Genomic DNA, 288358 nt, shown 5'->3' on the forward strand with positions numbered 1-288358 from the left:
GGCACCCCGCTAATTTCTTGCATAACTAGAATAATTCATAACTATAATAATTTGAAAATACAATTTTTACTGTTTAACAAAATGTGTCAATTTTAAGCATCAAGTAGATATAATTATAATTGAAACATAATAAGACTATACTTCTTAAACCAGGTAGTTACAAATTTAATTGAAATGATGATTGATCTAGTCTTTTACAAGTTCCTGGTTCCATTATCAGAACAACCTTAAAATGAGGGCCCGAAGGTGACAACTCATTTTCTTAAACAGTTTCCCTTGCTGTTATGTTTCTTGTGATCTTTTACTTTCCTTATCATCCATGGATTTTTAGTTCAGTCTATTATTTAAATTAGAGGGAAAATGACATACATTACACCAAAGATTCTATGCTTTAATGTTATAATCTAAGCAAAACAAAACAAAACAAACAAAAAATACTTCAAACAAACCAGCCAACTGTAACACTCTGGATGAAATATTACACTTTGGATGAAAACCTAACAGCAATAAACTTTTATTAAGTTGGAGCCTGTAATTATGGAACGTGGCTAGGAGAGGCCAATACTTGCAAAACCCTATCATGTACTTTTAGTGCATTTCTTCTATCCCCAATAGCACAGAGGGATATTTTAAAATTAAAATTGTATTAAAACAGCAAATTTAAAAACCTTGGAATATGAAATCTGAATAAAATATATTAACTTCCTTAGGCAAATACCTTGTATGTAATGGAAAGACCGTTCAACTATAGAGATTTTATGTCCACTAATATTAATTTTTAAAATTATGAATACTTTGTTGTATTCATTTTTAGTTACTACTAATAATAGGTACAACTAACACTGATTTTATTATTTTTATATGTCAGGTGTTATGCTGATAGGTTTATATATGTTAAAGGTTGCCATCAAATTCTCATGAAGGCAGTGTGTAACTACAGATCTAGTGAGAGGTGGAGCTGGCATTCACACCCAGATCTGTCTATCCTCAGAGCCAGTTCCCTCAACCACTACACTAAAGTGAATTGAAATATGAAGTAAACACATGCTTTCTAGGGCTGGTGTGCTGTAATAATAAAACAAATTAAGCTAAGTGTTACAGAAAGCATATTGAGTTGGCTAATGGCTACTGGGAAGACTCCTTGTTTTCTTTTTGTCAGGTTAATTCTATGTACTCTGTGTCCAAGGCCAAGTTCCCTGGAAACAATTCAGAGAAAGAGATTCACATACACAGTGTTTATTGGAGAGTACTCTGCAACAGTACTTAGGAAGGAGTGAAGAAAGCAGGATGAAACAGATAAGTTGAACTCTGAGATACGTAACTATACATAATATAGCATGGAGGGATCTTAAAAAAGAAAAACAAAACAAAACATTGTGCTAAGGAAGAGAAACTAGACATAAAAGGTCCCATATTACATGATTCCATTTATATGAAATGTCCAGAATAGAAAGTCCATAAAGACAGAAAGTAGATTAGTGATTTCCAGGGTCTGGGCATAAGGGAAAATGAGGAATAATTGCTAATCAGTGTGGAGTTTCTTTTATTAGTGATAATTTCCCAAAGTGGTGATGCATGCTAAACTCTTTGAATATACCTAAAGACTGATTTGTACACTTTAAAAGGATGGATTTTATGTCATGGTAATTATATCTTACTACCTGTTATAAAAAAAGTCCTCACAACTCAAAAAGTAATGCAAAATATCTCTAAGAGCATTTAATAGCCATACTATGTAATAATTTTATCTTTTTAATCAGAGATTTTGCAATCTATTAAGACTTTCTGATTTCTGTTTAGGGTAAAAAAGTGCCAAATTCTCATTAATTTTAGGTTGGCTCTATTTTTTGCTTATAGACTACCTGGCAATACTTATGTGATAATATATATCTAGTATGTCTTATATCATCATCAAGACCATTATTTAGAACCAGAGAAAAAACTACCCCAAAAAACAATAAAAACAAAACCCAAAAGTGAAACTATAAAGAAACTTTACTCCTTGTAGTATTTTTTTTTTTAAGAAAAGGAGAGGAATCCCAGAGAGATAAATTGATGAAGCTCCATCACTTATGATCATAAGTATGTATACACTGATATACACTGATATACTATCCTTCTTAGTGATTTTATAATAATGATACAGATTTTCATGTTTAATTTTAAAGACTCTTTGTTGTAGATGTGTGTGTGTGTGTGTGTGTGTGTGTGTGTGTGTGTGTGCGCGTGTGTGTGTGTTTCTTCAACTTAGCTTTCATTGTCCTTTTTAAGTATTGAATTTCCCAAATCTTTGTGGGAAAAATATTAAATAATTTTAATATTTTTTTAGTTGTTTTGTTAAGTCAAATTATGAATTAAATGTCAAAATTCTTACTAAAATACTTCATTAAAATTAATAAACAATGTTTCTACAAGTTCTATTTTTAAATTGATATAAATCCAGATGTCATTAAAACACATGTAATACTTGATCATGATATATTGCATGTTTTATCATTTTAAGGCTTATTGAAAGAAAATCTTTTGAAAGAATTATTTGTATTCTAATTCAATAAACCTATGATCTATGTAACTAGATCAATCGTTACATAGAATAATATATTTTTTTATCATTAAAAAATAGTGGTACACTGAAGTCTGCAACCATTAAATATTTAAATTCAGTAGATTTTTTATTGTAGAAAAACGTAAAACACTTTTTTTGTATAACTACAAGGTAAACAAGGCCTAAAAATGCTATTCTATGCTATCCATTTAAATATAAGTTATATATTTTAACTGTGTTTAATTTCTTAACATTATTTTACAACTGAAATAATTATATTGGATATTTTTTTCTATGCATAATAAAATAGAAAAGTCACTAAATCATTTGACAGTATTTTAGAATGCACCAAGAAACCTTTTTTTTTTAATGAAATGGTGTCAAATTCATGATTATTTGTCTATTATTCATGGTCCTTTTATAATATTGTAATTGTGGAAGGTAATCATTTACATTAAAAACAAACAGATTTAATTTTTATTTCAGAATTGTAGGTAGGAGTAAAGTGTTTAGACACAGTTTTTTTTATTAATTTTTTTAATTTTTTTTTTTAAATTTATTTTTGAGACAGAGACAGAGTGGGAACAGGGGAGGGGCAGAGAGAGAGGGAGACACAGAATCTGAAACAGGCTCCAGGCTCTGAGCTGTCAGCACAGAGCCCAACGCGGGGCTAGAACCCACAACCCGTGAGATCATGACCTGAGCTGAAGTCGGACGCTTAACCGACTGAGCCAGCAAGGCGCCCCATAGACACAGTTTTAAAAGGGAGTAAAGGGGCGCCTGGGTGGCGCAGTCGGTTAAGCGTCCGACTTCAGCCAGGTCACGATCTCGCGGTCCGTGAGTTCGAGCCCCGCGTCAGGCTCTGGGCTGATGGCTCAGAGCCTGGAGCCTGTTTCCGATTCTGTGTCTCCCTCTCTCTCTGCCCTTCCCCCGTTCATGCTCTGTCTCTCTCTGTCCCAAAAATAAATAAACGTTAAAAGGGAGTAAAAAACTGCTTATGCTACTTCTCAAAAAAAGAACATTATCTATGTCCATGACAATAATATATTACTAAATGTGCTTTAAAAAAAAATATTTCTAATCATATTAACTAATTCTCTAGCTTCTTCAAGTGACATTTACTAAGCATTTTAATTGAGTATTCAAGTATTTTCATTTGACTTCGTAGGTCAATTCACATTTAAAACCTGACAATAATAAGTTTTATAGCTGCAAACTTTTTTTTTTTAATTTTTTTTTCAACGTTTATTTATTTTTGGGACAGAGAGAGACAGAGCATGAATGGGGGAGGGGCAGAGAGAGAGGGAGACACAGAATCGGAAACAGGCTCCAGGCTCTGAGCCATCAGCCCAGAGCCCAACGCGGGGCTCGAACTCCCGGACCGCGAGATCGTGACCTGGCTGAAGTCGGACGCTTAACCGACTGCGCCACCCAGGCGCCCCTATAGCTGCAAACTTTTAAACCATGAGTCTTAAATACATTTTGATATTTTAATGTAAATTATGAATTCATTAGGTAATAATAAGATTTTATTTTGCATTAAGGTTGCTAGAAGGCTTGGTGTAGTTTAGAATTTATATTACAAGATTTTCATTTGAGTATTAAATTATGACATTAATATGGAATAATGGAATATTACCAGTTACTTTTTTATTTTGTACATACATACATAAAATGTATCATGTACATAATAATATGTCTAAGCAACCATTTAACTATTAAGTACATGCAAATATATATACTTATAAATGTATATACTTATAAATATATATACTTATAAATGTATACTTATAAATATACTTATAAAAGTATATAAATATATATACTTATAAATATATATACTTATAAATGCAAGTATATATACTTATAAATAGAAGTATAAATATTTACTTATAAATGTATAAACATATATACTTATAAATGTATGCAAACATATATACTTATAAATGTATACTTATATATACTTACAAATGTAACATTCATTTTTTAAACATAGGTTTATATTTTAATAATAAATTATTTTACTATTATAAATTCACCTCCACCACATGGTCAAGTTATTTTATAAAACATACATATGTACTTATTGTATTGTTTAGGATAATAATGAAGTATGAAATAATAAGATCAAATGTTAATGCCTGTTTTCTCAGAGTATCTTTTTAAAAATGTTTTATTTATTTTTGAGGGGGGGAGAGAGAAAGGGAGAGGGAGAGAGAATGAGCAGGGAGGGGCAAAGAGAGAGGGGGACAGAGGATCTGAAGCGGGCTCTGAGCTGATAGCAGAGAGCCAATGTGGGGCTTGAACTCACAAACTATGAATCATTACCTGAGCTGAAGTCAGACACTCAACTGACTGAGCCACCCAAGTGCCCTTCTCAGAGTATCCTTATTGGTATTTATTACCATATATTTTCACAACTTCCATTTATACTACTATTCTGAATTTTGTTGTTTGATAAGTTGAAAATCTGTTCATAGTTGAAAATCCCACAGAGTGGTTTAAATTGTTGTATTAATGCATTATTGAATGTTTCTCACTTAAAAATATGTTTACAAAATACTTGAATACATTTGTATTATTTATAATGTTAAAACTTTCTTTCATATTCCTACTTATGGTAAAATAAACACATGAGCATTCAAACATTTAGACATGTATAGATACTGACTTGCATATTTGTCTTAGTCATCTTGGGCTACCTTAACACAATACTAGACTGGGTGCCTTAAACAATTGCAATTTATTTTCTCTCAATTCTAGAGTTTGCATGTCTAAGATTAATGTCTCAGCAATGTCTATATCTGGTGAGGGCTCTCTCTTTGGGTTGCCTTCTCCTTTCATCCCCTTATAACCCTTCCTTGGTGTTTAGGTCTTCAACATACAAATTTTGGGGAGACGCATTCAGTCTATAACTGCTGTTTTTTAAGACTCTTTCAAAAGTTTCTATCTGAAGTTATTTGATTTTTTAAATCTATATTAACACAATTTATGCAACAAAAATAACAGATACTGCTATTAATCTGTAAACAATACGGGTGCCTGGGTGGCTCAGTTGGTTGAGGGTCCGACTTCGGCTCAGGTCATGATCTTACGGTCTGTGAGTTCAAGCCCTGCGTTGGGCTCTGTGCTGACAGCTCAGAGCCTGGAGCCTGCTTCGGATTCTGTGTCTCCCTGTCTCCTGCCACTCCCCCGCTCATGCTCTGTCTCTCTCTCTCTGTCAAAAATAAATAAACATTAAAAAAAAATTTTAAAAATCTGTAAACATTAAGCCAGTTGTAGTTTGAGGTCTACAAGCAAACATGCTTACACAGGGAGAAAAACTATTTACTCCATTAAATGTAACATAACTTTTTTGGAGGCAATAGTCATTCTATCCTTGCTCCATCCCACTTTGGCTTCATAGCAATCTATTATGTATGTGCCTACATAACAGCTATGTAGTGATTATCGCTATATATATATATATATATATATATATATATATATATATAGCCAGATTCTTAAAAGGAATCAAGCTCAGAGTCCGATATTTTCCCCCTTCCTTAAGCAGTACCTGAAATATTTTTCCCCAAAGAATAACCTAGAACAACAGGAACTCAGAAGACCTATAACCTTTTACTGAGTAAATCCCAGGAGTTAAGGCATTTTCCTTATTATATTAACATTTCTTAACGTGACCAACAAACAAACAAAATATGTATATTATGTATGTCTTATATATTAGGTATTATATTTGAAAAATAATTGGCATATATTTATAATAGTTTATTTAGAAAAAAGAAAATTCATTTTCATCATTTCTTTTTCCTTTTTGTTTTTATATGTCTTCCTTCGAAAATCAAATACCTTAAATACAAAATATGTGTTCAATCCATTTACTCTCTCATTTTATAACAAACTCACAATATGTAAAATGTCTCTTTATAATTACCATAAAATCTAATTTAATGGGGAAATGACAGAACAATTCAAATTATGATAGGAGAAATGTAATTGTATTGTTAAGATTAAGTATATCTAGTAAAGTGGAACATAAGTTGTTTATTCTATACTAACCGAAGGGCTATAAATTAGGTGTGACACATAAAGGAAGGAATTTCAAATTTTGGTGCCAACTATTATTCAGACATAAAAGAAAATTAGTCAAAACAGAAAGCATGTAAATGTTATTGACAAATATGACTTTGATGTAAAAAGATAGTCAAGAAAGATAATTGTGAGTTTTATGTTGAATTTATTGAAAATTATGCTAATTGCTATATATAGATATAATGGTTGAATTGGAGGATATGAGCTGGAAGTATAAATTATGGAATATTTCTCAGGCTAAATGAATGAATCCACACTTACATGTGAGGGTAACTGTTCGAATGCAATACTAAAATGAAAGGGATATATGCATAGATGAATGTTAAAGTAGTTTTAGGTACACTAAGATTTTATGTATTGATTATCAATACATCACATGGATGAGAAAGATATATGAAAAACTACATTTGGATATGAATATGTCCATGATCACTTGGAATTGTTTTTTATCCTGAAACCCTGATTTCTCAACTAACACACATACCATAGACTATCTCTTGGAAGCAGAGATTTAAGATGTGAAGAAACTCCACAAAAATTAAGGATCTGTGTAGGGGTAAGTAGATGGGACTTATGTGGAAAGAGAAATGTCTGTTCATGCAATGACAGGGGAGTGGGGAAGTGAGTTTTCTAGGATAGAGTTAGGTAGAGTATAGATGCAAAAGGTTGTTTCCCTAGGTACACATTTATGTAAAACTCCTGGGGAATTTATAAGCAAGGCAATAGCTGTTAGTATACATTATGGGTGTAGATTTGCTATATTCCATGAGAGAAAATGTTCTGAAGATTTTTAAAAGGTAGTGGACTTAGGAACAAAATAAAAACAGTTGTATTGATTACATTGCATATTCCTTTGTGCAGTCGGCTCAACAGCAGTATGAGTGCTATTAAAATACAGTTATAAGTAAGGATGATTTAGGTTTGGAGATTGGCAGAGTGGCTCTAACAGAGAGTTATATATAGACCAAAGTTTCTATATCTATAAAATGTATTTTTTTATGTTTATTTATTTATTTTGAGAGGTGAGGGTGGATAGAGAGAGAGGGAGAGAATCCCAAGCAGGCTCTTCATTGACAGTGTGGAGCCCAATGTGGGGCTTGATCCCAGGAGATTATGACCTGAGCTGAAATCAGGAGTCAGTCTCCTAACTGACTGAGCCACCCAGGTGCCACTATAAAATATAGTTTTTAAAGTATCAACTTGAAGCTCCATGGACTTGGGTACCTCAGCTCTGCAGTTTACTCTTGTATCTTTAGGTCTAGCAGGATACCTTGCACAGAATGAGACTCTCCATATTTGCTGAATGAATACATGCATTAATGAATAAATAGGGTCTGATGAGAGTTAACTAAAGCAATTCACCATAGATTCTAGGATTGTGAGTGTTATATAAGCTGAACTTTATAAGCGCAGTGAAGTCTCTATGAATATTTCACTTAGAATTAACAATAGAAGTACATGAGAACACTTCTATAAAATAAGCATGATAAATCTATTACTTGATATAAAAAAATCTGAAATAGAATATTATAATTTCCCTGAGTTTTAGCATCATACATATGCCTAAAGTAAGTATTTATTGCATGAATAACATATTAATATAGGAAAACCCTAATCCTCATTAAAAACATTAAATACACATTGGTGGACATTTTAAAACTATAAGCTATCCACATGTCACATAACATGTTAATTTTTTTAAAAAATAATTTCTTATTCATAAATATCATATTATATTTCATTCGAAATTATATGTTACAAGTATAGCAAGCCTATCTCCCCAAATGGCACAAATTGAGGCTGTAAGACATCAAAGACTATCAGGTATTTTGATTAATGTATCAGTTTAACCAGGTGGGAGAACACATAGAAATATATATAACCACATTAAGTTTATTTTCTAAGCCTAGAGAAGGATTAGGATTATATTTAGAAATAAAATTCTGAAAATGAAGTGTGATTGTGTGATTTAGAATGTTGCTAAGACCCATGTAGTAAATAAGATTTTGGAAGCATTCTAAAATAATATGAAAGAGCTTTATAAATATTAATTTGTTATAGCAATACATTCACTCCATAGGCATAATTACAGGTTTGTCACCTTTACTCTTGTGCCTGATGTGGAAATAGTGGAAATCTATAATTAATAACTTGGTTAACACAGTAGGATGGCAATGTGTTTCTCCCTATGAATGTGATACAATCAGGATGTCGATGTGGAAGCTATGCCAAAAGCTTTCTGAAGGCAATCAGCCTTATCTGACACCAAGATATAACCAATTGCCTGATGTTTAAACTGATGCCCTGTAGTAAATATGGCACTGAACAAAAATTCTCAGGGTTTCGGAAATTATTTTCCAGACAAATTAGCATATTATCAATTCAGAAGTGGAAATCCACTCCATGACACCAAATTAGAGAACTAATAGGAAGCATAGAAAAATAAAGTTCTAAAAAAATCCAAGAAGTAATTTAGAGGACATAGTGGTTAACAGCTGTGGAAGCAGGTGCAAAGCATGCATAACTAACAAAGTTGAAAAAAAAAACCTATTAAAAGATTAAAATGCATACCTTTAACCAAAGTACAGAATTCAAATATAGAAGGGCACCACATATTAAAGCCATTAACCTTTTTCAAAATTGTAAAGCATGTGAACTTGATCTTCTAGGGATTTTCCACTTGCCCTTCATCATTCTAAATGCACATGCATTAAATACATTTAATGGTTGCTGATATTTTAGAGAGCCAGTGATTAGTGTTTCTTCCTCCCCTGCCCAAATTCAGAATCAGAGAGAAACAGACAACCACAAACCTCTGATACAGGGAACTCTGTGGGCTGGAAACCAGAGCAGGGTGATGTCCTTTCTACTGGTAAATCTGGAAAGATGTGCTCAAAAGAGATGGGTGGAGCATGTACAATTGCTTAATGCAAAACTCATTCACTTGGGAAATTGCTTCTTCTCCTAAGGTAAGGAATGAATAACAGGGGCATAGATAAAAGTGGAATTTTCCAAGTTTACTTCATCTGGTTCCTACTCGGCAAGAATAATCTTTAAAAAGGAAAGGATGGGGCGCCTGGGTGGCTCGGTCGGTTAAGCGTCCGACTTCGGCTCAGGTCATGATCTCACGGTCCGCAAGTTCGAGCCCCGTGTCGGGCTCTGTGCTGACAGCTCAGAGCCTGGAGCCTGTTTCAGATTCTGTGTCTCCCTCTCTCTCTGCCCCTCCCCTGTTCATGCTCTGTCTCTCTCTGTCTCAAAAATAAATAAACGTTAAAAAAAATTTAAAAAGGAAAGGATAAGAAGTTATACTACATTACAAATTACATCTTAAAACTTAAATGTTGTCACTTCTAGTTTTTGTATTTCTACTTTAAGCAATTTCTCTTTTTTTTTAAGTTTTTTTAAAAATTTTTTTTTTGAGAGAGAGCAGGGAAGGGCAGAGAGAGAGATTGAGAGAGAGAGAGAGAGAGAGAGAGAGAGAGAGACAGAGACAGAGAATCCCAAACGCTCTGCGCTGTCAGAGCAGAGCCCTACATGGGACTCAAACTCACTGCAAGATCATGACCTGAGCTGAAACCAAGAGCTGAACACTTAACTGACTGAGCCACCCAAGTGCCCCTACTTTAAGCAATTTCTTATTCATAATAGACTTTGGATTGCATTACAAAAGATAAATCAGTCCAATGATTCTTCTTTTTCTCCTCCCCCTTTCCTTTCCTTAACTCCTCTTCCATTACTTCTTTCTCAGTGAAATTCACCAGCACAGTTCAATTATGCCTACGAAACTGCAATCTGTAGTTCACGTTTTAACTAAAGTATTATGGACACTTTTTAAAAGTTACATAATCACATGAAGGAAGATGCTATATGAATATCACGGTAGGCAGAATGTTAAACTGATACCCAGTGGCCCAAACCTTTATTGCCATATTTTATAAATCACTCCCTTTTGGAGGTGGACAAGACCTTTGAATATGATGAGCTATTACTCCCATGAGCAGTTACCAATAGTTGCTTTGAGTAAATTGAAAGTGATATTATCCTGGGTGAGAAAGATTATCAGATGAGCCCTTAAAGAAAGTAAAGTATCAGATGATTTCACCTGACCTGGTCTTGAGGAAACGACCTACCACATTGTAAGAGATCTTACGGAGAGGATCATGTGGCAATGATCGGTTGCCAACCTCCGAGCCAAGAGTATCTCTGGCCAATAACTAGGAAAATGAAAGAATGAAAGAAAGAAAGAAAGAAAGAAAGAAAGAAAGAAAGAAAGAAAGAAAGAAAGAGGGAATGGAGGAAAGAAAAAAGGAAGAAAGAAAAGAAAGAAAACAGAGAGAGAGAGACTTCCTATCACAACCACAAAGAACTGAACTCTGCCAACAAGTGAGCTTGAAAGGTGACCTTCAGCCTCAGATCAGTTTGCAGATCTGGCCAAGAACCTAGCTAAAGTTGGGTGAGACCCTGAGCAGTGGACCTAGTGATCTCCATCTATAACTCTGACCTATAGAACCTGTGAGACAATAAATATATGTTGTTTGAAACCAGTAAGTTTTTGGTAATTTGATACACAAGAAGATAAAAGGAACAAATATTTTCATGTTACAAAATATACTGCTATCAAATATTCTAGAAAAGTAAGTATAATAAAATTTGAGTCTATCTATTATTTTAAGGTAATTACTGAGAGCCGTAATTTCAAGGTAGAACCAGACTTTGAGATGGAGTTTTTCATGCCAAAAGTTTGTTGGGAATTGCTCTTGAAAACTACACTGATGAGAAAGTAAGAAAGCAAATCAGAGAGAGAGAAATTGAACTGTGATACAATTCGCAAGAAAGGCCTCAGCTAATACCATGGAAAGTTCTGGAGCTGGGAGGTCCTTCAAAGTAGCCTAAATTAAGATAAGGAGACTGGAACTTCATACCTACACATCCACCAGTCATTAGATTTGATATGATCCTGGGGAGGGTGATGTTTAAGACCTGAAGCTTTTAATTTGATGAAATTCAACTTATCAACATATTCTTTTTGGATCACATTCTTTCCTTTGGATGAAGCTGGTTACTGAAAAGCGATTCATACGTGGACATTTACCAGTCTACACTCCCAGAAAGAATGCTTTGTATACAGGGAGAGTTCTCATCTGCAATGCAGAATGAGACCTGGGCTCTGTGGTCTCTGAAGTGGGAGAACTGAAGAGAGATGTTCACTCTACTGGAGCTGGAATTGTGAAGTCAAGGGGATTGAACGCTCTGAGTGAGCAGCTTCAATACAGTATCGCTGAATGTCCCCATAACTCTTACCCTGACAGCTGTTCAAAACAAGCAAGAAGTAAATGATGAAAACCCTTCTTCTTAGAATATTTCTCCACTGACAAATCTTAGCATTGTGTTCCATGCAAAGGAACAATGATTAAAATCTCTATCTCCAGTATTTCTGTATCTTCTCAGGTTAAGTGTCTGCTCAAATCTTTTGTCAATTTTTAATTTGGATATTTGTTTTCTTATAATTGAGTTTTGAAAGTTCTTTATATATGAGTCCTTTATCTGATATATGTTTTACAAATATTTTCTTCCAGTTTATGACTTGACTTTTAATCTTTAACAATGTCTTTTGAAGACCTGAAGGTTTTAATTTTGATGAAGTGCAACTTATCAACATATTCTTTTTGGATCACGTTCATTGCTATCAAAAGAAAGTAATCTTTGCTTAACCCACAGTTATAGAATTTTTCATATATATTTTATTCTAGAAACTTAATAGTTTTAGATTTTATAATTTTATCTTTGATCTATTTTGAACTTTTTCATATATTGTAAGGTACCCATTGAAGTCTATTATTTGAATACAGGTATCCAATTGTTCCAACATCATTTTTTGAAAAGGAAACTTTTTTCCTCCAGTAATTGTATTTGTATTTTTATGAAATATCAGTTGTCCCTATATGTGTAGGTCTATTTCTAGATTCATGTTCCATTTCTTTATTTATGTCAATATCACACTCTTTTTAATACTGGAACTTTATAATAAATCATAAAATCTTGTATGGTTGTGCTCCAATATTATTTATCTTTTTCAAATTTGTTTTGGCTACTTAAGCCCTTTACATTTACACACGATTTTTATTAAGATACAATTAACATGTACTATTATATTAGTTTCAAGTGTACAACATAATTATTTGGTATTTGCATATGCTGTGAAATGATCACCACAAGAAGCCTAATTAATATCTGTCTTCATACATAGTTACACAAACATTTTCTCTTTTAATAAGAACTTTTAAGACCCAAACTCTTAGCAGCTTTAAAGTATGAAATACTATTATTAACCATAGTCACCATGTTGTATATTGAATTCCAGACATTTATTTTATAGCTGGAAGTTTATACCTTTTGACTTCCTTCATTCATTTCACCCACCTCCCAACCCATATCTCTGGCAACTGCCAATAAGTTCTCTGTATTTATGACTTCTCTGTATTATGGTATTTGTTTTCCTCTGTCTCACTTATTTCACTTAGCATAATGTGCTCAAGTTCCACTCAAGTCACAAATGGCAAGATTTCCTTCTTTAATATGGCTGAATAATATTCAATTATATATCATTTCTTTCTTATCTGTTGATGGACACTTAAATTGTTTCCATATCTTGCCTTGGCTATTGTAAATAATGCTGCAACAATCATGGGAGTGCAAACACTGTTTTGAGTATTTTTATATTCTCTGGATAAATACCTAAAGGTAGAATTGCTGCATCATACAGTCTTTTTATTTTTAATTTTTTGAGGAACCTCTTTACTATTTTCCATAGTGGCATTCCTACCAACAGTGCACAAATTTTCCCTTTTCTCCACGTCCTAGCCAAACTTATTTCTTGTGTTTTTGATAATAGTCATTCTAATGGAATGATAATAGCCATTGTTTTTTTTTTTTAATTTTTTTAAATGTTTATTTTTTTTGAGAGAGAGACAGAGTGTGAGTGGGGGAGGGACAGAGAATGAGAGGGAGACAGAGAATCCGAAGTAGGCTCCAGGCTCTGAGCTGTCAGCACAGAGTCCGACATGGGGCTCGAACCCACAAGCTGTGAGATCATGACCTGAGCCGAAGTCAGACACTTAACTGACTGAGCCACCCAGGTGCCCCTGCCATTCTTTTTGAAAATAGTCAGGTATGAGGTGATCCTGGGAGAACAGAGAGAGAGGGATTTATGCTGGAATGGTGGAATTGTTTAACAACAATAAAAGACATCTCACAAGAATGGTTAAGTCAGATGGCTTTTATTTTATCCTTCATTATGATGTTGGCTCACCAGAGAAGCGAAGACATAAGTAAAAGCACACACACACACACACACACACACACACACACACACACACGCCTTTGCCATTAACAGGCATAATTACAAAATCTTTTCCCTTCCCTTAAACATGAGGTATGGTGAATATCCTAAAATAACATTTTTCTATCTGATTCCTAGAACAGTAGTGTCTCATTTCTCAGGGTATGTTGGCAGGTTACCTTTGAGCATAAATAAGGCCATTGTTACCATATTTTTTATCTTTTTTAACTTTTTTTTTATTACTTATTTTGGGAGACAGAGAGAGACAGAGCATGGGTGGGGGAGGGACAGACAGAGAGGGAAACACAGAATCTGAAGTAGGCTCCAGGCTCTGAGCTGTCAGCACAGAGCCCGACGCGGGGCTCGAACTCATGAGCTGTGAGATCACGACCTGAGCCAAAGTTGGACGCTCAACTGACTGAGCCACCCAGGTGCCCCAAATACATAAACTTTAAAATAATACATACAATAAAAAGTTATCATTTATTTACTGTAGGATTTGTCATATTTTTAATATACTAATTTGAACTGACAATATCTAGAAAGGTAAAAATAATAACTTGTCAATTTTATGGGCAATGGAAGCATTTTGAAAGAGAACTATTAACATTATGATAGACACAGTATGATGCTGAACACAGTTTGAAAATCCTTTTGTTGGAGGCTAAACAGCTTTATAGACCTTACGAATAGTTGTGGCTCTGACACTGTCACATAATTTTAATCAATAATATTTCTTATATTGCTGATGATTGGAAGCAAGTTTTTTCTGGGTCAAGTTATTTTGGTTGATTAGAAGATTAAAGCACTAATGGCATGTAGGTGTGTGAAATCAACTGCTAAAGAAAATAGCAAAAAACTCAAATGTTTTTTTTGTTGTTGTTAAACATGATTCAAAATGAAATTGTATGCTGTTGTCTATAATAATATTAACTAAGCAATTAATTCTATATGTATAAACAGATATTACTTATCATGCCTTTCAATATTACTTCAGTTTTACTTTTTCTCCTCAAGTTGCTTTTTTTAAATGACTGATAACAGTACATTCATATACAAATATATGAATATGTAAATATATATTTTATATCATATATAAATGTATAATATAAATATACCATTTATATATAAGATGTACTTTTACCCATAGGGAGATTTTTCTATATATGAACAAAAAATTTTCAGGTCTTTCATAACAAAGCATACCCACACATGTAAAATTAATGATAATTAGATTTGACATGTATGATATTGCATACGATAAATACTAATAAACTCGTCCAGGTACTACTACATATTTTTTTAAAAGATTAAGGAAATAAGTTATAGACATCACATTGATAGTGTTAGTAACGTCCATATACTACAGAATAATTCAAAGCACATAGAATGTTTACTTCTTTAGGCATATAGTGTGATTCTCAGACTACCAGGGCAAATGGAATTTTATGTGTATATATTTAAGTAATATATTTAGCCAATCCCTGCTGCTCTGACCTAAAAAGAAACAAGCACTTTTTCATCTCATCTCCAAACATATCATCCTTCTTATACCTGCTGTACAGTATTCTCTATTTTTTATTTTTAGTTTCTTTTTATAAAATCAAGGCTTCAATTTTCACTCTGGAGTCTACATTTCTTTCAAGATCTCATTATTGCAATTATTGCTTTTCTCTCATATGTGCTCAATTTCTATCTCTCTATTAAATCATTCCTATAGCATACTAATGAGATCTAAAATTCAATCTCAAAATATATCTTCATCTATCCAACTATGTATCTCTTTATACATACATTCCAAACTTCAATCCATACCCCTTTTAAGCTATAAACTCACAGAAAAATTTTTTAAAAAGCATATCTTATAGTAAATCACTCTGCATCCTCACATCACTACCTCCCTAAATAACTTCCAGTACCTTCAGTCCCAATACAACACTGAAACCGTTCTTGATCATCACCAAAGACCTCCATATTACAGTTCTGCCAAAGTAGGCCTACACATAATTTGTATCATACTTTGCTAGCTCATACCACGTTTTTAAAAAGTGAAGTTTTATTGGCAACATTTAAAGATTAAGACATCACAGGGTGCCTGGGTGGCTCAGTTGGTTAAGCGTCCGACTTGGACTCAGGTCATGATCTCACAGTTTGTGGGTTCGAGCCCCGCGTCGGGCTCTCTGCTGACAGCTCAGAGCCTGGAGCCTGCTTCGGATTCTATGTCTCCCTCTCTCTCTGCCCCTTCCCTGTTCATGCTCTGTCTCTGTCTCAAGAATAAATAAATATTAAAAAAAATTAAAGATTAAGACATCACAATTATTATCTCTAGAAGATATGTCAATGTCAGGGTATGCCTAGAAACAGTGTCCTAGAAGTGAAAAGCCCCTGTAACCTGAACAAAGGACATTCTAGCTCACTTGAGTCCTTTGACTCCCTAAGACTGTAAATATTGTCCTTTGCTATTTCTATTTCTTTTATTATTTTTTGGAGGGGGTAGGGGGCATAAAAATAACTACATTTATCATCTCATAGTTTCTCTATTTCAGTGTGCTCTTTTCCTGATTGATTGATTGATTTATGTTTTACTTAATTATTTATCTTGAAAGAGAGAAGGAAGAGTGCAAGCAAGGGAGGGGTAGAGACATCAGGAGAGAGAGAATCCCAAGCAGGCTCCATGCTGGCAGCACAGAACCCAATACGGAGCTCAATTTCAGGAAATGTGAGATCATGACCTAAGCCAAAATCAATAATGAGATGTTTAACCACTTGAGCCACCATGGAGCCCCCTTTATTTATTTAAAAACATTTAGGAAGATTGACATACAAAAAAAGCTTTACATATTTAATGTAGACATTATGATGAATTTAAAGATATGAATACACCTATGAAACTGTCACCATATACAATGCCTTAAACTTAACCATAACCTCTAGAAGTTTCCTTCCCTCCTCTTTTTTAAGAACATTTAATATATGATCATCTTAAATTTTTAAGGATACAGTATAGTATTGTTAATTATATACACTATGTTGTACAGTAGATCTCTTGGACTTATTTATCTTTCATAAATAAAACTACATACCCTTTGATCAATGTCTCTGATTCTCCTTCCCCAAACCTTGGTCATCTCTACTCTCCTCTTTGCTTCAATGAGTTTGACTATTTTAGATTCCTGATAGAAGTGGGATCATGTAGTATCCGTCTATGTTTGGTTTATTACACTTAGCATAATGCCTTCCAAGTCCATCTACATTGTAGCAAATGACAGGATTTCCTTCTTTTGCAAGGATGACTAATATTCTAGCATATGTCTACACACATTATCTACATGTTTTCGTTACCCATTCATCCATCAATTAACAGTTCGGTTGTTTCCACATCTTGACTACTGTGAATAATTCTTCAATGAACATGAAAGTACAAATATCTCTATCATATCCCAATTCCAATTCTTTTGTATAAGTATTCAGAACTGGGACTTCTGGATCACATGGTAGTTCTATTTTTAATTTTGAGGAATGTCCATATTATCTTTCATAATGAGTACACCATTTTGCAGTCATATCAACAGTGTATGAAGGTTCCCTTTTCTCCACATTCTCCTCAAAGCTTATTATATATGACTCATCTTCTTAATAATAGCCATATTAACAGGTGTGAGGTGATATCTTCCAATGGTTTTGACTTGCATTTCTCTCATCGTTAGTGATGTGGAGCACCTTTCCATATACTTGTTGGAATTTTGTATGTCTTCTTTGGAGAAATGTCTATAAAAGTCCTTTGCTCATTTTTAATTTGAGTTTTTGGGTTTTTTTGATAGTGAGTTATAAAAGTTCCCTATATATTTTGGATATTAACCCCATATCAGATATATGATTTGCGAATAGTTTTCTCATTCCATAGTTTGCCTTACATTTGTTGATTATTTCCTTTGCTGTGCAGCAGCCTTTCAGCTTGATCTAGTCTCATTTGTCTGTGTTTTTCTTACCTGAGCTTTTGGTGTCACATTCAAGAATTCACTGGCAAGGCCAATATCAAGAATTATTTTTCTAGTATGTTTTCTTTTAGTTCTATGGTTTCAATTCTTTGTCTGAAGTGATGCTGCCTCAAAAATAAGTTTGGAAGTGCTCCCTCTGTATATTTTTGGAAGCTTTTAAAAAAAGAATTGTTATTATTATGTTTAAATGTTTGGTAGAATTCACCTTGATTTTTATTTGTTGGGAGGTTTTCCATTAATGATTCTATCTCCTTGATTATAACTGCAATGTTCAAGCTTTCTTCTTGGTTCAGTCTTGGTGAATTGTGTTTCTAGGAACTTATCCAATTCATATAGGTTGTCCAATTTGTTGATATATAATAACCCTTTATGATGTTTTCAAAATTTCTGTGGCATGAGTTGTAATGTCTCCCTTTTCATTTCTGGTTTTATTTATTTGAGACTTCGCTCCTTTTTTTTTTAGTAAGTTTAAGTATTTTTTAAAAATTTTATCTTTAACAAATCACATCAATTTTGCATTTCTATTTTTATTTTTAATTTATTTCTGCTCTAAATCTTAAAATTTCATTTCTTCTGCTAACTTTGAGCTTCATTTTTTTTTCCTGTTTGTTGAGGTTGTTGATTTGAGAGCTTTCTCTCTTTTGTGAGGTCATTATCTATTGCTATAAACTCCCCCCTTACTACTTTTGCTGCATCCTATACGTTTTGGTATGCTGTGTTTTTGTTTTAATTTTTCTCAAGGTACTTCCTTTTATTTTTAATATTTTTTAACATTTATTTATTTTTGAGAGACATAGAGAGACAGAGCATGAGTGGGGGGGGGGGGTGGGGAGAGGGGGGAGACACAGAATCCAAGCAGGCTCTAGACTGAGATGTCAGCACAGAGTCCAACGTGGGGCTTGAATCCACGAACTGAGAGATCATGCCCTGAGCCGAAGTTGGACACTTAACTGACTGAGTCACCCTGGTGCCCCTCTCAAGGTACTTTCTAATTTCTTCTTTGATTTTTTCTTGAACCAAAAAGTTGTTAAAAATATGTTGTTTAATTTAAATGTGTTTGTGAATACCTGTCTTCCTCACAATTATTTATATCTTGTTTCATTCCATTATGTGTAGTTCACTGAGCCTCTTTAAGATAATTGTTTTGAATTCTTCTTTGGGTCTTCATAGATCCCCATCTCTTTAAGATCAGTGGCTAGAGGGGCGCCTGGGTGGCGCAGTCAGTTAAGCATCCGACTTCAGCCAGGTCACCATCTCGCGGTCCGTGAGTTCAAGCCCCGCGTCAGGCTCTGGGCTGATGGCTCAGAGCCTGGAGCCTGTTTCCGATTCTGTGTCTCCCTCTCTCTCTGCCCCTCCCCCATTCATGCTCTGTCTCTCTCTGTCCCAAAAAAATAAATAAACATTGAAAAAAAAATTAAAAAAAAAAGATCAGTGGCTAGAGATTTATTAGCTGCCTTTGGAGGTGTCATGTTTTCCTGTTTCTTCCTAATCCTTGCATTCTTGCCTTATTTCTGCACATTTGAAGATCTCTTCCAGTCTGACAGGCTGGCTTTGGCAAAGGAAAGATTTCACCAGTCAGCTGTTGGATGAGGTTACTGAGAGGACATAAGTACCCATTGACCTATGACCTAGACCCAGCAATCAGAGGCTCCTCGCCCCTTCCCCATCCTTGGAATGTGCATTCCCCTTGCCTTCCCATAATGACACAGCCTTGAGATGACAATGTGCTATTGTGACCATCTGGATGGTATATGTGACAGATCCCACTGAAGGCCTTTATATAAACTTTTAAGATTCTGTTGAAAAGCAGTGGACATCTACTCATCTTGTGACTGCCCAAGACACACCTCATAAGTAATTTCCCTTGCTTGTTAAAATTGCCACCTATCAATCTGGAATGGCCTGCCTCTTTCCTCATTCTCTCTAGTCTTCATGTGCAAGGTCAGCCTCAGATTTCACCTGGGAAGCTGCTGAGGGAGCTCACTAACACTTGGCTAGCTAGTAGAATACCAGATAAATAGGTCTTAGGAAAAACAAAACAAAACAAACATTTATGGGGGGAATCCTGAGTTGGCCATTGACCTTTATGTGTGGAGGGGTGATCCATATGTTAGATACTTGTGTATCATGTTAGTATGGGGATGCTTCCAAGTCAGTGGCTGGTTTGATGCATATTGGACTGAAGCAAAGAGGGGAACAAATAGCTGACACAGTGTTCTGGCCCCTGCTGTGGTCAGTTTGGCCACTGATGTCCAATTCGAGGCTGAAGTTCAAATTAGAAATTTGAAAGAAGAGCTGAGTTAGAGTAGAACATGTGGCTCTCCACTACTCTGCTAGCTTTGGGTCTAATAGATAAGGTGGGAGAATAGAATTATAATATAAATTGGAGACCTTAGCATGCTGTTTTGCAAAGGTAGGAGGGTGCAAATTGCCTTGGATTAAGTTCTAAGCGCTTTGACAAAGCCCGATTAGAACCCTAAGAGGTGGAATCCCTGGGGGATTTAGGAGAGCAAAGAGAAGGATCTTGTGATAATTGACAGTGAAATAGATGAAATTTCATGGGACCATGCCATCCAACTCCTAATACAAAGGAAAGCAGGGGTGCCTGGGTGGCTCGGTTGGAGGTCTGACTTCAGTTCAGGTCATGATCTCACAGTTCGTGGATTCGAGCCCCGCACCAGGCTCTGTGCTGACAGCTCTGAGCCTGGAGCCTGCTTGGGACTCTGTGTCTCACTCTCTCTCTCTCTCTCTCTCTGCCCCTCCCCTGCTTATGCTCTATCTCTGTCTCAAAAATAAACTTAAAAAAAAAAAAAAAAAAAAAGGAAAGCAAAACCACAACAACAATGCCACCCAGTGGGGCAGGCCCTAAATCAGGAAATGTTCATGATGAGCTTACTCCTGCTGAGCTTACTGATAATAGCTGCCAAATTCCAGTAAAAGGCCAGGGAAAGTATCCAGACACGGTTAGAGGGTTAGTGCAGCTATGGGATGTGGAAGAGCAATGGTACTTCTTTGACCAGGCAGGAACATCACCACACTTTCTGTCCTCTGGCAGCACCCACACTGCATTTGGGGGGGTTCAAGATACTCATTCCCTTATAGTTTGCATTATTCTAGCCTTCAGGGAGGTTGAGTCCAATGAAGGGGTTCTCCCTGGGCATGTAGGACCCTGGAAATCTATAGAGAATGTACAAAAATTCTTAGGGAGTTGGGAATGGGACAGACCATCTATGCCCTTATGTTTCAAGGTCCTGATTAGGTCACATTCACTGTAGAAATGAAAGTGAGACACTACAGTCCACACCCATCACATATTATGGAATAGATATCCCGAGCCAGTCCCGGGCAAGCATACATAATGTTGGGAAATCCATGATTCATCTGGGGTAATTTCACAAATCCTAGGAATGGGTACAGGCTATTGGAAAGACCCAACACAGAGAGGGAACTTGAAAAGCTAAAAGGCTATTCCAATCATGTGTAAAGTGTCCAATAAAAGTCACGTAGAAGCATATGTGGCTTGACCTCACTGTTGCCATGACCCCACCTACAAAGATAGACCAACACTATGCTGGGTGGCCTGTGCAAAGCCTTAAAACCTTAACAACAGTTAATACCTTTCTCACCTGCCCCTACCCTCTCTGATGCCCCTCCTGTTTCAGCAAAGACCTCAGGAATACAGTCCTACTCATGGTAGGTGCCTCCCATGCCCTGACTATATAATTTAAGCCAAACCTGCCTGCAGGAGAGGGCCACTGGAGGTGACCAGACATCAGTTTGAGCTCAATATTCACTGGTTCCCCAGAAATAAACAAAAGATGATGACTCTAGTTGATACTAGCCCTCAAAAGTTTTCTGGCCCCCTCAGTGCCACCAATGGTTATTCAGGACAAATAGTTATGGTCAAGAAGGTCTTTTTGACATTGCTAACTGGGCAGTCTTTTCTATGAGAATATGAGATTTTTATCTCTCCAATACCAAGAAACATACTTAACACTGATATCCTATGAAGTCACGCTCTACAAACTTCGATTGGTAAATTCCACAAGTGCTGGGGGAAACACTAATGAGAAGCTGCCAAACCTGGCCCCCCAAGGAAGAGTGGTAACTGTCACACAATATAAATTGCCCCGGGGCACAATGAAATAGGAGAAATATCCAGGAGCTGCAGTAGCTGGGTATTGTACACTCTGCCCATATTGTTTCCAACAGCCCAGTTTGGCTGGTAAAAAAAGTCACACGGCTCATGATAGATGATATCTATCAAGAACTGAACAGCGTGTTATCTCCCTTCTATGAAGCTGTGCCTGACATTGCCACCATCTTAGATACCTTGACCACAGTCCTAGAAATGTACCATACTCTGCTAGATTTAGTCAATACTTTGTTTTAATATATCCCTGGCTGCTAAGTCACAAGATCAATTTACCTTGATGTGGGAGGAGCATCATGGATCTTTCAAGTGCTTCCTCTGGGTTACCTGCATAAACCCACAGTACGTAATGGGATAGTAACCCATGACCTGCCCCTGTTCTCCTTCCACACATCAGTAAAATGGGCTCATTACATTGATGATATAATGATAACATGTGAAGACTTGCTTCTGCTGCAGGATACTCTACAGACTTTGCTGGGACATCTGCAAGGGAGATGACAGGCAGTGAACCCCCAGAAAATTCAAGGTTTAGGTACCTCCATAAACTTTTTGGGAGTTGTTTGGTCAGGTAAGAAATGTGTTGTTCCAGACGCCATAATTGATTAGGTGTAAGCCTACCCAGAAACTGTAATTGATTAGGCGCAAGCCTAAGAGTATGAAAGAGGTGCAAGTATTTGTAGGGTTTGGGGGTTTTAGAGGACTTTTATTGCCTACCTAGCATTGTGCCTTTATCACTTATATTGCTGAATAAATAAAGGGCAAGTGTGGGGCTGGGGATCAGAGCAGCAAGTCACCTTTGAGCAGTCAAAAATACTGGTGAAGTACATTAAAGCTCTGGCCGTCTCCGAAGCAGGGCTACCATTTCAGTTAGATTGTCTGTGACTCTGGAAGTAATGGTGCTGGACACAGTGGCAGAGACAAAGTGAGCCATGACTCACCCTCACTTTGACTAAGTGGCATGCCTATTTGCAACAGAGGAGTATCCTGTCTTCCAAAACACTGGCTGTAGAAATGTAGATGCTACTAGGCCCTGCAGAGTGGGTAGATACTCCAAATGCCCCCACCCCTATTCTGTGGTGGCCATTGTGTCCTGCAGAGAGGGACTGGGGGAAATTCCCATCGATGCCTGGAATACAGATGAATCTGGTCAGGACAATCTGCCCACAAGGACTGTAGTCACTATTCACCTCAACACTGACACCATCTGAATGGAAACAATTATGAACCACAGAAGCTAGTGACCTGAACTAAGAAAAGTTTGGCTGGAGGTGCTTGGGTGTCTCAGTCAGTTAAGTGTCCAATTCTTTTTTTTTAATTTTTTTTTCAACGTTTATTTATTTTTGGGACAGAGAGAGACAGAGCACGAACAGGGGAGGGGCAGAGAGAGAGGGAGACACAGAATCGGAAACAGGCTCCAGGCTCTGAGCCATCAGCCCAGAGCCTGACGCGGGGCTCGAACTCACGGACCGTGAGATCGCGACCTGGCTGAAGTCGGACGCTTAACCGACTGTGCCACCCAGGTGCCCCAAGTGTCCAATTCTTAATCTCAGCTCAGGTCTTGATCTCAGAGTTGGCAGTTGAAGCCCTGCATTGGGCTCTGCACTGGGCTTAGCTTCCACTTGGGTGGTTGAACCATTGCACTCTGGGTTTACCCTGGGCACAAAGGGGAATCTGCCTCATGGTAACCATTGCCAACCTCCCTCTCCTCAATGGCAGATGAGCACATCCTGTGTTCCACTGGTACAGTCATCCAGGACACCACCTTTATCCCCTCCATTGGCATGGAGGATGTTATAGCGTACATAGAAGCCCTTACTACATTCGCCAAGCAAGGCTTGAATGACAGCTGATAAAGCCAGTCTCTCCTGAACACTGGAAATGTGTCTAAGGAGACAAGCTGTCCTCCAAAATAGGAGGGCCTTGGACATTATCACTACCTTGCAAGGAAGCAACTGTGTTGTCATTCAAAGAGAATGTTGTGTGTTCACACCCATGAGTCAGCTAATGTATTATCTTTATTAAATCACATTAGTCAATAATTGAATGCCCTGAATGATCCAACTCTCAGCCTAGGGGACTTAATAAATTAGTGGTTTAGATCTTGGAGCTCCTGGGGAAAAAAATGTTACTTATTTTGGGCATCATTATTTTAACCTGTGTTTTCTCTTGCATATGCCTGTACTGTCGCTGTAGCATCTGCTTCCAATACAGCCAGAAAGCTGCCAAACAAGCAACTTCTATGCCAGTGAAAGCCCTTGCTGACCTCTCAGGGCACAGTGTGGAAGGGGAATGAGGTGTGTGCAAGATTATAAGAGCTCCTCAAGAGGGGTGGATTGTTGGAGGACATTATCAAGAGGACATGACCAACATTTGACCCACAGGCTGGACCCAGGAAATTGGAAGCTCTACACCCCTTCCCTTGTCCTTGGAACATGCATTCCACTTGCTTTATCCATACTAGACGCTGTTTCAAAGAAATATCGTTAAGATAGTAATGTGTTGTTGAGACCATCTACACTGTATACCTGATTGAACCCAGTGAAGGCCTCTATATAAACTTAAAATTCTGATAGGCTGGGGTAGAGATCTACTTATCTTGCAAATGCCTAACAAGCCTCCCAAGTAAGTTTCCTTGCTTATTAGAATTGCCACCTACCAATCTGGAGTGGTCTGCCTCTTTCTTCAGTCTCTTCTTGTCCTCCATATATGGGGACAATTTCAGATTTCACCTGGAAACTCCTGAGGGTGCAAGCCAACATCAGCCAGCCAACAATTCTGGGCACATCAGTTGGTGGTGTCCATAGTGAGCCAGTTCCCTCTCTTGGAATCCATTCTGGAGGGGGCTGGGGCTGCCTGGTGGGTTCAGAGTTTCAGCAGGGCCAGCTGACCCGTCTTTGCCCGGTGGGTGACCTGTTGCCAGGGTCTGCAATTGGATAAGGATCAGGGTTGGGGTCTCAGAGTCCACAATTGGGCAGGATACACTGCCACGGCCCTGCAGTTCGGCAGGGCTGTTTTGCTGAGCTCTGAGTTCTGGTGAGGACACAGCCAGTAAATCGCTGAGGTCACCTGCAGCGGCAGGCTGGGCTCATTTGTCAGGCAAAACCGCTAACTGGGCTCTGTAAAGCTACGGTTCCCCGCGGGGCTTTCTGGGTGGGCGTGGCCAGGAGCAGGGCTTTACGTCGACGTTGACGTGAGTGGCACGCAGGGTTCAGGAAGCCACTTGCAGGGCTTCGCGGTGAAGGCGGCCTCTAGACAAGCTCCAGCATTGGGCGAAAGCTGTTGGTGAGGCTCTTCAGGGGGATGAGACTGCCAGTGGTGCTGCGCACAGACTGGTAGGTGGGTTTCTGATTGCCAGGTCACTGGCAGGGTCTGCCGTGAAGAAGGGCTCCAGGTGTGGGTTCCGCTGCGGGAGGCCCTGAGGATGAGGCAGAGCAAGCTTGGTGACAGGCTCCTCATCTGTGTGTGGCATTGGGAAAGCTGTGTGATAGAGCAAACCCTTGTGCTCTGTGGTTGGCCCGAAGGGCGAGGGGCCAGCATCACTGAGATTCCAGGGACTGGTCACAGAAAACCCCGACCATTTTCCTCATTCCTCGCTGTCCCCAGATGGTCTAAACGTGCCAGACCCCACGTTGTTCACAGTTGAATCAGAAGTGGGCTTCTCTGTCAGTGTCGGAGAAGTCCATGGAGTTGGACTCCCTCTAGGTCTCTCCCTCACAGGAGGAAATGTGGGCGGGGACTTTCTCCGCGCTGTGCTAATACGCTTCCGGGAGGGGTGTGGCGGTAAAAGCGGCACTGCTTTTCTTATCCTTTTAATGCAGTGTTTCTCAGGTCTTTTGTTTGTCTTGTTTGGTAGGTGAACTGTAACGTTTCGCCTGTGTTCCAGAAGTCTCCCAAAGCCCCATAGAGAGTTGCTTAATGGGAGTTTCTGTGGGAGGGACTAGAGCAGGGCACCTCTCCTTCCACCATTTTGCCAAGTTAATTTCAGTTTCCTTTTATCCTTGTGATTGCATCTTGTTTTAATGGTAAATTGACGCGGGACAAAGTTGTATGCTTGTTATAAGAAGGCTATGAAGGCTCACACACGTGTTGTGTGTTTCTATAATGTCATGTTTATTCAGTCATAAAGCAAGGTTAACAATGCAGGTTCAGGATCCCGAAATCAACGATATTTCACCACACGTTTAATTTGGCTTCTCACACCTCCCGCAAAGCGAGGCACAAGACAAGTCACACAAATAAGATAGAAAGGGAGGCGGATAGGAAGTTAAGGAGCTAAACTAGAAGTCAGTCTGCGGGTGCACAGTTGAAATAAGGCCTGGGTCTGGGGTCCGGTGATCTCTCTCGGCATTTACTGCTTGCAATGTTCAAGCAGTGAAGGATCTCTGTTCTTTTCAGAGATGAGTTAGAGTCTTCAGAGTCAGCTGCCTTTTTGAAGTAGACAGACTTAGAAGGGTCAGTGTCTGAGGAGTCTGACAGTTTGCTGCACAAATCCTCTCTTTTAAAGGATTTAATCAGTCTTGGGCCTTTTCGGACCTCCTGTGTTTCTGCTGGTTAACAGTTCAGACTGTGTCATCATCTGGTGTTGATCTTGGGGATATCTGGTAGTTGCAATGCCCGTAATTCTTGCATCATTGCTTGACGCAGGTCCCTGCTTGACATGAGTGACTCCATCTTGCTCTCTGTAATGTTTCTGGTTCCTAGTCATTTTATGTTACTCACAGGGACTTGGTAAGCCTGGATTTTTCAGATACAACACTGTTGGTATTTAAGGCTACAATATTGTTTGTTGCGGGGTTTGCCATGTGCACATTGTGATGTTTAGTACCCGCATGATACCAGAGGCATATATACAAAATATATAAATATATATATATATATATATATATATATATATATATATAAAATACCAAATACAAAAATATAGTTGTAGGGGAAATTCAAATGCAGTGTTTTTAAAAGAATTTTTATATGTAATTCAGTATGCTTTTGTCAGGAAAGTCACACACTTGAAAAATTGAATAGTAATCTAGTGGTACCACTGTAAAGAAATATATGTAATTATATTTATATGGAGAGTCTCACCTAATTTTTTTAAGAAGTTTCAGTGTTTGCTTTTTGTAGGTAAAATGCACAAGGAATCATTACTGGAATTCTAAACTCTAATGTATTCTTCATAAATAGCCCAGTGATCTTTTCACAACCTGAATCACATTATATGATAGCACCATCAGCCCACATTTCCCCACCCTACCCCAACCACTAGCTTTATGTTCTGGGAGTTTTCCATTCAGAGTAAACTCTATGGTTCCTGCTCTGACACATAATAGTCTGAGGCAGCCTGTTATGCCAGTCAAATCCCATGATGCTCCACCACCTGTGCCCCAGTAGCCAATGTCAGCCAGGACTGTTTCTTATTCGACAAATATACCAAACCCTTTCCAGGATTAAGGCCATTGAACAGGCTATGCTCCTATGGAGCTGTGGCTCTAAATCATCCTGGATGGCTCACCTTAAATATCATCTCAATTAAGCCCTCTGTGATAACTTTGAATGTCCCCCTCACACCATTCTCTGTAACAGCTTTTGGTAACTCTCCCACCCGAACTTTACATTTGGTGTTTTTTGTACATTTGTCATTTATTTGGTTTTCAAACCATTGCCTCCTTTCCCACCCCATTTCAGAAGACAGATTATATCTATTCTATCATATACATGGAATATAGAATAGCTAGGCATGTATCGACTTTTATAAATGTTTGTCAGGTGCATTTTAAAAATTCAGTGTTTGGGTGCCTGGGTGGCTCAGGTGGTTAAACATCTGACTTTGGCTCGGGTAATAATCTCACAGTATGTGTTGGGCTCTGTTGACAGCACAGAGCCTGGAGCCTGCTTCAGATTCTGTGTCTCCCTCTTTTTCTGCCCCTCCCCACTCATTCTCTCTCTCTCTCTCTCTCTCTCTCTCTCTCTCTCTCTCTCTCAAAACTAAATGAACATTAAAAAAATTTTTTAATGCAGTGTTGAGAGATGATGTCTAAATATCATTATCTCTGTATGTTAACTAATTAATTATGTGATTTAGTTACTGCTTAATAAATCGTTTAAAAGTTTATAAAAGAATGCTGTGTGTTCAGTTTAAGTACTTTTTTTTTTTTTTTTTTTTAATTAGGCAACAGCTAGGGCACCTGGGTGGCTCCATTGGGTAAGCATCTGACTTGTGATTTCAATTCGGGTCATGATCTCATGATTTGTGTGATTGAGCCCTGTGTTGGGTTCTGAGCTGACAGTGCAGAGCCTGCTTGGGGTTCTTTCTCTCTCTCTCTCTCTCTCTCTCTCTCTCTCTCTCTCTCTCTCTCTCTGCTCTTCTCCACTCACACACTCTCTCTGTCTCTCAAAATAAATACATAAACTTAAATAAAATTAGGCAATAATTACATAAGGAGAAATGTATGTCTTTTTGCTTTTTTTGCAGAGTGATGTTTAAGCCATTTAAACGAGATTTTAAGAGACTTCACAGTATTAAAACCAAGATTTTTTTCTTTCTTTTTTAACTGAGAAACTATATTAAATGAAGTATCAATATACAATAATCTATTAAAATAGGACTGTGAAATAACTATAAAAACTTGCTATGGTAACTCTGAACAATTTTGAAGAAGCAATAAAAACCCTTTAGCTTACTTTTGATTGAAATAGGTGGGAAATGCAGAAAATTGAATGAAATGTAGGTTTTCTTATCTGTACATTGAAAATGAGAATTTCTATGAATATAAAACTAAGTAAAATACAAATACATTTTTTATTTGGTGTAGAAATGCATTTCATTGACAACTTCATACTTGAAACATTATTTCTTTTAGAAGCATTTATTTTTCTTTTTTTTTTTCTGAGCAAATACTGAATACTATTGAAATAAAACAAACATTCACAGAGCAACCTGAATAAAATCATCTATTCTTTGAAATGTTACTTTATTTATTCAAGCAAATCTTCCTTGCCTTTGCTTATAATTGTGAGTTTACTCTTATATTTCCTGTATTTCCTAGTATAACAAAGGTACTTTCCCTTAATGTGTGATATTTGCATGAATATACTTCATACTGGCACCAAAATTCTGACTTTAATTATGAAATAAAAGCCTCAAAATCTCTATGTTTTGATGTATAAAATTAATTGGAAATTCTTTTTGTTTTGTTTTGTTTTTAAGCTGTATACTAAAAACACGAACAGCAAAAGAGTGACTGTGCCCATAAAGACAAATGACTTATAAACTATTTTTATATTTAACTCCAATATGTCCTGGAACTCAAAAGAATTAATATACATTAAGCTATGATTCTTATATTAAACTCTCACTAGGTCCTCCTCTCCACAGATTCTGACTAATAAATTGTATTAATATGGTCAGTAGTCTTCTTTCTAGTTTTTACTTATTATTATTTTAATTTTTTTCTGCCTTCTCCTATGTGTATCAGGGCTATTCTTTTCAGTCTTTACTTGTTCAGTAATTCCACATTTAATATATTGAAGGTATTTGCATATGAATTGCAATAAATCTGTGCCTAACCATCTTTCTTTATCTAGTATCCTAAGGCAGCTGGTTATCTCACTGGCAATATTCTTATCAAGCCGTTAAACCAATCACTGTGGGCATGATCCTCTGTTTTACCTTAGATTTTTTTCACTGTCCTGCATCTGATTTAATAGGGACCATTCTTCTAACTTCTTATACATATAGTATCCATACTAGTTGATTTACAAAACTATCTCAATTTAATTATCATCTGATTCTATCATTGGTCATTATTGGCCTATATTCATTAACATATTTTAGATTGAAAGTGAAATAATTATAACTTAAAATACCTTAAAAAAAAGTAAGGACATTACTTTTACCCAGGAGTTTAGGTATGGCTGAAACTAAATGCTTAAGAGATCTCTGATGCCAGTTCGTCTCTTCATCTCTTAGACATATTCCAGCTAATTGCTGGACATGATGTCCTTATATTACATCCTACAAGTTTTTTAGGCTTACTCTTATCTAAAAGTTGTGGCACACATTCTAGAGGAGTTGTCTGCTTGGTCTAGCTTGACATGCAAGCCTAATTATGTGTTAAGAAGGAGAGACCATTTTATTTAAAAAAAAATTTTTTTTTTCAATGTTTATTTATTTTTGGGACAGAGAGAGACAGAGCATGAACGGGGGAGGGGCAGAGAGAGAGGGAGACACAGAATCGGAAACAGGCTCCAGGCTCCGAGCCATCAGCCCAGAGCCTGATGCGGGGCTCGAACTCACGGACTGCAAGATCGTAACCTGGCTGAAGTCAGACGCTTAACCGACTGCACCACCCAGGCGCCCCTAGGAGAGACCATTTTATAAGCAAAAGATGATCAGAGTTCTAGAAATACAAAATTGTATGTTTATTACATATTTCTTTTTCTATATCATTTCTTTATTTTTTAAGCATTTACTTAAGAATATGAAATATAAACCTTTATGAAACAAGAAATGTCATTTTGTTAAAACAGTGTATTTCATTTTTGCAAAACACTACCTGTATATCAGGATACATTACATTTAAACTCTAGTTAATATTTTTAAGGGAAATTTTCACACGTGGAAAAATGTAGTCTGGTATAATGAACCGTCAAGGAGTCATTACCTAGATTCTATTTATTAACTCAAAATTGTTTGTGTTTAATCTATAGATCCTATCAAGCACCCCACCAACCCACCCCAGTGGATTATTTTTAAGCCAGTTTTAGATATTATATGATTTCATCCACATGTATCTCAGTATTAACCAGTGGAGGTTTCTCTAATTTGGATACTTATATTTTTGACATCACTAAAATTGTCTATTATTGTTTCATTTGCATTGTTGTTTGCACAATATCCCAGGCACATCTTGTACCTTTTCTACCAGATCTGTAATCAGGTTTTTTCCCCAAGTACCGTGGAGATTCTTTAGGGATTTGTATACTTTAAAATACCATTTTGACTTTTTATACCATTTTATAGTATTTATCCCTTTAACCATTCAAGTTTAGGATATCATTCCTGCGTTTCAAATTTTTTTTATAAATTTATTTCTTAGTCTTTTTTAATATTAAAAAAAGATTGTTTGTTTATTTATTTATTTATTTATTTATTTATTTATTTTGAGAGCAAGAGCGCACAGAGCATGAGTGGGGGAGGGGAAGAGAGAGAGGGAGACACAGAATCTAAAGCAGGCTCCAGGCTCCATGCTGTCAGCACAGAGCACGATTTGGGGCTCAAACCCACGGACTGTGAGATCATGACCTGAGCTAAGGTCAGAGGCTTAACCAACTGAGCAACCTAGGTGCCCCTCTTAGTCTCTTTAAATGCTTGTATGTTTGTTTGTTTGTTTATTTATTGTGAGAGAGAGAGAGAGAGGGAGAGAGCATGTAACAGGGAGGGGACCAAAGGAGAGGGAGTGAGAGAATCTCAAGCTCAATCCCACAAATGATGAGACCATGAACTGTGCTGAAACCAAGAGTCGGAGGCTTAACTGCTTGGGCCACCCAGGCACCCCTTGCCTTTGGAATTTTTATTTTCACTTCTTTGTCTAACTTACAAAAGGCTTCTATTCAAGAGGTTCATTCATTCATATATTCATTTAATATTTATCAAGTGCTAACCACATGCCAAGCAGGGTTCTAGGTACTAAGAATTATGGTTATGAACAATAGAGTAAACATTTTGCTTTCATGGAGCTCTTTCTGGAGCATGATTGATATGACTTGAATATACTTTGGAGTTCTCCCTTTAAATCTATCTTGTTAAAAGGAGTATTTGTGTTCTCCTCTCCATAGGCCTATAACCTCTGTCTCTGGTCTATTAGTTGGTATCATACTTAAGAATAATTATTGTTGCTTTCATAAGTTCTTCAACACATTAGATGTCTGTTACACTTGCTATTACTGGAATAGTTTGTTTTCCCAGTATCTTTTTCTTCATCTGTCTTTATTATTCTGTATATTAATTCCATGTTGTTGATTATTTGCTATATTTCCATAAGAGAATAGACCATTATAAATTAATTGAGGATAAAAAATAACTTTTTTTTTTTTTTAAAGAGTCTAGGCTAATTTTTTATTCTTTTGGAGCCAGAAACAATCATCCTTGTCTTGGGAAATTTATGGAAAGGTACTGAATTATTGTCACTATTCAAAAAGGTATTGACTTAGAGCACTGTTGTGTCAGATATACAAATAAATATAAACAAAGAAATTTACAGTTATATTTTACAGATTAAGTGAATTTAGATAAAAGATTTTAATATTAAATTTTTAAAGTGCAAAGGTTTTATTATCATATTTATTTTATAATTGTATATTATATGTTTTATATATTATGTGATTGTATATATGATAGTTATGGGAAATACAACATATATTATACATTTTATGCAGTTCATCTGGAGCATAATAAAATAGCTGGGGTAAATAATTAGTTCATGACTTTAAAGACTCTTAACATAAGTTGTACCATCAGTACTAATTAAGTTAAAATCTTGGATTTTCTGTTTTACTTATGAGAATTTCACCTCTTAAGAATTTTAACATAACAGGAATTGTAACATAACAATTTTTTGTAGGAATTTTGTTTCCTAATCAACGTATCATTTAAATTCAATTTATTGGCCAAATGACGGTGTATCAGAGTTGTCATGATTTTATTTATATAGGTAAAACAGACATAGAATATATTGATTTTTTTCTACAACCAATATTGTATTAGATCTAACAATAGATTAATTTCTTGGAGGTCAAGAGAAAGGCTGATTGATTGATGTTATAAAGTATTAGCCTAAGAGTTAGGTTTGGCCTAATTATGTTCAGTAAATAGCATTTTGTTTTGATATTTAATTGAAAGTATACTACATTAATTGCAGAAGTTACTTTTTCTAGATGTTTCAATTTTACTCTATGTTTTTTATTCAATAAAGAATAATAAATTTTTCCATTAAATATTCTTGCCAGTCAGAATCGAGACATAGTCTGTTCAGAAATGTCAGCTTTCTGAATATGTTTAGAACTAGCAACACAAGTTTTAAATACCTGTCATGGGCTGTGACAGCTTAAAGACTCCCTACTTCACGTTACAAAATAAAGTTGGAAATTAACTTGCACATTTTGTGGTAGGTTGAATAAGTCACAAATAACAATGTTCTTCCTTTGGATAACAAAGGATGGAATACAAGCACTGTAATTAAATTGATGATTTCTGTTTTCATCCTTGTTGGGGAAAAGAAAAAAGACAAAGAATACACTTCATAGTAGATTGTTAGCAATTCATGAATTCTTCAGCACTTACTTTAATGTGAATTTGGTATTTATGGGGTCAGCTATAATGGCACTTTTAAAGTACATTTGTGTTTTACTGCAACAGTGAATATATTTTAAAACCAGGGGAAAAAACTCAGCATAATGTCCCCTCTTATGGTTAGTATTAAAATATGCTTAACCAGGTTCTCCTATGTTTTTGCCAAATATAGGAAATCTATAATTACACAATTACATTTTCAAATACCTAATATTATCAAACGAGTGTAGAAGGAAATAGTAGAAAAATAAGAGGTAGATTTAGCCTTCTGGAAATTTTCATTTTTTATTTGAATTTTTGAAATCAAGTTGTCTGTCACAACAACTAGGGTAGAGTCTAAAGATAACCTGATAAGGTTATTTTATTTATTTGTTTAAGATCTCCAAACAATAAGCGTTTATTATGATGCTCAGAGGTCTATTAGGAAAGCACCTCTTTAAGCTGTGGGTCTGCTAGTTGACTGGATTGGTTCTGCTCCATGTGTCTCTTGTTCTTCTGGGATCAAGTGGGCTACCTTCTCATAATGGCAGAAACACAGGGAGACAAGGCCCACGTCCTTGTTTAACTATGCTAGTGCACATCAAGCCTTTGCATGAGTCATCTCTGCTACCATACCGCTGATTAAAGCAAGTCACTGTCTGAGCCCAAAGTCAAAGTGTGGGGAAATATACTTTAAGGAGCCAAGCAAATTATATTGCCAAATTCAACATCAACGGAGCAGAAAAATATCATCTTTCCATGGCATGTGTATGAGTGGGTTGGGAGCAATGGGAATTGAATATTTACTGAACAGTCCTCTACTTGATACAGCCTCCAGGAGGAATGAAAACAAAAAATTTGCAAGTAGGATATTGGGAATGATGGTTGGATGAATCGATTCTACCTCTATACAGTATATCATTTTTTGTGTGTGTCAGTGCCTATGCTGCATCCTGAAAAATGACACTCAAACCCTCCAGGGGTTATAGCCAAGGTTTTCGTATGCCAGTGTTGTGTGACTCTGGAATGACACAACATTTCAGTGTTGTTTCAGGTTGTGTACCTCTGGGTGATGTGGTGTATGGGAAAAATTGTGGATCCCAGGGTCATGTGCTATTCCGAACACATCCTTCAGCATATGGGTCCCTTGGTTAGAAGCTATGTTCCAAAATATTCTACATCAGTAAACAAGTCAAAATTTTACTCTGAATATACATTACCTGACTCTTCTGTTTCCAATTATGTAAAATTTATTTGGAATATAATAATTTTCATTGATGTATTAAGTTGAAAAGATAATATACATAATATATATAACTAGCGGTACATTTCTATAGACATTTTTAGAGATGTTCAACATGTTGAAAATAAAACAGGCTCAAAATGGAGTCACTTATAATAAGTACCATGTCACCAAACTGAGATTTGACAGTTACAGCTTTCCTAGAAATGAAGTTTTAAAACCTGTCAATCAGGAATCACCCGATCAACACTAGTTAGATGATCTGCCTAATGGATCCCTCCCATTATCTAAAGGAAAGTTACTTTGCAATAAAAAGTCTGCTTTTTTTGCCAGTATAACTTCCTTTTTCCTGCTTCCTTCTGTCTATAAAAGTCTCATTTTGTACAGCGTTCTGAGCTTCGTTCTATTTGCTGTATTGAATCAGTTTTGCTCAAATAAACCCTTAGTGTTTTTAATATGCCTCAGTTTATCTTTTAACAAACAATTGAAATATTTCAGTGCTCTAGTAAAATATTAGACTTTGAAAAAGCATTCATGCATGTCTGTTTCTTGTATCATAGACTCAAACATATGTATTTAAAATTTTTTTTGATGTTTATTTATTTTTGAGAGAGAGAGAAAGAGAGAGAGCAGAAGTGAGTGAGGAACAGAGAGAGAGGGAGACACAGAATCTGAAACGCTCCAGGCTCTGAGCTGTCAGCACAGAGCCAATGCGGGGCTCGAATTCACAAACCGTGAGATCATGACCTGAGTCGAAGCCGGACGCTCAACTGACTAAGCCACCCAGGCACCCCTCGAATATATGTATTTTAAAAAGAAAAATGTTATTTATAATGTTCCATACAGTTTAAATAATTGTAAAATACTTTGACATATTTTAATATTGATATTCTAAAATATTTATCTTTAAAAATAATGAAGATTTCTGGAGCTAATGCTCTTCAAAACTTTGGATTATAAATGTCAAAGTATCTACAAAGTTATTAAATTCATTAACAGAATAGAAATGTTTTATAGTTTATAGACATTGGAGGATATAAAATTCTGTGAGCCAATATCTTATGATATAGTATATTCTTATTTTAGGCCCTACTGGTAATTATAATCGTGATAATTATATTAGCTAACATATATAGATATTATGATAATCATTTACCATGCATTTTTGTACTTAATTTTTACAAATGCCCTATGAGTTACATATTGTTTTCAATTTCAATTTTGTAAAGATGAAGCAAAGCCACTTCAATGCTTATTCACTAAAAGAAAGCTTGAAGTGAGCTAGAATCCACTTATAATATGCACTGATTTGGGGTGTAGCTAGCTGACTTTGTTTAGGAGTATGTGATTTGGAATATATATGTGAAATATATATATTGATATTCATTATATATGGTCATGCATTTCTCTACATGCTAGAGGACAGAATATTCAATTGCATATGCATATATCCATGATAATCTTTGTGTATGTGTGTATATACTTGTGTGTATATATGTAGGCAAATACAGTGAAACCTTGGATTATGAGTAACTTCTTCTGCATGTGTTCTGCAAGACAAGAAAACATTTCTAATAAATTTTAACTTGATAAATGAGCAGTGTCTTGCAATACGAGTAGTATGTGATGTGACACTGAATGTCACATCACAACTGAGCCAATAATTCTTCTCTGTCTCTTGCTGTGGTATTGTGAGTGATCATCACTCATGCTCAGGTGCTCTGTCTCAGTCCGCAGTGTTTCGCAGAAATCAGTGATTTTTTTGGAATGTTGGAAGGTGCTCACGACAGGCACTAGTGTATTTGTTGTCACTGCAGAACACTTACGGACACTCCTTTATTTTCCATACGAGAGTAAGCTTAGGTATGTTTTGCTTCATTCTAGGTCAGGCTGCCTGCAGATATAGACCTTTTCTTCTCCTGCCTTATTGCCAGTTACATTAAATACAGTATATGACGAGTTTATTAATACCATACTGTACTCAACATCTGTGGAGCGAATACAATGGTCCCCATGCAGAAAAAAGTTGAAAAAAAAGGTGATAAGGAGATGATTGCGGTGGAAGTTAAGAAGGAAATCATCGAGAAACATGGGTATGCAAGTGGACAAAATTGCAAGATTTTATATCTTTGGAAACAGTGCAAAATTTTGTAGAAAAGCACCATAGGAATAATGCTGTAGCAGTGCAAACGATCAATCAGTTTAATGACAATGCAGTGTCATACTTACGTGAAATTCTCAAAAGGAGGCAAACACAAGTGTCATTGGATAGGTTCCTTGTTAGCATTGCATGAAAAGAAAAAGATTCCATTGAGCCAATAGAGAGTGTTTGCTTTGATATATAGGTGCTTGGATTACAAGCATGTTTCTAGAATGAATTATGCTCAGAAACCAAGGCTTTACTGTATGTACGTGTGTATACAATATATGTGTGTATATACATATATATACACATATGTATATGTATACACATAATACATGTATCTCTATTATGTGTAGACATGTACACTCCATTGTATCATGTTTTATATACTTGTTCACCTTTGTTTTCAATTATTTAACTGCAAAAAAGATGATTTAATAATTAGTCTGTGATATTAAAAAATTTATTTTCTGTACAGAATAAGTAAAAACTATAACAGGAAGAGTAATGGATTGTATGTTAACTTAGTTTACAATTGTCTTTAAAAAGAAATGTCATGTATAAATAGGGATTCTCCAATAGGCTAGCCTTCAAAAGTTGGCCTATATTACTGTTTAATATATTTTCTTACAAGGACTGACACATGAGACAAAATCTAACAGTGGTGGTTACTTACTGCTTGTTGACATTCTTGCTTATGCATTCTAAATTCTTAGGAAAAATCCAAAACCCAGGAATAATATATACCTGGACAAACTTACAATGTTAATTTGTAAATTAAATCTATCTCATTTCATCACTACTTGATCAGAGACATGAGTTCAATAAGAATATTCTAATTTAAATAACTAAATTCTACACCTAAAACTAATATTACATTGTATGTTAACTAACTGGAGTTTACATAAAAACTTAGAGAAGTAGCTTTTGGTTTACCTGAGTTGTGAAACAGAAACATAAATGCTGCATATTTTTAGTTATTTTAAAAATCTGCATATTCACATATCAGTTAAAATAAAACATTAAGCTTTCTTTTTAAAATAATGAGGCTCCTTTTTTTCATTATTTGTCCTCAATTATACTTTCAACTAATAACTAGAATCCTAAGCAATTATTTAAACTTCTTTTTAGGTTTAGAGTAGAACTTACTTCGTATTTGCTTTATTTACTTAGGTTGTAGAATTTTAGATTAATACAAATAGTAAAAAAGTTTCTTTCATTCCAATCCACTTTTCTAAACTGGAGAGGAAATATTTTCAAAGAAAATATATGTGGAAAAAAGAAAAACAGGTATCCAAACATGGAGTAACACTGCAGGTTTTAAAAGTAAATATGAGGGGGAAATCAAGAAGATGGCGGCTTAGGAGGACGCTGGGCTCACCACGAGTCCTGCTGATCACTTAGATTCCATCTACACCTGCCTAAATAACCCAGAAAACCGCCAGAGGATTAGCAGAACGGAGTCGCCAGAGCCAAGCGCAGACGAGAGGCCCACGGAAGAGGGTAGGAAGGGCGGCGAGGCGGTGCGCGCTCCACGGACTAGCAGGAGGGAGCCGGGGCGGAGGGGCGGCTCGCAGGCCAAGCAGAGCCCCCTAGTCTGGCTGGCAAAAGCGGAGGGGCCTGACGGACTGTTTTCCGACAGCAAGCGAGACTTAGCATCTGGGAGGTCATAAGTTAACAGCTCTGCTCCGAAAGCGGGAAGGCTGGAGGACAAAGGGAGGGAGAGCTGCTGAGCCCCCTGACAACAGAGCTCAGTTTGGTGGGGAACAAAGGCGCTGGCCAGCGCCATCTCCCCCGCCCATCCCCCAGCCAAAATCCCAAAGGGAACCAGTTCCTGCCAGGGAACTTGCTCGCTCAGCGCAAACACCCAACTCTGCGCTTCTGCAGAGCCAAACCTCCGGCAGTGGATTTGACTCCCTCCCACTGCCACAGGGCCCCTCCTGAAGCGGATCACCTAAGAAGAAGCGATCTAAGCCTGCCCCTCCTGCCCCCGTGCACCTTGCCTGCCCACCCCAGCTAATACGCCAGATCCCCAGCATCACAAGCCTGCCAGGGTGCAAGTAGCCCAGACGAGCCACACCACCCCACAGTGAAACCCGCCCCTAGGAGAGGGGAAGAGAAGGCACACACCAGTCTGACTGTGGCCCCAGCGGTGGGCTGGGGGCAGACATCAGGTCTGACTGCGGCCCCGCCCACCAACTCCAGTTATACACCACAGCACAGGGGAAGTGCCCTGCAGGTCCTCACCATGCCAGGGACTATCCAAAATGACCAAGCAGAAGAATTCCCCTCAGAAGAATCTCCAGGAAATAACAACAGCCAATGAGCTGATCAAAAAGGATTTAAATAATATAACAGAAAGTGAGTTTAGAATAATAGTCATAAAATTAATCGCTGGGCTTGAAAACAGTATACAGGAGAGCAGAGAATCTCTTGCTACAGAGATCAAGGGACTAAGGAACAGTCACGAGGAGCTGAAAAACGTTTAAACGAAATGCATAACAAAATGGAAACCACCACAGCTCGGCTTGAAGAGGCAGAGGAGAGAATAGGTGAACTAGAAGATAAAGTTATGGAAAAAGAGGAAGCTGAGAAAAAGATAAAAAAATCCGGAGTATGAGGGGAAAATTAGAGAACTAAGTGATACACTAAAAAGAAATAATATACGCATAATTGGTATCCCAGAGGAGGAAGAGAAAGGGAAAGGTGCTGAAGGGGTACTTGAAGAAATAATAGCTGAGAACTTCCCTGAACTGGGGAAGGAAAAAGGCATTGAAATCCAAGAGGCACAGAGAACTCCCTTCAGACGTAACTTGAATCGATCTTCTGCACGACATATCATAGTGAAACTGGCAAAATACAAGGATAAAGAGAAAATTCTGAAAGCAGCAAGGGGTAAACGTGCCCTCACATATAAAGGGAGACCTATAAGACTCGTGACTGATCTCTCTTTTGAAACTTGGCAGGCCAGAAAGAATTGGCACGAGATTTTCAGGGTGCTAGACAAAAAATATGCAGCCAAGAATCCTTTATCCAGCAAGTCTGTCATTTAGAATAGAAGGAGAGATAAAGGTCTTCCCAAACAAACAAAAACTGAAGGAATTTGTCACCACTAAACCAGCCCTACAAGAGATCCTAAGTGGGACCCTGTGAGACAAAGTCCCAGAGACATCACTACAAGCATAAAACATACAGACATCACAATGACTCTAAACCCGTATCTTTCTATAATAACACTGAATGTAAAGGGATTAAATGCGCCAACCAAAAGACATAGGGTATCAGAATGGATAAAAAAACAAGACCCATCTATTTGCTGTCTACAAGAGACTCATTTTAGACCGGAGGACACCTTTAGATTGAGAGTGAGGGGATGGAGAACTATTTATCATGCGACTGGAAGCCAAAAGAAAGCTGGAGTAGCCATACTTAGACAAACTAGACTTTAAATTAAAGGCTGTAACAAGAGATGAAGAAGGACATTATATAATAGTTACAGGGTCTATCCATCAGGAAGAGCTAACAATTATAAATGTCTATGCACCGAATACCGGATCCCCCAAATATATAAAACAATTACTCATAAACATAAGCAACCTTTTGATAAGAATGTGGTAATTGCAGGGGACTTTAACACCTCACTTACAGAAATGGATAGATCATCTAGACACACGGTCAATAAAGAAACAAGGGCCCTGAATGAGACATTGGATCAGATGGACTTGACAGATATATTTAGAACTCTGCATCCCAAAGCAACAGAATATACTTTCTTCTCGAGTGCACATGGAACATTCTCCAAGATAGATCATATACTGGGTCACAAAACAGCCCTTCATAAGTTTACAAGAATTGAAATTATACCATGCATACTTTCAGACCACAATGCTATGAAGCTTGAAATCAACCACAGAAAAAAGTCTGGAAAACCTCCAAAAGCATGGAGGTTAAAGAACACCCTACTAACGAATGAGTGGGTCAACCAGGCAATTAGAGAAGAAATTAAAAAAATATATGGAAACAAACAAAAATGAAAATACAACAATCCAAACGCTTTGGGACGCAGCGAAGGCAGTCCTGAGAGGAAAATATGTTGCAATCCAGGCCTATCTCAAGAAACAAGAAAAATCCCAAATACAAAATCTAACAGCACACCTAAAGGAACTAGAAGCAGAACAGCAAAGGCAGCCTAAACCCAGCAGAAGAAGAGAAATAATAAAGATCAGAGCAGAAATAAACAATATAGAATCTAAAAAAACTGTAGAGCAGATCAACGAAACCAAGAGTTGGTTTTTTGAAAAAATAAACAAAATTGACAAACCTCTAGCCAGGCTTCTCAAAAAGAAAAGGGAGATGACCCAAATAGATAAAATCATGAATGAAAATGGAATGATTACAACCAATCCCTCAGAGATACAAACAATTATCAGGGAATACTATGAAAACTTATATGCCAACAAATTGGACAACCTGGAAGAAATGGACAAATTCCTGAACACCCACACTCTTCCAAAACTCAATCAGGAGGAAATAGAAAGCTTGAACAGACCCATAACCAGCGAAGAAATTGAATCGGTTATCAAAAATCTCCCAACAAATAAGAGTCCAGGACCAGATGGCTTCCCAGGGGAGTTCTACCAGACGTTTAAAGCAGAGATAATACCTATCCTTCTCAAGCTATTCCAAGAAATAGAAAGGGAAGGAAAACTTCCAGACTCATTCTATGAAGCCAGTATTACTTTGATTCCTAAACCAGACAGAGACCCAGTAAAAAAAGAGAACTACAGGCCAATAACCCTGATGAATATGGATGCAAAAATTCTCAATAAGATACTAGCAAATCGAATTCAACGGCATATAAAAAGAATTATTCACCATGATCAAGTGGGATTCATTCCTGGGATGCAGGGCTGGTTCAACATTCGCAAATCAATCAACGTGATACATCACATTAACAAAAAAAAGAGAAGAACCATATGATCCTGTCAATCGATGCAGAAAAGGCCTTCGACAAAATCCAGCACCCTTTCTTAATAAAAACCCTTGAGAAAGTCGGGATAGAAGGAACATACTTAAAGATCATAAAAGCCATTTATGAAAAGCCCACAGCTAACATCATCCTCAATGGGGAAAAACTGAGAGCTTTTTCCCTGAGATCAGGAACACCACAGGGATGCCCACTCTCACCGCTGCTGTTTAACATAGTGCTGGAAGTTCTAGCATCAGCAATCAGACAACAAAAGGAAATCAAAGGCATCAAAATTGGCAAAGATGAAGTCAAGCTTTCGCTTTTTGCAGATGACATGATATTATACATGGAAAATCCGATAGACTCCACCAAAAGTCTGCTAGAACTGATACAGGAATTCAGCAAAGTTGCAGGATACAAAATCAATGTACAGAAATCAGTTGCATTCTTATACACTAACAATGAAGCAACAGAAAGACAAATAAAGAAACTGATCCCATTCACAATTGCACCAAGAAGCATAAAATACCTAGGAATAAATCTAACCAAAGATGTAAAGGATCTGTATGCTGAAAACTATAGAAAGCTTATGAAGGAAATTGAAGAAGATTTAAAGAAATGGAAAGACATTCCCTGCTCATGGATTGGAAGAATAAATATTGTCAAAATGTCAATACTACCCAAAGCTATCTACACATTCAATGCAATCCCAATCAAAATTGCACCAGCATTCTTCTCGAAACTAGAACAAGCAATCCTAAAATTCATGTGGAACCACAAAAGGCCCCGAATAGCCAAAGGAATTTTGAAGAAGAAGACCAAAGCAGGAGGCATCACAATCCCAGACTTTAGCCTCTACTACAAAGCTGTAATCATCAAGACAGCATGGTATTGGCACAAAAACAGACACATAGACTAATGGAATACAATTGAAACCCCAGAACTAGACCCACAAACGTATGGCCAACTCATCTTTGACAAAGCAGGAAAGAACATACAATGGAAAAAAGACAGTCTCTTTAACAATGGTGCTGGGAGAACTGGACAGCAACATGCAGAAGGTTGAAACTAGACCACTTTCTCACACCATTCACAAAAATAAACTCAAAATGGATAAAGGACCTGAATGTGAGACAGGAAACCATCAAAACCTTAGAGGAGATAGCAGGAAAAGACCTCTCTGACCTCAGCCGTAGCAATCTCTTACTCGACACATCCCCAAAGGCAAGGGAATTAAAAGCAAAAGTGAATTACTGGGACCTTATGAAGATAAAAAGCTTCTGCACAGCAAAGGAAACAACCAATAAAACTAAAAGGCAACCAACAGAATGGGAAAAGATATTCGCAAATGACATATCGGACAAAGGGCTAGTATCCAAAATCTATAAAGAGCTCACCAAACTCCACACCCGAAAAACAAATAACCCAGTGAAGAAATGGGCAGAAAACATGAATAGACACTTCTCTAAAGAAGACATCCAGATGGCCAACAGGCACATGAAAAGATGTTCAGCGTCGCTCCTTATCAGGGAAATACAAATCAAAACCACACTCAGGTATCACCTCACGCCAGTCAGAGTGGCCAAAATGAACAAATCAGGAGACTATAGATGCTGGAGAGGATGTGGAGAAACGGGAACCCTCTTGCACTGTTGGTGGGAATGCAAATTGGTGCAGCCGCTCTGGAAAGCAGTGTGGACGTTCCTCAGAAAATTAAAAATAGACCTACCCTATGACCCAGCAATAGCACTGCTAGGAATTTATCCAAGGGATAGAGGAGTACTGATGCATAGGGCCACTTGTACCCCAATGTTCATAGCAGCACTCTCAACAATAGCCAAATTATGGAAAGAGCCTAAATGTCCATCAACTGATGAATGGATAAAGAAATTGTGGTTTATATACACAATGGAATATTACGTGGCAATGAGAAAAAATGAAATATGGCCTTTCGTAGCAACGTGGATGGAACTGGACAGTGTGATGCTAAGTGAAATAAGCCATACAGAGAAAGACAGATACCGTATGGTTTCACTCTTATGTGGATCCTGAGAAACTTACCAGGAACCCATGGGGGAGGGGAAGGAAAAAAAAAAAAAAGAGGTTAGAATGGGAGAGAGCCAAAGCATAAGAGACTGTTAAAAACTGAGAACAAACTGAGGGTTGATGGGGGGTGGGAGGGAGGAGAGGGTGGGTGATGGGTATTGAGGAGGGCACCTTTTGGGATGAGCACCGGGAAACCGATTTGACAATAAATTTTGTATACAAAAAAAAGTAAATATGAATATAGTTTTTGTTATAAATGATGATCCTTGGTTTCCACACATTTACTACTACAAATTATTCACATAGAAGATGAACTTAACTCAGAGATTTCAAAGAGATTTTTATTTATTTATTTATTTATTTATTTATTTTTTAAATATTTATTTATTTCTGACAGAGAGAGAACACAAGCACGAGCCGGGAAGGACAGAGAGAGAGAGAGAGAGAGGATCCAATGCAGGCTGGCTGTGTGCTGAGAGCCTTATATGGGGCTTGAACTCACAAGCTGTGAGATCATGACCTGAGCCTAAGTGGGATGCTTAACCTACTGAACCACCCAGGTGCCCACTTGTTCTTAGGTTAATTTCTTAGCCTTGAGGCATTTATAGGAGTTTACTCCGGCTTACGTTTCAGTTTGCTTGCATAGACTGTGCATGCCACCCAGGCACCCCTCAAAGAGATTTTTATTTTTATTTTTTTTAACGTTTATTTATTTTTGAGATAGAGAGAGACAGAGCATGAATGGGGGAGGGTCAGAGAGAGGGAGACACAGAATCTGAAACAGGCTCCAGGCTCTGAGCTGTCAGCACAGAGCCCGATGCGGGGCTTGAACTCACAGACCGTGAGATCATGACCTGAGCCGAAGTCGGCCGCTCAACCGACTGAGCCACCCAGGCGCCCCGAGATTTTTAAATTCGTTTTAGGCACAAATATGTTTAGGAGTTATAAATAATTTTTTTGTAGAATTTGATTTCCATTGTCTAAGGTTTCTGTGTCTACCCCCTTTTGAATCACCATCTCAAATTACAGCTATATTCCTCTCAACCTATGTTTCTAAGAGTGAATGCTTTGGAACCTAGTAATAAAAATAACACTGCATCTATGTAGCATTTATTAGATCTTTACTGAATTCTAGGCATATTGATTCATATATCATCTAATTGAATCTTTATAACCACACTCTGAGGAATAGAATCGTATTCCTTATTTCACAGTGGAAGAAATAGAACCTCAGAAGTGTGTATAGCTTGCTTAAGGTACATTACCAAATGGAAGAACATGGAAAAAATGATCCAGGGTTCTGAGTCCAAAGTCAGTACTCTCAGTACTCTTAGGCAGGCAGCTAATAAGGTATAATTTAGTATCCTGGTTGCCAGGATATAGAATAATTTTATCCAAAATGAGATGAGATGCCTGTGTCTGTGTGTGTTGTGTGACTGTAGACATAAAATATTAATTTGGAGAACATAAAGTTTCTCAAAATAATGATCCATGTTTTAGGAATGATGATATTAAATTCTAGAATTTAAAGTGTTTTGTTTTTCCCACTACCAAAATAGCTTCTATAAAAGAGTGGTCTGTATAATTTTAATTGCCCCAATAATAAGTTTTAGATATAGTATATTAGAATTTCACAGACAGTTGTGTAAAAAAATTCTTTGATAAATTACAAAAAAAAAATTAGTAAATAAATTCACAAATGTTGATTGTGTGCCAAGAACTTTTCTAGTATGTGTGTATGCATATACATATATATATTCATTTAATTCTCATAAAAACTTTGACATAAATAATATGTTTTATAGTAATTTATTTGAATAAATTTAAATAAAAATCACCTGGAGATTTGAGGTAGGCTTATAGACAATTAAATTAATTAAATTTAAATGAAATTAAAAATGTTTAATGTTGACTTAATCCATTTTCATACTTACTGTATCCTAGAACACTTAAACCTTGGGGAAGCAGTCAGACACTGCTTTCATGCTGTTTTTAATATAGCAGGGGAGAGAGTCCATCAGATACACTGTAATTTCATATAGTGAACGAGTGAAGTAGATCAGGAAGTCTAATTGTCGAAAGAGAATAATTAAGATAACTATAATTATAAAAATCTCATATTTTAAGGTTGTCATTTTAAAAAAGGAATTTGAAGAGATTGTGGATTCTGCAGTAGGAAGGTTATGGGATGAAAAAGACATCACAGTTTTTTTTGAAGGACCTGGTGTGAGAGGAATCAGCAGACATGGAACCAATGAAAAAATAACCAACTGAAATCCAGATGATTAGCAGAATGTTCAGTTGTTTAAAAACTCTAGAACGTAGATAGTTGTAATAACTCAGTGAAGGATCTTAAAAAATAATTTTTTTAAGTTTATTTATTTATTTTGAGAGAGAGAGAGGGAGGAGCAAAGAGAGAGGTAGAGAGAAAATCCCAAGCAGTTTCTGCGCTGTGAGCACAGAACCCAATGCGGAACTTGAACCATGAGATCATGACCTGAGCCAAAATCAAGAGTTGGGCACTTAACTGACTGAGCCACCCAGGTGCCCCCAAAATAATTTTCAATCCCAGTTGGCCTTTGAACAACATGGAGGTTAGACATAGTGATGTCCCACACGTCTAAATTTTGATTCCTCAAAAATTTAACTACTGTTAGCCTACTGTTGACTGGAGGCCTTACAGATAAAGGCATAAACACATAATATTGATTAACACATATTTTGTATGTTATATTTATTATACACTGTATTCATATAGTAAAGGAAGCTAGAGAAAAGAAAATGTTATTAAGAAAATTATTAGAAAGTCAAAATACATTTATAGTATTGTACTGTTCAAAATCTACCTATGAGTGGGCCCACACAGTTCAAATCTATGTTAATCTTTCTGTCTTTTGTTAAAATGTAAAGAACATTAAAATAGACCTATGAAATTTTAAAATTCAAATCCTAATTTGGATTAAAAAAATTTTAATGCCATTTGTTTTTCTGGAAAGTTATCTTTTAGGGAAACAGACTTACATTTAAAAGAACTGGCACGTTAAAATTTTTCATGTCGTAACTGTGAAAATATTCCCATAAGTGAATAACATTTTGCATATACTAGATATTTAAATAACTCATATGATGACAATGGAAGAGAAACTTGTGGCACTAGAGATGCATTTTTAAAGTGATTTTCAAGTGTGCAAAAATGTAGTACCTCATTCTGAAAGGATGGAGGACAAATAAAATAGCCTTAATGATGTGTAAATACCTCTTTACCTGTTTGTTTCCAGACAGAATATTAAAGAAGGTATAATACCAGTCAGTATGATTTTTGTAAATTGGAGATTTTATTTCTTAATGGCAAGAGTTCTTTGCTTTGGTATGTGCTGTTCTTTCACTGTTGTTTTTGATAAAGCATTATTTTTTGTTTGTTTTCCTGTACAAATTCTCATTAGCACAGAAAATATTTGATGAATATGTTACACAGCATGACCTGTGTGGATAGAACATCTTCTCTAAAGCAGTGGAGCAGTAGGAGGTAATTAGAGCTCCCCAGGATATTTATTACTAATAATCTTCCATTGACATTTGAAGTTGATAGGCAGTATTTAAAGTTTTCCACTGTTGGCTTAGGCATGCAGCTTTCCAAACTCTACCTAGCACAACAGGTTCATCTAAGAATTGTGAAGATTCATTTTTTTCATGTTTTGATAAGGTATGAAATCACCAAACCCCAATTTGTATTTAATATAGTTGTGAAGCTTCTTTTCTAAATAGTATCTTGCAGTCTGAGTATATGTATAATAAAATTTAAAAACATAATCACAATTAAATAAAATTTGGGATGTCTGGGTGACTCAGTCAGTTAAGTGTCCAACCCTTGATTTCAGCTCAGGTCATGATCTCATGGTTCGTGAGTTCAAGTCCCGTATAGGGCTCTGTGCGGTCAGCACAGAGCCTGCTTGAGATCCTCTCTCTCCCTATTTCTCTGTTCTTTCCCTGATTGTGCTCTCACTCTCTCAAAATAAGTAAACTTAAAAATCAACTAAATAAAATTTCATTGCCATGTTGCATAAACATGTTTATAGAGAGCCTTCCCACTATTAGTCTTAACTCAAAAGTTGCTGCTAAAATCAAATAATATCAGATCACAAAAGCATAGAGAATCCATTTATCAGATATTTTTTTTAATTGATAAAAGGAAGAAAACTAAATGCAAATGAAAACAAATTGAATGCAGGTTTTTGTGTATCTTGTGTGTGTGTGAAGAGAATAATGAAATGTATATAGAATGCCTGAAGGAAGGGATGCCTGAAGCAAAAGGTATATTCTTCTGTTAATTTTCCTGCTATATTTCAGATGCAAATATTGAAAAAAAATATTTTCATAGTATTTCTACCACATATATCTCTTTTTCCAAATGCAGGTCAAGGTAAGCTCTGTTAAATATTGAACTAATGCGTTTTATTTAAAGATAGAAATAAATTTATTTTTCCTCAAATGTTATTATTTTTTAATGAAAGTCTTAATTTTATCAATTTTAATGGGATAAAAATGCTTTCTCATTAGAACTTCCAAGTGAATATATTACTGTCCTTTTTCTTCTTTATTACTTTTAAAGTTCATATTCACGAGTAAATAATCTCTAACTTTACTTTTGTTTCTATAAGAGCATAATTTTCTTTTTTTTTCCTTTTTTTTTATTTTTATTTTTTAAATGTTTATTTATTTTTGAAAGAGAGAAAGAGAGCACGAGCAGGGGAGGGGCAGAAAGAAAGGGAGACACAGAGTGTGAAGCAGGCTCCAGGCTCTGAACTGTAAGAGCATAATTTTCTACTTGAGCCACTCAAATTTATTTTCTTTTTATTATTTTCAAAGAAATATTTTTGGAGATGTTATAATTTTATTAAGATTATTTTGTCACGTCTTTAACCTATGTTATTCCAGCAAGACTTTTTGCTGAATGATATGAAGGCTAGAATGTACAAGCTTAGATACCCTTAAATTGATTTTCAACTTATGCTTATATGGGAAACCTAAAAAGGTCGTATTTCTTTTTAAAATTTTTTTTAATGTTTATTTTTGAGAGAGAGAGACAGAGAGAGAGAGAGAGACAGAGAGAGAGGCAGGGGAAGAAAGAGGGAGACACAGAATCCAGAGCAGGCTCCAGGCTCTGAGCTGTCAGCACAGAGACTGGCATGGGGCTCGAACTCATGTACCGTGAGATCATGACCTGAGCCAAAGATGGACACTTAACTGACTGAGCCACCCAGGCGCCCCAAAAGATTCATATTTCTGAGAATACCCTCATTTTTAATAAAAATGAAACCATTCAATTTAATGAATATAAGTGGATAGAGAACAGATAAATTGCATTAAGCTCTGTATTTATTAACTATCGTTGTTTGAATGTGATTTCTGATTAGTACTGAAACAAAATGGGATGGAGTAAAAGAAGGAAAGGTGAAGATAAATCGACTTATCTGATTGTTGGGCTCTTTTGCTGACAGCATGGAGCCTGCTTGGGATTCTCTCTCTCCCACACTCTCTCTCTCAAAATAAATAAACTTTGTACATATAAATTTCTAAAGCAATCTTTTTTTTTTTAATTTTATTTTGAAAGAGAAATAGAGAGCAAGCACAGGAGAGATGGAGAGAGGGAGGCAGGATCCCAAGCAGGCTATGCTCTGTCAGCATGTAGCCTGATGCAAGGCTCCACCTCTGTGAGGTCATGAATCAGAATCAAGTGTTGGATGCTTAACCTACTGAGCCACGCTGGTGTCCTTGAAGCATTCTTCATAGATGTTAAAAACAAGATAATTATTTTAGAGCAACATATTATTTGAAATCGCCATACTAAAGAAATGAAGCAGTCTTTAAACGAAATAGATGTCTAAAAAAAACAATGACTTTGTAAAAGTTTAAATTGTGTCAGGCTTTCAGAATTAAGTCATAAGTTACTGATGTAAGTGTAGTGATAGTTTCAGTGGTTTTTTTTTAGCATGTTGTTCTCATATGGTTTCAGAGTAAGGTGTAGGAGATGGAGTAACATCACAACAGTAAATATTTAGGAAGTGCTTTAGATTAAAGACCCTGCTCCATAAGTCACTATTTGTGCCTTACATTTATTTACAGAAAGCCTCCACATCTCTGATTGATTCCATACATGTTTCTATGAAATTATAAATACCTGGTGTTCTGGACAGAATTAAAACCAGTGTTTTACACACTGGAGGTCACAAATATAATTAATCTGTGGTTGCCTTTTTTAACCAAATGAAAAAAATAAAATGACATGCAAGTCAAAGCCAAGGGAGATGTACATTTTCTCCTTACTTTGAATCTGCTACAATTACCTATGATAAAAAAAGAAAAAAAAGAAAAAGCTGTGTTTAAAAAGTACAAAATTGGGGGTGCCTGGGTGGCTCAGTTGGTTAAGTGTCCAGCTTCAGGTCAGGTTGTGAGCTAAGGTGATGATCTCACAGTTTATGAGTTCGAGCTCCACATTGAGCTCTGTGCTGAAAGCTCAGAACCTGGAACCTGGTTTAGTTTCTGTTTCTCTTTCTCTGCCCCTCCCTCATCACACTTTCTCTTTCTCTCTCTCTCTTTCTCTCTCTTTCTCAAAAACAAAAATATTAAATAAATAAACATTAACAATTATAAAAAGTCTAAAATTATATTTTAATAGGTTTTAATTTTAGAGCACTTTTTAAGTTTGTAGAAAAATTGTGCAGAAAGTATAGAGGGGTGCCTGGGTGGCTCAGTTGGTTGAGTGTCCAGCTTCAGCTCAGGTCATGATCTCGTGGTTTGTGAGTTCGAGCCCTGTGTCGGGCTCTGTGCTGACAGCTCAGAGTCCGGAACCTGCTTCGGATTCTGCCTCCCTCTCTCTCTGCTCCTCCCCTGCTCATGCTCTGTCTCTCTCTCTCTCTCTCTCTCTCTCTCTCTCTCTCAAAAATAAATAAACATTAAAAACAAATTAAAAAAAAAAGTACAGAGAAATCCTATATAATCCCCTTGTCCCCCTGCACAGTAATTGTAATTATATTACAGTTGATGAGCCAGCGTTGATACATTATTAAGTCCATTTTACATAAGAGCTTTTTCTCTTTGTGTTATATGTATGGTTTTAAGGATTTGGGCAAATGCATAATGTCACACATGTACTGTTAAAGTATCGTACAGAGTAGTTTCACAGCCCCAAATTTCTTTGTGCTCCATCTATTCATTATCTCCAACTCTCTCCAGCCTCCTGACAATCACTGTTTTGGTTTTTGTGTTTTTTTTTTTTTTTCAATTTCCATAGTTTTGCCTTCTCCAGAATGTCTTATAGTTAGAATCATACAATATGTAGCCTTTTTAGATTGATTTCTTTCACTTAGCAATACCATTCAAAGTTTCTCCATGTCTTTGTTTGTGGTTTGATAACTCATTACTTTCTTCTCAATGCTATTCAATTGTATGAATGTATAACATTTTACTTATCTATATTCCTATTGAAGGACAGCTGACTGATTCCAAGTCTTAGCAATTATGAATAAAGCATCTGTGAACATTCATGTGCAGATTTCTGTGTATGTATGTTTTCAACTCCTTTGGGTCATTTGACCTAGATGCAGGATTGCCCAATCATGTTGGTATTCTGTAAATAGTGTTGTATAAAACTGTCAAACTGTGTTCCAAAGTGGCTGTACCATTTTGCATCCTCACCAGCAGTGAATGAGAGTTCTTCTTAATCTACATTTTTACCAGCATTTGGTATTGTCAGGGTTTGGAGTTTTACCCATTCTAATAGCTGTATAGTGATATCTCATTACTGTTTTAATTTGCAATTTCCTAGTGACACATGCTGTTGAGTATTTTTTCATATGATTATGTGACATTTGTATGTCTTCTTTGGTGAGGTATCTATTCAGATTTCTACCTATTTTAATATAATATATATTTTTTCATTTTTTTTTTTTGAGAGAGAGCAAGAGCACACGTGCAAGGGTGGGGAGGGGCAGAGTGAGAGAGACAGAGAGAGGGAGGGAGGGAGAGAGGGAGAGAGAGAGAAGGAGAATCTCTAGCGGAGCTCCACATGCAGCTTGAATGGGACTTGATCTCATGACTGTGACATCAGGACCTGAGCCAATATCAAGAATCAGCTGCTTAACTGACTGAGCCATCCAGGAACCCCAGATTAAAAAAAAAAAAAAAGATTAAAATTGGGTTGTTTTCTACTCTTGAGTTTTAAGAGTTCTTTTTAAAAATTTAGTTACCAGTTTTTTAAATAATATGTTTTGCAAATATTTTATCCCAGTCTGTGGCTTGTCTTTTCTTTCTCTTAACTGTTTTTTCACAGAGCAGAAGTTTTTAATTTTAATGAAGTCCCAACTTACCATTTTTTTTAATGTTTATCCATTTTTGAAAGACAGAGAAAGACAGAGCACAAGCAGGGGTGGGGCAGAGAGAGAAGGGGACACAGAATCCGAAGCAGGCTCCAGGCTCTGAGCTGTCAGCACAGAGCCCGATGCGTGGCTCTAACTCACGAACCATGAGATCATGACCTGAGCAGAAGTCAGACGCTCAACCGACTGAGCCACCTAGGCGCCCCTCATTTTTTTTCATAATTATGCTTTTGGTGTTGTATCTAAAGAGTCATCACCATTATGAATAAGGAAAATCACTTAAAGTAGCTCGTCAGTCAGTAGTTTTGTTTTAAAATAGAAAAAGCAATCTTAAGGTTCCTGAGTTCTTTGTTCCTCTTTCTTCACTGCCCATATCCAGAATCCATCCATTAGCCCAATGCTTGGGTAATTATATAATATTCTGAAATTAGGTAACAGTAAGTAGTTTATGATGTGTATATTTCAATCCAAATGGAAATAAATGTTAATTTAATTGTTTAAAATATGAAAAAAATGGTAATCAGTTTTCTTCTTTATTCTACAAGTTTTATAAGGTTTGCACTTTAAATTTATGTGTATGATAAATTTTGAGGGTGTGTGTGTGTGTATGGGGAAGAGTGTAAAATCTTAGTCTGTATTAATTTTTTTTTTTTGCATGTGAATTTTCAGTTATTCCAGCATATTTATTGAAAAGATTATCCTTTCTCCACTGAATTACCTTTGTTCCTTTGTCAAAGTTAGTTAACAGAACTTCCACTTCTGTTCCATTGATACGTTTGCTTATTCTTTTGCCAATACTTCACTGTCTTGATTACTAGACTTACAACGAATATTGAAGTCAGTCAGTGTCAGTTTCTGAGTTTTTTGTTGTTGTTGTTGTTTTTTGTTTTTTCCTTCAGTGCTGTGTTGGCTATTCTGGGTCTTTGGCTTTTCCATCTAAATTTTAGAGTCAGTTTGTTGATATCAAAAATAAGCTGTTGGGATTTTGACCGCGATTATGCTATCAAGTTGAGAAGAACTGACATCTTAATAATACTTATTCTTCTTAACCACAGACATGGAATATTTTACTATTCATTTAGATTGTTGATTTCTTGCATCAGCATTTCTTTTTAAAGATTTCTTCATATAGATTTTGTACATATTATGTTAGATTTATACTAAAGCACTTCATGTTTTATGTGTATGTGCTAATGTAAATGGTGTTGTGTTTTTAATTTCAAAATCCAGTTGTTCATTGATGATATATATAACAACAATGAACACTTTTCTATCAGCCTGCATCTTGTAAACTTGCTGTAAACACTTGGTAGTGTTAAGAATTTTGTTGTTGTTGTTAATTCTTTGTATAGAAATGTATTTTCTTTTCTTTTATTTTTTTCATTTCATTTATTTTTGAGAGAGAGAGAGACAGAGCTCAGGCAGGGGAGGGGCAGAGAGAAAGGGAGACACAGAATCACAAGCAGGCTCCAGGCTCTGAGCTATCAGCACAGAGTTGGACACAGGTTTCGAATTCACAAACTGTGAGATCAGGACCTGAGCCAAAGCCAGATGCCCAACTGACTGAGCCACCCAGGCACCCCTAGAAATATATTTTATTATAAATATCTTTATATTCAAGATTCTGTGAATTATTTCCATTTTTACCATTCTACGCTTTACAGAATATTTTTGATAAAATGCAATGAAGTACATAACTAAAAAAGTAATTTTCCATTATTATTATTATTATTATTGTTATTTCTATTATTTATTTTCTTAAGCTTTCTGATATTTTACCACAGCATGTATGGGTAGTATAGTGATGCATTAATCATCTCTTCTCTGACCCATCAAAGGCAGAATCCATTAAAATATATACACAATTTCACAAATGCATTAAATTTACTCCTAGGAATCCTTGGCAGCAATCTACTTTCCACATTAGACTACTTGCATTCTTTTCTCTTCTCACTTGCTCCTCAAATCCTGGTCAGATACACACACTTTTCTAGATCAGCTTGAGCCAACAACACCCATTTCTTGATTTGGACACCTGTTTCATATTTCTTCCTTAGCTAATTCTATCCCATTTTAAATTGAAGACATCACTCTGAACAAGAACCAAGTCCCAGCTCTGTATAAAGCAAAAAGTCATACGTGTCTAATTAGCTCATGAGTCTCAGAAAAGATCCATATTTGTTGTCAGAAAAATATTAGTTTTGGACCATGTATTCAGTCACTAAATCACATAAGATTGCTAAAATTACGTTCATTAAAAAAGTGGGGGGATCATTTTTCAATGTCAAGAAGACTACATTTGGCAGTGTCTGAATTCTTATTCTCTTATCATTGTTTTCTTTTTTACTATGCACTGTATGCTTTGGTTAGCTGCTCTTTGCAAACAACAGCCACAGAAGAGTAATTCCTAATCATTTGAGAATTCCAGAGTGACAGATTTAAAGAATTGGTTGCAGTGGTGTCATCAATCTTAGATACCTTATAATGATTGAAGCAAAGTTATTCCTACTACTTAGGACACTTGAAAAATTGCCCCATGTATCATGTACCATGATAATAATTGTACCATTATAACTAAAAATAATGAGAAAAGTAACCAGAAAAGCAGTAAAATCTCTACATAAAATCTATACCAGGTTGAAGTGAACTGAACATGTTTTAAAATCAATAACCACAAGGAGTAGACAAATCCCACTTATATCTATGTATGTGTGAGTGTATTTACAGAATGTGTATATATCTACACGACGTAAAAATAATTTTTGTGTGAAACTGATTTCTGAAGGATTGTTTATAACCTAAAACATGCACACTATTCTTTTATTGAAAAAAAAAGTGACATGGCATAGCTCTACCAATTTTCATTTAAATAAGCATTGATTCAAAAAAAGTATAGAGAATGTACCTCAGCGTAATAAAGGCCACCTATGACAAACCCACAGTTAACATCAAAATTGATGATGAAAAGCTGAAAGCTTTTCCTTTAAGACTAGAAACCAGACAAGGATGTCCGCTCTCACCACTTTTATCTAACATAGTATTGAAAGTCCTAGCCACAGCATTTAAGGCAAGAAATAGAAATAAAAGACATCATCAGGTTATTTGAGTTGTATTAGTTTTTCAAGTTTTTTAATCATTCAAGACCTTTTGACCAAATCACAAGCCATTAATGAAGCTTAAAAAAATTCTGTGAAGGATGTTAAATTATTTAGCTTTTATTTCCATATTTGTATTACTGAATAATGGAAGGGTTCAATGATAATTGGTCTATGGATTACCTTAAAAACTCTAATTCTTGGGGCTCCTGGGGAGCTCAGTCAGTTAAGCATTAGACTCTTGATTTCAGCTCAGGTTATGATCTCTGGTTTGGGAGATGAATCCCTGAGTCAGGCTCTGTGCTGACAGTGTGGAGCCTGCTTTGGATTCTCTCTCTTCCTCTGCCCCTCCCCAACTCATGCTTGTGTGCTCATTCTCTCTTTCTCTCTCTCTCTCTCTCAAAATGAGCTTAAACACTTAATTCTTTAAAAAATTATCGATTGTAAAGTTTATTATAACTTTCAGATTATAGAAAAACCTTTAGCATCACAATAAGTTAATTAAAATGTATACACATACATCATAGTGTCTTGGGGTGCTCATAAAAACTACATATATATGGATATATGTGGATATAAATTGTTTATATGAGTATGAAATATACATGTATATTTTTGTCCAAACTCATAAGGTAGAAATATATATACATACGCATTTTCTTCTTTTTCAAATTTTTATTTAAATTCCAGTTAGTTAACATACAGTTTAATATTAATTTCGGGTATAGAATTTAGTGATTCATCACTTACATACAACACCCAGTGCTCATCACAACTGCCCTCATTAATACTCATCACCCATTTAACCCATTCCCCTGTTCATCTGTCTGCCAGTAACCATCAGTTTGTTCACTATAGTTAACAGTCTGTTTTCTAGTTTGCCTGTCTTTTTTTCTTTTTACCCCTGTGTTCATCTGTTTTGTTTCTTAATTCCACTGATGAGTGAAATCATATGGTATTTGTCTTTTTCTAACTTACTTTGCTTAGCATAATACTTTCTAGCTCCATCCACATCATTGCAAATGGCAAGATTTCATTTTTTTTTTTGTGGCTGAATAATATCCGTATATGTATCTGTATCTATACCTATATTTGTATTTATATCTATATCTATACCACATTTTCTTTATTCATTCATCAGTTGGTAGACATTTGGACTCTTTACACAATTTGGCTATTGTTGATAATGCTGCTATGAGCATCAGGGTGCATGTATCCCTTTGAAGAAGTATTTTTGTGTCCTCTGGGTAAATACAAAGTAGTGTAATTGCTGGATCATAGGGTAGTTCTATTTTTAACTTTCTGAGGAACCTCCATACTGTTTTTCAGAGTGGCTGTACCAGTTTTCATTTCCACCAACAGTATAAGAGGGTCCCCCTTTCTTCACATTCTCACCAACACCTGTTGTTTCCTGTGTTAATTTTAGTGATTCTGACAAGTGTGAAGTGATATCTCATTGAGGTTTTGATTTGTATTTCTCTGATGATGAGTAATGTTGAGCATCTTTTCATGTGTCTCTTAGCCATCTGAGTGTCTTTGGGAAAATGTTTCTTCATGTCTTCTGCCCATTTTTTAACTGGATTGCTTTTTTGGGCATTGAGTTTGATAAATTCTTCATAGATTTTGGTACTAACCCTTTATCAGATATGTCATTTGCAAATATCTTCCCCCATTCTGAAAGTTGCCTTTAGTTTTGTTGACCCATTTCCTTCACTGTGCAGAAGTGTTTTTATCTTGATGAAGCCATGTTATTTTTGCTTTTGTTTCTCTTGCCACAGGAGACCTATCTTGTTAGAAGTTGCTACAACTATAGCTTCTAAGAGGTTGCTGGCTGTGTTCTCCTCTAGGATTTTGATGGTTTTCCGTCTCACATTTAGGTCTTTCATCCAAGAAATATATATTTTTAATATATTTTCATGTCTCCTATCTTCTGAGTTTCTTTGTAAATTAGATTATCGAGTCTTCAGAATGTCTTTTTTTTTTAATGTTTATTTATTTAGGGAGAGAGAGAGGGATAGAGCAAAGGAGAGGCAGAGAGAGAGGGAGAGAGAGAATCCCAAGCAGGCTTCACTCTGTCAGCACAGAGCCTGACATGGGGCTCAAACTCAGGAGTGGTGACATCCTGACCTGAGCCTAAATCAAGAGTTGTACGCTTAACTGACTGAGCCACCCAGGCATCCCTTAGATAACAGTTTTATTTAAAATTTTTAATCTTCATATTTAAAAAATTAGATTTTCAGATGTAAATCATTTTGTATCATCTACTTGCAGACTTTAAGTACAATTATACTCTAACCTAAATAATACAAGTAAAACCTAGGAATATGCTTTAAATTACCTTTAAATAAATTGAGTAAACATTGTACTCCCCCTGCATTTCTACTGCTACAATTTATTTTTAGCTCTACTTGTCCACTTATATACTTGTACATTATTTGTTTAACTTTGAATATATTGTGATTTCATAATAAATGATTCATAATAATGTTTCAAAATTCTGTATTTATAATTTGCTCATTTTAAATATTCTAATACAAATATAAGTGTATAATTTCCTTTGTTCAGGTTTTAGGTTTTGAATATTAAATTCCACTCTTTCATCAATTGAAGCAATTCCTTTACTGAGAACATTTATGAAGAAACAATTGTAATCCCACAGGTGACTTTAATAGTGATGATGAGAACACTATATTGAATGAAAAATTAAAAAAAATTCATTGGTAATAAGATAACTAGGCCAACAGAAAGGATGACAAAATAGCTTAACATATAATTCATGAAAGGGAATTAAGGTTATCTGTCATAGAAGCTACATTTATCTTAATTTATACAATAATATTCTTAATAGTATAAATTGTAATCATGTATGCATTAACATATAAATGGTAGATTTTTATTATAAATTCATATTAATATTCTCAGTAATACTCATATAGTTTATAACTGTTGCTCTGTTTTCCTTTTTCTCAAGTATTAATTTAATAATTTATTTTATAATTATAATTTTCAAAATCCCTGAAATAGATTTGTTTGCATCACCATTATTTTATCTTCCAACTTGCATTCAAGTTATCTGCATTACAATCAAATAATAAGAATTACAATTATTTTTCATGGCTGCATTTCCATTTTGATATATTGAAGTTTATGTAGTAGTAAATATGATTATGGTAATCCCTGGTAATTTGTAATTGTTCATTTATCAATTTAATATGTCAGAAAAATTATCCTATTTTGGACAAAAAACTTGAAAAGATGGTGGCACATCTTTAAAAAACACCCCAAAACAAAAGATACCCAAATATTTCTCAGGGGACTCTATTCAGTTCGTGTCATTGTTTTTTTTATTTTGTAACATCTTAAGGTTAATGAAGTTACTTGCTAATTAGTAGAGATTTATCCAGTAGGGATTAAAAAAAATCTTTCTGGTGAATCATATAACCTCAGATATTAGGGTCTTTTAGACATAACCAGTTTTATATTTTGCACAATAATCTCATCCACCCATTTTTGTGCTAAATAACCTAGATATATCATGAATTTTCAGATGATTTTTGAGCCAGTCACAGCATCTTATTGGTTCTTTGTTAATCAGGTAATTGACCTATGTTAAGTTTATATGTTTGCCTGGAATTTGTGGTTTACTTTTTGAATATCATTATATTTAAAATTGTTGCAAAATACAATAACTGCAAACCAACCTTAAAACTCATCTTGCGCAAAGAAGTCACTTACATTATCTTTACCTAAATGGCTACCTTTCCATTTTTTCATTGTCAGTACTTTTTGAAGCTTATTTATACCTCACTGCTTCTTTGGAGTGAATATAAATGATTAAGTTTACACCAGTATCAAGAAATAGTCCATTAGTTATAAGTGCTATAGATATTTAACAGTCTATTGTTCTAATAATGGTAAAATATTTCTAGATAGTCCTGAAGCTCTGGAAAGTTTGTTAACTTCATAATTTCATTTTACCATCTTATATAATGTTTATGCTTACCTTTTGAACCAGCTTACAGCAAATAATAATAATAATCATGGGCAGTACACATATTTGTTTACATAATCAACAATATTTATTAAAGTTCTATGTGTAAAATGCACTGCATGTGTTATAAACACATAGTCTATAGCATAATATATTTAATACCTTTTGTGAAATATTTTTTATCTTGTATTTATACCCTTTTAGTTATATTTGATAGGTACACACATATATTCTGTCAAATACTGCTATCACAACACATTAATTATGTGTATTTTCAGTTGATTATTTGTTGAAATCACATTATCCTTCAAAAATATTATTCTATTGCCAAAAAAAGAAATTAATATACAATGGACACAATGATGATGTGTCCTCTTATATTAGGAAAATAATTAATGAAAAAAACTGTAAACAATGCAAATTGTGATAAACAATGCAAATTGTGAAATTTTGGTAATTCAGTTACTTGTTTTAAGTGTATCAATGTGTTTCAGATGAAATAGAATTGCATACTTCACAATTAAAATGGAAAATATGGCAAAGGTACCTGACGACTTGTAAACTGTGAAGGTAGTCAGTAAAGACAAAAGAAGTCCATACATCACAGAAAACAATAGTTCTAAATAAACTTCTTGGACTGTAATGGTCCACATTATTTCTGTTTCATTATTTCTGTGAGCAGTACAGTGTAAAATAAAGAAAGCATGTGTTATCTCAAACATTGATTTTAATTCCTGCTTTTTGCTTGTTATCAACACCGAGTCCCTCTTCTCAGCTTCCTTATATCAGTAATAAATTATATCTATTTAATGGAGCTTTAGTAAGAATAAAACTAAAGATAAATATAATTATTTAATTATTCTGTATTGTATCTTATTGTCTGAAATTTATAGCATGTCTTCAGTGTTACCACAGCAAGTTTTATATGTCAATTTGGCTAGGCTATGGTTTCCAGCTATTCAATCAAATACTAATCTGGGTTTTGCCCCATAGGTATTTTGTATATGTGATTAAAGTCCATAATTAGTTGGCTTTAATATTATCCCAATTAATCTGGGTGTGCCTTATTTCATTAGGTATAAGGATTTAGGAGCTGAAGTAAAGGTTCCTGATGGAAGAAAATAATCCACCTATGAATAACAGCTTTAGTTCATGCCTGAGATTCATCCAGCTTGCCCTTTCTTATGGTTTGCCCAAAGGACTTTGATCTTGCCTTTCCAGGCCCCATGATTGAGAAAGCCAATTCTTTGCAATTTATATATATATGTTTCTCCTAGTGATTCTGTTTTTCTGGTTGAACCCTAACAAATACAAGTGTCTTTTTAGCTGCTACCTACTGTTATTTTTCTATATTTTAGATGACATAACTAAGGTAGGGTAGTGTTAAGTTTGCCCAAATAAAATGGAAAAACTGGAATCATTTTCTCTTTGTGCCTCTATTATTGATAGTATATAACAAAAATGCATGTTCAATATTATTTTATGCAAGTACCTTCAGTACATAGCTGTATGTATTTTAGGCAAATTTTATGTTAAAATGTGAAGCATTTGTATTCTAGTACTTATAAGATTTTCGAGAAAAGATACCATACTTTCTAATTTAATATGCATGGTCTCTGTATTTTCACCCAGACCAACTCTAGTCAGTCACACATTTTCATTACATTTAAACAGATATTCAAATTCCCTCTAACTAACATTATAGTTACTGCTTTTAGATGGTCAAGCTCTGAGGGACATCAAGAACCAAGGAAACTATTGAGAGTTAGGGTAGTCTGGCCAAAAGCAAAAAAAAAAAAAAAAAAAAAAAAAAAAAAAAAAAAAAAAAAAAAAAAAAAAGAAATGAAATGAAATGAAATGAAATGAAACGAAATAAAAAAGTCTACATGGTAAATTGGCAAATCTGGATTGTAGTCACCATGAACATTGTTGAAATGGGAACATTGGTTCTCTGTAAATGTTATCACTATGGAAACACTTAAGATTACTTTATCATTAGTGTGAAACATGTTCTACTTTTCCAAGTTCAAGGCCCAATTGAAGTTTTAAATATATTTAGAAATTTCCCTAAAATAGTTGACATATTCTTTGGTTAAAATCAGTTACTATATAACCAACCTAAAATTAACTTTTGAAATATTCTTTATAACAATTTCCTTGATAATAAAGATGGCTTTTTATTTTTTCCTTTTTATCCTCAAAAATCCTATACAATCTTTTTTATTATTATTTGAGAGAGAGAGAGAGAGAGAGAGCAAGGGAGAGGGGCAGAGGGAGAGAGAAAGAGAGTCTTAAGCAGGCTCTACACCTAGTGCAGAACCCCATGTGGTCCCAAGACCCTGTGATCATGACCTGAGCCAAAATCAAGAGTTGATTGCTCAGCTGACTGAGCCACCCAGGCACCCCTGACCATACAATCTTTCACACAATAAATATTAAAAAATTATATGACAAATTATCAAAAACATCTTATTCTTTGTATATTAAAATATGTTCTTTGTCATTTCTTATTTAAATTTATCTTCTTTCATTTCAGTAAGTAGACATTTTGCTACTTATTTTAAATTATCTTTCCTTGCCTTTTATTTTGGTTTAATTTTTATTTTAATGCATTCACTTCCAGGAAAATTTTCTAAAAAAATGAAAATTTCCAGTTTGACTTATGTACTTCTTTTCCAGTACATAATACGTGTTATCGTATGCTAATATATGTATATTTAAACGGCAAATTCAGTTAGCCAGTGTATAAACAAAGATCTTAGCAATTTTTATTTCAAAAAATATGTAGAATAGCTCTAATTGTATTCTAGTAATTTTTTTTTTTTTAATTTTTTTTTTTCAATGTTTATTTATTTTTGGGACAGAGAGAGACAGAGCATGAACGGGGGAGGGGCAGAGAGAGAGGGAGACACAGAATCGGAAACAGGCTCCAGGCTCTGAGCCATCAGCCCAGAGCCTGATGCGGGGCTCGAACTCAGGACCGCGAGATCGTGACCTGGCTGAAGTCGGACGCTTAACCGACTGCGCCACCCAGGCGCCCCTGTATTCTAGTAATTTTAAAGAGATATGAAATATTTTGGAACATTTCACTGTTTTCTAAATAATGACATATATACTTTGCAAAAATGCTTTAAGAGACTTTCAGATATCAACCCTCCTTTTTCTGTGTGTGTGTGTGTGTGTGTGTGTGTGTGTGTGTGTGTGTGTACGCGCGCGCACGCGAGCGCATGTGATAGAGATAGAGAGAATGTGAAACAAATCACTTCTCCCAAAACAAAAGAATAGATGATTATGTTGATAAAAGTATCAAAGGTAAAAAAAATAGAAAATTATTCATATTTGACAAATCAATTACTGATTTAGTTTCTTCCATATAGCTGCCATTGTATCTAAGTAATTTCATTGACTAGGTGGACTTTTAAGACTGATATCTATCAATATATCTGTGTATCTATCATAATCTGTATCTGGCATTGTTATCAGAAATATTTTCAGAGTACAGAACTTTTACCTCTGTGGCAAAGTTTCTTCCTAGATATCTTATGGTTTTTGGTGCAGTTGTAAGTGGAATTGATTTATTGATTTATCTTTCTGCTGCTTCATTGTTGATGTCTAGAAATGCAACAGATCTGTACATTGATTTAGCCAGTTTAAATTGGTTGGGGCAGACAATAAAAATAGAATTGAATGAAAACCAAAAAAAGATTAGTCATTTGCTAAAATAAGTAAATTATCTTCTGTCAGACTGATAATCTGTCAACCAAAACAAAATTGACAGATAAAATGATTAAACATAATTTTATTTTTTTATTTTTTTAAATTTTTAAAATGTTTATTTATTTTTGAGAGAGAGAGAGAGAGAGAGAGAGAGTGCCAGCAGAGGAGGAGCAGAGAGAGAGACACAGAATCCGAAGCAGGTTCCAGGCTCTGAGCTGTTGGCACAGAGCCCAATGTAGGGCTCGAACTCACAAACCACAAGATCATGACCTGAGCTAAAGTCGGACGCTTAACCGACTGAGCCACCCAGGGGCCCCAAACATAATTTTAATTTTAAGTTAATCTTTTAACAATATAATAAAAAAATCAGCATAAATATGTTTTACAAAATTAATTCAGTATTAAAACTGTGCAGATTTATTCTATACTGCTTGATTTAAATGGGTCTATACTTTATGCCCTTAGCACTTGTAGAAATCATTGATTTTTTTTCCACATTGCAGAATGGACAATTCACATTTTAAAACCTTTCAAATGCCAGACCATCAATGAAAGCATTAAATAAATCCTAAAAAATAAGTCGAAAGGGTAAACTTGTCGAACAAATAGGGCCCAGTGGTCTAAAATTTTATTTTGATTAAGAAAAGAGCTTTTTCTTCTTTGTTTGGACATTCCAGACAGATTAACAAATTGTTATGCAGTTGGAATTTGCCTTTTAGGTACAGAATCTGCACTAATCAAACCAAGTTCTGTTGAATAATTTTAAGTACCAGATTAGTGAAGGATTAAAAAAAGTTATAGAGAAGTTGGAAAACAATATGAATATAAATAATGAAAGGTTCAAATTAGATTAGTTGATACTGTCTTGAATTTAGTAGCTTTTATTGTTCTACAAACACTGTAAGAATCAAGACAAAATTATGAATCAGCCTTCAGAAAAATTCACATAATCAACTACCTAAAAAAGATTCCCAGTATAACATCAAATTTAACTTTTTTACTGTCATGTTAGGTAAATTATTTCTTTACATTGAATTATTTGTTTCCCTTTTTCTAAACATTTCACTTTTTTAAAGGATTAATTGAAAAAAAAATTAGGAAATTTTCTCCCAAATGGTATAAATGGTAACAATTTTTTAATGAGAGGTAAACTTGTGTCCTAAACAGTAGGTACCTGATTATTTTATGACACAGTTACAAACTAATCCTGATATAGGAAGATGATGATCAACAGTAAAGAGAATTAAAAATTCATGGTTTATTTTGTAGGCAAAAACCAATTTGTATAAAATAAACATTATTAAATATTTTATGATTTAATGTGTATCCTCAAGTCAGTAATTGCATCGTTGGTGATATCTGTGTGGATATCCAAAGTACTATTTATAGATTTTTTTATTTAAGTTTATGTTATTTATATAATTATAATATGCATATTATAATCATAAAATAATTTACTTATAAATATAAAGCTATATAATATATAGTTTTATTTATATATGTTAAACATGTTTGAAATTTCAGCCATGATAATTAATAGTCACTTGACTATATAAAGAATTATTCTACACCCATTTGAACTGAAGGACCACAATAATAATTTGGTATTAATGTAACTTTCAAAATTATTTTTAAAGTATCATTAATAAAATAAAAATAAATGTATTATAGGTATTTCCATTTCAAGCATTTCCTTAAACTCCAAGAAGCACAGATAAATATTTCATGTTCTATTATAAATTTGAAAGGACAGAAGCCTTAATATTTATGGAGAATATGTATCAGGTCTCAGATACTTAGCTGTCGGATTTTGATTTTTTCTTGTTTCCCACCCATGACATTATATTAATATACTTATAGAAGAAGTGGAAGTACACCCTAAAGTGATGAATTCTGAAGAGTTCCATCTCTTGTAGTTGGAGAATTTAACTTTCAGTAGGGTCAATACCTTCTTCTAGTTCTAAAGTGAGAACTTTTCTCAGCCACAACACTCAGACTCAACTTTCTTTGTAAAAACTGCATTAACCCAAAGTATTTAGGGACTTAGGCTGAAGCATCTTAAAATTTCCATTACTTCGTCTTGACCTGAGTATAATGGGTGTCTCAAACTCACTGTGCCACAAATAGAATTTCTTATCATCCCTTTCAACTTGTTTATCTTTCTACATTTTAATAATTTGTACAAGTATTTGCAATGTTCTCTTAAGTGAGGGAACAGAACTGCAAGTTCAAAGTGTAGTGAAGAATACAGAATATAGCCATTGAATGAGTAGAAAGGAGAGTTAGATATACTTTAAATATAGGCAGAGCCTATTGGAACACATTTCTGTAGCACCTGATCCAGAAATTAGATCAGAAATTAGAGTGAACTACTGGGAAGAAAGGGAGATGTCAGTGAAACAAAGGATACCTAGCTTTAGTCACAACAGTAGGTGGGAGTACTTTACACTCTCACAGTAGAACAAAATAAAGAAGTAAATTACAAAGATTTTCCATTGTGGGACATGACATTTAAGTCACCTGGTTTCCCTCCTATGTCAGAGTTGGCTGCCTCAGTTTTCATTGCTGATTCTTTTTCATCAGGTTCACAGAAATGAAGTGCCTTAGAGCTCAGGGATAGGTCCCCTCTCTTTGTTTTCATTCTTTTCTTTGGCCCATGGCTTTCATTTAATGTCTTTGCTAAGGATGTTCTGGTTAGTATTTTCTGACCATATTTCTCTTTTCCTCTGAGCTCAGGATTTAAAAATTTAATACGTCACTTGATATCTCCATTAGAAATGAACCCCAATTTCCTGTATCCATTGCTCTTTCCAAGAACCCAGAAATCAACTTTGATTCTTTTTTTTTTTCACAACTCAGGCCTAAACCCATTAGCCTAATCCTGTTTTCACAACCTCCACATTGATTCCTAAAACCCTCCTCCTCCATTGTGCCTAGTACAGCCCAAGCCATAAATTCTAGTCTCCATTCTTGCAACAATATCCTAAAGAGACCTTCTTGCCTTGCTGTAGTCTGTCTTCATGGCTCAGTCAGAGAAATATAGTAAAACCCAGTGGATCACATATGTCTCCTATTTTATATATTTCATGGATTTCCAAGGACTTAATTTAAAAAATCCTAAATGCATAACATGGATGCCTATTAAATAAAAAAAAAAATCAGGGCTTGGGTAAGGGACACTATGTTCAAAAGGATTATTATAAGAATGGAAAAAGGAGTTGTAATAGGGGGATGGACTATTGAAAGATGGGGAAAGCTCTGACCCTGAAACTGCAAAGGTGTCCCAGGCTAGTCAAAAAAGATTTTTTCTTCTACAAGAAGGCGTAAACAACACTAAATACAACTTTGTGTAGGAAAGTGGAATAAACAGGTTTGATGGGGCATAATCAGACAGTAGATTAGAGACTGTTTTACTCAGAGGTCAGTTTATTCCCAGGAGGAGTTAAGGCTGAAGTTTTCTCAAAGTCAGGGACTTGAGGGAACCTTAAGTAAAGTTTCATCAGGTCAGATTAATAATCATTTTTTTCTGATTTATCAGTACATACATGTACTTCACCCAATCATTTATGGAGCTAAAAATGAGAATTTGGAGGGTCTGAGCCTGGCCTCGTCATCTGTTATTAAAGTCACATGGGTGTTTCTATGCTGAAAGAAGGTTCCTTAACACAAACAAGCAGGAGGATTTTCCAGTATCACAGGGCTCAGATAATTTTCCACATTGTCAATATTACAGTGGTATTTGTTTGGTCCTGTACATCTCTAGCCTCATCCTATACAATTCCTGTTAGTGTGTTTTAACCAAAAAGCTCCCTTCCATTTCTTGAGTACTCTAAACGTATCTGACCTTAAGATCTTGTCAGTTTTTCAGCCTCTCGTCTGAAATTCTCTCACTCTCTACATTCTCACTGTAGGCTCCTTCTTGTCAGTCAGGATTCACGAAATGTCATTTTCTCTATAATATTTTTCTCACCACCATGTTTTTTTCTTCTTCACACAAGTTAGCATTCTGAAAAATATTTATTTACTTCTACATTGTTTTCTTTCCCACCATCATCCTCCCTCCAAGATACCTGCTCCCTTTGCTTAGCTAGCTAGCTTACTTGAGGTGTGTGTGTGTGTGTGTGTGTGTGTGTGTGTATGTGTGTGTGTGTGTGTGTGTGTGTGTGTGTATATATATATATATATATATATATATATATCTTTTTTTAATTTTCTGTTTGGTTGTTTCAAGTTTTTATCTAAATTCTAGTTATTTAACATATAGAGTAATATTGATTTCGGGAGTAGAATTTAGTGATTCATCACTTACATATAATACCCAGTGCTCATCACAAGTACCTTCTTCATATCCATCACCCATTTAGCCAGTCTCCCACCCACCTCCCCTCAAACAACCCTCAGTTTTTCCTCTAGAGTTAAGAGTCTCTTCTGGTTTGCCTCCCTTTCTCTTTTTTTTCCCCCTTCTTCTATGTTCATCTGTTTTCTTTCTTAAATTCCACATATGAATGAAATCATATGGTATTGGTCTTTCTCTCACTGACTTATTATGCTTAGCATAGTTCCATCCACGTCATTGCAAATGGCAAGATTTAATTCTTTTTGATGGCTAAGTAATATTCCATTGTATATGTAGAACACATCTTCTTTACCCATTCATCAGTCAATGGATATTTAGGCTCTTTCTGTAATTTGGATAATTGTTGATAATACTGCTAAAGCATCCAGGTGCATGTGCCTCTTTGAATAAGTACTTTTGTATCCTTTGGGTAAATACCTAGTAGTGCAATTGTTGGGTTGTTCTATTTTTAGGGTAGTTGTATTTTCAGCTTTGTGAGGAACCTCCGTACTGTTTTCCAGAGTGGCTACACCAGTTTGCATTCCCACCAACAGTGTAAGAGGGTTTCCCTTTCTCTGCATCCTCACCAACATCTGTTGTCTCCTGTGTTGTGAATTTTAACCACTCTGACAGGTGTGCAGTGGTATCTCATAGTAGTTTGGGCTTGTATTTCCCTGATGGTGAATGAGTGGAGCATCTTTTCATGTGTCTTTTGGCCACCTGCATGTCTTCTTTGGAAAAATGGCTCTTCGTGTCCTCTGCCCATTTCTTAGCTGGATTATTTGTTTTTTGGGCATTGAGTTTGATAAATTCTTTATACATTTTGGATACTTAACCCTTTATCACATATGTCATTTGAAAATATCTTCTCCCATTCTGAAGATTGCCTTTCACTTTTGTTGATTGTTACCTACGCTGGGCAAAGCTTTTTGCCTTGATGAAGTCCCGATAGTTCATATTTGCTTTTGTTTCCCTTGCCTCCAGACGTGTGTCTAATAAGAGGTTGCTATGGACGATTCAAAGAGGTTGCTGCCTGTGTTCTCCTCTAGGATTTTGATGGTTTCCTGTCTCACATTTAGGTCTTTTGTCCATTTTGAATTTATTTTGTGTATGGTGTAAGAAAGTGGTCCAGTTTCATTCTTCTGCATGTTGCTGTCCAGGTTTCCCAACACCAATTGTTGAAAAGACTGTCTTTTTCCCATTGGATAGTCTTTCCTGCTTTGTTAAAGATCAGTCGACCATATAGTTGTGGATCCATTTTTGGGTTTTCTCTTTTGTTTCATTGATCTATGTGTCTGTTTTTGTGTCAGTACCATATGGTCTTGATGACGACAAATGCTTTTTGTTTTTTTTGTTTTTTGTTTTTGTTTTTTTTAAATTATAGAGAGGGAGAGAGAAAGAGAGAGCACAAGCAGGAGAGAAGGGCAGAGAGAGAGAGAATCTCAAACAGGCTCCATTCTCAGTGCAGAGCCTAATGCAGGGCTTCATCCCACAACCCTGGGATCACGACCTGAGCAGAAATCAAGAATTGGATGTTCAACTGACTAAGTCACCCAGTTGCCCCTGAAAACGACTCATTTTTAACTAGGTTAGTCTTCACCCACCACTATCTTTATAAGACAAAATAAGACTAAATTTGAATAATATTTTTTTAAAGAGGAGCCACTGGAATTTTCTACTCATCTTTCTGTTACTTACCATGAAAAATAATAAAAAGTAGTTGCTTATTAAAGTTAAAAAACGTATCAAATTAATCACCAAAATTTTATTGAGCACATAGCAAAAATTCCCTAATCTGTGAAATAACATATTTTCAAAACTCTCCCAGTTCTAACATTCTGTGAGTCTATGAATATGTAATTACATAAATTAACTCGTTTACTGCTCAGTGATTTCCCTACCTCAAGTTTTATGCTTGATGTTTTCTTTTTTTGAATTTCAGAATATAGTTAACTGACTAAATCATCTTTATCCATATCGGATAGCATTTTTATCCCATAATTTGGTTTTCTATGGAGTACAAATGAAAAGTAGAGTTTACAAAAATATAATTACACTTTTCTTCTTTTTATGAAACCTATTAAAAATGAATTGTGTCCTTTTTTCCCTACCTTCTTGAGATAAGTAAAGGTTTTATTGGGAGTAAAAAATATGTAAGGAAAAATATACCTAGACCTTTGTACCACTTCTTGACCTTCTAAGAGAATATACTGAAAGAACTGCTTAGATTAGAAATTTTTATTCTGCTGTACTGTGTATATTTTTTGTTTGCTGTTTTTTATATTTTCTTTTCCACTTTGATCTATGAGGTCTCTCCTTTCATAAAACAAACAAAAAAGAGTTCTTTACAAGAACTGTGTAATTTGGTAAGGAATATATATCAATTCTGATGAGATTTCAAGTGAGACTAGTGTGCAAAGTATTTTTATGAGATAAAATATATTAGAAAATATTAACTGCTATTGTTCCCAGAGCTAAGTGTAATGACAATTTTCCATTCATAATGTATTCATAATATAATTTATTAAATTATTCCATTAGTTGTGGAAATGTATCAGTATGAATTAACTCTGATTTCTCTAACTTTGGTGGGTAATATGAAAGAGATCAATATTGGTTAAGTTGGTCAAGTTATTAGTGGATTACTTCAATTTAAAAATGACTGTGTACTTAAATTATTCCAAATCTAGTCTAGATCTCTCTGTAGTGGTTGAGTCTGTATCAAATGTATTTTATTGAAAGATTAACAAAAATTTTACTGATACAACATTCACATTCATTCCATGTTTTAACTAGTTAAAATAAAATGATTAAAATAAATTTTATAAAATTGAGAAAAGACAATAATGTAACATGTAGATTACAGTGGTAGTTATGGGCCATAAAAGGCAAAGCACTGTGTAGGAGGGATACTAATGGAGAGGTGCCTAGGTGGCTCAGTGGGTTAAGCATCCATTTCTTTGGTTTCCGCTCCAGTCATTATGATGAGGGAGCATGGTACAAACTGAAGGTCAAGTGCAGGTGAACACCCCCCCCCCCTGCTGTGGGACATGTATGATATTCTTTGGACACTTCTGGCTACCCCAAAATGGGAAAGGACTAAAAACAAAAGGTCAAATTAATAAGAGTCTCCACCAGTTTACCAGAAAAACCCACGTCTTGCTAGAGCACAAACCAACTTTAACTTAACAATAGCTTGGCCTCCAGTAAGTCTTTATCATGTGAAAGTCTCTTTGGAAACTCCCTCTAGACTTTATTTCCCCACCTCCATAAAATGCCCCACCCACCCACAAACTTATAGTGCAGCTCTTCCTGCCGATGGGTGCTGTCCCCAGGCTTTAATCAAATCACCTTTTTGCTCCAAAGCCTTCTTCAAGAATTCTTTTGGACCACACCAACCTCACATTACCTCAAAACTTCATCAATTCGAGCTCCATATGGCCTCTGGGCTGACAGTGCAGAGTGTGCTTGGGATTCTCTCTCTTCCTCTTTCTCTGCCCCTTCCCTGCTCACTAGCTATCCTTTTCAATATAAACAAACTTTAAAAAAAGAGACAGAGAGAGAGAGACACTAATGGAATTATCTCATTCTGTAGTTTTAAAAATAAAAACAAGTAGAATGACATAGATAAATTTCAAGAAGTTATAAATGCATGAATTTTGAACTACAAAGATCTTTACTGTAAAATATAAAAGATTCATTCAACTTTATTTGTGGCAGTTTCCAGGTGCTTCATAATGAGTGGAATGGACAGACCTTCATGTATTAACCCTTGTTAGGAATCAGTAAGTTGGTGAAAGCAAGGGATAGATGATAGTTATAAATCCAAAAAACACTTTTTTGAGAAAAAAGTGGAAATGGCAGAAAGGTCTTTTTGAAATATGTTTACTCTGAGAAGATTCCAAATATGTGTTTTTTTATATTTTAAAGAAAACACGATTTTTGTGATCTGCAATTTTATATTGCTAACAGTTGGATAAACTGGAAATGTCAGTCAGTTTAAATAAAAATGATTCAAAGCCTTCAGAAAATTAAACTTAGGAATAAGTAGAGATTAGTTTCTTCCAAATGATCCATTTTCTGTCTCTTTGCATAGAAATGGGCAGTATGAATGCAGTACTTTTTAGTGCTGTATTATGCAGAATCCTTCAAGGATTTAGTTGGTATTAGATTGTATAAAAGGCTTTCGATGTGTTTCCCAAACTAATCTCATGAGAATAAGTTCAGTGTGCTAGGAGTCTTTATATTTGAAGGAGTTTGCCAAGACAATGCATTAAAAATATTTATTTTTAGTCCTTTCTTGAGGTTTATAAATTGATATTTGCTCTTTAAAATTGATATTTGCTCTTTATTATAATGGCATAAACATTGTGTAATGTTTTAGAAAATTATCAAAAATAGCACAAACATAATTCAAGATTAAGAAAGCAGAAGCTTATTTTTGGTCCCTTCACATGGCCATCTTTTGGCACTACTTTCTGTAGACTCTTGTCACATGCAGGTTAGTTTTTTCATGTAACCCAAATTATATTTTGCCTGATTTCTATCTTCCCCAGCAAACTGTACTGCTCTGTGTCTCAAGTAATAGAGGAACATACCAATCTGATAAACATGTACTAACATATGGATGGTTTCTTACTATTTAATAAAGTTTCAATGTATAGGAAGTTGCATGGTTATTTTTCCTGAATCAGGTCAATACAAGACAATAGGAATCACACATCACTGTGATAACTAAGAATGTCCTGAAATATTTCTAACCTGATATGATCAAAATATTCCTTTAAAAATTTTTTTTAATATTTTTTAAAGTTGATTTATTATTGCAAGAGAGAGAGCACAAGCTGGGGAGGGGCAGAGAGAGAGGGAGACACAGAATCTGAAGCATGCTTTAGGCCTGAGCTGTCAGCACAAAGCCCGACGTGGGGCTTGAACTCACAGACCATGAGATCATGACCTGAGCTGAAGTCAGACACAACCGACTGAACCACCCAGATGCCCCTAAATTTTTTTAACGTTCATTTTTGAGAGAGAGAGAGAGACAGAGTGTGAGCGAGGGAGGAGCAGAGAGAGAGGGAGACACAGAATCTGAAGCAGGATCCAGGCTCTGAGCCTGATGCAGGGCTCAAACTCATGAACTGTGAGATCATGACCTGAGCCAAGTCAGATGCTTAACCAACTGAGCCACCCAGGTGCCCCAAAAGATCCCTTTTAAAAAGAAAATTACATTCACAGTAAGCAAGAGGAAAGAAACAATAAGCATCAGAGTGGAAATCAATGAATCAAAACACCAAAGAAGAGAATAAAAGTCAGTTTTGAAAATAAATAACATCAGTGAAGCAGGTAGATAGCCGGGAAAATAAAAAAAAAAAAAGGAAGCTATAAATTTCCAATCTTAAAAACAAAGAGGTGACATGATTATAGATATTAAGAACTTAAAGCATAATAAAGGAATATCACTAATAATATTATGCCAACACATTTGATAACTTAATGTAAGTAGACAAACTGCTTAAAAGATATAAAATGCGAAAGCACCCACAAAAATAAATAACCAAACTATCTCTACATACATTCAGATATTTAATATGTAGTTAAAAACATCCCCTCAGGGCACTTGGGTGGTTCAGTTGGTTAGGCATTCAACTTCTGCTCAGGTCATGATCTTATAGTTCCTGAGTTCAAGCCCTGCACAGGGCTCTGCACTGACAGTGTGGAGCCTGCTTGGGATTCTCTCTCTCTTCCTCTTTCTGCCCGTCCCCCATTTGCATTTTCTCTGTCTCTCCGTCGCTCAAAATAAATAAACTTAAAAAAAAAAATTTTTAAGCCCTTCAAGGAAACCCTATGCCATATGTCTTCACTAATGAATTCTATCACACTTTTAAGATACCAAGTCTACACAATTTATTCCAAAAATAACACTGGAGAGAATTCTCTCAACTTGACTTCATAAATCCTTTATTACCCTAATAACAAAATCAAAAAAACAATATAAGGAAACAAAACCACAGACAACATCTCTCATGAAAACAAACAAACAAACAAAAAACCTTAATAAAGTTATAGCAAATTGGGGCACCTGGGTAGCTCAGTCAGTTAAGCGACTGACTTCGGTTCAGGTCATGATCTCACAGTTCGTGGGTTCAAGCCCCGCATCAAGGTCTGTGCTGACAGCTCAGAGCCTGAAGCCTGCTTTGCATTCTGTCTCTCTCTCTGTTTCTCTCTCTCTCTCTCTCTCTCTCTCTCTCTCTCTCTGCTCCTCCCCCACATATGCTGTCTCTGTCTTTCAAAAATAAATAACATGTTAAAAAATTATTAAATACAAAATTAAAAAATATATAGCAAATTTAATACAGGGAAATATAAATTTTTACCAAATAAAATCTAAGAAAATATAAAAAAAGATAATCATGACAAAACGGATTTCATTTAACAGAATATAAGGTTGCTTTAACATTTGAAAATCAATTAATTTAATTTACCATATTAATATACTAAAAAACTAAAACCACATGGTCATCTCAATAGATGTAAAAATGAAAGATAAAATTTAACATTCATGATAAATGCAAAAAAAGGCCTTGTAAATTCATAAAAGAAAGGAAACAAATCAAGGGTATATCTCTAAAATTCTTATTAATATCATATTGAACGGTAAAAACACTGAATGTTTTTTAAGATTAAGAGTAGGCCGGGGCGCCTGGGAGTTTCGGTTGGTTAAGCATCCAACTTCTGCTCAGGTCAGGATCTCATGGTTCATGGGTTCTGGCCCGGCCTGGGCTCTGTGCTGACAGCTCAGAGCCTGGAGCCTGCTTCACATTCTGTATCTTGCCTCCCCCTTCTCTTCCCCTCCCCTGCTTACATTCTGTCTCTCTCTGTCTCTCAAAAATGAATAAACATTAGAAAAAAAATTTAAAGAAAGATTAAGAGTAGGCCAGGGACATGCATTCTCACCATTTCTATTACTCATTGTACTGGATGCAATAACCATTTTTACAAAGAAAAATAAATAAATAAATAAAGTACCAATTAGAAAGGAATAAGTAAAACACATTCTATTTGCAGGCAACTGAAGATCTTAGGGAAAATTCCAAGGTCTCTGCAAAAAAGTTACCAAAACTAATAGGTGAGTTTAGCAAGGTCAAAATACATAAGATAAATCTAAATTATCATTTATATTTCTACATACTACATAGAACACTAGAAATTGAGATATTTTTTAAAATATCATCAAAAAGTGATACATTTATATATAACTTTATGAATATACATCAATCTGTACATTGAAAGCCACAGAGCAATTCTAAAAGAAATAAAAGAATTAAATACATTAAGAAATGTACTATGCTCATTGGACAGGTAACACAGTGTTGATAAAAAGTCAGTTAATCCTATATTGTTCTGTAATCAACTAAATCCCAATAAAAAGAGAGAAGTTTTTGTTTGGTATAAATTCACAACCTAATTCCAAAATATACATGTATGTAGAAATGCCTTAGAATAGCCAAAATAATCCCCCTTGCCAAAATTTGATGAATTTACATGATCTGATTTCCAGACCTATGATGAAATCATAGTAACCAATACTGTTTTCCTGGCATTGGGATGGAAATGTAAAAATTGGAACAAAGCCCTAAAAGACGTTTTTGGTGATGGACATCACATAGGTGATGGACTGATTTTTAACAAAATACCAAGTAATTCAAATTGAAAGAGATAATGCTTTCAATTAAAGTTACTGAAACAATTAAATATGCATACATAAAACAACAACTACAACAACAACAAAAACAACCCTCAATCCTTACACCATATAAAAAGTGTCTCAAAATGTTTCATATGGCTATACAAGAGCTAAGAAAATACAAGTGTTTTAGGAACAAAATCAGGATAAAAAATGCAACCTTGGATTTGGTTGAGATACTTTAAAGAGAATACAAAAATAGAAACATTAAAAAGTTAACCTTCATCAAATGGACTCCATAAAAATTAAAATTTTTGTGCTAGAAAATGAAGACAAGCTACATGTTTGAAGAGGATATTTGCAAATCATATATTTTATAAATTAGTTGTATATAGAATAAATAAAACGCTTCTAAAATTTAATCATAAGACAACCTATTTTTAAATGGGTACAAACTTTACAGGCATTTAATCAAAAAGTATATCTCAATGGTAAATAAATACATGAAAATATGGTCCACATTATTAAGCAACATTTAATGCAAATTGAAACCATAATGTAGTATCACTCTGTACACATAATAGATTAAATTTTAAATGTTGAAAATATCAGGTATTTGCAAAAGTGCATAACAGGTACAATGTTCACACACTGCTGCCAAGAATGGAAAAAAGAAATCTAGTCTCTTTGTGAAACAGTTTGGCAGTTTTCTTAAAATTACATGTGTCAGATGACCCATGTGTTCCACTCTTAGGGACTTACCTAAAAGTAATAAAAATACATCAACACAAAGATTTGTATTCAAATATCCCTGTTTTAAAAAAAATTATTCATAATGGTCATCGTTAGAAACAACAAAAGGATACACTAACTGAAGTATTGATTTATATGCTAATTTTACATATCCATACACTAAAATATTACTCAAAATTTAAAAGAATAAATTATTGTTACATATAGCAACATAGATAAATCATAAGAGCATTATTTTTAGTGAAAGAAGTCTGATATAAAAGATTACATACTGTATGATTCCATTTATAATAAATTCTATAAAAGGCAAAACTATTTTGACAGAAAGCAAATGATAAGTTTTCCTTGCTAGATTGGGGTAGGGAGACCGTAATGGCAATTTTGTATCATGATCATGGTAGTGGTTATGCAACTGTATATATCTGTCAAAACTCTTGGAACTGATCACTCAGTATTAATGAATATTTTGTGTGTAAGTTATATCTCAATAATGTTGCTTGAAAGCAAAAGAAAAATGTTCATAGACTAAACATCATAATTCAAATGCAGAAATTGTCAGAACAGATGAAAAAAAAGCAAAACTCAACTACATGATGCCTGTAAGAGACGTGCTTTAAATATAAAGATAAAATGGATCCTATGTGTATCATACAAAGAATAAGAAGAAAGTCATTACTTAAGTATTAGATCAGTTTTCAAAATGTGAGGTATTAAAGACATTGAGAGCAACATTTAACAATGAAAAAAGGTCAATTTATTACTAAGATATAAACTTTATATGTAAATTAATATAAGAACTCAAAAATATATGGAACAAAACTTGACAGACATAAAGGGAGATATAGCCAATTCCAAAATCATAGTTAAGATTTTACCACCCCCCTCAGCAATTAATAGAACAATTAGATACACATGTGCAAATACCTGTGTTTTTAAAGCTTATTGATTTGAGAGAGAAAGAGTGAGAGCAGGAGAGGGACAGAGACAGAGGGAGAAAGAGAGTATCCCAAGCAGGAGCCCGACATGGGGCTCATATCACCAGTTGTGAGATCGTGACCTGAGCTGAAATCAAGAGTCAGCTGCTTAACCAAGCCACCCAGGCACACCTGCAAATACCTATTTTACTTCAATCCCTTTGAATTAATTGATATTTATAAGACACTAAATATTCTTTTCAGGTGTACATAATATATTCTCCAAGATAGAACATACGCTAGGCAAAACAATCAGTTTTAATAAATCTGAAAGGGCAAAAATCATATAGAGTTATCCGACCAAAAGTGAATTAAATTAGATAACAATAAATATATAGGAAAACCCCACATATTTGAAAATTTTAAAACACAATTCTAAAGAAACAAAGGCTCAATAAATAAATGCTCCATTTCTTAAGCTGATTGGTAAATTAGGCAATATTTCAGATACACTAGCTGTCGTGTTTTATAATGATTTTTTTTTCAAAATGGAGTGATTCTATTATTGACTTTCTTATTCTCACACTTAGCCACGAAACTCAAATACAGACACATTCATCACACATTTTGTGTAAGTAAAACAATCTGGTGATCAAAAAGTTTTGGCTAAAGTGTAAAATAATTTTTTCTGGCATATTGTAGCAAAATGCCTAAACCTATTCCTTAGAGCACTGTGAAGAAATAACCTTATAAGGACTAAAAAAAGTCATTTTAAGGAAATCAAACAATCTGAAGGAAACTGATACTATAATTAAATAGGAAGGAAACTGATACTATAATTGAATAGTTTAAGTAAAATTCCTCAATTATACTCTAGTTCAGAATCCTTTATATTATTGCAGCAGCTCACTGAACAACACACTGAATAATTATCAGGGATTGTCATATTCCAGAGTAATTTCAATCTAGGATAATAATCTATAGAGCTAGTAGCAAAGTGCTGATGTCATGGAAGGAGAAAGGGAAAGGCAGAGAAAAGAGGAAGGGAGGAGAAAGAGTGAGATATGCTGTATTAGTCAGATTTTCCCAGAGAAACAGAACCAAGAAGATATATGCATGTGTGTATATGTGTGTGTGTGTGTGTATACACATATACACACACAAATAATATGTAAATGTATATATACATCATATACATGTGTGCATATATGTTAATATACCTATATACGTGTATCTGTAGCAAACTATCTATCCATCAGCAGACAGACTATTTTAAGGAATTGGCTCATCTTATTCTGGGGGCTGGCATGTCTGAAATCTATAGGTCACTGGGTATGATGGAAATTCAGGGAAGAGTTGATGTTGCAAGTTAGATTCCAAAGGCAGTCTGGAGGCAGAATTTCTTCTTCCTTGTGGAGCTCTGTTCTGTCCTCTTAAGGCCTTCAACCAATTGGATGAAACCCATGCACACTATGGAAGGTAGCTCTACTGATTTAAATGTTAATCATCTAAAAAATACCTTCATGGCAATATCCAGACTGTTTTTTGACCAACAACAGGGTACCATACATGTGTGTAAGCATGTATTACATAAAATTAACCATCACACATGATTCAGAAGAATTCAGTTAAGATAAAAATAAAATCTAATCAACATAAGAAAATATTCCCTAATTGCTTTGTATGGTACAATAACCTAATAAAATGTGCAAATATTAAATATGTTAAATGAGATGTATTTTATTAAATGATACATTAAAACAGAGGGTTTTTTTTTGGTTTTTTTTGTTTTGTTTTTTTTTTATTTTTGGGACAGAGAGAGACAGAGCATGAACGGGGGAGGGGCAGAGAAAGAGGGAGACACAGAATCGGGAACAGGCTCCAGGCTCTGAGCCATCAGCCCAGAGCCTGACGCGGGGCTCGCACTCACTGACCGCGAGATCGTGACCTGGCTGAAGTCAGACGCTTAACCGACTGCGCCACCCAGGCGCCCCAAAACAGAGATTTAATGGCTAAAAATGGATTTTAAAAAATAACGCTATCTGTTACATAACATAAATAACAAGGGAGAGTAAGCTTCATGCTGGAAATCAAATTAAAGGCAGAGAGGGCAAAATTGAGATTGTCATAGGCAATGCAGGAAAGAAAGAAAAAAAAATCAACTAACAACTGAGAAAACAAAATCTATGGAGGAACCATATAGGTAAGTCAACAATACATGTATTTCCCCCTTGTGCTGAGAACCTAAATGGACAGAACAGAAAATTTTAAGCTAAAACAGAGAAACAATTCCCTCCATTGGGAACTCCAATGAGAGGACTAAATTTCAGATCACAGGGTATATCTTATCATAAGGAAGAAAAAAAAACATAATTGATTTTAAAATATATGCTAATTATATTACTGGTGCTCAAAACTACAGTCTTTTTCTGGCTTCCACAGAAGTGAGGGCATGGAAGGGGTGGGAAGGGAGGCCACTGATAGCGGAAAAAATACAAACTTGTTTTTTCCTTCTAAAATCACTTTTAAAGCCAGAATTTTAGGCAATATCCACAGTCTTGAGAGCAAAAGATATTATATGAACTTGAATTATATTTCCTGTCTGTGGCCCATTTCTATGGTCAACAGCCATATAGTTTTAAAAAATTAAAGATCCTGGTAACTTGAATATGCATAAACATTCCTAGAAAAAACAACAACAAAAGGCTAGTATTAAATATAGCAGATAAAGTTATCAAACACACAAAAAAGAATCAAGGGTGGGTATCAGGTTTTACTTCAATATAGTGAGATTTATTTTCTTCATAATTATAGAAAAAAACAAAAAAAATACCTTTAAATGTGGATCTAGTAACATATTTGAAAATCTGGATTCATGGGGGAAGAAATATATGAAAAAAGAGAAAATAATAACCCATTTTCAAAATGGGTGCAAAAATACTTATAATGACTATAAACAAAACATTGTATAGCAATGTAGCCTTGAAACATTTAGGAACTAATTCTTCTTATGTTGGAGAATGGCTGTTAATATAATTTGGCTATTATTTTATTTTAATATTTACATAGTGCTAATTTAAAAACAGGCAAATTATTTTAAAATGAGTTTATTTTTTAAAATGTAATATTACCTAAAACTAATATTACACTGTATGTTAACTACCTGGATTTAAATAAAAACATAAAGAAAAAAACCAAAATGTAATATTGCTCATTCTGTTATATTAATGAAAATATTACATAAATATTGAAAAAGATCAAATAAATGATGACAGAGTAGGAAGTTCCAGGAATCACAACCCCCTGGAAGCGAGAATTCAGCAAATAAGCAAGAATCATCAGAATCAACTATTTTAAAACCTTTGATTCCAGTTGAACACTTCCAGCATCAAAAGGAGTACTTGATGAAGAAAAAAGTTGGTAAATTTTGGTTAATTTCAGTATTTAGTATAGCAACTACTATTGTCCAAGGCCCAGACTCATGGCAGGCAGCTATGAGGGATTTGGCTTGAATTCCTGTGTGGCTTGCTGGTGCAAGGTTGGGCAACAGAACTTTATCCTCTAAGGATCAAGTTTATTTGTTTTGATCTGCCTGGTGGTTCACTGAGGGACTAGTACAAGAAATGCCCATTGTTTCTGCCTCCTCAGTCTAAACTAACATTCTTGGTAACAACTGTTAGAGAGAATTAAAAAAAAACAGAATATTTCTTATCTTTCTCTCTCCTTATTATACCCAGGAATTGAAGGAAATCTCTGTCAGGTCACTTGCTGACTATAGAGATAATAGAAGAGAGATAAGTGACCATACAGAACAAGGAATACAGCCCTTGCAGAAGCAGTTTGGAAAAGTCACTAACAAATGGACTACTGAAACACTCCATTGGTATATTAGCAATTCCTGGGAAAGGCAAAAAATCTGACTTTCAGAGATATCATATTATTCAAAATGTCTAGTTCTCAACAAGGAAAAAAATTATAAATCATATAAAAAGGAGACATAGCTTGTTCACAGAAGAAAGAAAGAAAGAAGGAAAGAAAGAAAGAAGGAAAGAAAGAAAGAAAGAAAGAAAGAAGGAAAGAAAGAAAGAAAGAAAAAGAAAAAGAAAGGGAGAAATTAACAAAAATTGTCCCAGAGGAAATTCAGATATTGAACATCATAGACAAAGATGTTAAGTTACAATCCTAAATATTCCCAGAAGGCTAAATGAAACCGTGGACAAATAAATAATGGAAGTCAAGAAAATTAAAAAGTAAAGAATACCAATAATTAAGAAAGAAATTATAGAGATAAGTGAAATAGAAATTCTGGTTCAAAAACTACAGTGGCTGACATAAAATTTTCATTTAGAGGTATTTAATAACTGACTTGAGTAGGTAGAAGAAAGAATAAGCAAACTAGAAGATAGGGCAATTGAAATCACATAAAGGTAGAGAAAGAAAATGAAAAAAAAATAAATAAATGGAGCCTAAGGAACCTGTGGAACCTCTTCACACACACACCAACACACTCATTATGGAAGATTCATAAAGTGTACAGAAATAAGCAGTGACAAATATTTAAATAAAAAATGCCCCCAAATTCCTAAAATTTATGAATATCATGAAGCTACATATTCAAGATCAGGACCTTCAAGCATGAAAAAGAGAAAGGTATCCACCCTGCAACACATTATAATCAAAATGCCCAAAGCATAAGCCAAAGAAAATCTTGGAAGCAGTAAGAGAAAAGTGACTCATTGGATACAAGAGATTTGCAATAAGGTTAATAACTTTTTTTAAAAATTATAAACCATAGAAGCCAGGAAGGAGGAAGACATACTTAAAATGCTGAAAGTAAAAACTGTCAACCAAAAATTCTATATTCAGCAAAGCTATCCTACAAATATGAAGAAGAATTCAAGACATTTCCAGGTAAACAAAAGCCAATAGAGTCTGATGCTAATAGAATGTCCCATATAAAATGTTAAATTAAGTCTATCATGCTAGAAGAAGAGGATACTAAATGTTAGCTGCAAGCCACATGAAGAAATAAAGATCTCTAGGTAAATATAAGAACTAACATTATATATATTTTTTGCTTCTAACCCTCTTTGTGTTTCCTATATGCCTTTAAATGAATAAAATACTAATTATTATTTCACATTAATGGGAATCTATACTAATGAAAATACAGTGTGCAGGTTAAATTTGTGGCAACACAAACTAATTTGTGACAATAACAATGTAAAGGGGAAAAGAAGAGGTGGACAGGAATGCAGTTAACACAAGCTATTAAAGTTGAGATGTTATTGTTTCAAACTAGACTGGTATAAATTTAGAATTTTAACTATAATTTCAGTGGTAATTGCTAAACAAAACAAAAGGAACACTAAACTGAACTAAAATTATAACTAACTAACTAAAGACAAAATCAAAATAGAACAATGAAAAAAAAGCACAGAAGAAAGACTTATTGGAGAAACTGAAGAAGCAACCATAAAAAAATATAGAGAGAAAACAAACAACAAATTGACAGAAATAATTCCTTCATCATCTGTAATTACTTTAAATATAAATATATTAAACTTATTGTTAAAAGGCAGAGATTGGCAGAAGGAAAAAAAAAAGATTAATTTACATGCTGTACACCAGAAACTCATTTCAGACTCGAGGACACAAGTAGGTTTCAAGTGAAAGGATGGAAAAGATACTCAATGAAAACAGTAACCAAAAGAGACCTTAGGTAGATATATCAATATTGAGCAAAACAGACTTTATCAAAAATTGTTACCAGAGACAAAAGGGTCATTACACATTGAAAAAAAATGTCAACTATAAGAAGATATAATCACTATAAACATAGACACATAAAGTCCTAAAATATATGAAGCAAACTTGACAGGATTGAAAGGAGAAACAAAACGCTGTACCATAATAGTTGGAGAATTAAATTTCTCACTTTCAATTGTGCATAGAACATCCTGGCTTAAGCTTAATAAAGAAACAGAGGACTTAACAACATTATAAACCAACTAGACCTAAAAGTCTATACAAAACACTCTACACAATAGCAACAGAGCATGTATATATTTTCTAACAAAGAAAAGCGGAACTGAATATATATATATATATTTCGCTTTTCTTTGTTAGATACATTTTGGAACACCTATTCTGAAACAGGCACAGGGTGGTTTCTAGAGTTAAAAGTGCTAAGCAAAGAGTGTAGGTATTAAGATGTTGGAGTAGTAGGATGACCTTATGATTACATTGTCCCTCGAACATAGCTAGTTATATATCAAATCATTCTGAACCAGGAAATCGATCTGAGGACTGAGAGAACAAACTGCACAACTAGAGGGAGAAAAGAGGGCACACTGTGGAAGGTAGGAGGTGTGGAGACATGATTTCAGGGAGAAAAGAACTGCTGGTGCTACACAGGGGAGGGCCCCCTGATCACCAAGAGGAGAGAGAGAGAACATGCGAGAGTGTATGAGCAGGGCACAGAGTTTGCACAAGTAAAACATATCCCCAAAACCTTGACTGGGAAAATGAGAGGGGATGTGAATAACAAGTTTTCAAAAGCAGTGGAGCTAAAGGCTGAAGTTTTTTTAGAAGTTCGCCCATTGCCAGGATGGATCCTGGTGGGCAAAGAGGTTCTCTCCAGTGGATAAGGAGGGCAGAGGCCCGGGAGCAGACAGTGTGGTCTGAGGACCCCTAGGTCACACAGGGAGAGACAGTTCCCCTTCTTGGAGTGGATTTGGGAGAAGTGGCACTGACTGTCCAGGGACAAAGAGCTAGTGGGTACCACTGAGCTTCCGCATTTATTAGCATAGGAGCAGAAACAGTTGCTGAGGGCAGCTAACCTGAACGCAGGCTTTTTGCAGCACTTTACCATATACTCCAAGCCCGTGTGCATTCATGTGACTGCCATTCTCAGATTGTCACTAGCCACAATGCGGCAAAACCCTCCTGCTGAGGATCAGCACTACTCTGTGGAACACTGGGTCCTTAAAATTTGGAATTTTGAAATCCAGCCTGCATGCCTGAGATAAAACACAGGAGCACTATGCCATCAGGTGAGCAAACAGCTCAGACACAGACAAGATGAAGGCAAGGATCCGAGGGAAGTCTGGGACAAATGAGGAAAGATGGTTCAGTGTTCTGTGAGGGCTTCCTGAACAGCAGCAGACACAATCAACGTGGACAGACTTCACCTCTTTGTTTGGCACAGCAGCCAGTGGAGGCTTGGACCACTTAGATCAAGCCCTGCACCCCTGCGCTCTGCAGGTGCTATTTTTTTTTTAACTATGGCAAAGTGTCTGAGAATCAGTGCAGCATGCCCCTGCCCCAGGAGACCAGCACAAAGCCCTTGCACCCATCAAGTCTACTGACCATAGAGTGGTACAAAGCTTCAGCTCTGGGGGAAATAGGATCTAGCCTCTTTTAACAAGCAGTCCAAAACAAACCTAGTTAAACCTCACCAAACACTGGACAAGGCCCAAACACTTTCCAATGTGATCAAGGAGAAACTCTGCAGAGGACTGACTCGAGGGAAACAGCAGCCAAAACACAACACCAGAATGCACATGGCATATACCAGAAACTCTTCATGAAGCATCAGGCTCTGGAATTCCTCTTAATATAGCCATTTCTCTCAGGAGCAGGAAACATAAATGGCTTTCAAACACACAGAAGACAGAAACCCAGGCAAAATGCCAAGATGGAGGAATTCATCCCCCCAAAAAACTGATTGATCAATACAGATAAGTAATATGCCTGAACCAGAATTTAAAACAACAATCATAAGGATACTAGCTGGGATAGAGAAAATCATGAAAGACTCCAGGGAGTCTCTTACCACAGAGATAAAAGACCTAAAAGCTAGTCAGGGCAAAATAAAAAAAAAATGCTATGATCAGGATGCAAAACTGACTGTACGTAATGACCACAGATATAGAGGAAGCAGAGAAATGAATAAGTGATACAGAAGACAAAGTTATAGAAAATAATGAAGCTGAAAAGAAGGAAAGAAAAATGTTGGATCATGAAAGTAGATTTAGAAAACTCAGCAACTTCATAAAGCATAATAATATTTGTATCATAGGAGTTCCAGAAGAAGAAGAAAGGGGAAATGGGGCAGAATGTTTATTTGAGAAATTATATCTGTAAACTTCCCTAATCTGGGAATGAAAACAGACATCCAAATCCAGGAGGCACAGAAAGCTCCCATCAAAATCAACAAAAGCAGACCAATAGCAAGACGTTTCATATTAAAATTTGCAAAACACAGAGATAAGGAAAGAATCCTTAAAGCAGCAAGGGAAAAGAAATCCCTAACTTACAAGGAAAGAAAAATCAGTTTAGCAGTGGATCTCTCCATAGAAACCTGACAGGCTAGAAGGGAGAGGCATGAAATAAATATTCAACATGCTGATGGTAAAAATATGCAGCCAAGAATACTTTATCCAGCAATACTATCATGCAGAATAGACAAAGAGTTTCTCAGAGAAACAAAAACTAAAGGAGTTCGTGACTACTAAACCAGTCCTGCAAGAAATATTAAAGGGGACTCTGGGAAAGAAAGACCAAAGGCAACAAAGACTAGAAAAGACAAAAAGAAAATCTCCAGAAACATGGACTATAGGTAATACAATGGCACTAAATTTTTATCAATAATGTAAATGGACTAAATGTTTCAATCAAAAGACATAGGGTATCAGAATGGATAAAAAGACAAGACCCACCTATGTGCTGCTGACAAGAGTCATTTTAGAATTAAAGACACCTGCAGATTGAAAGTGACGGGATAGGGACCCACAACTATATGGTCGACTGATCTTTAACAAAGCAGGAAAGACTATCCAATGGGAAAAAGACAGTCTCTTCAACAATTGGTGTTGGGAAACCTGGACAGCAACATGCAGAAGAATGAAACTGGACCACTTTCTTACACCATACACAAAATAAATTCAAAATGGACAAAAGACCTAAATGTGAGACAGGAAACCATCAAAATCCTAGAGGAGAACACAGGCAGCAACCTCTTTGAATCGTCCATAGCAACCTCTTACTAGACACATGTCTGGAGGCAAGGGAAACAAAAGCAAATATGAACTATCAGGACTTCATCAAGGCAAAAAGTTTCTGCCCAGCGAAGGTAACAATCAACAAAAGTGAAAGGCAATCTTCAGAATGGGAGAAGATATTTTCAAATGACATATGTGATAAAGGGTTAAGTATCCAAAATGTATAAAGAATTTATCAAACTCAATACCTAAAAAACAAATAATCCAGCTAAGAAATGGGCAGAGGACACGAAGAGCCATTTTTCCAAAGAAGACATGCAGGTGGCCAAAAGACACATGAAAAGATGCTCCACTCATTCACCATCAGGGAAATACAAGCCCAAACTACTATGAGATACCACTGCACACCTGTCAGAGTGGTTAAAATTCACAACACAGGAGACAACAGATGTTGGTGAGGATGCAGAGAAAGGGAAACCCTCTTACACTGTTGGTGGGAATGCAAACTGGTGTAGCCACTCTGGAAAACAGTACGGAGGTTCCTCACAAAGCTGAAAATACAACTACCCTAGAAATAGAACAACCCAACAATTGCACTACTAGGTATTTACCTTTTTCAAAGGGGCACATGCACCCTGATGCTTTAGAAGCATTATTAACAATAGCCAAATTATGGAAAGAGTCTAAATGTCCAACTACTGATGAATGGATAAAGAGATGTGGCCTTTACACACACACACACACACACACACACACACACACACACACACACACACACTGGAATATTAGCCATAAAAAAGAATGTAATTTTGCCATTTGCAATGACATGGATGGAGCTACAATGTATTATGCTAAGCAAAATAAGTCAGAGAAAAAGCAAATACCATATGATTTCACTCATGTGGAATTTAGAAACAAAATAGATGAACATAGAGGAAAAGGAAAAAAAGAGGGAGGCAAACCCAAAGAGACTTTTAATTAGAGAAAAAACTGAGGAATGCTGGAGAGCAGGTTAGCAGGTGGATGGGTTAAATGGGTGATGGATATGAAGGAAGGTACTTGTGATGAGTACTGGCTGTTATATGTAAGTGATGAATCACTAAATTCTCCTAAACCAATATCACCCTATATTCTAAATAACTAGAATTTCAATGAAAACTTGAAACAAAAAATAAATAAAATAAAAAATAAACTGAAAAAAATGAGCATTTTCCATTGAAACCAGCCATAGGAAAAACTTGTCTGAGTATCTTTTGTCTCTGAATTTAGTCTTTATCATTTTGTGATAAAAACTTTTTCAATTACCTAGTTAAGGGAAAATTATAATGATATAGGAAATGGCATTTAAAAATTAATAATGAAAATTTCAATATAACCCAGAATGTATGATGGAAAATTTATAGAGTAAATAGGTAGAATATGTAGACTCAAATCTCTCCAAATATTTACTTTAATTCTAGACTAGAAGTGGAATGGAGAAAACTTTCTTAAAATATAAAACCAAATAATTCCAGATGATTATTCTCATTCACATAGGCTAGTTTTGATCACATTTCAAAATTAACTTTAAAAAAAGAGCTAAAGAAAGCTTTGCTTTAAACGCAATTATGCATAAATATGGATGTAGCCTTAGCCTTATAGATATATAGTATAGATATAATTTTCAGAATCTCCAAATCTCTAAAACAAGGAACTTTATTGTATCACATAACTTTCTCTAAATTCATGACTGTATTTATGGAAAAAAATATTTTTAATTCCAGTATAGTTAACAAGAAAATTTTAAGACATAAACTTTCTTACATATCTTGAGAAATCCTCAAAGCCTTTGCTTTATTCCCTTGTTTTCTATACACATTTTATTGTATTTAGTACTCTCCTTCCTCTAACCATCTCTAATTTTTCAGCTGAGAATCTATGATCACTTGATGTGTCCTAAAGCTTGCTGTGTGCCTTTTCCCCAGAGCTCTCACTTATGATAGTATACAGAATAAAATATCATACTCCTTTTGCTGAACGCAGAAAACAAAAATTACTGCTAAAATTTTTGAATCAAACTGATTATTGCTACTGTGTCACAGTTTGCCCTTATATTAGATTTCAACCAAATTCAATTACACAGTGTGCTCCTTGCTGCCATGGAATGAATGGCAGGACAAAGATGAATGAACACAACTGATGCAATTGATTGATCCCAACATGCCTGCCGGTTGATTAATGTGTCTAGGAGCAAAATGAAAAATAGTATTCATCTGTAAATACTGGTCAATTTTTAAATTAACTGAAAATTTCATGAAATATCATGCATTGAATAGAATTTTTTAAAACATTTGAGAATGCTAAGCAAATGTACAGAACTATTTTTATTTAAATGGATACTTTAAAGCAAGAAAATTTGTCCTAGAATTTCTAATATTTATAACATATGTTATAAAATAATAAAGTATATGTAATGATAATGAGGATATAAACATAATTCAAAGGAGGAAATGGCATTGTATATGAATTTGAAATGTTTTTATGTATACAAGTTGCTATTTTAATGGGTACTGCTGGTACTTAAAATGGCAAGCAGTGTTACGTTACATATGTGTATGTATATTTAATTATAAAGTCTTTATTAACATCATTATTATTTTATATAATTTGGACTTAAGTATAGCATCATTACAATAAATCTAATTATTTGATATTTGAGGTACTTTAATATACATGATTATGGAATTCAGAATTTCTATGGTTTATAAGATCTATTACATGATAGACTAATAAGTGAATCTTTATATGTTAGAAATCTAATCCACTAAGGATAATTAAAAGCAGATATTGGTGGGGGGGGCCCTGTGTGGCTTAGTTGGTTAGGTGTCCGATTTCAGCTCACGTCATGATCTCATGTTTTGTGAATTTGAACCCTGTGCCTGGCTCTGTGCTGCCAGCTGCCAGCCTGGAGTCTACTTTGGATTTTGTGTCTCCCTCTCTCTGTCTCTCCCCACTCTCAAAAATAAATAAACATTAAAAAAATTTAAGAAACAGATGATGGGTTTATTTATAATAAGTGAAAAGATGTTAAAGGCTAAGAGTTTAAACTTGGTATTCCAAGTCAATGTTGTTGTCAAAGAACTAGGCCCTTCAGTCATTAGCATACAACTTTATTCTCATGTTATTGGAGTCTCCTTTATCCCTTAGAACTTACATTCACATTTCTGGCCAGAATAGATCAGAAAGACACAAACTGTCTGTATTGGGTGTTTTTCCTCTTTATTCTTTGGGAAGCTAAACCCTCCCCAGGTTCCTAGTTCAGCCCCTAAAGACTTCCACTTCTGGGGTAAAACAGTAACAATGTATTTGGGCGTCTGTGATTAGTTATGATTATGTTGCATGGGCACTCTTGTCTGTGAGAGGGTTGGGGATCTTTTAATGTTGACAATTAATTAACAAATGTATTTGATTGCTAATTTTACATGAGTTTAATCACACAATGTTATAACCTTGATATAGTAAAAAAATTGTTGTGAAATCTCATTTCTATTCTAGTGCTTCTGTTACAAAAGAGACTACTGTATAAGTTATGGGTTCTGCAGCAAGCAAGCTTATAATTTATCCATATCTCTATTAGTGGAAGCAGGGCCCCCAAAGGCCTCTGCTTAAAGCTATTCTGCATTGTAATCAGATGGAACTTTGATAAAATTGACATTCTAGCTTCTTATTCAGAATTTATGTGACACATGACCATATCCAATTTGTAGATAAGATATTATAATAGAAAAAAGGAACTTCACGTGCAACAATTCAGCCTTTGGCTTCACATATATGCATAGTATGCATTGGAATTCTAATATCTTTGAGAAATATTTTCTACACGTGAATCTGATTCCTTTTTTTTTTTTGGTCTTAATAAAGTTAGCTTCATCATCATTTAAAGCAAGTGTTAGGATCATTATGTCTTAGTTCTTCATAATGTCTTAGTTCTTAAGAATACCTCTATGGAAGAGAAAATACTAACAATAAGCTCCTTATTAACCCACTAATAAATGAAAATTGATTCTAGAAAAATGCTCTGTTCTTCAGTAAAGTATGTCTCACTGTAAAGGACTTGACAAATACAGGCCTTGACCAGTTAATTTCAAGATAGTAAAGTTGCAATTCCTGTAAATAGTTAAGAAAATACTAATATATTTTTTCCACTCAGCACTTGATTTTTGCTTTTGCTTTTGTCTCCCTTCCTTCCTCCTCTTTCTATCTTTTCTTTCTTCTTTTCCTTTTTTTTTTTATTTTGATAGTCTAAAGTTGAAAGAAAATTGTTTTCTGAAGTAAGTTTTATTTTTTTCTTGGCCATTTTTAGATTACACATTCTGTGTGATTTAATTTGAATACACTGAATTGTGGTCTGATTAAAATATGTGTAACTTGGTATCATTTTTAAGTCACCATTTTATTCACATTCGATGTGAATCTTGAAATTTTTATAATTACTGGGTTGAACTAGGTTGTATTTATGTTTTTATCAAATGAATAACGAATAAGAAAAATTTTAACTTTACAGGTAAATATTTCTATTTTTATGTAGGTTTTTGGATTTGCATGGTTATGATCCAATTGGAAAACAAATGTTTTAAGAAAATATTCATCATTATTTTATTTTGTTTTTTATTTATTTTTTTTTCAACTTTTTTTTTTTTTTGGGGGGGGGGGGACAGAGAGAGACAGAGCATGAACCGGGGAGGGGCAGAGAGAGAGGGAGACACAGAATCGGAAACAGGCTCCAGGCTCTGAGCCATCAGCCCAGAGCCTGACACGGGGCTCGAACCCACCGACCGCGAGATCGTGACCTGGCTGAAGTCGGACGCTTAACTGACTGCGCCACCCAGGCGCCCCTCATCATTATTTTATTATTAATTTTTTTTTCAGTTCACAGTTTAATTGGATAAAATTTCTTATTTAGTGTTAGTGCAGTTAAATACCTTCTTGAATTAAGGCCATAAGATCTGAGAAATGTTTAACCAACATTTTTGTATTTTTTTATTGGGTGGGGGAGAAGGTGGAGAGGGAGAGAGACAGAACTGCCCAGTATATGACTTCCACTTTTCTTTTTCATTTTTTAAAATAGAATAGTTTAAGAGATAAGAGCTTTCACTATTGGGTTAATCTGTCTTGGAAATTAGGCAAGCCAAAAAAATAAATAAATTAACACATGGAATTTTCTGGGACTTTCTCTGCTTAAAGTTGTCATTTTGAATGTGTAATCATATCATCCATGAGAAAGTGAATACCGTGGCCTAAATTTTGTTTTCAAAGCGCCAAATAAGTAGTGGAATGCTAAAGTTAATTTTTATTTTTTTAAATAAGCTATACTAAAACAGAATTTATATCCTGTGAAAAATATTTAATTTTTAATATAAATGAAAACAAATTGTCTAACACCGATAAAGCATTTTTGATATTCTTTCTTCAAAAAACATGTTTTCCAGGGGTACTTACACATCTTTGTCATGAACTCTTTATTCTTGGGAAGTCTATGGACCATCTTCTCAGAATAATATTTTTAAATATCTAAAGTAGATGTAATTACAAACATTGTATTGAAATAGTCATCTATCTCTCTGTCTACTGACCTATTGATCACTTGGTCTGTCTGTCTATCATTCTCCATTAAAATAGTAAATAAAATGATCTCGTGACTTATTAATAATTACCATCATTGCAAAGCAGGGACATTAAATCATATTTCAAAATTTCTTGAAATAAACCCCATAATTTGCTATGAAACTATCTTGGGTGTTTAGTGGTAACAGAATCACAGATACTGCTAATACTAATATCATTTCTTACCTATATTTATAGCTAAATAAAATACTAAATTTCACTTAGACATTAGTGAAAATAAAGTGTAATTTTTTGTTTGTTTTCATCCAAGATTATGGGCTCACTCTCTGGAATTTTGTTTCCCCATTCAAGATAAATGTTTTTATTGAAGATACTTTTTTTTTTGCAACAAGCAGTCTTTCTTTCTGTTATATTGTTTTCAATTTCTAGCATTTCTTTTGGATTCTTTTATTAGAATTTTCGTCTCTCTTCATACATAAGTATCTGTTTTTCCAAATTGTGTACTTTTTACATTAGAGTTCTTAGCATATTAATCATCGTTGTTTTAAATTCCTGGTCTGATATTTTACTTATGAGCTTTTTTTTTTTTAATGGTGTCTTGTGGATCCTGTTTTAAGAATCAGATCAGTAATTATACTGAGTGCCTGATTTTTCACTGTGATAGATGTCTCTGCTATTCTGATGGATAATTCCTATTCTGGAGGAATTCATCATCTAGCAGGAAAACAAAACAAAACAAACAAAAAACAAAAGGATGGCAGTGAAGAAATTCTGATCAATGGGATGAATGCATTAGTGGATGCATGTGTTAACAAATACTTTGTAAAACAGTATGGTGGTTCCTCAGAAAGTTAAAAAATAGAATTATCCTATGACGAGACAATTGCATTACTAGATATTTACCCAAAGGACACAGAAATAGTGGTTTGAAGGGATGCATGTATGCCAACGTTTATAGCATCACTATCAACAATAGCCATATTATTGGTAGAGGCCAAATTTCCATCGACCAATGAATGGATAAAGAAGATGACGTGTGTGTGTGTGTGTGTGTGTGTGTGTGTGTGTGTGTGTGTGATGGAATATTACTCTGTCATCAAAAAGAATGAAATCTTGCCATTTGCAAGTGGATGTAGCTAGAGTGTATTATGCTAAGTGAAATAAGTCAGTCAGAGAAAGACAAATGCCATATGATTTCACTCATATGTGTTATCTAAGAAACAAAAAAAATGAAGATAGAGGAAGGGAAAAAAAAAGAAAAAGAGATAGGGAGGCAAACCATAAGAGACTCTTAACCATAGAGAACAAACTAAGGGTTGTTGGAGGGGAAGTGGGCAAGGATGGGCTAAATGGGTGATGGGCATTAAGGAAGGCACTTGTTGGGATCTAAATAATGAATCACTAAATTCTATACCTGAAACAAATATTACCCTATATGTTAACTAGAATTTAAATAAACACTTGAAATGTCAACAACAAGAAAACAAATAAAGAAGTACTTTGGGAACATACATAAAAGAGTTAACTTTCTAAAATGTGATACTATAGGAAACACAAAACATGATGATATTTATAGATGATAATCTCAGAAATATGCAGCCCATGATACCAAGTGTTGAAAGGGACACACATCCAGATCTAGGCAATAATGAAGTTTAAAGATCCAGAGGCATGACTATATTATGTTGCATGTTTTATTGTTATTGTTACTATGTTGTATTTTTCCTACATCATACATATGGATCTACTGTTAGACCTTTTTTTTTGATCTGCAAGTAAGAAAATGGATTAGCTTGTGATATTTAATATGTTATATATTTAAGTATTCAGCTCTGCTATATTCAGACAATTTCAGAAAGGGTATTTTTTTTTCTTTTATCATTATAAAGAATTCCACTTTCAGCTATGGTAGACTAGATTGTATGAAACAAATGTTCTTCAAGGTTACCAAAGCCTTGGACTATTGATCAAGATCCCAGAGAGTTAGAAACTCAGAGAGATTAAACACATTTTTGGCATTAATTTTCCTCTTGAGTAAATGGCTAACCCAAAAAACTACAGCTGAATTGTAGGAGTATGAGAAGAAAGCCGTTAATGAGAACCTTGTAAGTTAAGTTGAACTATCCTGAGTTATGTAGGGCAGCAGTGAAATTGGAGTTTAGAACTGTCAATTAAGAGGGGCCTGGTTAAACAGACCATGTCTCTTCTTTGGGGCCCTTCTAAAACTTACATAGCAGTAAGCATGAATGAGAAATAGACATGACCTTATCTACAGCAAAACTAAGCCCTAATGAGAGCTGGTTTAAGATGGTTTAAACTAACTAGTTTAAGATGATCAACCATAATTAAACTTGCTTCCAAAGGCTATATTAACTTCTTTCTGGAAGATAACCTCAGCAGAACTATAAATTGTTCCTGAGTTTTTTCTTTGGAAACAAAAATAACCCAGCATTCAATAAGAAATAATGAGATTTTCAGAAAGATAAAACAGTAACAATTCAAATAAGACAGTAGAATGAAATACAGAAGTGATTGATGAATAAGATTTAAGCTTTAAAATAAATGATTATTATAAGAATTTAAATAGCAATAGAAGGGTTCATAAGGAGTCTGCAAAGGATACAGGATAATAGATACGAAAAATATTTAAAGGAATAATTGTGAACATTTTCCAAAATTTGAAAAATTGAAAAAAATTGAAAAATTGAAAAATTTCCAAAATTGAAAAAAGGCTTTATATTCAGCTCTTGGAAGTTTTACAAAGTGCTGCAAATTTAAAAAGAAATACATCTGGCGTATTATATGAAAACTGATGATATAAAATAAACAAAATTTTAAAAGTAGCTAGAAAGCAAAGAACAATGTAAGAATGGTAGTTGACTTACCAGTAAAAATAAAATAAGGCATAAATAATAGAAAGCTATCAAATTATGTCATCAACATGCTGAAAAAAAGAATAATGCCAACATGGGACTCTAAACCCAGCAAAATTTTTCTTTAAATAAGAGAGAAAATAAATACAATTTTAGAAAAACCAACTAAGGACATGTGTCACTAGTGTAACATTACAATGGAAAACATAAAAAACAATTTTTTAGGTCAGAGGAAAATTATTCCATATTGATGCAAGAAGAATGAATAGAGATACAAAGGTTAAATATATGTATTAAATTAATATAGAGAGTCTACACTGATAGCCATACTATCTTGAGAAATTTAAATATACATAGGAATAAGACAAAGCACCATTATCAGAAAAGAGAGAGAAATAAATAAGAGGTAACCTTTCAATTTCTCACATTGACCAGTAGGTGGTAAAATAATAATTTTAGTTACAATATCACAAGGATGTACGTAGAAATCTCTAGGGTAATCATTAAAATAATAATAAAATAGTATAGGATTAGCTAGTTAATGATATATATATATATCTATATAGATATATCATCATATATATCTATATAGATATATATCTATATATCTATATATCTATCTATATCTATATATATCTATATGGATATATATATCTATATAGATATATCTATATCTATAGATATATATCTATCTATCTATATATATATATTTATATATCTATCTATCTATATATATAGATAGATAGATAGATAGATAGATATGATGATATATCTATATAGATATATAGATATATATATAATATTACAAACATTAATTTAATAGCTGACCAAAAAGGAGAGGCAAATGAATAAATAAACAACTAGAACATAGATGGCAAAATGACTTATAAATCCAAATGCATCAACAATTACATTGTATTGTAAGAAACAAAAACAAAAACAAATATTTCCATTAAGAAATCAATGGTTGAGACTGACAAGAGTCAGTAAAAAAAAAATGCATATTACCTTAAAAGAAGGTACAAATTAAAAATAATGATACAAAGTATCATTACAAAGTAAGTAAAAGGACAAAGTATATAGCATATATACACTAGCTAAAGAGATCTGCTATAACTTTTTTCCTACAAGGGAACAGTAGATTTTAAAGCAAGAAACATTATGACAGATAAAAAGGGATGTTTCATAATGATAAAAGAATCACTCTATGTAGAAGACTTAACAATTCTAAGTTTATTTTCAGCTAATAACAGTCTAATATGTATATGCATATATACATATATGTATATATGATTTTTATTTTTATTTTTATTTTTTATTTGAGAGAGAGAGAGTGAATGCAAGCAGTGGAGAAGGGCAGAGGGAGAGAGAGAATCTTAAGCAGGCTCTACACACAGTGTGGAGCCCAACGTGGGACTGGGTCCCACTACCCTGGGATCATGACCTGAATGGAAATGAGAAGTTGGACCCTAAACTGGCTGAGCCACCCATGCGCCCCTCCAGCATATATAATTTCAGTATTTTCCACTGAAATGGGAAATAAGAAAAGCATTTCCATTATCACTGCATCAGTATAACACTGGGTTGAAGTACATTGACAATAAAATAAGATAAAAGGAAATTAAAAGTTTAAGAAATAGAAATAAACTATTTTTGTTTATAAATGGTGTAATTTTCTATCTAGATAATCCAATAGTGTAACATTGTACATTTAGTACATTAGTGTACATTTATAATGCACAGGTTCAATATGAAAATAAATTTACTGATACCCAATAACTATAAGCAATTACAACATAGTTTTAGGAAAAGTGTCACTTACAGTAGTTTTGAAAACAAAAAAGTATATAAGTAACATAATATATGCAAGATTTCTAGACAGAAAATTATAGACTTATTAATCAAATTGAAGAAAATTTAAAGGAAGGCATCAAATGCGTTGCTTAGAAGACTAATTATTATACATTTTTAAATGTTGATTCTGTGCAATATTGTAAAATATGTCAATTCTGCCTAAATATCATTCCTTGATTCAATATAGTACGTTATAAACTGATGGTTTTGTGTAAACTGAAAAGTTGATTTTAAATTCATATGGAATTGAAAATATCCAAGTTTATCCAAGGTAATCTTTCATTCTTTTAAAGTTAACTTAAAAATTGTGTTATAACTTATAGGCAACATGTATCCAAATTTTAGATGTACAGCTTGTTGAAGTTTTACATATGTATAACCTAAGGTAAATAACTTTTCAGCATCACAGATTTCCTCAAGCCTCCTCTCAGCAGTTACTTCCACTGTAATCTGTATTTTGTCCAAAATCACCATAGATTAATTTTGCATTCTACTTGAACTTCATATAAACAGAAATAGTAGGTGTCCTTTTGCATCCGACTTCTTTCACTCATTATGCCTTAGATTCATCCATGTTTCTTCATCATAAGGCCGTTTATTTTTTCTGTCATTGTGAATGGTTGGTAATACTTCAAAGGCCAATTTTGACATAAAAATATAGTTTGCAATTATTTATGTTGTCCTAACTTGTGGAAAATGAATTTTAATATTGTATTATTGAATGTTTCGTTAACATGTGTTTACAATTTTTTTAGTTTAGAATTTCTCTTTGTCAGGCAATCTATTAGTTTTGGTAATTGAATGGGTTTGGAGCAAAAGTCTCAGTTTCTTCTTTCCTGCAGCTTAGAATTGCACTGATTAAAAAAAACACACTATGTGCGTAGGGGCACCTTGGTGGCTCAAGACTTCGTTAAGCGTCAGACTCTTGGCTTCGGCTCAGGTCATGATCTCGCGGTTCGTGGCAGCTCTGCCAGCACACAGCCTACTTGGGATTTTTCTCTCCCAGTCTCTTTGCCCTTCCCTGACTTGCCCTTTCCCTCGAAAAATAAATAACTAAACATAAAAACTAAAACACTATTGTACATGTAAATGCCAACGGGGACATTTATTCAATCAAATGTTTGTGATGTACAAAGGGAGAAAACGATACCCAAACTGAGTTCTAAGTGCGTATGTATGCAGGATGAGGGTGGCGGTTGCCTAGGAAATCTTCCCTTAGTAAATGATGTTTGTCTGTCAAGTGGAAAGAGACAAGGTCATAGAATCTCAGAGAGAAGCAATAGCATGCACAAAGGCCCAGTTGCAAATAATTGTCTTACATTCTGCTTTTATTTTTTACTGTTCTTATTTAATTTTTTAATTTTTTTTTTTGAGAGTGTGTGTGTGTACAAGCGGGGGAGGGGCAGGCAGAGACTCTTAAGCAGGCTACACACTCAGTTCAGAGACAAAGCTGGATGTGGGGCTCCATCTCATGACTGAGATCATGTCCTGAGCCAAAATCAAGAGTCGGATGCTTAACTGACTGATCCATCCAGATGCCCATTACTGTTCTTTTTAAATTTTACTTTTATAATGTGAAAGAAGACGATAGTTCCATACTTATATTCTCATCTGGAGGAACATCTACTAGATTTACCCCACTGACCTCATGTCCTACCCTCTCACACCTTTCTCCCTAGTGGCACAGGAATGAATTATACCAGTGGATTTGGGGTAAGGAATTAGGTGGCTATATCACAATACCTCTTCAGTCTTCTTTTAGGTTGTTTGCCTTTGGTGGGTTTGTGGCCATATTTGAAGGGGCTTGCTTGCTCCTGTAGAATCGATCAGCAGTGTTGTAGTTTTGTATGTTTCAGAGTGGGTAAATCTATGTCTGCTTTAAAAATAAGGTAACTAAATATATGAAAGGATTAAGACAATTTTTGTAATCAGGTTTATCAGAAAATAAAGTCCACATTTTGACCTACCTCTTACTGATTTTTGTCTATATCCAAATTAGTTCTAAAATTATTTTTCAAGGTTAGATCTTTTTATTTGCCCAAACCTCAACATATAAGCTAACTAAGCTATTAAGTAGATGGCTGTTATATTTGCATATATTTATGCTAATCTAAACATATTTTCAATGTAAAGTACAGATAACATTATTTGACAACATACATATCATTCATTTTTTCAGGTCTGAATAAAGAATTTCATATCTCTTTGTTTCATTATCATTACAAGAAGACATAAGTGAAAGGTAATTATTTTTAGAACTAATTCTCTTACCTTAAAACTCCCTTTACTCAATGACACTGAATTTCTCTGAATCTCAAAGTAGTACAGTTAACTTTGAGGACATCCTGTAATCTTCTTTCTATTTTCAGTCACTGACCAATGCTGTGAATGTATTCTTGTCACTATCCCTTGTGTGGTAATATATGCTTTCAAGACTGATCATGGGGGAGCACATCTCTGAGACCTTTATTGATTCAGAGTTGTTATACTGTTCCCTTGCGTTCCCACTCTAACACGAAAATGCTTCTAATTTATTGAGTCACAATATTTGTATACTTACAGTATCTATCAAAATGACAGCTCATAAATATCAAATTAATGAATAAATTAATGTATAGTTGGGTTTTATTATCTTTTACAGCATATTATATTGAACAGGATACTTTAGGAAAAGGAATGCAGTGCTGCCATAGCTGAATTTTGTGACACTGTAGGATCAAATATATATATTTATATTTGATGTATGTGATGTCTAGATGTATGTGAAGATGTATGTGAAGTCTAGAAAATGATTAACATTTCCTAGACTACATTTCCTGGGGCTTCACAAAGGAAAGCCATAAACTGAATATCCGGTTCCATTACACACTGCTTCTTTAAACACGAAGCAGTTGATTTATTTAACAACTTGGACTACAATGTGAACTTTTGTACCTTTGAGCTTTTTCCTCAGTATTTCTCACATATCTAAACACTTCTTTCAACTCACAAAGCATTTCCTGTTTTAAGAGCTTGCAAACAAATCCCACTTGTTCTGTTAAACCTTCCCAATACATCCCCACCAGTGTTTATATCTCATGTCATTTAAAGGTTACATAAAAAAAGATCATTACAAATTATTAATGATAAACTCTATCCACATTGTCCTGTGATATTTCTTCCACCTTTTCCTAGAATCCTACATTTCTTAAAGATAACATTAGTGTATATCTTGACTACATAATTAAAGAGAAATGTCTTTGAGGGCATGCCTGTTTTATATCCGTTGATTTCTCTATCTCAGAAAATATTCCATATGTATTTGTTCCTTATTTTTTATTAAAGGCTTACAGAAAAAAAAATTGTACTTGTAAGTATTAAGCATATGACTAGTATGGCAATTTCCTCTCATGTCAATATAGATTATTTTAATTACTGTAAAATATGACTTGCAACTTCATTTTTCGTAATTCGTCATGAATTATTGCCTATCAATTTGAGTAAAGGGGCATATCATTCTCCTGATTATCAGTATTCTATTCATTAAGACACCATAATGTGAACACAGTATAATACTTTGAAATGCCACTAAACTAAGCCAATTATTTTATATTATTTTAAGTAGGAGTGGCATAACTTGGTAGCTCAACTGCTTTATAAACCATCACAATTAAATGGTGATGTACATCACGTCCTTTGTATCTACATAGAAAACTGCACATATCACATACTGCTTACCGAGCTTTGCTGATACATGACTTAACAAATATACATATGCTGCCTGTGGTAAACTGTTGCCCTCAAGTTCGTGAGCAGCAAGAGCTTTTTATTTTAGTTTTAACATGATCTGTGTGTCTGTCTTTGTCATCTATGGGCAATGATTAGTTATTGTATTTTATATTTCATAGTTCTTTTCTTACCCTTATATTTCTTGAGTTTTATTAAAGTCAAGTTACCTGATATGACAAAGGTTTCCCCACATAGCTGTGACATTCGGTGTTTTCTATATATGGAAATATGACACAATTTAAGGTATATTTGGAAGACTTATAAATGCTCTATAGTAATAAAATATACGATTAAATTGTGACAAAATTAATTTAATGAAATGAACAATATTTACTTCTGAAGCTTTCCTGTTGAACATTTTAGAGAACATTGCTCCCTACACACTCATTTTTATAATTTAAAATGTCAAGATTTTAAGTGATTTTTTTAAGCTCATGCTTTTTTTTTTGTCTCTGTAAGGAAAACTCGCCAACTAACGAAACTCCACTCCCCTAAATAACAGCAAAAAAAAGCAAACCTATGAAAACAAAACAAAACAAGATACCAAACAACCAGACCATTGAGATTTTAAAATAAAGGTTAGTTTAATCAATGATTTTTTTCAAGAAATTAATATTGTGCAATCCTTTATCACCATGATAAAAGACAGGCTTTTGAATATTATGTCTCTTCAGTAATCATGTTCATAATCAGAGAGTTGACTGCTGCAGAAGAGTAGCCAAGTGTTAACAGTGGATGTGGAGGATTCCACATGTGGAATTAACAGAATCCCAGTTTTAAACTTAAAACAGCTGTTCAAGTGAATACATTTGAATGGACATTTAAAATGATATGAAGAGTTAAACATGGAGTTGCCAATGACAGGAGAAATGTGTGTTGTGCTCTTAATCTCTTCCTTCCAAAGACTATCTACCTTGCATTCTTCATTATTACCCTTCGCTTTAGCTAGACACCTCCACTAGCAATCCCCAGCTAGCTCACATTGGACATTAAATATTTATTAACAGGTGGCATATACAATATATACATCAGTGTGTCTCATTTCTAAGTAACTGAATATAAAACTTTTTGCATGTTTCAACTGTGATCATTTGTTATTTTTCTTAGATTTACATTTTTTCTTTCTCTTTCTCCTTCCCTTACTTTCTTAATTTATCTTTCCTTTTTTACTTCCTGTCTACCCATGAAAATCTGTATTAGGCAATAATTTTCAGAGACTATCATTCTCTTTTTTTTTTTTTCTTTTTTTTTTTTTTGGGAGGCACGAAAGTTCTCTGCTTTTATTTACACACACACACACACGTGTGTGTGTGTGTGTGTGTGTGTGTGTGTGTGTGTGTGTGTGTGTGTGTGATGGGGGGAGGCAAATATCTTCCCCAGGCCATAGCTTATCTTCTCAATCAGTTTATGTATCTTTGCTTTCCCTTACAGAAATCTGAAGTTTGATATAGTCAAATTAATCAACTTTCCAATTTTGGTGTGTAGTTTTTCATGTCCTTTTAAAAGTCTTCTGAACGGAACACTATATTTTATTTTAAACCTTTAAAGTTTCGATTTTTCCCATTTAGGTCTTTAGTAAGCCTAGAATTGAGATTTTTAATATGGTAGTAAGCAAAGATCTTACATTCTTTTTTCCACAAGGATAATCTACAGTCTTAGCCTCTTAGTCCATATCTTCCTCCATTGATTTTTTTTTTTTTTTTGGTTGGAACTTAACTTTTTATTTATTTATTTATTTATTTATTTTTATTTATTTTTTTATTATTTTTTTTATTTTTATGAAATTTATTGACAAATTGGTTTCCATACAACACCCAGTGCTCATCCCAAAAGGTGCCCTCCTCAATACCCATCACCCACCCTCTCCTCCCTCCCACCCCCCATCAACCCTCAGTTTGTTCTCAGTTTTTAACAGTCTCTTATGCTTTGGCTCTCTCCCATTCTAACCTCTTTTTTTTTTTTTCCTTCCCCTCCCCCATGGGTTCCTGTTAAGTTTCTCAGGATCCACATAAGAGGGAAACCATATGGTATCTGTCTTTCTCTGTATGGCTTATTTCACTTAGCATCACACTCTCCAGTTCCATCCATGTTGCTACAAAAGGCCATATTTCATTTTTTCTCATTGCCACGTAATATTCCATTGTGTATATAAACCACAATTTCTTTATCCATTCATCAGTTGATGGACATTTAGGCTCTTTCCATAATTTGGCTATTGTTGAGAGTGCTGCTATGACCATTGGGGTACAAGTGGCCCTATGCATCAGTACTCCTCTATCCCTTGGATAAATTCCTAGCAGTGCTATTGCTGGGTCATAGGGTAGGTCTATTTTTAATTTTCTGAGGAACCTCCACACTGCTTTCCAGAGCGGCTGCACCAATTTGCATTCCCACCAACAGTGCAAGAGGGTTCCCGTTTCTCCACATCCTCGCCAGCATCTATAGTCTCCTGATTTGTTCATTTTGGCCACTCTGACTGGCGTGAGGTGATACCTGAGTGTGGTTTTGATTTGTATTTCCCTGATAAGGAGCGACGCTGAACATCTTTTCATGTGCCTGTTGGCCATCCGGATGTCTTCTTTAGAGAAGTGTCTATTCATGTTTTCTGCCCATTACTTCACTGGGTTATTTGTTTTTCGGGTGTGGAGTTTGGTGAGCTCTTTATAGATTTTGGATACTAGCCCTTTGTCCGATATGTCATTTGCGAATATCTTTTCCCATTCCGTTGGTTGCCTTTTAGTTTTGTTGGTTGTTTCCTTTGCTGTGCAGAAGCTTTTTATCTTCATAAGGTCCCAGTAATTCACTTTTGCTTTGAATTCCCTTGCCTTTGGGGATGTGTCGAGTAAGAGATTGCTACGGCTGAGGTCAGAGAGGTCTTTTCCTGCTTTCTCCTCTAAGGTGTTGATGGTTTCCTGTCTCACATTTAGGTCCTTTATCCACTTTGAGTTTATTTTTGTGAATGGTGTGAGAAAGTGGTCTAGTTTCAACCTTCTGCATGTTGCTGTCCAGTTCTCCCAGCACCATTTGTTAAAGAGGCTGTCTTTTTTCCATTGGATGTTCTTTCCTGCTTTGTCAAAGATGAGTTGGCCATACGTTTGTGGGTCTAGTTCTGGGGTTTCTATTCTATTCCATTGGTCTATGTGTCTGTTTTTGTGCCAATACCATGCTGTCTTGATGATTACAGCTTTGTAGTAGAGGCTAAAGTCTGGGATTGTGATGCCTCCTGCTTTGGTCTTCTTCTTCAAAATTCCTTTGGCTATTCGGGGCCTTTTGTGGTTCCATATGAATTTTAGGATTCCTTGTTCTAGTTTCGAGAAGAATGCTGGTGCAATTTTGATTGGGATTGCATTGAATGTATAGATAGCTTTGGGTAGTATTGACATTTTGACAATAGTTATTTTTCCAATCCATGAGCAGGGAATGTCTTTCCATTTATTTAAATCTTCTTCAATTTCCTTCATAAGCTTTCTATAATTTTCAGCATACAGATCCTTTACATCTTTGGTTAGATTTATTCCTAGGTATTTTATGCTTCTTGGTGCAATTGTGAATGGGATCAGTTTCTTTATTTGTCTTTCTGTTGCTTCATTGTTAGTGTATAAGAATGCAACTGATTTCTGTACATTGATTTTGTATCCTGCAACTTTGCTGAATTCCTGTATCAGTTCTAGCAGACTTTTGGTGGAGTCTATCGGATTTTCCATGTATAATATCATGTCATCTGCAAAAAGCGAAAGCTTGACTTCATCTTTGCCAATTTTGATGCCTTTGATTTCCTTTTGTTGTCTGATTGCTGATGCTAGAACTTCCAGCACTATGTTAAACAGCAGCGGTGAGAGTGGGCATCCTTGTCGTGTTCCTGATCTCAGGGAAAAAGCTCTCAGTTTTTCCCCATTGAGGATGATGTTAGCTGTGGGCTTTTCATAAATGGCTTTTATGATCTTTAAGTATGTTCCTTCTATCCCGACTTTCTCAAGGGTTTTTATTAAGAAAGGGTGCTGGATTTTGTCGAAGGCCTTTTCTGCATCGATTGACAGGATCATATGGTTCTTCTCTTTTTTTTTTTTTTTGTTAATGTGATGTATCACGTTGATTGATTTGCGAATGTTGAACCAGCCCTGCATCCCAGGAATGAATCCCACTTGATCATGGTGAATAATTCTTTTTATATGCCGTTGAATTCGATTTGCTAGTATCTTATTGAGAATTTTTGCATCCATATTCATCAGGGATATTGGCCTGTAGTTCTCTTTTTTTACTGGGTCTCTGTCTGGTTTAGGAATCAAAGTAATACTGGCTTCATAGAATGAGTCTGGAAGTTTTCCTTCCCTTTCTATTTCTTGGAATAGCTTGAGAAGGATAGGTATTATCTCTGCTTTAAACGTCTGGTAGAACTCCCCTGGGAAGCCATCTGGTCCTGGACTCTTATTTGTTGGGAGATTTTTGATAACCGATTCAATTTCTTCGCTGGTTATGGGTCTGTTCAAGCTTTCTATTTCCTCCTGATTGAGTTTTGGAAGAGTGTGGGTGTTCAGGAATTTGTCCATTTCTTCCAGGTTGTCCAATTTGTTGGCATATAATTTTTCATAGTATTCCCTGATAATTGTTTGTATCTCTGAGGGATTGGTTGTAATCATTCCATTTTCATTCATGATTTTATCTATTTGGGTCATCTCCCTTTTCTTTTTGAGAAGCCTGGCTAGAGGTTTGTCAATTTTGTTTATTTTTTCAAAAAACCAACTCTTGGTTTCGTTGATCTGCTCTACAGTTTTTTAGATTCTATATTGTTTTTTTCTGCTCTGATCTTTATTATTTCTCTTCTTCTGCTGGGTTTAGGCTGCCTTTGCTGTTCTGCTTCTAGTTCCTTTAGGTGTGCTGTTAGATTTTGTATTTGGGATTTTTCTTGTTTCTTGAGATAGGCCTGGATTGCAATGTATTTTCCTCTCAGGACTGCGTTCACTGCGTCCCAAAGCGTTTGGATTGTTGTATTTTCATTTTCGTTTGTTTCCATATATTTTTTAATTTCTTCTCTAATTGCCTGGTTGACCCACTCATTCGTTAGTAGGGTGTTCTTTAACCTCCATGCTTTTGGAGGTTTTCCAGACTTTTTTCTGTGGTTGATTTCAAGCTTCATAGCATTGTGGTCTGAAAGTAAGCATGGTATAATTTCAATTCTTGTAAACTTATGAAGGGCTGTTTTGTGACCCAGTATATGATCTATCTTGGAGAATGTTCCATGTGCACTCGAGAAGAAAGTATATTCTGTTGCTTTGGGATGCAGAGTTCTAAATATATCTGTCAAGTCCATCTGATCCAATGTCTCATTCAGGGCCCTTGTTTCTTTATTGACCGTGTGTCTAGATGATCTATCCATTGCTGTAAGTGGGGTGTTAAAGTCCCCTGCAATTACCACATTGTTATCAATAAGGTTGCTATGTTTATGAGTAATTGTTTTATATATTTGGGGGCTCCGGTATTCGGCGCATAGACATTTATAATTGTTAGCTCTTCCTGATGGATAGACCCTGTAACTATTATATAATGTCCTTCTTCATCTCTTGTCACAGCCTTTAATTTAAAGTCTAGTTTGTCTGATATAAATATGGCTACTCCAGCTTTCTTTTGGCTTCCAGTCACATGATAAATAGTTCTCCATCCCCTCACTCTCAAACTAAAGGTGTCCTCAGGTCTAAAATGAGTCTCTTGTAGACAGCAAATAGATGGGTCTTGTTTTTTTATCCATTCTGATACCCTATGTCTTTTGGTTGGCGCATTTAATTCATTTACATTCAGTGTTATTATAGAAAGATATGGGTTTAGAGTCATTGTGATGTCTGTATGTTTTATGCTTGTAGTGATGTCTCTGGGACTTTGTCTCACAGGGTCCCCCTTAGGATCTCTTGTAGGGCTGGTTTAGTGGTGACAAATTCCTTCAGTTTTTGTTTGTTTGGGAAGACCTTTATCTCTCCTTCTATTCTAAATGACAGACTTGCTGGATAAAGGATTCTCGGCTGCATATTTTTTCTGTCTAGCACCCTGAAAATCTCGTGCCAATTCTTTCTGGCCTGCCAAGTTTCAAAAGAGAGATCAGTCACGAGTCTTATAGGTCTCCCTTTATATGTGAGGGCACGTTTACCCCTTGCTGCTTTCAGAATTTTCTCTTTATCCTTGTATTTTGCCAGTTTCACTATGATATGTCGTGCAGAAGATCGATTCAAGTTACGTCTGAAGGGAGTTCTCTGTGCCTCTTGGATTTCAATGCCTTTTTCCTTCCCCAGTTCAGGGAAGTTCTCAGCTATTATTTCTTCAAGTACCCCTTCAGCACCTTTCCCTCTCTCTTCCTCCTCTGGGATACCAATTATGCATATATTATTTCTTTTTAGTGTATCACTTAGTTCTCTAATTTTCCCCTCATACTCCTGGATATTTTTATCTCTCTTTTTCTCAGCTTCCTCTTTTTCCATAACTTTATCTTCTAGTTCACCTATTCTCTCCTCTGCCTCTTCAAGCCGAGCTGTGGTGGTTTCCATTTTGTTATGCATTTCGTTTAAAGCGTTTTTCAGCTCCTCGTGACTGTTCCTTAGTCCCTTGATCTCTGTAGCAAGAGATTCTCTGCTGTCCTCTATACTGTTTTCAAGCCCAGCGATTAATTTTATGACTATTATTCTAAACTCACTTTCTGTTATATTATTTAAATCCTTTTTGATCAGCTCATTGGCTGTTGTTATTTCCTGGAGATTCTTCTGAGGGGAATTTTTCCGCTTGGTCATTTTGGATAGTCCCTGGAGTGGTGAGGACCTGCAGGGCACTTCCCCTGTGCTGTGGTGTATAACTGGAGTTGGTGGGCGGGGCCGCAGTCAGACCTTATGTCTGCCCCCAGCCCACCGCTGGGGCCACAGTCAGACTGGTGTGTGCCTTCTCTTCCCCTCTCCTAGGGGCGGGTTTCACTGTGGGGTGGTGTGGCTCGTCTGGGCTACTTGCACCCTGGCAGGCTTGTGATGCTGGGGATCTGGCGTATTAGCTGGGGTGGGCAGGCAAGGTGCACGGGGGCAGGAGGGGCAGGCTTAGATCGCTTCTTCTTAGGTGATCCACTTCAGGAGGGGCCCTGTGGCAGCGGGAGGGAGTCAAATCCACTGCCGGAGGTTTGGCTCTGCAGAAGCGCAGAGTTGGGTGTTTGCGCGGAGGGAGCAAGTTCCCTGGCAGGAACTGGTTCTCTTTGGGATTTTGGCTGGGGGATGGGCAGGGGAGATGGCGCTGGCGAGCGCCTTTGTTCCCCACCAAACTGAGCTCTGTTGTCAGGGGGCTCAGCAGCTCTCCCTCACTTTGTCCTCCAGCCTTCCTGCTTTCCGAGCAGAGCTGTTAACTTATGACCTCCCAGATGTTAAGTCGCGCTTGTTGTGGGAACACAGTCCGTCAGGCCCCTCCGCTTTTGCAAGCCAGACTCGGGGGCTCTGCTTGGCCGGCGAGCCGCCCCTCCGCCCCGGCTCCCTCCCGCCAGTCCGTGGAGCGCGCACAGCCTCGCTGCCTTTCCTACCCCCTTCCGTGGGCCTCTCGTCTGCGCTTGGCTCCAGTGACTCCGTTCTGCTAATCCTCTGGCGGTTTTCTGGGTTATTTAGGCAGGTGTAAATGGAATCTAAGTGATCAGCAGGACGTGCGGTGAGCCCAGCGTCCTCCTAAGCCGCCATCTTCGCTTCTCCCTCCGGAGACTATCATTCTCAATAATCTCTTTTATTTTCCCAAATCATCAAAATGCTTCCAAATATTTCAGTATGAATGTTCCTGAATAATTTCTCTTGCAGATTATATACCATTTTAAAGAAATAGTAAATGTAAAAAAGTAAGAAAATTGTATATTTTTCAGAGATGTAGCTCCAGAATGTGCTACAGTACTTAACACATTTTATGATTTTAGATGACTGCAAAATATCACTTCTATTACTTTACTATAACACTTTGACTAGTTTTCTAACTACATTCATTCAGTGTTTTAATCCTTATTATTCCTGTATTTTCTCAGTACGGGGTTATATCATCACAGTTGCACTTGAATTCAGGACTTCACTTTTAACTACTTAACATGTTAAACCTTCAATATATAAGAACTTCTGATGTTGAATATTTGTATATTTCCTCAAAATAGGTTATTCGTCTCTTAATCCTTCCTCTTTTTCTTTCTTCTCTCTTTTCTTTCTGTTTTTTCCCTCTCTTTTTCTTGTTCTCTTAGGCTTTCAGTGGGAGTGGTATAATGAAGACAGAGAAATGTGACAGAGGTGAATAAAAGAGCACCCTGGAGAAAAAGAAGAATCTAAGCTGTCAAGGAGGAGGGGAAGCCATGGCCTACACACACAACAAATTGACCATTCCGCCACTTTCATTACCTTTTATTGCACTCACCTTCCATTATCCTCTTTCTTCTTACTATTATAGACTTATTTTCTCCACCATAAGACACTTCAGCTTTGGATCAAGTAAAATATGGCCTTCAGTTCTTATAAACACTATCCTTAGTATAACTACAAATAAGCATAAATCAGTAGTAAGTAAATGTATAACTAAATAAATTCACAAATAGACAACCAAATGGAAAATGTATATGTATAAAGATACAGATGATATGCATATATAGATGTGACATTATGAATTGATATATTTTTACTTCTTTTGAGTGCTCCTCAGTAGTCAGTGATGACCTTGCCTCCCTTTAACTTCTTCTAAAGATCCTCATCTGCTAATCCAATTTTTTAAATTAATTTTACAATCCTAACATCATGAGCATATTCTCAGCTTGTTCTGTTTTAATTTTCAGTAGGGAAATTTGATAATTTACAGAAGATCAATAACGATAAGCAAAACTTGCATTAGTTCCTTTTCTTGACATACAATTCCATTTTAATTTTCAACTACCCAATTCCACCATCATACAATTTTTGTTTGTTTTGTTTTTGTTTTGTTTTGTTTTTGTTTTTTTATTCACACATATGTACCTTAATTGTGTCTAGCTTGTGATTTCTCTTCTTTCCTCATGGTCTAGGCTTTCGGAATCACTCCTCTTCCATTAACTTCAGCCTCATCTTTATATTTCTTTGATTTAATATAAAAATAGAACATCTCAAATAACAATGGTAAAATTTTCCTCTTCATTCATCTCTTATATGGTCTTCCTTCACTGATAATATTCTTAAATAGGAGTCTATATTTCCCTTATAATTTCCTACTTAGTAATCAAACTCATAGTGTTATTTGTGAAATAGCATTGCACAATGCTTTGATTAAGATGGACAATTATTTTTAAAAAAGATAGCCAATTATTTTTGCATTGTTAATTCCACTGAAAATGTTCTGCATGTCTATTGATTTCTCAGGATCACTGGATATTGTACTCACTGATTCTTTAATATCTTCTACTTTATTTTTTTAAAATTTTTTTTTTCAACGTTTATTTATTTTTGGGACAGAGAGAGACAGAGCATGAACGGGGGAGGGGCAGAGAGAGAGGGAGACACAGAATCGGAAACAGGCTCCAGGCTCTGAGCCATCAGCCCAGAGCCCGACGCGGGGCTCGAACTCCCGGACCGCGAGATCGTGACCTGGCTGAAGTCGGACGCTTAACCGACTGCGCCACCCAGGCGCCCCAATATCTTCTACTTTATTGATGTAACCACTCCATCTTTTTACATTTTTTTTTCTCAATCATGGCTTATCAAATATCCTTTGTGGACCCATCTTCTTCCAATAGTTTATTGACTGTCAGTATACTCTTTGCTTTCTGCTGTGTGGTGATACATTCAACCCCTGTCTTCTGTCTCACTTATAACTTGATGAATCTCAATCAAGACCTCTTAATTGATCTAAAAATACATAATCAGGATCCAATAAACCTCATAAACCTTTTGAATACTAGGACGTAAAGACCCAAAGATGGGAAAAACAGATGTCCATGAAATACACAGAAAAATATGAAAATAATCAGCCATGTACAAATTGTGACTGGTGTTACAAGAAGAAAGATATGTGGTAACAGGAGATTTTACAGTTGGAGAATTTGATCTAGTGTAGTATGTATGGAAAGTCTTTTCTAATGAAGTGAAACAACTTAAATCTTATGTATTAGTAGCCTCAAATTTGGCAAAAGAAGAGATTTCCACACAGAACAGAACAATATGTGCAAGGACTCTATGATAGGAAAGAACATGGTTCCCTATAGGAATTATATGGGTAATATAGTTGCGATGATGAGATGTGTGTTTGTTGCAAGGTACAGACAGGCAGAGATAGGTACCAAAATATAAAGGCATATTAAGTTTTTTAAAAATTATTCTTTGTTAACAGGGCAGTAGAAAATAGTTTAAAATATTAATTATAGTAGTTATTTGGATATTTAAATTAATGACTTTTGCCTCTGATTGATGGGACAGAATGACAATAAATCATATATAGAGGCTATCACTGTAAATTGGTATGAAGAATATAGATTTATATTGGGATAAGAAAATATTCAGGGATCTAGAGAAACCTGAATTGTTTTAGATATAATCAGAAGTTTCTATTGAGAGCATCTGGTGACCAATTAGGTATGGAGAGTGAGGGTAAGTTAAAGATGTCATCAAATTGTTACCATCACATAACTGGATTGTTGATTATGTTGTTACGAAGATACTGGAAAGAAAATTTAAGTCTATTTTTGTGGGAAGAGTACACTTGATGTTTGATATGTTTTTGAGATTTCAAAGGAGAGAAGCCAGGTAGGCATTTGGATATATATGTCTGATATAGAAGTAATATAACTGGGAAATATTTATAAATTAGTGAAATGCTTGTGTATACCCAGCAATTAACATGTGGGCATAAATATGATTGCTTAGGCAAATATATTTCTCACAATATATTGAGAAGAAAGACGAAGACAGAATCCTTAGGAATCCAATCAGTGTTGGGGAAGAAGACATTAATTCTGTAAAAGAAACATGGAAGTAACAATCTAAGAGGAAGAGAAAATGGGCCAGAAAAGCTTAAAAATGTGTATCCAAAGTAATGCTGCAACCATAGTGTAAAATGCTGATCAAAAGATAAAAATTGGTAAATAGATATCTTGTTTAGTATTGTCCTTAGAAGGAACTGTTTCATTGGTGGTGATAAAAATAACACAAGTATAATACCTAATATGTGCAGGTGCTGTTCTAAGCACATTAAATATATTAACTTATTTATTGGAATGAGAAATAAGGTACATACTTCTTTTTTTCAATACTCACTACATAGATGAGACAATTATGGCATAGAAACTCTAAGTATGAGATGGCTAAAAACTCAGGTGGCTAGTAAATAGTTGTAATTTGGATATGAGAGGTCTATTTAATGAGTCCTTGATCATTTTTTTTTTTTTTTGATAATAAGGGTAAGATAGTTTGGAGTAAGGTGTGATGGTATAGGAGGAAAGTAAATAGAAAGCAGATACAGATAATTCTTCAGGAGCAAAGTGAGCTACATATTTGAGTGAATGTAGATGAATATTGACTATATTGGGGTAACAATGTCTGGTGAATTTAACATACAGAAATAATTAAAATATACACAATAAACATAAATCTTTTTAATGTTATTATTTTTAATTTTTAAAATATTTATTTTTGAGAGACAGAGAGACAGAGCCTGAGCGGGAGAGGAGCAGACAGAAAGGGAGACAGAATCAAGCAGGCTCCAGGTTCTGGGCTGTCAGCACAGAGCCTGATGCAGGGCTTGAACTCATGAACCATGAGATCATGACCTGAGCCAAAGTCAGATGCTTAACTGACTGAGCCACCCAGATGCCCCTAATGTTTATTTGTTTTTGAGAGAGAGAGAGAAAGAGAGAGGGAGAGAGGGAGAGGGAGAAGGAGAGAGAGGGAGAGAGAGAGAGAGAGAGAGAGAGCGAGCATGAGCAGAGGAGGGGCAGAGAGAGAGGGAGACACAGAATCTGAAGCAGGCTCCAGGCTCTGAGCTGAAAGTACAGGGCCTGATGTGGGGCTGGAACCCAGGAACTGCAAGATCATGACATAAACCAAAGTCAGATGCTTAATGAACTGAACCACAGAGGCGCCCCAATATACATAATAAACATATAATTCAAAAGGGAACTATATGCAGTTGAATTTTTCCAAGGTCTTTGCGTTTCCTAGGAAATGTATATTTGCCTTTCATCAAAATGCAACTAGTGATTTTTAGATTAAGCACTGAAATAATTGTAAAGTAAAACATAAATACCAAGGAAATGATGAGACTGGATAAAATTCAACAAAAGTGCACAGTAAAGATAAATAAATAACAAAGAGGTCAAATGAGATTAACTCAAATATACATTAAATGTATTTAGATTTATCTCTGGAAAGGATACAGTAGGCAGAAACAAGGCAGGTGTCCTGTTGTTACACAGAAATAGTAGATAAATTACCCCCAAATATCACAATTTTAATTACATTTGAGAAGAAGTCTTTCCTAAGTGTGATGATACTATTGATTAATTTCTCCCAAGAATACTTGTTGTTCTGATGTTAGGGGTTTTGAGGGTAGGTGAATCTACCAAAGGAAATGTGGCAAACAGACTAATCTCTTACAAAATCAGTAGAAAATATAGAATTACTCTCCCTTTTTTAACAGTAAAATCATCTCTTGCACCTATAGTAAATATTATCATGGATTGGGATACAAATCAAGTATCAAGTCTCAGTTAATTCTGTATTCCAAGTTTCTTTTTTACATAGCTATCTAAGGCTTTTTACTGTTTTTACCTAAGTGTCCTATTTGAACAAGCATAGAAAAACATAAATAGGAAAATACTAAGTGAATTAAATTAAAGTAATGTAGCTAATTATGGATAATGTGCTTTCAACAGACCATTTCATTAGTTTAATCAATATCTCATAGTTTGCTTTTTGTTTTTTTTTAATTTAAAACTTTTAATCTGATCCTTGCAGTAAGAATATAAAAACACAAGGGAAACTGAATGAAAAGTAAATCTGACTTAAATTAAAACATCCCTGATTTAAATTGGAACATTGACATTTGTAAATAATTTGTCACAGAACATTTGGTATAGGGTAAGCACATCAAATGATACATTAATCTAAAATCAGCTAACACTAGAGATAGAGAAAAGGTTAGTTAGGGGATTGAGCATATGAAGGTTATAAAAGGCAACTTAATTGCTTAAAATTTTCGTTGAATATAGGATATACATGTCACTTTTAATTTTCCAGGATATTGATTTGGTTTCTTGCATTGCTATGGAACCTTATGAGGAAGATTTGTATGTTCATTTGTATGTTCATTACTATTTAATTTATAAAAACATGATATATTTATATTCTTTTAAAATTATAGCACTGAATTAGTCTCAATTATAAAATATTTTATTGTGAAAAATTTGTATTTTAAAAGTTACAAAAAAAATTTCTGAGTAAGTATTAGACACAGATTCCCCAAATGATGTATATTTACTTAATTATAATTTATCTCCTTTTCCCCTTTCCTCTTTCTTTAGCATTAATATTGACTGTATAGATGTGTTTTTATATATAAACTATTATGTAAGTACTGCAATGAATATACTTTAAAAACAAGAAGATATTATTAAACCATAGAACAATTATCAAAATCCAAAATTGATATTAATACAGTCCTATAATTTCACATATATACTCTGTTCACATTTTTCTGAAGTTCTGACAGAGGTTTTCAAAGATCCAAAATAAGATATCACATTTATTTTTGTTAAAAAAGACATGTTTAAAAATACTTGGCCTAAAATACAAGTTTTCACATATTTTCATGTAGAGGTGTCTATTAGTCATTAGGGTTTTGTGTGTGCATGAGTATACATCAAAAAGTCATAGTAATTATGCATCATTTTCTCATAAGTACTGAATATGTGATTCTTATATTTGGGCATTTGTGATTCATCATGATAATTCTTGTATAATGAGTAAATAATTTAAACAGAATAAAATTGAGAAATATAGTGGACAATAATGGAAACCAAATATATAATGAACAAATATTTATTCCGCATTTGTGTCAGTGGTGGTAGATTTTGCATTCACACTTATCAGAGAATACTTCAAAATCTATATTAAAAATATAAAAACACACACATAGATATACTCCCATTGGAAGTGTTGCTCTGAGTAAATAAAATTTTCACTTGGCCATTTAACTTTAATAGAGAATGCTACACTAGACTTCCATATAATTGAAAAGACCTAATTAAAGTAGTTACTTTTGAAAATCACATCAAAGATATTAACTGCTAAGTACATTTCTTATTTTTAATATTGTTCATTCTTATATGAATGGAGTGAATATATGATAAAATATTGACAATTTAAATGTGTTATAAATCTTTTTCTAGCTTAAGGCAGTGTTAGCACCACTTTAATTTTAAAATATTCCATTTTTCAGAACCTTAAGCTATTAATCCTTAAGAGTACATTTTTATACCAAAGTATAATCAACTATTAAATAAAATCCAGGGGCTCCTGGGTGGCTCAGTCAGTTACTTTGGCTCAGGTCATGATCTCATGGTGGATGGGTTGGAGCCCCATGTCTGGCTCTGTGCTGACAGCTCAGAGCCTGGAACCTGCTTTGGATTCTGTGCCTCCCCCTTTCTCTCCCCCTCCGCTGCTTGCCCTCTGTTTCTCTCTCAAAAATAAATAAACATTTAAAAAATTTAAATAAAATCCAGGTAGGAAATATAGAAAATGTAAATATTTTAATTAGACAAATATATAACCACTGAGAACATTAGTTCTGTTTACATAAATTCTTTAAAATGATTTATAATCAGTAATTTGCCACTTTGCTATGGTACCAGTATTTTTACCATTCATTTTTCTGTATTACTAAATTAGCCAATTGTTTTTCTGCTATAAGCATTCTATTTGTTAAGGAATCATAAATGCCAATACCATTAAAGGAACCTAAATTTACAAATTTGAAAAAAGGATAATAACACAGAAACAAACTTGTATAGTGATTATTACATGTTGGTATGTGTTTACAGTCTCATTAATATGTCTCATTACATACATACCATGCATCACATTTTTATTGAAACAGTTTAGCATATTAACATGTTTGATTGCACAGCATGATACTTTGTGCCAATTATGAAACAAACTCCATTCTAGAAGTTTTACATATACTAACTTCATTAACTTCATGGTGCACAACTTTCTGAAATGTCAGTCACTAGTACATGTTAGTCAAATTATATATTGAAGATATTTTGTCTTTATCCCTTAATGATATGCAGCAAATTTATGATGAAAAAACCCAAAACACTAACAAATACTGTTCGTAAAATTTAGAAGAAAACATAGGAAAAACTTTACGTCCTTGAATTAGGAAAAGATTTCTAAGATATCATGCCCCAAACAATATGCCATTGAAATTAAAAAAAGAAAATGCTACTCCAAAGACACTAATTGAAGAATGAAAAGACAAGAAACAGACTAGGAAAAAATATTGGCAAATTGCATATTAGATAAAGGAACTTGCATCAAGACTATATAGACATAAGAAAACCCAAATGGTAAGAAGACAAGCAACCCGATAAAGAACGAGTGAAAGATCTGAGAAAATCCTTTACAAAGAAGATATTTGTATTGCAATTAGCACTTGAAAAGATGCTAAACACTAACAATCATTAGGGAAATTAAAATAATAACTATAAATAATAATAATAAATAATAACTAAAAATAATACTAATAATGAAAGAGATAGAGACCGAGAACAGATAAGAGGATTAATAAGACAAATAGCTGGGAAAATGGAATTTATTGGTGAATATAGTTAAAAGGTATACAGGAGATTCTTACCATATTCTCACGTTGCTATAAACTTGAATTCATACCAAAATGAAAGGTTACAAAAAGAAATTTCCAGAAAAACTGAGAATTATATAACACATAAAAGGACAATTTCTTCCATGACGATTAGACTCTATATAACTAAAGAAAGATGTAATAATACTTCTACTTCTCTACATGTCTACATCCTCTTCCCTTTTGTAAAATAATCACATATCATTTTTAAGGACCACACTGTTACTTTATCTCAAATTAATTGCCTTAAGATCATTCATTAACTTTACAGCATCCTACAACATGTCCGCCTGTTTTAATATTGCCAATTTATCATAGTCAACTTAATTTAACTTAACATTTAAGTTTGACTCGGGAATCACCAAATATATTGCATATGACTTCTCTTTCCTCTCAATCACTATGCCATTTATGGTTTTAAGTGGTTTTACACTAGGAGCACTCCTAAAGAGATTAATAGCAATATGGGAATTCAATATTTTATCTCTGATATATTAGGAGAAAAACTTAATTTTAGAATGTATAAAAGTAAAAGCATGATGTTGAACAGGTTAACAGTTTAGAAATCAATTTTCACATACTAGAAATGGTTCAAGTGTTATATCAAAATTGTTAACCATTATTTCGATAAGACATATCCACCTAAATATTAGAAGACTAAAATTAAATTTCTATTGATTTACCATAAGAGTTAGGTATCTGCACCTGGCTAAGAGAAGAAAGAGCTTTTTTTTGGAGCCCTGACACAGAGGTTGATATTCCATAATATATTCTTGTTATTGTTGTTGAACTAGATTTGATTAATTGGTATTTGCCTGTAACATCCTATTGAATTTAATATATCCTACGATTTACTGAAAAAGCAGAGTCATTTGGGTAAATTCATCCATAGGGATCTCATAATGCAAAAGAGGGAGAAGGACTGAGAGGATTGAGAAACATGAAGAAATAAGTCAAAATTTAGAGTTAATACTGTCAAAACTTGTATGTGACACTCACTGAGTGATGATCGTATCAGTCCATTGGGAAGCATAACTGCTCTCATGGAAGTCTATAAAAGGTATGGAGAATTCCTGAATGAAATCCATGTATGTATGTTAGAAATGATCTCATCTAAATGAAGAGCACTAAAAATTTTGAAACTACAATATGACCAATACCATTTGGTATTATATTCTGATATAAACATGAGTTCATTTATCATTCTCAATTTTTCTTTGTACTCTTGCCATTTGCAACAACATGGATGGAACTGGAGGGTATTATGCTAATGAAATGTCAGTCAGAGAAAGACATATATCATTTGATTTCACTCATATGTGGAATTTGAGAAACCTAACAAATGAACATAGGGGAATGGAAGGAAAAATAAGATAAAAACAGAGAGGGAGGCAAACTATAGGAGACTCTTAAATAGAGAATAAATTGAGGGCTGATGGTGGGGTGGGGGTGGATGGCATTAAGGAGGGCACTTTTTGAGATGAACACTGGGTGTCATATGTAAGAGATGAATCACTGGGTTCTACTCCTGAAGCCAAGACTACACTGTATATTAACTAACTTGAGAATAAAAAAAAATTAATTATGTAAATTATATATGATATAATTACATACATAATTTAGATTCTTTTGTGTGTATATATATATATTTCCATGTCTATATATTTATGTCTATGTTTGTATTTATATGGACAGCATGTAGGTATATGTTTTATTTTTTTCTTGCGATGTCTTTCAAAGACGTATCATTGTCCTTGGCTAACCCTGGCAGACTTGGCATCTGCCCACATCCAATAGAACAAAGCAAGTCCTATGGTAAAGCATACTACCAGTGCAGTGGAAAAAATCATTCTGATCATAGTTGGAGGCACTGAAAAGCCTAAAAATGCTGAAGAGCATGGTCATTTGATTTTACTAAAAGTGAGTGTAAATAACTTGAAATAATATTCAAATTTATCATCCTGTTATATACATAAATCAGTATTTACACTAAGCATGAATAATTACATAAAAAAAAGTCTCTAGTTAAAAGATCATTTTTTTTCCAAAGGAGCAACAATAAAGCTGATGATATTTTCAGCAACAACAATGAAAGGATGAAGAGATATTATCTTACATCTTTGAATATAACAACAAAACAATATTTGCCAACCTAGAATGCTATATTCAATAAAGTTATCTTTCAAAATGCAGGTTAAATGTAGACATGTTTAGATGAAACTTGAAAGAATTTATCATTAGAATTCTTTAAAATGGCTGCTAAAAATAGAACATTGTACCACATTCTTCAGATGAAAGGATAGAAGTACAGGAAGACATGAAAAAGGAAGAGTAATTATGTTGGTAATTACTATTGGTTTAGGCTTAATAATTTATATTATTCTTAGAAATTGTTCAGATTTATCACAATTAACAGATTTATTGACACACAATTGACCATGACTTTCTGTGTCTTTTATTTTTTGCGTGTGGATTATAGAATAACAGAATACAGTCAATTTTCTGTGGTGCATTGGTGACTTCAGTATCTTAAGCAGACAATTTGGCTTTTGGAAAATTAATTATAGTCTTTCACTCCTTTAATGGAACTCTTACATTTTATCTGGTACTCCTTAATATTTCCTGCACTTTTTCGTTTCGGCAGCTTCACCATGAAGTATCTCGTGATGAATTCTTTTTATTTATTCTGCTTACGATTCTGTGGGATTGTAGAATTTTCCGATTTGTATTTTTCATCCTTTTGGAAAATACCTCATTCATTAACTTTTCAAATACCGCTTTTTACTATTCTCTTTCTTCTGGTACTGGGACTCAGATTAAACATATATGAGATATTCCTGTTTCATCCTCCTCTGTATTTGATAGCTTTTTAATACCCCAGGTAAAATTTTGGAAAATTTATTCTAACCTTAAAGTAGTTCATTTTCTCTATTCAGTTATAACTAATCTGTAATCACACTCACAGTATGTGCTCATTTTCAAATCTGTCTTTTTGAATATGCTTCTATTGTCTGTTATTTCTGTGTTTCTCAGGCATGGTATTTAAAATCTTATGTGCCTGGCTTCTATTGAGTATGTGCTTAATATAGAATTTAAAACTTTATTTGTAGTAAGAATTTTAGACCTAGGATAATATTAACTTTCTGAGAATATATATTCTTTAATTCTGTGCTAGATACTCGAAGGGCAGGTGGCACTAGGAGACAAGGACAATTTAATCCAAACTCTAGGCCTGAGGTAGAACAGGCTGAAGGTGTAGTTTTATGTCTGTTTCACCCTCAGTCTGAAGGAGTAGCCTTAAGGGATCCCAGATTAAGACAGAAATAGAGTAGACTCTCCTCTTTAGCTAAGCAGGCTCTGCACACTCATGTTCCCATTTCTCTTTACTATAAAAGCTGAAGCTCAATTTTCTACATGGATATTTTCTGAATTGAAAAATGCCTTTGAATACAAAAACTACTCAAGTGTAGACACATGTCTATAGGTTCTTGCTTTCTTCTAAAATGTGGCCCATTAAACCCTTATTATGCTGTTAACATTTTGATGTTCATATTTCAATTATTATTTTATTTTATTCATAATTTTTGGTGTCCTCAGTAGAGAACTTGGTCTTCAGCATTAACCTACTGTTACCAGAATCAGAAGTTATCATGAAGTGTTTCATTAAAATTACACTAATTAAATGATTAATAAATTAATACAAAGCCTGTTTTAGTCATATCCTTTTTATGGGCGACATGAAAAAAAACGATTTTTTTGTGAAAGAGATTGGGATGGTTTTGTCCACCTTTTTTTTTTGTTTGTTTTGTTTTTTAATTTTTTTTAAGTTTATTTCTGAGACAGAGACAGAGCACGAATGGGGGAGGGGCAGAGAGAGAAGGAGACATAGAATCCGAAGCAGGCTCCAGGCTCTGAGCTGTCAGCACAGAGCCCGACACGGGGCTCGAACTCACAAACCGTGAGATCATGACCTGAGCCGAAGTCGGTCACTCAACCGACTGAACCACCCAGGCGCCCCTGTCCACCTTTGTTTGAACCACACATTAAACTTAGCCAGAAACTATTTAATCTAGACAAAACATATTAAGACTTACACATATACTAAAGTATGTCAACATATATTTCTCACATATATCATCTTAATGTAGCATTCATTAGCAAAATAAAACTGGATAATTAATAAAGCACTTTAGTAATATAGTAAATTGTTATAATATTGATGAATGTAAATCAGCTTTGTCCATAAGAACCATTCCTAATATAGCTACATGCTATTCACTCTGTTGTAGAAGTTAATTTACATAAGAGGAAAATTCCAAAAGGGAAAACAAAATGTATATCCTCCTAAGTAGTGAAGCCAGAGATCTCCTCACTTTACTTAATCACAGAGTTAGCACCAAAATTTACAAGGCAATTGATTGAACACATGGAACACAGTGTTAAGAGTAACATTTGTTTTTATGCTTTCCACAACTCTGTGCTGGCATCTTTTCTTTCTCAACCTTCCATCAGCCATTTTGTACATCCTAAATTATTCATGAATGCAATAACAGGTTTCTGCATTAATAATGTATAACTACATCGAGAGAATATGAAAGATAAAACGTAAGTTGCAAAAGAATCAAAGTTTTGGCAGCTTTTATGATATCCATTCATCTGGCATTTTCTATCATTAATCATTATACTATTTTTGGTAGGATACGTGCTTAAGGATAAAAATTTTCCTCATTGAAGTACAGGACTGTTACACTTAAATATAGAAGATATAAATATTGATATAGATATATAGACATAGGTATAGATATACACAGTTTTTCTTTACTATAAAGAGCAAGAGATAATTTTTGTTTGTTTTAGGAGTTATTTTAAAAATATTTAGAAAAAATAGTCAAGAATTATTTTTTTCTAGTTCTATATTTTCACTCATGTGTTAAATACCTTACATGATACAATACTGTCAAGAAGAATATGAGTAAAATTTTGGTGGGAAAGTTAATGTTCTCTGTAGAATATTCTTCTCTTACTACATACTTTATTCATATCTTAGAATTATGCATGCAGAGAGATATAAATGACACCTTAAATTCCTATATTGATTTTTTTAGAGCAGTGCAAAATTTAACTTTAAAGCTTATTGAATTAAATATTTTTAACATTTTTAACAATATGGAATCACCACCTTTTCAAAAGGCCAGTATTTGATTCCAAAAACATAAAGATAAATAATACATATTAACTGCCTTTAAGAAGAGTTTCTTTGTTATCCCTCACAGAAAGCCTATCAGCTGATTCTAACTGGTTTACTAGTATAAAGGTTTGAACTTTGAGACACAATTTCAATGCCATTTTTCACCTTTGAACTTGAGAATTTAAATAGGTATTAAATATCTTCCAATCATATTTTTTCATTTTCAGGTATGGAAAGTGAACATCAAAGTAAATCAATTATATTATCACTATTGTAACAAGTATTTATAGTAGAATCTTATTATTTTGTATTTTTTTACATCACATTGACTGTTCCTGCATCCTTTGTTGTTAAGCAGCCAATACTTAAAATAATAACCAAGAAAAAATTTCATTTTCCCTTCTGTTACTTGTAATATAAACAGATCATAGAACATGACAATAATCATGATCAAATTTGTATATTAGCAAAATCAGATGCTCCAAACTTATTGTGTTCTACAAATAAGATTTATTTGTTCTTTACAGTGTTTTAATTAAGATTAAATTGTCAAAAAATTGAAATTTAGAAAAGTTTAAGTAAAAATACAGATTTGCTGGGGCACCTGGGTGGTTCAGTCGGTTGAACAACTGACTTCGGCTCAGGTCATGATCTCGCAGTTCATGAGTTCTAGCCCCACGTCAGGCTCTGTGCTGACAGCTCAGAGTCTGGAGCCCCCTTCGGATTCTGTGTCTTCCATTCTCTCTGCCCCTTCCCTGCTTGTGCTCTCTGTCTCTTAAAAAAATCAATAAAACATTAATTTTAAAAAAAAATACAGATTTATCAATTTGTTGAGGTTGTGCACACACCTTGGGAAGTGTGAAGGCACAGTGACGATACGATGCCTTACCATTCCTTATCTTCTTACAACCAGTACAGTGGTTTTGCTCATTACATAGCCTGTCTGCTCTCTGGAGGAGTTTAATTCAGTCTGTGACTCCTAGAATTTCTAAAAACTTAAGGGAAAAGAAAACTTGAAAATTAAATCTAAAGAGAGGGATCCAACATGTAGCAATTATCTATTCTGTGTCAAGCATCCTGTCAAGGTACTTTCATGCTTATTCTGTCGCATACTTCACTCAGAAATTCTGGGGAAAGGCAGTTGGATTTTCATATTTTATACCTGTGATATATACTTTTTATTTTTCTGTTTTCTTACTTAAAATATAAAAATTGGATACACTCCTTACATCTTATTTTTTTAACGTTTATTTATTTTTGCAAGAGAGAGATAGACAGTGTGAGTGGGGGAGGTGCAGAGAAAGTGAGACACAGGATCCAAAGCAGGCTCCAAGCTCTACACTGTCACCACAGAGCCAGATGCAGGACTAGAACCCATGAGCCGTTGAGATCATGACATGAGCCGAAGTCAGACGCTTAACCAATTGAGCCACCCAGGCACCACTCCTTATATTTTAAAATCACCTGAAATACTCATCTTTTCTCAAAGGCTTCTCCAGTTTGGTGACACATGTGCAATTAGTGAATACATGAAAATATATCTCACATGTATTTATTATAACTTAGTTGTATATTTAACCTACTACAACATAGTAATATTCAGTCTATGTGCTTGTTTGTATAAACAATTAGTCACTTGTAGTTTTTTGAAGTTTTTCATTTGCAATGATACTCCCTTTACTTATTGGTCTAAATTATTTCAGGATAGAATCCACAAAACTAAGTGATATCTTTACCACATACTATGGAATACAATTTTATATGTTTTGTGGTCTATCCTTTTTAATTGCAACATGGCTTTTCATTATTTATTTTCTTTTATTAACAGCACATGAGGTAGACACCCTCATTTGGAGCCTAGCTGCTTATTCAGGACACAGGAACAAATGCAGGCTACTTTATCATGTTATTCTTAATAAGCACACTACCTTAGTCATGCTGCTCCCTCAATCACTACCATTTGCAGAGCTACAAAGTTTACCTTTAACTGACATTTCCATATGTCTCTAGAAAGAAACTGGCTTGTTGAGTCATTTGTCATGCTCTAAGGAGATAATTTTTATCAAAATACTCATAGTCTGACTTTAGGTCGGGCACTTCTGCTTCATTCATTAAACCATGACAAATGTAACAGTAGTACACAATAAAACTCAGTGGCCTATATAAAATAAATTCCACACAAGAAACCAGAAAAAAAGAAAGAATTGGTAATATATTTACTATAATGTATTTCAGCGTGATATATTTTGTCTCATAAAAATAGATGTTTGATGTGGCATGTATACATTATCAATATAAAAGGGTCTTTTAGTCTAATTATATCAATCATGTGCTCTCTTTATAAAATACCAGTGCTACACCTGCTTTTAAAGAATGTCTTCTATATTTTTAATACTTTCAGGTATATTCATTAGTCATTTTTCCCTCTGGAAGATTAAAGGAATTTACATCTGTGTTTATTTATTTTATTTTTTTGCATTTAACCTTTCAACATGTATCTAGTTTATCCATAAAGATAGATACACATCATGTTTATATTAATTACTGGCTTTCTGTTTGTATTTTGGCTTGATATTAACTTTTTTTGCTATTTGCTATATAAGTTAATTATATTTTACTCCCATATATTTGTATAGAAAGTTAATAGGTTTAAAATCAGTTTCTGATATTATTATATTAATTAAAGTTTACAATAAAATAAAATGAAATTATTTTAATAATGTTGAAAATTATTTATTTTGATCCCACATATGTAAGACTATAGTATAAATAAGAGCATATTTAAATACATTTAAACCTACCTGTGCTATTTCCCCAAATTTTCTTTACGTTGATTGATACAGGAATAGAATATATCATAGTCAGTTTGGCCTGCATTGACAAAATACCATAGAGTGGGTGGATTAACCAACATAAATTGATTTACTACAATTCTGGAGGCTGGAAACCAGAGATAAAGGTGCCACAATGGTTGATTCTTGTTGAAGGTTCTCTTACTGGTTTACAGATGGCAACCTTCTTTTTGAATCCTCATATGGGAGAGAGAGAGCCCTGGCTTCTTCATCTCCTTAAAAAAGGCACTAATCCTGTCATAATGGCTCTATTCAGATGACATCATTGAACCCTAATTACCTCCCCAAAGTCTTACCCCCAAATACGATTATATTGAGGGTTAGGGGTTCAATACATGAGTATTGGTTGAGACACAGACATTCAGTCCATAATAGGATATTAGATACATGCTCTTATTTTTTTATTTACCAATATATTTATATATAATACACTCAGTATATATAACTATGTGTGTGTGTGTGCATGCATCATGTATTAATACATACTCATGGGGCACCTGGGTAGCTCAGTCGGTTGAGGGTCTGACTTTTGATTTCGGCTCAGGTCACAATCTCATGGTTCATGGGATTGAGCCCCACGTCAGGCTTCATGCTAAGAATAGGAAGCCTGCTTGGGATTCTCTCTCTCCCTCTCTCTGCCCCTCCCCCGCTTGTATATGCACACATGGTCTGTTTCTCTGTTTCTCAAAAAGAAATAAACATTAAAAAATTACATACTCATGTGCATGTGTTAGAGGTGCGTATCAAGAGGATGCATCTACCAGTTGACCCTAAATCTACAACAGGGAAATCAGAGGTTCCTCAGGCCTCCCTTCCTTGGAACATACACTCTGCCTACTGTACCCACACTGGGCTCCCTTCCATGGAGCCTTGAGAGAGTAAATGGATTGAGACCAATGGGACTGAATTGTACTAAACCCAGTTAAGGCCTCTACATATACTTTTAAGACTTGATGGGTGAGTACGGAGGTCTACTTTTATTGTTGCCACCCAAGACAAGCCCCATAAATAAGTTCCCTTGCTTATGAATACTGCTACCTGCTAATCTGGCTTGGTCTGCCTCTTTCTTTAGTTTCTCCTTGCTCTCCATGTACAGGGACAAGTTTGTGAACCAACAGCATATAAGAATTATGAGACAAGACTGGGCTCAGTTGGTTAAGCATCTGACTTTTGGTTTCAGCTCAGGAAGCATCTGACTTTTGGTTTTGGCTCAGGTCATGATCTCGTGGTTTCATGAGTTCAAGCCCCACATTGGGCTCCATGCTGACCGTGCGGAGTCTGCTTGGGATTCTCCGCCTCCCTCTTTCTCTGCCCCTCCTTGACTTGTGCTGTCCCTGTCTCTCTCACAATAAATAAATAAACTTAAAAAAATTAAGAATTATAGGACAAGAACATCAAGAATTTTAAAAGAATAACAGGAAGGAATGTTTCCATGTAAAACTTATGATGTTTGACATACCATGATACTAATACTACTACTATACACATGAAATATAATAACTGTTGAAATAAGCAAATATTTAAGTTAAATTACATCATTATGATTTACTCAAATTTTAATTATTGGGGACTAAAATAAATTTAACTTAACATATTAAACATGATCTTTCAATGTGTGATTTATTATTGTCTAAGGAAATGTAAATAAAAAAACAGAATAACTCTTTAGTAAATGCATTTGTATCATATTGGGATAAAAATGGTTCTATTGATTAAATATAACTAATAAGTCATATAAAAATACTGATATGACAGACAACATAAATAATTTTAAATGCTTTATACAAAATTTAACCATAAAATAAATGAAAAGATAATGAAATTTTCTAATAATTATTACGTTAGAATACTAATACTCATGATATACATATGGATTTCAAGGGCATCTGGGTGGCTCAGTCAGTTGATTGGCCAGCTCTTGATCTTGGTTTAGGCTTAGCTCTTGATCTCATGGTTCATGGATTTTGCCCCACATCAGGCTCCACACTGAATGTGCAGGGCCTCCTTAGGATTCTTTCTCCACTTCTCTCTCTGCCCCTCCTTCCTTCATGCTGTTTCTCTCAAAAAATAAATAAACTTAAAAATATAAGGATTTCAAAAACAGATAAATACATGTGAATCCCTTAGAATAATAATGGCAAGATATAACAATTCATTCAACAAATGAGGATTTCAAGTGTTTAATAAGTTCTTGAAAATGTACAAAAAGAATTATATAGCATACTTTATCAAATTGGTGCCGATTTTTAAAAATTAGCATTAGCAAATGATAGTTAAAACTTTATAAAATACCGTTGGAAATAGAAATAGAACAATATAATGGCAATTTTTAAATATGAGTTCAGTGTCTTAACCACACTGACTTAATTTAATGTTATAACTTCATTTTATTTTTAAAAGTCTATTTATTTAGGGGCACCTGGGTGGCTCTTTCGGTTAAGCATCCTACTTCGGCTCAGGTCATGATCTTATTTATGGTTGGTGAGTCGAACCATGCATCAGGATCATGCTGACAATGTGGAGCCTGGAGCCTGCTCTGGATTCTTTGTCTCCCTCTCTCTCTGCCCCTCCCCCCCTCACGCTCTGTCTCTGTCTCTCTCTTTCAAAAATAAATAAACATTAAAAAAATTAAAGTTTACATATTTATTTTGAAAGAAAGAGCGTGAGCGGGGAAGGGGCAGAGAGAGAGGGAGGCACAGAATCCGAAGCAGGCTCCAGGCTCCAGGCTCTGAGCTGTCAGCACAGAGCCCAACATGGGGCTTAAACCCATGAATCGTGAGATAATGACCTGAGTGGAGGTTGGATACTTAACCAACAGACTCAGTCACCCCTTTTCAAATTTTATTTTTAATTAATACAAACCATTATTTTAAGTATCATATTTATTTTTTTTTAAACGTTTATTTTTTTTTTTGAGACAGAGAGAGACAGAGCATGAATGGGGGAGGGTCAGAGAGAGAGAGAGACACAGAATCTGAAACAGGCTCCAGGCTCCGAGCTGTCAGCACAGAGCCCGACGCAGGGCTCGAACTCACGGACCGCGCGATCATGACCTGAGCCCAAGTCAGCCGCTTAACCGACTGAGCCACCCAGGCGCCCCTAAGTATCATATTTAAATCATGATCATATTAATGATTTTGGAGAAACAAAGAAGAACGTGAACAATTATTGACAGCATTCTGCAAATTTGTGTTATTAAAGTTTAACCCCTGTTGAGAGGGAGGGAGCCAAACCATAATAAACTCTTAAAAACTGAGAATAAACTAAGGGTTGATGGGGGGTGGGAGGGGCAGGAAAGTGGGTGATGGGCATTGAGGAGGGCACCTGTTGCGATGAGCACTGGGTATTGTATGGAAACCAATTTGACAATAAATTTCATAATAAAAAAAATCTAACCCCTGTTTTAAGGAAAAGTTTTCAAAAGCAATTGAGTATATGGCATAACATACATGTACATGAATATCTAGATTTGGTTTGTATCATAGAAATATGAAATACTTTATAATTTTTATTCTTAGTAACTTACAAAATCACAAATAATTTTATAAGGTTTCATATTCACTTACAGACAAGGAGGATGAGATTTTCTCATTTTTATGTGATAGAATAACATTTAACCTAGCTTGGAAGAATTAAGAAAATGAAGTGGGGATTTCATTCACTGTAGAAAGAAATCATGCCATCTTCTATAAATTTAGTAGAAAAAATAAGTATTCTTTTTCTACTTGGGAAAACAAGAATACATAGACAATTCACTGTAGCTTTAATATTTTCATTACATTTATAATAGGGCTAATATTATATAAGCAGAATAAACTTATGTTTTGGAATTCCAAAATAAGGAAAAATTTGATTTTTGGATATTGACACACCAAAATCACTTCAGAAAAAAATTCTATGTAGAATTGTGTAAAAATTCTATACAATAAACTTATGTTTTAGAATTCCAAAATAGGGAAAAATTTGCCTTTGGATATTGACACACCAAAATCACTTCAGGAAAAAAAAAATTCTATACAGTAAAAGGTATGTCTGATCTTTGTTTATCTATTGCGTTCTGTAGCTTGGTTTTGTTATCATCATTAATGTTATCATCATAGGACATCTGCTAAGGATTAAGCAGAAAATGTGTCTACTGGTATATCAAACTAAAAATTAAATTTAGTTCATTGACTTCTTTGTGTTTTGTAAATTAATATATAAGTTGCGAAATGAAAATGCTACCTGTGTGGTTCAGTTGATTGAATGGCCAACCCTTGATTTCAGCTCAGGTCATGATCTCATGGTCTGTGGGAAGGAGCTGATAGTGTGGAGCCTGCTTGAGATTCTCTCTTTTCCTATCTCTCTGCTCCTCCCCTGCTCGTGCTTTCTGTCTTTCTTAAAATAAATAAATAAACTTAAAAAAAACCCGAGATTCCGCAGTGTGAAAACTAATAGGGTTTCTTAACCTGCCATTAATTCTTCAGAAATAATAGGTGTATGCTTGCAGAAGCTGTATAAACAAAGTAAAAATCAAGATAAAATCAAAACCAAAACTTAATTTAACATTTTGCAAAAGTCTATCTTCTTCCTTCAGTAATCAATATCTAATATTTTTTATTTTGATTAAAATATGAATGGTGTAATATTTTCTGGGTAAATCAAAAATTTATGAATATTGTTAAACCAATTTAGCATTATTATATCATTACAACTCAAAATCACACTTGACTTTCAGATATATCAATATCTATTTAAATTTGTCTCATCTATTATATCCACCTATCATCTATCAGCTATCTGTCACATCCCTCCATCCCTCCCTGCCCCACTACTTCCCTATCTATTTAAAGGCTAAGCATTCTGAGAATATTATGTTTTCCCTAGTACTAATTATAGAGATAAGCATTTCAAAAGCAGTAACAAACTAATAAAAGAAATTCATCACCCATTTGCATTTGACAATGCTACTTAACAGAACAGGATGTTTGCTGTCCAGATTTTGTCTAAAAGTCAAAACAAACATCTAAATTATAACTTTGTAACATCTGCTTCCTCTAGGGGGCTATTTGTATGGACTTTGACAGATGTGAGAATTGCAAAGAGTGGTTGTAACAAATGAGACAACTAATAGCGCTGTCTTTAAAAATGCAGCCCGCCTGAGCTGATTGAAATGAGCTCGACTGAGACCAAGATCACATGCACCTGTTCCTCCAAACTATTGTTCTAGAAAGAGATGATGACTTTGTAATTAATATTTTCCATCATGGGAAATGTGAAAAAAATTGAAATACCACAGATTATTGTAATATTATAATAGCATTTTCTTGAAAGTCTCTTGATTTGTGCAAAATAATGATAAAGTGTATTGCCTGGTGAATGCATGGTGCAGAAATGAAAGTGGTGGAAATGGATTACCCTTGCTCTTGACTTCTGCATGCACATGCCTGCTTACAAATGGGAGACAATTTTTGTAAACTAAGGTTTCATTATTGCTCATCAGAATGCAAGTGGACAGGTTCGATGTAACTGTAATATCTCAGGTATGGAAAAACTGTAGAATGAGACAATCAGATATACTGAAGATTTAGAACAGTCAAAGTCCTCATGATGAATTCATGAGGTCAGGATTGAAGTAATTATCATTTTTTTTTTAATTTTAAATAAAGAAATAGATTTGTTCCTGGGTGTCTCGGTTCTTGTCCCAGATGCACCAAAGAATGGAAGACCTGAGATCAGAATGAGGAGATAGGGTTCATTGAGTAGATTAGGATAGTACACTTTCAAGAAAGTGGGCCATTACCGGCATAAGATTGGCAAGGGCACCTAGAAGCTCTAGCTTCACCCTTTTAAGCCTGCTTTGTGTACATGTGAATGTGGCTTTGACATTTCTGAATGACAGCTGGAGGTTCTATAACATTTTGGCCTCTGCATATGTGCCTACCCATGATGCATTCTGTTATAATTGTACTTATTTACATACTGTATATATATATGATTGTCTGGTGAGCTTTCGCTGTGACCTTGAAAATACTTAAGGGCAAGTTGCAACCTTTGTGTGCATGCTCAGCTCTTAAAAGTCCCCTTTTGGCTTTTGAGCCAGCTCTGTGGTTAGGCCTTTCCTGTTCTGTTAGCCTTTAGTGGTGGCTCTGAAGATGTGGCTATTAACCCTCCCTGGGGGTGGGAGACTGAGGTGGCTCTGCGGTGTACCAGCATCTGCTTTCTCTCTCCTCGCTCATGCCTAACTAGCTGCCTAACAGATTTATAGTTCAAGTAAATAAAAATGACCTGTTGCATGCCCTTTGATGTAAATTTACCTGTTAATACTTTGATACACCTTTGATAGAGTTGGAGTTAATAATGCCCCTCCTTTGAATGACTTAATGGTTAGACTGTGGTGAAAGTGGTACTGATGACTGATAATTGGTGAGATGAGGTTAGAAAAAACCATGTAGTTTCTGCTGGTTTCTCTTGTAACACATCTCTGGGACCCTCCAGCTTCCATAATAAGAAGTTCAGTTACATGGAGGCTACAGGGCTAAGGAGAGCAAACAGAGTAAGATGCGCTAGGAGTCTGAACTACTCCCAACTGTTTCCCTACTAAACCAGACACCAAACAGTGAATAAGGAACTTTTTAAATGACTCCAGCACAAGCCACTGTCTGAATGAGAGACTCTGACCAGTGACAGATTAGTAGAATCCAGTCAGTCCTGAGATTATGATAGATGGTAAAAATAAGGGAATGCTATTTATCATGTGCCTAAGTATGGGGTAGTTTATTTCACATCACTAAATATCTAGAACACTTATTATATTAAAAGTTTGCACCACAGAATACATGGTGTTAAAAAAAAATAACCTATCTTAGACTTTCTAAAATATTCTGTTGAACTTGAAAATAAAACAACAAATTATTTACCAGCAAAATAGTTTTATTTGAAGTAGTAGAGGAATTTCAGTTTGGGACATGCAAGCTATCTCAAACCATAGGCAAGTCCAGAGAATAGAGGACAAGGACATTACTTTATAGAAAAAATATGGAGGAAGTTGGGAAGGGCTATTTTGAATGAAAGTACTTTGGAGGAAAATGAGAGTTCAGAGTGGTGACAGTTTCTCATTTGTTGAGTTGTAGCAGTTTCTCCCTGACTGAGATGTTTTTCACCAAGAAGAGGAATCATCCTCCCTCCTGATGGATTAGTAAAGTAGTCTTCTTATTGGAAAATGCAGGGTGACTTCTTCCTCTTGAGTTCTGCAATTGATCACGAGTTGGTAGGGTGTGAATGCTTCTCCTCTTGGCCTCCCAATTAGATTTTTTTTTTTTAGTGTTTATTTATTTTTGAGAGCGAGAGAGACAGAGCATGAGTGGGGGAATGGTGGAGAGAGTGAGGGAGACATAGAATCTGAAACAGGCTCCAGGCTTTGAGCTGTCAGCACAGAGCCTGATGCAGGACTTGAACTCAGGAATGGCCAGATCATGACTTAGGGCAAAGTTAGAGGCTTAACCAACTGAGCCACCCATGAGACCCTTCCCAATTCAATTTTAAATGAGATTTCCTTCATTCCATTTAACAAATCTTTTTTTTTTCTCCACTCAAAAGTTGTAATTTGTTTTTATTTAGATGTAAAATGCAAAGCCAAATTCATGCAAAAAGTTAATGCAGAAGCCATTATAAATGATAAATTTATTTACAGATTCATCTTGTGCTCACTGTTGTGAAGTCTTTTTATTTAGTAAGTATGTATCATACGACTATTTGCCTGAATTTTCTCAACCTAAGTCTGGGCTATGTGGGTTGTGGGTAAAATGAAATCATTGTTTTGGGATTCTTTTGCATTATATACTGTGGATTTCTTACAGATAGAAAAGGTATCTTAATAATTGATATTGTTTGCAGAACCCAAATTTATTTTATTTTCCTCATTCCTTCATTTGTGATTTATCAGATTGTCTTTTGTATTGTCTATTGTTTATGATTAAAGTATTTCAAGGAAACTGATTATTTGGGGTGAGAAATGTGTAGGTAGTCATTGTGAATATAATGAGAAAGTGGCCAGAGGTAGAGGCCAGAGATGCTGCAAAATGACCTACCATGCACAAGACATTATCCAGACCAAAAAGTGAAAGTGCTGCTCTTGAACGATCCTGGTCTGTGGTTGCTTGCAGATAAGAGAAAAGGTTTACAAAAAGAAAAATGTGGGGGAGGATTTATATGTTTATTATATTGAGTGTAGTTATGATTACATAGATCTATTCCTGTCGAAACTTATCAAACTGTGCACTTTTAATGTGTGCTGATTATTACATGTCAGCTATGTCTTAGTTAAGATATTTAAAAAGCCAGTATATAACTGGAAATCTGATTCTAGGAAAGTAGAAATAGAATAACAAAGTAAGATTGAATAAACCAAAAATAGTAAAATGACACACCAAATCCCATTCATATTGATACTTATGTTAAATATAATTATCTAAATATGTGTATTAAATAGGTCCATTAAAAGTCAAAGATCATCTGAATGGAAGAAGATGTTTTCAAATGGATATATTTTGGATATATCCAAAAAGGGATTAATTCCAAAGTATATAAAGAACTTATACAACTCAACACCAAAAAAGAAAGAAATAAAACAATGAAAGATGGACAGAGGACATGAACAGACATTTTGCCAAAGAAGACATATAAATGGCCAAAAGACACATGAAAATATGCTCAACATCACTCATCAACAGGTAAATAAAAATGAAAACCACAATGAGATATCACCTTAAAACTGTCAGAATAACTAGAATTAAAAAGATAAGAAATAACAAGTGTTGGTGAGGATGTAGAAAAACAGAAACCCTCATGCGCAGTTCGTGGGAATATAAATTGATGCAGCCAATGTGGAAAACAGTATGGAGGTTCCTCAAGAAATTGTAAAAATAATCTCACCATATGGTTCAGTAATTCCATGACTAGGTATTTACCACAATAACCAAAAACACTAACTCAAAAAGATATACGCACCCTTAGTAATTGAAGCATTATTTATAATAGCCAAGATACGGAAGCAACGCAAATGGCCATCAAGGATGAATGGATAAAGAAGATGTGATATATATGTTGGAATATTACTCATCTATAAAAAAGAATGAGATCTTGTCACTTGCAACATGCGTGGACTTAGAGGGTATAATGCTAAGTGAAATAAGTCAGACAGAAAAAGACAAATACCTTATGATTTCATTAATATGTGGAACTTAAAAAGTAAAACAAATGAGCAAATAAAGAAAAAAGAGAAAAACAAGAAAAACAGACTCTTAAAAACAGAGAACAAATTGGTGATTGCCATAGGAGAGGTGGGTAGGAGGATGGTGAAATAAAAGAGAAACAAGTACAGTTAGCATGAAGAGCACTGAGTAATTTATAGGATTGTTGAATCATTGCATTGTACATCTGAAACTAATATAGCATTATATGTTAATTATATTTTAATTTTAAAAGGTCATACATTATAAAAGTTGATGGAAAAAACAAGACACAACTTCAGGAGATGACCTTTAATTATAAAGATTTAGGTAAGCTGAAAGTAAATGGACAGAAAAACATATGCCCTGAAAATAATAGATACCATATGTAAAAATTAAAGATTAACATAAATATAAAAACTAAAGTTACAATTTCTGGAAGAAAATATAACAGGTATAATTACAACTGGGATGTAGACATAAGTTCTAAAACTGAGCCCAGAGTACAATGACTACGACATAAATAATATATTGGGCCTCTTTATGTCTTTATGTAAATATGTCTTTATGTAAATAAAAGGAAAATGCATCCCATTTTTGTTTTTAAGAAAATGAATAAGGATGTCACAGACTGACAATAGAAAAAACATATTAATTGACAAAGGACTTCTATCCTGAATATGTAAAACATACCAACAAATTAATACTAAAGTAATAACCTTATGAAAAGGTAGGAGGATATGGGATGAAACAGAAGAATGGAACACAAAAGATCAATAAGCACATAAAAGTGTTGAATATCACTACCCATGAAGGATATGCAAATTAAAACTATGTCAAGCTAAAGTGTACATCCACCAGAAAAGTGAGCAGAGAACTTTGACTCTTGCACATTTTTGTGGAAGAAAAAAATAGTACAATAACTATGGGAAAGGTCTGGCAGTGTCTCACAAAACCTACAATATGCCTACCAGATGATGCAGCAATTCCACAATTACATATTTCATTAAGAGAAATGCAAACATGTATCTGAAAAGATTGCATGGGAATGTTCACAAAAGCTTTATTTATAATAGTCAAAACTTCGAAATAGCTTGGGTTTCCGTTCACAAGAGATTGAACTAAAAAAAAAGGCATATTTATCAGTGGAATATTACTCTGAAATAAAAAGGATATACAACCACATGGATGGATTTCATAAATCACATGCTGAACAAAGGAGGCTTACACAAAAGACTATGTACTCTATTAAACACATTTATAAAAAGTCTATAACAGAATCAGTTTTAAAAGATTAAAAAAAAGATGGAATAACTTGTTTTTATTTACCTCTAGGTAAAAATGAACTAGGAACAGGTATGAGAGAAATTTGGGGGGTAATGGGAATTCTGTAGCTTGATAGGGATCTGGGCTACACAGATGTATGAATTTGTAAATACCTTTGAGTGATAGATATGTTTAAAAACATTACATGAGTTTTACTACAAAAAACTCTTTAAATAAATATTGAACTCTACCTAAAAATAAGATTTATTCTAGTTAACAACAATTTATCTATAGTTAATAATCATGAAATGTTTAGGAGTAAAGTCTACTAAATAACTACAGTTTTGAAATTTGTAGGTATATAACATACATTACTGGTTGGATAAAAGGGTTGATGTATAGATAGGTTATAAAAAAAAACTGTAGCACAATTAATGTGAGGATCTAAGTAGTGAGGACATGGTTGTTTAGTGTGTAATTTTCTGGACTTTTCTATTTATTATTTTTTTCTAATAAAGTGAGGAAAAAATCTGGATGCCTGGGTGCTCAGTTGCTTAAGTGTCCGACTCTTGATTTAGGCTCAGGTCCTGATCTCATGGTTCTTGAATTTGAGCCCACATTGGGCTCTGTGCTGAAAGAGAGGAGCCTATTTCGGATTCTCTCTCTCCCTCTTTCTCTGCCCCTCCCCTGCTCGTGCTCTCTCGCTCTTGCTGTCTCTCGCTCCCTCTCTCTAAAACTAAATAAACTGGAAAAAAATTTTTAAAATTAAAAAAAAAAACTGAGGAAAAGATATATGAAGAATAGTATATATTTCCTAATAAAAAAGTAAGCTAAGGTTTTCTAGATGGCCTAATAGGGGAAATTTCTACTTCTTTTTTGAAGATATAAATCTTATAGTCACTATATACCTTAACGTTTTTTGAAAGTTTTCCTCTTATTTTCTTTCTTCATTTCTAATTTCACTGTCAACTACTTATCAGGAATATGTTTCATGTTTGGGGCTTAAACATTTTCCATTGTCAATAAAATTGAATTATTTATGATCTATTGCTATCTTACATTTACTTGTTTTAAAAAGTGACTTTTACAACAACTGTCTAAATTTTTTCTGATAATTTTATGCATATTATCTTACTTGGCACATATATACATAATAAAACTATGAGGTAAGAATTGTTAGTCTCAATTTAGGTATGATAGATATAATATAAATATATAGTATATGTTTTTGTTTATCATGTCTTCATATAATATATATTTTAAGATACATCATAAATATTTATATTTATATATTTTTAATACATAACTACATGAAGTTACCTAATTTTTCAGAATCATATCCTGGTTTTAAGTTATTAAATTATACTTATCAGGGTAAGATGATGCGGTGAAATATAAACACTACTCTTACAAAAGTGAAAATAAATAATTGTTGCATATAGTAGTCTAGAAGTAATATCCAAGAAAATGTAAGATATGGAAGAGAATTGAAAGAGCGGTGAAATAGTAATTAAGGGTAGTTTTGGAGGTCAAGCTGTGCCAAATAAACATCATATATTAAAAGGAAAAAAATCAGTTTTTGTAAGTGAGGACATAATAGTAAATGTATTTCTCTTAGAGTGAAAGAATAATGAAGTTTAATTCAAGAGTCACATAATTGTAAGTAATGAAGAAGACCATCTTAATTGAGTTGCTGAAATGACCTTCCTTGGGGTCATTGCATTTTAGACAGCAGTTCTCCTTGTTTGGTTAGATCATGCTCTGGTTTTTAATAAGTATAAAAGAATTCTTTTTCCAGTTGAAAATTAAAATGAAGTTAACAAATGAAAGCTTTTATTATATATTAAATACATGATAGTAAATATTCATGAAATGTTTCTACCACATCACCATATCTAATTTATTCAGCTATTATAAATGAGACATTGAAATAGTTAGTAGCCCTATCTTCCAGTTCCTACACTTTTTAAAAAAAATTTAATTCTTTTTAGCCTAATTTCCTCAATAATAAAATAGGGATGGATATCTTTATATCTGTTTAGCATGACATAGATTTTTCTTATGAAAAATCCTTAGCACATTTCCTGGTTCATAGGAAGCTGTTGCCATCACCATCCTCAGCATTGGCATCACATTAGTTTTATGTTTGCATTATAATTTGTGTTTGTTGCTCTCTCAATCTTGACGTTTCTTGAAATCAGGGACTGTAGGTAACTGATGTAGTTTTATTTCCCAAAATAAGTTCCTTCAGAGTGGTAGATAGGAGATGCTCAAAATAATTACTGACATGCATTATTTGTTCTTGACAGGAATAGATCTTATAAAAGAAGTTATTTGCTTTTCCTATTTAAATATTACATTGATTTAACAACACACATTTTTTCAAAAAACAATGCTGTGGTGCTTTAGGGAACTCCTACACTATTAAAATACAGTACATTAACCTATGTTACTACATCCATATCTTGCTGTTTGGTTTCCATGGAGACTGTCATGTTGTTAAGTGAGTATTACATTAGAAGCTATTAGGCACTTAATGAGATTCTCAACAAAAAGCAATGGTTCAAGATAATGAAATGTAAGACACGCATCTTAAAATTTCCTTTAGATTTATACCATAAAACATTTTTTGAAAAGATTTCTATTAATGAACAATAAGTCTTATACAACTTCAATTTTAATTACAACATAAATTATAGGCCTTAAAACCAAATGCTTAAAATAAGTACCTAATTTTCTTTTTGTTAGAGAAATAAAATTTTAACCAGCAGGGGAAAATATCTCCCATTATAAACATCAGTCAGCGCTATTCAGTTTATTCTATATATCATTGAACTGATATATTCACAAAAATAAAGTGACACAATGTGTCTTATGTATTGTTTTACATTATATAAATCAAACTATTGCTATCATTCCTTTTCACAGGTCAGTATCTATGCATAGGTACTACAGGTGCATTCTGCTCAGTGAACTGTTAAACTATCATTTATTTTTGTATGAATTCCTCGTATCATTCTAAAGTTTCTAAATTATCAAAAAAAGGCAATTTGATTAATTTCTGCACTTTTAATTTGGCAGGATAAAGTTCAAAAGGTAATTTTTCTGGCACAATAATTCATATATCTTATTTCATGGGCAAAACTATACTGATGTGCTTGGTTAATTTATTTTAAGACTATTTTTTTTAGCAGTTTTAGATTCACAGTACAATTGAGAGGAAGGTACAGAGATTGCCCATATGCTCCCTGCTCCACACACCCATAGGCTCCCCCATTATCAGTATCCTTCATCAGAATGGTATTTTTGTTACGAATGATGAACCTACACTGACACATCATAATACTTGGTGAAGTGAGGAATGACTAGGGTTACCTGTGGGCAGGAATTAAATATGAGTGGTAGTACACACATAGAAAATAATAGAATTCAAATACATATTGGACATCCAGTTTCTAGCTGTGTAACAATTGTATCAGGTAATTAATACTCATTCTTCAAGTAAATAATTAGCTAAATTGAAAATGTCTGGAACATTTGGATGTGAGTGTTCAGGACAGGAGAGGATTATGGAAAACAGACATAAACAGGAGGAAAAGCCTCCAGTTAAGTTGTGTCCAAATCTGAAATAGAATTTGACCCTAAAATCAGAGTTATTGTTAGGTCTAGAATTTATGGTGTCATTTAGGTAATAACTTGGTGTCTGCTGGTCTCTATAGTTGGTATTACGTTGTGTATTCTAGGAATACTTCAGGTTCTTTGATGGTTTTTATAAAGCAGAGTGTATTCTTATTGAAATTTAGAAAAATGAAGTGAAGACAGTACTGTATCATAGCATTTATTTATGTTATTGATTCATGCTGTATCAGAGCATTTATTTATGTTATTGATTCATTCTTTCAACATAAGTCTTGATATTTGCTTGGCATGCATAAAATATGCCACGTGCTAGGAACAAAATTGTCCGTGAAATGGTGATTTTTATCTTTGCCCTCAAGTGTGAAGTTTGTTTGGTAGAAAAACTTTAATCAAATACCTATGTAAATATAGAATTTTAAAAAAGGACAGTTGCAGTGAGGCATATACAGGGAGTTATAAGAGTGAATAAGGGACGGAGTCATCTATTCTTGAACTTGGGCCTGAGAATAATCAACAAACATTTCTCCAAGAAAATATTTATCTTACTTAATCTCAGGCACTTGGTCCTTTCTCACTAACTGATGCAAATCATGAAGATTGCTTTTAACATGAAGATTGTTTTATTGAGGCTGGGAGTTCTATGAAAAAATTGTTTCACCATTTCCTCTGTTTCGGTATTTCTAGCAGGTTGCATGTATCTCAGAAAAAGCACCTATTTTGAAACAAGAGAGTAGTATTGTATCTATTGTTCTATTTGTCATGAGTAATATATATTGTATGAGGCAAATGAAGCTTATCTGGGAGATGGGTTTAGCATACATCATGTAATTCTTCTTTTTTATATATATTTCTTTAAATGTTTACTTATTTTTGAGAGAGACAGAAAGAGAGCGTACAAGCAGGGGAGGGGCAGAGGGGGGGCAGGGATAGAGGATCTGAAGCAGGCTCTGTGCTGACAGCAGAGGGCCTGATGCGGGGCTCGAACTCATGAATGGTGACATCATGATCTGAGCTGGTCAAGAGCCGGACGCTTGACTGACTGAGCCACCCAGTTGCCCTGATCATATAGTTTTCTAATGATACAGATTCGTTAAGGTGCTTTGGAAATTGTGTAGTATTGAATAAATTTGAAGTGTAATTAATATTAATTTTTCAATACTCTGTTCCCAGTTAGCTATTCAGAGGAATTGCAAATGGAGATTAAAATGAACATATAACAAAGTGGTCTGGACTGATCATAACTTAATGTGTTTTTTGAGGTGTTTGTAAAAAGATAAGGCCTAACATAAATAACTTTCTCTTTAACGGGGGAGCATTGCAAAATGCATCAGATCTATTAAAAGATGTTTGGGAACATATGAACTATACTAATTGTCCAGTTGATATAATGGAGTAAATGAGTTTGTTTGTTTGTTTGTTTGTTTTCCAGTAAGGTTGATATGGCTTTTCCCCATGACTGCCTCATAAGACTAAATTGAATCAAATGTTAAGCATATGGACAGAGTCACGCCTGGGTGTCTCAGTTGGTTAAGTGTCTGACTGCAGCTAGTGTCATGATCTCATGTTCGTGGGTTTGAGCCCAGCATTGGGCTCCACTCTGACAGTATATAGCCTGCTTGGGATTCTCTCTCTTACCTCTCTCTCTGCCCTTCCCCGACTTGAACGCATGACCTTTAAAAAAAAAAAAAAGATATGGACAGAAACTGGCAGATACTATGGTCATATTTAGTAATTAAATGAATCTGATATTACTATTTTATGATAAGAGTATTGACCATCCTGAACTGGAGAGTGTGATGCTAAGTGAAATAAGCCATACAGAGAAAGACAGATACCATATGGTTTCACTCTTATGTGGGTCCTGAGAAACTTAACAGAAACCCATGGGGGAGGGGAAGGAAAAAAAAAAGAGGTTAGAGTGGGAGAGAGCCAAAGCATAAGAGACTGTTAAAAACTGAGAACAAACTGAGGGTTGATGGGGGGTGGGAGGGAAGGGAGGGTGGGTGATGGGTATTGAGGAGGGCACCTTTTGGGATGAGCACTGGGTGTTGTATGGAAATCAATTTGACAATAAACTTCATATATTGAAAAAAAAAAGAGTATTGACCATCCTGAAATAAAGGGTGAATAAAATAGAAATATTAAGAAATCTCTCTCTTTTAATAGTGTCATCATGGACCAATGGTAGCTTGGTTTTCACCTAAAGTGGGGAAACAGAGAAGCTAACCAAGATTCTCTTGTAGATATCAGGAATGCCTGCATTTTATCAATTATATAAAGATGATTTTAATGATTATCCAAAGTCATTAATCTGTATGAAATGTTTTCTTTCACTAATATGACCACCAAAGTTTAAAATAATAGTTTGTTGAAGTGAGTAGCACATGTCTGTCACAATGTGTGCCAAGTTTCCAAAAAATGAATTGATGAAAGAATAACCCCCCCAAATGTATGGGACATTAACTGGCATGACACCTCTGAAACAGACAATCAATAACAAAGAAACAACACATAAGTGGAAGAAATAGAACTTTTATTGGTCATCAAATAAAAATACTGAATTCACACAGCTTTATATTTTTAAAAAATATTCCCTGACCAAAATTGCTAGCTGTTTCTTTTATTACATGATTTACTGTCTTGGGTCATAGTAATTTATAAAAGATTGTACCTGCTTCTTTTGAAAATACAGCTAAAATTGATTTATTTCTCTTCTGTTTAGTCTGCAGTCTTTATTGTTGACAGATCCTTTTTCTACACGGGGCTAAGAATTACATGGATAATATGGCTATGTTGTGGAAGGCAGAATTTACAAAAGAGTCTGTATATAGAACATTACAGATAAATACACAAAAGGGGGAAAGAATTAGAGAAATATGGTGCACTTATCCATATAACTTCAATGTGCAATGTTTTTCTCCTTCCCTAATATGTTATTCTTTGTGTAGTTTTCATATTGTTCTGTTCCTGTCAAAGCCCATGGATTATTGGAATAAGGGACTAGTACAGGAAAGAGACCTAAGAAATATTTTCTTGTAAATTATCTTAAGTAAAAAAAAAAAAAGTTTTTTCCTAGTAAACCCTGAATGTTTTTGTTCTCATTCAACTCAAAGTAAATTGCTCAATTTTATAGTTTTAGTAATCAATACTATATAAACAACTATTACTATTATTATATCATACCATATTCTATGTTGTATATATAATAATCATAATTATATTTGGAATAAAAAGAAATTCAGATGTAATGATGCCTTATAGTAACAAGCATCATTTTCTTATCCAGAATTTAGATTATTTTCAATATTATCCTACAAAAGAATGACAAACTAGCTCAGGAAGAGTTTTTCCTCTGGTGAATTATTTTGCTAGAATAAATCTTCCCTCTTTGAATAATAGGTTAGGGGGAAATGAGCATTTTTGTGACTTTTGATTCATTTTGACATATTGGTTGATCAAAGGGAAAAAGTAACAATTTACATTGCCACTTGCAGAATATGAACTGTCAACTTTCCATAATCGCACCAACGGTGAGGAGTTATTATGAAAAAAGACTTTTTGGATTCAGAAAATTGGTATGTTTATTCTCTTTTCATTTGTCTTTTATAGGCAAAAAAGGCAACTGTCAAGAATTAGTTTAAATTTGCATTTTCACCTGTGTTCACATTTTGTCATACTTTTTCTGTTTATCTATTAGATACATTTAAATTCCTTATTTGTAAATACAGTTATATCTATGTGGGTCATTTTTAGTTAACTATTTTAAAACTGGATTTTTATTTTCAATCTTTATAGAAAATCTTTATGTATTTATGTATGCCTATTGTGTCCACACAGATACAATATCCATTTTTCCTAGCATTTTTATAAATTTGTTTACAGGATTAACCTCAAATCTTTCTTCATATGTATTTTATTGTGTAATCAAGTAAAGATTGTTTTTTGATTTTACAAATTGCCTTGCAGTTCTCCCAAAACCACTTAGTAAATTATATTGTTTCTCTTGTTTGAAGTCACTTACTTTATCATATATTAAGAACATATATTAAGAACATATATTCTCAAACTTGAGAATTGCTAGTTTAAATTAAAAGTTTGAACTCAGATATCCATCAAAAACCTAAATTAATATACAAAAATTGTTGATAATAAAATTAAAGCAAAGTGAAAGTGTACCACTTTTACTGTCAGACAACTTATTCTGTTCAGAGTAAGTTCAACTTGTTCTGGTTCAGAAGCAACCTAAGTCATATTCAGTCAGCATCCAAGAATGTTTGGTAATATTCTGTCTTTTCCATTATTCTGCATGTGGCTTTTTGTACTTAGACAACGTAAGAATTAAACCGAGGAATTTCCCCCACCCCAGTAATGTTTAATATACAAATGTGAAGCAGAAAATAAAAGAAAACTCTGGTGAGTTTCCCCTCTGTAAAAAGGGAAGAACTGAACCCTGGTATACCAACTCTGAAATCCTACTGACAGGCATCATGAAGGCTCTTTCCCATAAGGATTGAAGATTGTGTTGTTCATCTGTGATTCCTTTCAGATAACTTTTTGTCCTTTGTATCCTTTTGTATGGCTTGGGAGTCTGATTTAAATTAATGGTCTGCTTTATTCTCTAGTGTCTGCTTCAGCCAATGGAAAACAAGAGCAGAAGTGTTTATTCCTTAGATTTTCTTCCTGTGGCCTGGCTATTCCTCAACCTAAAGTCACATCTCCTTTCAGGAAACCTTTAACTCAAACTCTCTCATTGTCCAAGTTCTGATTCTCCCTTACTCCCCTCTTATTTTCAGGCACAGGAGGAATAATGACATTCTGTTTTTTCTGGTTTCAAGGTGGCTACACTATTTTTTGTTTGTTTCCACTCTATCCTATCCACACCTTCACAACTTTGTGAATGGTCTCATTACTAAGATCCCTTTAAATCACCCAACTGGAATATGCCAAGTATTTCATTGCAGTACCCTGATTGAGTAATTGGTACTGGAAGTAGTCCCAGGAAACCAACTCTCCAAAATAAATTTGAGATTCCATTTATTATGCACATATTTGAGGAATTTCAGGGATCTGTGATAACTGCCATTGGTCCTGGGGGTGGGGAGGACTAAAACACAAGGAATCCCTAGTAATGTTCAATTAAAACTTGATTGCAGATTGAATAAAAGGAGTGATAAAAAAGAAACAGAAATGGCACTGATTTCAGGTTTGAAGAATTATGGATTGTGACTATCTTCACTGACAGTGAAGATTCTAGAAAAAGAGGGAATTTGAGGGAAGAAGATGAGTATTACAATTTTTGAGATAGTGATTTTGTGGAATTTACAGAATATCAGAGTAGTAATTGTATTAGAGGCTGTTAGATATATGGCTCTGAGGACATAGACAAGCTCTACGGTGAAGAAAGATGTAATTCATATGCATAAAATCATGAATTTAAAGCATGGGTATAGATTAATTTACCCTTTATTATAATAACAATAAGAGATAATAATAAGACTTGGAAAATTTAGAATAGGCAGAGAATGGGTAATATGACTCAGATAGACATAAAGATAAGTGTCCTCAAGCAAATGTATGGTAGAACTGTGGTAAGTATGCAGATTATCTCCTTCCTGATGTTTGCTAATATGGTTCCTGGCTTCACCCATATTTCACAATGACCAAACCATACAACCTTTGGAGGAATGTGGGTATTGACTTAAATGATTTTAATTTCATTTTGAGACAGCTCCAAAGCAAAAGTCTATTCTCAATACAAGGGAGGGGTAAAACCTGAAAGACCTCTTGTAGAAAGACTTAGTCACAAGCAGTTACATATTTTCAAGTTCCACATATGTAGTTAAAACCCAATTTGTGTAGTCAAATCATTTTGTTTGTTTTTGCATGCAGTACTCAATTTGCTTTACTTGCTCTGCTCATATTTAATGAAATAATTTTGTCCATCTCTTATTTCAATAAGTATGTGTAGTACAATTAAGGACCAGAATAGAATTTAAGGATTCTGTACCTTCCTGAAGCTAATGAGATTTACTCCACTCTCATTGTTACATTTTAAATATGTTGCTAATGAGAGGATTGAGAGTCATAAATACTTTGAAGTTTAGAGGACTTTGAGCTATTTTAGTATTTCTTTATTTCCTTATGATAAGAAGTATCTGATAAGAAGTACCTGATAATTGCTAATTTATATGATGGAAATATTGGAACAATTTCCTGCTTTTTGAATATTAAGTACAGAGCAGTAATATATGAAAAATCTATTCAAAAAGAATATAATGCTAATATAAAATTTGTTGAAAGAACATTTATTATACTTTCCAATTATAATTTTGTATGCAATTGTAATTTATTTCATATATTTTACACAATATAGTAGGGAAAGTAATGTACTAGTGTTAAGAAGATCTTTATTAGAATCCAAGCTGTGCTACTTACAAGCTGAATTATTCTGTGACCTTGCTTTAATCTCTAAACCTAAATTTTCTCATTTCAATAAGGGGCAGAAAATTATTTTCAAAATCTGTGTGTGAGTAATTGGTCATAAAGTACTCAATAAGTGGAAGGAACCCTAATAATGGTTTATTATTTTTAAATGTTTATTTCTTTGAAAGAATGAGAGAGTGTGAATGGGGGAGGGGAAGAGAGAGAGGAAGAGAGAATCCCAAGCCATCTCAGAGCCTGACACAGGGCTTGAACCCATGAACCATGAGATCGTGACTTGAGCTGAAATCAAGAGTCAGTTGCTCAAGTGACTGAGCCACCCAGACATCCCTCTAATACTTTTTAAATAAATAAAATTCATTGAGATAATGAGTAAAATATTCGATTTTAAAATATTTTGGCTTTTAACTATAACTAAAATTATTCCAAATAGAGACTAAAGTGAACACGAACTATTATTGTCCAGCATTTTTGTAGGGGCTGAGGTAAAGATGCACTACCCTTGAACTTTCCACTCTCGTAAAAGTTTTGATCTCAGTGAAATTTTTGTTCATTCAAAATGTGATTACTTAAAATGGTGTAATTTGGCTAATATTGTTTATTGGGCTATCTAGTTATTTGGGTAGCAAATGAATGGAGATTATAAATATTGAATGTAAAGAAACTGAACCTGGTATATCTCCTTGAAAATTTTCTAATATTTCTCTGCTTCCTGGTTCTGTACCTCCATGGGTATGACAGATGTGTTTCATTCCTCTTTACTCAGTTTTCAAGGTGAAATTAACAGTTTCAACTGTTTTTAAATGGTATATAACTTTTTATTCATATAACAAATATACATGATGATTAGACATGTGAGCACTATGACTTGAAAAATGGGTGCCCATCACAGCATTTTTTACATGCATTGTTTTCACCAACAATTTAGTGGAGAGGCAAAACACAACTATGGAGAGAAGTATCGTTACTTATTTTATCCTCTATCGAAGTTGCTCACTAACAGGTAAACAAAACCCAAAATTAATGTTATTTAATCCCATTTTAGGGAAACTAGGTATTGTTTTTGGCCATGATCATTGGGTCTTATTATAAAAACAAATGATCATATAAATACATTTCTTTCAAACTTGTATGCAGTATTATATCTATAGGTAATTACACTAAAATGTTGCTGTTAACAACATGTTGCTAGATTTTTTTATTTTTCTTAAGGTGCAACTTATGTTGTACTTGCCTACTTAATCAACATGCCTTATGATCTGTGAAATCTACAAAAGTAAACCAAACTGCTGGTGTAACTTACATTCTAGTGAGATAATGGATAACAAGTCATTATAATTGAGCATGATTCATTAAAATTGGAAATATTACATATAATTATCAATATGCATGGTAGCGACCCTAAGGAAATTTGGGTATTGAAAGTTAGTGTCCTGAAAAAAAATGACATGCTAAATTGATTTTGAAAATAAGGATATGAATTTGCTGTACTTCTCTCTACATATTGGAAGATATTAGTGAGAATTTTTCAAGTCCCATCCCCTTGTCAGTTGGGTGCCTACAGGATAGGTATCTGAGTAGGTGATTTCTCTGTGCTCTGCTTCAGGATATTATTTTTCTTTTTTTGTTCTTAATTCATCTTTGTTTTCATTTTGTTGTTTTGCTTTTGGGGGTGGGCAGAGACAGTTGGAAGATGCAGGTAGTAAGGGCAAACAATTATGTGAAGAAATTTCATTTATAGTATTAACAGCATTACTTTAAACTTTTTTTTCATACTTTAAATTTGAGGGGGCTTTTTAACATAAATTAACATTACACATTATTAATTTGGTAGACCAGTATGACAGTCAAAACTATGAGCCATTCCAGAAGTGGACTTTCTTCTCCCTTCGGTTTTATTCTTTCTTATGAGCTAGGATACAGGGTTCATTAGAGTTTGCAGTTAGTCCGGCTTCCAGTTACCATTTGTGCCTGCCCTTGCGTACATTTAGAGGATATTCCTAGATGCCTTATGTTATAACAAGCTATTTCCTCACCTCACCCCTGCTCCCCCCCCCCCCACACACACCACATTGTACCTTGACACAGACAGGCATCCATATAATCTATAGCTCCAATGTAAATAATGTTGGTGATTTGTATCACCAATATGTACACTAGCTATTTTCATCATTGCTCATCTTTTCCCATGCATTCTGTCTCTTCAAATCTAAAGGTTGTTTGTTAAGTTCTCCAAGCTTATTTTCCATGTAAATACTAAAGGAAAGCTTTAATGTCAGGGACAAGTTAACTTGCAATCAGCTTTTAAATTTTTGTGATATTGAACTGTATTAAAGACAATTCCCTAAAGTTTCTTTCAAAATAATAGCATTCTTGCGGTGCCTGGGTGGCTCAGTCAGTTCAGCATTTGACATCAGCTCATGTTCGTGGGTTCAAGCCCCACATTGGGCTCTATGCTGACAGCCGAGAGCCTGGAGTCTGCTTCAGATCCTGTGTCTCCCTCTCTCTCTGACTCTCCCCCCCCTCATTCTCTGTCTCTGTCTCAAAAATAAATAAACGTTAAAAACAAAAAGCAGTATTTATACTTTCTTGACCATTCTCTAATTATGTGTATGAGAGTTCAGTGAGGTCTGGGCTCATGTCATGTTACCTAGTCACTTTGTTTTGTATCCTTAGAAGTATAATGTCTTCAGGAGATGTTCAAATTTTTCCTTTAAAATTGATAAACAGGATTTTTTTCTTATCGAACTTGTATTTTGCTGATTTGAGTAGCAACCAATTTCATTTCAAACATTCTGTTATTTCACATTTCTAAATACATACATTTTAAAACATTATGTTTACTCTTACACTGTTGGTGGTAATGTAAACTGGTGCAGTCACTCTGAAAAACAGTGTGGAGGTTCCTCAGGAAGTTAAAAAATAGAACTACCTGATGTTCCAGCAATTGCACTGCACACACACACCATGGACTATTATAACTCAGCCATCAAAAAAAAAAATGAAATCTTGCCATTTGCAACACCATGGATGGAGCTAGAGAGTATACAACTAAGTGAAATAAATCAGAGAAAGACAAATGCCATATGATTTCACTCACATGTGGAATTTAAGAAACAAATGAGCAAAGGGGAAAAAGAGAGAGAGAGAGATGGAGAGAGAGAGGCAAACCAAGAGACAGACTCTTTATAGAGAACAAACTGATGGTTACCAGAGGAGAGTTGAGTGGGGGCTTGGGTGATATAGGTGGATTAAGAAATGTAAGTGTGACGAGCACTGGGTGTTGTGTGGAAGTGTTGAATCACTATATTGTACACCTGAAACTAATATTATACTACATGTTAACTAACTAGAATTTAAGTAAAAAACTTTAGAAAAAGAAAGTGGTATTTGAATTCCCCTGTTGAAAATAAATTAATAAAAATAAAATTAAAATTAAATTAAATTAAATAAAAATTATGTTTATTCTACTCACTTCTTACATGTCCTCCTATATATTTTGGCTTCACCATTGGACAAGGGTATTGTCTACATCTGTGTGCATATAATTACCCAAATGATCCAGATACACTGGAAACCGGGATCTACAAGAGATAAAGACAAAGTACTTACTTCCAAAGAGCTCATAACTTATGAAAAGTGACAAATGAGTGATACAATGTGATACACTCTGATAAAGATTAAGAAATATTAACACATTAGTTAAGCAGATAGGTGGACTGTTTTTTTTATGGGTTTTTTTTTTGTATTTGTTTTTTAATGAGGATGTATAATCATGTTCAAGAGTATTCAGAGAAAGATGTCAAATTTTTGAAGGTTAAGTAATAATTCGTTGGGAGTATTAGTCTAAACATGCCTAAGAAATCACTATCCAAAATTCTAAATCATTCAGCACAATTTTGGGAAAAGAAATAAGTACAACAGTCATTATCTATATAACTATTGCTCTTTTTTTTTCTTTATTACTATTAAAGGATTCTTTGCACTTTGGGATTGAATGCAATAGCTTTTTAAGGGAGGCATCATATCTTAGTGAATTTGGTATCCTTAGCACCTAACATACTACCTAGCAAATCACAAGCTTGTATTAAACGCTTATTAATAAACTCATGCGTTAATGAAACCCTAGATGTTGCTTTATTTCTATCTAGTAGTCTATAAATATATGTTAACACAACATACTAATTATAATGAAACTATTATAATGTACTAATTACAATGAAACTGTATTATAATGTAAAGCATTTTTGTATCTTGATAAGTCAGATACATAACAATTTAAGCTGTACATGCCAATTTTAAACTGTTGAAATTTAGAGAAAGCAAAAAGACTCTAGAAATGATATCACTTTAGAAATGATATCATATGACACCAAATAAAGTTTTGTATTTTCTTTTTCTTTTTCTTTTTTCATTTTAAAAATGAGTAATTAGTCCCTAGTAGATCTCTAAAGGAAGAACTAGACCCCTGGACTTATAGTAAAATAATGTATGATTACTAATAGTTAATAAAGTGTTAGTGATTGTTCCAAGTGATTTACAAGTAATTACTTCATAAATCCCTATGAGTTAAACCTATACGTTCACATTATGAGGTAAAATTAGTAATTTTATTTTACAATTAAAAGACTCAGGCACTGAGAGGTAAAATCATGTGCTTAATGTTAAATACCTAGTAAGTGTCTAAGCCCAATTAAGTTAAATTAAAATAGCCATTGGACTAAAAAATCTATGTTCTTAAGACATTATACATATTCACTAAGAGATTGAGACAATTATGTGAAGAGCTCTTATTACAGTTTCATATGTTGGGGTGCCTGTGTGGCTCAGTTCATTAAGTGTTTGTGACTCTTGATCTCAGCTCAGGTCATGATCTCACAGTTCCTGGGATCGAGCCCCACACTGGGCTGTGCACTGACAGCGCAAGCCTCCTTGGGACTCTCCCCCCCCCTTCTCTGCCCATCCCCTGCTTGTTCTTGCTCTCTCTCCCTCAAAATAAATAAATAAATCTTAAAAAGAATAATAATAATTTCATGTGGAAATAATTTTAAAAGGAGATCTAACCCAAAACACAACATGGAAGCTAAAATATGTATTTAAATGCATGATACTTAAAGAAACATGGAATTACTATTTCAGTAAATTGAATTAAGTTTTTAAATGTGTCTCTGTGAAAAATGGACCATAATTATAGTGTATTTCTTTCAACTTCATTATTAAGACTGGAGAACTTAATGACAGTATAACTTTACAAAACTGACAGAATTCTTTCTCTCAAATCAATATATTGACAATCCTTAGATATATTTTAATCATTAATTTTCAATTGAAAAAACATGTCAGTTTTATTTGTTTGTGTTTGTTTTTTAATCCTCACATAACTGTGAGCTTTATTCTTAGGATAGAAAATGTTACCAAAGTTGATCTTTGGAACATTGTGCCAAGATAAACATGCTCTTTAAATTAATGTGTAGAAATAATATTTTGAATAAGAATTGGAGATAATTTATATAAAATAAAAAATATTCATGCATTGATAACAGAATGGCAGCCTTAACAAAAAAAGGAGAAAACAAAAATTATTAGACTATTTTTGTTAATCCTAGTTTTCTAAAATATTCCTTAAACCAAAAGCTCTAACATTTCAAATACCCATTCTAGTAATATGCTCAGATTTTATTATTCATATTTGTTATAAAATATATAATTTATTATTTATACTAACACTGTCAAATGTTCTTATGACTCAGAGATAAATTTACATCCTGAAAACATATTTTACTAAAAATATTACCCATGATGGTATTACAACCTAAAAAACTCACTGTCTCAAAATACAATGTCACAGTAACACAGTAACCTCTGAGAGTAGCTCATCTGAAGTATATAAATCTTACATATTTTATTGGTTTTTATTTTAATTCCAGTGTAGTTAACACATAGTGTTATATTAGTTTCAGGTGATTGAACAATTCTATACATCATTACTCAGTGCTCGTCATGATAAGTGTACTTTTAATCGCCATCATCTATTTCACCCCTCCCCCTTCCTACCTCGCCTCTGATAGGCTTTATTTTAAACAAGTACTCTCAAGTAAAGTTACTTGTTTTGAACAAGAACATTTTTTACTTGAAGCATCCTTCAGAATACATGGTTCTAAAAAATATAAATATAAAATATTCTATCCAAGAAAAATAGAATACACATTTCCTCAGGTACACACAGAAGAATCCCCTGGTTAAGTCACATGAAAAAAGACATCACAAACATTACAAATTTAAGAAGACTAGAATCATACCAAGTATATTTTCCAGCCACAATGGTACCAAATTAAAGATCAACAATAAAACAAGGCTGGAAAATCTACATGTAATATGAAATATTTATTATGCAAAAATTAAACAATACACTACTGCACAGGTAATGGGCCAAATAAGAAGTCAAATGACAAATCAAAATGTGTCTCAAAACAAAAGAAAAAGAGAACACAAATATTCCAAAACCTATGGAATGTAGCAAAAGCAGATGTTACAGTGAAATTGATGCTATAAATGTTTATTTCAAGAAAAAAAAAAGTTCAAATAAGCAATATTACACCACAAGGAACCAGAAAAATAAGAAATTTATCAGAGGAAGCAAATAACAATAGAGATCAGAATAAATAATAAGCATAACATTGAAAATAATTACCAGTTTTTTTCCAAAAAAATAAAATTGCAAATGGCTTAACTACATTAACTAAGAATAAAAAAGAGGGAAGTCTCAGAAACCAAAATGAGAAATGGAAGAGAAAACAATGCAGCAAATAACCACAGAAATACCTAGTGTGATAACAGGTAACTATAAGCAATTATGGACTAACAAGTCAGGTAATTTAGGGAAAAAAAAACATGTAACTCCTAAAAACATAAATTACCAACATTAAATCACAAATCATGAATCCAAGATATAGGAAATCTTAGATCAATAATAACAATCAAAGTTGAATTAGGAATCAAAATCTCCCAGCACAGAAAAGCCCAAGACTACGTGGTTTTAATCATGAATTCTACCAAACATTAAAAAAATATATTAATGACAATCTTTACCAAAATCTTACAAATAATGGAGTAGAAGCAAACAGTTGTTTGATCTTTGTTCACCTACCAGTTTATATTCGAATACAATAGAGTATTTATTCTCTAAGAACCTATAGCATAGAGAATGCTATATACAGACTTAAAATTTGTAATTGCCAAGAATAAGGGTGTGGCCTATTTTAAATTAAATTGTTATTTAGTTTCCTTAAAGAAGAAGCCAGATCATTTTGCAAAATTTCTTCATATACTATTTGCAGTATATTAATTGCTATCATTAGGAAACTAATCACTGAGAGAAACAATACAAGATATATGTATTTCTGGTTTTGTGCGTTTAAATTTCCATTTGAGGGGTCACAGCATTTTAAGTAAAGTTAAAATGTATGTTCAATATTTGTGATATCATTGGAAATTATGAACAAAATATTTTTTTAAAAATAAATTAAGTGTAGGCTATCTTTTAAAATCATCTTAAATTTCTAAAACCTTAGTCTAAATTTCCTCAATGTTTCTTCTTACTTTCCTCCTCAACCCAATATAAGTTGGCTTCTATCTTCATGTTTTTTCCTGAATTTCTTTAAATATACTAATAGGAAACTGAAAAATAAAATGTACAATCAACATACCTTCCCATATAAATTGTTAAATTACAGATTTATCCACATAATAAGCAAGCTTAAGAGAAAACCTGTAGATCATTGCAAGGTACATTTTTTTTTTGTAACAACTGCAAGGTACATTTTTTTTTTGTAAACATATAGGAATATTTATGAAAACTGACCTAAATTTCATAAATCAAATCCTATAGAATTTGAAAAAACCAACATTCTAAATATCTAAATTCTAAATATCCAAATATTAAAGGAGAGTAATAATAGTATTTACAATATGTCTAAAATGAGAAGGTGCTAACTGAATATGCTAATCTTACACATATAAACTTGTGACACATAGCAAAAGGGATACCTAAGAAAAGGGACGCCTGGGCGGCTCAGTTGGTTGAGCTCCCGACTCTGGATTTTGACCCAGGTCATGATTCCAGTGTCATAAGGTCGAGCCTTGCTGACTGGGGATCCTGCTTAAGATTCTCTCTCTCTCTTCCTCTGCCCCTCTCCCCTGCTGGGGAGCTCTCTCTCTCTCTCTCGCTCTCTCTCGCTCTCTCTCGCTCTCCCCTCAAAATAAAATAGAAATAAAATAAAATCAAATCCTAAGGAAAGTTTCTCCGTATGTATTTATAGTAGAAACGTAAATTCTCCATAGGTACGGATGAATTGATTATTTTACATTAAATGGAAAAGGAGTTATTTGCATATATTTCATCATCCTCCGAAGAAGAGTGTACTAATGCATTATTATTAATAGCTAAATCATGTTTACTATTATCAGATATTTGGGAAAAATAACCTAAAGAAATACTGTCTTTAGCATTATTATCAAGTACAATTATGAGTTCTAACAATCCATTGTGCAGTCCATCTAATTTGCCCTATAGTAAATTTACCATTTTATAAGACAAAGTAGGACATGCATAAACATACTGTTAGATATGAAAAAAGCAAATATTTTAGAAGAATAATTGTGATGTTATCATTACCATTTATAAAGGTATAAATTGTTCAAATCACAGATGAAAGTGTTCGGATTAGTGATACTATAGGTGGATTTTTATGAATCTTACAAGTAAGCTAAAATCTGTCAGCATTTCTGAAGAGACAGAGAAAGAGAAAGTAGAAAACAAGTAAAGGACAAGGAATAGAGACAGACAAACTGCTAGTGAAAATGGATGACAGAATACCTTGATAGTGGCTTGGGAGTGTTGGCAATTAGGATACTCAATGTCGCTACTGAAAATGAAATATGTTCAGACTCCCCGGTGGCAGCACATTTTGTGAAATATCACTCTGGCATTAGCTCTCTTAGATTTATAAGTACTGAAAAGGTCTCTGCCCTGTATAACAATAATAATGTACCCCACTGCTAATATGCATGAGAATTAGGTTGGTTTCAAATAATGATTATAAGCAGAAAGTTTGGTTTGCTTTTAATCAACAGAGATACAATTTGTATGCATTAAATATGCAACTTATAATATTCTGTAATTTTTGAGAATTTTTTTTCAGCTCAAGGAATGATATTCTAGCACATCATAAACCATTCCTACTAACCATATGAAATAATTATAGGCTATAAAAATGTAGACTCGGTTGAGACAGGGTTCTGCTTTTCAACAGGCATTTTATGTGCTTCAGTGGAAATTTTTTCTGACTCTGGCCTTTAACAATCCTGATCTGTTTACAATGGTTTAAGACTATGGAGATAAATATATATGCCATATGTGAACCCCAAGCAAGCCCATAGCCCTTTGGACAGAAAGCTATTTAGAATAAATAAAAGTACCTATGGCAGTTGGTAATAAATCCAAACTGATTTCATTAATCCAGTTTTCCCATTTGAGATATAAAAAATCAGTATTTCTGTGTTATAAATAATGGTTTAGAGCCTTATTTAGTAATGGACATATAGCAAACTGCTGAAACTTGTACCCTTTCCAAAGGAAAAAATAATCTATACAAGTATTTGCATCAAGTTTAAAGATTTTTACAGAATTCCTGAAGCATGTGCACATATCCCAGGAAACCAGGTTATAAAGGATTTCTTCATATAATCAGCAATTTTTACAGAATTATGTGTATATATTAGTTGTGTATGCATATATATGTATATACACACATTTATGAGTATTTTATATAGGTATCAATTAATATGTCATATATTGATTATTTGAATATTTCAGGAAAAAATTACTTGGTATTTCAAAGCCATAAAAGTATTAAGAAAAAATTAAAATGATTTTCTTTAAAATATTTTGCTGTTTTAAAATTGATATTGATATTTATAAATTCTTCTTATATATTGCTAGGACATTACAGAGAGATATTTAATTTATAAAATAAATTCTAATTTTAGTTTTCTGCTCACATGAATTCCACATCCTTAATGTTACTTAAAATTTTTGCATTAAAGTAACAATATTATTATAAATGACACTAAATTATTGCATTCAATTTAACCAAATTATGACTTCAAATTTTCAAAGAAGAAAAGAGCACAGAATATTTAAATATTAATTTTTGTTATAAACATAGGGATTATTGATTATATAATGGAATTTCACTTTGATATCTTATTCAGAATCTTAAAATACAACATAATGGATGCTTAATAATTTTCAAACGATCTTTTACTAAAAGAGTTCTTAGTTGTACAACTTTGTTACTCACTCTTTTCTGTGGGTCATAAATTACAACAGGAACTACTGCCCCTGAATTGGGAAGCCTAAATGCAAGGTAGGCATGGTTACCGTAATGGAACACAGAGTCAAATCAGTTTTTAGAATATTCTGATTTTCAAAGCCCTGTGGTGTTGGCTGGTTGTCTGTGGTATCCCTAAAGTGAAATAGCTGGGAAGTCTGCTAAATTCTTTTTTTGTTTGTTTCCTTCTTCTTCTTTTTCTTCCTCCTCCTCCTCTTCCTCCTCTTCCTCCTCCTCCTCCTCCTCCTTCTTCTTCTTCTTTCTTCTTTTCTATTTAAATTCAAGTTAGTTAACATATAGTATAGTATTGGTTTCAATAACAGAATTTAGTGATTCATCACTAACACCCAGTGCTCATTACAAGTACCCTCCTTAATACCCATCACCCGTCTAACCCCTCTCCCACCCACCTCTCCTCCAGCAACCCTCAGTTTGTTCTCTATATTTAAGAGTCTCTTATGATTTGCCTCCTTTTCTGTTTTTGTTTTATTTTTTCTTCCCTTCCCCTATGTTTATCTGTTTTGTTTCTTAAATTCTACATGAGTGAAATAATATGTATATGTCTTTCTCTGACTTATTTCTTATTTGATCTGTGTAAGCAGATCTAGGTCAAGTGAACAGAAGTATAACTTAAATCATAAAAACAGATTCAAAGTCTCTCATTCAATTCTGTGTATTGCATCAGTATTAAGACACTGAACCTCTTGAATGAAGGGGAAAATGAGTCCCTATAGGATCCTATAGGAAGGATCCTGCTACTCTGTTAAATTTTATATTATTAATCTTATTCCCACTCTTCCCCCAAAGGAACCTATGAACTTTCAGAGTGTGTATTGGGGGAAAGGAAATGATGAAACTTTTCAAGATTACTGGACACTGGTTCTTACTGATATTGATTCCAGGAGTTCCAAAAGGTCACTGTGGTCTACTAGTTAGAGTAGCGGGTTTGTGGAGGTCAGGTGATCTACAGATTTTAACTCAGATCAGATCAGATCAGTTTGTGGGTCCATGAACATATCTTGTGGTTATTTCCCCAGTTCTGGAATGTATAACTTGAATAGACAATTCCAATTGTCTACTGATCCTTATTACTAAGGGGAAATTATACTGCCACTACACAATGAAAGTGGAAGGATATGTTTGGACTCTATGAGATCACCTAGGACATCTTTTAATATCATCATACCCTATTATTGAAATTAATGGAAAACTATAACAACCCAATGCAAGCAGGACAACTAATAGTCCATTAGCAATGAGAGTTTGGGTCACAGAACCAGGTCAATACCATGACCATTTGGTAGTTCTAATTTTTTTATGCATATCTGTTAAGCTATTTTGCATTTTTAAAGGGTTCTGATTTTTCCACATATTTGCCAATACTTGTTTAACTCAAGATGTTATATGTATTGTTGTTTAATAAACCATTCTAACAAGTATGAGGTGATATCTCATTGTCATTTTGATTTGCATTTCCCTGTTGATTAATGAAGTTGAGCACTTTTTCATATACTTGTTGACTATTTGTGTGTCTTTTTTGAAGAATTGTCTATTCAAGTTCTTTGCTCATGTATGTGTTTTTTTTATACTGAGTTGTAGGAATTTTTAAATATTTTAGATATTAATCACAATCAGATATATGGTTTGTAGTTTTTTTCCCATTCCATAGGTTGTGTTTTTATTTAGTTGGTTGCTTCCTGTCCTATGTAAAAGCTTTTTGGTTTGATGTAACCCCACTGTTCTATTTTGCTTTTGTTGCTTGTGCTTTTGGTATCATATCCAAGAAATTATTGCCAACACCAATATTGGGAATATTTTGCCCTATATTTTCTTCTAGGAGTTTTACAGATTAAGTTCTGACATAGAAGTCTAATACATTTTGAATTGATTTTGTGTAGGGTGTAAGATAAGAGAATAATTTCATTCTTTTGCATGTGAATATCCAGTTATATCATTGATTTGTTGAAGAGCTAGTCCTTTCCCCATTTTGCATTCCTGGCATCCTTTTTGAGGATCATTTGGGTATGTATTTTTTATGGGCTCTCTAATCTGTCTCATTTGTCTATGTATCATATCATACCATATGATCCAGAATTCCCACATCTGAGTATACATCTAAAAGAATTGAACTCAGGTATCTGCACTCTCAACTTCAAAGTACCATTATTCACAATAACCGAGATATGGAAACAACCTAAATGTCATCAGTGGGTCAATGGATAAAGAAAATGTGGTATATATAGAAAACAGAATTTTATTCAGCCTTTAAAAAGGATATTCTGCTGTAGGTATGAACCTGGAGGACATTTTACTAAGTGAAATAAGCCAGTGGCATAAGGACAAATATTACATATTCCACTTACATGAAGTATCTAAAATAGTCAAAATTCTAGAAGCGGAGAGTAGAATGGTGGTTGCTAGTGAATAGCGGGAGAGGGAAATGGGGAGATGTTCAATGTGTGTATATTTTGTTATGCAAGATTAAGAAGTTTTTGACATTTGCTATACAACATAATGCTTATAGTTAATAATACCATATTGTACACTTAAAAATATGTTGAGGATAGATTTCATGTTCGATGTTTTGCTATAATTAAAAAAAACATGGTATCAGAAATCACTCAAAAAATAATCAGTAATCAGCTGAGGTGCCTGCTGAGCACAAAGAAATATAGAATGGACAGTGGAGAAAGATTTTTAAATACCAGCTACAGCTAGGTGGCAAGTTACAAAGCCGGGGCTGTAGTTGTTATCAGTATTTCTTCCCTATTTTGTTATGAATATGCATGTGTGTGTGTCAAATCATCTTTGTTTTCTTGACCTTTTTATCACTTTATCATATAATAAGTATTAACTTTTCATCATAGTATTTAATTTACAGGTTTTCAAGCAAAAGTGTGAACATCACCCAAAGATTTCCCATTCTTTTTGGGGAAAGGGTTGAGAAGCTCTAACAGTACACAGGATAAATGCATCATGCTAGGCAGAAGTATGACTTCGCTATTGTCTTTACTAGGAGATTAAGTATGATTTAAAGAGTAGTGTATGGCTGCCAAAATGATAATGTATGGAGTGTGATTGTAAATTTTATGTGTCAATTTGGAAAGAATGTGATGCCCAGTTTGGTCAAACAGCATTCTAGATGGTACTGTGTAGGTATTTTTTAGCTGTGATTAATATTTAAATTAGTAAAATTTGAGTTGACAAATATATTTTAAATAAAAATATATATATATATTTAAAATTAGATATATTTTTGAATAAGAAATATATATATTTTAAATTATATATATGTATATATATACATATATATATTATTGTATATATATATATATTTAAATAGGCTTCACGTGTAGTGTGGAGCCCAACACAAGGTTTGAACTTAATGACTCCTGACAGCAAGACCTGAGCTGAGATCAAGAGTTGATGCTTAACCAACCAAGCCACCCAGGCACCCCTGAATTGACAAGTACATAAGATAATAAATAAAAACTAAATAAACTAATCATATTATTATTTCTTTCTCTCAGGCTTATTTGTTTTAGATAATGTTAGAAAGAAGTTTAAATACAAGGTGTGGGGTGTGTTATTATGGTGGTTGCAAGGAGAAAGCAGATGTCCATCACCTTTCCTTGTTATGGTCTATTTCTAACTTAGTCTTCAATATATTCACGTTCTTCCTACTGCCTTCTTTAGTTACGTGTATAAATCAGCTGTCAGACTTTGCCCTGTGCTAGTCATTCAGACTCAAAGTGATTTCTATCAAGAACTGTAGGTATTGTCAGCTTGTCAGGAATGCCATTGCCTTCTGCTTTTCAACTTTGCAATTGCTACTTGATTGACATTTTTAAAATTCTGTCAGCTTTTCTTCCCTTTGTTTGCTTTATAAAGAACAGAAAAGAAGATACAGTTCCTATCCATTAGCTTGGCAAAATCACAGCCTCCACAGGAGAAAGTCCAATTTCATAAATCAAGTATTTCATAAATAGAAAAAAAGGTGACTGAATATAGATTATAGACTCAGTTGTCAAAAGGATTTCTGGTCTAGAGACTAAACACCTTTAGTTCCCCACTCTCCATGTATAGATTAAAATACCATAATGAAAAACAAATAAAATATTAAAATACATTAACCAATTTTCTTTGGTGTACAATAATGGTATCATTATTTCTTTCAAAAAAACAAGTTTTTAAAAAAATATTAATTCCAGCACACACAGTGTTGTATTAGTTTCAGGTGTACAATATAGTGAGTCAGCAATGCCATACATCACCCAGTGCTCATCATAAGAAGTACTCCTGAGTCCCCATTACCTAGTTCACCCATCCCCCCACCTTGTCTCTGGTAACCATCAGTTTGTCTATAGTTAAGAGTCTCTTTCTTGGTTTGTTTCTCTCTCTCTCTCTCTCTCTCTCTCTCTCTCTCTCTCTCTTTATTTTTTCCTTTGCTTTTACGTTTTGAGAAATAAGTTTTATTAAATAAGTGAAATCAGCAATTCATTGTGGATTCTAAAATCTGTGAACTAAAAAGATCTATGAGCCAAGTATATTAGATCAATTTATGTTTGTCTCATTCATTCTTTGCAGTATTGCAAAAAGCACTAATTGTTTCAAAGATTATTATTGTCCCACTAGAAGTCTCACTATAAAACAGGTAAACTGATATTAAGTGTTACTCCTTGGCATAAGATGTCTAAGTGTCAAACTTAAAAAAAATGAGAACCACCTGCTTATGATTTTTCTAATTGAAAGTGAGAAAGATATAAACAGAATTAATTATACTATAGATAAATGTTCAAAATGAAAACCCATCATGACATACATTGTAATTAATAATAGGTAATATTGAAATGTTTTTATAGCATAGTCTGTCATAGCTTTTTTTTTTCAGAGTGAGTTTCTAGGTTGAAAGTTTTACTGAATGTAACTGAAGATATTTTAACTGTTTACAGTAAGTGACATAGCTTCAAGATATTTTTGCTTCAAATCTAAAAGTAGACAAGTCAATCATTGAGACATACATATAGTATCAAAAGGAAGGATAGATAATAGTTAAACAATGAAAAAGTAAGCTAATTAGAAACAGAAGTATTAATCATGAATGCAAATATTTTGTGTTTTATAATATTCCAATTTTTTAATAATTAGTAAATATAAAATATCATATATGCTAAATTATCAAAACTTATCGAGATAGATATCAATTATGGTATGGCTAAAACACTGGAAAGCAAATTAAGTTTAGGAATATAATACTCTTATTAAGGAAGAACTGTAGATTATCAATTGAAAAATCATGTATGAAAAATTAAACAGAAAAATAGAAGGAACAAATGGATTATATAAAATAATATATACATTTGTGCTATAATAAATTTGTGTAAAATTCTCAATTGCTTATATATTTATTACTCAAAAGGTTGCGGATTGCCTGCCATGGCTCTATTTCAGAGGCATGGTGGATTTGGGTCTACTCTATGTGTATTCTTGTTCCTGGTTCCAGTTTGAAAAAAGCATATCCTATCTGGGCAGACACATAAAATGTCTGTTATAGTGACTCTTTACATGTTATCTGGGAGATGGTATACTGTTGACTCCTTCCATATTCTATTTGTCAAAGCAAGTTACATGACCCATCCATATCAGTAAGGAAAGGAAATATATAATTTTGTTGGAGGTTACAGGAGGAAAGAGTGAATTTTTCTAAAAATAATATATTTGGCCACAAATATATACATATACATGAGAGTAGAGTCCAAGCATCATGAATAATGGCCTGGTAAGCTACTCCCAGGTAGTAGTACAAGGGCCTAATCAAGGGAGTTCAGAATTTCTATAGATGCCTGCAGTGTGATTGCAGTTCTTCTCCTTTTATAATAGAACTTTGTTCCATCACCTTGTATTGAATGTTTCTTTCCCCTTCCTTCTTCCCTCCCTCTCACCCCTCCTTCCTCTTTCCTTCTACTCTCTGGGTGTTTCTGACTATTTCATATTATCACTTGGACACATTTGGAAAAAGCATTAGAGAATATCACCTTCGGCTGAGTCTCTTTCTCAATCAGATTTCTGTTCATAAAGTATTGTGTGCTCAAGGGTAAATTTCCCTTTCAAATTGTCAAAGTTTTATCCAAGATGGCAATTTTGGCCATGGATTTATTGCAAAATATCATTAGATTTTTCCTAATTATTATAATTTGTTGATATGATTCCAGTCACACCGCACCTGCAATTCTTTTTAAGAAATGCTATTTCTTTCTTGACTTGAATACATATTCTTTAGACAAAAAAGGCATCAGTGGCACATGCACTTACTCTTTTTTACTCAAGTCCTTTTTTTATTTTTTAAATTAATACATTTCATTGGGGGCAACTTCAATCCAATCAGAGCTTGCTATAACAGATCTTAATATTACCTGTGACAGTATTTTCTTGAGAGTTCATATTTCCAATCTCAGAATTTCTAGATATTTTCTCTTTTATCATTCCTCCACTAATTACTATATTAGTCAGCATTTGTGCATTAATATTGTTTTCAAAAATCCCAAAAATATCCATGTCTTATAATAATAATTACTATTATTTCACTGGCCTGCATGCTGACTGGTGAAACTCTGTTCCAGATGTTACATTGGGTTCAGATCTGGTCCACAGGCCTTGTCTTTTCTGAGTGTATATTGAAGAACCAATTTATTTATGTAACATTTTCTCATGGTAGAAAGCAGATGAGGGATAGAAATTTGCCAGCCTACCTAAAGACTCTACTTGAGGACACACTATCACTTCCACAAAATGGCACTTCCCAAAGCAAACCATATAGTAAAGATGAGCATCAGTAGAGTGGGAAAGTCTATCAATAGAGTGGGAAAGTGAGTGAAAATTCAGTAAATAATAATAAAATTACAACAGATAATTAATATCAGAAATAGAATTGACTTTACAACAAAAAATATTATTCGAGGTGGACACCACCATTACATGATAAGGGAAGTTACGTTTCCTAAGAAAATATTGTAAAATTTTTACCTGGATGCAACTAGCAAAATACCTCAACATGAAGGGGGTGATAAATTAATAAAATGAATAAACAGTGAAATCATAATTTGAGATTTCAATGTTATTCTATCAGTTAATGATAGATCAAAGATCACCCCCCAAAAAAACAAAAACAAAAACAAGAATGCTTTTTCCCCTTTTGTTTTTTTAACTCCTTTTCATGTCCTTTCTGCCAAATTCAGTCCAAAGCCATTATTTGGGCTCTATGAGGGATCTGTGTTAAATATGGAAGAGGAACATATCATAGCACTGAACACAGTGGCATATCTTGACTAGGGTGAGTAGAGTATCCTTAATGGAGAGTCTGGCCTAAGATGTCAAAGCCCAGAATGGGAGAGTTATTTGCAAAAGACTGGCTTGGTACATAGACTCTGATATCAGTGATAGATCCTAACTGCAGTGAAAAGGGTGTTTATGGGGAAGGCCACTGTAAATGGAATATTAGGGCCTGGAAATGAGAGTGTCTGCATCTGCATAGAAAAGCTAAGGCTGTATATTAGAGTACAGAATGCAGTGGGTGTCCTAGAATGGTTGGGGGATTGGAGTAGTCAGGGGAGCATATGCATGAAAGAGTAGCAGTGTCTGTTAAGGAGCAGGGGTGTGGCAACCCAGTCCAAGATTCCAAAGTACAGGTGAGGTAAGGAGGGAATGATACAGGTTTGAGCACATACAAGGGGACTTATTAAATAAGTGAAGATATAAGGGTGTTGGGAGCAAGGGGGTGCAAATACAGAAAGCATGATCACCAGAGAAGTCTATATTGCATTAAACTGACAACTAGATGCTGACAAATACGAAATAAATATAGTTGCAAACTCATGCACTTGTGATTGTGTGTATGCATACATATGCATTGTCTAGTACAGCAGCCACTGGTGACATATGGCTATTTAAATTTACATTAATTAAAGTTAAATAAAATTAAATGTTCAACTTTTCCATCATGGTAGCCATATTTCAAGTATGTAACCATTTCATGTGGTTAGTAGTATATTGGACAGCACAGAAATATATATTCAAATACTTAGAGTACATATAAAAATGTGTGTATATATTTGTGTACACACAAAAACACTCCTATAAATACACCTAATCGGACCTATATTTATTTCTGTATTTTATCAGTTGGGTTTCAGTCAGGATATCTAAACCACACAGTAACTTGAATGGGGAAGGTTTAGTATAAAGGTAATAAAGAAAATTCTAAATAATACCCTGTGATAAAGGAGAGTACCCAAGAAAGAAACAAACTCAGAAACGATGTGGGGGGCTTTCCAAGGCTGGAATTCAGATCTTCTTGGCAAGGATATGGTTGTAGTCCACTGGATGGTGGAGAAGTCTGTTTTGTTATCCTGAGCAAGAACTGGTTCAATCGTCAGTCCAAGGTTGACAGACAGAAGTGTTGATGACTTTTTCTGGGAAGCTGTCTGTGGGGAATGGGGTAATGAATTCTCTGGAAATCTAAGACACTGGTTGGATTTTCCAGAAAGCTACTCGCAAGTTTTCCAGGAAGGATGATGCTGAACTCCGGGAAGCTGGCTGGACACCCACAGAGCTTACCTAGAAACCATTACTTAGAAGTTGTCTGAAAGACAAAAATAGGAAGACCTTGGAACTCAGCCTCTGGAAGCCAGGTGGAATGTCCACGGAATTCACTGGGAAGCTTCCTATGAGGGTGTCACTCCATTTACCTTTAGGAAGCTTCCTGTGAGATGCCACTGAAACTGCTGGAGGTGCCACTGAAACTCACCAGGTGTTTGAGCCCCACAGAAGAAAGAAAAAGAGAAGATCACTGGAACCCAGAAAGCCCGTCGTCCTACAGTGTATCTCCAGTGCCCTCTACTGGCAAAATTTTATCATCATGCTAGCTGACAAAGGCAATTGCCATCAAAAGGCAATGGGGGGTGGTTTAGAGACTAGAGGTGATGAATTGATAACTGGCACATTTACTTATCTACATAGACCTATCTACACACATAATTACACATGTTTTTCTGTGTACTTATTGCTATTCTATTGATTGATATATTTTATCTGTTTGCATGTACACATAGTCTAAATAATCACGGAACATTCTTTTGTATAGAACTGATATAAATAAACAAACATATAAATGTCTGTGTGTGTGTGTGCATGCATGCACTCAAACATATTTTCCTTAGCTTTGTTTGCTGAGAGGACCTAGGAACAGTGACAACAATGAGTATGCCTAAAATCTAGATCTTAGTTTCATAATATCATTCTCCACTAAACATTACCAGGACTTTTTGGTGAAATGTGTGATTTGAAGGCTGGTAGAAAAACAGTATGTTATCCAGAATATCCTTTATGCAAGAAATCTAGGAAGTACTCAAAGAATGATGAAGGCATATCAAAAAGACACAGAATCCGAACTAAGGGACTTCCACTGGCAAAATCAGAATACTTTCATTAGAAAAATAATGATAGTTATAAGATTATAATCCATTACAAATAATAGCATGCCTTGAGTCTATAAGCAAATAATTAAAATGAGGATGGCATCCATGATATATGATTTCAAAATTACTTATTGATGGTGAAGGGAAAAAGTAATTTTACAATAGAGAAGACTGGAAAGTGTATCTTAATCAAACAGAATTAACATCACTAATGTGCCTAATAGAAAATATGTGCCACCTAATAGCATGCAGTGGGAGAAAAAAATCCTCACTTCTGTGATTTTCCTAACAAATATGCATAACGTAAAACTAATCATGAGGATATATTAGGCAAACTAAATAGAAGAACTTAATAAAAATAACTGGCATATAATCTTCCAAAGTGTCAAGGTTATAAAAGCTAAATAAAAACAGAAAAAAATTAGTTCGAGTAAGACAAAATAGAAGTGAAAACAAAAAGCAACACGTGATTCTAGTCTGGAATGTTCTCCTTTTTTAGAAAAGTTGGCAAATATGAGTTGGATCTGAGAATTAGATGGTAGCAATATGTTAGTAATTTCTTGATTTTAACACTTGCATTGTAGTTAAGTAGGAAGAGAACCTTCTTTGTAGGAAATACATTCTAAAATATTGAAGTATTATAGCACATTATGTTGACATTTCAGACATATAAGCAATCTATTAGAGATTTCTTTGGCCTAAGCTTTTTATATAAGTACACATTATGCTATCATCGTATTTTATTTTCTAGAAATACTCATGAACATCTGTTGTGAGATAATCTTTCTAAATAGGATCATGAGAGCACCAACAGATGTGGCCTTCTAAAGTCTGTATAAGACTTCCGAATGCATATCTTGCCAATTTATCTCCATCTTGGGATTGATACAACTTTTACTGAATTAGGGCAAAATTCACATTAATAGTTTGAAGATGCATTTAATAAGGGAAACTTTTTTTTTTCCTGTTGATTGAACCATCTGTTCTCGTGACTGGGTATTTTGATGTTCATTGTAAAAGAGCCCTTATTAACAAGGATTTTTTTTTCTTATAATAAAACCCATTACACTAACTTTTATAAATTAATGAATAAACATTGTATGCTTGGAATACATTTTTCTCTTTCTATAAACAGCTAAGTAATAATAAACTGCTTCCAATGAATAAACTCTCAGTTGCACTAATTCTGATTATACAGTTTAAAATTTGAATAAATTCTTTGACCTCATAAAGCTCCTTATTGATTTAAAATCATAATAATTTAGCTGACAGTTAATGAGAAATACAAAATATAAATCCTCAATGTGTGGTTATTTTAATATTTTTTACATTCATGCTTTAACTTCTTTAACTGATTAAAGCATTCATGCTTTAATCCTCTATATGTGGTGATACAATAGATGTGATGCATAGAGAGAAGCATCTAAACTTTTTTTTTAACCCATCTAATACTATATCAAGTATCTTTCTCTGTTAGGCCAGATATAGTGAACAATATAGAGAAGATACCTACCCTTATATCCTCACAGAGCTTACCTGTTAAAGGGAGGAGATAGAATGTGCGTGTGTGTTTATGTGTGTACACATATATACACACATGTATGCATATGCATATGCTCACATGTACACATGTAACATATAAATACTATTTATGGTATTATTGTCTATGAAGGAAATAAAAGTTGTTAAGAGCTACTACATTAAATAGAGTAATCAGTGAAGTTTTCTCTGAAGAAATGACTTTTGAGCTTCTCTAGACCTTTGAGAAGAGTCCACGACAAGAATTTGAGGGGTTAGAACAGAAAATGCAAGGGCCCTTTGGCAAAAGAAGCTGAATTGGTTTGAGAAACGTAAGCAGTTGTGTGTGGTTGCCACAGAAGTTGTGTGTGGGAGGGGATCAGGGACCGAAGAGAATTAGAAGCCAGGGCATGTAAAGCATTTAAGTTCATGGCAAAAAAATTTGAATTTTTTTTCTATGTGTGTTGGAAAGGCTTTAAAGTCTTCTGAATTAAATTTATTTTGTTTTTAAAGGAACACTCAGGACTCAGTGAAACAAAATTATAGTGAGTGGTGGGAGGCAAGGCTGCAGTAAGCCAATGCAATGTTTTACCAGGTAATGCAGGCATTAAGGATTTTAGAACTGATTCTTGGAGAATTGGGGAGCCATAAAAGGTTTTAAAGCAATGGAATGGGCTTATCAGATTTGTCTTTATTTCTAACACAGAAAGTCAAAATGCATTTTGCAATTCATTAGTTATGCGAAAAAAATGACTCTTCTTACAAGCAGCTTTTTATGACTAAATATAAGTCATACTTAATAGTGTATAACTCAGTTTATATATGCTTTCTTTAAGATATGATTAGTGGAAAGAAATATATTAAATATGATGTAGATTTGATAGTTTCTTTAATAGTATGTTAAAAAAATCCTGAGTTTCACCACCAAATTAAAATTACTTAAGAAATTTAAAATGCAAATTTTAAATAATCTACATGAGTAAAAGGAACAATATTTTTTTAAGGAAAAGAAGTATGCATATTCTTCCTAAAATACACACAATATAAAAAATGCATACAAATAATTTTTTAAACTTTTGCTCCAGTCTGTATGCTATTTTTCACAACCATGATTTTATTCTGTAACTCTTGTTTTGTTTGTTTGTTTGTTTGTTTTTTGGTATGCATGTGGGAAAGCAAGTAAAATGAACTAGGGGAAAAGAGTGAGAGAGGGAGACCGAAAGAGAAAAAAAGTGAGAGAGAAAGCAGAGAATAGGAGCCCACAAAGAGGACAAGTAGGAGATGAATTTCAATATTTTAGAACTTGAGATATTTATCAAAATATAATAATCAATATACCGAATATACTATCACATAAGTAGTGTTCTTCTTAATAAATTAAACGAGTATTTACAATAAAGTGTTCAAATTTATTTCTATCTACACATCGACAAATGCATACACATACACATGAAGTGAATAATCTTAATACTTCTGAAACAAAGCATCAGAAACATTTTATTAAACTAGCAAATATGATTATCTCCAAATGCCAACCTCTTTTTGACAAAAGTGAAATTAAGCTCTTTCTTCTGACTTAAAAAAGTGCCAGACCAGAGGGTACATAGATACCCTTTAATATAGATTATTATCTTCTAGATTTGTTAAGCCTTGAATTTCATAGTCAGCTGACAGTCTCCATTTTATGAAGCACAATTAGACATAGTAATGTCTCCATGAAACAAAAGACAGTAGCAACTCACCAATATTATGGGGCTCTTGTTTAATTTTATCTATACTAATAAAAATATTAAAAACATTTTTAGAGTGTCTTACTAGATATACTGATGATTATTTCTGTTTCATCTTATTTGATAATGATAATAATAGTTATTAATTAATTAGTTGAATTAATTTAATTAATTAAATGAATGAATGAATACATGCCAGTGTTTACCCTCCTCCCCCCACGGGGTTAAGCTCATCAGCACTTGTGGTAGCTGGTTTAATAACTCCTCTGTTTTGGCTGCTTTTCCTTCTCTGTATTACTTCTCTACGCTTCTGCTATTTTTTTCTATGCCTCTCAAATAAGAATCTGGTCTTGTATACTTATATACTTGCTTCTAGGGCTGCCTATACTAATTTGGTACCAGAAATGGTCCAAGAAAGCAGATACTCAAATTATGGAATTGAATTACTTGCCAGCAAGATGACTACAAAAATCACCTTCTGGTGATAAGTGGTGTGTTTAGAAGTGCTGGTGTGCCATAACATTGCAATCCTTAAGGTTTCTATGTGTGAAATTAGGACAGGGTATAGGTGAAATGCAACCTTCCTTGAGTGTGAGAAAATGATGGACATTTCTCACAGTTAGTTATGAGGATGGTAGCACTGGTGGGTTGGGTTTTGTTAAGTGTCATTGAGGTACTCAAGGAAGAAAATAATAGGCACAAGCCAGTCAACTATCAAATCAGTAAACTGTGAAAATCAGAAATTCTAAGAAAGCCATAAGTCCTCTATGAAAAGATTTAAAGATACCACATACCATATTGACTGAAACAGGGCATAGGACCTGATTTCATAGAGTAGAATTGCAGAGTTGGCTTACTCAAATCTCTGAAAATTCTCTTTCACTAAAGTCATGGCTGTGATAGATCCTGTTAGACCCTAATGGCTGGGATAGGGACATCTTGTTAGACATGCTTGAGAACCTTTATTTCTAAACCCCAAGCCCTAAATATGCTTTGAAAACATGCAGAAACCTCTACTAGGTGCATGCCTCAAATAATGATAATTGCCCTCTTCAAAGGTTGTTCTCATATTTACTAAGATATTCTAGGTCAATAGCTAGTATCAAATTTCAGCATGGCATTATATGGCAACCATTTTGTATTTCGGGAGGAAGGATATTGGCCACCAAAGAGCTGCAAGTTCAGGCTACTATATTCATATAGGATAGGGAAAATATGATTGGAAATGGACCCTGGGTTACTAGAATGAAGGGGATGGGACAAATATGTCTAATAAAAGATATTTACTAATAGGTATTCCTTCTTATATGATTTAACATCCTTGAGCTGGTCTTAATACACTGCTTGGATGCTTTTTGAATCTTGGACAAAAACAAAACAAAACACACGTAGTCTAAGGTAATGAGTCTAAGGTAGTCTAAGGTAATGAGGTGGAAATGGAAAATATGCCTTGGAACAATATTGAGGATAAGGTCACCATATCTCAGGATAAGGGTCCCATACTAGCAGAGATTTATAAGACTAGATGGCCTATTGGTTAATTCTGTCTCTTTAGAGGATCCAGAGGGTATCTCTTTCCCTGGAACAATAAACAGTGTGCTAATGACAGAGCCCCTGGCATCATTTAAAAAATAGTATTTTCTCTCCTTTGTAGACAGGGTTGGTAATAGGAGAAGTTGTTATGCAGCTGGGCTCCTAAGTGTCAATAATGATAATAAGATTCCAGAAAGCAGAAGCCTGATGACAGCATTTAACTGTCAGAGACAAGATTTATATAGTTACTGCAACAAGTAGGAAAGCTGGAATGACTCACAGTGATCTATGAGGATGACTAAGACACCATGGGATTCCTAGGGATTAGGTATATAAGTCACCAGTGAGGGTACTGCTTAATTTATATAACAAAAACTGTTCAAGGGCTAATGAACCCAAGTCTGCTTTCAGCTGCCTCACGATATATATATATATATATATATATATATATATATATATATTCTCATTTAGTTCCCAATTATCAGGACTTAAGAACCTAAGTTGAACAGAAGGCTAAGACATTGAAGAAGATCACCAAAACATCTTTTCAAATGTATATGATAGTGTTTCCCCAATTATTCTCTAAAGGCACTCATAACCATTTAGCAAAGTCACTATTCATCGGGGAAAAATAAAGCCCAACATTTTCAAGAAATTTTACATAGAGAACAAAACTGACAGACAACAGAAGAGCAGAAATACTGTTATATCTTCCTTAGTAAGTATGGGACATATAGAAGCCAGGTGATAAATGGAGTAGCCCAAATCCATTTCTCAGTAATTAGTCACAGCCCGACATTATGGCCATGCATTGGCCTGAGGTATTAATCAGGACAGATATATTCAACAGCCTGCTGAACCCTCAAGTTAGTTCTCTGTCATGAGGAAAAAAGTCATTATAGTAGAAAACATCAAATGGAAGCTCCTGAAACTTTCTTACTCCTGCACAAGGTAGAAAATTAAAAGGACTAAGTAGAATATAGGTGAAATTACAGAGATTAGCCACTCTTACATCCTTAAATAATTAGAGGATGATGTTCCCCATCATAACCCTTATTTTTAAGTTTTTTTCTCCCCCCCTCAGGTTTTATTTAAATTCCAGTTAGTTAACATAATTTCAGGTGTAGAATTTAGTTATTCAACACTTACATACAACACTCTCATCATAACAAGTGCCTTCCTTAATATCCATCACCTACTTAACCCATCTTCCAGCCACCTCCCCTCTGGTAACCATCAGTTTGTTTTCTATAGTTAAGAGTCTGTTTCATGTTTTTTCTGTATTTTTTACCCTCAATGCTTTTTTTTTAATTCCAAGTATGAGTGATGTCATATGGTATTTGTCTTTCTCTGACTCATTTATTTTGCTCAGCATAATACTCTCTAGCTCTATCCATGTCATTGCAAATGTCAGATTTCATTCTGTTTTTATGGCTCAGTAATATTCCATTGTATATATACCATATCTTCTTTATCCATTCATCAGTTGATGGACATTGGAGCTCTTTCCATAATTAAGCTATTATTGATAATGCTGGCCCATCATAACCCTTTGTAACTTATCAGTCCTACTCTTCAATATCACATGGATTTATAGTGCATGCCAGAAGACTACTGTAAACTTAACCAAGTGTATTACCATTATCACAGCTTTTCCACATGCAGTGCCTTTACAATAACAGATTAATTCTGTGTCTTAACTTTGTTTGTTGCTATTTGGGAACAAAATGCATAAAACTATGTTAATTAGATCTAGAAACAATAATTACCAAGTGTTTTGCTTGTCCCAGCTAGAGCCGTGAATGCCACAGGTACAATATTATAAAATGCAAAGATTTAGAGGACCCCACCTTAGTGAAGATGTAAAGGTCTATAGCTCTTAGGCACACTAAAATGTTCCCTACAAGTTAAGTGATACATTATTGCACCTTGCCCTTCCCACCACAAAGAAATAAATAGAGCACTTGGTAGGCTTCTTTCGATTTTGCATACAGTAAATGTTGCCCTGACATACTTATCAGGTACCTAGGATAGCTATTAGTTTTAAGTAGGTCCAGAGCAATAAAGGACTCTGTAGCGAGTTTCCTTGACACTTGAAAAATATGATCTTGCCGGTCATATGATGATAGAAATCACCATTGCAGATAAAGATGACGTGGAATTTTTGGCCAAATCCCAATAGATGTTTCACAGCTGTATCACCCAAGATTCTAGAACAAGATCACTTGCACATTAGAGATCTGCTCATTGTTCAAATATCAGCTCTTTTATGTCCTTACAACTAGCAGAGACTGAATTCCTGACTTTGGTATAATAAGTTCATTACTTTGACAGGAGCTAAGGTATTGTCAACCTCAAGGTCATGTCAGACAGCCACAGCAGTAATCCATCATATGAAGGAAGTGTCATACTCAGAATCAGTCGCTAAAAGACCAAGCTGAAAGTATCATAGTTCCATATTTCAAGATATACTACAAAGCCATAGTAATTAAAACAGAATGATACTAACACAAAAACAGATACATACATCAATGGAACAGAATAGAGAGCTCCAAAATAATCCCATGTTTATATGGTCAATGAATCTATGACAAAGGAAGCGAGAATACTCAATGGGGAAAACACATTCTCCTCAATAAATGGTACTGGGAACACTGGATAGCTACATGCAAAAGAATGAAAATGGACCACTTTCTAATGCCATACAGAAAAATAAGCTCAAAATGGATTAAAGCTCTAAATGTGATACCACAAACCATAAAAATTCTAGAAGAGAACACAGGCGGTAATTTCTCTGACATTGGCTCTAGTGGCATTTTTCTAGATATGTCTCCCCAGGCAAAGGTAAAAAAAAAAAAGCAAAAATAAACTATTAGAGCTAAATCAACACTTGTTCAACCCGAAAGCAATAAAAGCAATTAAGACATGGGCAAATGGACACTTCCAAAGAAGACATACAAATGAATAATAGCCACATGAAAATATGCTCAGCATCATTAATCATCAGGAAAATGCAAATCAAAACCATAATGAGATATCACCTTACACATGTCAGAATGGCTAAAATAAAAAAGACAAGAAATAACCAGTGTTGATGAGGATGTGGAAGAAAAGGAACCCTCATGTACTGTTGATGGGAATGTAAATTTGTGCAGCTGCTATGGCAAAGAGTATGGAGTTTCCTTAAAAATTTTAAAAATATAATTACACAATGATCCAGTAATTCCACTACTGGATATCTACCCAAAGAAAATGAAAAGTCTAATTCAAAAAGATATCTGCACCCATATGCTTATTGCAGCATTACTTAAAATAGCCAAGATAGAGAAGCAACCTAAATCTCCATCAATAGATGAATGGATAAGCAAAATGAGGTGTATATATATAATATGTAATTATATATAATGATATATACTATATATAATTATAAGAAATACTCATGTAATTATAGAGGCTGAAATGTTCCTCAGTCTGCCATCCTCAACATGGAGAATAAGGAAAGCCCATGATGTAATTCAGTCTAAGTCTGAGAGCCTGAGAACTAGAGGAGCGAAAGATGTAATTGCCAATACAAGACAGAAGGATGGAGAACCAGAAGCTCTGATGTCTAAGGGCAGAAAAATACTGACATCCCAGCTCAGATAGAGAGTGAACTTGCCCTTCCTTCGCCTTTTCTTTTTTAATATGAAATCTATTGTCAAATTGGTTTCCATAAAACACCCAGTGCTCATCCCAACAGGTGCCCTCCTCAATGCCCCTCACCCACCCTCCCCTCCCTTCCACCCCCCATCAACCCTCAGTTTATTCTCAGTTTTTAAGAGTCTCTTATGGTTTGGCTCCCTCCCTCTCTAACTTTTTTTTTTTTTTTGCTTTGCCTTTTTATTCAGTTGGCTCCCTAAATGGGTTGGATGGTGTTCTCCCTCATTGGTGAGGGCAGATCTCTTTACTCAGTCTAATCTCTTCCTGAAATACCTGCCTTGACTCACCCAGAAATGATGCTTTAACAGCCATCTGAGCATATCTTGGCCCAGCCAAGTTTAGACATAAAATTAACTGTCATAAATGTCTTGTTTCAGATTTTTTTGTTTGTACCTTCTTGTGTTTGGATGGTTCCCCTAAACTGTCCTTCCCTAGCCTCATTCCTCTGCTTCACCTGTAATTTTAGATGGCTTTATGCTCCGAAGGAATGTTTAGAGTATTATCTGTTCTACCAGTGTTATCTGTACTTTCTATGTACTCTCAGTTGTAATAACCCTTTTAATGTATGTATCCAACATTAGATGCTAAGATATGTGACAGCACATCTATCTTCCCTGTGTTACATAACCACAGTGGCTAACACATAATAGATGTTTGTTAAAGAAGGAAGAAAAGGAAAAAAAAAGGCAAAAAGAAAGAAGTCAAGGAAATAAGAGAAGGAAGAAAGGATTTCAAGGTACTTAGCGAATGTAAGGAAAATACACACTAGTTGAGTTAATGTCACATTTTTTTTCCCTTTTTTAATTTTAGGAATGAAGTCTGTGAGGGAAAGAATTTTTGCACTCCTATTTTCATTTGAGGGATAGTTATTTTGGCATATATATTAGCTCTCAAAAATGTACAGTACATTTGGATGAAAAACCTGGATATAATTTGTTCTCTTTTCCAGGTTGCTCAATAAGAGTAATTAAGTTTCCGAGAAGAAATCAAACATATTTCTTCATATAAATGGAGCAATAAATTTCTTTGACTCCAAGGACTAATAATTTTCCAAAATGTCTCTAGAGTCCTATGCAACATCATCTGTTAAAAAGTTCATTGAAAATGTACAAATATTTACAATTACGTTTCTTTAATGTTAAATATTTAGTCAATTAATTGGCTATGCACATAATAGCACTTTTCAAATTATCAGAGTTCATCATGCTTTTTATGGAGTGATAATATAGTTCATATTCTTTAAATCAAATATATTTTTAGAAGTATTTCTATTGATTTTTCCCTGTGTTCTTATTTTGGCTGCATTTGTATTTTAAGACTGTGTAACATTTAACTAGTCAAATGACCTATTTACTTTATAACTTGAAGTAGTTCTCAGTCTTCCCACTCATCAAATTTTTACCTTGTCCACTTTAAGAACAGTCTTAGTATAACACACAATTTCACCAAATTGAATAGTAGAATGTACTCTCAAACTTCTTTGCCTCAAAAATTTTTCATGCTTTTAAAAATTACTGGGGTTCCCAATAAAGCTTCCTGATTTTGGGGGTGATTAATATTATAATACATAGTAAATTATTCTGAGTAAAAGCAAAATAATTTATAAATACTTTTTAAAACATTTTTACAGTGAAGACTCACTAACAGTTCTATTACAAATGTTGGTAAAACTACAAGCTACTTCTCAGGACTGACTATAATTACTGATGTGAATGTATGTCTCCATCTGATCCCAAGACTAATTGAATCAGTAAGTGTGTGACTGGATTCCAAGGTTTTGTAGTTATTTGATTGTTTGTCAGGTTTTTGTTCTGTTGAAGGTTTCCAGATGATTCTGCTTCACAGTTATTGTTAAAAACTACTGCTCTACTATGAGATAATATATACATTACTCATAAAGATATGTTATTTTAATCAAATATGTTTTTTTGAATCCCTATTAAATTTAAGAACTTTAAAAGATTTATTATTTATTAACATATTTAATTTTCTTATTTTAAGTTCATTTATTTGGGGGGGGGGAAGGTGTGAACAGGGGAAGGGCAGTGAGGGAGGGGAGAGGGAGAATCCCAGGCAGGCTCCATGCTGTCAGCGCTGAGCCCAACACAGGGCTTGATCCCAAGACCGGGAGATCATGACCTGAGTCAAACCTGAGTCAGAAACTTAACCGACTGAGCCCCCTCAACATATTTAATTTTTTATTATAGTGAATGAAGTACAAACTAAAGAAATATTTTAAAGGTAGAAAACCACGAAAATTTTGTAAACTGCTTTTTACAAAGTCCATCATTGAGACATACCAACTAGTGATATTTTATTATTTTCCTTTCTGGAATATATATTTTAAATATTTTATTTATATATGTATTACTTAGTCATGCCAGAAAAATGTCTCTGAGAGTACAATTTTTGAAGGGTACATTATTCCATCATATAAACTATGCCCACTTATCTTGTTTACAAAATGTTTCTATTATTTTGTAAAATAATGCTATGAATGGAATTGTACATGATGTAATCTGAATGTATGAATCTTTCATGAAGATAGATTCCTGAAAGTACTAGGTCTAAACTGATCATTTAAAACTATGATACAAAGGGAATAAATATTTTCCATACCATAATGAACCATTTTAATTCACAGCATGATGTATTATGCTGTCCAACTCACCCCTTGTTTGTAAGTATTCAACTGTATCCAATTTTAGGAGGAAACATTATATCTCATGTTTTAAATAGGTCTTCAATAATTAATAATTATTACATTTATAATAAATAATTATTAAGAAATTTCTTTCAGTTATTAGAAAATCATATTAACTTATTACTAGGTGGCAGATTATCTTAAAAGTGTTTGCTTATGTGTTTTTTTTTTTCATATTTAATATGCTATCCAAATTATTAGGGAACTCTTAATATTCCAATTTTCAAAAATGAAGGAACTGAGGCACAGAAAGATTAGGTAATTTTCGTGACATTCCAGCACCAAAAAGTGTGTGAGTGAAAGCACATAATTTTCACTGGGTCCTGGAACTAGAAAGATTTAATTTAACCATGGAACGTTGACCACAGAGTCCATGGTCATATTAGTTTTATGCTCCTTGGTGAGACTCCAAACTGTGGTGAATATGCTCAGTTGCTACACACAAAGACTCTTCAGGGGAAATCAATTTCTAAATCCACAATTCTATATATGATATTTTTAGAAACTCATTATCTGAGAGCCAGCCTTGTTCGCAGTAGTCCATTTCCCTTTTGTATCAAAGCAAGTGTGTTAGTTTCCTACTGCTGCTGTAACAAATTACCACTAATGTTAAGTCTTAAAAACACAAATCTGTTTTCTTCCAGTTCTGGAGAGCAGAAATCTAAAATGTATTGGAAGGGATATACTCCTTCTTACGGCTTTAGAAAGAATTGTTCCATGTCTTTCCAGCTTGTAGGTGATGTTCTCATTCCTTGGCTCATGACCCTCTTTTATCTGGAAAACCAATTGTATCTCCTAATCTCTGCTTCCATCAACACACCTTTCTTCCTCTTTTGCCTCTCTTCCCTCATTTAAAACCTTTGTGATTCTATTGAACCAACCTAGGTAATTAAAGGGGAATTTCCTTATTTTCAGATCCTCAATCACAATTGTCAATCCCCTTTGCTATGTAAAATAACATATTCATAAATTCTGGGGATTAGAACATGGGCATCTTTGGAAGGTTATTCTTCTGTTTACCAAATACAGTATGTATAATACAGTATAATACAGTAAAGTATTCTCTTCTTTACCAAATATTCTTCCTCATCTATTGCAAGTCTTCATGCAGTACATATTTGGGGGTATAAAATTTTATGATGTGCCAAGCAAAGAGATATAATTAAATTTTAGTATTAGAAATGTTTACTATGATAGCTAATTATGAACAAAAACTCATAAAGCTTTCTGCCATTATGTAATGTAAAAGTACTTACCTAAGGACTGAGACTCAGCATTAGCCTCAGAGTATTATGTTCACTGGGACACTTTAATTTCGGAAAAACAAAGCAACCACCTCATGTGATTCTTTTAAATATACTTGGATGGGGCGCCTGGGTGGCTCAGTCGGTTGGGCGTCCAACTTCGGATCAGATCATGATCTCTCAGTTTGTGGGTTTGAGCCCCGTGTCGGGCTCTGTGCTGGTAGCTCAGAGCCTGGAGCTTGCTTCAGATTCTATGTCTCCCCGTCTCTTAGCCCTTCCCATGCTCATGCTCTGTCTCTGTCTCTCAATAATAAATTAATGTTAAAAAAAAATTAAATATACTTGGATGTTCTTCTGCAGGATTACTAGATTCTTCAGGACACATTGGATAAAGCCCATATATAATGTTTACACAAATCACTTCTAATTCTTTCTGCTTATCTCAGTAAGGTGGTTAAAACACAATAATGAAATCATATCATAAAATATTTGTTTCAAATGTAAATCCTCTTATTACCACTATTAAAATTTGAATAATTTGTATCTCTCATTGGCAAGAATTAAATCTGTTTTAATCTGTAAGAAATATCTAGATAATAACTTAAAAATGTGTTAACTAGAGGGGTATCTGGGTGACTCAGTCAGTTAAGCATCTGATTTTGACTCAGGTCATGGTCTCATGGTTTGTGAGTTCAAGTCCCGCATCGGGCTCTGTGCTGACAGCTCAGAGCCTGGAGCTTGCTTTGGATCTGTCTCCTCCTTTCTCTCTGCCCCTCCACTGCTTGTGCTCTGTTTCTCTCTGTCTCTCAATAATAAAATAAACATTAAAATTTTTTTTAAAAATGTGTTAACTAGATACATAATTTTTCAAAAATTCTCTTAGGGTGGGTACAATCAAAACTTTTGAAGACCATACCAACTACATACCGAAGTTAAGTATTTTATTTTATTTTATTTTTTGCTTTCATATTTGTATTTAATTCCAGTTCATTAGGGGCACCCGAGTTGCTCAATCTAAGTGTCCTACTCTTGATTTCAGCTCAGGTCATGATCTCACGGTTTGTAAGACTGAGACCTACATTGGGCTGTGAGCTGACAGCATGCAGCCTGCTTAGGATTCTCTCTCTCCCACTCTCTCCTTGCCCTTTCCCCACTCTCTCTCTCTCTCTCTCTCTCTCTCTCTCTTCTCTGTCAAAGATAAATAAACTTAAAAAACTCCAGTTCCTAAACATTCAGTGTAATATTAGTTTCAGGTGTAGAATTTAGGGATTCATCACTTATGTATTAAATTACATTAAATTACATTCTATTTGTCAATTTTATATTTTTAATTATATGTTATTGATCATTTTATTTTGCTGAATTTACAATTTGCATATGGATTATTATATTACTTTCCAAATTAGCATCTTAGTTAAAATTCAAAACATTTTTTCTGCCATTTTATTTTAAGTAATGATTCTATCATTTTGTCTGTGTTTTGGCTTAAATAAATTATTCCATTTTTGCTGATATATTTTTTTCTTGTGTGATTTTCTCCCTGCTTCACTTTATTTACTAGAATATCTTTCTGTTATTATTTTGCTTCATTGAAGAATCTCTAATGTAAACTATAGCATAACATATTTATAAATATTTAGTAAGAAAATAGATGGATGGATTGTTTTTATTTTGGGCATTGTGTACTCTTAAATCTAAAATAAGGTACCATTCTGAACCACGTCAGTGTCTTCTATGGGAAAGATCTACATAGGCCAACAAGAGTTCCAGGAGGCTATTCAAAGGTGTTATCACGTGAAAGTGAGAAATAGACATCCATTAGATGTTCTTGCATAATATGGGAGCTTAATGGATTGAGAGAAATATATAAATATATATATAAACATATATGTATTTATGCACACTAGCACACACATATAAAATGCATATATATGGAATCAAATAGGTGAAGCTGGTTTCCTTTATTCATGTTTCAATGTGGGGGCATCTAAATTAATACTATTAGATGACTTCAGCCATGTCAATCAACCTTCACAGATTGGTATGTTAGAAAAAAGAACTTTTTTGTCTATCTCCTTAGTCTTTTTTTATAGTTTTTTTTCTGGAATAAATCAGCTGATAATATGTACTTCAAAAGCATTTTGATTCCTTTATCACTCGCTCTATGGTATAACTGATGACTGAAAATTCTTAATTTTTACGTATTTTTATCTATTTTGTTTTTCTTTACGGTTAGTGCTTCTTCTGGTCTTGTTTAAGGTTTTGTTTCTCTTTTTTAGGTAAAAAAGACACTCTATATTCCCTGAAGGGGATAATGTAGGAAAGAGGAAGAGGAGATGAATAAAAGGAAAGCAAAAGGAAAAAAAGTTAAAAAAGAGTAACATTGTATTTTATAAGTATGAATAAATATTTGAAATATTTAAATATACACAAACATTTTATATAGATACAGTTTTATCAAAACTAAAATGCATGCCAAATTTCATTACTAAATGTATTCCTAATCTCTCCACATTATTCCAATAAAATAACAGTAATTAATACTACCACTTAATGCCTCAAAAATTCATTGAGTGTAATCTTCAGGGCTGTCTAGATTTAAACCAGTATTTTAATCCTATCTACTCAGTCTCCTAATCTATAAATTGAAAATAACAGGTACTTACCAAAAAAAAAATAATAATCAAATAAATACATTGCAGAAGTGTATTTTTTTTCTCTTAGAATATTTTACTTTTAGAAGTTTCTTTCCTCTGTTATATATAATTTTGTTGAGGTTTTTAATCAGGTGACAACAACTCTTCCACTGAGGTTGGGGCCAGTTGATTCAACTTGAATACTCAAATCATGTGGGATCCACTTTTTCTTAATGTATCTGTCTCTTTTTTACTTCTCACTTTTCAAGTTCGTGAGCCAATAAACCTATTTTACCTCAACTAAGTTTGGTTTTCTCTCCCCCTTTTTTTTTAACATAGTCAAATCCTAAGAAATATATGCCTGTAAAGCCATGGGAATGTGGTATTGTACAATAATTAATATCAGACATAATTACTATAATGAAGTGGATTGCAGCTAACAATGGTGTTGGAAACCATTCCAAAGATGTATCAGTTATGCTATAAAAAATGAATATCTCTGAAATTCATTCATTCTTTATTCTTTAAGTCAGACATTCAACGAGTACCACTAGAGACTGAGACATTAATTAAGTTAGGAACTCCAATAAAATTTAGGATTAAAGTATGCATTGATCTAAAGCATATTAAGCATGGAAGGTAAACAACTCTTCCTCTCATCTTTCCATTTATATTTTTCTATCATCCTGTTCATTCCTTTGAAAACAGAAATTAACTCAGTAAAAGTCATTCTAAATAATACTTCTAGGAGCTAATGAGAATTTGATAGAATTAAGTCATTCTTTTTCCAGTTGAATAAAATCAATGATTTAATGTAAATAAAAAGCTTCATTTTCATATAATGCACAAAAAGTGATGCTGGAAAGCAAAAAAAAAAATCAGGCAATAAAGACAGAACTATATACCTGAAATGTAATAAAATCATTGCTCCTTATGTATCTGTCTTGCCCATAAAGCTTTATATATTTCAAGTCCATGAAGCTTGGTCTATTTAAGTACATATTTTAATAAAAATAAATTTACTGGAATGAAAGTGCATATAGCTGAAATGTCCCTGTGCGTGTTTATTAACTAACACTAAATACTTCCAAAAGCCAAATTCTTATAAGCATGTAAAATTGTTTGAATTATTTATGGCCACAATTAATGCTATATATCAAACAAACACAAAACCTCAGTGGCATTCCACAACAAATGTTTATTTTTTTTTGCCTAGGAGTTTATTTATTAGCTGGATAATTTTTCTCATGTAGGCAAGGATCAAATGCTGATCAGTCTTATTCATGCATTTGTGGTCAGCTGGAAGGTTGGCTACAGCCTGGCAGTACAGGTGGACTGGGTGGGTTAAAAGAAGTGTAAGTTAGATTGACTCAGCCCATTTACATGTGGTCCCTCATCCACTAGCCCACTAACCTGGGCTTGTTGCCATACTGCAGCAGATAACTAAAGAGAGAAGCTGAAGTACACAAGCTGCCTTACCCTTTTTAGTTTCTTCTTTGTTTTGTTTCAATGTGTATTATTTTTTGAGAGAGCATGAGCATGGGAGGGACAGAGAGAGAGAAGGGACAGAGGATCCAAAGCAGACCGCTCTGTCCTGGATCCAAAGCAGTCTCTGAGCTGACAGTAGAAAGCCTGAGGTGGGGCTGGAACTCACGAATGCTGCGATCATGACCTGAGCCAAAATTGGAGGCTTAACTGACTGAGCCACCCACACACCCCCTTTTTAAGCTCTGATATGGCACTGATTCAAATGTGACGCATTCCATTGGTCAATGCAAGTCGTAAGTACAACCTAGATTTAAGAAATGGGGAAATTAAAAAAAAAAAAGAAAAAGAAAAAAAGAAAGGAACAAATTGGGGAAATAGACTCTATCATGTTATTTGAGGAACTCAAAATCACAAAGCAAACTGTAAGAGATGGACATTTTTCCGCAGTTATTCAGAACACCAACTATCCAGTCAAATATATAGAGGCCCGTATATTTGATATAATGTGGTATTGTAATAAACTGAAAGCACCTTTTCTTGAGAAATGTGTTTGAGAAATGCTTTCTCTCTTCAATAATGCAATATGATATTTAAAAAAATAATAAAATTGTAACACTACTCAAAACTACCTGTACAGCTAAATAGGTAATAGAAATTCACTTTAATTATACTTGTATTGCAGCCTACAAGGCCTGCATTTTTGTCATTAGAGTCAATAAAGCAATTTAGAAATTAATAACCATTTGTCTGTTCTAGATATGGCTTCATGAATTTTAAACAGTATTAGAAATTGCTATTTTACATCTTTTGTCAAGCAATGGTCTGCTATTATCAGTGACAGATTAAAACTAGTTGTTTTTTTTTAAATTGAGTAATGCATATGTAATTTCTTAGCAGTTAATTACTGTATGCTTAGTGAAATATTGAAATGTCTTAATATATTTTCTCAAGTGTAATTTAAGACAGAAAAAGTATAAATTAATATGTTCAATTTTATTGAATGTTCTAACAGGTGCAACTTGTGTCCAGCAAAATACAGTGTCACTAGTATTCATAGATCTATTCATAGTAGTTTGTCTTCTTAAAAAACATTTTTTTTCTTGTTAGTGGTAAAACTTTTTATTCCAAATCTGGTGTATGGAAACGTATTCTATCAGGGCCGAAAGAGAGAGAGAGACACAGAATCTGAAGCAGGCTCCAGGCTCTGAGCTGTCAGCACAGAGCCTGACATGGGGCCTAAACTCACAAGCTGTGAGATCATGACCTGAGTGGAAGGCAGACACTTAACCAACTGAGCCACCCACACACCCCACAGTAGTCTGTCTGCTTTATGGCATGTGATAAGAATTTCCTCCCCCTTCAAAGTTAGGCATGGCCATGTGATATTTTGGGCCATATAATATGACTGGAAATGATTCTTATTCTTTCTGGAAGGATATTTAAGAACTTATACATGATTATCCATGTAAGTTTTTTTTTTCCCCTTTGTTCTGGTGATGGTGGGAGAATATGTGATAGCTGTCCTTGTCATTTGGAATCCTTTGATCATTAAGATTAATAGAGCTCCCTTGCTAACCCAGATAAGGCATATGGTGTGGGAGCAAAATCACCTTTTTTGTTGTTGTTGTTATCAAGTCACTGTGATTTTCAGGTTTTGTTTAGTCTTAGTGCCTCCTGACCTTGATATGGCTCAAAATATTTTGTCTCTTTTTTTTTGGCTCAAAATATCTTGTATCTTTTTTTTGGCTCAAAATATTTTGATTTAAAAGGCTATAGATTAAATTTTTATTGAGGGTTATAAGTAAAGGTGGTTGATTTTTATGTATGTAGCTTACAGTATGAATGCTTCCCATCTCCTATAATAGGATTCTTAGAAATATAAGTAGATACTAAAATTTTCAGTATATCTTACTGTTCGGTGTTTAGAGACATAATACTTGATAAATGTCCCTGTATATGATTATAAAATAATAGTTATTATTTTATGTGTATATTATAGTATAGGAATTTTTTGTTATTTTTTTTTATCTTGTTTAGTCCTTCAAACAACTCTCTAAGGTAATTGTTTTCAGTATATGCCTTAGTTCAGGCTACCATAGCAAAATACCATATACTATATGTTTTAAAAAACAAATATATTTTCTCACTATTCTGGTGGCCCAAATTCAAGATCTAAGTTCCAGCCTATTTGGCTTCTTCGTTGTTAGCAGACAGCCACCTTCTAGCTGTAGCCTCACACAGCAGAGAAAGAGTGAGCAAGCTCTCCAGTGTCTCTTCTTACAAGGTCATAATCCTATTGAATTATAACCTTATTTAACCTTAACTACGTCTTTAGTCCAAGTGTAGCCACATTGAAGGTTAAGACTAGACATGAGAGTTTGGGAGCACACATAATTCATTCCCTAACAGTATATATATGTCTTTCTTTTATTTACTTATTTTATTTTCTTTTTTGCTTCCATCCTTTCTTTTTTCCTTCAACCTTTCCTTTCTTAATCCCTTTCAACCATTAGTACTTTAAGCCACTTTTTGTTAGTTTTTAAAAATTTTCATGCCAAATAGTCATGAGGTGGTCTTGATTTAGTCAGCATCACACAGCTAGTTAATCCAGGTATTTGACTCTTGTTTTTATATTTTATTCTAATATCCACCTTTATGAATATGACAATATTTTGTTTTTTCTTTTTTAGTATTCTCATATTCAAAATTTATATAATGTATCTGATTTTGTGTGCACTTGCCTTTTTTATAGGGTAAAGGTCACGCACAACATGACCTTTTTTTTCCTTTTTTTTTTTTTTTTTAATTTTTTTTTCAACGTTTATTTATTTTTGGGACAGAGAGAGACAGCATGAACGGGGGAGGGGCAGAGAGAGAGGGAGACACAGAATCGGAAACAGACTCCAGGCTCTGAGCCATCAGCCCAGAGCCCCACGCAGGGCTCGAACCCACGGACTGCGAGATCGTGACCTGGCTGAAGTCGGACGCTTAACCGACTGCGCCACCCAGGCGCCCCAACCTTTTTTTTTTCCTTAAGTGAAGGGAAAGGAGAAACTTTTGTATTTAGATCTTTCTTATTACTGAGGATATAAGCTATGAGAAAATGTTTCTATGGATTTAGTACAAAGCATAATCAGACACAGTTCCTCTTCTGTCACAAAAGGTAATTTAAAAGTAAATTATGATATAATTAGTCAAAACAAAACTCATTAATTCAGTTATAGAAAATAAAATAATTATGCCAATCTACTCAATTTTCATCACTCTGTGAGTCCATCAGCTATTAGGCATGTGTTATTTTACATATTACCATAAAAATGCTGCCAATCAAAAAATAAGTACATTGTTCTTATGTAAAATTTTGTTTATAATTATTGGACAAGTTATGTTAGCCTAACACATGAAATTCTTTACATATGTCATTCTTGTGCAGAGATTAAAAACTTATGCAAAATTCACTGCTTAATATATTCCTCAAATTTCAGAGTGCCAAGTTTATGTGTTTGTGAGCAATACCAACTATGTCCAAGCTGCTAGTAGTGATTGTAGGATGCCATTGGATTTGAGATACATTTCAATTTCAAATATGAAAAAAATACAAAGCTTTTACATTTTAGAATCTGTAAAAGATGGTATTTATACATTCCTTTTTTTCTAAGTTTATTTATTTTGAGGGAGGGGAATAGCATGAACTGGGGAGGGACATAGAGAGAAAGAGAGAGAATCCCAAGCTGGCTCTGCTCTGTCAGTGCAGAGCCTGATGTGGGGCTCAAACTCACCTACTATGAGATCATGACTGAAGCTGAAATTAAGTGTGAGATGTTTAACCGACTGAGCCACCCAGGTGCCCCTCCATTTTTGCTTGCTTTGTAAGTAAACTTGATATCACATGTTGGCTCCTATTATGCATGTTACTTTGACTTAAAAATGATTATTTACTTCAGAATCAAACATTGTGATAGAAATCTAAGAAGGATAATGTAATGCTTAATTTTATATGACAACCTGACAGGCTGGTTAAACTTTATTTCTGAGTATGTCTGTGAGGCTATTTCTCAATAACATTAACATTTTCATCAGCAGACCAAGTAGATTCCACTCCCCTAGTGTGGGCAGGCCTCATCTAATATTTTTAAGCCTGAGTAGAATAAAAGATGGAGTAGGAAATAATTTTCAATCACAATTGAATTAAACTAGCAATCAGTAACAGAAAAATAAATGGGCAAAAGTAATGGAGAATAAATAACACACTTCTAAGTAACATGGGGTTCAAAGAAGAAATCTCAAGACAAATTTTAAAATATTTTGAATGAAATGAAAATGAAAATACAACTTATCAAAATGTGTGAGATATAGTGAAAATAGTACTTGAAGAGAAATTCATAGAACTGAATACATATGTTAGAAAACAAAAATATCTAAAGTAAATAATCTAAGTTTCCACCTTAGGAAACTAGAAAAAGAAAGAAAGTTAAATCCAAAGTAATTTGGAAGAAAAGAAATAATATTGGAGAAGAAATCAATGAAATTTAAAAAAAATAGAGAAAATCAAAGAAACCAAAAGCTGATTCTTTGAAAAGTACAATAGAATGGATTAACCTCTAGCCAAGCAAACTAAGAAAAAAAGGACACAAATTACTAATATCAGAAATTAAAGACAGGACATCAGTATAGATACCATGAACATTAAAAGCATAAGAAAGGAATATTATGAACAACTCTAATGCTCACAAATTTGATAATCTAGAGAAAACAGACCTATTCTTTGAAAGATGTTATCTGTCAAAACTCACATAAGAATAGATGATTTGAGTAAACTTTTATCAATTAAATAAACTGAATCAATATTAATAAGGTTATTAGACAGAAAACACCGGGCCCAGAAGGTGTCACTGGTGAACTCTACCAAACATTTAAGGAAAAACTGTACCAAGTCCTTATAATCTCTTTCAGAGGATAGAAACAAAATGAGTATTTTTTTTTTTTTACTCATTGTATGAGTCCAACATTACCCTAATACCACAACCAGGCAAAGAGCTTGCAAAAAGAGAAAACTACAGACTAATATCTTTCATGAACATAGATATATAAATCATCAACAAAATCTTAGCAAAACACATCCAAATACTGGCTAGCTAGCTAGCTATACTAATTATATACAGTTATATGGTTATACATATACCATACACACACCATGACAAACTGGGATTTATCCATGTATGTAAGGTTAGTTCACCATTAGAAAATCAATTAATGGGGGTGCCTGGGTGGCTTGGTCGTTTAAGCGTCCGACTTCGGCTCAGGTTATGATCTCACGGTCTGTGAGTTCGAGCCCTGCGTCGGGCTCTGTGCTGACTGTTCAGAGCCTGGAGCCTGTTTCAGATTCTATGTCTCCCTCTCTCTCTGCCCCTCCCCTGGTCATGCTCTGTCTCTCTCTGTCTCAAAAATAAATAAACGTTAAAAAAAAATTTTTTAAAAATCAATTAATGTAATCCACCCCATCAGCAGATAAAAAAAAAAAAAGTCACATAATCATATCAGTAGTTGCAAAAAAAAAAAAAAAAAGCTTTGACAAAATCCAACACTTATTCATGATAAAATCTCTCAGTAAATTAGGAACAGAGGGGAACTTTTTCAACTCAGTAAGCACAATCTACAAAAACTACAGAATAGACAGATCAATAGAACAGAATAGAGAACCCAGAATAGAACCCTGTGAATATAGTCAGTAGGTCTTTCACAAAAGAGTAAAAGCAACACAATGGAGCAAAAATGATCTTTTCAACAAATAGTGAAAGAACAACTAGACATCCACCTGCAAAACAAATGAGTCTAGACACAGACCTTATACTCTTCACAAAAGCGAACTCAAAATGGGTCATAGACATGAATGTAAGCAACTTTATAATACTCCTTGGAGAGAACATAGGAGTAAGCCTAGATGACCTTGGCACACAGATGTAAACATATTTTTACAATATTATTGGGTATATTCCCAATTCTGTACTTCTCAAAGCTGTGATTTATTTTATAATTGGAAGTTTGTATCTCTGAGTCCCCATCACCAATTTCACCCATCCTCTCACCCCCTCCTCTCTGGCCACCACCAGCTTGTTCTCTGTATTTATGAGAAGATATTTGCAAATGATGTATCTGATAAGGGGTTAATATGCAAAATATATTTAAAAACTTATACAACTGAACACACACAAAAAAATAATTTAAATTTAAAAATGAACAGACCTGAATAGACATTTTTCTAAAGAAGACATACAGATATCCAACAGACACATGAAAAGATGAGTAACATCACTTATCAGGGAAATGCAGTTCAAAACCACAATGAGATATCACTTCACTAAGAAAAAAGTGTTGGTAGGAGGATTGGAGTAAAGGAAATCCCCTTGCACTGCTAGTGGGAATGTAAATTGGGGCTACCACAATGAAAAACAGTGTGAGTGTTCTTCAAAAAATCAAAAATATAATTGCCATATGATCTAGTAATTCCACTACTGGATATTTACCAAAGAAGGCTAACAAACAAACAAAACTCTAATAATGTCTTTTTCATGAGTAAGCCTTGTTATAGAGAATGCGCTGGGCATGTTCCAAAATGGTTACTTTTCCCCTTTCCCTGTCAAAGACTTGACAGGACTATTAATTACTTTTTCATCATGAGAACCTGATAAAATTCTTGAAAGTAAAACCTAGGAAAGTGTGGGTAACTTTGTAAAATTATAGTAGCCACTAATTTCTCACTTTCATGCTAGTCCACATTCAATCTCTAGTTATTCGACAGCATTGCCATTTATGTGCTCCTACCAGTTTATGGCCCTAGCATTCTCTTCCATGTAAGCTGATCCTATTTGTGTTTCTTGCACTTATCTGTTTATCCTGAATTTCCCTACTACCTCAGTTCTCTGATAGGTACAAAAAGTTGTTGATTCTTAGTTTGTTTTCAGCTCTTTTTCTTGCTATAAGCAAGGGAGGAACAATTTGCAAGCTCTTTTCATGTTGAAGCAGGCATATAAAGTTCACTGCATTTGACTATTTCACTTTTCTATACATACACATGTAAACACACACACACACATATATATGTGTGTATATATATAGTTTCAACATATATATAAGCATATATACATATATAAGCATATATATATACATATATAGTTTCAAAATATATGTTACTTATAGTATTTTAATTATGAATATATAAAATTTGTAAAATTGCACAATAGTGTGTGTGTATATTTTAGTGTGTGGTGTGTGTGTGTGTGTATACATTTTATATATATAAAATCAAGTCAAGTATACATTTTATATATATGTGTGTGTGTGTGTATATATATATACATATATATATAGTTTCAGCATATATATACATATATAGTTTCAAAATATATATTACTTCTCTTTCTAGTATTTTAATTATAAATATCTAAAATTTATAACATTGCACCATAGTGTGTGTGTATATATATATAGTGTGTGGTGAGTGTGTATGTGTGCATACATTATATATATAACTAATATATATTAATATATAATATAAATTGCATGTCAACTATATTTTAATAATAAAAAATTTAACAAATACTTTACTGTAGCCTTATCTCACATAGTTGAAAAAGAAATTACCCAACTCCAGCTGTCTCTAGCTTTCTTGTTTCATGTAAGGGGAGGGATCTGACAAGAATATTAGGATAAGGGAGATAAGAAATACTTGTAAAGATTACAGCCCAGAAACACAGGCCCACTAAAAGACTGACATTTAATCATTATATTATATTAAGGAATGTTTCCTCTCCTCCACTTCTTACCACCACCACAACAGGGCACTGTATGATAACAGAAGATCAGCTGGAAGAGCTATAATACTGAGGCTTTTTAGGATTCTCTCAGGAAAACCAAAGATGATAGGGAAGACAGAAACAAGGACACTAGAGGAGTTTGAAGCCCTCATTATCTATAGCTATGGGAAATGTGAAACATAGCCCTACTCTTCTCTGGATTAACATAAAATCTAACATTAAATACTTATTTACTTCAGTTCCTATTGTCCTATATATCATGAAGGCTTTTTAACTAAAGATAGAAAAAATATAAGTCATGCTAAGAGACAAGAAGAAAAGCCTCAGAGACAAAGCAAGAATCAAAATCAAATTTGAATATGATACACATTTTTGAATTATTGGACATAATATTTAAAATAACTGTGACTCTAATGTAAGAGGTAGACAACACGTAATGATAACAAATGAGACATGCAAGCAGCAAGATGGAAACAGTAAGAAAGACTAAAATCATATATATATATAAGTATATATATATATATATAAATATATATATGAAATTATATACACTGGATGGGGAATGAAAACTATTCTCATAGGCTCATCAATGGATAGGGTATACCAGAGCAAAGAACCAATGAGATTAAAGTTGTATCAGTAGAAAATTACAAACTGAAATATCAAAAGAGGAAAACATGAATGAAAAAAAGAACATCTGAAAACTATGGACTAATTTTACAAGTGTTAGATATCCACAATTGAAATAGTAAAGAAGAAAAAAAAAAGATGAAGAGGGAAAAATATTGAAGTAATAAGTCCAATAGCTTTGAAAATTAATCTCCAACCCCAAAGTACAGATCTAGGAATCCCAGAGAATTTATATATCTAAATCTAAATTTAGATATACCCTATTTAAACTGCAGTGAAATAAAACCAGAGGGAAACTTAAAAGAAAATGGGGAGTAGGTAAAGAAAAACTTTGCCAATAAAAGGAACAGGTTAGAAATTATAGTGGGGCATTTGTCAGAATCCTAGCATGCAAAAGAGGGTGGAGTGAAATATAAAGTGTTGAAGAAAAAAAATAGAATTCTACATCCAGGGAAATTATTCTTCAGAAGTGAAGGAAAAATAGGGGCATCTGAGTGGTTCAGTCAGTTAAGTGTCTAACTTTTGATCTCAGCTCAAGTTTTGATGAGTTAGGCTTATGAGTTCAAGCCCTGAATTGGGCTCTGAGTTGGGCGGAAAGCCTATTTAAAACAAATAAAAATTAAAAAAAGAACTGAAGGGAAAATAAATTTTCAGACAAACAAGAACTGAGGAAATGTATTACATGTAATGAAAGAAATATTAAAAGATTTCTTCAGTGAGAAAATAATACTAGCATTCAGAAAATCTGTTCTATATACAAATTGGAAAAGTGTTGTATCATAATAAATATAGGTAAATAATTGTAATGATGTACTGTGTAATTATAGCATATAAATAATTGAAATAAATGAGCACAATCTTTAAAGTCTCAAAGAGAAGACAAAGAAATAATGTTATACGGCACATGTACTACACATGAAGTAGTATAATGTTATTTGAAAATAGATTTGCTGTAATTGTACATTTCCAACTCCATGGCAAATACTAAAAATAAAAAAATAGAAAGAATATAATTGACATACTAATAGAAGAGATATGATTTAAATTTCATAAAATGCTCAATTAGACCCTGAGAAAGCAAAAAAAAAAAAAAAAAAAAAAAAAAAGGGGAAAGAAAGAAAGAACAAGTGTAGCCAGGCAGTTAACAGCAAATGGTGTAAATATGGTAGATAAGAATCCAACTGTATCAATAATCACTGAATATTGTCTAAATACAATAATTAAAAGAAACAGTTTTTAAAGAGTGGATGAAAATAGAAACTCTAACTATATTTTGTGTACAAGAAATCTGCTCTTTATTTAAAGACACAGAAAATCAACAGTAAAGTAGCAGTTATACCATGCTCTAAAAGAAAGCTGGAGTAGCTGTATTAATTTCAGAGAACGCAGAATTCAGAACAAGGAAACTTAACAGAGGTAAGAAAGGCATTATATGAAGATCTTCATGTAATAGGTCCCTAAGGAGATCCCAAGAAGACTTAAATCTTTAAAGTGTATGCTCTTAATAACAGAGCATCAAAATGTGTGCATAAAACAGGAAAAAAAAAGAAAGGAGATTTATATAAATCCACTATTAGATATGCAGACTTCAATATCTTCTTTAGGAATTACTTGGTCTATAAGAAGAAAATCAGCAAAGTATAGTTAACTTGAAGAGCATAAATAAACAGTATAAATCAACTTGATTTAATCAGCATTTTTGGAGTATTCTATTCAAAAACAGCAAAATACACATTCTTCCCTGGCTTATGTGAGACAGTCACAAAGATATACCAAATTAGGGGCCATATAATACACATTAACATATTTAAAAAGAAATATAAATTATATAAAATAAGTTCTCAGGGGACAATTAAACTGTAAATTATTACAGAAAGGCATTTGAAAAAATCCTAAAATGTTCGGATATTGAACACATGTCTTCATAACACATAAATCAAAATAGAGGGCTCAAGAGAAAGTTTTAAGAAATAGCTACATAAAAATACAACTTAAAATGTGTAGTATGCAGCAGAAGCAGTGTTTACAGGGAAATTTAAGAATTAATGTATGTATTAGAAAAGAAGGAATGTCTAAAATCAACAATTTAACTATCCACTTTAGGAAACCAGAGGAAGAAGCACAATGTAAGAACAAAGCAAGATGACAAAAAGTAAATAACAAAAACTAGAGACTAGATCAATGAAATTTAAAACAGAATCAATAAAACCAAAATCATCCTTGAAAAGTTTACTAAAATAGATAAATCTCTAGCCAGAATAACTGGGAGCAAAAGAGAGAAGACACGCATTACTAATACCAGAAATGAAATGAGCATACTCATTCCTAAGCCTTCATTTTAAAATATTCTTTTCCAATAAAAGGAATGACAGTTCCTTTAAGAAGTTGATTCCAGGGCTGCAGTAGGAAATTACAACATGAGCTTGAAGCATTTCATAGGCCAGAAAATAAGGAAGTGGTCAAAAAGCAAACATAATCTAAATTGAAGGGATATGTCAAAGGGACATAAGAGTAAATGAAGGAGCTCCCAATGACCAAAACTGGAACAATGTTAGCAACAAAATGAAGTAGTATTGGATTACAACTCAAAGTATACAATGCCCATGAGTCTATACTGATGTAGATTAAGGATTGAATAAGGGAATAACTGAATAACAAATAATTGAATGAATGAGTAAATGAATAACAACCCTCCCTTATAGAAGAATTCCAAATAATTTCTGCTGAAGTAAACCATTAATCCTCACTCCTTAGGTGTAAGCTGAGGACTGGTTAATTTTACAGTGGAAAAGCCTGATAAATACATTCTCAGCCAGGTGACGAAGGCCAATATCAATAGTAAGAAGTCATTTTTATAATATGCACCCTTGATGTGATATGATGACAATGGCACTTTATGTTTTTGGTTGTCCTTTGAAAAATCTACAACCTCAGTCTAATCATGAAAAATATCAGAAAAATTCTAACAGACATTCTATAAAATACTTGATTATTCAAGGTCATCAAAATTGACAAAGCCATCAAAATTGGCAAGGTCATCACAAATAAGGGAAGTCTTAGAAACTGTCACAGCCAAGAGGAGCCTACGGAGACATGGTATAAAAATATAATGGGGTATTTGTGATGAAATTCTGGAGCAGAAAAAGGTAAAACATTGAGGAAATATGAATAAACTATGGACTTTAGCTAATAATACAATGTTATTTCGTTAATTTAACATATGAACTATACAAGTATGTTGAGGGTATACGTAAGTGAGATTAATCTAGGGAAGTCAGAGTAGATGATCCCAAGGAAATAAAATTTGAACAGAATTCTGAAAGCCAAATAGAAGTTACTTAGGCATGGGGGAGAGCAGAGAAAGAAACCTCTGTAACAAATCCTTGAAAGAAGATGGTATTTTTGAAAAACTGGAGGAACGTTGGGCTGGTGCACACAGATTAAAGGAGATACCGATGTGAGATAAAGTAGAGAGGTGAGTAGCTGTAGCAAATTTGTAAAGCATGTTAAGGATTTTATTTATTATACTTAGAACAACACCAAATCATAGAAGAATTACAACAGGATTATGTCTCCTATTCAGCTTGATTCAGAAGGTCATAAACAAGATGAAAGTTCAAGGTTGGCTATTAAATTTGGGAAAATTGAGAACACACAGAAGAATCTGATTTACAAACATAATGACCTCACCATTGTTGCCATAAATTAATTCTTAGAGCAAATAAATTGTCACCAAAGGATTTTTTTGGCATACTATTTTTTTTCCCCCTAGGAAAATGTTCTAATAACATCTTAGATTCTTTTTATTACATTGAGTTTTATTTTTTCAGTATGACAATATTATTAAAATATTTAATTTAATTTTCCAAGGGGGTGCCTGTATCCATACAATTTAAATTATTCTCATTTTATATATCCAAGAAAGACTAATTCTTATGGAATTTCAAGAATGGATATAGTGGAATTGAGACATAAGTTGTTGGTTGGTGACATTTGAATGGAAAGATTCTGTTGAATAATGGAACCAAAAGTAAGGTGGTTGATAAATAAGGGATTAGAGGGGCAGGTTGTATGAGGAACTAATGAAGAGACTATTCATTTGAGACATCTAGCAATGAAAGAAGACAGGTTGCTAAGTAAGTTGCTAGGTGAAGAATAAAGTCAATGAACTGGAGCTTATTTGCACAAGGAAGTATGAAAAAATTCAACTTTAACTAGAACTGGAAGTAGAATCTTACGCACATGTGCTCAAGAAGATAAAACTTAAGGACTAAGAGACTGATTTCTCTTAAGTGCCTGATTAACAAAAAATTGATAATATTGGAATTTTCTTGAAGGACGGGAGGTTGATCCTAAGTTGTCTCATATTAACCTTAAGAAGTTTTGCCAAAGGCATGATTGGGAGATGACCCAGGTTAGGTTGGGCCCACAAAGTGGGCTGACTTGAGATTCATTTGTGTAACTGTACTCATTGTGTAGGGGAACATTTTCAAGGCTGGTCTTAATTTGGTTTTGAATTAACTGACTCCAACTGAGCTCTCCACTTTTTTATATCCCCCATAAATACAACCTACCCCAAACTCTCAATGGACTTGCCTATGATTTCCCATAGTTTGCTTGTCCCTCATTATAATCCCTCTGCTGTTCCCAAATAAACTCATTTGCTAGTAAAGTAGCTGGCTATTTTATTTTTCAGGTTGACATCACATGCTGTCAGAGAAGTGGGATCTAGAGAAGACCCCCAACACCAGTGAGGCTGGTGAGCAAGCAGGTGCTGGTACCCACAGAACTTATACAGAACTTATTCAGTTCACTGCTTTCTTGCTGACTCTGGATCTCAAAGGTAAGTCTCCACTGATTTTGAGCTCTACTGTCTGCATTTTGAGCTCACCAGATTTATTTGAGATCTCTTTTTATGAAGGCATCACCTTTTCTAGTGAGTGTTGTTCTTTTGTTGAAGCTTCTCAGTAAGTCAACAGTGGAGAAAATATATGGTTCCTGGTGTTTTGGAACAGTTGGTGGATAACAAGTCCCCTCAGTTAAAACATCTTAGGAACCTAAAGGCTAAGATGAGCCCCATCTGGTCTGTGGACCAGGAGGATTTTGTGTCTTTTTGGAAAATGGGTGAACTTTTGGAATTGTAGTGGATACTTAAGGGAAACTTCAACCTAGATAAGTCCACCCTTAAAGTAGGGGATTCCAAACCTCTCAGAGACATCAGAATACATTCTTTGATTAGTGTGCAGAAGCTTCTAAAAGACAAAATAACTTTTAGAAGCTTGTAAAAGGATTCTTACATCATACTAAGTTAAGCCAAATGATGGATATTCATTAAATATCTAAATTATTTCCAGATAAGACAAACATTAAATCCTAAAAATGTTTAGCTACTTTTGGCTTTTTAATTTCTACAGTGAGAAAAAAAAATATTTAGGTCTATTAGTAAGTGTGTTTTGTACTACACACACACACACACACACACACACACACACACACACACACACACAATTACTACGAGGAAGAAGAGCTGAAATTAGAAAAGGCCATTCTGTTCTCCACAATTCTCTGCCACTATCAGGACTGGCAGAACAGGTGGGAAAGCAGGATAAATCAGAGATGTTAGTGTGTTATTTTACAACGCTAGGAGGACACAAAATGCCATGGATTAAGATCTGGGCAATTGTGACAAAGCTTGATTAGGATGCTAAAGGGTGGAATTTCTGCAAAAGAGTTAAGAATGAAGAGGAGGATGTTATGGTGATTGCTGAGAAAATGGGTTAAAGAGTTTAAGGTTTAAGGAAAGTACAATGTGTGTTGTGGGTTAAAGAAGGTATGAGGAATGGAAATGTGTTTTTGTTGAAGGAATGTGTTTTGTTGTTTTAGTAGCCTCACCTATAAAGTGATAATTATTCTACCTATGTATAGGACTATTAGAATGATTAAATGCAAAGCACTTACTTAGATCATAATGTAATTACTACATAAATGCTTATTATTTTATTGTTACTGTTATTAAAAAGAAAACCACAGGCACAAAATGACATCGCTTAGTTCAAGTCACCTAACTGTAGTTTCAACTCTCCAGGAATGTAACCTTTAACCAGTCAACATGGAACTTCCTTGTCAATACAAGGAAATTTACTGACAGACTCCTCCATTCTCCTTAGGGCGATCTTGTGTAAATAATGCATTCTGTATTACTAAACTCCTTCCCACCTTCCTTCCTTCCTTCCTTCCTTCCTTCCTTCCCTCTTTCCTTCCTTCCTTTCTTCCTTCCCACCTTCCTTCCCTCCTTCCCTCCTTCCTTCCTTCCTTCCTTCCTTCCTTCCTTCCTTCCCTCCTTCTTTTCTTCTCTTTCTTTCATGTTCTCTCTCTGCCTGTACAAACTTTCCTTTTGTGTAGCTCATCAGGGCTGCTTGCTAGATGGGATGCTGATCATTCATGAATCCTTTAATGAAGCCAATTAGATCTTTAGATTTATTTAATTGAATTTTGGTTTTTAACACTATTGCCATTATTTTGTTGTTATTATTATTATTGATGGAAAAGTTTTTATTATTACCTTTTCTGTTTGTTTGCTTGTTTGTTTTTTCTTTTAATCTGGATACCCTAAACAAGCCAGATGATCCGCCTGCCATTGCTTCAGGCCTAGCTTTCCAGAGCAGCAACTGTCCCCAGGCCCTCATGTTCCCCACAGATATATCACAACTGAATCTTGCTAACTGGCTCACGATGAACCTGTGGACGGAAAGCTGTAGTACACCTTGGGCTCTGCAGTGTGCCCACCACCCATTCACAAGTTCAAAGTGCTGGAGAGTTGCACCACCCTCTGTGGTGAACCTTTGACCAATGGAAAATGAAGAGTATAAGATTAGGAGTAATAGTTCCCTTATTTCTATCACGATACAGTGTATACAGTTTCACAAGTGTACAGTCCCAGAAATCTAGAGATCAATTGCCTTTACCAGATACCAGCTTGAAAACACATCTTCCAAATGGCTCACTTTCCCTTTTATTTGATTCTTTGTAGAAGATATATTCTTATATTTGTGGGAAAAGTGTGTACCCTCTTCTATGAACTATTCATTTTCATTCCTCATTTTTCTAACATGTATTTTTTTTCTTATTAATATATGGGACCTTTTTAAATACTATGGATATTAGTATTTCTCCATTTATATTTGGCAATATTTTATGCCACAGGTTACTGCTTTTTACTTTTATGCATGGAGTCTCTTCTTGTCTTGCTATTTTTGTTTAATTTTATGTAGTAATATATGTTAATATTTTTCTTAATAATTTTGGATTTTTATGACTAGTTTTAAGTTATAGCACATGTTGATTTTTTACTTGTTTAACTTCAACAATAATTAAGACAATTACATGAATTTTCATACTGACTTACTAAAATAGTGGATTATAGTAATCATCTTTTTTTCCTGGAGCAAAACCCACTGTGTCAAGGTACATGATTCTTCAAGTTACAATTATATATTCTTTTCTTCTTCATTTATAATGATTATGTTCATGTTAATTAAACGTACAGGATTTTTTAATTGAATGCTGGCTCTGTAAATTCTGTAGAAATTTTCATTCTTTCTCAAGGCTTTTCAACAGTGTAAGTGGTTTCTGAATTATTTGTTTATAGTATGAATGTAATAATTAAATTGTGACATTTTCAACAAATTTTCTGCATCATATTTTCAAAGGGCAGTTGGCTTTCTAAAATATATCTGATGCAGGCAAGCAGAGTCCAAGAACTCAGGGGAGGATCCCACAGGACCAGCCAAGAGGGTCTTTGACTTCATGCAAGATAAAAATCAAGCAAAAGCCAGAGAAAGTGAAAACAGAGTTTATTGAATAGTGTCAGTGATGCATAGAGAATAGCAGAAAGAGTGTCTAGGAGACTCAGAAAGGAAAGGAAAATGAGTCTCTTTATTGCTTGAGGCTAGGGGTTTATATTAGAAAACGTCTAGGGTATTCATTCCTCCAGAAAATCAGGGTAGGGTCCAATCAAAGGAGAGTGTCAGGTGAACAATAGGTGTTAATCCTTAAATTACCAAAAGTAGGGGTATGGGTGTCATTATTAACCAAGTTTTGTTTGAAGCTAATGTCCTGAAACATATTTGAGATCTGGCTCTTAGGTGTTATCAGGTGTTTGGGGCCTAGGGCAAAAGTCAGAGAATGATTAACTTCCTTGCTTCCTTGTTGATGTCAGAACATAGCTTATTTGGCTTATTCAGAGGTAAAATACGGAACATGAGGAAATGGGGTCTAACAGAAAACCAGCAGAGACAGAGCCTTTCTAATGGAATCCCTTCAGCTTTCCTCTCTCATATCCCTTGTTTTCTCCATGTTTAATGGCTACTGTTTTTCTTTTCCTTTTGATAAATTAATACTTTAAGAGTCATGTAATGAAAACCAGAACTATTTGAAGGCAGTGGAAAAGATTTGTTTTTATATTTCTTCATTACTTCAGATAAAGCCCTAACACCTATGTGACACTTTATATATAGCTAATTAATTTACATATGTGCAACTTGTAGATTGCTTTGCCTTGCTTTTGAAGGTTAGCCTGCTACATTTAATTATTTATTTAATGAAATTTACTTTTATCAAGTCATATATGTGTATATTAACAAGTCAGATACTAAGAAAGAACATAGATGTGAGTCTTCATCTTTTTTTTTTTTCATTCTTTGTGTTTAGCACTTGGTATGCCCTTGCAGTTGTTATACAGCTGCCCTTATCTGTCTTATCCTTCTGGTACTTCTAGTGGGCAATGCTTAACTCCCTAGTGAACTCTGTATGCCTTATCTATGTTCTTTCTTGTGTTTATTTTCTATGGTTATGTTTTTAGCTGGTTTCTTGATTTTATTTTTCATCTCATGTTTTCAATGTAAACAACAACAAAACCAGAAGTTATATTTCTTATGGAAAATCAATTTCTTCATTTTTGAAAATTTTTGGGACTTGTCTCTAGTTCTATGCATTTAACAGCTTCTGAAAATCATTCTAAAGTAATTCATTCAAATTGGGAATTTCACATTTTAATATTTTCTTCCTTTCTCTAAATTATTTATGTCCTAGTGTTTGGGTGTGTAGGTATAAGTAAGCATGCATGCATGCATGTGAGTGTGTGTGTGTGTGTGTGTGTGTGTGTGTGCATATGTGAGACAGACAGAGACAGAGACAGACTGACTTGGTCATTCTTTTTTTATTAACATGAGTCTCATTCACCAGGTGATTGCTCATGATCTCTGATGGATATGCTCGCTGTCTGGAGCTCCTATGGGTGTGTACAATGATGCATCAGCCTCATTTGAGGTCCTGTTTTTTTAAATACAATTTGTTTTCAAATTGGCTTCCATACAACACCCAGTGCTCATCTCAAGTGCCCTCCTCAATGCCCATAACCCATTTTCCCCCTCCCTCAACTCCCATCCACCCTCAGTTTGGTCTCTGTATTTAAGAGTATCTTGTAGTTCGCCTCCCTCCCTCTCTGTTTGTGACTATTTTTTCCCCTTCTGCTCCCCCAATGGTATTCTGTTAAGTTTCTCAAGATCCACATATGAGTGAAAACATATGGTATCCTTCTCTGACTGACTTATTTCACTTAGCATAATACCCTCCAGTTCCATCCACATTGCTGCAAATGGCCAGATTTCATTCTTTCTCATTGCCAAGTAGCATTCCATTGTATATATAAACCACATCTTTATCCATTCATCAGTTGATGGACATTTAGGCTCTTTTCATAATTTGGCTATTGTTGAAAGTGCTGCTATAAACATTGGGCTACATGTGCCCCAATGCAACAGCACTCCTGTATTCCTTGGGGTGAATTCTTAGTAGTGCTGTTGCTAGGTCATAGAGTAGTTCTATTTTTAATTTTTTGAGGAACCTCCACAGTTTTCCAGAGTGGCTGCACCAGTTTGCCAACCTATGGAATGGGAAAAGATATTTGCAAATGACATATCGGATAAAGAATTAGTATCCAAAATCTATAAAGAGCTTACCAGACTCAACACCTGAAAAACAAATAATCCAGTGAAGAAATGGGCAGAAAACATGATTAGTCACTTTTCCAAAGAAGACATCCAGATGGCCAACAGACACATGAAAAGATGCTCAACCTCACTCATCATCAAGGAAATACAAATCAAAGCCACACTGAGATACCACCTCACACTGCTCAGAGTGGCTAAAATGCACAAATCAGGAAACTAAAAATGCTGGTGAGGATGTGGAGAAATGGGGACCCTCTTGCACTGTTGGTGGGAATGAAGCCCTCTTTTGACTGACTTCCTCTTCTGTTGCTTTCCTTGCCTTTTTGGAATCTGTATACTCCCTCTCCTTACTGTGTTTCTGAAATTTGTTCCAGCCTCATTTTCATGGGTGGATCTCCTCTAATTATTTTTTTAAATAGAGGAATGCAGTTTTTATACTCCTAAGTAAACTTTCAGGGGCTTGAGTGGATGGAGGTATGCTGAGGATTCAGCTTGAAGTCCTATACTTAAGCATGTTTTTTATGTACGAAGATTTCAGTTTGAAGTCATGTGTTGTCTCAGAAGTTTAATGACAGAAAAGTTTATATAAAATTATATACTTTGGTTAACTATTTATATGAAGGAACAGCACGACCTGAAAGAAGAACTATTTTAAATTCTTATCATCATGCTCCGTTTCTTAAAAGAAACATGATATGCCAATTATTAATTTGGTTAAGGACTCAGCCTAACAGATTATGTTTTAAAATCAATTATTTTAAATTCAAGACAGATAGACCTTCACAGGCCTTATTAAATATTATCTGAGCCAATTTCCTATTGTAGATTTAAAGAAAGTGAAACACTGAGAGCTTGTTTCATTTGTCCAAGAACACCTGGGTATTTCCCTGCAGACCTAGGTCTAAAATAGGAAGATATAGAAACTTTTGGAAAAATAGAAATAGAAAATAGGAATTTGGGGGAAAAAGTTATAGAGCAAAGTTGGGTCTTTTGTTGTTGTTTTTTACATTGTGATATATTACTTATTTTATGATATAAGGTAGATCCTAAAAAACTTTAGATCATACCAACAATGGCCAGATTGTGTCCTTTCAAAATCTGTGTATGTATTAGAAAATGAGTAGGGCACCTGGTGGCTCAGTCATTAAGCATCTGCCTTCAACTCAGGTCATGATGTCACAGTTCATGAGTTCGAGTCACACTTTGGGTGAAAATATGTCATGGTGTCCATGAGATGCATAAAACGTAACCAACAAAGAAGGGAAATTTTATAAGTTACTAATCTATTCAGGAAGTTAATTTTTAAAAAGAATTACTAAAGAGCAGAAATGTAAGCTATAGCAATGGCAATCTATTTTTGATTCACATAATATCCAACCTTCTGAAAAGCATCAAATATAAAAGAATAGCTAAAAAGGTTTGCTTTGCTTTGGGACCAGTTTACTGTAAATTATAGTCCACAGCAGCTATCTGAAATCATATCTAAAGTCAGGTATTTACTTGAGCTGTTACTTACAAGTGTTCATTCGCTTTAAGAACAGAATAGGGGCAACTGACAGGACCCCTTAAAAAAAACATTTCTTTTAGACTTTGTTGTTATACGTAAAAAGCCCCTTCTCAAATGTCACTGTGGAACTAACCTGGTGCTTACAAAAGCAAGTAAAAAAGACTGGAACAGAGGAAATGTCTTTGCCATTGTAAAACATTATGTGAACAAAGTTGACTGACAATCAGATGCCCAAAAAGGAGTAACAACTCAGTTAAGTGTCTGATCTCGGCTCAGGTCATGATCTCATGGTCCATGAGTTCGAGCCCCGCGTCGGGCTATGTGCTGACAGCTCAGAGCCTGGAGTCTCCTTTGGATTCTGTGTCTCCCCCTCTCTCTGCCCCTCCCTGCTCACTTTCTGTCTCTGAAAAATAAATGTTAAAAAAATAAATAAATAAATAGGAGCAATAACTAGAACAAGACAAGAAAAGGTAGAGGAAGGAGGAGAATCACTACTACCATCACCCAGAAATATTAATTGTAAAAACCCAAAAGCAGAAATGGAGGCAGGTCTCAGAAAAAAGACTATAATCAAGCAGAAACTGGAAAAGAATCCAGATGCAAGAAGTATTTTCTTTTTGTATGCCATCTTGTGTGTATGTGTGGAGGAGTTTACACACATTTGTCCTCTATTATCACAGTAGTGTTCTCTTCCTTTCAATGTATATGGAAATTTTCTTTGAGAATAAGATTTGTGATGAGGAAGACATTAATGAATTATACTCCTATTTATTTGATGGGTATATATGTGGTCTAATTCATTAAATATTTTGTTAATTAAACATATCAGACATTTTTATGCCTTCCAAACATTTTTCCTGTCTAGTTTACTATACAGACATATAAAGAGATTATTGGTATAATAAAGATATGTACAGGACCATATAGTACAATATGGAAAAGTGTTCATCCCTGATCGGCTAAGAGAATAAGGTTCATATAGGAAATAGCACAAGATAAGATAAAAAGAATGATGAGGATTGTTCCAGATGAATAATGGTGGCAAATGGGATAAAGTGTGGTGGGGGTCTTACTTTGCTTCATTTTTTGGTGTGTATTTGGGAAGATTTCCGCCAAGATGGTATATAGCAAATATTTCCCTAAGTATGATCACTTTAGATCTGTAACGATTAATGGTTTTACAGCTGAATTACAAGATGAAATGGAAGGTATGCATATTAAGTTGGGGGAGAATATTTTTTAATGGAACAACTGGTCAGAAAGAATCTAGTCTAAGAGAATTTTCCCGCCACATTCAGCTTTTTCCTGATCAGGTTCAGTGGTGTCAGGCTGAAAGATAGTAGATTAAAAAGAGCTTTGGTTTCTATATCTATTCTACTACCTCCCCACTATTTACATTTTATGAGATTCATGTTACCATCAGGAAAATGAAGCATGATCTTGGCCAAGCTGCTCAGTCTCTCTCTGCCACACTTTCCTAATTTCTCAAATGGGAAATTACAATAATACCTGGTTGTATAATTATTTCAAAAAATAAATGAGTTTAGTTAATAGAGCATTTAGATTTCAGTAAAGGTGAACTCTTATTTTTCTGCCTCCCCCCTCTCGTCCTCCTCATTAACTTTCCCTTATTCCTTAAATGACACTTGTGTTTTTAACAGATATTTGTTACTAAAAACCCATAGGACTTCACATAGCTCTATCATGAATATTTTCAGCTATTGAAGTGAGACACAAAATGGAAAAAAGAAATGTTGAGTGAGCGACAACTGGTTAAACCATGTAAAATAAATTGTGAAACAAAAGCACACTATTAAAAATTTTATTTGCCATTTGAAAACATAAGAAAGTTACTTGACTACAGATACTGCTTAGTATCCATCCTGCCAAAACTAAAGACAAAGATTGAACTCCAATATGGCATGATTCCCTAGAGAGGCCCACTAGCCACTTAGTGGTATATCAGATCCTTTCTGTCTGGGACAGAGCAGAGTTTGGACATCAATGCAGTAGACAGATATTCTGAAAGGATTTGTTCTCTTCCTATAATATTTCTGCTAGTACCACCATTTATGGACTTAAAGAATGTCTTATTCACTGTCATGGTGTTATGCACAACATTGTTTCCGATAAGGAAGTTATTTCACAATAAATGGCTTTGTGGGTTTTTTTTTAATTTTTTAATTATGTTTCTTTATTTTTGAGAGGCAGAGAAAGACAGAGCGCAAGTGGGAGAGGGGCAGAGTGAGAGGGAGACACAGAATCCAAAGCAGGCTCCAGGCTGTGAGCTGTCAGCACAGAGCCCGATGCAGGGCTCAAAACCACGAACCGTGAGATCATGACCGCAGCTGAAGTTGGACCCTCAACCGACTGAGCCACCCAGGTGCCCCTAAATGGCTTTATTTTAATATGAGCTTATCTCCATGGAATCAATTGTTCTCACTATATACATTTCCAAGAAGCAGCTTAACTTACAGTGTAGCCCACAGACAACTCAGAACACATGTTTGGAAGCAAACTATGAAAGGAGAGCATCTCAACTCACAAGATGCAATACTGAATCAGAGACCAATAAAGAGCGTTTTTCCTGTAAACAGAATTCGTGAATTTGGGAATCATGGGATAGAGTTGGGAAATGGTTCCTCTCACTATTATACCTAATGAGTCACTGGTAAAAATTTTGCTCTCTATGTCTGCTACTTTGAGTTTTGCTTGCTAGGAGATATTGTTGACCAAAAGAGCAGTGTTTTCACCAGGACACACATGGTAGTCATGTTGAATTAGAAATGACATTTATTTACACTTGAACATTTTGAGCTCCTTGTAATATGAACTGAGAGTTAAAGAAGGGTGTTTCTTTTTTTTTTTTTTAATTGAGTGGGATCATAGATCTTGATTAACAAGGTAGAATCAGACATAAAAATAGGGGCTGGGTCAGGGTGCCTGGGTGGCTTAGTTGATTAAGCATTGGACTCTTGATTTCTGCTCAGGTTATGATCTCACAGTTTATGATTGAGCCCTACACCTGACAGCCAGAGCCTGCTTTGAATTTCTCTCTCTTTGACCCTTCCCTGCTCTCTTCACTCTCTCTTTCGCTCTCTCTCTCTCTTTCTCTCTCTCAAAATAAATAAATAAACTTAAAAAAATAGGGCTGGGTCAGTGTCTAGAGTCCAAGGGATTTGAAAGGCACCTTTTATTTTCTGATGTCTATCTAATATCAAAATTAATAGAATATCACAGCAACCAAGTCAAAAGAACGCAGAAATTCAAGAATGAAATTTTGTGCCACACCAAATAAATCTCAAATAAATAAATAGTAAAATAAAACAAAAATCCAACCTGCTAAGATCATGGCAGAAAATTATGGCTGAAGGTAAACAAAATAAGGAACCTAAGTGAAAAATGAAAGTTACAAGTACCAGTTATACGATAGCAACCCTGTAATCAGCTATAGCAATGAGGACAGTAGTAGTATGCATCTTATCTTCCTTGATTTTTACGTATATGTGTGTGTATTTCAATTCAAATTTCTGTTGGTAACTTACATTATCTATCTATCCATATTTACATTGGTGTTTATTGGTATTTAGTATTCTTTATTCTCTCTCCTACTTCCTTTATTTTATATGTGTTAGACTGAGGAATAAATTAATAATGTAGCATTTAGATAACAAGATATTCAGATGTTCCTGAGTTTAATGGAGAATTTATATTCCAGATATGATCTAGTGAATGTTGGAATTTTGCATCTCATTCTGGGGACAGTCTGATAAGAATATTTTCATTTGTAGAAAAGCAGTTTTGTTTTGTAAGTTAGGATAATGTGTTTAAAGCTTGAGTGGAGTAGCTGATAATCATCAAAATGTAGTAATAGGTGTCGCTGTTGTGACTGTATTATCATTAAAATAATTATATTACTGACTTAATTTTCACATTTATAATATTTCCTCCTTTCAGTTTTTGTCTAAATTATTTTGATCTAGGGGCACCTGGGTGGCTCAGTCGGTAAGCGTCCGACTTCAGCTCAGGTCATGATCTCACAGTTCGTGAGTTCAAGTCCCTCATCAGGCTCTGTGCTGACAGCTCAGAGCCTGGAGCCTGCTTCAAATTCTGTGTTTCCCTCTCTCTCTGGTCCTACCCCATTCACACTCTGTCTCTTTCTCAAAAATAAATAAACATAAAAAAATAAATTATTTTGATCTTTATGGAAAATATTTTTTTTAATTTTTTAAATACTTTTTAAATTTATTTTTTGAAGGAGAGAGAGAGACAGAGCATGAGCGGGGGAGGAGTAGGGAGAGGGAGACAGAATTTGAAGCAGGCTTCATGCTCTATGCTGTCAGCACAGAGCCCGACATGGGGCTCGAACTCACGAACTGTGAGATCATGACCTGAGCCGAAGTAGGACGCTCAACCGACTGAGCCACCCAGGCGCCCCTGAAAAATTTTAAAAACACTATCAAAACTATGTTTGTCATCTTCTGCTTAAATTCTTATTTGTATCTTAATAATAATATTTACATAAAGGAGTCTTTTCAAACTTTGGCACATTTGATTGCTCTGCTCCGACCCAACTCTACATATACTATGCCTTCAATGAAAGATGTGAATCAGGATGATTATAGTGACCCAAACTATTATCATAATCCAAACTGCTCTGGAATATAATTTTATCAGTTTATGATTTCCAAATAAACTAATCTGGAATGTAATTCTATTACAATTCAGAACAATTAAAAAGCATTTCCTATCTTAATATCCCCATTGTTAAAAACAGACATTATATTTGGCTATTAAAAAAAGACATAACAAAACAATAACAAAAACAAAATAAACAAACTGTATTAACCATGTGTCTGAAGCTGTGATATACGAGGCCTTGATGACCTTGAAGGATTGCTCCTCCCAGAGATAGTTAACTCCCAGAGGTAACAAGTGACTCCTCTTGGAGCATACCTTTCATGTTCAGACTAACCAGTTGGAGCCCATATACTCCCAGCTGCCTCATATATAGGGCTATTTACTTGCCCGTTATCATCCTAATCACCCCAGGGGTAGGTGCCAGGCAACTGGGGAAAACTCCTATCCCCAGAGCCTGCTAAAATTATTCAACTTAACCAATCCTAAACTTACTTACCCTTTATTGAAAACCACAATAAAGGCCCTTTCCCATGTTTTCCACTAATTCCTAGGCCTCCTGACAGACGCTGGTGCTACCTTGTCCCTTGTGTGGCATAGCATGCTCTCTGCTCCCCTAAGAACTATGAATGCCGAACTATCTTTGCAGTGGCAATCACCTCCTAATCTCCGGTCTCCCCATACCTGAATAAGGATAGAACCTACAGAGGTGCCTGAGTGGCTCAGTCAGTTGAGTGCCCGACCTTTGATTTTGGCTCAGGTCATGATCCCACGGTTGTGGGATCAAACTCTGCGTTGGGCTCCGCAAGTGAGCATGGAGCCTCCTTAAGATTCTCCCTCTCTCGGGGCACCTGGATGGCTCAGTCGATTAAGCAGCCGACTTTGGCTCAGGTCATGATCTCGTGGTCCGTGAGTTCAAGCCCTGCATCAGGCTCTGTGCTGACAGCTCAGAGCCTGGAGCCTGATTCAGATTCTGTGTCTCCCTCTCTCTCTGACCCTCCCCCGTTCATGCTCTGTCTCTCTCTGTCTCAAAAAATAAATAAACATTAAAAAAAAAAAGATTCTCTCTCTCTCTCTCTCTCTCTCTCTCTGCCTCTGCTCCTCTCCTCTTGCATGCACACTCTCTAAAATAAAAAAAAGAAAAAAGAACAAAGCGTATGGTTTAAATTACAAACAAAACTTGTAGCAATATGAACAGCAAGGAGTTTATTGTATTTAGCGAATCATACATTTCCTGTTTTCCTGCCCTCTTACTTTAAAGGTGGCTCCAGTTTGGTTTTTTGAAGGTTAAGCCACTTCAGGGTGCAAACAAAAAACTACAAAAGGTCAAAGTGGAAAGGATATTTTTCTAGGAATGTTCACCTATAACCCATTTGCTAGAAATGGACACTTCAAAGTGTAAGATAGTCTGGGAAATAAAATACTTGTACGTAAAAATTCTTAGTAATTTTTAAATTTTGAAAAAATAATAATGCATTTTGAGATAACTGTAGCATAACTGTCAAATGTGGATTAAGGACAATGAAGTATCCTCCAGACTGAGAAGGCACTTTGAAACCAAACAAGGCCAGCCACTCCACACTGTTTACACAGAGTTTTATTGAGAATAACTTACTGAGGGGGGAATCGGGCCGGCAATGATCCAGATGCTGCACAGCTATTCTTTGCCCTGTGCAGACATTAACTCACAGCTTACATAGAATGAAGAGCATTGAGGCAAGGTCAAAGGGTAGTTATGAAAAGGGACACCATCTGTGTGCCAGTTCTCTTTGCTAGTCATCTAAACTGGGTCCTTCTGTGCTCCACTTGAAGGAAGATCAGGTCAAACCTTCCCGCATTGCAGCTTGGGCATGCATCCACCTCCAGGAGTCGTGGAGCATACAGCCCGGAGGGAAGCCGTTATGTGGGCATTAAGATGGAGGGCCAACATGGAGTCTGTATTGTCAGCACCCTACACTAACAATCTGTGATCTTGTGATCTATAAGAGACCCTTGGAATTTCCTGAACTGTATGTACATCCTGAACTGTGGGGACATCTTTTGTCATAATATTTGGTCTCTGTTCTCAGATCCTGAAATCATAAAGGTGGAATGGGTATCTTGTAATTCATAACAAGCCCCTTTCCTCCACAAGTGGGTTTATGTTAATGATGTGACGTTGGAAAGCAACTGAACACAGGGGCTGGTTGCCAGTTGCTGGTTGCCAATCGTGAATAAAGGATTGGAACTTTCAGTCCTACACCCCGATTTCTGGGAGGAAAGAGGGGAGAGGGGCTGGAGGTTGAATCAATCACCAATGGCTAATGATTTTACCTGTCAAAGCTATGAAGGGAGGCCTCCATAAAAAACCCAAAAGAACAGGGTTTGGAGAGTGTTTGGGTCGGTGAACACATGGAGATTGGGGAGGAGTAGCGTGCTTGGAAAGGACACGGAAGCTCCATATCCTTCCCCCATATCTTATTCTATGCATCGTTTCTTTCTTCTTTCTTTCCTTCCCTCTTTCTTTCTTTCTTTCTTTCTTTCTTTCTTTCTTTCTTTCTTTCTTTCATTTGGAGAGAGAGACATAGAGAGCCCACATGCATGTGTGAGTGGGGGAGAGGCAGAGAGAGAGAGACAGAGAGACAGAGAGACAGAGAGGGAGATTGAGAATCCCAAGCAGGCTCCCCACTGTCAGAGCAGAGCCTGATGCAGGGCTCAATCTACAAACTGTGAGATCATGACCTGAGCTGAAATCAAGAGCCGGCCACTTGACCCACCGACCCACCCAGGCACCCCTGCATCTTTTCCATCTGGCTGTTTGTAAGTTATATCCTTCCATAATAAACCAGAAATCTAGTAAGTAAAATGTTTCTCTGTGGTCTGTGAGCCTCTCTAGCAAATTAATTGAAACTGAGGATGGGGATGTTGGAATCTCTGATCTATAGCCAGTTGTCAGAAGCACAGGTGACAATTTGGATTTACGACTGGCATCTGAAGTGGAGGTCGGGGAGATAGTCTTATAGGACTGAGCCCTTTATCTGTGGAATCTGATGCTATATCTAGGTAGTGTCAGAATTGAGTTGTATTGTAGGACACCTAGCTGGTGTCCGGGACAGTGCTTGGTTGTATGGGGGAGAGATCCTTCACCCACACATTGGAACTGTGGTCCAGAACCTTTCACATGCAGTTGTAAAACTAATAGAGACATGCTTTGTACACTTTATAATTTACCACAATAACATCTTGCAAAACTCTACTACAATAGCATGACCAGTATACTGACATTGATACAATGTCCCAAAACATTTCCATTACCACAAATATCTCTTTTATACCCTTGTACAGCCACTCCCACCCACTCCCCCTGTTCATAATTTGGTACCCACTAATTTGATCTCCATTTCCAAAATTATGGCGTTTCAAAATATTATATTAATGGAATCACACAGTAGGTAACCTTAGAGAATCGGCATTTTTTCTACATAGCATAATACTTTTGTGATCCATCTGAGTTGTTGCATCAATACTTTGGTTTTTTATATTGGTGAGTGATATTTCATGTTATGAATGTACTACAGTTTGTTTTACCATTCACCCATTGAAGGACATTTGGGTTGTTTTCACTTCTTAGCTATTGTGAATAAAGCCGCTATGAACATTCATGTACAGGCTGCATAATCTTTAAATGAAATAAAGTCTAGAAGGGTGTGGAAATGAGAGTTGAGTATATTAATTCCCATTATCTGCAACAGATGTATGTGGAACTGAATAGCGGATAGCCACAGAAGAGTTAAAGACATCATAGCATTATAATTGACTCCAACAAAAAGAGGAGAATAAGGAAGCGTAGAACTAAATAAAATATTAATATACCTACAATGGCTTTCGTTGGTTGCCTCTTGACAACAACCAGTGTATTTCTTGCCCTTGTGTACTTCTGCAACAGGACTGCAGCAATATAACATTTTTCTGAAGATTGAAAGCTTTGTTGTATTCTGAATTTATTAAATATTTTTACTATGTAAAATAATAATTTATTTCTAAGTTCAAGGAGGAGAGCTTGACACTTCCATGCATTCTTGAGATGTACGGAAATAACACTGACAGCCAATTAAAAACACCAAAGGTATGAAGAGACAAAAATATAGCTGTCATTAAAAGCAGTAAAGAGGGGCGCCTGGGTGGCGCAGTCGGTTAAGCGTCCGACTTCAGCCAGGTCACGATCTCGCGGTCCGGGAGTTCGAGCCCCGCGTCGGGCTCTGGGCTGATGGCTCAGAGCCTGGAGCCTGTTTCCGATTCTGTGTCTCCCTCTCTCTCTGCCCCTCCCCTGTTCATGCTCTGTCTCTCTCTGTCCCAAAAATAAATAAACGTTGAAAAAAAAAAATTAAAAAAAAATAAAATAAAAGCAGTAAAGAGAAACATTTGGTAAAGGGCACTTTTATCCACTTGTTTTTAACCTTTTTCAAGAAATTGTACCCAATTTCTTGGGTACAAATAAACCTCTCATTCTAGCTTGCTTTTTTTTTTATTTATGCCTACCCAATTTTTCCACAATTTTAGAAAAATGGTGCTTTTCTTTATTACTTTTGATTTAGCTGCTGTTGAGAAGCAATTTTTTTAATTAGAATTTAAGAAACTCTATAAATATAATAAGTACCCACAATTAACATGGACAAGATAATCTATGATGAAGTTGGATCTTTATTAGAACAAATGCTGTTTAATTACATCTGGAAGTATCAGACAATCATAAAGTTTCTGTCAGGATTCACCAAATATCTCCTAAAAAAACAATAAAAATAATCGTAGTGTTTACTGAGTCAATTAAAGATGGTTCTGCTATGCTACAGCAGTCTGTAACGAAAAGTGAATCCTGAAAGGCCATCATGGTAAACAATCACATGCAATCATTACGTACAAAGTAAAAAACAGCTGAGAAGTAAGGCAGGTAATGGTGCGTTATGCAAGTATTAAAAAATAACGCCATTTTGATGTAATATGGAAATAACACTTTTTGTTTGTGTATATAACTAAATTATTGCCTCAGTATAAAAAGAAAAAAATGAAAACTATTAAAAGCAAACCCTTACATACCTTAGCTATTTACAGATTTTTTTTGTGTATAAATATCCTCACAGACTTTGTCATAGATATTTAAAAGATGATGTAGTATGGTCTTATTTCTTCCACAGCCTTTTCCAAAAGTGCTAATCATTATTCTGATGTCTTCTTACGCACACAATAAACTTGGACTTTCTAATTAGGAATATTTTACAAAACTGTTTTTTAACTTGAAACTATTATTTATTTCAAACTTATTTATTCAGCATTTTTTGTTGCATAATTTCTTTTGTGTTCAACACCTACTTCCATAATTAGTAGCATAAATCTTCTCAAATTATGAAGTCATCTGCTTCTACATGAGGAATAAACTGCATTCTAGCAAAAGCTCATAGCATAATTTTATAGTTAATTTTCCTTTGTGCAGAATACCTAAAAGAGTTCTTAACCATTCTTATTTACTCTCTGGCACAGGGTCTGTGAGATTTTACTAATTTAGCAGGAAGACATAACTCTGAGGACAGATGTTATGTACATGACACTTTGTTATAGGTTGAATTGTGCACTGGTCTGTGTTCTCCAGAGAAAGAGAACCAATAGGATATATATGTCTATGTTTGCACACACACCCATACACGCACATATTTACTTGTTAAGAAATTGACTTACATGATTATGGAGTCTAACAAGTCCCAGTATTTGTACTCATCAGGCTGAGTACCAAGGAGAGCCCATGGTACAATTCACAAGTCCAAAGGAAGGTCTGAGAACCAAAATTGCTGATGGTGTAGTTCCAGTCCTAGTTTAAGTCTAAAGGTAACATAACCTACCCAAAGATAGGCAAAGAGAAACAATTCTTTCCTACTCAACATTTTATACTATTCTGGCTTTCAGTGGAATTGGATTAAGGGCCACCTACATTGCAGATAGCAATCTGCTATTGTGTACCAATTAAATATTAATCTCATCAGCAAAAAAACTCTCAAAAACACCCAGAAGGGGTGCCTGGGTGGGTCAGTCGGTTGGTCGTCAACTTTGGCTCAGGTCATGATCTTGTGGTTGACAGGTTCGAGCTCCGTGTGGGGCTCTGTGCTGACAGCTCAGAGCCTGGAGCCTGTTTCCGATTCTGTGTCTCCCTCCCTCTCTGCCCCTCCCCCGCTCATGCTCTGTCTCTCTCTGTCTCAAAAATAAATATAAAACATTAAAAAATTAAAAAAAATAATTTAAAAAACAACCAACCAACCAAACAAACAAACAAACAAACAAAAAACACCCAGAATAATGTTTAACCAAATATTTGGGCACTCTGTAACACAGTCAGTTGACACGTAAAATTTAGCATCACAAATTGTACACTTCTAAAACTTCTATGTTGAAACCCTTATCCCCAGTAACTCAGAATGTGACCTTATTTGAAAACAGCATTGTTGCAGATGCAATTCTTTAAGATAAGGCCATACTGGAGGAGGATGGGCCCCTAATACAATGTTACTGGCATCTTTATAGAAAGGAAAGTTAGATACAGACATGCACACACAAAAAGAACACAATTTGCACGTGAAGGCAGAGATGCGATGCATCAATAAGCCAAGGGGCCACAAAGACTGCCAGGAAACCAGAAGCTAGGAGAAAGACATAGAACATATTCTCCCTCACAAACCACAGAAGGAACCAAGCCTGCGGGAACACCTTGACTTTGGACATCTAGCCTCCATAACTGTCAGGCAATAAATCTTTGTTGTTTAGCTACTCAGTTTGTGATATTTTCTTAAGGCAGTCTAGCAAACTACTACGACACTCAAAGGTTCATAAGGATGCTGCTTCACTATTGCTGGTGCTGCCTATGCAAAGTATAAAGCACTGTCCATGTTGTTATTTCCTTCTTATAAAAAAAAAACTACAAATCATAAATATGATGATATGGCGTTAAGATAAGTATTAAATATGTCAGAACCACAATTTATTTTCCATAGAAACTCAAAAACCCATTTCCCCAAACGTGATGTATTAAGCCATCTGGACCACAAAATAGCATTTTCTGTTATTCAGATACCCAATCCTCATGGAATTCTTTAATGTAGTTTCTACCTCTGATATTTCAATTTGTTCCAAAACTCAGAGTTGATGTGATTTGGGTAAGCTGTACAATAAACACCAGTCTTCTTTTTTCATGCAATTCCTACCTCAAAAATAGCTTTATTTCTGTGTTTAAAACATTAAAAATAGATTCTCTTAAAATGCAAGTATTGTAATCGGCTAAACTTGATTTCAAACAAAATAAAATCTATTTCATCAAATCGTAAGCCCAAACTTTAAGTTAGAAAAAACCTAATTTTAAGGGATCAGAAAGTTATCCAGACTATGTGGCTAATTAAGAAGTTGCATAAGTTAAATGTTAAAAATGAAGCATGTTTGGACTACAATTCAAATTTAGGCCAAATTCACTGTTAAAAATATGCATTTAAATGGCAAAATAGATAATTAACATTTAAATAAATATTGACATACTCACTGTAGGTAAATGGGAATTCAGGAATATGGTCAAGTAGAAAATATGCATAATAGAGAAACAGATGCTGAAGTAAAGTGTCAAATGAAAGTAAATTTGCAAAAACAAAGAGCAAACATCAAGATAAAACTTTGCCTGTATGTCATCATTATTTTTCAAGTTACTCAATGATTGATGCACCAAATAATAAACTACTGTTCTAGGGCAAACAAAAAATCAAATTAATATTTTCTAGTTTTATTTTTCTTAACAGCTTAATATGAAAATGATTTAACTGACAGATTTTGAAAGTAAAATCCATATTTGGGATGGTCTGATATAAAACATAATCAAGGCAGCACATAGAAAATTACACATGCTTTGAAAACCAGTAGGTAGCACAAAAGATAGGAACTTGTCCTCCAAAGCAGCTAAAATTGAGATACAGGAGGTGTGAGTCACCACTAATTATAAGATATAGCATGTTCATTTAAAAATGGTATAGAGAAAATGGGGCCAAATAGTCCAATGGAAAAATGTAAGAAACTATTGAAGTTTTGACAGATTTTGAAGGTGAAGCCAATAGAGTTTGCTGATGTATTGGATGTGGGAATAAGTATAAATAAAAGTAAAATTTATCTGATTTTTTGTCTTGAGCTACAGGAAAAAAAGAGCAAAATTTACTAAGATGATAAAGCATATGAAAGCTGAAGAATTTAGGGTTTTGGAAACAAGAAGGTAATTTTTAGACACATTTTTAGTTTGAAATTCCTAATAGACTAATACATTGAGGAGGATTAAGTGGCTAGATAATATGATTTAGCAATTTAGGGGACCGAAGTTTTTTAGTTTGATGTAATCCTTTTTGTCCTTTTTTACTTTTGTTGCTTGTGTTTTTGGTGTTATATGCAAAAAATTATTGCCCAAAACAATGTTTTCTTCTACAAAATTTATGGTTGCAGGTTTTATGTGTAAGTCTTTAATACGTTTTGAGTTGATTTTGTGTATCGTGTGAAATAAGAGACCAGTTGGGGATGGGGAAAAGGGGAAATGTGAAAATTTTATCCAAAGGGTACAAAGTTTCCGTATGCAAGATGCATAAGTTTTGGAGACCTAATATACAGCAATGTAATGACAGTTAATAACATTGCATTGTATATTTGAAATTTGCTTAGAAGGTAAACCCTGAGTGTTCTCATAACAAGGAAGAAAGAAAGAAAGAAAGAAAGAAAGAAAGAAAGAAAGAAAGAGAAAGAAAGAAGAGAGGGAGAAGGAGAAGAAGGGAGAGAGAGAGAGGGAGAGAGGAAAAACGGAAGAAAGAGAGAAGAAAAGAAAAGGAAAGAAAGAAGTTTTCTTATGTTGAGGTCAAATATGGCCTGGATATTTAATGTTAGTGGATGGAAGGAAACAAATGGAGTGGTTTAAGAGAGAACGGCAAGAAGCAAGCAAAGACAGCAAATGTAATGACTCTGAATGACTGATACAACAAAAAGAGAATAAAAAGAAAGTTGCTTGAAAGAGGCGTCAAGTCAAAGGATATGTTTTTTAATTTGAAGGAAATTAAATCAAATATATAATACTAGGCAAAGGAGCTGGCACAAAGTATGTATTTTTAAGCAAGTTGTAAGATAAAGATCCATTAGAATAAATGACCCAGTGTGATAGGGTTTTTCAAGATGTATCTCACTGAAATATGCCTTACTATATACCCTTTATATAATTTCACATAAACATGTTTGGAGTCAAATGTTTTTCCTCAAGTTTTAAATTAATATTTGAATATTTTAGCTTAAAATTATGTCAGCTAAGCCTCAAGGCACATTCTTTCTCTATTCATAATCAACAATAGCCAAACTATGGAAATAGCCCAAATGTCCATTGATTGATGAATGGATAAAGAAATGTGACATATATTACAATGGAATATTACTCAGTTATCAAAAAGAATGAAATCTTGCCATTTGCAATGACATGGATAGAGCTAGAATGTATTATGCTAAATGAAATAAATCGATCAGAGAAAGACAAATACCAAATGACTTTACTCGTATGTGGAATTTAGTAAACAAAACAGATGAACATATGGGAAGGGAAAAAAAAAAGGGAGCGAGAGAGGGAAGCAAACCATAAGAGACTCTTAAAAGATAGAGAACAAACTGAGGGTTGCTGGAGAGGAGGTAGGTGGGGGATGGGCTAAATGGGTGATGAGTATTAAGGAAGGCACTTTTTATGATGAGCACTGGGTGTTTTATGTAAGTGATGAATCTCTAAATTCTACTCCTGAAACCAATATTATAGTATATGTTACCTAACTGGAATTTAAATAAAAATTTGAAAAAAAAAAGATATTGAATAAATGATTATGAATAATAAAGTTATCATTAAACTTGAAATCATAAAGGGACAATCTATATAGGATAATTTAGTAATTATTTCGTATTACAAGCTTCTCTTTTCTCAACCTCAGAAAATAAGCTTTATGTGTAAACTCTACCTAAAAGGTTTTTTGTTGTTGTTTTCTGTTTTATTTTGTTGCTAAATTCATTTTATATAAATATAATATATATTTAACATATAGCATATTGTATAACAATACATATGTTAAACATAAATATAATACTACCTAAAAAAAATCTAAAGATTTGATCAGAGTAGGGCATCTATTGATGAATTTTTGCTGTAGGCTTTCCCAGTTCTCTTTGATATGCTGTTCATAAGTGTGCACTCTGTGCCTGAATATATGGAAGTAACTCAGTCACCTTTGGTCTGAAAGGTCATATTATGCTTACAAGTACCCTCCTTCTATCCATACAATTTTTCTTACCCTTGTTTTTCTGATTTCAGCTTTCTAATATTAAGAAAACACTTCTGGTGTTTTAGAATCTTCTAGACTTAGTAATGCTTCTACTTTCTAACCAAGACAATGTTTTCATCCCTATAATTCCTATAATCCTATGATTCCTGTTTTAAAATGCCTAGAGACACAAGCAACTAATTTCATATTATCCGTATTTACTATTTAACTCTAAATCCAAATAATATCTAAATCATTCCAATTCTTTCAATCCTTTGCCTTAAATTGGAGAGTGTTAATAGTCTGAATGGTTCAGAGTCACAGAATTCATGTTGCTTCCTTAGGCAAATGGAGGGTAAGTCAGTCTAGTTTGGATCACCGACCTACAGCCAAACCTCATTCCCCTGTATGGCAGATATGCAACTATCTAGAAAGTTGTACAGCTATATTGATCTATTTTCTTGAAAAATATATTGTTTTCTTGATAAAGCAAACTAACTTTGCTAGGTAAAGGATTTCAGATATTTCTGGACCCAGTGCCATAAAAGCCGGCTACAAATTAGGCAGAGGAGATAATGATTAAGTCACAGTTCTTGGCAGCAATCTTCATAATTGAATAGATCTACAGAGGTAAGTGACTTTTTTGAATGTGAATACTGCAAGAGATACTAGAGCATATCCAAAATTGGAGGTTCATAAGGCTTATGATGGGTAATTTAGACTGTAGGAAAGAATCGGATTTAGTAAAGAGAGGGGCTGAAGGATGCCCCAAGGGAAGCCTTAGCTTGTTCAAGACAACACATGGTCTGGACAGCTCCTGATCAATGTGAACAAAACATGAAACTGAAAAGTTTAGGTGTGGTTATATAGTGAGGAAAAAAAATGTATTAATTGCTATTTTGAATTGGAAGGATTTAAGTCTTTAAGAAATTTATCGTGAAGTTTATTTACTGAATCAGGTTTTAAACATTTTTTACTTGTTTTGAAATGTAACACATACATAAAGATGCATAACATTAAAATGTATACTACACCGAATAAAAAGATCATGCATATATTCACAACCCAGGTCAAGAAATAGAACATTGCCAGAAGCCATGATCATGACCTTTCTCCCCCATTTAGAGCAAACTGATATCCTGTTTTTTTTGTTGTCTTTCTTTTACATTTTATCACCTAAGTATAAATTCTTAAATAAAGTACTTTATCCTGTTTTGGAATTTATATAAATGGAATTACACTATGTATTTTTTTGACTTGCTTTTTCAGTAAAAAACATCTGTTTGCTAGATTTGCCCATATTTTGTAACTAGCTCTATTCTGCTACTTTCTTTGCTGGGTAACATTAAATTGTTAGCATTGACTGCGGTTTAGCCATTGTGCTGCAGATGGAGAGCTGGATTCCAGCTGTAAGTTACAATGTTACTCTGAATATTCTTTTATGTGTATCCATGTACACTAAATGCATGAATTATTTGAAGCTACATAAGAAAGTGCAATTCTGGGTTAATAGGTTATAAATTCATCTGATTTTACTATAAATGAGTGTTTTTGCTAGTTTGCACTCTAAAAATTAAAGAGAATTAACATTTTTATAACAATGTTGGCAGACATTTCAATTTTGGCCGTCTAATCAGTGTCTAATAATCTCTGATAGCTATTTTTTATTTGCCTTTCTGATTACTAGTGGGATTGAGAACATTTTTATGTATTTCAATGATTCATCGACCATTTATCTTTTCTTTTTTGTGGGATAAATATGGAAGTCTTTTGCCCACTTCTATATTGGGCTTTATGCATTTTTATTAATGATTTGAATGATTCATTTATAAATTCTGGATATGAATCTTTCATCAGTTATGTATATGGTAATTATATCTTTTCATTTTGTGGATTACATTTTCTTCCTATGAATAACTTTGACAAATAGAAATTCTTCATTTTATTTTTTAAAGTTTATTTTATTTATTTTGAGATAGAGCACGAGAGGTGGAGGGGCAGAGAGAGAGGGAGAGAGAGAATCCTAAGCAGGCTCTGCACTGTTAGCAGGGAGCCCAATGCGGGGCTCACTCTCACAGTGAGATCATGACCTGAGCCTAAATCAAGAGTCAGATGCTTAACCGACTAAGCCACCCAGGCACCCCCAGAAATTCTTCATTTTAATTTAATTTAATTTAATTTAATTTAATTTAATTTAATTTTATTTTATTTTATTTTATTTTATTTTTAAATTGTTTATTTATTTTTGAGAGAGAAAGAGAGTAAAAGAGAAAGAGAGAGAGAATGAGCAAGGAAGGGTCAAAGAGAGAGGGAGACACAGAATCCGAAGTAGGCTCGAGGCTCTGAGCTGTCAGCACAGAGTGTAACACGGGGCTCGAACCCACGAACTGTGAGATTATGACCTGAGCCGAAGTCTGACACAACTGACTGAGCCACACAGGTGCCCTGAAATTCTTAATTTTAAATTGGCCTAACTGATCATTTCTGTTACAAATAGCCTTTTTTTCAATATTCTTTTAATTTTTATTGTTTTTTACTTTAAATTTTAATTGGCTTATTTACAGTGCAATATTGATTTCAGAGGTAGAATTCGGTGATTCATCCCTTACATACAACACCCAGTGCTCATCACGCACCCTGGAGAACTGTATTCAATCTTTTTTTTTTTTTTTTAAATTTTTTTTCAACGTTTATTTATTTTTTGGGGGACAGAGAGAGACAGAGCATGAACGGGGGAGGGGCAGAGAGAGAGGGAGACACAGAATCGGAAACAGGCTCCAAGCTCCGAGCCATCAGCCCAGAGCCTGATGCGGGGCTCGAACTCACGGACCGCGAGATCGTGACCTGGCTGAAGTCGGACGCTTAAGCGACTGCGCCACCCAGGCGCCCCAGTATTCAATCTTTTTAAAGGAAATAACATGTAGCATAGGCATTTTAGAAAATGTACAAATGCATAAACTCAAGAAAATAAAATATCGTAGGATCACATAGCTAGAGAATATCTGGAAGAAAATAGATTATCTCAGGATCACATAGCTGGAGAGTAGACCTGAGCCTGTGTGGTTTTTTGTTTGTTTGTTTGTTTGTTTGTTTGTTTTGTTTTTTTAATTACATACTGGGTACATGTGTGTTTTCCCACATATTAATTATTTTATGCTTTAAAGGTGTCAAAGTAATAGTGATTAAACCCACTTAATTTTACCACATAAATGAGGCTGACTGTTGTAAGTTCACAGGGTATTAGGTATGTTGTACTATTAGGTACATATTTGTAGTATAACCATGATTTAAACTCAGTTTCATTAAGATAATAGATATTATAACCACAATGACAATCATTTAACCCCAACTTTGTTGGGCTTCAAACAGTTAAAAAAATATGCTATCAATGTACTAATTTGTGTGACATGCTAACATTTTACTTGGAGCTTAAAATCACACTGTGAAGGCAGGCATTTTATTATGTGTCTTCCCAGAACAATAGTATCCATATATGTTTTATTCACATTCTAACCCAGGATGTTACTCAGTAAGTTTTTAGTGAATGAATGAATCAATAACTCTGCTTCATATGAAGGACCCACACTGGATCAGAATAATAGGAGACATGACAACAATTCATGTTTTTTTCAATGACATGATGAATTGCTCTTGGATGAATTTGCTACTGCACATTATTCACCTGTAAAACTACTAATGCTGTGATCATTTAAAGATAATATGTTAACTCTTTTAAAAATATACAGTATTTTTATAAATATAATTTCTTCTGTTTCTGCTTTATTTTAATGTTTTTAAATATGTTTGGAATATAGATACCTTTCATAGCATAGCACTAAAATGAGTATTCAGAAGAATAAACTATTAATTTAACTATTTTTAGTAAAAAAAAAATAGAATTTATACTATCCCAAACACTGAATATTCAGAAATAATATGAGCTAGTTGGTATTGTCTATTCCTAATAAAACATCAAAATGGAGGTTAATTTAAAAGGTTTGTGAAACAAATCCATTTGATTTTATTATTACATTTGTTGCCACTTATGGTATTGACACACACTTAACAAGTAACAATAGACACCTTAGTTCTGTACTAATTTAATTATTTGATAAATATAGAAAATTTTAAATATTAAACAAATATTGTGCTTTATTTTTATACCAGATATGCATGCCCACAATTATTGCCAAAAAGTATCCAAACAAACAAACACCTGATCTTTGATTTTGCCAGAAATATGTAATTAAAACTATAACAAGTTCTTTCAATGTAGATAGTCTGTATCCATAGAAGCCCAAGACTACATACATGACTTGGTGTTATTCTGATATTGATCTTTAGGACATAAAATATAAGAAAAATAAATCACATGAGTAGGTTTACAGCATTATGAAATAATGCATAATTCATTGCAATTTCATTTTAATGTGTTTTTTTTCATTTTAATGTAGTTTTAAATCTCAGTTAAAATTGTATCTATGAGTTCAATCAATATTTAAGAACTACTTAAGTAGTGTTGAGTGGATCAGCCAGTTAAACATCGGACTTCAGTTCAGGTCATGATCTCGGGGTTCACGAGTTTGAGCATTGCTTCTGACCCTGCAGACAGCTCAAAGCCTGGAGCCTACTTCAGATTGTGTGTCTCCTTTTCTCTCTGCCCCTCTCTTGTTCACGATCTGTCTCTCTCTCAAAAATAAATAAACATTAAATAAAAAAAGAAGTACTTATTATGTCAGGTACTTGCCTATCCGCTGATGATAAATAGCTGAAAACATGTACTGCAGAGTTTACGTTAGGGAACTATGGGTGGGAAGACATCAATAAACAGATACTAAATTAAAATACTTATTATGTATTGTAACTTTTAGGTCATTCATCCCTATTAGGTAAAGAATGAAATATCTTTTCAAAGCTACCAAAACATGCAAGACTATTCAGGGTATTTCCATCCACTAAGTTAATTAGCAGGCACTCTAACTGAAGTATATCATTGCAAAGACTGTATTTACTTATTTAATTGTTGAAAGAGAAAGAAAGAAAGAAAGAAAGAAAGAAAGAAAGAAAGAAAGAAAAGAAAGAAAGGAAGAAAGAAAGGAAGGAAGGAAGACAAAGGGAAAGATAGTGAGGGAGGAAGGGAGGAAGGAAGGAAGGAAGGAAAGGAAAAAGAAAAAAAAAAAGAAAATAAGTAACAATACCCATCATATAGTGGTTGATCAAAACATTGCAAGTTATTATAATTTTGTCCCAAATATATTTAAAGTGGCAAGCATTGAGGAGATAACAAAAATATAGCCAGTACCTGGGTTTCATAAGTATTATAATTGCTATAAACTATATTTAGGAACACTAAATGCCTCTGATCATAATACCTTTCTAGTTCTTAACATTATTTTCTTTTCAATTTTTAAGGCTTTTTTTTTTGCATTTCCTTTTTTGCTATCTGTCATTTGTCTGTTGCTCTTGTTTGTGATGTATTTTCTATTATCTGCTTGTTCACATCTGTCTAATACAAACTGCATTTAGCCAGCTAATTTTAGTCCCCTGTGTTAGTATCCATCTGTGTTAGATTTTTCAAATCTCAGTAAGTAAGCTGTATGCTAGGATCATGGGGACATGATCCATCCTTATGAGATAAACCATATTCTTTTTCAATATAGAATAAATCTCTACGCATTTATTTAAATAGACAAGAGAAGCAGTTGATAAATATTCAAGAGAAGATGTTAGGTAGACATCATCTAAGTCAGTTAAATTTTCTACCCCTTAATTTTTAATGCATAAAATAGTAATGGTGCCCTTCCCTAGTTAGAGTACACCTGAATAAAAATAAGGCCTGTGAAAAAATGATAAATTTTAGTTATGTTAATTAAAATGATAATATTACTAAGCATACTCATAATATATTTAAATATTTTTATCCATATGTCTACCTCATTATAAAATGTTCAGTTTTTAATTAACAAAGGAGTTAATACATATGAAAGTTTAAACATAAATCAATGGATACATAGTCAACAAAGCTATGTTGGTTATCCTCATTTGTGTGATATTTTTTCACAAATATTGCCTTTTTAAAAATTCTTCAATATAACTTACACTTTTCTTGATGTGAAGGTTTTCTCCAGAATTAAAAAAAAATACATGGACAGCAAGAAATTTTTGAAAGATCTCAGCAATATATATTAAGCATCCATTGTACGAAACCTGGACTTCTAAGGTGGATACCACTGTACTTTTTATATTTGCTTTCTATTATAGTAATGAGACCTAGAGGAATAAAAAGAAAAATGAAGTTGAGGAAATAAAATAATGTGAAAAGCTTGTTAAAGAGTTCTAACTATATTTAGAAATATAATATTCACAAATACTCAAAATAAGTATTGATGTACCAAACTACTCCCCAAAGCTTATGCTGAGGTACTTCAGAATATTCCAAAGTCTTTAATGAAAGTAAATTTATTTTATTTTTTTCATAAACATTATTTATAAAATATCCAAATTATAAATTTAAATTATGTGCTAATTCAAAAATTAAAAGTTACCCTATTCAAGGGATACAGGTGCACTGTTTCGAAGGGACAGATGCACTCCAATGTTTATAGCAGCACTATCAACAATAGCCAAAGTATGGAAAGAGCCCAAATGTCCATCAATGGATGAATGGATAAAGAAGGTGTGTTATATATGCACAATGGAGTATTACTCAGCAATAAAAAAGAACGAAATCTTGCCATTTGCAAATGTGGATGGATGGAACTGGAGGGTATTATGCTAGGCGAAATTAGTCAGAGAAAGATAAATATATGACTTCACTTATATGAGGACTTTATAAGACAAAACAGATGAACATAAGGGAAAGAAACAAAGGAAGGAAACAAAAATAATATAAAAACAGGGAGGGGGACAAAACATAAGAGACTCTTAAATATGGAGAACAGAAGGTTACTGGAGGGGTTCTGGGAAGGTGGATGGGCTAAATGGGTAAGGGACATTAAGGAATCTACTCCTGAAATCACTGTTGCACTATATGCTGACTAATGTGGATGTAAATTTAAAAAAAAAGTTACCTTAAATTTCACTATATTGTTTACTCTTGTCAACAGAGAGACTGCCTTCTGTCTTTTATGTTAGTAATAAAAATTAACTTTCTTCTTGGGTCCTGCACTATTTTTCTATAAGCTGTTAGTTCTAATAATACAAAAACCTGCTCACCAAATTCACAAATGACTTTTTTATAAATGATAGATTATTCCTATTTTCCAGGAAAATAAAGTCATCCTCTTCAAACGCTACATAATTTTGTAGATACGGTTTCATGTATATCCTAAAAAGTACTGAGACAATTAATACCAATGATCAGACATTAAGCAATTCTTTAAACAATAAAGACACTTGTAGCATTCTGAAATTCTTTTTCATGTCCATTACTTCCACTCTAGGTATTCAAAACTCTTAATAAACCAAGAAAAAACTATTAACAAAAACCCTATGTATCTCTTTTTATAATTTTTTACCTTTTCTTAGGAAAAAAAATAAATGGCAAAAGAAATCTAAGAATCAGTCATTGTAGAATTTAAAGATATATCATGGAATTAAAGAAGGAATAGAAAATATTTTACCCATTGATCATGGAAGGATGCACAATTCATCTCATTTAGATAAGAAGTTAGAGGATAGATATATAGAACAGATTAACAGCTACAAATTTAATAATAATGAACTAGTATACTAAGATAGAATAGCAATAAAGTGGCAAACAATGCAACAAAGACTTTTTAAATTGATAGCTTGAGCACATAGCCAGGCAGGAAAAAAAGATATAATCTTATTATTAATTTAAAAAGATTAAATTCACAAGAAATAACCTAAGAAAAGAGGGCAGCCCAACAGATATAACATTATAAGCATTACTTTTGGTTGCCCTGCTAAATGTTGTGTAAAGGTTCAAACTTGCACGTGGTAGACAAATAAGTCTTGAGAATATAGTGAATATAAATAATAATATTGTAATAATTATCAAACTTGCTAGATCTTAATTATTTCCACCACAAAAAATGATAATTAGTTGACATGATAGCTAACTGTTGCTACAATGACAACCATATTATAATATGAAAATGTATCAAGCCAACATGTTGTACACCTGAAATTTACTCAATGTTATATGTCAAATATATTTCAATAAAAAAATAGGGGATGAACATTTGAAACTTAATGAAATTGAAGTTGTAAAATAATAGTATTGCATATATATTAAATATAAAGATACATTAATTAATAATGATATCATCTACAAAAATACATTTGACTTAATTGGATAATGATAACTCCCTCTTATTAACTTAATTTATATATTTTTTAAATATTTTCGTGCACAATTTATTTTTTTTTATTTTTATTTTTTAAACGTTTATTTATTTTTGGGACAGAGAGAAACAGAGCATGAACGGGGGAGGGGCAGAGAGAGAGGGAGACACAGAATCGGAAACAGGCTCCAGGCTCTGAGCCATCAGCCCAGAGCCCGACGCGGGGCTCGAACTCACGGACCGTGAGATGGTGACCTGGCTGAAGTCGGACGCTTAACCGACTGCGCCACCCAGGCGCCCCCACAATTTGTTATTTTAAGTGGAGGATGAACTCAATGAGAAATGTTTATTTAGACTTAGTAGTATTTCAGGGAGCCCTGTAAATTAAATTACTGAGTCAAACAACTAAAACACATGATTCAAAAATCTTTTGAAATAAAGAGAATAAGGTGCAAGCTTAATATGAGTTATCAGAATTTATACTAACTGGAATATAAAAGAAAAAAGGAGAATTCATTCAAGAAATGTAAAACAATTTCATATTTCAAGCCAGGCGATCTTATCAGCACTGTCATGATGAATAAGAAGGTAAGACACTTGTCTTAATGGAACATGGTTTCTAGAATACAAGAATCATAAAATGTCTAGAATTGTGTTTGAATTTTTAAAATTTAGTTATTGTTATTTTTAAGATAATATTATAAATAATGATAAATTATACTTTTATTATAAAATAAAAATTGGATAAGTAATCATACCTATTAGAAAAATAAATTAGCAATAACACTCCTTTTTCCATGTAACTTTCAGTGTAGCCACTAACTCATTTAAAAATACTAATCTTACTATTACAATCTGCAAAAATCATATAATTGCATTCTAATTAAACACCTGAAATTTGAGATGCTTCATGAAAAGACTAATGAATGGTTAGCAACATATACTAATTTGCTTAAGCATATTTAAACCATTTAACATATAGAAATCAGTATATAACTTAATCAAAAATAAAAAGAGGACAATATTAAAATATGTATTTAATTTTTTTTAACATTTATTTATTTTTGAGAGAGACAGAGAGAGAGAGTGTGACCGGGGGGAGGGGCAGAGAGAGAGGGAGACACAGGATCTGAGGCAGACTCCAGGTTCTGAGCTGTCAGCACAGAGCCCGATGCGGGGCTCAAACCCACAAACCGTGATCAGGACCTGAGCTGAAGTCGGACGCCCAACCAACAGAGCCACCCAGGCGCCCCTTAAAATATATATTTAGAAAATACAGTTTAATAAATGGGTTCTCACATTAAAATATGCTTGCTATATAACAACAATTAATATTATGAAAACAAGTATAGGATCGAAAAGAATAACATGATGAAAATCAGAAAGATACTGCATATATGTCTGTATATTTACACAAATAGATAAAAACTTGTTTCAGTGAGACATAGTCATGTAATTATAATAAACTTAAAATAATAAAAAAGTCCATCATTTACATACACCAAATCTTATTAAAAATGAACTTTTTAATGCAGAATTGCCAACCACTTGACTTCAATTGCTAAAAAAACATTAACAAGATATAAGAAAAACCTTACTGAGAAAAAAGGACATTAAATTAGTACCACAAAATTAATTATATACATACATTTTCTAGATATTTATGGTGCTTTCCACAGAAAAATAGATCTTTAGGTGTTAGGGTGTGTCTAACTAAAAGTTCTCAATATCTCCTCACAGTTCAAACTACCATGAGTTTTCTTATCAGCAGTGTAGAGTTTCAGCTGATTCATCTCCTCACCAATATTTTATTGGTGACACGTTTTAAAATTTTAGCCACTCTAGAAGCTGTATATATAGTGATATCTCATCATCATTTGCATTTCATATGACTAATGTTGATCACTTTTTAAATATCCTTACTGACTATTTATATGAATTCGTTTGAAAAGTTTATGTTCTTTTTTTTTTTTTTAATCTTTATTTATTTTTGAGAGAGAGACAGCATGTGAGCAGGGGAAGAGCAGAGAGAGCAGGAGACACAGAATCTAAAGCAGGCTCCAGGCTCTGAGCTGTCAGCACAGAGCCCAGGGTGGGGCTCAAACTCAGGAACTGTGAGATCATGACCTGAGCCAAAGTTGGTCGCTTGACTGACTGACCCACCCAGGTGCCCCCTATGTTCATTCCTTTTTAAATGTTGTTGTCTTACTTTTGAGGGAATTCTGCCTTTGAATTGAGTGTGGGAGTCCTTTGTAAGTTTTTTAAAACAGATCTTTGTCAGATATATATTTGGCAAATGTATTTACTCAGTGTGTGAATTGTGTATTTTCTTACCAGTTAAAGAAGCCTTTAATTTAATGAATTATAATACATTATTTGATTTTTCTTATGTGCTTTACACATAGTATTAGAAAGAATTTCCTATTCCAGGCTGAAAAAATATTCTTGTAGATTTTATTCTAGAAACCTATAGATTTAAAATACAAATTTCTGTATATGCTACCTTGAAAGCATTTATGTGAGGGCATGATATCAAATATGATATCAAATTTGAAATGAAAGAAATTTCATTTCTTTTGCATTGTTTTAAATTAATACATGACCTCCATACCCCTTACTTGAATAGTTTCTCTTTTCCACATTGAATTACTTGGGTAAGTTTTTTGAAAATCAATTGATCAATTTATCACATCAGGGCAGTTTTATTCATGGACTCTTTATTATGTTACATTGATCTATTGTTTTTTTCAAATTTTCCAAATACTGTACGGCATTGATGTGTATGATTTTTTAGAAATTATTTATTTTTGAGAGAGAGAGAGAGAGAGAGAGAGAGAGAGAGAATGAGAGAGGGAAAGAGAGAGCATAAAGCAGGGGAGGAGCAGAGAGAAAGGGAGACAGAGAATCTGAGGCAGGCTCTGTGCTGTCAATGCAAACAAAGCCTGACGTGGGTCTTGAGCCCATGAACTGTGAGATCATGACCTGAGCAGAAGTCTGATGTTCAGCTGGCCGAGGCACGCAGGCGCCCTGATGTCTATGATTTTATAACAAGAAGAATTGAGGTCAGATAAATCTTGAACTTTGTACTTTTAACAGATTGCTTTGGTTCCTCCTGGTCCTATAAATTAGCATAGACTCTGGAGAGACCTGTGAGGGATTTTGGCTCTAAATAAAAACAATTATTTAGCTATTTAGTGTGGTATTTTGTATTAAATACCACAGTTATCTTAATTAAAGCAGAAGAGATTTATTTATTTGCCTCCAACAATGGAGAATATTAGGCTTAAAATATACTTCTAACTATTCCTTTCTTGATTTTCTCCAACGCATTACCTGTCAACAGAATTTTACCTGAATCTCATTCCTGTTTGTCCCATATTTTAAAATACCTCAAATAATTCTGCACAGTCATCTAATCTATAACTTGAGTTAGATGATTTAGGAATGGGATTTACTCTGATCTCCTCTTCGATTTCCTTTTACAGGAAGAACTATTTTTTTCTTTTTCTTCAGAATATTATTTTGATAAATAATATTTTATTTTTCAAGTACAATATGGGGAATAACCAATAATATTGTAATAAGTTTGTATAGTGACAGATGGTGATGACACTTAAAGTGAGAACTTTGTAATGTGTGTAATTGTCCAGTCACCATGTTTTAAACCTGAGACTAATATAACATTTTATGTCAACTATACTTTGATAAAAACATTATTTTTCTGGGGCACTTAGGTGGCTTGGTCAGTTGAGCGTCTGACTTCATTTCAGCTCAGGTCATTATTCCAGGGTGGTAGGATAGAGCCCTGCGTTGGGCTATGTGCTGAGCATAGAGCCTGCTTAAGGTTCTCTCTCTCTCTCTCTCTCTCTCTCTCTCTCTCTCTCTCCCTCCCCCCTTCTTTCTCTCTCTCTTTCTCCTTCCCTCTGCCCCTCTTCCTGCTTGCACTGTCTCTCTCTTTAAAATAAATAAACAAAAATAAATTATTTTTCTAAAACATATTTAATAGTATGTTTTACATTTATAATGAATAATATCTCAAATCAAGAGTCTTTCTTTAAATACCAATATAATTTCCTCCTGTTGGCTTATTTGGAGTGTATCTGTACAAGCTTAAATTTTTTTTTCATTTTCCACTCATTATAACAAGATAAGTGAGAAAGGAAATGGGCTCACCATAGAGAAACTGGAGCTATAGGTTCTTTTTATATAAATTTTGTGTGTAAATAATAACTATATTCCTTGAGTTTAATTCGAATGAATAGTTCAGAACCTATACTGTAAAGTTTAAACATGATGCAAATTATAATTAGCATGATCATTACGTAAAATATCCTGCAGACTGCTAATAAAGTTCCATGGGTTCTATTACTGTTAACCTGTTATTGTTGATACAAATTAATACTGAGTTGATACTGAGGGGTGACCTTTATTCTCAGTGGAAGTCATCAAACAAAAAGGATCTTTATGCCAGCCAACTTTGAAGCAGAAAAATCTGTTCAGGCTTTGTATAGAATTACTAGACAGATTTAGTCAATAAATGTCAATGTTGAGACCATGAGGCATTTGAAATCTGAAAGACCCAATTTTGAATTATATTTTCATATACATTTTCTGAGCCATAATAATTACATTGAGGAAAAAATGACTGATGCTATCTTTCTTACGGGAATGTTGTGAAAACAATGTTTTCTGATTTCAGTGACTGACATGAATTTGTTGTTCAGAAATATTTTTCCCATTCACTTCCCTGGTTTCAATTTGTTTGCAACATCCATTCTTGTGTCCAATTATAATCAGAGTCTGTTGCTTTCCCTGTTGCCTATAATCATTTAAAACTGAATGGATTAGTCAGGATTTCTGGGTTATGAGGAATAAATAGTCTGCTCAAATGGACTTAAGAAAACAAAACAAACAAACAAGCAAAAAAACCTATACATCAGGGGAGATCTAGTACCTTAAATGGCTTAATATCATGACAGAGCCAAGCAGTTAATGTACTTCATCCTGAATCATCGTTTATTCTAGTTTGGGTTTCTCCACATGTTAAAACCTGAAATCCCAAACTTGTTACGTGTAAAATTAACAGAAGCAATACAAAAGACATACAGATTTCATTATGTCATGGGACAATCCCCAGCTGCTTCTGTATGGCCAAGAGAATTGAGTAATTTCTCTTAAAAGGCCAGGTGACATGTCTGGTACTGTACTAAGTATGTGAGTTCATCCCTCTTTTATTCACATGGGCTGAGGAGGGCAGGGGCTGGTTTCCACAATATAAACTTGGAAGTGATTAATAGGAGCAATGAATGCTCCTTAGATGCTCTGTTATATGACATATAACAGATATCTTGTATACTGAATTTACAATCATCTGCATTACTCAGATTGAGGTTCAATGATATATTTTCAGGATTTTCTGAGTTTAAGGGCTATTTATTTAAACCTTACTGATTTCAGGACATTTTAATGATAGTCCAGACATGTGGAAAATGAACACTTTCAGCTTCCAATATCTGTACACTTTCATCTCCCTTAATTCTTAATTTCTTTTGTTATAAACACTGATATCTTCCAGTATTCAGTATTCTAGATTCTCAATGGTTCCCTTAACATTCCAGTTAAGTCTTATTCCTCTTCAGTTTTTCCCCTTTTTTAAAAAAAATAATTGTTTACTTTTCCCTAAAGGAATTCTCTTCCCACCGTATATGTGTTCCTTTATCATTAGTGTTTCCTGGAAACCTTTCATCATGGTTTATTACTGACCCCTGATGTAAGCCTATATCTGTAGGAGGAGATAGTAGAATGTAGTACAAGTTTTTAGAGATCAAAGTTATTTAATTTTATATATGAATAATTCAGAATTAAAAAATGTATTAGCTCTACAAGGTGCATTCTCTAAAACTATATGATTTGTAATTAAAAATACTATATTCTCAGTATAGCAGTCAGGGCCCGGAGCAGGAAATAGAAAAATCTAGATGTTCAAAGAGAAATAATTTAATATAATAAAGTAAATAGCAAATTATTAAAAGGTTTGGATGAGGAGAATTCAGGGTTGGGAGAAGACTCACTGAATTTTTTACTTCAAAATAACATCACTGGTTTTGTGATCTAAAAATAAGAAAACACCTCCTTCCACCCTCTACCCCACTGTTTCTCCCACAACTTTTCTTTTTCTTCAAGGTTTTATTTAAATTATAGTTAGTTAACATAGAGTGTAATATTTCTTAACTTCCATATACGAGTGAAATTATATGGTATTTGTCTATCTCTGACTGACTTATTTCACTTATACACTCTGGCTCCACCCATGTTGTTGCAAATGGTAAGATTTCATTCTTTTTGCAGCTGAGTAATATTCCATGGCATATATATGCTACATCTTCCTTAACCATTCATCAGTCCATGGACATTTGGGCTGTTTTTATAATTTGGCTATTATTGATAATGCTGCTATAAACATCGGTGTGCCTGTGTCCCTTCAGGTGAGTATTTTAATATCCTTTGGGTAGTACCAAGTAGTGGAATTGCTGGATTGTATGATAGTTCTATTTTTTTAATGTTTATTTATTTGTGGGAGGAGAGACAGAGAGAGAATGAGAGAGAGAGAATCTCAAGCAGGCTCTGCTCTGGTAGTGCAGATCCTGGCGTGGGACTTAATCTCCCAAAACATGAAATCATGACCTTAGCCCAAATCAAGAGTTGGGCGTTTAACCAACTGAGCCACCCAGGCATCCCAAGATAATTATATTTTTAACATTTGAGAAGCCTCCATACTGTTTTTCAGAGTGGCTACACCAGTTTGCATTCCCACCAACAGTGCAAGAGGGTTCCCTTTTCTCTTTACCCTCACCAACACCTGTTGTGTCTTGTGTCGTTCATTATAGCCATTATGACAGGTGTGAGGTGATATCTCGTTGTAGTTTTGATTTGTATTTCCCAGATGATGAGTGATGCTGAACATGTTGTCATGTGTCTGTTGGCCATCTGTATGTCTTCTTTGGAAAAATGCATATTCATGTCTTCTGCCCATTTTTAATTGGATTATTCATTTTTGGGAGGTTTGGGTTTTATAAATTCTCTATATATTTTGGATACTAACCCTTTTTCTGATTGTAATTTATAAATATCTTCTCCAATTTGAATATTGCCTTTTAGCTTTGTTGATTGTTTCCTTCGCTGATTCAGAAACTTTTTATCTTGATGAAATCCCAATAGTTTTGTGTTTGCTTGTTTCCCTTGCCTCAGGAGACATAGCTAGTAAGAGTTGTTATGGCCATTGTCAAGGAGGTTAATGCCTGTGTTTTCCTCTAGAAGTTTAATGGTTTCATGTCTTACATTTAGGTCTTTCATCCATTTTGGACTTATTTTTATGTTTGGTTGTAAGAAAGTAGTCCAGTTCCATTCTTTTGAATGTTGCTGTCCAGTTTTCCGAACACCATTTGCTGAAGAGACTGTCTTTTTTTCCATTGAATATTCTTTCTTGATTTATCAAAGATTGACCATAAACTTGTGGGTTCATTTCTGGGTTTTCTATTCTGTTCTAGTGATCTATATGTCTGTTTTTGTACCAGCACCATACTGTTTTGATCACTACCACTTTGTAAAATCACTTGAAGTCCAGAATTGTGATGCCTCCAGCTTTGTTTTCCTTTTTCAAAGTTGTTTTGGCTATTTGTGTTCTTTTGTGGTTCCATACAAGTTTTAGTATTGTTTGTTCTAGCTCTAAGAAAAATGCTTGTGGTGTTTTCATAGGGATTGCATCAAATGTATAGATTGCTTTGGGTAGTATAGATATTTTAACAATATTTGTTCTTCTAATCCATGAGTATAGAATTTTTTTCACTTATTTGTGAAATCTTCAATTTCTTTTATCAGTGTTTTATAGTTTTCAGAGTATAAGTATTTTACCTCTTTAGTTAGGTTCCCTCCTAGGTATATTATTGCTTTTGATGCAGTTGGAGATGGAATTAATTCTTTAATTTCTCTTTCCACTGCCTCATTATTGTATAGAAATGCAACAGTTTTCTGTATGTTGATTTTGTATCCTGTGACTTTACTGAGTTGGTGTACCACATCTAGCAGCTTTTTTTTTTCAGGTTTTTATATATAAAGTATCATATCATATGTAAATAGGAAAAGTTTAACTTCTTTCTTGCCAATTTGGATACTTTTGTTTTTCTTATCTGATTGCTGATCCTAGGACTTTTCAGTACTATGTTAAATAAAATTAGTGAGAGTAGACGCCCTGTCTTATTTTTGACTGTAGAGGAAAAGCTCTCAATTTTCCCCATTGAGAATAATATTAGCTGTGGGTTTTTCATATATGAGATTGTTCCCTATAAATCTAGTTTTTTGAGGATTTTTAACATGAATGGATGTTGTGCTTTGTCAAATGGGTTTTCTGCATCAATTGAAATGATTATGTCATACTTATCCTTTCTTTTATTAATGTGGTGTATCACATTGATTCATTTGTGAATATTAAACCATCCTTGAAAGCCAAGGAATAAATAGAACTACTCCATGTTCTAGCAATTGCACTAGGTAGTAGTAGCTGATCTCAAGTTACCAACATGACGTCACTGAACATGAAGTTGTGAAAACATGCACAATAGCACACTATTACAGTGTATTTTCACCAGATAGATACAATGGACATAACCTCAAAGACATAAATGAAAACATCATAAATAATAAAACAGTAAAATGATTAGGAAAAAATATATCAATAAAGGTAGTAGAGTCTAAAAATAGAACTGTAGTAACATAAAAAAATACCTATATGAGTTAAAAGTTTGTTAGCATTTACAGAATTTAATGGTGTTACTTAGATTAGACACAGAGAATAGTTGAAAGTAAGATGATTTGATTTGCAGTTTTAAAAATCTGTGGTTTGAACCTGAAAGAGAGTTCCTAGAAAGACAATTAAGGATATATTGATTCATGGACTATAATAAGCACAACAAAATGTTATTTTTAATGCTATGGTCAGAGTAAAGAGGGAGACAGAGCTCATCATTTGGTAACATAGCATGTCAAAAGATGGAGCACAAAAGCATCATTATCACTTGATTGTATCTTTTGAACAAACGGGTCCACTGGAAAAGTTGGAAAATGTATAAAGATGCCGTTTAGAAGTAATTAAAATTCCTCTTAGGAAAAAGCAAATTTGAAAGCATTTAATTCAATCCAAAATAAACCCATTCCTAGGGCTTAGTATTATTTCAGAATTGTTGCAGTGGTAAGGAGTATCAATACTGGCCATGCCATGTGATCCTGTTTTTCTGTTTAGCCTTTACTACTTAAAAACTCCGGGACTTGGATAATTTACTCACTTTTTTAAAACAATTTCTTCCCAGGAAAATGAAGCACAGGACTTAGCCTGTGGCAAAGGACACATGACTGTTTATGGTTATCTGTAAATGTTACCCATTTATAAGTGAATGGGAATTGAATAGATGCCAGGTAACTGGACTTAAAAAAAACAATAAGACAGACATAAGCTCGCCCTCTGAGTTATAATGCAACAAGATTAACAATTGAACTATAAATTTTACCAGTTTGTCAAATGTTTTTAAGTAATGAGCAATGGAAGTTGGCCTGGTAATAGTGTATTGAGGAAAGCTTTCTTCAAAAACTAATATCTAAGTTGAGGTCATGAGGTAGGTTGGAGGTATCTAGAAGAAGCAGTTGTCAGAGAAAAGGGTGATTCAAGCTGAAGTTATATATAATATATAAGCCTGAAGATCCAAAAAATGATATTAAACAGCAAAACCAAAAATCAACAAGTAGGACTACATCAAACCAAAAGCTTCTATAAAACAAAGAAGTATCCGACAAAATGAAGAAGCAACTACAGAATGGGAGAATATAATTGCAAACCATATATTGGATGAGGGATGAATCAATAAATATGATTCTCCTTTTCCAAATGTCTAAAATCAAAAATATATAAATAGCTCATACAAATCAATAAAAAAATCTATTTAAAAATGGGCAGAGAAACTAAATAGGCATTTTTCCAAAGAAGACACACGGATGGCCAACAGACAAATGAAAAGATGCTTAACATCACTAATCATGAGGGAAATGCAACTCAAAACTATAATGAGATATTACTTCACACCTGTTAGAATGGCTATCATCAAGAAGATAAGAGATAACAAATGTTGGTGAGGATGTGAAGAAAAGGGTATTCTTATACATTGGTGGTGAGAATGTGAAGTGATTCAGGCATTATAGAAAACAGTATGTAAGTTCCTCAAAACGTTAAATTAGTACTACTATATAATTGATCCATTCCATTTTTATATAACTAAGGGAAATGAAAACAAGGTTTCAAATATATATACACAAAATCCATGTTTATTAAAGCATTATTTACAATAATGAAGACATGGAAACAACATGGGTCTGTCAACAGATGAATGGATAAAGAAGATACAGTATACACAGTATATACACATAAAAGAGTGTTATTCAGCTGTGAGAAAGAATAAAATCCTTCCATTTGCACCAACATGGATGGAATTTGAGAGCATTATGCTAAGTGAGGTAAGTCAGACAAAAGAAGACAAATATATGATATTGCTTATAGGTGGCATTTAAAAAAGCCAAACTCATAAAAACATAGAGTAAAATGGTGGTTACCAGGGGCCAGGGTAGGGGGATAGGAGAGATGTTGTTTAAAGGTAAAAACTTGCAACTAGTAAACAAGTAAGTCCTAGAGATCTAACACACACTATAGTAAATATAGACAATAGTGTTGTATTATAATCACCACACTTTCTAAGTTACTAGATCTTCATTATTCCATCATAAAGGAAAGGATAATTCTATGACATGATAGAGGTGCTAACTTTTGCAAAGGTGGCAATAATATTAGAACGTATAAATTTATTTCAAAATGGAACATAGAATGTTAGATGGGGTTGTGGGGGTGTGTATCTGGATGGCTCAGTCGGTTAGGCTCAAGTCTCACGATTGCACGGGTTCATGAGTTTGAGCCCTGCGTCGGGGTCTGTGCTGATAGCGCAGAACCTGGAGTCTGATTCGGATTCTGTGTGTGTCTTCCTCTCTGCCCCTCCCCTGTTTGCTCTTTCCCTGTCTCTCTCTCTCAAAAATAAGTAAACATTAAAAAAAAAAATAGAATGTTAGATGGGGAATGGTAGGCATGAATTATAGAGATAGAGAAGTAAATTGGCACATTATAAGTCATATAGAAGAGTTTGTATTTTATCTTATACTCTCTGAAAAGCTAGAGGATGATTTTAAGCACAGTGTCCACTTGGATACGGTAAGAAGTGTGGAAAGCCTGGAGGGAAGGGTGTGCATCAGGATGTGCTTGCAGTAATCTGCGTGGGAGCCGACAATGCCCAGGATTAGAGCACTCACAATGAAAATTAAGAGAAACAGATGAATAAATTTCATCTATACGCTAGAAACAGACATAAGATTCTCATTGGAATGTGGAAGATAAAAAAGCATAAAGGAATCAAGTAAGAAGTTTCTGTCTTGAGAACACAAAAGGTGCAGTATAGAGATTGCCCTATATGTTGTTGCTTCGGTCACCAGATATGTTCAACCAAAAAAACAAAAAAATAACATCTTTGGTCATCAGTGAACTTATCAAAAAATTAGGCAATGGGACAAAATGATAAATATCATTCTCTGTTTTTCCAAATGTCTATTATTGCTCAATTAAGCAAGTGAATATATTTATCAACTACTATTTTCAGACACTGTGTTAAATACAATTTCAAGGTAGATGAATACAGTATAATTCTTAAACGTTAAAATTTGTCATGAGTTATAACTCTTAAAACTGAAAGTAAGAGTTAGAAAATCTGCAGAAAGCTATTTTACATGGGAGCACATGAGAGGCAATTTACTCAACTGTGAAATTTTCAGAAGGCTTCCAAAAAATCGGTAGCAGTTAAGATATGCTACAAATAAAAAGCATGAGTTGAAAGGTGGCATTTCCTTCTTATATACATGTTCCGAAAAATTGAAATTTAGAAATTGTGTAAGTACATATATCCAACAATTTTCTTCCTGTAAAGCAGTGATTCAAACCATGGACAACTTGGCACTCCCCAAGCCACTTAGGCTGGGAACTCAAGGGGACATTTGGCAATTTACGGGGGTCACATTCTTCTCCCACAAAGAATTCACCGGTAGAAATGTTAAGAGTACTGAGGCTAAAAAACACCACCTTAAAGTTACCTAATGATGCTGAAAATGAAAATTTAAGTTTAATAAAATAGCTGGCCTCAGTTCTTTCCATTCTTCTAGTCTTCCCAGTTCGTTCTACATAGTGCTACCAATTAGTTTCCTCCAGCACTTTTCTTAATTGCTTTACATTCTTCAAAATCTTCAGTGACTGTAGTAGACTAACAAATTAATTCTAATATTTTAGTCTAATATTCAAGCCTTTCACATACTATCTAGCCAAATTTACTTTCTACTCCAATGTGTACATTAATAGATAGATAGCAAATAAGTAAATCGAGAGATAAATGGCCTGTATTTGTTCAACTAATCATGCTTTATGCTACCACTTACCAGAGTGTACCTAAAAGGATCTCAACTGATATTTTTCTTCTAATACATGAAACATCATTTCAATTAAACAGGTTTCTACTCCCTCAGTGTTTAGTTTATTAAATCCAACAATTTACATTTTGTAATTATAAAATGATAATGAGTATTTCTGGTTTCAGTATTCAAAATGCAATTTTTTAAGGTGTTTTATTTTTATTTTTAACTAATCTCTACACTCATTGGCTCGAGCCCACAACCCTAAGGTCAAAAGTTGCTGGCTACACTGGACTGAACCAGCCAGGGGCCCCTCAAATACTGTTATTGAAATGTATGTTGTTATATCTATGTTAAAAATTGAAAATTCTAGTTTAATTGACTTTATAACAAATAAAATACTTATATATTTTATGATTTTCATGTTTATTGAATCCCACAGTTATTTTTCCCTTTAATTTGTCACATTTTTATTAACACTTTAACAGCTGCATTTAGTGCCAATATTTTTTTATTAATTGTCCTTCAGGGAACTCATTTACTTCTAAAAGAACAGATGTTCCATTAATGAAACTACTCTGTCCCTTCAGAGAGAATGAATGTTGACTAAGGAAGTGGATTAGATGAATAGTCTATTTTACTAAATCATTGTTTGCAAAAACAAAAGCAAAAACAAACAAAAACAAAACGAACAAAAAGCAAATATATATTTCATGTTTTGAGAGATTCTAGGAAACACAAATTTTTATAGCTTTTTTATGTTTCATCACATATTTAAAATGAAAATGGATACTTCATTTATTTTAAGTATAAATTGCATATTCATATTGTGTCTTATTAATTTTAAATAGTTTTTTAAAAATGTTTATTTATTTTGAGAGAGAAAGAGAGCAGTGGAGGGATAGAGAGAGAGAGGCAGAAAGAGAAGCCCAAGCAGTCTCTGCATGAGATCATGACATGACCCAAAATCAAGAGTCAGATGCTTAACTGACTGAGCTACCCAGGAGTCCTTCATTATTAAGTAGTTTTAAGCCCTAATCTATACATTACTAAATCCTAGGTATTTTTCAGCATTAAAACATGAGTAAATATTTATTTCTGTTTTATTAATTTATTAATGCAATTAACAAGCATTTATTGAACTCCTTATTTAGAAAAACTTTCTTTTTATTTCATTGATCTGAGTGTCTGTTTTTATGCCAGTACCATACTGTCTTGATGATTACAGCTTTGTAGTATAGCTTGAGGTCGGGGATTGTGATGCCTCCTGCTTGGTTTTCTTTTTCAAGATCGCTTTGGGTATTCAGGGTCTTTTCTGGTTCCATATAAATTTTAGGATTATTTGTTCTAGCTCTGTGAAGAATGCTGGTGTTATTTTGATAGCAATTGCATTGAATATGTAGATTGCTTTGGGTAATATTGACATTTTAACAATATTTGTTCTTCCTATCCAGGAGCATGGAATCCTTTCCCATTTTTTTGTGTCTTCTTCGATTTCTTTCATAAGCTTTCTATAGTTTTCAGTGTATAGATTTTTTGCCTCTTTGGCTAGATTTATTCCTAGGTATTTTATGTTTTTTGGTGCAATTGTAAATGGGATCGATTCCTTGATTTCTCTTTCTGTACCTTCATTGTTGGTGAATAGCAATGCAACCAATTTCTGTGCATTGATTTTATATCCTGCCACTTTGCTGAATCTTTTGGGTTTTCCGTATAGATTATCATGTCATCTGTGAAGAGTAAAAGTTTGACCTCCTCCTGGCCTATTTGGATGCCTTTTATTTCTTTGTGTTGTCTGATTGCAGAGGCTAAGACTTCCAATACTATGTTGAATAACAGTGGAGAGAGTGGACATCCCTGTCTCCTTCCTGACCTTAGGGGGAGAGCTCTCAGTTTTTCCCCATTGAGGATGATATTAGCATTGGGTCTTTCGTATATGGCTTTTATGGTCTTGAGGTATGATCCTTCTATCCCTACTTTTTTAATGGATTTTATCAAGAAAGGATGCTGTATTTTGTTAAATGCTTTCTCTGCATCTATTGAGAGTCATATGGTTCTTGTTCTTTCTTTTATTGAAAACAAGACATTTTATTTACCATCTCCAAATCTACAACTTTCCTTGAAATTATTATCTAATTTGGCTTTGCTTTCCTTTCTTGCAGTGAAGGAAATTCCTGATCTTATCGTCATTTATTTATTTATTCATTCAACACATATTTATGGCATGCATATTGTGTCAGATATAATACCATAAAGAGTGATCCCACAGATAAAATACCATGACTTCATGAAGCATATATTCTTAGAAATAGCAAATAAATCAATAAATATTTCAGTCAGACTAGGACAGGCTATGCTATCTCTAACAACGGGACTCCCAAATGCTAGTGACTTAATGCAACATAAGTTTATTTCTAGCCATAGCTGCTGCCAAAATACTACGTATTAATCAGGCTCCTTTTTATTTAATCTAGGCCTCAACCTTGTTATCTTTCCTTGTTCCACCTTGCAACACCCAGTTTCAGCAGGAACTTTGTTAAATCAGTGTAAAGAGATCCCAACTATAGATATCTGATTCACCCTCAGTAGATATCTAATCAAATCCCTCTCTACATTTCACCCCCTAGGTGATATCTGATCACTCTGGACTGATTTCAACAAGAATCCTGTCAGATTGGTTTAGCTACAATCTCCCTTTCCCTTGATGTTTTCTCTTAGTAATTTCCATTTACTGACTTGCACCCTGTTCCTTGGCTATAAGTCTCCACATTTCAGTTGACCCCAATCTTCTCTGTACTAAAACAATCCATTACAAGTTCCTTGAATAAAGTCTTCCTTACCATCATTAACAAGTGATAGGATAGTTTTTTTTTTTTTCTTTAACAATATGCATTCAGCCTGGCTCTTCAGAGGAGCACTGCTCACCCTACTTACTTAAGTAATCCATCCCTTAGGGAATCATTTTAGTATTTGTTTTAGTGATTATCACAGTCAGGACATTCCAACAATAGGTAGATTGGTGACTGTTCTATGTAAATTATTATAGAAAACTTTTACATGCCAATGTGTTAGAGTCGAAAGGTACCTTTGACATAATCATTGGTATAATTAGTGATATCATACACTACAGTTAGCTAAGCAATCCAGAACTTTGATCATGTTTTTTCTGCTGTTATATAACTGGGATTAATGGTTTTTCATGCCTAATGGAAAAACACAAATGCTTTAATTGACCATTCAATGCACTCCAATTTTATACCTTAAAACCTTCCTTTATGTGTACACTCTGCTTTATCACACACACAAACACCACAACCCACACATACATGTATATGTATATATGCATATATATTCATCTGTGTATATATGTGTACATTAATATATGTGTACATATATGTACTTTGAACATAGTATATGTTCAATAAACATTTAATTAGCTAAATTTATATTTATTCTATTTTATTTTATGGACTGAGAGGAATGATATTGGCTTAAATATAGAGTGGGGAGAGAATTCCAGTTCATATTGCTATAGTATTTATGTTAATAGGAATGTGTAGTTAATTGTCATACCACAAATTATTAATAAATATCAACAAATTTATAGATAGTATAGTGTAACTTATAATAAATTATTTTTCTATTAAAAATACAATTTTTATTCAATAAACATATAAACAAATGAATGAATAAATGAATGTCCATTATAGAGTAAAGCCTCTTCTCTATTACTTCCTGACAAGTTGAGTGTTCCATTTTTCTAAAACCTAATAATATAAACACTTGCATAAAGAACTATTGGCATTCTCAAATTCAATTTATTAAACATACACTGTGCCTCAAAACCTCTGTACTAGGTATCTTTCTATTATAAAGCAGAATAAACCTATAGAAACTTATACTAAGACAAATGAACTAACATGTTTCATATTAGAATTTCAAATAAGTCAAAATCAAATGCTTAATTCAATTAGGTGGTACTGCATAGACAAAGATACAACGAATTTTAAAGAGGACAAATAATTTGTACTTTTTATGTACATGTTCTATAACATTTTTCTGCAGGAAATAAAATTAAACAGAACATCGACTCAATAATTAAACAGTTAATCTGGTTAGTTTAAATTTAGGTATTTTAAAGCATTATGTAAATATATTAAAGTTTAGGAACCTCTCAAGGTAGCACAAGAATCTAAACTAAATCTGAACTAAAGGCTTTCATATTATCATGAACATTTTATTTTATCTGCAGTAAATTTTCCCAAGGATATAAATGCTGTGTTGAGACTTTAGATTCTTAATCTTACATTCTCCTGGGAGGAAAAAAAAGGAAAGTAAAGTGTTAGTTATTACACACACACACACACACACACACACACATGCACACACATGTATGCAAACAAGCATGTATTTGTGTGTGTATGCATATATATACACAAACATTTTATATATATTTATATAAACATATGCATATATACAGTTGTAAATTAAGGAAAATTACAAATTATACTAGAGATCAGGTGGAAAGGGTAATATTTTCAACAAGTTATAATAGAATAATTTGATAGACAGATACAACATTAGTTATTTGACTTCTATCATCATACTATAAATCAAAAATGTATTTCATGTAGATTATAGAGCTAAATTCAAAAGGCAAAATTATATGGTTCCCAATAAATATTATATAATTTTTCATGATTTGTGAAATGGAATAAAAATTCTTAAATAGAATATAAATGTAACAAACATAACATCAGATTTTATAACAGAAAAACAACTTCTGTTTATCACAAGATATCATTTGAAAGTGAACATTCAAGTTGCAAAGTGGCAGGCAGTATTTTTAACAAATATAACTGATCCGTATCCAGAACATAGAATTACATTACAAATCAATAAGTAAAGGTTAAAATTCAATATAAATAGTAAAGTTCAATATAAAATGGGAAAATGCGTATAAATAGGCATTCCAAACTAGTGATTTGGATAAGACCAAACAGTATTTGAAAATGGGCCTTCTTCATGAATTGTAAGAGAGTAGCAAAAAATAATGAAGTCTTGGTAAGCATATGGAGGGGTAAGAATTACACATGCTGGTTGAAGCATAAATTATACACCCATTTTGGAAATACTTGGTATTATTTGCAATAGTTAAAATGTACATACTTCGTAACCCAAAATTTCTACTTCCACTGTATGCTTATGAGAAATATTGGCATGTGTATATGAACAAATGTAAGAAAATGTTAAAAGTAGTATTATTTATAATAGTAAACATTAGGAAAAAACCCAATTACCTATCCATATAGGGGATAGAAGTGTTATGATGATTCACAAAATGGAGTATTATGCAGAGATGGAAGTGGATGAATTATGACTGCATGCAACAAGAATGAATCTCAGTAATGTTGAGGAGGGTAATGCAGATAGAAAACAGTAACGTTATTTGATTATATTCATATACTAATAAAAGCAATGTCTGGGTATACATGTCAATAGATCTAAATATGTAAGGGCAAGAAATGGATTACCATAAAATCTAGATATTTGTTAATTTTGGGGAAAAAAAAAAGAAGACAGTGATTAAGAAAGGACTGAGAGGTACCATCTTGGAAAGTAGTAGAGTTCTTTTTCCTTTTAGGATGAGGGTTGCATGAATGGACTTTTTTTTTGTAAAAATTATTGGTCTTTGCATTTCTAGATTGCAGAATGTTCTGTATATGTACCATATTGCACAATGAAAATGGCTCCAAATTTTCAGTTGCTTAACACAATAACCAGTCATTTATAAACAGATTTACCTGTATACATTTTTTATTGTTTAATTCATTTCAAATTTTCAAAATGTTTTTCTTTTTAAATTTTTTTTTATTAAAAATTTTTTTCAACGTTTTTTATTTATTTTTGGGACAGAGAGAGACAGAGCATGAACGGGGGAGGGGCAGAGAGAGAGGGAGACACAGAATCGGAAGCAGGCTCCAGGCTCCGAGCCATCAGCCCAGAGCCCGACGTGGGGCTCGAACCCACGGACCGCGAGATCGTGACCTGGCTGAAGTCAGACACTTAACCGACTGTGCCACCCAGGCGCCCCTAAAATTTAATAGTAATGCATCACCACCTCCACAACCTCCCCACCTCTACAACCAGTTCTCCACCTCCCTACCCACCCCCACTCCAGAAGTCACAAATACATTCCCTCTCTTCTATCTTCCTATGGCAATTATTATACCTACTTCATATCCCATATCAGTCTCTCAATATTGAATAATAAAGCTTATTACAATTTTATTAAATCTTATTAAATCTGACTAAAATCTTGGCCATCAATAACCTTCAGAAGAGGGACAGTAAAATAAACAACAACAACAACGACAACAACAACAACAACAGCAACAACAAAACTAGAAAAGATTGTCAATATCCATCTTCAAAAAAAACTAAGTAGTTCTAGAGAAGAAGAAAGAAAGCTTGTACAGTTCATTAAATGTCAAAAGTGAAGTACTCAACAAAGGCAGAGTGCTAAATATTCTCAAATTGACTGTAAGCTCACTGGAACAGAAATGGAGTTTTGTGGGATTATATGATTAGATTGGATCATTATTGGATTATATGACAAGGATGTCATCAGTGACTTTTGTGACCATTTCTAGTGGAGCAGGGTCAGAACTCAGTATGTGTATTTTCTTCCATCTTCTATCTATAGCATCCATCTCTGCTATGGCTCTTTGTCTTTTTGAAAGCACTGATGTAGCCAATGATACAGCCAACTGGTATGATATGAGTGAATCATTATGTTCATTTTGTTATTTTTTTTTCTGTGGTGTCTGATCTCCAGTGAGGAATAAAGTACCATGAAAAAGATCCTTATACATTCTGTCACCTTTGGTGGGATGATACTTTTATCTCTTCTCCAAGATTCATTACCTTTAATCTTCCAATCTTTACCCTTTCATACTTCAGACCAGTTTCCATTGCTCATGACTCCGTGTATGCCTCTAACTTGGGTTACTTCTTTCCCCACATAAAGTAAATGGCGGAGGTGAATGTCTAATGCTCTGATAACACAAGGGATTATCTTTCAAAACTGTTTTCCATGTCATTCTTTGTGTGTGGCTATGTTTTAGCAACAGACCATCCTTACCTCTCCTACATCCCCAGGTAACACATGAATAAACTAAACCTGTGATATTTCCTTGTCTGTCAGTAATTCAAAATAAACTCTGCATGTAACCAGAGGTGTTGTCTGAGTTTGAAGTATGAGTACAATAATGGTAGGTGAAAATGGGTTCTGTGCCACCTGCTTATTCATTTTACTCATATGGGACAAAGATTAAGTGCACATAATTTACTGAGATATTGTTCACAAAGTACTCATGTAAATGATTGGAAAATAATGTAGAAATGTGAAGAAGAAGAAAAATAGCAAGAATTTTGTCTCAAATAAAATCTAGCTATGGCTAGACAAACTGAACATTGCAGCCATGTGGATATGTTGTGGGCCATCCTTGTGGCATTGCATTAATTCTGTAGTGAACAGACTGATTCTAGCTGAGGAACATTCTATGGAGGGGGAACCTTTGTGATCTCTTAGCTGTAAAAAACAATAACAGCTGAGGAAGGAGTGTGAAGGCCTGGCTGTGAAAATCTGAGGAAGACAGTGACAGCAGCAATAATGACTCCTGAACATATTTATGGCTTTAATATCTGCAAAATATAAATTTCCAGCTTATATCTCCTCTCTGATATTTATATATTAAGTGCATACTTGACATATTTTTGCAGCTCTATCAATGGCACCTCAAACCCACTATTTCTAATATTACGCTCTTAATCTCTCTTGATAAACAGTTTTCTGTCGTTTTTGCTAGTAAAAGGTACATATACCTATTCAGTTGTTCAAAATATAAATCTTGAAGTCATCTTTGCTATCACTCTCTCCTCCAACATTCATGTCCAATCTATTCTTGCAGTAGATGCTGTTACTTCCTTGTCCATATCCATATCCCCATAGCTCTCACCATTCTTATCCATGTTCTTGGCTACCTATTGCAAGTGCTTGTGACTCTTAATCCAAGGTCTTTTTCTGACACACTCAGATCACATGTGGGGCAGTCTAGAAGGGATAGAAAGTGAATAATTTAGAAACATTCTTTAGACAATATGCATGAGATTTGGAATATTAATTCTTCAGCAACCTTTACCTTTGCATGGGACCATGATGAGGAATTATCAACATTGTCTCTTAGAGAACCAGCAACAATGGGCTCCAGATATCTATAGAGGAGTATTTTTTTTTTAATAACACACTGAAACTGGCTTCCATCCCTTTATCATCTCACTCCCTTTCTTACTGACCAGGGTTTCTTTGAATCACATCAAAAAAGCTCTTCCACGTAAGTCTTTGCCCATGTATCTACTTCAGAGAAGAGGAAACTAATGAATGTACAAGTCTTACCAATTTTATTCCCTTAGTGTTTTAATAATCAGTGCATTCTTTTATTTATGGTGATACCATAAATACAGTTTGCTATAATTTCTTGGCTTGACCAACACTTCAATACCTTCCAAACTTCTTTCCAGAATCCATTTTGCATCTGTTGAAACCACTCTCCATACAATAAACCGTGATATTTCCAAAATGCGAAGATAATTTACTAAAAGTATATAATGGATTTTATGGCTTTAGTATTAAAAGCTAACGTACTTTACATATTGTCCAGATTATGGTATATTATCACTTAGCATCCATTCTTCCCCAGTTCCAAGCACTTTCCTGAACTGCAGTGAATGAATCTAAATGTTACATTTCCTAGGTTAATTAGCAATGTGGGCTTAAGATAGGAACTATATGCTATCATTGAGATGTGCATCCATGAAAAAGGAAGGGAATTGTAAGGTAAAGTGCTTTAAAATGGCTTGATGCTATGATGTTGATATATGAGTGTGAAGAGACTTCAGTGTTTGCGATGACTGGTGTGGTGGCGTTTTGTGTCTAGACACGTTTGATCGAGGCAGTTGTACTCTTGGAGGCAGTGGCAATCTTCTGGCCCTTGTAAAAGTTGCTGGGCAGATAAGCTGTATCACTATATGGCAGCATAACTAATATTTCTTTAGCTACTCCAAGAATTTTTAAAGATCTTAATTTTTTTGTATTAACTCTCTTCATGTTTCAAAATACCTAGAATGATGCACTGAAACTTGATTATACAAATAACCTGGCATTTGATACATTTGCATCTACTTCTCCAGTTCCAACATCCGTGTATCTCTTAATTTTGTACATTTCAGTTATCTTGAACTATTTATTATTTTTCCTTTTTTATTAAAGTGTCATGCTCCTTAAATGTGTAGGATTATTTCTTGCTTGGAAATCCACTTCTTTACAAACCATTTCAAAATTGCTGATTCTCCTTTGTTATCAGAGCTAAATAATCACTTCTTTAGGAAGTCTCCCTAAGATCCTATGTTATTAAATTATTTATCAAATTATCTCGGAAAACTAAATTTTTCATAGAAATTTACATTTTTAAATCGTTCATGTTAAGCGTGATTATTTGAATATTACATAACTCATCAAACTAGAGAATATGATTCACAAGCCAAATTTGACTTTTAGTTTGATGATAATAATGTGTAGATAACTGTCTGGTCAAAGATAGAAATTCCATGTGTTTGTTTGTTTGTTTGTTTGTTTGTTTTTTGGTGAGTGTTGTTGAGAGATTTAGAAAAGTGAGGATATTCAATGAAGGAATATTTCTTTGAAGAAGTTAGGAATGAGATCCAGAAGTAAAGTTGACTCCTTAACTTTACGTAAGAACACCTGTGTCATAATAACAGAAAATAAAAAGGAATCACAGATGTTGATATTTATTAATGGTGTGTAAGAAATTAAGAAGTCCATATTTTTTCGCTGAGGCAAAATATTAAGGAGTCTGTTGACAATGATTGGAGTTCTAATCAGGAGATGAGCCAAATGTAAACATATTGGAAACTCATATTTGTTAATGGGAAAGAATGTTGATAGGGAAATGAAACACCTGGGGCCAGGTTTAAAGACCCCTTTCAGGAGCAAGACAAAATATTTGTAAAATCTGCGCAACTGGATTCATAAATAATTGCGTAGTTGCAATGAATGGCAACAATTTAATTGAGCCAAGATCTAGGTATGTCTGTGCTAGAACAATAATAAGACAACAATACGGCAGTGTTGTGAGTATTAGTAAAAACATGGATTCTAGCTTAGAGGGAGAAGAGAAAGGGCAGGGTTTCTTTTTATAGAATAAACTAAAGGGTCACCTCGGTGGCTCAGTTGATTAAGGGTCCTACTTCAGCTCGGGTCATGATCTCAGAGCTGCTGAGTTGGAGCCCCGCCTTGGGCTCTGTGCTGACAGCTCAGAGCCTGGAGCCTGCTTTGGATTCTGTATCTCTCTTTCTCTCTGCCCCTCCACCACTCATGCTTTGTTTCACTCTCCATCTCTCCCTCCCTTTCAAAAATAAACATTAAAAAATTAAAAGGAATAAATTAAATAATTCACAAAATATAGAAATACTTATGAGATCATAAACATGTGCAATGGCAAGAACAGAGGCATGGAGATATATGAATATCTGATCAGAGTATGAAAAGTTTGAATTAACAATCCCAGAGTTGCTGAAGCCTAACTGAATGTTGAATGGGTGAAATTTTATATATAGTGTTAAAGTTTCTCCATATTTTCTTCCATTTCCTTTGTTTTGTTTTTTATTTTCTACAGAAAATTCTTTTTTAAATTACTGTTTTTATTGCTTTTTTATTTAGAAATTGAATGCAGATATAAAAAGATAAACTTCAAAATCCTAGTGTTGTCTTTATAATAAGGGAACCTAGGCCAATTTCTACCTTATTATGCCATTAAGTCTGAAAGAATACTGGCATGTTATGCATGCAGCAGGTAGGATAGAGTTAGATGCACCAAGTCGTCTACCAGACCAAGACCTTTTTTCTGTGAAGTGGGTTGATTAGCCTTGGTATATAAGAACTCTTGATAGTTGCTTTTGACTCCCACTGCATAGTTGGAACTGAACACATCTTATCAGAAGACAATTTATCTTTAACAGAAACAAGACACTGTAGAAATGGTTTATTTATTTCTTGGGACAAATATATTCCTTGTGACATTGTTAGGAACTGATTCCTTCACCTGCAAAGATATCGACTTTTCTCAAAGAAAAAAAAATCAATGGTTTTAGGAACTGCCTTTTAATGAAAGCAAGAGGCTTTCTCTAAAAGTGAATAACTCAGGTGACTCAGTTGGTTAAGTGTCCAACTTTGGCTCAGGTCATGACCTCATGGTTTGTGGGCTCAAGCCCTGCATCAGGCTCCATGCTGACCGTGCAGAGTCTGCTTTGGATTTTCTCTCTGCCTCTCTCTATCTCTCTCTCTCTCAAAATAAATGAATAAACTTAAAAAACAAGAGAAATTTCACCCATTCAGAGACTGCTGAGACCACACATTTGTTTAAACCAAAAACCAACTAATGCCTCAATATTCCAATTTCCTGTGTATCTTATAAAATCTATGCTCAATTCGGGGTGCCTGGGTGGCGCAGTAGGTTAAGCGTCCGACTTCAGCCAGGTCACGATCTCGCGGTCCGTGAGTTCGAGCCCCGCGTCAGGCTCTGGGATGGCTCAGAGCCTGTAGCCTGTTTCCGATTCTGTGTCTCCCTCTCTCTCTGCCCCTCCCCCGTTCATGCTCTGTCTCTCTCTGTCCCAAAAATAAATAAACGTTGAAAAAAAAAATTAAAAAAAAAAATCTATGCTCAATACTTCAGCCAAAATAACATTATAAAACATAAATCCTATCAAGTTTTCTCTAGGTTCAAAATCCTTTAAAGTCTCTCCTCCTTTTGACAGAGTAAAAACCAAGCCCTTACCTGCTTTTTAAAGTCCTGTGTCCTGACATCCTGGTTACATCTCTTATCTCATCATTAACATTTTCTCTTGACCACTTTGTTCCAGTCATACTTACCAGACTCTTTAATATTTCTTAAAACTCAAGGCACAATCCAACACAGGGAATTTTTTCACTAGCTATTGTCTCTGATTATAATGAATTCTTGTTTAGGTGTTCACAAACTATATTATGAAGCATAGTAACCAAATAGTATGATACTGGCATAAAACATAGATCAATGGAACAGAATAGAGAGCCTAAAATTAAGCCCCACCTATATATGATTTATTAACTTATGGAACAGTTGAGTACACAAAATATTTAAAATATTTTTTAAGAGAAGAATTATCTGGGGCGCCTGGGTGGCTCAGTCGGTTAAGCGTCCAACTTCAGCTCAGGTCACCATCTCGCAGTCCGTGAGTTCGAGCCCCGCCTCGGGCTCTGGGCTGATGGCTCAGAGCCTGGAGCCTGTTTCCGATTCTGTGTCTCCCTCTCTCTCTGCCCCTCCCCCGTTCATGCTCTGTCTCTCTCTGTCCCAAAAATAAATAAACGTTAAAAAAATTTTTAAAAAAGAGACGAATTATCTTTTAGTAATCTTAAGAAAGATTTACCATAGTTTAGCCAATAGGCTAGATGTGAAATATGAAGCAAGGAGATTTTGATATCATAATTATGATCATTATCACATTATATTATCCTGAGTTTATGTTCAATAAATGCATAAAACTTTAATTTTCAAATTCTATAAAATAATTTCCTTAAATGTAATCATGTCAGTGGTTTTTCAGTAAATATTTTGGGAATTAAAAGTTACAAAATTCTTTATTGTGTAATTCAATCAAATCCCTACATTGAAATAAGTGCCCTGGTATATCTTCAGACACACACACACACACACACACACACCAATGACCTGTAGTTCTGTCTACCAAAGTGTACAGTTTATTTTTTTTAATTTTTTTAACGTTTATTTATTTTTGAGACAGAAAGAGACAGAGCATGAACGGGGGAGGATCAGAGAGAGAGGGAGACACAGAGTCTGAAACAGGCTCCAGGCTCTGAGCAGTCAGCACAGAGCCCGACGCGGGGCTCAAACTCATGGACTGCGAGATCATGACCTGAGCCGAAGTCGGACGCTTAACCGACTGAGCCACCCAGGCGCCCCATCAAAGTGTACAGTTTAAAAGGTAGGGAAAGTAAAAGTCCCAAATAAGTATCATGAAATGTATAGGTATATAGAAATAAGATATAACACATGGTATATAAGACTTAGGATACAGATAACAATAAGTAATTGATTAATTCAGCCTTTGGTCACATGCAGGTTGTTACAGTATAAAAATAAAGGAAATATTTCATGGATAATGAATAGAAACATTTTAAGTTAAAAAAGGAATGAGAAAATAACTCCTGGAAATCAGAACAGTGTAATAGTTTGGTATGCTATTTCATAATGTGTCTTAATGTACCTTGTGGTTGTATGTGACAGGGTTTTATACACTTTATGTTAACTAATTGGAATTTAAATAAAAACTTAAAAAAATAAAATTATATTTAAAATAACTCTTCCCTCATCCTTACACCCTTTTTCAAGATAATATCCTATTTACCCTTCCTTATTCTGGCAAATATTGTTAAACAATATCTTTTAGCCTTATAAATACAAATTCATTCTTTAATTTTTATGATCATGATTTTTCCTTACCCCTATGAAGAAACTATTGTTATCAAGGGTATTAGTAACTACGTAGTATCTGAACCTCTAGCACTTCACCTTTTTTTTCTTTGATTGATTGATTGATTGATTGATTGATTCATGTTTAGTTCCAAATTTAAAGTCAGATTTTAACTGGTTTTTATTTTATTTTATTCTTTTTATTTTTTAAATACAATTTATTGTCAAGTTAGCTAAAATACAGTGTATACAGTGTGCTCTTGGCTTTGGGAGTAGATTCCCATAATTCATCTCCTGCCAGCTTCCCATTAATTCTTGGAAGTCTATTTTCTTGTCTTCTATCAAAATTCTCACCTTGGTTTTTGCTATGCTTCTTACTAGTTTATCTTTCTGTGTGTATCCCTGGAGTATTAGTTTTCCCTATGTTAAAAACTCTCAAAACTATGTATCCAGACTCTAGACCAATAGTTTACAATTCTGAATGATCAATTTGCTTCAAAAACAGTGGGTCCAAAACTGAATTAATTATCTTTTGCTAGAATCCCAATTAACCAGTTAGCCAACTTAAGAATCTATAAGATATCCCTGGCTTATTACTCTCATCATCTGTCATATCCAGTAGGTTATTAAATTCTAAATTCTACTTCAAAAGAAGCTATTATACCCATTCTTTATTTTCCAATCTCCCCAACCCCACTACCATTTTGTTGGTTGAGACACTTACCCATTTTCAGGTATAAGACACCTAAATTCCCTATCAAGAGACTCTCAGAGCTACAGTAATAGCACCCATTTTGATACTAAAATTATTTCCCAAATGTAATTCTGACAAGATTACTATGCTTAAAATACAGTTATGGATAAGCTTAAAATATAAGCTTTGGGTAATGGTGTAAAACTTTCTTATCAACATTGTATCAGTTTATTTTTTGAGACTCAGTCTCTTTCCATAATGGACATTTTCTTTTTGTTGGTTACCCATCATGCACTGGACAACCAAAGGTTGCCCTTCGTTTGGGCATCCTTAGAATTTTGTGTCCCACAATATGTCAAAAAAGTGCTACTGCCAAGAATCTGAACCTTAAGGGGATTCTGCAAATCTCATAGGAGGGCACTTGTAGTGGTGAGCACTGCGTGTTGTATGTAAATGATGAAACACTAAATTTTACACCTGAGGCTAATAAGACACTGTATGTTAGCGAACTGGAATTTAAATAAAAACATGAAAGAAAGAAAAATTTACATAAAAATTGAGAAATAATGGCTTGGTAACATTAGGAGCCCAGGTGTATTGGCAGCAAGTAGTGCCCACTTATACTGATGCTCCAGGTAGTATCATTACCAGTGCTCATCACAAGTGTCATCCTTAACCCCCATCACTTATTTAACCCATCCCCCACCCAATTCCCTTCTGGTAACCATAAGCTTGTCCTCTATACTTAAGAGTCTGTTTCTTGTTTTCTCTCTCTCTCTCTCTCAATCTCTCTCTCACTCTTTCTCTTTTCCTCTTGTTCGCTCACTCTTTTTTCCCCTTTGCTCATTGTTTTGGTTCTTAAATACCACATATGAGTAAAATTATACGGTATTCATCTTTCTCTAACTGACTTCTTTTGCTTAGCATTATACTCCCTAGGCCCATCCGTGTCATTGCAAATGGCAAGATTTCATTCTTTTTTATGGCTGAAAAATATTCCATTATACACACACACACACACACACACACACACACACACACACCTGTATACACAACCACATCTTCCTAATTCATTCATCAGTCATTGGATACTTAGGCTGTTTCCTTAATTTGGCTTTGGTAGATAATGCTGCTATAATCATTGAGCTGCATGTATCCTTTTGAATTAGTATTTTTGTATTCCTTGGGTATATACCTGGTAGTACAGTTGCTAGATCATAGGGTAGTTCTATTATTAAGTTTTTGAGGAACCTCCATTCTGTTTTCCAGCACTATCTCTCCGTCTCTCTCTGCCCCTCCCTTGCTTGTGCTCTCTTTCTTCTTCAAAATAAATAAATAAACTTAAAAAAAATGAAAGACAAATACTTAACTGCTATTTCACCTTTTTTTAGTTGATTCTGAAAACCTAATCATCAAACAAGAAACTAACAAACAAAAACCAGTAATGGAAATTGTACTGTCAAAAATTTAATGTCAATGTTCTGAAGAGTAATTGAAATATTTGTATAATGGTGTGTCTTAAAATAACCCAGAGATGTCCTCAAAGTGTGGCAAATTGGTGTACAGATTAGAAGTTACCTATCGTGCGAAGGTATTAGTGGCCTCAGCATTCAGAACACCAGTTAACTAGGCTGACAGCCATTAGCCTTAAACAGTCTTCTTATTAACTTCGTGTCCCCTAAAAATATATTCTTCTGTGTGCCATTATACAAAAAGTTTGTAAATCACTGCTTTAACCAATAAAGTCTTCTAAACACTACTGATTTAATGTGGTTTTTTTTCCCTGAAAGGAAATGAAATATCACCTATTTTAATACATTTTTCTTTACTGTGAAACTATACATGATCATGAGAGCAAAGGTAGACAAATAATTAAAACAAAAGAAAATTACTTACTGTCCCACAGTTTAAATATACATATTGTAAATATTTTAAGACAGTTCTCTCAAGGTATATTTGGGAATGTGTGTTTTATGTTGTGTTTTTGTTTAGTTAGTCTGGATTTTTTGGGGGGAGGTGGATGAATGAATGATTATTGTGAGGGGAAAAATCTAGAAAGTTTGGAATTGGGATTCTAAACTTTATATAGTTCATATTATAGTATTAGGGATATTGAAGAGGGTGAAATGTAATAGTGATAGGAAAGGGTCTTATAAAAACGTCCATTAAATGATGATTATGTCAAAGGTTTATCCTTGCCAGAACCAACAAGAACTTGGATGGGTAGAGGAAATCACAGTGTAATTTCAGGTTGGTTTGTAAATGATAGAATTTATGTTGGGAATAAACTGTTAGGGGAGGTATTCATTTCTTAATCTACATTGATTTGATTATACCAAAAATTTAGATTATATTATTCTGGAAACACTGAAAGAATTTATTATTGATTGTTATATTTAGGAGTAGATTTTCTAAATAAGTTTTAATGACTGAATGTATTTATATCTAGTAATAATAATAGTGTTTTATTTTCTTATATGTCTATTGTTAGTTCCATACTGTTATTATATGCATTCAAGAGTTGTTTGTGCACATAGACATACATTCTTGTTTATTTTCTCTTTAAATTAGAAGAGGACAAACTTTTTTATATAAATTTTTAGATGCTAGACATTTTGTGAATACTTTCCATTTTTCTGTCAGTGATACCTCTGCAGATGGCATTTGCAGAACATCTGCTTTGATTTTAATATCTCATGATTTCTTAATTTTTGTGAATCTGGTTGTCATTTGAATATGTTTTAAATGAAGAAGTATGCTAACATATTTTTAAAGGGAAAACTAGGCTTATGTACTTCATATGATGATAATACGTAGATTTTCCTTTCATAAGAACCTTTGATTTGACTATATAGCCTAGGCCACGACATTACTCTAAGTAGATTGTTTTTCTTCTTTGTCGGTGTCTTCATGTACACAGAATTAAGTTTATTTAATATCTCAGTTCATAACACACTATTATCACTGGTCAGCATAAGACTCCCCATTTATTGCATTATATTTTATTTTAATATTTTTATTTCTCAACCATGATGTTATCAATATACAGATAAGGCCATTGTTATATATTTTGAGGCCTAGACATATTTAATCAAGAGAATTAATAAACTTACATGACTCCAGAAGCAAAGTGTCTAAATAACATTGTATGATTTATTTTAAGGGAAGTAATTAAAGCACATGTGACAGATAAGGCATCTTATAACATCCTATAATTTTTAACCACTCTTGTGCTTTATACAAGAATAAAAGTTTTAGATAATTTTGGAGAAAATGCCACTGAGAATAGTCAATATTATACGAAGCATCCCTTTTTATCAGTTTAGTGCCCTTTCTTTCTTAAATTCAGAGCCCAACAGCGAATATATTTAAGAAGTTTTCATCCCATCACTTACAACTCAACACACACACATGCACACACATGCACATTTTCTGGGTTTAAAATTAAAGATTACTTCACAACTCTTTAAGCCTGTTTGTGCACAGATACAAAGAGCCACAGCATGTGTGTGTGTCGGGGACGGGGGAGAGTGAGAGAGAGAGACTTATTTCAAGGCATTGGTTTACAAGATTGTTGGGACTGGCAGATCTGAAATCTATGGGACATGTCATCAGGCTAGAGACTCTCTAGTAGGTGTTGTTACAGTCTTGAGGCCAGATTTCTTCTGTCTCAAAGAAGTCTTTTTGTCTTAAAGCCTTCCAAGTAATTGGATGAGGCCTATCCAGATTATCAAAGATATCTTCATAAAAGCATCTGATTAATCATATGTACAACATACCTTCACAGCAAAACCTAAACTAGGGTTACTAAGTACTATAGCCTAGCCAAATCCATGCATAAAACTAACCATTACAGAAAGTGGAAACTAATTGTACAGTCTGTATGCAAATGTAATTTTACGTGTTGTTGCACCGTGAGAATGATATATTTCTTAAATAATCAAAACTATAGTAAGTGCAGTATCAGTTGATTGTTCCAATCTTTTCACAGTTTAATTAGCTCAACAGTAGGATATTAGTGCCAATGAAATTTCAGTGAAATGTGTTTAATTATGAAAAGAACATGTTATATATTTCCATGAAAAGCTCTTTTGCATTTTGTTTAAATGGCTGTATTTTCCAAAAGATAAACTAATTAGGTAAAAATAATGAGATAAAGGTTCCTAAAATTCACAGTATCTCAGGTAGTTCTATGAAAATTTTTGATGAGTAGTGTTAGGAGTTTATATGGTACATTTATTTAATTTAAACAATACTAATGACATCCATATTTGATGATTCTGAATATAATAACTCAAATAATTGTGCTAATTACAAGTTATTTGTCTTTAATATAAAATAATATAAGAACACTTAAAATATCAAGGTATTATATTAATGACAATAAGATGGTGTCAATGATAAACAGATGTACATCTAAATCATGGAATAATAGTGAAACAAATAAGAATTAGACCAAAGACACACTTGATGGACATATATATCAACTTAATGTATTCATTATATATAATACAGAGTTGTTATTGTCATAATTTCTTTCTAAAGCCATAAGCACTGTATCAGTCTTATAATTTGATTAAGTTATATAAATCATAAAAGTAGGTAATAGAGGAAAATGGAAAAATCAGTGATTAATTATAGATATCTGGCCTGATTATCTGAACAAATAATGCCTCCATGGGAGAGAAAAATAGACATCCTGCTGTACTGGAAACACTAAGTTCTGTTTTGGGATTAAAATTAACTTACATATGAATATCTAAATGAAGTCAAGTAAGCAATTATATACATTAACTAGGAGCTAAAGAAATAGGTCCGGACTAGAGATAAAAATAAGGAAATGGCTAGCATGCAAATAACATATAAACCATGGACATAAATGAACATTTATGGAGAAAATTCATCTAGTGAAATAAGAGTATATATCTAGTCATTTATCATAAAGAACAAGATTATAGAAGTATTAGGGTATCTAATTATAATTCTTTCCTGGTAGGAGGAAAAACATTTGATAGAATCACCATAGGCTTAGTAGTAGTATTGACTTCCTTTGATATGGTTTTTAAATAAATGCAGTCAACTTGGTTATGTTATTTTTTCTTCAAGAAACCTGCAGTTGATTAGATGTAGAAGTAATAACGTTGGTGTTTGAGTTGAAATATATTGATACATTGAGGAAGCATTGACAGTCTGTTTGTAAAGAGGTAGTTAAAATGGTAAATCAAGTGGTTTCAGTTGAGCAACAAGAGAAGTAAAAATAGTTGTGCATGCCTATAGATTGAAGTATTAATGAGGCAGAAAACTTTGTGCAATGAGATATTTGAATAAATGAGCTAGAGGAAGAGCAGTACAGTTTGAATAGTAAGATCCTTGTTAACAGGGATGTAGTATTTTCTAATATAGGATATATCAATGGAATTGCTTTACAAAAGTGGAATACAGAGAGTTGAAGGTTTGTGTTTGGGGGAGGGACAAAGATGTAAACCCCCTTCTGTTATCAGAATAGTTAAGAAGCCCACATGGTAATTAATTTTAAGTAAATATTCCATTCAGATATGTTAATCTATATCCTTTTAGTAGCTTAGGCCAAAAACTTCAAAATAATTATTGAGTCCTGTTTTTCTTTGGCACCTAAATATTTATCACTACTCCTGAAGCTACCATTCTGGGCAAAGTCATCATCATCTGTCAACTGGATTGCTACTGCTTACTAATTGGCTCCCTGCCTCCACTATAGTGCCTCTGTACTTAAATCTCTCTAGATCAACCATAGTTATATTTTTAAAATCCAAATGATTTCTTTTTTTCTGCTCAAAACTTTCAGTGATCCCTATCCTACTCTGTGTAAAAACAGAAGTAATTATAGAGGCCCATTACCTCTTCCTGTGTATCTAGTTGCTCCCTCCCTAATCACTGCGGCAGCCAGACTGACTCCTGGCTATTCTACTATCTTACCAGGCACACTGGTACATTGGGACATGTGCATTTACTAACTTCTCCTCATGGTACTCTCTACTTCCTAAATCAGCAGGGTTCATTCTCTCATGTCAGTCTAGTGTTCACTTAAATATCACCTTCTTAGTTACCTCACTGTCCACTCTATTTAAAATTGGGACACAACTCTAACACTGTTATGTTTTTATTGTCTTATTTTTTCCCAGAGGACTAATATATAATAAACCATTATTTAATTCATTTATTTTGTTTACTACCTCTTTATACTACAATCTAAACTCAATAAGGGCAGTGTTTGTTTATTCATTAGAATTTAATGTTTTCTTCTTTATCATCTGGACCTCCAATGCCTGCACAAAGTTCATTCATGTATATATGAATAAGTGGGTAAATTTATTGAAACATATCAAATCTATAAAAGTTAAGATACTTTTGAAGAAGGAACAGTGACTTTTGTGCTTATATCTTAAACATGAGAAACAAAAACCCGTCAATGGCCTAATTAGTTAACAGAAGAGATATTTTCTGAACTATTTTCCTACTATTTTGCATATGACTGTAGATAGATGATGACACATTATACTCATTCTCAATTCTGACCTTATGTTTCAACAAAGAAATTTTTTATAAGATGAATGGTGTGAAAATATTCTGCTAAAATATGTTTAACTTTAGTTGAACTCTTAAGTAAATATAACAATAAATTATGCCCACTTTATCAATTGTGAGTTTGGTGTTTCAAAACACCATGAAATTACCCAAAGTGATCTTAAGCCAATTTCATTCTGCAAATGAACTTTTTTCAATTAATATTTCGAATAAATGTTGTGTGCCTTAGGAAAGTCCCAAAATGCCATGAATGAATGCACAGGCTTATGGCCTAGATCCACTTGGCATTTCTCTAGGAAGCCGAATCTTATTTTCATAATCAAGGCCTACCACAGTAGACTCCTCTTACATTGGCTACATGCCTGATTCATCTAGATGCAAGCCAACTAATTGCTAGGACAACAGATGGGTCTATTCCATCAATGTGCCTATCTGCCAAAAAATGCTAAAAAAAAGTCTCAAGCTAAAATAAAGTATGCCTCCCCAAATCAGTGCTTGGTCAAATTGGACATATAAATATAGATAGTTTTAATTCTTATCTTTCTTCATTGTAGACAATTAGAGAAAATTGTCTGGGTTGGGACTAATTCTACAAAATCCTGCTACAGAGAATGGTAAAAACCCAAGTAATGGAAATAAATACCTCTAAACCACCAATTTAAATGTTAATTTAGGGGGCGCCTGGGTGGCTCAGTTGGTTGAGCATCTGACTTCCACTCGGGTCATGATCTCGCGGTCTGTGAGTTAGAGCCCTGCATCGGGCTCTGTGCTGATAGCTTGGAGCCTGCTTCTGATTCTGTGTCTCCCTCTCTCTCTGCCCCTTCTCCGCTCATGTTTCTGTGTCCCTCTCTCTGTCAAAAATAAACATTAGGGGCGCCTGGGTGGCGCAGTCGGTTAAGCGTCCGACTTCAGCCAGGTCACGATCTCGCGGTCTGGGTTTGAGCCCCGTGTCAGGCTCTGGGCGGATGGCTCGGAGCCTGGAGCCTGTTTCCGATTCTGTGTCTCCCTCTCTCTCTGCCCCTCCCCCGTTCATGCTCTGTCTCTCTCTGTTCCAAAAATAAAAAATAAAAAACGTTGAAAAAAAATTTTAAAAAAAATTTAAAAAATAAGCATTAAAAATTAAAAAAAATATATTAATTTAGTAACTGGTAAGGTAGTCAATAGTTTGGGTTGTTTTCTTAACTGTAATAGAAATGTGATAACCAATGAGTATATCACAGTAGTCCTAATAAAGTTTTTGACTCTATATAAAGTTGCTGTTGTTTTCCCATTAGTGACTCTTTAGCATCCTATAAAAGATTCAGATAATTTCTGTAGCAAAATGCTACACTCTCCAATTTGCTCATGCGATCTTAAATGAATCAGAAGGTCTGTGATGCCAATCCAGTTGTCCTTGGACTTCAGTCAGGAATCATTCATTACCCACTAGAGCCTGAGTATTCAAAAGTAGAGTTCTGAATTATCTAAATTGTCTGATATCTAAATAAATTATTATTTAGGGTCTCAGAGCCTAAAGTTTGTGCCTTTAGCAACAGATTAGGAAGAGTAGATGAAAAAATTTTGAATTTTCCAAGTGATTAGATAGATGAAGGAGATTGGGGAGGAAAGAGTTAGTGAAAAAACATGTTGTGGTCGGATGTAAGAATAAAAAGAACAGAATTGAAGAGTCATAGGAAAGCAGTGAGATCACCATTCAGAGATGCACCTCATCCAGATCCCAGGCTCGGTTTCCTGAACCAGAGTGGGCACATGGAGATCAGCATATAAATTCAGAGTGGAAATGTATGGTGTATTTCTTTCAATATGATCTCAGACGAGGAGCTCCCTTAACAAGTAACCATCATTTGATCCATAAATCTTAATCGTCTTTAGCCTAAAATATTGCTCAGTCCCCATCTGTATAAGTCAGGGTTTAAGTGAAGAAAACGGAAGCTTCTCTGAGTATGTCAAGGAGAAATTATTTCCTGGAATTGGTGCTTAAAAAATTATTAGAATCAAAAGAGTGAAATTAAGAGGAAGTCACACTAATGTCGTCATATATCAGATGGAGACATTTGGTCTGGTGCTACCATTGTTGTGGCCTTAAAAACTGACTCTCAATAAATTGCTGGTCACTAAACACTGGAATGCAGAGTGGGCACCAGGAGACACTCACATCCCTTCTAATTTTTGCTAACTGCTTTTGAAAAAAAGTTATTTCTGTTCCACTTCCATCTACCCAGTATTATCTGATTAAGTTCCATCGGTGAAATCTCAGATTCATCAAGCATACTAGCTGCAAGGGTACTCTGTAAATGTGGTTTTAAACTTTCAAATTCATTAAAAGCAACTAATTTTTCAATCATAATCTAAATTGTACCTTAATCTCAAAGCACTGGGTCTTTAACTTCAGAAACCAGACTTCCTCAATGAGTCCAAACTCCCCACAATTTTCTGGGCCTAACGATGCTTTGATCCCACATACTTTATATACCCTTGGATCCTCACCTTTGATAGTAAACCTATGTTCCATAATTTCATATACTATGCTGGGTACATTTGGAGGCTTTTGTGTGTGTGCATGCATGTATGTGCGTGTGCGTGTGTGTGTGCACTCTACAATCTTAGCATTGTCACAAAACCTAAAAAATATTGCTTGGGATTTTCTCGTCACTCTCTTCCTAGATCAACCTTTTTGTCTGTCCTTAGATTCCCTTTCATGTACACCTCCATGCCCTAAGATGGTGCCTGGTAATATTTGCCTCATTTAGTGCACTCCTAAAATTATGGTATCACATGTATTATCTGTTATGCATATGATTATAAAACTTTAGGAAACACTGCATTAATATAACTTTTTTGAAAAATGTTAATCAAGCGTCACCATATTTCTCTTATTGCTTTGCAGGAAATATGGCTCCTAGGGATGTTATATTTGATAAATGGAATGGTACATGGTGTACAGTAGGAATTTGGTAAATATCTGTTGAATAAATGAATAAGTATAGTAAATATTTATTTTTTTAATTTTTTGACATAAATTATTTTTTTTCTGGCCCTTTCTTTCTTTTTTTTTTAATATGAAATTTATTGTCAAATTGGTTTCCCTACAACACCCAGTGCTCATCCCAACAGGTGCCCTCCTCAATGTCCATCAACCACTTTCCCCTCCCCCCCACCCCCCATCAACCCTCAGTTTATGCTCAATATTTAAGAGTCTCTTATGGTTTACCTCCTTCTTGTATGTAACTTTTTTCCCTCTTCTCTTCCCCCCAGTCTTCTGTTGAGTTTCTCAGGATCCACATATGAGTGAAAACATATGGTATCTGTCTTTCTCTGCCTGACTAATTTCACTTAGCATAAAACTCTCCAGTTCCATCCACGTTGCTACAAATCGCCAGATTTCATTCTTTCTCACTGCCAAGTAGTATTCCATTGTATATAGAAACCACATCTTCTTTATCCGTTCGCCAGTTGATGGATATTTAGGCTCTTTCCATAATTTGGCTATTGTTGAAAGTGCTGCTATAAGCATTGGGGTACAAGTGCCCCTATGCATCAGCACTCCTGTATCCTTTGGGTAAATTCCTAGCAGTGCTATTGCTGGGTCATAGGGTAGATCTATTTTTAACTTTTTGAGGAACCTCCACACTGTTTTCCAGAGTGGCTGCACCAGTTTGCATTCCCACCAACAGTGCAAGAGGGTTCCCATTTCTCCACATCCTCGCCAGCATCTATAGTCTCCTGATTTGTTCATTTTAGCCACTCTGACCAGCGTGAGGTGATATCTCAGTGTGGTTTTGATTTGTATTTCCCTGATGAGGAGTGACGTTGAACATCTTTTCATGTGCCTGTTGGCCATCTGGATGTCTTCTTTAGGTGTCTATTCATGTCTTCTGCCCATTTCTTCACTGGATTATTTGTTTTTCGGGTGTGGAGTTTGGTGAGTTCTTTAAAGATTTTGGATACTAGCCCTTTATCTGATATGTCATTTGCAAATATCTTTTCCCATTCCATCGGTTGCCTTTTAGTTTTGTTGATTGTTTCCTTTGCAGTGCAGAAGCTTTTTATCTTCATAAGGTCCCAGTAGTTCATTTTTGCTTTTAATTCCCTTGCCTTTGGAGATGTGTCAAGTAAATTGCTGCGGCTGCAGTCAGAGAGTTTTTTTTTCTGCTTTCTCCTGTAGGGTTTTGATGGTTTTCTGTCTCACATTCAGGTCCTTCATCCATTTTGAGTTTATTTTTGTGAATGGTGTAAGAAAGTAGTCTAGTTTGATTCTTCTGCATGTTGCTGTCCAGATCTCCCAGCACCATTTGTTAAAGAGACTGTCGTTTTTCCATTGGATGTTCTTTCTTGCTTTGTCAAAGATTAGTTGGCCATACATTTGTGGGTCCAATTCTGGAGTCTCTATTCTATTCCAGTGGTCTCTGTATCTGTTTTTGTGCCAATACCATACTGTCTTGATTATTACAGCTTTGTAGTAAAGGCTAAAATCTGTGATTGTGATACCTCCCACTTTGGTTTTCTTCTTCAATATTACTTTGGCTATTCGGGGTCTTTTGTGGTTCCATACAAATTTTAGGTTGCTTGTTCTAGCTTCGAGATGAATGCTGGTGCAATTTTGATTGGGATTGCATTGAAAGTGTAGGCAGCTTTGGGTAGTATTGACATTTTAAAAATATTTATTCTTCCAACCCATGAGCATGGAATATTTTTCCATTTCTTTGTATCTTCTTCAATTTTCTTCATACACTTTCTATAGTTTTCACTATACAGATCTTTTACATCTTTTATTAGGCTTATTCCTAGGTATTTTATAATTCTTGGTACAGTCATGAATGGGATCAATTTCTTTATTTGTCTTTCTGTTGCTTCCTTATTAGTGTATAAGAATGCAACTGATTTCTGTACATTAATTTTATATCCTATTTTTAAATTTTTATGTATAAGTTTTAGGATTTCTAATTAAATGAATCATTTCTCAGTATTTAAAGTTTTGTAGATTTACATATGTGAGGGCAATATTCATAAACTCCTGCTGATGAGAACAAACAGAAGGTACGTGTACTTTCTTGTTCACCTCTACCACAGACCCTAACAAATCATCTTTGCTGTAAATTAATAGCCAGGCTAAGGTAGATAATTTAACTCATGACCTCACTAAAAATCATGATTTCATGATTATAACTCAATTATAAGTTATAACTTCAGTCTACTACTTGATCAACTATATTTTCAATATTGTAGGAGACTGGGCCATCAATAATATATACTATTCTTCTTTTTGTATTTCAGTTTTTAGGCACAACTTTTTTAATTTGTTAAACAGAGAAACTTTCATTTGAGGATCTCATATTGCCTTTAATTCTAATGCATCATGTAATAGCAACATTTTTCCCATGCATAGCATGTTGAAGAAGTCAACAGAAATATCTTTCTGTCTTTATCTTTCACTTTGTAAGCTTTTCAGGTCTAATGATGGTTCTTTACAGTATCTCAAACATCAGAATTAACATTAATTCTTTCTCATTTCATAAAGATCTAAAACAAAAAATCAAATTTAAATTGAAGAATACATGAAAAAAATGTAACCCCAAAATATTGTGTTATCAGAGGCTCTTTGCAAACTAGAAAAATACTGAAACCTTCCAAGAGATAAATAACCTTAATTGAAAACATCTAACTTTTGTTTTTAGGCTGAGTTCTACTCAGTACCTATGAAATTATATACTGTAAACATACTTCATCAGTATTTAAATGAGGTTTATCTACTAAAGTCATAGAGGCTGTCCATAGATATATTTCTTTTTTTTTCAAGCTTATTTATTTATTTTTCAGAGAGAGGGAGAGAAAAAGAGGGAGAGGGAAGGAACAAGCAGACAAGGGGCAGAAAGAGAGGGGACAGAGAATCTAAAGCAGGTCCGTGCTGAGATCAGAGATCCTGATGTGGGGCTCGAACTCACGAGCTGTGAGGTCATGACCTGAGCCAAAGTCAGAGGCTTAATCTACTGAACCACTCAGACTCCCCATGGCTGTATTTTTTTAAGCCCAAATTCAATATTTGAAAGTCCACAAAAAATGTGATTATTTAATGAGGATTACAACTAGCCATCATGTTTCAGAAATAGCTATATGTGTTGGTGCAACATTTATGGAGTTAGAAAATTCAACCAATTTATCTTGTCAAATTGTTTTATAGGTCTAAAAGATGACATTGGGATAATGAAATAAATATGATTTTTTTTGTAATTTTCTAAAAAAGTCATTAAAGTCTGCAGTTTTCTTATAAATATATATTCAAATGAAAGAATTGTTTCTCAAATGTAAGTATTTTCAAAATCTACTCAAAATACCTCTTACATCCAGTATTAATATTTCTCATTAAATATTTCTAATACTTCTAATTTGATACATTAATAAGTTAGTTATATTTATGTAGATATGACTCATGGAATAGTTCTCATAAAGTATATCAACTAAATATAAAATATTAAACATTAATATTGTCAACATTCAATTGTTACAATTATTTACATTAAAAAGTATTTAGAAACATGACCATGTTTGAGATGCTGTCTTGCATAGATTACAGTATACTGGAATGGTTAAAAAAATTGGAAAAAAAATCTGAATTTAAATTTAAATCCTTAACTTTGTCACTTCTAGCCGTTAAAAATTACATGTACTTTTTTTTTAAATTTGTTTATTTTCAGAGAGAGACAGAGAGTGTGCACATGAATGGGGGAGGGGAAGAGAGAGACAATCCCAAGCAGATGCCTCTCTGTCAGCACAGAGCCCAACATGGGGGTCAGACCCACTAACCATGAGATCATGACCTAAGTTGAAATCAAGAGTCAGATGCTTTACCCACTGAGCAACCCAGATGCACCCATATGTACTTCTTCTTTTTTTTAAATATAATTTATTGTCAAGTTAGCTAACAAGCAGTGTATATAGTGTGTTCTTGGTTTGGAGGTTAGATTCCCGTGTCATCACTTACATAGAACACCCAGTGTTCATCCCAACAAGTGCCCTCCTCAATGCCCATCAACCATTTTCCCCTCTCCCCTGCTCCTTACCCCATTAAGCCTCAGTTTATTCTCTGTATTTAAGATTTTCTTACTGGTTTGCCTTCCTCTCTGTTTGAAACTATTTTTTTTCCCCTTCCCTTCCCCCATGGTCTTCTGTTAAGTTCTCAAGTTCCAACACATATGAATGAAAGTATAAGATATCTGTCTTTCTCTGACTGACTAATTTCACTTAGCATAATACCCTCTAATTCCATCCACATTGTTGCAAATGGCAGGATTTAATTTTTTCTCATTGCCAAGTAGTATATCATTGTATATATAAACCACATCTTCTTTATCCATTCATCCATTGACGGAAATTTGGGCTATTTCCATGATTTGGCTATTGTTGAAAGTGCTGCTATAAACACTGGGGTACAAGTGCCCCTATGAATCAGCACTCCTGTATCCTTTGGATAAATTCCCAGTAGTCCTTTTGCTGGGTTGTAGAGTAGTTCTATTTTTAATTTTTTGAGGAATATCCACACTGTTTTCCAGAAAGGCTGCACCAGTTTGCATTCCCACCAATAGTGCAAGAGGGTTCCCATTTTGCTACATCCTTGCCAACATCTGTTGTTTCCTGAGTTGTAAATTTTAGCCACTCTAACTGGTGTGAGGTGGTATCTAAATGTGGTTTTGATTTATATTTCCACTGATCTATGTGTCTGTTTGGTGCCAATACCATACTGTCTTGATAATTACAGCTTTGCAGTAGAAGCTAAAGTCCGGGATTGTGATACCTCCCACTTTAGTTTTTGTTTTCTTTTTTTTTTTTTTAATTTTCTTAACATTTATTTATTTTTGAGGCAGAGAGAGACATAGTGTGAGTAAGGAAGGGGCAGAGAGCGAGGGAGATACAGAATTTGATGCAGGCTCCAGGCTCTGAGCTGTCAGCACAGAGCCCGATGCGGGGCTCAAACTCACAAACCATGAGATCATGACCTGAGCCGAAGTCGGACACTTAACCGAATGAGCCACCCAGGCGCCCGGTTTTCTTTTTCAACATTACTTTGGGTATTCAGGGCCTTTTGTGGTTTCAGATAAAATTTAGGATTCTTTGTTCTAGCTTTAAGAAGAATGCCAGTGCACTTTTGATTGAGATTTCATTGCATGTGTAGATTGCTTTGGGAAGTATTGACATTTTTAACAATATTTGTTCTTCTAATCCATGAGTATGGAATGTTTTTCTTTGTGTCTTCTTCATTTTCTTTCATATGTTTTCTATGGTTTTCAGCATACATATCTTTACATCTTGGGTTAGGTTTATTCCTATGTATTTTATGGTTCTTGGTGCAATTGTAAATGGGATTGATTTCTTCATTTCTCTTTCTGTTGCTTCCTTATTGGTGTCTAGAAATGCAACCAATTCTGTATATTAATTTTGTATCCTGTGACTTTGCTGAATTCATGTGTCAGTTCTATTAGTTTCTTGGTGGAGTCCTTCGGGTTTTCCCAGGTAGAGTATTATGTCATCTGCAAAAAGTGAAAATTTAACTTCTTTTTTGCCAATTTGGATGCCTTTTATTTCATTATATTATCTGATTGCTGAGAATAGGACTTCCAACACTATGTTAAACAACAGTGGTGAGAATGGACATTCCTGTCATGTTCTTGATCTCAGGGGGGAAGTTCTCAGTTTTTCCCAATTGAGGATAATATTAGCTATGGGCTTTTCATATATGGCTTTTATGATATTAAGGTATGGTCCTTCTATCCTGACTTTCTTGAGTGTTTTTATTAAGAAACAATGCTGTATTTTGTCAAATGCTTATTCTGCATCTATTTACAGGATTATATGGGTTGTATCTTTCTTCTATTAATGTGATGTATCACATTGATTGATTTGTGAATAGTGAACCAGCCCCGCAGCCCAGGAATGAATCCCACTTAAACATAGGGAATAATTCTTTGAATATATGGTTGAAATTGATTTGCTAGTATCTTATTGAGAATGTTTGCATCCATGTTCATCAGGGATATTAACCTGTAATTTTTAGTTGGGTCTCTTTCTGTCTGGGAATCAAGGTAATGCTGGCTTCACAGAATGAGTCTGAAAGCTTTCCTTATGTTTCTATTTTTTGGAACAACTTGAGAAATATAGGTATTAACTCTGTTTTAAGTGTCTGGTAGCCTTACCCTGGGAAGCCATCTGGGACAGAATGCTTATTTGTTGGGAGATTTTTGATAACAAATTCAATTTCTTCGCTGGTTATGGGTCTGTTTAAATTTTCTATTTCTTCCTGTTTCAGTTTTTGTAGTGTGTGGGTATCTAGGAATTTGTCCATTTCCTCCAGGTTGTCCAGTTTTTTGGCATATAATTTTTATAGTATTCTCTAATAAGCATTTGTATTTCTATGGTGTTGGTTGTGATCTGTCTTCTTTCACCTCTTAGATTCATTGATCTGTTCTAATGTGTTTTTTTTTCTTTTTTATTCTATATTGTTTATTTTTGCTCCAATCTTCATTATTTCTCTTCTGCTTGCTTTGGTGTTTCTTTGCTGCTCTGCTTCTAGTTCTTTTAGGTGTGAGATTAGGTTTTGTATTTTGGGTTTTTCTTATTCTTGAGATAGGCCTGGATTGCAATGCATTTTCCTCTTATGACTGCCTTTGCTGCATCCCAAAGGGGATGAACTGTCATGTTTTCAGTTTCATTTGCTTCCATAAACATATTTTTTAAATTTCTTTTTTAATTGCCTGGTTGACTCATTCATTCCTTAATAGGATGTTCTTTAACCTCCATGCATTTTGGAGGCTTTCCAAATTTTTTCTTGTGGTTGATTTCAAGTATCATAGTATTGTGATTGCAAATATGCATGGTATGATCTCAGTTCTTTTATATTTATTGAGGTCTGTTTTGTGACCCAGTATGTGATCTATCTTCAAGAATGGCCCATGTACAATCTAGAAGAATGTGTATTCTGCTGCTTTTGGATGAAAACTTCTGAATATAACTGTCCTGTCCATCTGGTCCAGTGTATCATTCAAGGTCATTGTTTCTTTACTGATTTTCCTGCCTAGATGACCTGTCCCTTGTTGTAAGTGGGGTATTAAAATCCCCTGAAGTTACTGTATTCTTACCGTTATGATTGCTTATGTTTGTGATTAATTGAGTTATGTATTTGGGAGTTTTCAATTTGGAGGCATGAACTTTTACAATTGTTAGCTCTTCTTGATAGAACTAAACCACACAATGCCCTTCTTCATCTCTTGTTACAGCCTTTAGTTTAAAATCTAGTTTGTCTGATATAAGTATGGCTACTCCAGCTTTCTTTTGACTTCCAGTAGCATGATAGATGGTTCTCTAACCCTTCACTTTCAATCTGCAGGTGTCCTCATGTCTAAAATGAGTCTGTTGTAGACAACATATAGATGGATCTTGGTTTTTTTATCCATTCTGATACCCAATGTCTTTTGATTGGAGCATTGAGTCTATTTACATTCAGAGTTATTATTGAAAGATATGGATTTAATGTCATTGTGTTATCTATAGGTTTCATGCTTCTGGTGATGTCTCTTGGTCCTTTGTGGTCTTTGCAACATTCCAGTCACAGAGTCCCCCTAAGGATCTCTTGCAGGGCTGGTTTAATGGTCACGAACATCTTCAGTTTTTGTCTGGGAAAGTCTTTATCTCTCCTATTCTGAATGACAGGATTGCTAGATAAAGGATTCATGGATGTTTATTTTTTCCTATTCAGCACAATGAATATTGCCTGCCACTCCCTTTTGGCCTGTCAAGTTTCAGTACACAGGTTTGCTACTACCCTTATGTGTCTACCCTTGTAAGTTCAGTACTGTTTGTCCCTAGCTGCTTTCAGAATTCTCTCTTTATCTTTGTATTTTGCCAGTTTCACTGTGATATACCATGGAGAAGACCTATTCTTGTTAAATCTGAAGGGAGTTCTCTGTGCTTCCTGGATTTGGATGTCTGCCTCCTTCCTCAAATTAAGGAAATTGCCATAATTTCAGTTATAATTTGCTATAATTCAGCTATAATCTCTTCAAGTAAAACTTTGCCCCTTTCTCTCACTCTTTTTCTTCTGGAACTCATATGATATGGGCTTGATTACATTTCATTGAATCACTTAGTTCTCTAATTCTCCCCTCGTGGTCTAGTATTTTTTTATCTTTCTTTTTCTTGGCTTCATCGTTTTCCATAATTTTATCTTCTATTTCACTTATTCTCCCATTTGTTTCCTCCATCCTTGATGTCACTACATCTAGTTTATTTTGTATCTCATTTACAACATTTCTTAATTTGTCATGACTATTTCTTAGTTCCTTAATCTTTGCAGCAACAGACTCTCTGCTGTCTTCTAAGCTTTTCTCAAGCTGAGCTATTAATCTTATGACTATTATTCTAAATTATTGGTCAGATATATTGTTTATATCTGTTTTGAGTAAATCTTAAGCTGTCATTTCTTCCTAGAGTTTATTTTGAGAATTCTTCCATTTTGTCATTTTAGCTCGTTTTCTCTCCTTTACATATTTTAATAGCTTCTTATGTGTCCTGCACTTGTGAACACTACTATATTAAAAAGGGACCATACACTGTCCAGGACCTGGCCCTTCAGGAGGTGTTGTAGAGTGTGTTGTGTGCTCTTTGTTGTGATTCTGATTGCTTTATCTCCCTACTCATATTGGTGGTTTGGACCTTCCACCAAGTGTGCTTTGATTTGTTCATTGAAATAACCCTGGAAAAAATTTTAAAAGGAAGGTGATGGTGGTGTAAAAAGCCTTATTCCATATGAAGAGAAAAATGATGGGGGTGGGGAAAATGAAAAGAAAAACAATTGACTAGACAGAGAATGAGAGAAACTATACAGCTTAATCCAGAGAGAGAGAAAGGAAAACAAAGAAGAAGGAAATACAGAAGAGGTATAAAAAGAATAGATTAAAAATGTCTGCTTAAACAAACCAAAAACGAGTAGAGAAGGGAAGAAATAAGAGGAATAAATGGAAGAACTATATCTATATCTAATCTATATCTATATCTATATCTATATCTAAAATATAAAATATATATAAATATATAAATAAATATATAGATAGATATATATAGATATATGTAGATATATGTAGATATATATAGATGTATAAAATAAGAATTGACCAAGAATGAATCAAATCAGAAAATGCAAAACTGCTGGACTGATATGTCATGGTGCCTTGGAACCGGTGGCTGTGCTGGTCTGCAGGAGGGGCTGTCTGGTCTTGCCAATTTCAATCTTCTTCCAGTAGACGTGCATTTACCAGGCACAGAGGTTCACGGTTTTGTGTAGCCAGGTCTGCCTCCACTGTGGGCCTGCCGTCCTGTTCCCTGAAGTCCCACCTTGTTGGTGATGGGGAGAAAAATGACAACACCCCACTCTCCCCTCTGCCCCCGGACTTGGTGTGCCAGACCACTCTGTTCGGGTTGTTCTCACAGTGCTGCTTGGGTGGGAGCAGTCTGGTTTTTCCCCTGTCACAGTCTCTGGTGCCTCCCAGGCACTCAGCTGTGGTTCAAACCCTGACGTCTTAAAGGATCCCACTCTGTGCACCCTGGTTCTGGGATAATGACACTCCACCCAGACAACAAAGGGCCTCTGGCTGGAGGGCACCTGCAGCGTCTTTTCTCCTTGGAACATCTATATACCTTCTTCCCATAGCATTCAAGGGAGGGGAATGCTCTCTCTGACTGTGCCTCTGAGCTCACTACTGAGCTTGGGGCTGGCTTCCCCTCTCCCCCAGGCACATGTACAGGGTGTCAGGCCCCAGTCCTGAGAAATTCCCACAACTCTGGATCTTCACCCCTAAGGCTGTTTGCAAGTTAGGTATTGGTTCTTTCTCCATTTTTTCCATTCTCCAGTCCGTGGTCTGTAGAGATGTTTCTTTTGTCCAAATACAATCCTACACTTCCACAGCCTCTCATTCTCTTTCTTTTGTCTTTCCATACAGGGGGATCCCTCCCCTCCATGCCTGTACCCCCCAATTTATCTCTCCCAATTCACAGTCACGTGCCAGTGGCCCACCAAGTTGTCCCTGTGGGCCCCTGGAAATGTTTCTGTCACTCTGTACCCAGATTCCTGGAATTCCAAGTCTTTTGGCCTCAGTACTGCCGTGTTTGAGGGATGAGGAAACTTCAGGTCCGCCTACTTCTCTGTCATGTTAGCTCCTCTCTCTGATTTTGGTGAGTTATTTATAGATTTTGGATACTAACCCTTTATCCGATATGTCATTTGCAAATATCTTCTCTCATTCCATCAGTTGCCTTTTAGTTTCATTGTTTGTTTCCTTTGCTGTGCAGAAACTTTTTATCTTGATGAGGTCCCAACAGTTCATTTTTGCTTATTTCCCTTGCCTCCAGGGAAATGTCAAGTAAGAAGTTGCTGCTTCCCAGGTCAAAATGGTTGCTACCTTTTTTCTCCTGTAGAATTTTGATGATTTCCTGTTTCACATTTAGGTCTTTCATCCATTTTGAATTTAATTTTGTGTATGGTGCAAGAAAGTGGTCCGGTTTCATTCTTCTGCACATTGCTGTCCAGTTCTCCTTTGTACAGTATTTATAACCAACACTTGGGCAGCTGACTAGCAGCTTGGCCTCCTGCTTATGTGTATTTTTAGTTCAAGCCCAGAACTCATATCTTAGATGGTCTCAAACTTGGGGTCTGTGTTTTGCACATATATTTTTATACTAATTTTTTTGCTTTCCATGACTAAAACCTGAATTAATTAAAGGAATATTCAACAATGCAGTTATTATCTTCTTCCCTTTATTCTTCTGACTTGGCTCTTTATTAAAAAGTTACTCAGGAGAAAATAAAAGAGATTATGTTAGTTCTTCCTTGGAATTGCTTAGAGAATGCTTGACTTGTCCATGTTTCCTCTCTACGTTAGAAAATGGAGTGATAGGTATTCGATGAACAACTGCAAGGAGTAGGCCAAGGCAGAATAAAATAGTTTTATATTTGTAGTTATTCTTTTTTTTAACATTTATTTATTATTGCGAGACAGAGAGACATGGAGTGTGAGCAGGGGAGGAGCAGAGAGACAAGGAGACACAGATTCTGAAGTAGGCTCCAGGCTCTGAGCTGTCAGCACAGAGCCCGAAGCAGGGCTTGAACTCACAAACTGTGAGATCATGACCTGAGCTGAAGTTGGTCACTTAACCAACTGAGCCATCCAGGTGCCCCTGTTTGTAGTTCTTCTTAAGACCACTGACTCAACTGTTTTCTCAGGGTTCTAGCTATCTTTATGGTATTTTGAAACATATTTAAATATGATTTATATTTTAATTCTCATGGTTGAACAGATTGTTTCTGTACTACACACAATGCCTATACCCATATAATCGCTGATTTTGCTATACTTTATAATATTTAATAAACTATGTTTATTCAATTATTTAATAAACCATAAATATAAAATAACCTTGGCAATTTACCTCAAATTCACAAATATGTGCTCTTGAAGAGCCTAAAGAAAGTTTATTCTCTGTGCTCTGTGTACAAAAAATCTCCAGGAATTTTACCCCCTGAGAAATCGAAGCCTAGTTATTCTAAAAATGTGGAAGGACTTCCTGAAATATATCAAAGTCATTATACATATTAATGGAAGAGATTAAGATTTTCCTAAGAAGAAAGTGTTTTAGATATACTTTAAATGTTACTAGAGATATATAGAGTACTGACATATTACAATGATTTTTCTTTTTACAGCCTTCATTAATTTTAAAATCTTTAAAAGTTCAAAGGTTTATACAATTAGCATAATCTTCTAAAACACAATTTTCAAAAATCCAGAACAATTTTAAAGAAGCTAAAAACATTATAATATGGATTTAAAAAGAAAGACCTGGAAAATTTCCTAGAATATTCTTAGATAAAATGAATATATTTCTTCAGAGAAACATAGAAAAGCCTAAGATTTAGAAGGTCATTTGTGTGGGGACACCTGGGTGGTTCAGTCGGTTAAGTGTCCAACTTCGGTTCAGGTCATGATATCACAGTTTGTGAGCTCAAGTTCTTCATCGGGCTCTGTGCCGACAGCTTGGAAACTGGAGCATGCTTTCGATTCTGTGTCTCCCTCTCTTTTTGTCCCTTCCCTGCTCGTGTTCTCTCTCTCTCAAAAATAAACATTCAAAAAAATTTTAAAAAAGAAGTTCATTTGTGTTTATTTTAAATTGCTATTATTCTACAGTTATTTCCCATTGTATTTCAATTATCCCTTTGTTCATCCTTCAACAGATATCAACACACACCTGCCCATTGCCTCCTCCAGTAAAATATAGGCTTTTTTTTTAGTGAAATACAATTTTATACCTTATTTACTAGCCAGCTAATCTCAAAGTCTTTCAGTAGATAAAGATGTTTAACATCCAAACTTAAAACTATACAAGCTGATTGATTAAACATCACTGGGTTAGGAACAGCAGCTCTGCAAAGTAGTTTGCAAGATCAGAATTATCATTAGAAACTGAAGAGGTAAAATGAAGGGTGCATGTTATTTGAAGATAGAATTGATACCTATGTGAATATTTTAATATACTTTATAAAGAGTTTCTAGTCCTATTGCTCCATGTCTATACTATTCCTTCACCTCTAAAATTAAATTTCATTTTTTATAACCTGAAGCACCAGTTGTATAATTTATAAGTAGGAATCTTTACAGAAAATTTAGAAATCATATTAGAATTAAAAGATGCAAATATAAGACAAAAACTACATTGCTTCCTTCCCATTGCTGAGACTTAGATGGCATCCTGTGTATTAGTTAAGTTTCCCTCCTTCTATAGGAGACAAATGGGTATCCAGATTTCTTTGTAGAAATACAAGGTGATAATTACATTCATGAGAAATCAGAAAGAATGTTTCAAGGATGGAGAGGTGTGAGGAGAGACAAAATGAGAGCAAGAGTGAGAGCTAGAGGGAGAGGGACAAAGGGTGAGGGGAGATAAATCAAGGGAAAATAAAATGGAAATACTAGAATATTCACATTCTTGGAACCACACACACACACACACACACACACACACACACACACACAAATGGCAAAAACAAGAAGACTGCTGTATTTATCCAAATAAGGCTAAGAATTCATAGAAGATACATACATGCATTAGCTGTTCGCCTTAACAATGGGATATCTGTCTTATGGGAATCATGAGAAAAATACATATACAGGTGTAATAAACAATATTTATAGTAAGTAATAATTAGCCTCAGCTTGACTAATTAGATCCATCTTTGGAGAAGATATGTGGAGGGTTTTGTGTCAAAGGAGTAAAGTCCTGAAAGAAAGAATTTTATTTTGTATAAAAGAATTAAGAAGTAACACAAGAGAAATTTCAAAAATAGTAAAAACCTGATCTGGTTACTACTTATTTCTTTGGGGTCAGGATAGGCCACTGTCTTAGTCAGTTTAGGCTGCTATCACAAATTCCCATAGACTGTGTGGCTTAAGCAACACATTTAGTTCTAAGTTGTGGAGGCTGGGAAGTCTGAGATCAAGATGCAGGCAGATCTGGTGTCTGGTGGGAGCTCTCTACTCTTGCAGATGGTGGACTTTTTCTTGTATCTTTGTATGGTGGAAAGCAGAAAAAACGAACCCTCATTTCTCTTCTTATGAGGGCAGTGTTCCCATTCATAAGGACACCTAATGATTCACGAGGGCACCTAATCACCTCCCAAAGCCCACTACCCTCTTAATACTATCACACTGGGGGACTAGGATTCCAACATGTAAATTTTGTGGGGTACGGAAATAAAAAGGCCATAACAGCCACACACTTTTTAGTTGTTTTTTGTTTTCCTAGGCATTGCTCTTTGACGTTATGCTTGCATTGGAGAAAGGGAGGTAGGGAACTCTCCTGGTTTGGGACTAAAGAGAATAGGGGGTCAAATTTTGGAAAAATAACAGCTAATATTTCCTGAAACTTACTTTGTTCCAGTGACTGTTGAAGCTCTTAGCAACATTTAACTATAATTATTACAAGAAAAATGATAGTTTTAAATCTACTAATCAGAAATTTAACACAGAGTGAGCAATTGAGGGACTCCTTTAAAGGACTCAAATAGATTTCCATGCCCTGAAATTGGAGAGCAGATTTATCTAGGGATCAGCACAGGACTTAATTATAAAAGTACAAGAACATCTGAGAGGGTTGTTTATCAAGCCCAATCACATCTCATGAGTTCCATAAAAGTCCTAATAGAAAAGTAATTCTTATGATTAGTATATATAGGAAGAAAATGCCCATGTTTGGTTCGGGGGTGGGGGTGATTTGGCATGAGAATACAAACCATAAATGAGCTACTATTGTACTATGTTCCCAATCATGGGTGCCCTCATGTCTAACTAGTCACCAACAGAAGCCAGACACTTGGTGGCAAGTTGATTACATAGGACCCTTTCTAACCTTGAAAGGAAAATATTTTATCCTGCTCAGAATTGACACACATTTGGGGAATCTGTCCTGCCTACCACACCGCAGGCAGCAATACTATTCAAGGGTTCAGAGAATGTCTGATCTACTGTTTTGAACTCTGCATGACCTCGTTTCATACCAAGTGAACCACATTACAGAAATGGTGATGTAGCAGTGAACTCATGATCTTGAGATCCACTGTTATTACAACATATTACACTTCCAGAAAGCTTGAACAAATAGTCTCTTGAAGGTACAAATGAGGTACCATCTTGGAGACTTCATAAGTAGATATAGGACATTCTTTTATAGAATATATAGCTTAAACCAGTGGCTATCAAACTTTCATTCCTGGACCAGCAACATCAATATCACCTAGGAACTTAAAAATGGTGCAAACAGTCAAGTCTCGTCCTACATCCAGTGAAACAGAAACTCTGTAGCTGGGGCTCAATAAATAGTGTTTTAACAAACTCTCTGGATAATTCTAATGAATAATACATTTTGAGGTTAACGGCCTTAAAACAATAGCCATTATATAGTGCTGCATTCCCAATTGTTAGGACACATGACCTGGGAACAAAAGGTAGAAATAGAAAATGGATCTTATGGGGCACCTGGGTGGCTCAGTTGCTTGAGTGTCTGACTCTTGATTTTGGCTTAGATGATGATCTCACGGTTCCTGAGTTCAAACCCCAAGTCGGGATCTGCATTGGCAATGCAGAGCATGTTTGGGATTCTCTTTTTCTGTCTCTCTCTGCCCCTCGCCCATTCTCTCTTTCTAAAAATAAATAAATAAACTCAAAAATATATTGCATCTTATCAATACATATATTAATCTTTTAATAATGCCTTATTTTTGGATATTAATATTTATAATTTTCAGTGCATAAAATGGCATCTTTGGTCATTTTTAGGTGTTTTATTTTTCTTACTGTTTATTTTACTTCCTACTACATGTCAAAAGCATAACTCTTATTTTTGAAAATCAAATTTCAATCTTAGATTTTTTTCTTAGATTGTTTTCTTTTTGTCTGAATGGCTTACTCTCAACTATTTTATGCCTGCCATGTACTTGTAAACTAAGTTTCAGGCTAAACATCATCTTTCTCTTAGTTTTCGGACTAAGTGATGGAAATCACACAATCTCTCATGTCACTCTATCACTTGCCTGTATTTATTTTCTTCATAGAATTTATCAGATTGAAACAGTGCCTGGCACATATTAGATGCTAAATAAATATGTTTAATAAATTAAAGAAACAGTGAATGCTTTCCCAAATTCCTATATATTTTCAAATCAGGGTAAACTACTGATCCTTATAAAATCTCTTCCCCCAAAATACTTTTAAAACTATCCCCCAAAATACTTTTAAACCTATCACCTGAGTAGATTGGTGGGTAGCATATGACACTGATAGATTTTTAAAACCATGGAGGATAGCATTCTCTAGTGATTACCTAACTGTTGATAATAAATCCTTACATAGAATTCATTTTTATTGTCAAAGTCTGGAAGATTAACTGCTGTTAAGAACTAGAGAGAATAAAAATAATCAAATGAGGAAGTGCTACTACTTGTTTTATAGCCTTTTGTACTTCATAGATGATATAAAAAATTGAGTAAGGCACTATCTAAGAACAGAGTTAAAAGTCAGAAGTGTCATTGATTGATTTCTGAAGACCATCCCACATCAATTCAAAGAATCAAAATAAGTCAGAGTTGTCTTCCTAAAGCTTATGAGGTTACCTGGATATTGTTAATTACAATACATTAAAACAGTTGCTCTAATTCTCTCTTTTCTTTTAGCCTTCATAATTTTTTAAACACTGATACTATGAAAATAAGCAATCTGATATATTGTTTTCTCTATAGATGTGTAAAAACAACAATAGCAAAATAAAAAATCACAGCCTTTTGCTTTTCCTGTGGGGCATATAATAAATAAGCACAGCCACTGATTTCAAGATTAATTTTTTTTTTAATTTTTTTTTCAACACTTATTTATTTTGGGGACAGAGAGAGACAGAGCATGAACGGGGGAGGGGCAGAGAGAAAGGGAGACACAGAATCGGAAGCAGGCTCCAGGCTCTGAGCCATCAGCCCAGAGCCTGACGCGGGGCTCGAACTCATGGACCGTGAGATCGTGACCTGGCTGAAGTCGGACGCTTAACCGACTGCACCACCCAGGCGCCCCTCAAGATCAATTTTTGGACTGAGAAATACGAAAATGTGTCTGAGCCTCAGTTGCTAGGACTACACTTCTTTCTGCAGGATATTAGAAATGCTGACACATTAGCATGATTATTTTAAGTATATTTAAGTCTTTTTTTTTAATCAGAGTTTAGAGGTAAAAAACCCAATGTCTTATCTTTTAATTCATAAGAATACTGACTCTGGGGTCATGAAATTTGGAACTTTTATTGTGAAAGTTTTACCTGAATGCTATAATATTAGAATAAACACAGGCCATTTGGTGCATATTATTTTGGTTTTCAAGTGCAATTTGTTATTTTTTATTATTTATGCAGAAAAATTGATATGATAACTACAAATGGCAGTGTGGTAGAGTCCCTCTCTAAGGAATGTGGTGAAAACCTCAAGACAAGGGAAGGCAACCTGGCTATGTGCATATGTGCAACATTCCTCGTGACTCTGTAACAGACCACCCATTCAGACTGTATGTTACCATCTATGGGAAACAAAAGAGCAAAAATTTTACAAAAGGCTACACCCTGCTGTGGTTGGGGCTCAGTTTTTTTGGGTATGAATCTACTGAGCCTGTGCCGGCACAATGAATAAATTTGCTTCCTGAACACAAAAAGCCTCAGTGTCCCATCCCCCTGTGCAAGAATCCTGCTACATTTCTTGGTGGCTCATCTGGGATTTGGAGACAGTGTGTTTCCACCTCCTTTGTCACCAGAGTCGGAATCTCTGAGTACTGGGAGAAGTGACCCTGCCTGGTGGCAGCAGACTACTTGATCTGTAGGAGACTAGCCCCTCCTGGTGTGCTAGGACCTCATATGCACAATGGAACCTGGTGAGGGCCAGGAACCAGCTCAGGGAGTGCCGCCCATAAGATTCATGAGAAACTGGATTTGTTTTGGTAGACCTGCCTTAAGAAGAAGAAGGGGAGCCTGATCACCAACCAGAGTTGCCCAAGTAATTCCATAAGGAACAAAACCAGAACTCTAAGGCACTGGGCACTGGGCAGCAGGTTGGAGTCATCGCATGACTGTGTGTGAATGAGACGGACAGTGGAAAGGTTCCGACCTGACCAATGGACTGAAGTGAGTGTTGAGTCCCAATCTGTGGTTCCATGGTGACCTCATTGGCTTAGGGTGGCATCAGACTTCCTCGGAAATCTGATTCAAGTCAGGGCTTGACTGAACCTGCCAATGCTAAGAGGTACCTCAAATACCTCCGAAAGGAGAGCAGCTAAAAACAGATGAAGTGAGTATGCCTCGTGTCCAAATTAGTCCCTTCCTTCACCTCTTTTCCTCTCATGTGCATGAAAATTGTCTATTAGGGGAGAAGAAATGGGTGGAAAGCAGAGTAAACCAACTCCCCTAGAGTGTATGTTGAAGAATTTCAAAAGGGGATATTCAGGAGATTATGGTGTAAAATTAACTCCTGGAAAGCTCTGGACATTCTGTGAAATTGATTAGCCATATTTCAGCATGGGTTGGCACTCTGAAGGCTCACTTGATAAGGCACTAGTTGGCCAAATGTTTAGGGTCATTATGGGGGATCCAGGCCACCCTCACCAATTTTCTTACACTGACTATAGGCAAGATCTAGTCCTATCCCTGATGTCTTGACTAAAAGTCTGTATTGAAGAGAACTGTAAAGCTATGATGCCTTGTGTCATTGCTTCCTCCAAATGCCGGCCAAAACCTGAAAAACCCATACTGTCGGGAGACCCTGAGGGGACCCCACTGCCGTATGCTCCACTGTACCTACCCCTCACTGCCACCTGCATCTCCCGCCCTTGCAGCTGCCAAAACCCCACCAGATCCTGCCCCTAGAGGCCTTGCCACCTCTGGCACCACCAGCCTCTCCAGATGTGACCAGCTTGCCCAGACCACCAATCCTAACCCCAACACCCTTCCCGGAAGATGACTAGAAGATCAGGCCAGCGAAGACAGTGCCTCCCTGCAGCAACACCAGGGAGCCCTACAGATGCCACTGAGGGGACCTAGGGACCCATCTATTATGATCAGGAAGGCCAGATCTGAGGAAGCCAGCATGTTTTTGTGGACCTCCTAAATTGAAACACCATACTCCCTCTTACACAGAGAAGCTCCAGGCTGTGATTGAACTAATGCAGTCCATAATTCAAACCCATAAACCTACCTGGAAAGACTGCCATCAACTCCTTATGACCCTCTTTGACATGGAGGAACATTGCTAAATTACCAGGTGGCCCTAAAATGGTTAGAGGAGAATGCCCTGGCTGGGACATTAGACACCCAAGTTTACACTTGGGCTCACTTCCCTGAGGAGGATCCCAAATGGGACCCAAATGACTGTGTATATAGAGGGCTCACGAGGACTGAATGGTATCAAGAAGCCCTTCTAAATGTCATGGAGGAAAGGGGACAAAAGGCCATAAATATGAGTAAAACAACAGCAGTGCCCCAGGAACCCAAGGAGAGCCTGAGTCAGATCTATGAGAGACTATGTGAGGCATTTCATCTCTACATCCCTTTTGATCCAGAGGTGTCAATTAACCACCAGATGGTCAATGTGGCTTTCATAGGTCAGGCCCAAGAGGACATCTGGCACAAGCTGCAAAAGCTAGAGGGTTTTGCCAGCATGAATGCCAGTCAGTTGCTGGAAGTAGCCACTAAGGTGTTTGTCAACGGTGACCAGATGGTGTGGAGGGAAGAACGCCAGAAGGTGCAGAAAAAGGCAGACTTACTAGCTTCTGCCTTGGTGGAGTAGTCAGAACGCTCCCACAAAGGTGCCCTGCAGGGCCAGGGCCACAAAGGGGAATGGCAGGGAGGATCATCTTGCCCAGGACCAAAGTTAGGACAGAACCAGTGTGCTCACTGTCATCAGGAAAGCCATTGGAGAAATGAGTGTCCCCTGCATCTGGGTAATTCTCAGCTGGGCCCCAAGCAGAAAGAAAGAGGCCAAATTGTCCAGGGCTGGTACCAACCAGCATCATGGCCTCATGCGACCCTTGAAGATGATTTTGTGACATATGTGGAATATAAGGAGGACTAGGACAGACCAGGCTCTATTTTGTTAGGCTCCCCAAGAGCCTATGGTCTGAATGAATGTGGGGAGTCGACCCATTGACTTCATGGTAGATGCTGGGGTGGAACACTCAGTGGTGACCCAATCCATGGGGCCCCTCTCAGAGAGACAAGTCACCTTTGTGGGGGCCATGGGCAATTGGAAGCACCATCCCTGTCTGCTGCTTCAGCGATGCAATTTAGGCAGCCATGAAGTCATCCATGAATTCCTATACCTCCCCAACTTCCCCATGGCTTTAATTGGTTGGGACATGTTGGGAAAGCTGCAGGCCCAGGTAAATTTCAACTCCCATTGACAAGCTGCTCTGACCCTACAAAAGCCGGAAGCAAAGATTATGACTGTCACAATTCCCTAAGAAGAATTGCACCTCTTCAGTCTCATGGAGGAACCACAACAGGGACCTGAGCTTCCCTTCAGAGTACCAGGAGTGTGAGCTGAGGACAACCCACCAGGATTGGCCTGCCTCCAGTAATTGTAGAATTAAAGCCAGGGGCAGAGCCCATCCTCCAAAAAACAAGATATCATTCCTCATAAGGCACAGATGGGGATACAAAAGCATCTGGAGACTTCTAAAATACGGGATCCTCTTACCCTGTCAGTCATCTTGGAACATGCCTCTCCTACCAGTCCAGAAGCCTGGCACCAATAACTATCCACCAGTCCAAGGCCTACACACAGTAAACCAGGCCACCATCACCCTGCACCCAGTTGTCCCCAACTCATACACTCTCTTGGGTGTTATCCCCACCAAAGCTGCCTTCTTTACATGCCTAGACCTCAAAAATGCCTTCTTCTGCATCCGCATTTGCATCTGACGGCCCCCCCCCCCACAGAGTCAACTGATCTGTACCTTCCAGTGGAAGAGTCCTGAAAATGATGACAAAGGTCAGCTGAGTTGGAACAGTTTGCCTCAGGGGTTCAAAAACTCCCCAACTATTTTTGGCACTGCATTAGCCTCAGACCTAACAGCCTTCCCAGTGGATCAACATGACAGTGTCTTGCTTCAGTAAGTAGATGACTTATAGCTGGCTGGAAGGTCTCAGGAGGATTGCATGGAAGGAACGTGGCAAATCCCTACCCTCCTATGGGAAACTGGCTATAAGTTCTCAAGGAAAAAGAACCAAATATGTCAAAAAAAAAAGTCAAACACCTGGGCTTTCACCTCTGCCACAGGCAGTGCCAACCTGGTCCAGAGAGAAAACAGGTTGTTTGCGCAATCCCGGTCCCGTCAACCCAATGTGAAGTTTGGGAGTTTCTCAGGACCACAGGTTTCTGTAGAATCTGGACACCTAACTTCTCTGTCTTGGTAAAACCCCTTTATTAGTCCACAAAGAGGGGAGAGTGGGAACCTCTGTTATGGGAGCAAGTACATCGAAGGGCCTTTGAAGAGATCAAATAGACTCTCACCAATGTTCTTGGTCTAGGACTCCCAGACATGTCCAAGCCCTTATTCTTGTACATTCATGAATGTACTGGCATCACAGTGGGAGTCATAACCCAGATGTTTAGGTCATGGCATCATCCAGTGGCATTTCTTACCAAGCAGCTTGATTCTGTTGCCCAAGACTGGCCACCCTGCCTATAGGCACTTACAGCCATGGCCCTCTTAGTTTCTGAGGCCGACAAGTTAATTATAGGACAAGAATTGACGGTCTGAGTGCCACATTCAGTATTGGCATTAATGGAATACAAGGGACAGTACTGGCTAACCAATGCCCGGATGGTCAGATATCAGGGAATGCTATTTGAGAACCCGTACATTCACCTAGTAGTGTGGACCCTAAACCTCTGCCTGTTGGGCCAGGTCAATCAAATAATGAATGCATTGATGTCATGGAGCAGGTGTTCTCCAGCTGACCAGACTTGAGGAAGCAGCCCCTCAAGTACCCTGATGTCGAGTATTTCACTGATGGCAGCATTTTTGTAAAAGAGGGAGAACACCTTTCAAAGTACTCCATGGTGACCCTAAATTCTATCATTGAAGCTAAACTCCTGCCAAAGGGGACTTTGGCACAGAAGGCAGAATTCATCGCACTAACCAGAGCCCTCCAACTGGTGGCAGGGATACATGTTAATATATACACAGACTCTGAGTATATCTTTACCACCTTCCACATACATGGGGCTTTATATAAAGAGATGGGTCTAATAAACTCAGGAGGAAAAAACGTAAAGTATGGTAAGGAAATCCTTGAACTCTTCGATGCTGTGTGGGTCCCTAAAAGAGTGGCAGTCATGCATTGTTGGGGACATCAAAGGGGAGATTGGTATAATTACGTATGGGGGAGGAAAAGACCCAGGAACTGTGCTGTATTTTAAGAGAGTTACTGTTACACAAAAGGCCATGAACCACCAGGTCTTTTATTCATTTTATGGAGAAATGGAGAAGGGTCCTCCTCCTGGCTACATCAAGTGGACAAATCTGTTTCTAGCTCTAACAGAGACTATAACCCGACTCTAAAGTCTCTTCTTGTTATGTATGTGTGGAAACCAACATGGAGGATCAATGGCCATGGGAGGCTAGAGAATTAGATCCCCATGAACGTTATAGTGGAACAGAATACCCCAGTTCTACTACCAGGGTTTGGCTCCTCAAAACCTCAATTATTGGAAAAAACTGCCTTGCCATGCGGGGAAGAAAGTTCACCATCTCTGTTGGAAGCTTAACATGCCTAGGCCAAAGATTTTATAACTCAACCAGCCAGGACACCCAATGGTGGGGGTCCCCAGATCACTTTGAGGCAGATCCCCACCCTTTGTCCAACTTCTCTCATCTCCAAGAGGCTCGGACAATGTCGATGCACCATTGAATGGCAGGCCCTAGGTGGACTATACTGCATATGTGGAAGGACAGCCTATACACTACTTCCCTCAGGCTGGTCAGGGTCATGTGTGCGGGGACCTATTCATTCATCTTTCTTCCTGCTCCCACTTGCCAGAGGGGCACATTTGGGAGTCCTAGTGTATGGGGACTCAAAGGAAATGATGTGCCCTACAAATTGGCAATTGGAAAGATGATGAATGACCTCCTGAGTGTGTAATCCAATGTCATGGCCCTGCCACCTGGGTAGAGGATGGGTCCTGAGGTTACCACACTCTCATTTACATGTTAAACCACTTAATCAGACTGCAAGCAGTTGTAGAAATTATAACCAATGACACTGCCAGAGCTCTTAACTTACTAGCCAACCAGCAAACCAAAATGTGAAATGCTATCTATCAAAATTGCCTGGCTTTAGATTACTTGCTTGCTTCTGAGGGAGGAGTTTGTAGAAATTTAACCTGAGCAACTGCTGCCTACAGATAGATGATGAAGGAAAAGTCATAGAGGAGATTGCAGACTGAATGAGAAAGGTTACTCATGTCCCAGTGCAGACCTGGAAAGGTTGGGACCCTGTGGAGTTATTTCGAGGATGGTTTTCAACTCCCGGGGGATTCAAAACCCTCATAGGTATTATCCTCTTGATTTGGGGAGCTTGCTTAATCCTACTTTGCCTAGCTTCCCTGGTTATACAGTCTGTCTCCAGCCTCATTGAGGTAATGGTCGAAAGGAAAATGGCCATGCATGTGATGATGTTATGGAAATATAAGCCTCTAAGCCAAGATGATGCTCCTTGACCCTGAATAGGGGTCTGAGTATCAAAGGGGGAAATGTAGTCGAGCCCCTCCCTAAGGAATGTGGTGAAAGCCTCAAGACAAGAGAAGGCAACCTGGCTATGTGCGCATGCACAACATTCTTCACGACTTTGTAAAATAGACCACCCATTCAGACTGTATGTTACCATATATGGGAGACAAAGGACAAAAAATTGTACAAAAGGCTTCACCCCACTGTGCTCAGGACTCAGTTTTTCAGGTATGAACCCACTGGGCCCATGCTAGTACAGCAAATAAAGTTGCTTCCTGGAAAAAATAAGCCTCAGTGTCCCATCTCTCTGTGGAAGAATCCTGCTACAGCAGAACTCATACATAGAAGTCCTACATTTTTCATTTCTCCTTTTTTTCTTCATTTATATATTTTTTCAGGCTTTCTCATTAATTTGAATAGACATTGAAGTAAGAATTGACACAGGTAGAGAGAAATCAATTGCTGTATTTCAGAGGTATGTATTTTAAATATAGTGAAGAAAATAAAACTGTCATAAGATTAAAAAACTTTAATTTTTGATTGGCAAGTAAATAAAATGAAGACTGCCTATAATATAATTAGAAAGTTATTTAGTGGAAAGAAGAATACAAACTATATTCTAGGTTCTGGCAGGCAAAAACAGAGGCTCTCTGGAGGAACTCCAGGGAGCAAAATACATGTTCTAGAGCCATGGCTTTCAACAGGAGTTAACTGTATCCCAGTGAGACATTTGTCAGTGTCCAGAGGCTTGTTTGGTTGTCAAAACTAAGAGAGATAATAGTATCTAGTGTGTAGAAGCCAAGGATGTTTCTAAACATCCCACAAGGCACAGGACAGCCTCCTGCAAAAATTGATTCAGCCCCTGATGCCAAGTATGAAGATTGAGAAACCATGTTCTACAATTCTTAATGAATCTGTATTCCACAAATATTAAAATTTGTATGTGAATTCCACCATTATAGAAACACTAGAATCTCAAAAAAAAAGTAAATCAAAGTAATGTTAAAGAATAACTAGGCACTTTGGAGTGCCTGGGCGGCTCAGTTGGTTAAGCATCTGACTCTTGATTCCTGCTCAGGTCATGATCTCACAGTTCGTGAGATCAAGTCCTACTTTTGGCTCCATGCTGATAATGCATGGGGATTGGGATTCTCTCTCTCTCCATCTCTCACTGACCTTCCCATACATGCATGTGCATTCTCTCTCTTTCTCTCTCAAAATAAATAAATAAGGGGCGCCTGGGTGGCGCAGTCGGTTAAGCGTCCGACTTCAGCCAGGTCACGATCTCGCGGTCTGTGAGTTCGAGCCCTGCGTCAGGCTCTGGGCTGATGGCTCAGAGCCTGGAGCCTGCTTCCGATTCTGTGTCTCCCTCTCTCTCTGCCCCTCCCCCGTTCATGCTCTGTCTCTCTCTGTCCCCAAAATAAATAAAACGTTGAAAAAAAAATTTAAAATAAATAAATAAATAAATAAACTAAAAAAAAAAAGAATAGCTTGGGGATTAATAAAATAAAACTAAAGAAAATCATACTCTCTTATTGTTTTCTGTGCTTAATAGTTAAACTACTCATAAACATTCACAATTTATTATTTTTATCATTCTTAAGACATTTATTTGGTTTAAACTTGGATAATACAGATATTAAATGTAGAGACTGTTCTTTGTTTATCTCATCAGGATATGTCTGATTTTATGCTATTAACTCTCTTATATACTGGTCTCTGTGACTCCTGGATTTGATATCAAGGAGATTTCTCCTCATTCATTAAACTTAATAGCCAAATCTGAAGTTGTTTGAGTGTATGTTTACTTGCAGACCAAACAGCTTTCTGAGACGACTTCCTGCTGGTGCATGGTGAGAGCAAGTACTGCTTCAGGGACTGGACAAAAGCTTTTGTGGAACAGGTTTGTGTTTTCTTTGATAATACAATTTCCTCAATAGAATAGTTTCTACTCTACTTATTTTCTTTCACTTCATTGTGCAAATAACCACAGCCACAGATCCCTTCTGGACATAGATTTTAAGTCTGCTGACTCTTCTCTGTTTACTGTTTTCTGTATCTGACCCATCCATTTACCCCTCATTTTCATTATAGTAACATTAAGGCCATCAAAATTATCCACTTGGATGTAAATGTATCAATTTCTAATGAAACTTTATCATTAGGTTGGTGCTCAACATCCAGCCAAGAATATCTAATAGAAAGCTGTTTAGGGAGATCCTTAATAAAAAAAATCTTTTCTCTTCTTGATTTGGAAACTGGTTCATTTGGCTGCCTCACTCCATTAATTTAAATTACAAGCCTAGCAAAGACTTGGGCTATTGGCAGAACTCTATTCTCTTCAATCATTCCTTGGATACTGGTTCTTTTCTAATCTCTCTATTTCAACAGTAACTTGTTGAAAACATAAAATACCAGGACACACAAACATACCAATGATATGAATTTTTTCTACCACCTTCCTTAAAATTACAGACTTAATAGATATATGACACATCTTCCAAGAATATTACTAAATGATTTGTCATGGTACAACAAGGAGAAACTGTTTCTAGCCTGAAATGTTTGTTTCTTTATTAGCTATACCTTGAGTGCTACACCATGCCATATTGTTCAGTTTTTCTTGGGGCAGTACCGCACTCTCAGGTAGCAATTCATCTATTAATTAAGGTGCATTCTATACTTCTTAATCAGACCTTAAAACCAAATGACTCCAATAAATGGAACCTTATTTATGTCTCTCCTTGCAGTCTCGATGTGATTGAAAGTCAAGGGCAGAGAGCAACCTCTAGTCAACAAACTTAAATGAATTTAGGTTCCTTTTGAGGTAACTTCTATCATGATTTGTCAATTCCTAGCTATCATCCACATGTTTCAAACTTCTCAAATCAACACATTACTCTTCCACCAGGTAAAAGCTAAAAAAATGAAAGACAAGAAAAATTTTAGTATAAGATTAAAATTCAAAATTCACACAATCACTTTTACTCATATCCCATTGTTCAAAACTTTGTCATATGGACACACCTAAATGTAACACAGGTGAGAAAAGATCTAGGGAAGGCCATTCCAGTGGCTAAGTGTTGCAGATGCTATTGCATAAACAAAGATAGAGGACAGGGATATTGGCGGGCATGTAGCAATCTGCTAAAATATATTTCTGAATAAATTGGAGGTATGGGTGAAAGAAGACTATGCACCTGTTTGGTGTTTAATCACTACTCTGTGGTCAGTCCTATTTTATATGGTAATGTGATAAAAGCAAGCTGTCAACTGATTGTAGCATGATTATATATTGGTTAAATGATCAAACAAGATAATTTACATAAAAGCTTATGGAATAATACATATCAAACAATAATATGAAGGAGAGATGCATACTGTAATGAGGTGGAAAATGGGAAGGTATGATTAGCTTGGCTTCTACACATGTTTTACTACATTGTTTCATATGTTACCATAACTGTTTGTAACTCTTTTTTTTTTAATGTTTATTTATTTTAGAGACAGAGACAGAGACAGAACGCAAGCAGGGGTGGGCAGAGAGAGAGGGAGACACAGAATCTGAAGCAGGTTCCAGGCTCTGAGCTGTCAGCACACAGCCCTGGATGAGGGGCTCAAATACATGAGCCATGAGATCATGACCTGAGCTGAAGTCGGACGCCTAACTGACTGAGCTACCCAGGCACCCCATGTAACCCTTTTAATTTGGAAAAAAAGACAAACCAAGAAGGTATTGAGAGGATATTACCATAAAATACTTTGAATTTTAAAATTTAGTCATTAGAACTCAATGTTCATATAATTTACTATGCTACTCTTTACTTACCAAATAATTAATAAGTGCTTATTTTATGCAAGAGACTCTATAGAAGACTGAGGATACAATCATGAATAATCTAGAAAATATTCTTCCACTTATGAAGCCTACACATTGGTGTAATATACCGAGAAATAACCAAGACTTTAAATGTAGTCTGATCCATTCTCTAAGTGAAGTACTGTACAATATGCTCTGTGAGCTCTTGGAAGACTCACCTGAGAATTGAATGATAGGAGGTATGTCCCAAAGAAGTAGCACTACAGTGAGAACTGAAAGAGATGCAAGAATTATCCAGGAGAAGAAAAAATAAGAGTATTATTCACACAAAAAAATCAGGATTCATTAGCACCAGAGTGAGAGACACTTGGTTAAGAAAGATATGGTAAGAAATATGTCTGATCTAACTCAGAACATTCTAATAACTCAAGTTTATTTTTGCAGAAAATACATTTTATTTTGTTACAAAGGTAGCTTTAAAAACTCCAATAACAGTTCTGGGAAGATAACTTTCCAACTGTACATTCCTTGTTTTCCCTTAAACTTCCTCCACAGAACAGCATATAGAAAATAAACCAGTAAGGGAGGCATGCAATTTTGAGTTTTTAGGAATCTTCAGAAGAGAAGACAAATATGAGAATTGGACAAGCTACAGAGAAGAAAATTTGCCACTTACGCATGAAAGCATTTGAAAGTGGTCATTTCATGGTCTTGAGAGGGCCAGGAGTGTAAATTGGGAAATCTCAGAAAGTGGCTTCCCCTTGTTACATGTTGTAACAACGTGTTGTTTATTATCCCTGGGAGGTTTAAACAATTTCTCTTACCCCACTATAGTAGTGGCTATTGGAACTAATATATTT

At 34.7% G+C, this 288358-nt stretch overlaps 1 long non-coding RNA gene across 2 annotated transcripts; it reads left to right on the forward strand.

Annotated features, from left to right (window-relative positions):
* Positions 1 to 25294: 25294 nt before the first annotated feature.
* On the forward strand, positions 25295 to 179043 carry LOC125164379 (uncharacterized). Of its 2 annotated transcripts, none has more exons than XR_007151736.1 (4): positions 25295 to 25466; positions 98238 to 98300; positions 141333 to 141413; positions 178851 to 179043. It is a non-coding gene; the product is annotated as an uncharacterized LOC125164379 (long non-coding RNA). The 2 variants fall into 2 exon arrangements; XR_007151735.1 differs by having other exon boundaries at positions 25295 to 25462.
* Positions 179044 to 288358: the final 109315 nt, after the last annotated feature.

Source organism: Prionailurus viverrinus, chromosome B1 (assembly GCF_022837055.1).
Source record: "Prionailurus viverrinus isolate Anna chromosome B1, UM_Priviv_1.0, whole genome shotgun sequence".
Taxonomy (NCBI): domain Eukaryota; kingdom Metazoa; phylum Chordata; class Mammalia; order Carnivora; family Felidae; genus Prionailurus; species Prionailurus viverrinus.